General features: G+C 29.9%; 2 protein-coding genes and 1 non-coding gene across 3 annotated transcripts; all 3 read left to right on the forward strand.

Annotated features, from left to right (window-relative positions):
- The first annotated feature begins 4,488 nt into the window (after positions 1–4,488).
- Positions 4,489–195,601, forward strand: LOC129968558 (neuronal acetylcholine receptor subunit alpha-7-like). Its single transcript, XM_056082572.1, has 9 exons — positions 4,489–4,556; positions 108,810–108,949; positions 135,822–135,866; positions 156,385–156,494; positions 159,895–160,151; positions 166,903–167,097; positions 170,615–170,701; positions 191,120–191,229; positions 195,197–195,601. Exons 1-9 carry the CDS (start codon positions 4,493–4,495, stop codon positions 195,599–195,601), a joined length of 1,413 nt encoding a protein of 470 aa, XP_055938547.1. The 5' UTR covers positions 4,489–4,492.
- A 41,857-nt stretch (positions 195,602–237,458) lies between these two features.
- Positions 237,459–237,550, forward strand: Trnai-uau (transfer RNA isoleucine (anticodon UAU)). The gene is given in 2 exon segments: positions 237,459–237,496; positions 237,515–237,550. It is a non-coding gene; the product is annotated as a tRNA-Ile (tRNA).
- Positions 237,551–283,442: 45,892 nt separating this feature from the next.
- LOC129968399 (kelch-like protein 10) lies at positions 283,443–286,612 on the forward strand. Its single transcript, XM_056082256.1, has 2 exons — positions 283,443–283,930; positions 286,123–286,612. Exons 1-2 carry the CDS (start codon positions 283,443–283,445, stop codon positions 286,610–286,612), a joined length of 978 nt encoding a protein of 325 aa, XP_055938231.1.
- The last annotated feature ends 1,746 nt before the right edge of the window (positions 286,613–288,358 follow it).

A 288,358-nucleotide genomic window follows, 5' to 3' on the forward strand; every position in this document is an offset into this window, starting at 1 on the left:
TCATTGAGTCAAATCTAATCTAATTTCATTTCAATGCAATTTCTTCTCTAATATATAACTCGCATTGTGACAATATTTTCATTTTTTTTTGTTTTGACGTTATTTTAATTTGCTGTTTTTAAGAATAATTATGTGCTTAAAAAACAGATAAATCAAACACAAAACATTATAACATTTAGATATTTTGAATAGTAGGTTCAAATCACGGTTAAAATGTCACTAATTCGCTAGATTTCAAATTTCTTAGACAATTGTGCATATTTTAATCCGATGCAAATTTGAACTTGCGATATCATTTCTTTTTGTTGGTGTATATATAAGATCAGTGAAAATGAGCCGCATTTTGTGAAACGCTTGTTTAAAATGATTTTAAACACCATTCCAATTATTCGATTTCCATTTTCTTTCAGGGGAAGGGGGAAACCATCAAATCAAGTAGCCCCCTTCGCTGCTGGAAAGGTACTTCGGTTAGGAATATAATATTGAATGCTGAAAATAGCTTACTTAACGCATTGTCTTCGACATTAAAAATTTAAACTAAGATATTAGATAAGTAAATAAATGATTTTTTTACCAAATTTAACTAAGATATGCAGAATTCAAAAAAACTAGAAATCTCGTATACGAGTTGTGGTAATCTCCAGTACAGTACTTCTATTATTTTCCTATATAGGATTCTCTATTTCATTCAACAGTCATTTTATGAGATTTTGACGTGGTTGCTGCGTATCTTTGCATATTAAAAAATATTTTTAGGAGCATTATTAGGGCAATAAAATGTAGCATTTTTCATATCAATTATTTCTGGTCCTTAATTTACAATATATAGTTATAAATATTATAGATTCGTGAATTTCCTCAAATTCAGTATCGATGGTACTGAATTAAAAATTTATCTAAAACCGATGTTCTGAAAATATTAAAACAATACAATATCAAATTTCAAGACTCTGTTTTATCAGGAATAGGAAAATTTAATACAAAATTCTATTATTTTATCAGGAATAGGAAAATTTAATACAAAATTCTATTATTTTATCAGGAATAGGAAAATTTAATACAAAATTCTATTATTTTATCAGGAATAGGAAAATTTAATACAAAATACTATTATTTTATCAGGAATAGGAAAATTTAATACAAAATTCTATTATTTTATCAGGAATAGGAAAATTTAATACAAAATTCTATTATTTTATCAGGAATAGGAAAATTTAATACAAAATCTATTATTTTATCAGGAATAGGAAAATTTAATACAAAATTCTATTTTATCAGGAATAGGAAAATTTAATACAAAATTCTATTTTATCAGGAATAGGAAAATTTAATACAAAATTCTATCGTTTTATCAGGAATAGGAAAATTTAATACAAAATTCTATCGTTTTATCAGGAATAGGAAAATTTAATACAAAATTCTATCTTAATTCAGCATGATTTGCTTCATGTCTGTAAAAATAGTAAAAACGGAAATTACTTTTTTTGCAGAAAGAGAAGGTAATTTTATATCGTGTTACTCATTATTCGAGTAGCCTCGAATTATTTTAACCCAATGCGGTTAACAGCCGAATAAATTTAATTTGAATAAAATGCATAGTTGAGTAGCAATATACTTCAAATATTTTATTCCATAAAAGGGAACAAATTTAATAAACGTTTTCGAAATATACTTTTATTGTTAAAGGAAGTAGAATTTTCAAAATAAATAGGATTTTTTAATATATTTTCCTTTTTAATCTTAGATTTCTATTATAAATTTTATTGAATCTTCAAATTAATTATTTTTAGAATTCCCAACTAAATAGCGACATTTCTATTTAAAGAGAACTTAATTCATTTTCACTAATTTCAGTTTTGGAAATGTTGTAAAAAGTATATAACCATTAAAAATACTTAAGTGCACAAGGTTTAAAAATGTTCACAAATCTGCAATTTAGTGAAACATGGATAGCGGAAATTTCAGTGAAATCTAAAGCAGATTTACATAAATTTGCCTAAAAATGGAAGGCATTGTTTAGTTAAATTGTTAATTAAAATTTCGATTAGCAGGAAAATTCACATTTGTATAATACATTTTAAAAAACTATAAAACAAAATTAAAATGGAGTTTGCAATAAACACAGAAAAAAATTGCTTTACGTAAGGCTTTAATACGGAAATTACATCCTTAATATATGATCTTTGTTTTATATTTCTGAGATATTGTACAACATCTGGCAGTTCGTAATTTAATCCTTTGACTGAATAATTCGATGCATAATTCATCTAATACAAGGACTCGTTTATTGTTCCGAAAAATAAACATATACAATTTGAATTTTCCCGGAAAATTAATCGGCATGTTCTTATCACTTTGTAGGTATTTTAATAATGAAAATTAAAATATAAATGTCTTAATTATGCAGAGTTTTGAACGTCGCTCGAGAAGGAGACACCTTGAGTGCAAAGGGTTAAAATATTTTCATGTCACTGAGAACTATAAATTTACTTTTATCCATTACATTATTCCAATATATATATATTATATATCGATTCCAACTCTCTCATAATATTAAGGTCTCCTTTTTTTATGAATAAAATCTTATTTCAAAGAAAAATGTTTAAATTGATGATGAATCTTTATTTTCTAATATTAAAGTACGAAATTTTAATTATTCAAGCGGTTCATGTGTTTCCGCACGAAGCGCTGTTTGAACCTGTGACATTCAAACCAGGTCTATTCAAATGCGCTAAGAGAGGATTAAAAAAAAGAATGTGTCTCGCATCTCAATTCATTTCTATGCTTTTGTATAAAGTATAATCTGAGAACACGTGACCTTAAATGAGAAGAATGGAAATTTTTAAAAATTAAATTATTCATTATACTTTCTCGAGAAACATCTCTTGTTACGTCACACAATGACGTCAACTGGCAAATATGCTTGCCAGCGTTGTGAAATCGCAAAATCCGGGAGAATTCCAGCATCTGGATTCGCGAAGTAAAAAACCAGCTGCGCGCCTGCGCCATTGCTTATAAAGAGAAAGACAGTACGGCCGGAGGATGAATCCGGCCGAGCAGTGATGCGCCTGACTCCGGGCGTCTCGCTGGGTAAACCCCGTATCCGGATAGCAGCCGGTGGTTGCCGGACCCTGTTGCATGTTCCCGCTCTTCTTCAAATGTCGCGCACCTGAGCTTGCAGTAGGCGTTCGTGTAGCCGTTGATTTTTTTTTCGTGTAGCTGCAGTTTTGCTGATGGCTTTCATTTGTTGTGCTAGAAACTTTCAATGAATTCATATATAGCAGCCTATAGTATTTTGTTCGTGTAGCTACCGTTTCGCTGATTTAATTTTTTCTCTAGAAACTTCTAGTGAATTCATATAGAGCAGTGTACAGTATTTTAGCTCAAAACCACACAAATATGTAACTGTGATATTATTTACAAGCGGCGACGTATATTTGCTATCGTTGATTGTTACAGCTTGCATTACTTGAAGAAAACATAGCGAAGTGCCGTAGCTGATACTAGAACGTGTTTTTGATATCAATTGGTGGTGACTATATCAAAATGGCTCACTAATTTGATTGTAAATGCCTCCTTAGCGTTTGTCTTCTGAAGATTAAATCCATTTTGCAAAAGTCCACTGCCGTGAGAGTAACTTTGGTAAACCAGGTGAGAACAGTTCGATCCCTCGCAGTTTTTAGTGTGCAATTGTTCCTCCCAAAATTACTTTAAATTAGATAGGTTTAGATTTAAAAATGGCTCATTAGTTAGATATCAGAATACTTCTATAGCTGTATTGACTATTCAACAAGATATCTATTGTCTTCCTTTTCATTTTCCAATACTTGCAGAAATCATTTATTGGTTTAACACAAATATAGATCTTTGAAACTGTATGCTTTTGCCGAAATCCTAAGTTGGACTCATTTCAGATATCAGCATTGGACTCTTAATGCTTTGTTAAATACGTTTAGTATAAAAGTTCAGAAGCTTCGGGTACTCGATTTTAAATTTAAAATACACGGAATAGAAAATGTGAAAAATATATATCTCCAGCGATATTTTAAATATAAAGAAATGTGCAATTTTAAGTCATTTGATTTTAAATAAGACATTCCAGTTAAATCAATGAACTAGTCGAACTCTGGATTCTAGAATTTGAGACTAGAAAAAAATTTCTGAAGAACGCATTCTGTGAAATCTATTTTAAGATAAATCTTTCTAATTATATATCATATATATTCCTCAAATCTATCAAGAGCTCAGACTAACAAGTGAAACATGCACTTTTTGCTTCCGTTATTCCATAAATTTTGAAGAATAGTTTTTTTGTAAAGAAAAACAGCTATTTGTTGGTATTTTAAAAGACAGCATTTTCCCAAGAACTTGAAACAGCAATGCTGCTTTTCGATTGAAAGTGAACTTCATATTGAACTTCTGTTTCTCTGCGCGATGGAACTTGATAGAACCCTGGCAGGTAGCTGGTGATGGTGAGAAGATTGCAAAAGCAATGGGAGGCTGTGGGTACAGAAGTTTATTTTTATTCTGCTCTCTGATTTTAAGTCTCTTTGAAGGTATGTATATTTTTACATGGTACGGCTTATCCTATAATATCTAATTAAACATCATTCCTTCGTTTTATTTTGCTATCTTATACCTCATACCAGCTACGGCAATCTCTCAAGTTGCATGTTTTTGCTTTGCTTTTTTTTTTTTCTAGTTAAGTTTCTAAAACCTTTTTATTTTTATAATTTTGTAGAAACATCTCATATTGTCATAAAGTTTTCATTATAAAATTTAAATCTTTCATTATAAAAAAGTCATTATAAAAATTAGCAAAATGCAGATATTACTAGAGTTGATTTTTTTTTAAATTTATATTTCATAAGAAAAATTATTTTAACATTTTATATCTATTTTAAATTATAAAAATATACAAATTAAGAGAAAGTAAATTATTCTCACATCAGGCTCAGCGGTTTGAGGGATCAGAATAAGAATTTCGATCTTCGGAAATAGATGATTGTGGCCCATATTCTGTTAATCTCTATTCTCCTAATATCAATTTAAAAAAAAAAAAATTAAAATGGCTTAATTCATTTGTAGTAAAGTTTCTAAAACCATTTTTTTTACATTTGATTTTATTTTCATAATATTGTAGAAACATCTCGTACTCGACATAAAGATTTCATTTTTAAGTCGTCATAAAAATTAGCAAACTACTCGTATTACTCGCGTTGATTTTAAAAAATCTATATATATTTCATAGGAAAAATTATTTCACCACTTTATATCTAAATTACTAGTTTATATCTAAAAATTACCAACTTATATTTAAATTAATAGCAAAATATATAAAAATTAAAAATGGAAGAATGAAGAAAAAGGAAATTATTCCCACATCAGGCTCTCGATTTGTGAGATCGGAATAGGAATTTCGATCTTTGGAAATAGATGACTGAGGCCGATATTTCTTTAACCTCCATTTTTTTAATACCCATTTTAAAAATCTCAAATGGCGTAAAATCATATCCAACTGTCTTCAATGATGAATTTTGAATATATCCAAGCATTGTTAACGTAGGCACTGAAGGAAGCATTCATTTAACTTCAGGTAATGAAATAGGTTTCTTTGTGCGTTATTCAAAAAACTGGTAATCATATCGATTCTTTTATTAAATGAGTTATTAAATAAAATTGGTGATAATATCATTTCATTTATTAAAGAGTTATCAAATAAAAATCAGTATAATAATGATTTGGGTCGAAATGAAACTAATAAATAAATAAAAACCAATCGGATTCAAAGTCTTTCCACTTTAATTATCATTGTTGCACTGAAGTATCCAAATTATTTCGTTTAATTTTAGAATCAAACGCTCACTCATCTGAATATGTATTTGTTGCAGGAGTTATTTCGAGCAAAATATTGATTATTATACTTATATATATTTTGCAAATTATGTTTTAAATCCAAAATGGTTTTCTTTTGAATTATTATTTTTTCAACTAGTCCATCGATATAAAATTCTTTTTCAATTAATGCTGTAGAAATTCAAATTTTTAAAATCATCTGCTTTTTTTTTTTTTCGTTTTTAACCAAAAAACACTCTTTAACAATTGAAATTCTGGTGAAATTTCGTGACCCTGTTTTTCTTCCTATACAAAAATGTGGATTATATTTCAAATAAAAAAACACATATTAATCGGAAAATAGAATATTGATACAATTAGAGTGGTACGTGTATTAAACTTAATTATAGAATATTGATACAATTCCAATAGAAAAGTGATAAATGCAATTTAAAATTATAGAACAATCAATGATGCTCAAATTGGTTTATATTCTTACTTTATTGACTCTACTATTTCGTGATTATTTTTCCCTTTTAATGGTTTAAAAAACTCCCTTAATCTCTTTTTTCTCTTTAATCTGTATATAACATATATTTCTCAAAGGCCTGTCTTATGCATTTCCAATAACGAAATATCAAATACAATTATTTTAACATTAGCATTATTATTTACTATCTTTTAAAACATCTTTTCTATCATTCATTTAAAAAGTTCAGTTTTAAATCTAGTAGCCTATACATGAATGATCGTCTCTAGCATAGAAAAAATTCATTATCAAATCATTTTGTGATAAAAAGGTGTCTTCATTATTTCATCAAGATAAGTTTCAATTTAATATATTCAAACATTTCCTGGCATTCATAGACTGTATTATGCTGTACTTCAATTGGGAAATAAAAATTCATTATGAAACAAAAAAAAATGTAATTCAGGATTAGAGAAATAATGAGATGATCAAATGTAATTAAAAAATCATTTGTTATATTTAAATATTACATTCTCTTGCGAAACAAGGCAGCATTTCGGGAAAAGAGAACAGCTTATATTTTTAAGATAAAAATTTAGGGTAAATATCTAATATTATATCTAAAATTCATTATCATTGTTTCGTTTTTCTATCTAAAATGTTCACAAATAATTAAATCAAAACTAGTCACTAAAGTCATATTCAAGCAAATAATGACCCATAATAGCTAAAAATGTAACGCTGTGTACTGATTTAAAATAAATTCTTAAACGAAACATTAACCATAACTTTTAATTTGGTCCGTGAAGGATGAATATAATAAATCAGCATAAATATGAAATGAAAATTGCGGACCTGGGATCATTTTCATTTGCTATTTAATTGGCATTGCTCAATATATTGATTTATCCGCACAGAGATAAATGCATCAATTTAAAAATATAAAAAAAAACTGTGTTGCTAGATGCCAAATAAATTGATTGTGACGATGATTATATGATAGATAGTTGAAGTTGATTATTTGAGAGGTTTGATAATGCGCTAGATGTCATTTTTTTGTACAAATCCTATTGTCATCTCACCTGTTTTCACCAATTGTTTTTCTTATTGATCGAAACAACATATTCCAGATTAAAGAAAATCACAGCAAGATAGATTTTCAAATGGAAGACAATTAAGGTATGAGCAAAAGAATGTTTCCTGATAATATTAAGACACAGGCGAATAGATGAAACACCTATTTCAACACACGCCAATACGCACAATATGACAAAAAAATTCTTAAATACCCATAAACTTCATAAAGTAGGTAGTAACCAAAGCTTAATCATGTTAATACCAGATATCATAAGCTGCAAAATTTGGATGTTTTTAAAAATTTCCAATATATATAAATGATATACTCCAGAAAATTTTAAATTCGTCTTCATTTTTATAATATATTTTTTAAATAAGGGATGGGAAAATGTCATTGAAATCCACCAAATATCAAGAAATATTGTCTTTGCTTGATTTTACCATTATATATTTTCCAACATATTCATTTCATTGCGCTTCTGAATTAAATCTATTACCAAGAATCGGTTGCTAACTAGAAATTCAAAATATCAGGAAACTTAAAGTGCTTTTCGAGTTAGAATGACAGTTTTCAAACTAGTCTCGAATGTACAGAATTCTCTAGCTACGCGATATACTAAACTCTATTTAAATCTTGATATTTGAGCAGTAATGTGTCGGCCAACATTGAACTATTAAGACTCAAATAGCAAATTTGTACATTTTCCATAAAAACACGAAAAAATGTCATTTTTAGAGAATATTTCATTTGAAAATTTTAAATAAATGTCGTTAGATAAAATGAAAGGCCGGATTTATGTACCTAGAAATGACACCTAAAAATTATGCGAAGACTGACTTTGAAGAACCTCAAAAATTAGAAGATTTTTTTTGTCTTGAAATTTTTATCCCACATCGACAGGAAAATATTTGATCAAATTGTATTAATATTTGCAAGCGAATGGTTTCTCTCGGGCACTATGCGAGATGATACATCATTTTGACATTTTATTTTACAATTTTCATTCTTAAATACTTAGAGTGGTAAGAAGACGTAGATAAATTTTTCTCAGAATTTCAATTTAAAACAATTATATTAATTTTTAGAATAATAAAGAAATCCTTGTATTTTGTAAATAATTATGTATCGAATTATTTTTCGAGTATAAACGGTTAATTACTTTTAACTCGAACACCCAAGTGCTTTTCAAGCTTCACTCCTTTTAACAACCAGACTTTCTCGGCGTGTCGCTCAAAGACATGGACTCAAGCCAAGGGTAAGTTACTCCTTAACGTCCGAAGTAATAAATCTGTGATCGCTCTACTTTGAATAATTACCTTGAGGGTTTTCGACAATGAATTGCATTCCCTATCAGCCTAAGAGTTTTAATCTAATGTATTTACGTTTCTTAGTGTGAAGCATTTTGCCAACCGACTTTCTGGTTGTTGTTTTTTTACTACAAAAAAAAAAAATTGAAATTTGTTTTATAATATAATTTTAAAAATAGGAGAGTTATTTTTTAAGTTTTACATTAGCCTTTTATACCATTGAAATAAAATCTGGCATTAATATATCAATTTCAGAAACATCTAACATTTATTTTTCATTTAATTATCAATAAACTTTTAGAATATTTTTTCTTTGCCAACATTAGATACCTCGTATATTACAGTGAAATTTTTTTTTACATGGTAATGTAGCATGCATAGTATATATGTCAATGAAATTAATTATTTTGTACATAGTATAGAAGTCGGTATAATTCAGTAATAGACGAGATAATGTTTTAAATCATTTAATACCGAAATAAAATATCCGTGGAATAAAAACACAACACTTTATATTTCGAAAATAATACTTTCTTTTAACAGCTAAGATTCTTTTTTATTATCTTCAGTATTACATTTTTTTTTTTTTTTTAGTATGAGCCATTATGTTTATTGTTTTTTTTAAAAATATAATATATTATTTTGAATTTTCGATAGTAATACAAGGATAATTTTTAGAACTTCAATTAAATATTTAAAGAAGTGTTCACGTTTTGTTGCAAAAACTTGCGCATTCTTGTTTTTATATTAAATTATCGAAAAAGAATGTGGGATAAATATACATTCCGAAAATATCCTTATTCTATAACACATTTTTCCTAATCTTTTAAACTATAACTTTTATAATTTTTGTCAAATAAAAATAATATATTTTGTCATCAAATTGCTTTGATAGATGAGATAACATGTTTTTAAAACTTCTTTTAATACTGAAATACGAAAATTTGTCAAATAAAATTTGGGGGAAAATAATTTTAGTGAAATATTTTTCGAAAATACATTCCTTCAATTTTTCAGCCTAAACCTTTTACTTTAGTTTATCATAAATATAACTTTTTTATTATTAACCGTCATGCTGAATTTTTGAAACTGAATCTCTGATTTTAAAATGTTATATGAATTTTTCAACAGTACTATTAAGACTAGATACATTTTTGAACGCAAATTTCACATAAAGTTTCCATAAATTTACACACGAGTGAATTGTAAAGTACAATTTTAGTAGTGAGTAAATAAAAAAGAAAATCCCAATCTTTTTCGGATCTTTTAATGCTATTTGAAAGCGGCAGTTTGTACTTGGCATCATAAATTCTGACAATCCTTTAATGGCAGAATAAGGTGCTGGGAATATAAAGACTTCCCTTCACAGTAAAAAGAATCGTTACACATTTTGCGAGATAATTGCGGTGTGAATAGGTGGTAGTGATAATGTAACAGTTGTCTTTATATCATTACAATAGTCTTAATATGAAAAGAAAGTCTGAGATTTATTGGGAAAATAAAGAACGTGTCAGTATCCTTATATATCATTCATCATTAACAGATTACTTCAGTGGAAAATTTCTTTCATAAATAGCCATAAAATCTTTAAAATATTGAGCTAACAATGCATGAAAATATAAACTAAAACCCATTCAAAACGCAAAATATTCGCACACAACCTATTTAGTGAATCCCTTCCTATTCCCTACCACAGGGGATAGGAAGCTGCTGCAAAAAGTTGCGATCGTCCGAGATGCTACGGATCTCCAAGAGTGTTTATCACAGTAGCATCTTTTAATACCCATCCCCCCTCCTAAGAAAGCAGCGCTCGAAGCCGACCCACTTGAATGTTAAATCAAAATTCTCAAAGCTCCTCATACCGCCCATCTGGAAGTGAGAGGGTTTTAAGGATCGCGTGTATGAAGGATTTTTGAGAGAATAGCTTCATATCGTGATCCTCTGGTGTTAAAATTATGCACTAGCCGTTAGATCATCCAGTGTCTAAAGTAACATAACATTTTGAATTGAATGTATCATTTAGTTAGCAATGCGATTAAATAAGAAAAATCTCAATTTCAAAATTAATTAATTTTTAAGAAGACAGTTAAAAACTATGTACGTTCATGGGAAAAATTATTATTGCATGCAATACCAAAATAGGCTGAAAAAAATTGCTTTTTTTTAAAAAAAAAATTACAACAAAAGAAAGTGATGAATGAGCCCATTATGCAATATACTAAACCAATTATATTAAAAGTGAAAAAAAAAATCTTAGAAGTGTTTGAAGTTTCGTTGCTTTCGCATTTTTGTATTATTACTGTGCTTATTTGGAAGCCATATAAATCTTATTTAGCGAGAGAAATTTATAATTTAAACCATCAATGTATGACAAGAAATGCATTCTAGCCTCACTACCTCTTGGACTGACTAAATGTGAGCTCTTTCTTGTGGAACAAGCTTTATTCTATGGTTATTTTGTGGAATATGATATCAAAGCAGATCCTGAAGAGAATACTTTCACATCAGTCCTTTGATTTATCCCATTGGAGGAAATATTTCCCTATTTCATGTTCAAGATAGAAATGTACTAAATAAATTTTAATTTAGTATATGAACCAAGACGTAATATATTTAGACATCCAAACAATAAATAATTAGTGGTACATGAATTCAACTTATTTTAATTACAGAAACACAATAAAGTTATTTCGCTTTTTTTACAAGCTGTACAAATGTTCCAAGTGTCGTTATTTATGTCGTTATGAGTGCCAAGTGTTACTGTATTATTGTCACATGATATCATTAAAATAAAGTGTTGTTATTTTAGCTATTTAGCAGCCCGTTTATACAGAATTAGAATTTTTGTTTCAGTAATTCAAATTTTAAAAAAATTATGCTTCTGACCTCCATAAATTTTAATAATTGTTTTATTTATTGAAAGAGAATCCTAAAGAATGAACTTTTTGTCTCGATTTGAACATCAATCAATCGTGATACTTCAGTGGCAATGGTTGTGTAGTTGAAGTGTCATTTGTCATCCTAGCAGGATAGTAAGGCAGCAGCAGTATCTTACTGTTAGGATAATTCTCTTTCGAATAGACATAATAAAAGTAAATGCGAAAGCTGCAATTGTGTAAAATATACATTTACACACGAGAAATTGGTTCCTCTACGAGTTCCGGAATTCGGTCTACATTCTAGAAATCTGATGTGTCCGTTTCTGTGACATGTGGCTTTACACATCTAAAGCATTATAAGAAGTATTGAATGGAAGTAAAAACCAATTAACAAAATTTCTCATCAAGGTATATAAAAAATTTTGGTAAATAATTTCGAGTAGTGTAAGCCACTGTCAATCTAGAATTGAATTTATAATATAGAGGTTGTTTCAAAAACAGTTTATCAATTTTTAATGTTCTTTAGGCACATAAATAATTTTATATAAAGTAGGTAATGCCTTTGAAACAACGATAAAAATTTTAACAGAGTAATATAAGTAAAATATAAGGATATGATAGATAAAATGAGCAACATGGATTTAATAGAATACACGTTCACAATAGGTTGACTGAAGAATGGCCTTCATAATAATACAAGACGTACTCGGCATGGCAGATTCATTGGTAAGTATATTATATAAACACTTTTTGCAACCTATAAATGTGTTTATATAATATTCTTACCATGCGCTCAACGAACTTTCTCTCGGAACGGGCGCTTCACATTATTACTCTAATATTCAAAAACGTTGTTTAAAATTTGTTTGGTGCCTGAAATATTTTAATAATTTCGAGTATTTTTGGCAAGCTGATTTAAATATAGAAACAATTGTTTTCCGCCATTTGAACTCTTTTAGATTTAATGCATTTGAATTATAAAATGTTTAAAACTCTTTTAGAATGCAATTTTTTCTCCAGCAGAAGAATCATTAAAATTAGAATATTAGTACTTGTTCTTGCAGTTCTTGTGATAAAAGAAAAGCTTCTGTCACGGAGAAGATTACACAAATTACCAATTAGACGTTCGTAAACTTAAATATTCATTTACACAGAAAAAAAAGAGACCAAATGAAAGGCTCTTATGCCAATCGAACAGCGGAACCAAAAAAATACTACAAATTAAGAACAAAAACTAACTGCCAAGAAAGGAAAAACCAAGCTTTTGGAGAAAGTGGGACGAGGTGGCGGTCTCCTCAGCGAGACGAGTGCGAAAGATTTCTTGCTGCGAATGAACTGCATCATTATACCTCCACTGCATGTAAATCTAGGATCAATGAAACAACTTTCATGAAAGATTCCGATTAACACAGCTGTTGCTTTTCAGACTTAGAACGAAAAGAAAATCCTGGAATAATAACTGGAACTTTATGGAATATCCATGAATGATACTCATGAACTTCATAGATTTTATGTATGTACGCAAACAGCGAAAAGAATGCATTTCATGTGTTCTTATTAAGAAACATTTTCTAGAAAGCTGTAAGGCTGAAGATCATTTTGATTCAATATTTAACCGCAAATTTGGCAGCATCAGAAATCTTGATTGTAATGTAAGGATATACATTATTATCATAATTATTTGGACAATTTTTTCTCAAATTATTGGTGGTATTACCGAATCATTAGGAATGAACTAAGGCATATGAGATAATCATGCAATACAAATTACTCTTGAAATCTGAAAGAATATGTAAGACAAAATCCATTTAGAAATATTGAAAAAAAAAAAAAGCATTACGAGTGGAATAAAATATGTTCCTTTTATTTACTTCTAATTTTTATATAATAATGCTCTTGTAAAACTATAATATATGTTTTTAATTAATAATTAAAAATATTATACTTAAGCTACCAAGGGGAATTGCTTTTAATGTCACTCCGATAACTCAAGCATTGTCTCTTGGTGATGCTACAGAACAAGGAAGCGGAACTAGTACATAAAGAATGAAGTATATTAGTACAATAAGAATGAATACTAGTACATAAATAATTTATGTAATTGGCAATACTGGCACATAAAGAAAATAGTATTTATTGCATGACAAATAAAAACTCGTCCGATTGTAGATTATGTCTCTAATCTGTGAAGAGACCGCGTAAACAAAGTCTATTCAAGAATTTTAAAGAAGGCATTTGGAGTAAAACTTCTTTTTTTTAAATCTAATTTCTAGTTTTTAGTCAAGCCATTAAATATTTACAAGATTGCACTGCAATTTTTTTTTAATTAGTGGGATTCTTCGTTTGAGGTTCAAAATTACGAAGCCCGTCCGAAAATAATAGTAGCACTATTCTAAAAACGGCCAATGCAAGTATAAATAAACAAAATTAAACTGAATTAAGTGATATTTGACACTCCCGAATTGACTATCTTTCCTCTTTATTAGTAATTCGTATGGAAAGGGTACAGTCTTTTGATACTTTATCGAAACGCTTCTAAAAATATTGTAAAGATAGAAAATTTGTTAAATAAACTGCGATAATTTTATATAAAAAACAACTTTTGTTATAAATATCAGTTCTTAAAAATTTGTTTATTTATATTTGCAATGGCATTCCGTCGAATGCCAATTGCAAAATTAATTTTGCTTAAACGTAAGACATTTACACCTCGTAGTCATCCATAACTGATTTATCACCTAACGGTTCTCCATTTTAAGTATTTCTAATTTTGCTCGTAAATACGAATGTATAAGGGAGATTTTAACTCCTCAACTCCTCAAGCTATAAATTTACTTAACTTCCTAATTAGATGGCACATCCTATTGGGATATTTAATTTCTATAATACTAGAAAGGCGCTTGGTATATTGAAGTGTTGGTGATTTTTGCATCTTAAATTAGTTAATATTTTCATTTAATTGCGGATTAAAACGAAAAATAAATCAGTAATTCGATTTGCTAGTTACTCTCATTTGTATGTGAAAAGATTAAGATTCAGGAGACAATTAAATTATTTTTTTACTAACATAAACTATGAAAATATCATCTCTGGATTATAGGGTATTAGATAAAAATAAGCAGAATTATATTGAATACCTTTTTAGAAATCTTTCATCTACAAAAAGGAAACAAAGGTTAGTAGATGCAAGTCAGGTACCGATGCTATCAAACATCGAAATACAAAACGCAGCAAGCAAAATGCCATTAGTTACTGATTTTCTTATTTGTAAGTTCATCACGATACATTGCGAGACCAAGAAAGATTTGGTAACCCAATTTAAGAGGGGGAAAAAAGTCCCATCTCGAACTAATCATGTTTGTGGAAGAAAGGCAAATAAATGATTGCCGTTTTGATTTCATTTATTTTTATTGGAGGAAAATACACCAATGAGATTTGTTTGATGAAATATGCAGTCTCTGCTCTTGCTTTATTTCCCTGGAAGCTCAGTAATGAAAATCAAATCAATCAAAGGTAATCAAGTTGTTGACTGATTTCATTCTTATTAAATCAGATCGATGGAATAATAACTATTAATGCATAAGAAATATAAAAAAAAATGGTGATTAGATATTGAAGATGCATTCCAGTTGATACTCCTAATTTAATTGTGGAGATAGCAACCCGAAAATAATTGGAAAGTTATGATGTGTATCAAAACGCACAATCAAGTAATCTTGAATATGATCTAATAAATTTCTACAGAAATCCACTCTAAATATTTAATGATACTTATTCTGTGTAATTAAACTCTAGTTTTCAGTCTTGGGAAATCTATTCCTTAGACGTGAATAAACAGGACATTACTGTAAGTCGATCAGGAAGTGACAAGTTGTAAGAAGGAAGGAAATTTTAATAGCTTTATTGTTACAGGAGTTGAATCAGTTTCATACGACAAACTGGAATTGTATTGGTTCTTCTGTAATAAATCCTAGAATTTCGAATTCTTTTTCTACAACTTCTAGAAGAAATACTCATTGCGACATGTAAAATCGACCGTATAAAGTAGTCTAATCTAAATGCAAAAAAAAAACCAACAAATCATTTATAACGTTCGAATATGAATAGATAATAAAACCGAAAAAAATCATGTTGTCATTAGACAAAGTAAAACAATCCATTCAAAAAAGAAATCGGATAAGATTCGAATAAAGATAAAATATAACAAATTTTTTTTTAAAAAAATTGCAAAATCTCTAGAAATGAAAGAATAGTAATTCATTTAAAAACAAGATATATATGTTACGGAAAACGTAATAAAGCAGTGATTATTATGATTACATGTGATCATCAATAATGACCTGTAATTATACTTATTCCTCAGTTTATTATATTTATAATAAGATGAAGTCTTTGAATATATATATATGTTATGATCAATGTAAATAATCGGTTATTATTAATACCAACCAGTTATTATTAATAATCACAAAACTGGTTAGTATTAATAATGACCGATTATTCACATTCCTTTTTCCGCATACAAAATAGGTATTCTTGAGGAATGTAGTTAACATCTAATTACAATATATTCATTAATTTTCATGTTTCACACCCCTTGAACCTCGAAAGAAACGCATTTGGAATTGCGTCTGCATGAAAGTAAATAGAATAAGTATGAAGTACGAAATATGTTGCAAATTACTCTGCTGCTGAAAAGAATTAATTCTATAATTTCATATTCATTTGTGGAAAATTTAATTATATATTCGGTGCATAGTAATGGCATCGGGTCATACTCATAAATTTGAGACCTTGTTCCGCAGGAAATATCTTGTATACGGGAGCAGGCAGTTGATAAATTTAGTTTTTTTTTTTATCGGATGCTACCATGTTAGTTTGATTTATTTGCATTTCAGCCACACTACTTCCATGCCTGTAATGTTCATCCTCTGATCATGACTTAATAATAGAAGTCTTCTAAACGTAGCATTGGGGTTGCTAATGCAAATGAGCAAAATGAGATACTAATCCAATAAAATAAGCTAGTGACTACTATTTATTGTTGCCTATAATCATGCAATTTGATATTATTTTTAACACTTGTAAAAAAATAAAATTCATGAAGTGGCGTCATCGCTGTTAATATATTTCATGAATCTTTTTTATCTCGGAAATAATTTAGCAATAAAAAACACCCTCGAGATCGTAAATATCGTCGGTTTTATAGTTTAAAAAAAATCAATATTTGCGATAAAAACTTATTGATTACTTAAACATGATCGTTAATTGACCTTATTAAGCCATTATAACAAAGAGAACAAATTAGTTTTAGGTTTTAATGATATATTTTTTTTATTTTTGAAAAATAACAATTCAGAGATCAGAAAAGCTGGGAAAATATAAAAATGAACCACGGAAAAATTCAGTGGTGACTGATGTGCATTTATTTTATCAAGTCTTAAAGTTTACAGGCGTTAATGAAATTTATTTGCCTCGGGCATCTTAAACTGACACGTTTTTCATTAAAGATTAATGGAAGGCAGTTTTATGGTGAAAGATAAGAAAACCGAAATCATAAATAAATTTTGGTGGTTGGAAAGATTAAAAATTCTCTTACTTTAAACAGTATTAGAAAGATAGGGGTAATTTGAAAATATGTGGTTAAAGATTTTTTATCTATGAATAGATCTTTAATACTTTACATTCGTGGGTTATTCATACAAATGCATTCATCTGGATTTTTACCTTTTGCACTCGCATGGTGACTCTCCCTCGCCTTTCAAGACGGTGCATCATTTTGACGTTTTATTTATTTATTTATTTAATTTTGATTGTTAAAAATACCTGCAGACTACTAAGAAAATGAAAATTGATTAAAGACAGAATTCACCTTAAAACAATTATATAGATTTTTTCTAAGCTATAAACAAGTTCTATGTATTAGACGAATAATTATACATCGAATTACTTTTTCGAGTGCAAAACGTTAATATTTAAAAAAATATATATTTGATTCAAAATTTTAAAATAACAAATTTTTCCTAAGACTATATATATTATTATAGTCCTAGGATGAATGTAATATTTTTAAATATTATTATTTAAATATTTTGGAGTCATCGCATGTTCATTGGGAATTTCTTTGATAAATATAAAGTGTTCGTAAAATTATTTTTCATATCTTCAAATTACATTCCCTTACAAATGAATTAAATATTGTTTATTCTTGAAAGTATTTACTGCATAAAATTATTTTCAGTTTAAAGAATGTAACTGAATAAAATAGTGAAATATATAAATGCATAAATGTAGTAAGATCGATTAAAATAAGTAATTCTTTCAGGATATAAAATAAATCGCACTTTCAAATATGGGCGTGGAAGTAATAATACTTTTATCAAGAAATTTCTTTAACTAATAAAAACATTAAGAAAGAAGCAATTAATATATTAAAGCTAATTTTTTTCATAATAAATTTCATTTAAAAATATTTTTGGAATAATTTATATTAGTAGAAAATATATGAAATACTTTAATTATATATTCAGCTGTGTGTATATAAATTCTACCGATTTTAGAATATATTGTTTTATAAACAAGCATCGACATAAGAGCGTTTCTATTTTTGATGTTGGAAGAGTGGTACAAATTCATTATAAAAAATATAGCTCAGATTAGTAAATAATTTTATCATTGATGCGTAGGTTTAGAAATTTATTAGGTCTCTCGTATGTATAAGGGAATTCGAAAATCTTGCGACAGACTTTCAAAGCGAGGAATACATAAACAAATGAATTTTACAATGGAGCATGAGGTCAAAAATGGAAAAGGAACTTCACTAATGAAATAATTTTAAAAAATGCATTTATAAGATAAAGAGTTTAAAATAAATTTAAAATAATAATAATTTATTATTATTATAATAATAATAATAATAATAATTTTAAAATAATAATAATAATAACAATGGTATAAATAATAGTCCGCCGAAAGCGTCCGATTTTTCAAAAGGTCTGAAGTTTTCAAAAGGTTTTTTTTATCATCGAATTCTATTTGTCAGGGTTTCTACAACGCTGTGATCGACTTGTAATGGTATTTACATCTATGTTCTTGTAAATTTCCATTTGAATAAAATTATACTATACTCTTTATCTGCTATACCCATTTCTTTGTTTATTTGTTTAGAGCAGGCCTTCATTATTTAATCCCATGCTTTATTACAAAATAACGTTTTTGCTAGTCTGAACTGCTTTTAAAGTAACATATTATTAGCAAACAATATTATTAAAGTAAATATTATGAAAACAAAATAATATTCATGTCATTTAAATCCTTTTGAAGTAAAATTAAAAACTGAATTTTACGATTAATCAAAAACATTTTTGTTGAATAATACATTGTTAAAAAATATTCCGTAATGTACATGATATTTCAGTGCTGATAGATTCTCTTCTCTGTACTTATAATTTTATAAAATTTCAGGTTATAGCAAATAAATAAATAAATTGTATGGTGATTGGAGTTTATCACTTTACTTCAATATAAAACTCAGATTTTACGGGAAGTGAAGGAAAATGAGTGATACGTAGTACAATGAACTGAATTGCATACTTCTTCTATAATAGTACGATGACTATCAAAATGTGTAACCTGAAATTATTTTGCTAAAGAATCTATTAACCCTTTGCGAATCGGCCTAGTCTCCAAAGGCGGCTAGGTATGACAAAACCCATTTTTTATCTATCATTTTATCCAAACCGTAGAACCGTAATTGCTCGTTTGCAATGATTAGGTCTAATCTCGACTTTAAAAATGCAAACCATGACCATGGAATAGTTTTTTGCATCATCCAATTTTATATGCAATTATCCAATCATATAAACTATAATGAACTAATTTTATATTATTAAAGAAATATACGATTAGAATTTTTGTCATGAGCTACCGTTTAAGAATTTATTTTTTAAATCAAATTTTAAAAAATGAAACTGTGATATACTGTTAGACTATTTAACAATATTGCAAAATCAATGCAGGAAATGATGTAGATCTAAAGAATTATTCCACACTGAAAATTTATTTACTGCATGTTATTAAATATTACTTACATTTCCCATTTTACTTGCATCTAAATGTTTTGTTTTGTTTGTTTGTTTTTTCGAAAAAAAAAGATTCCACTAATGGGAAGATTTATTAAGTCTTTTTTAAAAAAAAATTATGTCTGATTTCACAAGAAAAATTAAAAAGGCTTTCTGATTTTATATTCATACTAGCCGCCTTTGGCGACCAGCCGGTTCGCCAATCTTAATGTTCGTTAAAATTTTAATAATTAAATATTTTATGCAATTCCAACTTTAATAGATTCTTCAGCAAAATATTTTAAAACTTCAAATTTTGATAGTCATATAATTCACTCATAATATTATAAAGGCCTTCAGTCATAGCGTGATATGTATCTCTCTAATTTTCTGTTACCCCTCGTAGAATTTATGCTTTAAATTAAAGTGTAAATGATTCATCTGCAATTAATATAATAATATTTTTTACTGAAACAAAGCATTTTTTTTAATAATATGATTACTGATAATAGAGTCACTGAGCGTTTAAACTTTATGGGCACTAAAGAATATCTTTCTTAATTTATGTAATATATCAAGAATTTGTCAACAAAATTTTCGCAGATTCATCATGAACAGATCGATTAATGAACAATGTTTACTTTTAAATGCATCAAACACTAAGAAAATAAAATGAATCGTTTAAAATAATCGGTCGAAAACAGGTTTAAAAAAACTACTTAAAAAACGATGTAATTAAAACTATAAGTATATACAAAAAAATATATAACTAACATAAATACAATTTAATTACAAAAGCATGCAACTAACCTAAAAATAATTTAAATCATTGAAAACAGGTTTAAAAAAAACTACTTAAAAACGATGTACTTAAAACTATAAGCATATACAAAAAATATATAACTAACATAAATACAATTTATTTACAAAAGCATGTAACTCACCTAAAAATAATTTAAATCGTCTGTTGAAAGTGGTTGTCATGACAACAATCAGAACAATGCGCATGCGTGAATTTTCTTCGGCAACTTCTTTTCCCTTTCCAGCTGTGTTGCCATAGAAACCGGCGCACAGCTGTTTACACGTTTATGTTTATCTATTCAGATTTTATAATATCTAATCAGAGTAACAATGAATATCAGTGTGTTCGTGTTCGTCAATAAATGTTAATTTTTTTAATAACATGATTAACGAAAACAGAGTCACTGAGCATTTAAACCTTATGGGAACTAAAAAATATCTTTCTTAATTTATGTAATATCTCAAGAATTTGTCGACCAACCGGTTCACCAATCTTAATGCTCGTTAAAATTTTTATATTTAAATATTTTATGCAATTCCTACTTTAATAGCTTCATCAAAATATTTTAAAACTTCAAATTTTGATAGTCATATAATTCACTAATAATATTATAAAGGCCTTCAGTCAACGTAATATGTATCTCTCTAATTTTCTGTTAACACCCGTAGAATTTGTTTTAAATTAAAGTGGAAAGAATTTATCTTCAATTAATATAATAATATTTTTTACTGAAACAAAGAATTTTTTTATAATCTGATTAATGAAAATAGAGTCACTCAGCGTTTAAACTTTATGGGCACTAAAGAATATCCTTTTCAATTTACGTATTATCTCAGGAATTTGTCAACAAAATTTTCTTAGATTCATCATGAGCAGATCGATTCATTAACAATGTTTACTTTTAAATGCATCAAACACTAAGAAAATGAAACGAATCGTTTAAAATAGTCGGTTTAAAACAGGTTTAAAAAAAACTACTTAAAAAACGATGCACTTAAAACTATAAGCATATACAAAAAATATATAACTAACATAAATACATTTTAATTACAAAAACATGCAACGAACCTAAAAAAAATTTAAATCCAGTCCGCATCGGTTGATAATAATTCGTCAACACAATGCGAAATTCAGAACACAAAGCGCATGCGTGAATTTTCAACGCCAGTTACGTAACGCAAATACGTGATTTTTTTTCTACGCCAGTTGGGGTAACGCTATGCGGATTAGAAATTTTTAATTTCCTTTATTCTGTTTTATTTTTATTCAAAAGTTCTTCAGAATGAATCTGCAGGATCGATTAATTAACAATGTTTAATTTTAAATGCATCAAACATTAAGAAAATAAACAGAATCGTTTGAAATAATCCGCCGAAAAATACTAACCCTAGCCTCATTACTGTTGGGAGAAAAAAAACCCGGAAGCCTTACTCATTTGGCGATGGCGAAAATGGAAGATTTTTTTTGGCAGAAAAGTTGGCGGTGGGGAAAATGAAAGATTTTTTTGGCGGGAAAGTTAGTTTTTAATTAATAATTAAAATTCTAATTAAAATTTCAAAAAAAGGGACCCCAGGTGCACATTCCCGACCTCTAAGGTATACATGTACCAAATTTGATAGCTGTATGTCAAATGACCTGGCCTGTAGAGCGCCAACACACACACACACACACACACACACACACACACACACACACACACATTGAGCTTTATTATAAGTATAGATAAGAATATCACAACTATATTGTTCCGTCATAGATATGTCAAAAATTCTAGATTGAGTTTGAGTTTTTATATTTTTTATCCATATCTATTAATCCAAGGCACTAAGATAAGAGTAATCCCCAGCACTGCATTATAGCATAAACAATTTTTACAACTTAAGAAGAAATGTAATCTATATTCAAATATTCAATGTAAACATACTAACAATTTATGATTGTACTTACTTTTTTAAGGTCATATCAAACCATATTTTCTTGCAAACTTTTATACCGCGCTGCAGTTTAAAAGTGTGTTGAAAAAAAAGTGTTGCCTCTGTTTTTTCACCGGAACAAATGGCTTACTTCCTGTTGGTGTGGAGTAATCCTTCGGAGCAATGAGGTGTCTGAAAGAACCGTCCGTCATTCGAAATCGACAGTGTGCCCCTCACCCGGTGTAAATCCTAAAATATTGAGTAGAAATAAAACGTAAAGACAGTTTTATGTTTTAGCCGTCTACAGAAAATCCCTTTTAACATTCGTTCCTCAATATTGGATGCTTTCTTTTAGATGGCGGGTGTATATTTGTTCCCTTCCCTCTTCGAGCGTAGAATTTCAGTCCTGTCCTGGAAAGTCGCCATGTATAGCCACCAAATTGTTGCAAAGGGATTTCAAGCTCCGCTGAAATTCGCAGAAGCTCTGCAGTTCTTTGAATTTTCATTTCTGGTTACCGTTTTGGTTGGAGGTTTTCTTGAATAAATTATGATCTCCTTTGATGGGAGAAGAAAATGGGACTGGGTATGTATTAATGTTGGGGAATTGTTGCATCTTTTTTTTTTTTCCTTTTTTAAGATGGTTCTTGCCAGTGCATATATTCATAGAATGCAATTCCATTATTCACAATCTATAAAGAGGAATGAAGTACTTCTAAAATTAATAAAAATAATTTGCGATATTTTTTAGCAATAATGATTTTGAATTAAGATAGTTTTAAAAAAGAGTATAAGTATGTTTCGTCGTTTAAAAAAAAAAAAAATACTTGACATGAAAGAAACAATTCTATGATAAAAATCGTTTTAGCCTTACAGGTTATAAAAAAAATTCTGTTTCTGAGTGATAGTTCTTGCATATATTAGTGAAGGTCATTAATTCGCTAATAATAAAAAACGTAATAAATTAAGTATTTTAAAAAAATCTGCCCGCCACCATTGAACGTAGCAATCGACAGGATTTGTTGCGGCCGACTGCCATATTAACACTGACCATCAATAACACTGACCAATCTCCACGGTGTTGACCGACATTCTGAAGGCCGGCCAACATTGTGTAGATATCGTTGCAATGATGTTGAACGTTTTATGCTAACATGTTGTAGTAATAATGCTAACATTTCAACACGTAGGCACAGCTTCGTCAATCTACAATTCGGAATTTTGGCAGTCTTCTATAATACTGGTATAATGAGCTCGGTAGAAAAATAGCAAAGAGAAAAACAGCAATAATGAAATGCAATATTCGTTACTCTGGCAGGCAGCAATTTGGCTTTCCGTTGTATCATGGTTTTGAAACACCATGAAAAGTATTAAGGACATTTTTGGTGGATTTAATGCATTTCGCAGGGAATTATTCTACACTAAATCTTTTAAAGGATATCTCTTAAAAGGAGGTCATTCTTTACTTAAGCGACATCGATATGCATCAGGCACAACAATTTTATTCTGCTTTTTTCTGCAATTTCTATGTTTTGTTTAAAAAAAATCACGCGATATCCATTTAAACAATATGCAGTTTCAATTTTTTCAAAGTATTATATAAATTATTCAAAACTGCTTATGCTTTAAATTTTAGTTATAATACTGTTCCGTGCTTGTAGTAACATCTTAAATTACTAGAGCCGGTGAATACAACGGTTTGAAATTGAGGGCCGCCGTTTGTTAGCGATTCGAAAATGCACTATTTGACAGTTCCTTATTTACATCAAGGATGCTGTTGTCTCAAAAGTATATATTGAAGTATTTTTGGCCTAAAGTGAAGGGGGGGGGAGAGGGCAAGAAAGTATTCGGGAAATTTCTCAAGCTTTTTTTTTTTTCTTTTTTAGAAAAAGCAGTTAATTAAGGAGTAATTGTGAGATAATTTTGAATCAATGATCAACTTTAGTATCAATATTTAGAAAAATTAGATTGAATAGAGAGATTTGGTTTCGGAATAAAAATTCTCTTTCCACTTTTCTAGAGCTGCAATCTAGCTAATCTTCTTACGAGGAAATGCATGCAACTCAAAATATTTTACATAATTTACCATTTTTCAAACCGGATACGGTGTCAAATACATTCTTCAATATCTTCTACCTTCGCGCCTGATTTTTAGTTGTTTCTTATGGTTCTTATGTGTAAGAATGCGTGTGTTTTAAAAGAAGTGTCATGTTCTAAAAGCAGTATGACGATGGCGAAAGTATGTCGGTGTTAAAAAAGAGCAAATGGAAGAACGATATTGTAATGTGCCTACTTGATACTCTATCGAGCAGACGGTTGGGAAATTCTATAAATTTACATAAGGACCAAATAAAAATCTAGTTAGAGAAATGCGGGCAAAAGGGAAGCTTTAGATCAAAATAACAAGCCATTTTATCATAATTTTAAATAACTTGATTTTACGTTTTGAGAATTAAAACTTTTCATTTCCTTTATTCATGATCTTAAACATACGAAGTATTCTGCATTTAGTTTAGTAATACAGCCAGAATAAATTGTGCATATATTATGAATCTTTTCATATTGAACAGATTAGTTTCAAAAATGGGAATAAATTATTAAAAAATGAATTTGTCTGTTTCTTGCAAAAAAAAATGACATTGAACATTATGACATTATTTTGGTGTAAAACTATACTACTTAGATTTATAGATACAGATTTACGAATTTAGTGATAGAAGTAAGGTACCATTTTAAATAAATCTAAATCATTGTATTTTAACCCTTTGCTCTCTGAAAAGTAATTCGATGAATAATTATTCACCTAATACAAAGATTTGTTTATTGCTCCGAAAAATGTATATAATTGTTTTAAGTTGAATTCTCCCGTTTAATTAATTTGCATCATCCTACTACTCTGAAGGTATTTTTAACATTCAAATTTAAATAAATAAATAAAACTTCAAAATGATGCACCGTCTTGAATGGTGAGTAAGAGTCACCATGCGAGTGCTAAGAGTGAATAATCAAATGCAAGGAATCAGTGATACATTTCATTGAACTATTTACTATAAAATATGCTACTGATCTATAAATTTGATTGAAATACTGCATACCAAGTTTTATTCGTAATGCTTCCTACATCTTGACAGATCATGTTGCCAGATAGACATGATTCCGAAATTATCTTTCAGGACAGAAGAGGGTCTAAAATCTGAATATTCATCAAACGTTAAGAGCCAAGTTTTTTGCCAATTAAATAATTCTTCTTAAAATTTATCATTATTATTAGATAAAAGATTTTTTATTATTATTACGTTCTGTTTTCAATATAAAAATATCATTATTGCCATTTCTCCTTTAATATTTACTCATTATATTTCTAAAATGGAATGCGAATCTGGAAAAAAAATGATTATTATTTAAATGGATACTTTTCATTGCACGTTTTTATTGTTTTTTACAAATTGCCATTTCGATTTCTTAAATGAAATTCCAATATAAACAGTATCATTATTTGTTTACTAGAAATTAATTTTTTTATTGATCATTAGCAAAAACTTGCACACTTTCTGAACAAAATATAATTCTAAAAATTTCTCTTAAATAAATATTTTTATCCATTCGTTTTATTCTTTTACAGAAACTTGTTTTGTTAAAAACACTTTCAATTTTCACAAAACCAAAAACTTAAATCTATTTTAAATCAACGTTGTACATCTTTCTATACATTTTTAGTACATTCGATGGATGCCATTTTCTGTCAGCAAATTAACTTAAAATCCACTCACCGCGAAATAGGACAGAATGTGCATTTCGTACACTTTGCTACAGAGAAAAGAGATAGTTCCACATTCTATATAGTATAGTTTTTAGAATCTAGAATTCTTTGAACAGCATAGTTTGAAAAAATTCTTCTTTGTTTCGCATCAAATTTAATAGTTTTGATTTAAGAAGTTAATTATTAATTGCTTCATTAGATTTCATTTTTTAAAAATTAAAAATTAAAAAAATCTTAAAGTCGTTTTATTATTAGATGAGAAGAGCTATATTTTTAGCTATTTTAAAATGCTTATGAAAGTTTAATAAAAATCACGACTATTCAGAGAAAATTTTTCATTTGTAATCTAAATTTTGCAGTTATTCATTTCATCATTATGCATCAAACTGCGCAAAATTAATTTTTTGAACTAAATTATTGAAATCCCCAGATAAAAACCGAATCAGACACTTTCCTACTTTTATGTAAAGGGACTGTATATTTCCTACTTTTAGGAATTTTCATATCTGAAAGGTCATTTAAATCGGACATTTTTTGTCACATTATATGGACATACTATGAACAAACAGTTTTAGTTTTATATGTTATTTTAATTGAAACTTTTTCATGATTGTAGAAACTTGAATTTTGTGATCGATTATCAATTCCCTTTTGATATGCAAATCGATGAATCCATAGCGGGTTTCTCTTTGTTAAGGTGTATTTCAGAAATCTCATATATATAATATGGTTTCTAATGGTAATACTCTACTTAAATATTTGAAAATTTAATTTTATGATTAATGAATATATAAACACGCATTTTATTATTTTATACGAATTACTCTTCCTGGAAATGAATCTGAGAGAAAAAAAAATATTTCAAAATTCTATAATATTTATAATAATGAAGTGTGTGATAAATTAGAAAATAATAAAAATAATTTTAAAAATATATATTCTTAATAGTATACTAAAAAGTAGAATATATTTTTATCGGAAATATTTTCGAAATATAAATAGTCCAAAAATATTCTTAAATCGGGAATCACTATTATAAAAATAATTCAACTTCAGTAAAAAATCAAAGAACATCCCTAAATAACTACTAAAAATTGAAATAAACTATATATAATACTAAAATACAAATTGTATTTATATAAGCCAAAACGCGTTTAAAATTTTATTTTGGCATTTGTATTTTTGGTTTAGAATAAGTTCTTGTTTTTACTACAGTAACTTTTCTAATTAGTTAAGGAAGCTCTGAATAAAATTTAAGGAGTAAATTTTCAATAAATTAATGATTGAAAAATCTTATAAGAATTAAATTTAAATGCAATAGGAACTCTTTCGCTTAACTACGCGCCTACCATGAAATTCACTATAGTATTAATATTTTTTGGAATTCAGTTATTTTAATGGTGTTTTGTAGAAAATTATATTTTTCGTGAAATATCTGATAAGATTTTGATTTCTTTCAAGAAAATTTGATCAAAATGTTTCATAGTTATTAAAATATTGATAGTTATAAAAGTTATAAAATGTCTGAGTACGCTTTAAATTTTTGTTTGTACCTATATCTTAAATATGGCTTTCATTTTATTCAAACATTACGTATATTCAGAATTACTGCTCCGAGAATTCTTGAAAATTACTTTCAGACGTGTATGCATTATAGAATTGCTTGGAATTTGATACTTAAAGAAAATTATAACTTAATATATTCGTTTATATCTTGAATTTTTAATATAAATTATATATATAAAAGAACTCAATTCAGTATCATTTCTTTGCATATGAATCTGTTTCATAAAGTTAAAATGACTGGTATTTCCGTTTTGAAATTCCATAGTTTGATTAATTTTATAATGTTGTGATTTTTTTTTTTGAAATTTGTAATTATTTTAGAATTTTAGGAAGTTGTAATTATCAATATCATATTGACAAAAGGTCTTGCACATTTCATTAAAGTCAAACAAAAAATGTCATTTCCTTTTATTTTTAACTATTCATCTTTTATCTGCATGTTATCATTTATGACCAAAGAAAATGTCTTTAATTCTAAGATTGATTCCCGTGTGTTTGATATAACAAACTTCATATTTAATACAGAATTAAAAGAGTAGGACACAGCATCAAGAGTGTATAAATAGCACGGCTTCATTAAAGATATATTTTTGCTTTCTCGTACTCGAAGTTACGAGAAAATGTTGTAATAGTCAAAATATTTCAACTCGTGATTTTATCGAACCCTCATGTTTTAGATCTTTGAGTGCGAAAGAAGTACTATTGGATAATGTCTATCTCTCCGTTTCTCTGACATAACTCAAATTCTTTGAGCTAGATAGTCGAAATTTGGTACTCGGTCCTTACCCAAATTTTGTAGATTCGCATCAAATTTTGCGTAAAATGTTTTCGAACGAGGTCTTTCTGTCTAGCCGTTCGAATATAGATAAACGCAGTAACTACAAAACGAAGGGATCTAGATGAACGAAATTCGGTATACAGATTTAACATTGGTATTGTAGGTACCTACTAAATGTTGAGCTAAATCCAAAAAAAAAAAAAAAAAAAGGAATTGAACGTCTCTGGGTCTGTACTTGTAGTAAATGTGATAACTCGAAAGCGCAATTACTTAACTGTATCGAATATGATATATCTATATCGATTCTATGAGTAAGTGCAGCTCTGTGTCACATTTTGGTTTAAATCGGTAGGAAAAACTGTGTCTAAAACACGAATTCCCCTTTATTAAAGATTATGTTAGAGCAGCTTTATTAAGAATATTCAGATGGTTTCCTGCTTCGTGTACCGATTAGTATACAAACAGACAGTATTAAGATAAGCTAAAATTCAACCCTGAGATTTTTTTTTTAATTTGCTTATCAGTAACTCTGTTATGAGTACTATGTGTTACTTGTTATTTAAAATCTGGTACACGAAGTTAATATCGAAATTGTAAATTTCCATCAAATTTTGGAAAATACTTTTCAACCGAAAATTTGTTTGAATAGCCACTGGTGTGCGTATGAAAACGATTATTCAAAAACATAAAAATCTGTACAGATGAAATTCGGCATTTTTTTATGCTATACCTACAAAATCGAAAAAAATATCATTCAAAGACTGTATTATTAGTCGGTCTGTCTATCCATATGCAAATGAGAGTATTTCTAAGATGCAAAAGATTACATAGATGTAATTATTGTATGTCGATTGGATTTTAAAATTGTAGTTGTGCAACGTCGGCAGTGGTGATCCAGTGGTACGGTCTTGACATCAGAGCTGGAGAGCTCCTAAATTCGTCACGCGGTTCCCCTAAAGATATACCCTGGCGTACTTTTGAAACTGACTGAAACGTCAATTGTCCTCCCGTTAGTGAGATTCTTAGAGAAAAAATAAGGATACATGATGTCTAACTTACTTAAATTTCAACATGAAAGTTCGCTTCTCGAATGCAAAATCTTCTTCCTCTTGCAACTAAAGTAAAACCATCCTAAGTTTTAGCATGTCCACAACATCCTTCATACAAAACAGTTTTAATTTCATTACAGTAGACAGCATAACTACTAGTAGACAGTCTAGGTTGTAAATAGTATTTCGGAGGGAAAATGGAAGCATGATAATCTATTTCCATTCCGGAGTGAAACATTGAATTAAACAGAATTTTCGATAACGTATTCATAGAAAGCAATTACTTTGTGGTCTAGTCAATAATAAGTTTATACATTTTTGTTAAAAAAATTCTTAATTAAATTTTTATATATACATAGTTATGTTCAAATTTGAAATTGAAATTCAATTTATAATTATGTATAAATATATAATTTCTTATAATTAAAATAAGGGGAAGATTTTAAGGTTTAAAAAAAAACTGAATATGAATTTTGTTTGTAAATCTCCTGAAAATGTTTTCCTTTTTATTTTCCCCTTCAGCGTGCAAAAATAAGCTTAGAAGTAACCGAGTCGACTCCGATTTGAAGGTGAAATTCATTTTGTTTGAGATACTCGAATTTTGTAAATATTTTGCAACGAAATGCGGGGAAATGCACGTGAAAAATATTTACTCGTACAGATATCCTTAAATAGCCGTTATTTATTTTTGAGCAATGTCGAAAAATAGTATACGTATATTTATTGATATCAAGCTCGGATATGTTTTTAAAGTAATAGTTCCAAGAAATATTTTTCTGATAATTCAGAAACCATTGGTTTCTTGGGTTCTCTCCCTTCATATGAATAGAGTAAATGGCAAGCAATTAAAAATTTTTTTTAGCGCTTTAAGTGGTATTGAAGTTGTAGTAATGAAATACTTGACTTTCTTTTTTATTTCCTTTTCCCATGAAACTGATTTTTTTTAAAAAAACTGTTGCAAATTGTTTCACTTTCCTTCAGTATTGTGTCACCTTACATTTTATAAATGGCTCTATTGCGAATAAAAGTAGAATAGTATAAAATTTTAATTATAAACTGATTTAAGCAATGAGCTGCCTTAGACACTACACAATATCAAATCCTCTTTTAATAATTTGTCAATTTCGTTTCAAATTTAACTTAATCAACATTTTAATGCTTTTGCTATTATTTTACAAAACATATGTAGATATAATTTTACAATTGATAAATATAAGGGAATAAAATTATTGAAAACTAATTGAATGCTTTCCTTACCTGTAAATATAAGTATTTTTTATAGTATTTTGAAGGTATTATATTATGAAAGTTTATAAAAAATGATAAACAATATGTAATATTAGATTTGAAATTTCACAAGATCTGTCGAGTGAAATATAAAATAAACAAATAAGAAATAATTAATTTTCCATTATTTTTAAAAAGTAATTATTCATTCTTTTAATTATTTAAATTGATAAATAATTTACATGAACACACATTGCACATATAATCAATTCAAATATAATAACGCATAAATTTCATAATTTATAGAATTTGCATTCTTTTTTTCAAATTTATTTGACATAACTAGGTTAAAATCACTTTTATTTTTAACCTGTCTGCGGCTTAGTTTCGATCGAATAGCTATGAGGGGTCGCAATGGACTGGTGGTTAGGTCTCGACTTCGGAAGCGGAGGGTTTGAAGTTCGAGGCTAGATTCTAACGAAGTGTAAGCGGGTTTGTTGCACAATAAATCCGTCGAGGCCAAACTCTTCCAGCTGGTGTGATGCGAAAGTTTGGATCGAGTGGAGGGTGCCAGCTCAGGAGACGTCATCTGACCGCGGTTCAAAATGACTAGGTCCGTCCCAAAATAGCCCTAGTGTTGCTTTAAAAAACGGAACGTTAATACAACTAAATTAAACCCAACCCAGCAGCTTTTGGCAGCTTTTAGTTTGCCTTGTCTGAAATCTGCCAATGATAATATTAGAGGTGGGGAGTAGGAAAATAGGGCCAATTTTTCGAGAGAAGCTATGATTCCGTTTCGAGCTATCAATTTAAAAATCAAGAACATGCAGACTGATAGACTATTTAACAGACATGATAAGATTAGAATATAATATCTTCAATTCTGCAGACATAACTATGTGCCAAATTTACCTTGCTCGTTATTCAAGTTTTTGAATTACCAAGTTCATGTGCATACGAACAGTATTGCCAACTCGTGTTTCCTTCAGTCTCAGGCTTGTTAGAATTCCACAAACAATTGCGTATAAATTTTGTCTGCCAACCAAATTTCTTGTTTTAACCCATCTTTGCATGATGTTTCTTATTTTTTGTGAAATAAATCAAGGTGTATTAATTCCTGCTCTAGATTAAATGAAAAATGTTTAAAAAATCCTAATATAAATATATAATAAAAATTAATTTTAAAAAGTATGATTTAGAAATTCGTCATCATGCAAATTTATATGTTAAGCTCGGTACAAAATCTTCAATGTCCTCCTATACTAAATTTCTCCACTTATTATCGCTTTCGTAAGCAAAAAATTCTCAGATTAGTTATAAAAAATATGAAAGAAATCGCACGTTCCTTTCAACCACGATAAACAACAAAATGACAACTTCAAACCTGCTATAATGATTGTGACATTTTTTTACAGCTACGTTAATTATTACCCAATAGTCGTGAAAGAAGTGAACAGCAACAATATAATGATGAAGATTTCCATCATGCAAAAAAGATTTAAAACGATGCCATTTTTTTTTTATTTATCTTCAGACACAAACATAATTCGAAGAAATTAAATAGAATTCCTGAATGTTTAAATAATGCTGATTTTTCAAATGATCGAGGGTGAATTTTTGAAAATTAACAATACTTTTTCTGTCTTAATATTTTTTTTCTTTCCGTATTGAATATTTCATAGAAAGTAAGCGATTTATGAACGATAAATCAGCATTATTTATGATAACGTAACCTCCGCTTGTAGTGATTGTGGATCTAACGAGTAATCGGTTGTATTAATCAGAATGTGGTACGGATAGGGTTGGTAATTACTGTATCAAAATTTTTCCGATGTAAATGGATGCTTTATTAACAATGTTGCCGTTTTTACACTTTTATTAATATTAAACGCTTTTCATTAAATTCGATCTGTTTCGTGTTTGTAAAGTTAGAATTTTATACTCAATTTTTCTTCCATTTTCTGATATGATAGAATTTCGCCTATTTTAGAATTTCGTTTATTTTAGAATATAATCGCCTATTTTAGAATTTTCTTAATGATTAATCAATTAATTTCATTTAATCTTGATTTCATGGATACATTGGGAAATTGATTAGGCAGATTTCTAGTTTCTGTGATGTTTATAATAACTAGCATTAAAATCTTTTGAACAGTTATAGTAACAAACATTTTATTAAGAATTAAATTTGCATATAATAAAATATTTTTATTATATAATTAAAATTGGTTGTTTTAATACTCTGAAGAGTGTGTGTGTGTGTTTAAGATACTATTTTATTAAATTCATTTAAAAATTAATTTCATGAGAACTTCCAACCATATTTATATATATCGATTTATTATGAATATTGATCTATCGATATCGATTGAATTTATAAATATTAAGGATACATAATAATTCGTTATAAAAAATGTTTTCTTTAAATCGATATTTTAAAAATAAAGAAATTAAAATAAAGTTAAACATTTTAGAGAACGGAAATATTAATCAAAAGCTGAATTTAAAATCAATATTTCACTTGAAGAATTTCCTGTAATCTCAGGAAATACATGCATGAACTTCAAAAGTATATCTTATTTTTAAGATTTATGTGTTTGGTGTGTGAATAGTAAATACAAAATTAAGACATGGCTCAACTGCATTATTTATTGAAGACTTAAGTAGTAGATTGCAATTATAGAATATATAATATCGAGATATAATCGCTCCATCCTATTGCAGAAACACTGTATATTAAATTCGATTTATGCGATAAATTTAAAGCAAGATTATATTTAAATTTTAGGGCGCCATCATCTGCCATCTCTAGTTTCACTTGGGATAGAGTTCGAACTATGAATAAATGCATTATCGTATAAATCAGCTTCAGAATGTGTGTTTCATATAAACAATAGTATGTACAGCAACATATTTGTAGCGACTATTACAATCTATTCAGCACGTTTATATCTAATGGAAGATATGAATGGAATAAATACGGATTCATGTATACATGTCTAAATATCATTTTTAATATCTCACTAGAAGCTAATTTATAATTTAATTCCACTTCTTTTTATTTCCTGTATTATTATTTTAAAAAGCAATGAATCAAACATTGTAATAGATTTGATTACTAATTAGTAAAGAAAGTTTTTTATTTAAATAAGAGTTGCAGTTAAAGCAGATTTTAAAACATCTATTAAACTTTAAATGTAGTATTTTTATAGACTAAAAAATTAATTGTAAATATCCAGATATGATATGCATGAGGTAAAAATTGCTGAAAATGTAATATAAAATAATCATTAGGCCTAAAGTCGCCTACTTTGGCACGTAGTTGATTTTTGTACAGTAGGCACTCAGTAAGGAAGAATTTTTTTTCGGAATTTTAATTAAAAGTTAATCGAAATGTTTGCATGTTTCTTCAACATTGGAGCTTATCAAATGAAAACGATTTTATTCAAATTTAAAATAAAAAACTTTTTAGTAAAGCCATTTTTATTTATATTTCTATATTTTTTCAATATTTTTTAATATTTCTTTAATGGCCTGTTTTAAAACGATTCTTTTCATGATTTATTGAGTTTATACACGCGCACGTTGCTGTGATGTAATACAGATTTTAAGACGATCGTATTTTTTATATGCAAATTATCAGTGCTATAACTATATTATTTTTCTAAAGATATTTTTAAAGAAAGGGGAATCAAATTTTAAAAATTATCGTACTAAGATTATCTATACTGGAATCTTCTTTGTTTATTATTATACGTTATATGCCAAATTACGACATTCATCTTACGCTCAAATACATTTAAATTTATTTGACGATAACTTATCAAACATTCTGATATAAATGAAAAGAATCCATTAGATGCCAAATAAATGATTCTTCTCTAAAATTCTTTCTTTACTAACAAAATCTCCTTGTCATATAAAAATGCTTTTTATTAATGTATAAATAAAAGTAGAAAATAATTTTCGTATCTCAAGTACAGGATTCAAAAGCAAGCCTCAACATCGTAATGTGTTAATACAAACTGAATAAATAGGAATTTGAATTGCATCATAGTATATTTTTTAATTTTTAATGAATGACTAGGAAATTTTGCCTCACTTTATTGGATGCAGTAATTAGAAATCTCGATTTTTTTGTTATCAGCGGATTTTCACATAACATTCTCTTTTATATTTTTGATTATAAAATTGTTTTATGTCTTTTAGCTATATCGCACTATTTTATTAAATTTATGTATTAACTCTTCGTCGTCTGTAACGCGTCTAGCACGTTCAAGTGAAACTTCTGCAGGGCGGCCGTAACGCTCTTCAAGCGTTTTTCTACATTTTAAAGCTTTTAAACGTTTAAAACGCTTTGTAAATGTTATTTGTTTGAGTTTCTATTCTTGTTTGTTCTAATGAGGCGAAGAACAGAGGAAAAAGAGAAATTTTCTCGGACAGGAGAGGACGGCGAAAGGGTTAAAAATATTCTATTTCTCATTTATAATCTTATTACTCAGATTTGATTCTTAAATATTTCATAAGTGTGTTTTTTTTTTAATTTAAGAAGCGATGTAAGTTTCGTTTATGGTATTAATAAGTTAAATATTTGGCATAAAAAACATTCATTATTATCCAAGAGATTAATTCAATTATTTCTTTCTATTGATTTCATTTCATCTACAAAGAATATTTTGCTATAAATTCTTGAATTTCGTAACACCACTTAGAGCAAATAAATTCAGCAAATACTAAACATCATCATTCTCACATCATGTGTAGCCGTCTTATTTCATAAATTGAAATCCTTGTTAATAACTTCCAAATCGAGAAACATTTTCAGAGTAGGAGAGCTCATATCTTAATACCGGCGGGCTTCTGCAATCTTTTGGATATTTGCTTCCAGCCCTAAAGCCTCCGTTGCGAAATTAAATGGTTTCCTCCAATTGAAATTCTGGCATTTAATTCGCGATAGGAAGCAAAGTCGAGTGCGAAATATTGGAATCCGTTTTCGGAAAATATTTATTCAGGTAGGATGAAGATGAGATTCATTCTTCCAATAGCTGCAGGATTCTCTCCAACGTGATATGGGGGGGGAGAGAATAGAAGAATAATGCTTTTATCAAAATGTTTTGTCACAGGGAAACTCAATCCTTTCAAATAATTTGTCACACCGAGTCTTCTACAGAGACAACCTGCAGAAGATAAATAGATGATTCTAGGCCCTAGAACGATGGTCTGAGATACCGTTTATTTTATCTCGGTATCCATGTGACGTTAAATTTCAATTCTTACAATGTTATCGATAGATAAAAGATCTAAAAGGAAGTTGGAAGGAGATTCATGGATCATGGTGACCTTCAGATAAAAGTTTGGGGAATTTTCAAAATTTGAAATTTTCAATAAATGTTTTTGCCTTTTCAAACTTTGAAAAAAACAAACAGCATATCCAACTTCCATAATAATTATTCCTCAACTTACTTTCAGCTATCAATCTAACCGATTTATATGAGGTTATTTTAACAATCATGGGTTAGTTTAGAATACCACGAATTAGCAAATTTAAGCGATGATGCTTTCGTTTTGGGATTTATATCAAAATATCATTCTAATCAACGCTGGTTCGTCCACTATAGTTTACGAATTTTCTAGGCTACTTGCTGCCTATTTATTCTTATTAATTTTAAAGAAGTTTTAAAAATGAACTACTACTTTGAACAAATAAGAAATTTTCTTTATGGTCATTGCAAATCATTTTTTGATAAGACAGTGAATTAAATAAATATTAACAATACTTAAAATAAAAATATCGTTCTTAATTATAATAACAGAGATAAACTCAAAATGTTTAAAAATTTTCAATCTTTCAGCTATTAAACATTATAATTTATATTTGATATTTCTCTCAAAGTTTGATTCTGTTTTGATGTATAAACAAAGGGGGCTCGTGATTTTGATGAATGCCCTTTCTGAATCCTAAAAATAATCTTCCAATTTGTTTTTATTAAGCTGCAGTGATTAAAACTTATTTTTCAATTTAAATTCCCAAGATAATTCTTTCAGATGTTTCGAAGAACAGAATCCTCGTCTTTCTCTTAAAATAATTAGGAAAAGTAATTTATCAACCTGTCTGCTTATAAGCTACAAATATCTCAAAATAATCTCGCAGAAAGTGCTATCGATCTTTTAAGTATTCCCTTAGAAATGAGATATATATTATCATTAGCAAAATAGTCGACTGTGAAAAGTTTACCAAAACTTTAAAGATGATGTAATCGGTTACTTATTTACAGCATTCTGTATTGCACAAGATGTTCGAGTATTACAAGGGGGGGGGGAAGCTCTGGGATCCATTATTAGAAAAATCAAAATTATTTGTGCTAATAAATTTCTCAACTCATTTTGAAACATTTGTTATGTAATATATTCATTATCTTAAATTTGTTTGTGATTTGGCTGTTTAGAAATCTACTTAAGTATCAGTACGCATTTTTAATGAAAAGTCATCATTCATGAATGAAGCACAAGTTAGTTTGTGTGGGGAGATGAGAGGATAAAGTAGAGATTTGATTATATGTATCCACAATGCACAATTCAATCTTCCCGCTCATCCATATAGTTTGGAAGTATAAATAGGTGAAAATGGATGCGGTATTAATGGTCTAATCGGATGAATTCACGTCCCTTAACCCTTCTTTGCATGATTTTTTTCTTTTTTTGTGTGAATAAGTCAGTGTGAAATAAACCATGCTCTAGAAAAAAGGAAAAGTGTTTAAAAATCCTAGTATAAATATATAATATAGAATAAATGAAAAACAGTATGATGGAAACATCCATCTTTATGCAAATATACATGTTAAGCTCAGAACAAAATCTTCAACGTCCCTCTCTTCTAAATGTCTCCCCTCTGTATCGCTTTTATTATCAAAAAAACTCTCAGATTAGTTAGAAAAAATATGAAAGAAATCGCTAGTTTCTTCCAATCAGAACAAACAGAGAAATAACCCGCTATAATGATTGTGACATTTGATTTTTTTTCCAGCTATATTTCGTATTACGCAATAGTCGTGAAAAGTTACCAGTTACAACCGATTTACAGTACACCTGTTTTGAGTGCAATTTTTTTATTCTTTTAATGTTATGATGCAAAGGAGGGTTAAGAGGTACGGAGAATACATATACATTATTAAAAACCACTACATCCAAACAAGAGTAACACACCATTGTATAATAGAAATATTACACAAAACAACAACAAAAAATTATAAGTTCTAAGTATAAAAATCTATTGCTCGAATAAAATGGCAAAGCTAACATAGACAATGCCCCCAGAAAGATAAATAAATCAGTGTGCAGGGATATGCATGTCGTTTCAATTGTATGACTACGGTTCAAAATGACAGATTCAATCCCTAAATAATTGAAGTTATTTTCCAGATTCTTAAACGAGGTGATAATGCGGTTGAGATTAAAAATACGATTTTAGTACCAGATATATATAAAAAAAATTGGATATTAATTGAATAGAAACGTTTTTTGATTTCCTTAGATAGTAATAACGAATGTTGTTTAAAGCAGGAAATATGTCTACAATTTATTTCTTACCGATCGAAAACAGAAAATGCACGAATCTAGGGTAATGAATAATCCGGTGTTTTACATATTTTTTTTGATAAAGAAAAACGTTGAAGCAGTTATAATTCTTAGTTATATTCATTTCAATGTTCAATACCTAAAAAAAAGCCATACTTTTGGCACGCAATCTAATATTACAATCACTACATTTGAGTTTATTGAATCGACTTGCCTTTAATGGAAATCCGTACACGTGAAACCATGCGAGTTGAGGGCAATTTCCTCACTAAATTCGAAAATTAAGTGTCTGGAAGCTGTCGTTTGCCTAATGATGAATTAATCCCCTTATCTCACTTGCCTCCATTATCAGTGTTGTAGGTTTAATGAAATTCGGCAGCTTGAAATCAATAATGAGATAGGTAAGAAGAAATTGACTCGATATTGACTAGAAATTATTTTTCTCTTTTATTTAAAGTAATATTGAATACATTTTACTATATTTAAATATTCCTATTACAGTGAATATCAATTTATTTTTTTCATGCATTTGTTTTCTTTTAGCATTTTCCTAGATATTAGATACTCTCCCAAATGAACAAATATTTTTTTTATTTACCGAATACGAGATTTCCACTTCCTTCTTTGCTTTCAGTCATATATTGTACCTTTTACCCTTTAGCTGCAGATAACTTTATGTGAATGTGGTTTAAAAACCACCATTGCAATTGAAGTTTTAAGTATGTTAAGGAGAAATTCAACATCTGAAGTAGGAAATAAAGGCGCTTCCCCCTATACATAGTTGCAAAACACAGCCGAGGCATGATCAAAATTAATTCTTGCAGTAAACGGCAACACACAAGCAGCAAATCGTATTAAACAATTGCAACAATATAAAGCCTCCATGCGCGATTCGTTGGAAATCAACACTCAATGAAAAACTGTGTGTAAAACTTATCTTCCTTCCTTTTTCGCTCATCTGCTCTCTTGAGCTCAACTCGCTGCACAGAAGAAGTAATAATATATAATTTTAAACCACCGATAATAGGACATGTAACAAGCGTTGAAATTCAAAGGCTGATGAATATGTTGCAAATTGAATATTCATATTTTTTTTTTTTATTTTTTCGTCAAAGTCGCCAAATATTGGCCAAGTTTGCACCAACGCTATGGGTCTTTGAACCGGCATCCTTTCAATATTTTTATAGCTATATGTAAAATTTATCATCCTTAGTAAGATATTTACTGAGAAGGGAAGCAATATAGCAAACGCGCGTATAAATCTGTCGTGGTCACAAAGTCCTCCATGTCGAGACTAATATCACTGGGGGTACTGCATCAGGGGTGATCGTTCTCTGATTCAGGTCTAAATTACGATCTGTGGATGAGTGAATGAAATGCGTGAATGAAGTCCGCCCCGTAAAAAGGTAGTGACGTGTGTGTACCCAAGTCATTCTCTTGGCCCTAGATGGCGCTATTATAAAAACAAGAGACGCTCCCTCACCGGCTTAACATCGTTGTCTTCGTAACAGCGGGCTTGTCCATGGCAAGTGCCATAAGAAACAACAACATTTATAATAATCTTTTAGACGTTCATTTCCCTCATTAAATCAATATTTGGAAGTTGGGAGCGAGATTTGATCTTTCAGTTGAGAATTTTATTTTCTTGTTCTCATTGTATCCATAAAAATTAATGAGTAGAATAATTCCAATTATTTGTAGACGAAAATAATACAATTATGCCATTATTAATCTAAGTATATTTCTAAAGTGTTTGAATTGTTCAACTTCAATAATGTCTTGATGCTGTTTCTTAATTTATTGCCTTTCAATATAAATTTCATGGAATATTTATGTTTATTTCTTCTAGAATTCACAAATAGATGGCGCCATGTGTAAGGATTCAAATTTTAATTAATCGATTAAATAGTAATTAATTTCCGAAAATATTTTTTCGTCTTGAACATTTATCTCTTAAGAATTTCTTAACCTTGCCTGTCTAGAAATGAATGTAAATTCGCAAAATCCAATCTTTGCACGAATAAAGCAAATTAAAAAAATATTTCTCAACTTAAGAACTATCAAAGGATTCTCATATCCGTTTTTCTAAGTCTAAAAAAGGGGCGAAAACACTTTCCTACTTCTTCATTAAAATCGGAGATTAAAAGTGCATTTAGTATATGAGGTTGGTTGAAATATTGAGATTAAAATGATAAAGGTTGAAACTGAAACACAAAAAGTAGATCTTCAAACTCGCTAATATCTGCATTATTGCATAGCTAATCTAAATTTTTCAGAATCAAAAAGTGCCCATTGTGATTGAGCGAAGATAACAAAAAAAAAAAAAAAAAAAAAAAAAAAAGACTTTTTTTACAAATTATTATTGCATTTCTAATTTCAAAATGCAAATACCTTTATATTTGAGGGAGCGCTGATCTCGATTTGGTTGTCATATAGAAAGCGATTGTTATAGCGTGAAAAATAGGAGTAAATTTAAATATTACCATTTTATAGCAACCCGCCTATCTTAATTGTTCAAGTTTATGTTGGAGTGATTTTTTTTCCTTCATGAAGTAACTGGTCTGAGTTTTTTTTCTTTGCTAGTTTCTTTGGTTTTTCTTTTCTTTTCTATGCTCATTTACGATCATATCATATGGAGAGAAAATTAAGAAATATTCAGTATTTTTTCAATTTTATATTTAGTATTTATTAAGTTCAATTTTTTCTTGCCTACCATGAAACACTCAGGTGATAGCATTTTTTAAATAATGATATTTGAATTTCTAATTTCAAAATGCAAATAACTTTATAACCGAGAGTCGCTACTCGGCAGGAAAATTTTTCAGATCATTTAGAAACAAAATGAGTTTAAAATAATAAAATTAATTTCATCTTCCGCAAATTTAAAGAAATTTTTTGTGAGCACCTATTAGCCAAGAAGTAACTAAATGGAAAATTTTGTACGTCTTCTATATATTTATTTTTGCTTCGTGTATGACGTGTGACATAATTTAGATTATACCAGCTTTTAAACATGTTTAAAGAAACTTTGTATGAAAAAAGACCTAATGACAAACTATTTTTGGCTAGGCAAATCATTTGTCAGCATAGAGATATATCTACAGAAAAAAACACTCCAGATTTTTCTTATATGCCTATTTTTAAAATTTTTAGTCTTGGTTAGATTAACTTCTCTTTTTGAAGTAACAATGAGGCTACTTTGGGACATAACTATTAATATATTATTTCAGCGAAACGATGACACATTAGTTGAAACTTCAGTTCCGAAATTCCCCACTAATAAAAGAACGTGTGATCTTGATTTATTAAAAGGTTATTAGTCGAAAGTTAATGGCACTTCTTTTGAAGAATTAATTATTGAAGTGCGAACTTGATCATCAGGCTATCTCGGCCCTATGAATCCTTTGATATTTGGAAGCACAGGGTGCCCCTAAATGCCCATTCACTTTAAGTTCCAATTACATACCTCCTATTCATTTTCAGCAACAGTTACATTACACACTTTCAAGTTTTATAAGGTAAATAACTTACATACATTGTATATTTAAAATGTAAAAGTTGAGAGCTTTAAGATGTTAATATGTTAAAAGGAAATGAATGTTAAAGGAATGAAAAGTTGAAATATTTGGAAAACGCACACAAAAAAAATTCCCCCAATCATCTAATATAATCGTCACTCTAAAGACCACTTCACACGTTTGAAATATTTTCAGGTGCTATCGATATTTGTTATATTATAAAGAATTGCTAATATTAAATTTTAACGAAAAAAATAACGTCTAGTTTTATTTGGCACCACTTAACAAGGTTTTCTAATAGTTGGTTGTCATCCATCGGGAAAGCTCAAATTGTTTGCTATTGTCCAAGCAATGCTAAAAATTTGGCAAATAGCAATCCAGTCAACAACGAATCGAGATAACAAAACTTATTTGTTAATTAAATCAAATATTTTAGAAGATAGTTTTAATTCGCAAATTAAATTTTTCCCCTTTACTAGACTTTGTTTTCAAATGAAGCTCCAATCATAATCTATGATCCTCCTCCACCCCCGCACAAAAAAACTTCAAATATAACAATCCATAGCAGTGCCTAGGGATTGCAATACCGGACCAAAATTTCAATACCGGTATTCGGTATTTTTTAAATCTTAATACCGGGATACCGGTTTTAATACCGGTATTAGAAATTTTAGAAAAAGAAAGAAAACACAGGTGCTTCGTTGTTTTATTTGCAAGTTTTGTTAGAGAGTGTAAATATCACAAAAAATAATTTGTAACTTATAAATTATAACAGTATATAATCACAAAAAAGTAAAGGAACTTCTTATTTAAATAAATCACAAAAATGTGTAAATATCACTATTCAGTCTGTGGTACTATTACAAATTTTTGAAATGTGATCTTATAAAACATAATGCATCAATTGTATTGTCATTAAGTCTGAAAAGTAATTTTGTGTAAAAATTACCAGCTGTCGAAAACACTCTTTCGGCATCTACGCTAGCTGGTGGTACTGTTAGCAATGCGCGATATATTTTTTCAAGTATTTACCTCTAAATCCCTCATCTTCAAATAAATCGATTTCTCGTCGGATGGTTTTGGATATAGCTGATTTCTGTATTGTATTTTGGTTCGTTGGAATTTTTTTTATTTATCGCTAATTCTAATTTTTGTTCAAAACACAATTCCTTTTCACTATCGACAGTAGTGACATCATAATCTTCGATAATTGAACCGAATTCTGAATGTGGATAGGTTTGTGGGTAAAAAGTTTTAAGAAAATTTACTCTAAACTTAATCTAAAGATTTGAATCGGTTATAAAGATTTGAAGATTTGAATCGGTTATTTTCTTTTCTTTTTCATTTTCATTTTTAAAATCATTATAATTATTTAAATACCAAAAGACATTTTCTATTTCGGTATGCCTTTCTTCTGTGCGATTTTTCAATGTAATATATAATTCTTTAGATAGTGGTGTGTGCTGTTTTTTCAGTGACTGCAACATGAAATTTATTGTTGCATTAGCTGTTAATAAATTAGAATCTCTCCGACATAATGCCTCAATAGTCAGTTTTATTGGAAGTAGAGCTGATATAGTTCTAAATGTTAAGTCGAATTCTCTATCTGAAAAATTAATTTACAGGTTTAAGTCGATTATTTCTTTTTGGATTGGATTTCTCAGTTTCAAAAATCGTTCCATCATTAGGAGTAAACGGTTCCAACGTGTTTTAGAATCTAATATTAACATATATTCTGTTTTATTTTCAGTTAGTATATATTTTAGTGATATATCCTTTTTATAGCGGAACGTTTAAATATCTTAACAATTTTTCAAACTTTATAAATTATAGGAAGCAATTTTCGATAGGTTAATATTTCATCCTCATTAACAATATCTTCTTCAACAATTACATTGTCATTATCTTCATTGTCAATATCACTCTCACACTTACTCTCTTCAAAGTTCGAATCCGAAGTTTCTATATCCACAGTATTTGAATTCTTCTGTTCTTTATTTTTATGGTATAATACATCTATTACTCCTAATTGAATTCCATGTGCATAGCATAACTGCTGATTTGCACCAATCAACATTCCAACTTTTTTCATAATTGTTGCTCCATCAGTCGTTATGGATACAATATTTTCTTTCAGGGATAATCCATGTTTCGCTAATTTAGATTTAAGCAATTAATTAAGCCATTCATTAGCTAATTAATTTCGCCCGTTAGGGAGACATAAAAACAAAAACGTATGCTATTTTGTCATGTTGGCGATCCCTGAACATATAGCGGAGACAATTTTAAAAAATTTTAGTAAATACCGAAAAACCGGTATTTAAACTTGTGAATACCGGTATTACAAAATTGTACAAATGGCTCTAAATACCGGTATTCGGTATCCCGATATACCGGTATTGCAATCCCTAGCAGTGCCATTCGAAATATCAAAGGGAAAGTCAAGTTACCTTTTCAAGAATCTTTAAAATGCATATAACGCATCAAAAGCCCAAAAGATGATTTCTGAGATAAGATGGAATCCTTCTTGTATGAAAAGAAGTAAAACTTTACGTATTTGGTGTAATAATCCTTCTTACAAATCCCTCTACGGTAGTTCTCGGAGCGCATTTCTTCCTCGCGATTTGAAAACGCGCAGGGAGAAAGAAAGTGGAAAACGAAAACACTTCTCCACGAGAGCATCTGGATTTATCTCTGCGCATCCTTTGTGAGAAGAGCAGGGAATGGCTTTTGTCAGAGTGTCAAAAGGCGTAATGGATGGCGGATGTGTAACCCCTTTGAATCCCCGGTGATTCGTTACGCCGTGAGAAAACCATTATTTCCAGAGAAAGCTTTTGCAGGGAGTCTCTGCAACTCGTTCGGCGGAGACGAGCGTTCATATTCACAGTCGTGCTCACCTTCCATAATTGTCCACAGAGTATATAAGTCAACAATAAATTTATATATGGTGCTCATTAGGCCGGCATATTCAGCCTTTTGGATTATTTGTTTATTTAATAGGTATTTTAACATAAAACCACATTAACAATATCTTTTTTACTTTCTAGTACATACTAAGGATAAGATTATAGTCGCAGGGGCATGGAGAGGCGTTAAGTACATACTAAGGATAGAGAAAATATTATCGAACAAAATAAAATAATCGAACTCGAGATTTTGACGAATTTCCTCGCGTTTGGGAAACACGTTTCTAGAAAATATTTATCCATTTGCAACAAAAATGAGTCAAACATGCTTCCTCCAAACATACATACTCCAAATTTAGAACAAAACAAATCTCCAAAAACAAAACATACTCCAAATTTAGAGATTTAACATCGCAAAACCTATTCAAAGGAATCCCATCTGCTTGGCTATTCGAATATAAATTAACACGTTAACTATAAAACGAATAGAGCTAGATGGATGAAATTCGAGACGCAGATGCAACCTCTATAGTGCAGGCGCCTGTCAAATTTTGAGCGAAATCCAAAACAAGGTTCAACCTGTATCGGTCTATACTTTCAGAAGTATATAAACGCTGTAACTCTAAAAAGCAATGACTTAAGCATTTAAAAAGAAACGAAGAATCAGTTACTTTCTCTCATATTCTCTAATAAAGATGAATTTGTGTTTTGTATGCGTTTTTCTCCAGCCCACTGAAACCAAAATTTGACGCACACACAATGTTTTTCTATGACTACAATTTTGTTTACGAAATAACTTGCTAAATTATATATATTTGAGTTATTGCGTTTTCCATTTATCGTGTTTGCATATTCTGAAAATACAGATCGATGGACGCCGTGTTGGAATTGACTCTAAATCTAATAGGTATCTACAATATACTGCTAAACCTGTGTACCAACTTTAATTCATCTAGCTCTCTTCGTTTTTTAATTATTGTATTAACATATTCAAAGAGCCAGACATAAAGACTTTCTTTGAATAGATTTTATGCTGTTAAATCTCTAAATTTGGAGCATATATCAAAATTTGCCAGTCTAGCTCGACGCATGTTTGTGTAATTTTTGTCGCAAAAGGACAAGTATTTTCAAAAAATGTGTTTTTCAAACTCGGTGAGGTCTAATAGTTTTACACGATTAAGCCATCATGCAGTAAATAGTACCCGAAAATCTAATTTTTCCAGATGGGGTTTTCCCAATCGATTGAAGCAAACAATTTGGCAGAAAACTATAATTACTATCAAATTTCATTTATTTAAGCCATTGCGCTTTTGAGTTACCTCGTTTGTATGTTTTTTGAAGTTCTGACAGATAGACCAACAGCTCTTTGGTTAATTTGGACCAACTTTGACTGATGTCTGCAATATCGATGTTGCATCTGTGTACCGAATTTTATCCATCTATTTCTCTTCTGTGTAGATATCACGTTAACTTATATTCGAATAACCGGACAGAAGACTCCCTTGAATAGACTTTGCACAAAATATAATAGAAATCTACAAATTTGATATAAATATCATATACCAAATTCCATCCGTCTAGCTCTAGGCATTTTTGAGTCGTCTTTGTCACAAGCGGGCATTTGCCAAAATTCTGTTTTCAGGGGACTCGGGGAGATGTGTCGAAATCTTGAATTTGACTACAATTCTTTCTTTACATTTCGCATACAACGACGGTTGCAATTTTTTGATGATTACGAGAAAGTAACGACAAATATACATTTTGTTTAGTTCCCTTTAGTCCGATTCGAAATGAAATGTGATGCAGATGGGCACTTTTAGTAGCAAAATCATACAGCAAAATATTTCTCATGCATTTTTGAATTATCGACTGAACATCACAGAAAAATGGTCAATACTGAATGGACCGTACCGAAAAATGGTCAGCTTATTGATGGGTTTAGTCATAAGATTGGTAAATATATTTCCTTTATTTCTAGCCTGTGGTCATAGTAATTTAGAAATAATTATAGGTAATGTATAGACGCGAACAGAACATCCCTTTCATGTCAGTGTAGTGTATGGAGAAACCCATTCCCTTATCCAACGAGTAAGTACGGCGTTAAATGCTTTGTGAAACTTGCAAGCCAACATATCTGTATTTCCCATCATGATTGCACACAACACGATACGATTGTTCCAGGCAATTGGCCGGAAAGGACAATATCCACTATTCAAATCTATGATTACTGGAATCGATCGGCTTGTGTTCATCCCAATGCAGTAAGGAACCCTATATGTTGAAATATATACAACAGCCAGTGTTTCACATGATTATAAATGGAATAAAGATTTTTACTTCTTGGCTAGGGATATTCCAGTTGAATTTCTTTGGGCTGAATGGCAATATTTTTAAAACTATTTACAAATGAATAAATAAAATCATCAGATTTAAACACTCTATATTTCCACGAATATTATAATTATGAGATTAATAACTCTTTTGAACGCGCATATTTATTTTTGTAATGCATATGACGTTAGTTTGTGGGTGAGGGCTCGGAAAAAAATCAAAATGGGAATTCTAATTTAATTATTTCCCCACGGTTTATATATGAGATGACGGTGAAACGCATCCGTTCACTCTAGGACTCAAGAGGGAAGTTCTAGAAATTTTTTTCGACGTGCATTTTACCGAGAGATTCTTGCAGGGATTTCTTTAACACTTGTAGAACCAGCAAAGAGAATTTCGAAATTATATCTTTGGAACGAATATTGTGGGGATTGGGGGTTTTTATTCCCTTTCCATAAATCTGATTAAATGAATGCTACTAGTGGCGTGTGCTTTGTTCGATAAAAATGTTCACTCAGATGCGTTTGAAGAACAGAGAGGTTCTTTATAGGAGTATACATTTCCTTGATAGTTGTCAACTAAGCTGAGACTTCTGTTTTATATCAACCTCTTAAAAACCCTGGCTGTCATTGCGATTTTTTGCGTACTGGCCAATTTTTCTTATCGGACTTTCAGCTTTTTTTAAAAAATATTGAAACTGGAATAATCTTATGAATGATAGGGTTAAAAATAGTATTTTTGAATTCATCGGCAAAGATCTGCAGAGCTGTAAGTGCCAAATTCCGTTAATCAGTTTAAATATAATGCAAATCAACTGTTGTACAACAGTTTCTAAAAATGCTGCATCATACATTTATAAAAACTCATGAGAGCTTCTTCTATGAAGAACAGATTGTTACTGTTACAAAAGCGATAATTTTGAAGATTAATTCTTCAATCTCGATTAAAGCACTATTTCTCTGCCCAAATTGCATTTCTAAGAAAAGAAAAAAAAATCATTATTTAATTAATCTTATTATTTATTTATCTAATTTAGGACCCAGCTCTGAAATTCTAGACCAGCTAGAAATTCTTAGTATCAATCCACAAATACTGTATGGACGGCAGTTATGCTGAAATATTCTCTACACTGTCAACATATACACTGTATGTGTCGAAACCTGTATTGACTTTTATTATCCTAGAACGATAACAGAAAAATATTAATTGTATTGTACAATGCCTTACCTTCCCCTTCCTTTCCCTGACAATTGATAATACTATAGTTTATCCCTAAACATTCAGTAAACACTGTTTTAGAAGGATGTTGAGAATTCGGAAAACGACCTTTGTTTTCTTCTACAGCTAAACCAGTATTATAATTATATATAGAATATAAAGTACTGGCATTTCTAAACATTTCTTGCTGATAAATATGTAATTCTTTTAGAAAGCGTATAACTGCAAACATTAGATTCTTGTTCGACATTCAATCTTTTATGGGATAGAATAAACTTTTAAAATCTCTCTTCTCTTCTTCTCAACGATCATACATTGAATTTTGAGTCACCCTGTGTATGTAAAGATGACAGATATTATACGTAAATCACATGAATGAATTTAACAAAGAATCAGATTTTTTGGGGTGAGTAAGTCATTTAAGTTTTGTCTAAAGTCTTTTTCAAATATTCGTTAGAAAAACGTAACTAATTTTCTTCTATTGTCATATTATCTATTTTCATTCTGAAATAGTACTTTTAAAATCAAAAACAAGTAACGTTTCTCTGACTTATCTCCTACGCAAAATAATAAATTCTTTAAAAGAAAATATCACCATAATATAGATTTAATATCTGTTAGTTTTTTTATATAAGTTTCCGACCTTACAATTAAATTTCAGTGGCAATTCTAACTTAAAATACTATTGCGATTGGTGATTTTCTTGTATGATTATGTATTCCCAAACTAATTTGCTTAACGTTTTACTGTACCACAAAAAAGGAAGGTTTATTTACCCGTCTCAGGTTTTTGATTATTTGACCCCCGGGGAGGGCACCTCGAAATGAGAATGAGATGCTTCCGGCATGGTGGTTGGATCTCGCCAGCCTGGAGGGTACACAAATAGGTGGGGAATATGACTCCTCCCATTGATGACGGGACGTACTTCCTTCGGAGAGGGTTGTACCGTGGCCGGTGATGGCCCTTAAGACTCAACCACAGTTTCCGCCAGTGTTGCTATTGCGGCCATCCGGTCATTCAGTTGTATGGTTTAAATCCATGTGCCTTCGGGCGGGTCGGAGAGTCAGATGTATGGCTTATGGCTTACCCATCTGAGGTCCTGGAGGTAAGATCTCGGCTTTGGGACCATAGGGTTTCAGTTCGAGATCTGATTCAATCGAAGAATCGTCGTGTAAGCGGGACTGGTGCATTTTTCTATCGGGAAAAACGTTCTCCCGCTGGTGTATTGTGAAATTTTGGAGAGGAAGTTGCAGTTGAGTTGTCGTCCTCGTCATTCGACAGCTGTTCAGAATGGCGAGGTCTGTCCCAAAATAGCCCTAGTGTTGCTTTGAATTGGGACTAAACTAATTGGAATTGGAGATTAAAATCGCTCTGGTTGTTTCCATTATCTGCTGTACTGAGAATTGTACCCGATTCTCACTTTAATGCTTGCAATCGTAGCTGTCATTTAAGATCTCAAAAGTCGGCTTAATTTCGCATGAGTGAAATGTTTACGAAATCATTACAAATAAATCAGTGGTGTTTTTCTTTCATGATTTTGTGTTTCTAAAACTATTTTGTTTAACGCTTTACTGTACCACAAAAAATAATAACGGTTTATTTGCCCATCTGCTTTATTAACCTTTCAAGAATCCTCTTTCGCAACTTAAAAGTGGCACGGCCACCCTTCCGCCAAATCACTCCTCAGGGAGTAGGAAATGGATGTGAACAAAATACCTTCCCTTGCAAAGTGGCTGCTAACATCAATAGCCGAACATGCACCGAAATTCATGAGGCGGTAAAAGTTTATTTAAACTTTGTGTAAAGGGATATCCGCGTAAAGGATATCCTCAGAAGGTGGGAGTTGCGTAAACTTATCGGAACACCGGTCCCAAGCATCTAGTATTTGCCAATCCAGAGATATCTCGGATATTACTCTTCCTGGAAACAGATAGGGATTTTTCCTGAGATCCGATATCGAAATATCTTGTTCTGTTTTCTTTTCCTGCCTCAAACCAAGATAGAGTATCTATGAAATATTCTAGAGCGTTGTTCTCTTTTGAATCATTTTGCCGGCCGTAAGTTATTCATATCTGGATATTTTCTGTATATTTCCATTATATTATTATTCTATTGTGCTTCTTTTTTTTTACTACTCAGTTTTACTAATATAATCAGGATTATGTATTTTTAAAATAATGTTTATAGGTTTAACAGTATTTGAAAAATACTTGATGAGATGCATGTGGTAAAAACTGCTCACCAACATTTTGCGGAGAAACCAATAGTTTTCAATTAGTTTAATTTTATTAACGTCCCGTTTTAAATCAAAACTAGGTCTATTTTGGAACGGACCTCGTCATTTTGAACCGTGGTCGAATGACGAGGATGACACCTGAACTGGTAACCCTTCTCCAAACTTTCACACCATACCAGTGGAAGGACGTTTGGCTTTTACAGATTTAATGTGCACCAGACCGCTTACATGGTACTTCTTTGGAATCGGGTCTCGAATTGAAACCCTACGGTTTCGAAGCCAAGACCTTACCACCAGGCTACCATGGCCCCCACCAATAGTTTTCAAGTTACCATGCTTGTCTTTTGGCTTCGGTGGTAGAATCTTACAAATAAGGATTTTTTTTTAAAGATTTTCGTTGCATTTTTAACTAAAAATGAACGAAAATTTTAAAGTCATTTATCTGTAACTTTGAACCATAATATTGCTGGAAGGACTTTCTTAAATCACTTCGAAATTTAAAAAAACAACTACTTTTTGTTATTGTGGTGTTAATACTATCTTGTTATAAACTTTTCACAAATTTTAGTGAATTATTTAAAATATTTGATATAAATTCTAAGTATCACTTGTCATTGTTTTAAGTATACATTTGCACATATGCGAGCTGCATTTTTATAATACATTTTTAATGCTATATTGATAATAAAGGTAACAATCATGATAAAACTCGACGTATTTCATTTTTACTTTGTATGTATTGACCAGAAAAGTAAAAGAACCTAAATTCACGTAATTACGCTCTAGTACGAAAAATGTATGATATGCAAGATTTCTCTTACCTCTTCGAAACGTTTGATGCATATGCAAATGTTCAGAGTAACTGTTAATGAAATTTTAAAATTATCTATATAAAGTTTTATCAATTTATCATTTTATATAATTTTAGGAAATATATCTTAATACCTTTTTATCGATTTTTCTAAGCAGCCATCATAGTTCTTCGATGAATAATAGACTTGCCATTTCCAGTGGCAATTTTTGGCATACTCCCACTACCAAATCGTACTATTTTTAGATAAAGGTTAGTGATCGTCTCTTTCCGGTAACTAATGCAGGTAGATTGATCCAAGCATTTGGCGCAGCTTCGAGTAATTGACGTCTATTGCACTCCCTCGGATCGGGGGGATAAAGGGAAATGGCTGGGCTAATCAAAAGAGAAGGCTGCTCCGCTGATCCTAATTTCGATTGTCACGACGTTTCAGCCTTGACCGTCTGTTACCGGATATGACGAAAGAAACAAAAACATAGTATACATTATCTCTACTCTCCCAGCTATTCACTTATTATTTCAACTATTTATTATGTTATTCCTATTATACAGAAAGTCGATAAAAGAACACCGGGGTTTTGATGCATTTTTAAAAAAATTTAATCATAAAATTAGTTTAATGTTTTGTATATGTACTTAAAATTTTATGTATCAATATTTTACCATTTAATAAATTTCAATATGTGCCCCGTTTGTTGACGGCATGCACCTAAATGGTATTCAACCTCTTCGCATGTTTTGGCCAGCATATCTGGAGTGATGTTTGCCGCACAAGTGATTATCATTTGCCTGAGATGGATTAATGAATTTTCTCATCATAAACAAGATTCTTGACATGTCCCCAGAAGAAAGTCTAATGGAGTCAGATCCGAGCTTTTTAGAAGCCAAGAAATACGCCCTATTCTTCCTATCCACTTATTGCCGAATCAAGTATCCAATGCTCCCCGTAAACGAATTTTTCAGCCTTCGTTGACATGAAGTACGGCGTCGCCATCTCACTGCACAATGGAATGAGCGTCTACTACGTTACTTCAAGGTCAGTGGAGCGAGACATTAACTAGTGTTAAAAAACAAATTGAAACAGTTTTGAATAATATTAGATGAGCTACTGATTGCTTCGAAATTAACTGATTTGATCAAATACATACCGATTATTCGATATGATTTTTTAAAACATCGGAATTCTTTTATGGACACCCTGTATTTAATATTTATTATAAGCTACATTATTTATTATATCATTTTATAAAGTAAAATTTACTCCATAATACGAGAGAAAATTGGAAAAAAACATAAAAAATAAAAATGCTGACACAAAATACACATATAAAACATATGGCAACTCTTCTGACTAATATTTGCTATATTTTTTAAGAACATATTATTTTCTGCGTCGTCATCTCTCTTTCTTATACTAAAAATGTCCGTAAACTGACAGGTATATATATCTTTACTTCAGCTTTTGATTACGTATGTACGAAAAGAATACTGGATGCTTTTATTCACGCTTATAATTTCCCGATAAAATATTATAAATCTTCTTACAACTCTATAAGCATTTTTAACAATCAAAATTTTATTAATAAATAAATAAAACGTCAAAATGATGTGCCGCCTGGAAAAGGGAGTGAGAGTCACCATCCGAGTGCAGAGGGTTAGCATGCATTTGTAATTGAAATTCCACAGAGAATGCGCCTTTTCCTAACAATACACTATCCCACCTGTAAAAATTAAATCAATCACTATTATCAAGGTAAATGATAATATTTTGTTTTTAAATGTGATCGCCTTCAGTATAGTGATTAGTTTGGTTTCTTACAACTTGCTATTTCCTGAATAATGTTACAGCCTATATGGCCAGTACAATTTTTATATTAGAAATTGACCAATTTTAAATTGAATATTTATTCTCAAGTATATGAGAGAATTTTCAAGTTTATAAAATGGGAGAATTTTCCTAGTTTTCAAATTTCATGCAATATACTAAAAAATATACATAACCGTATGAACCGTAAAATGAAATGTAAAGGAAATTTGTCCCTTATGTAAAACGGATTCACCATTTTGTTCTGCTCAGTCTAAGTAGTTTATTAAGCGTTGTGATTTCATTCAATTTTTGATAAATAAATTTTTATTTAATCATTTTATAAATGATCTTCTTTGTTTACAAACACAAGCATGTATTGTATTTGCAATTGAAAAACAGAAGCGAATGTTAAATCTTTAGTATGAAAACTATTAAGTTTACCTCAGATTTACTGCAATAATTTTGTTTATTCGAACCATTTAGATATACAAATGCAGTAAATTCGCAAGCATTTACGGTCTTTATCTTAATTTCATAATTTTAAGTATTCGTCTATCGTTTATCAAATTTTAGCACCTAGTAGCAATAAAAAGGAGCACCTACGGTATGGTTTTATTGTCTCTTTATCAGAATGGGCTTTAACTCTCTCATTTCTATATTTATTCAGGAAAAAAATACTGGAAAGTCAGAGCACTGCTTTCAAAAATGAAATTTCCTACCATTTGAAAAAAACCGCAATGAAAGCCCAATTTTTTAAGAGGTTAATATAAAATAGCCCTCGCATAACTGATAGTCACTAAGGAAAATTTTCCTTTTCACGGCAAATCCTTCTGGGTGATTTCGAACAAAGCACCACCTAAAAGGTATTCAACAAATCAAATTGAATGAAACTGGGTGGAAGTTTTGCAGAGAGATCCAAATGTCTAGGCCTTAACACCTCTCCATGCCCCTGCGACTATAATCTTTACGATTATTTAAACAGTTGGGTGGACAAAAATGTCTAGGCCGTCAGCCGTAATTTCTTAAAACGGACGTTTGAGGCATTTATGTCTTGATAGTTAAAACGTGACATAAACGGACGGGGATTGCTGCCCGACATCATAATCGCACTAAGGCTGACTTCTAAGTCTCACGTCTAGGGTACTAGACCCTTAGTTGCCCCCCCCCTCCAACCACCATTAGATCGTTGAATGTAGGTACTTCTTATATAGATTATAAAAGTATTTTTCTTTTATATCATGGGTATATATTTCTTAAACAAAATTTTCATGAAAGTTTTAGGAATTAGATTCTAATTCAAATATATGAAATATATGATGTCATGCCTGCCTAAGAGTCGGATTTACATATTATTATTACCTCTTATTATTTTAATTATATTAACGTTCTATTTAAAAAAAAGGACCATTTAAGATCAGCCTTAATAATTTTGAACCACCTTAAATATGATCCAGTCCACAAATGAGCTGGTTTTCTCCTCTCCAATTTTCCGTGGCACGTTGTAGTGAAGATATTTGATTTATGATGTTTGATTTAATGTATAACAAGTCCACGTATAAGATGGATCTTTAATGAATCTCGAGCTCTTCGGAATAAAATTCGGAAATGTCGACCGTGAAGCCGGATTTTACCACTCAACCACACTAGATGCAGTCTGCTTTTTTTTTTTTTTTTGAAAAGAAATTAAATTTTAGAGTTTGTTGTTTCGCAGCGTTTTCTAACAATGAAACAAAGAAAATATTCGCTTAGACACAATTGTGGAATTAATATGTCAAATAATGACTCTTAAAACTAAATAACCAAGTAAAATGTGTTATTTTTCCCAATAAGATTATGCATCTTATTTTTTGAAAACTCAATTTCACACTTTGAAACATTTTGAAATTTATAAAAGTATATAGATAAAGTTTTTTTTTTCTATACGCAAATGACAATTTTCGTACATGTATACCCTCTGAAACTAAAGAGCAAATGTTTATATTAAAAAAAATACCAGAATTGAGATAAACTTTTGCCTATGCGTCGCTGTCTTTAAAAATGTGTCGTTTCTAATATCAAATATTAATTAGCTGAAGAGTCCTTAAATATGATTTATAATTTACAATTAAATTTGTTCCAATTTATTATCTTGAAAACATTTCTGGCAAGTGAACTGTAAAAAGTGGTTCTATCAACAAATAAAAAGGAACAAAAGATTAAAAATGCACTTTTCTCAAACTGTGATCTTAAAATTTAAAAACTAAAATACTTAATGTCATTTTAAAACGTAAAAAGATAAAAAAAACTTCTTCAAATGCTTATTCAATTAAAGAAGAACTTTAAAAGGCCATTCTTCAAAATAATACTGCATTTTAAAAACGAATGCAAATCTCCCTTTATTCGTCTCACGAACTACACTTTAATGAATATTGAACAGACTTGACTCGTAACAAGATTTTTCTTTCACTAAGCCTAAAAGGCTCTTCATATGATTGCAACTTTAAATCCGTTATAAAGGATTTTGAATATACATCTATCATACAGGGAAAAAAATATCAACTTTAATAGCAAAATCGCTTAGCATTTTTATGTTTATTCTTAAAATATAACTGTCCTTTTTAAATTATATTTTGTATTTGAACAGTTTTGAATAGTTTTCATTACTTCGCATAATGAGCCGTTTTTTCCATTATCCAGGATTTTAACTCTTTTACTACACATTTATTTGAGACGTTTGTTTGTATTTGGAGTGCATTTAAATTTTTGAACAGGTAAAAGCAGTAAATTTTATATAATTCATTTATTTCATATATTTTAAAAGATAGATTGCTGCACGATATTGAGATAATTTAAACTAATTAGTATTTAAAAAATTGAAACATAAATTCAAACAAATACAGAACGTTATGAAACGTCAAATGTACCCAAAGGGTTAACAATATAGCGTTAAAACTATCAGGATTTTAAAAAAAAATCTTTTTTTGATATATTTTCTGCAATAAGAATTTTTATTAAAATTTAATCTGGATTACTTAACTGACCCTACTTACATGGTATCTAAACCTCTTCTTATAATATTTAACCTTTTAAAGGGCCATTTTTTTCTAGTCATATTATGTTAAAATATTTTTAGGCTTGAAACTAGAATAAGAAAAGGGATTCATTTAGCTTATTAGATAAATTTAATTTGATTAATTAATTAATTAATTTGGTTAATTAATAATTAAGTAACAAATTAAGACACATTATTTTGTATGAGATAAAGAACTGAAGCATCTGACTTACTAAAAAAATTTGTCAGAACTGATGCCAACCTACATAAATTCATACAATACATTGATAAATTCATACAATACATTGATGAATTTGGTGGGAAGCATACTTCCCACGTCCCTAGAAAGGGTTAAGCAATATGTAAACACATTATAAACTTATTGAGTTTTCTTCATAACAAACTCATCTCACATTTTCAGGAGACTGCTCATAAATGTTTTCATATAGAAGTATTAGAGATCTTGGTATTTATTCCAAGAGTAGATTTAATAGCAAAATAGCAGGAAATCGTACCATAGATATCACATTAAACCCAGAATTAATTCGAATATATATATATATAATGTATGTATGTATGTATATATATGTATAATGTATGTATGTATATATAAACATAAATTTTAAACTTTGGTAATTTTTTTAATTGGAAATAAAGAATCTAAATCAAACGAAGTGGAAATTCCGCAGCATGTAATGTTGTCCTAATACAGCTTGATAAAAACTGAAAACGAATTTCTCAGTACTTTGTAAAATTTAGTCAAAGAATACAAGAATTCAGCAAAGGAGTTAGGGAAAAAAGAAATTCAGATAATAAAAGTATACGTTAGTATATATATTATATAAATAGGTCAGAAGCTATTTTATGTAAGTCATGGAAAATCGATACTACAATAATTCATTTGAAATTGTGAGTCTGGCATTCTATGGCTCATTTTGTCATCTCAGAAATTGTTAGTGCTATTGCTTTGATTACAAACTATTTAGAAAGAAAAAATAGCGAAAGATATCCTAAACCAGAGTGAGTGATCTTTCCCAAACTCCCATATTCTCTAATAATGATATCTCCTTCCCATATCGCCAATGAATAATTTTATGCATTTTGGTGAATAACGTAAACACCACGAGATCTCGGATTTTTCAGAATCTGAAGTACAAGATTTTGTTGCTTTAAAGCATAGTAGAAAAAAACACAGTTACTTGTATATTTACTGCAAATTCAACAGTTATGAAAGATCAATCTTTGACGTGAACTAATGTTTTCACTGAATCCAAAGAGCGATATTTGGTGATTTATTTTCGGTGATTAATGACTAAATTGCGATTAATACATAAGTACAAGAAAGTTATTTACTTATTTTAAACCAATTTTTTCTGACAGTTTAAAACTAATGATAATTCTTTTCATAATCGTATTCGAAAACTATTACGCAGGTATTCTTTACTTTTCCGAATCTATTTAAAAATTCTTAAATTACCTGCACAGATCAATTTATAATTATCTGTGAAGTAAATAAATAAATAAATATTAATTAATTTATAAAAAAATAAATTATATAATTTTAAAAATGTAAGAATTATTAATTAAATAAAGTTATAAAATTTCATTCATTCTAAAATGTGTACATCTTTAAAAAAATGTCGAATCAATGCGATGAAATTACAAAAATTCCAGTAAAAGAAAACAATTTCAATTTAATAATAATTAAAAATTCTCTTAAGATTTTAGTAACTTTAAATATTTGTCAAGTCGATCACAGAGTAAAGAACAAAATAATGAAACGAGTTAAATAATTTGTATAAATTAAATTTCATAAAGGATTCGATATTTTTTGATGAAATACGGAGGAGTAAAAAGAAAAAAAACCTTCTAACGTTTCATTGCAGATTAAATAACTAAAATCAATAGAGTTTTTACAAAGATGTATTAAATTTCTAAAAAAATCTGAAGATTGAATAAATTTCCAGGAAACATGAGGGGAAAAAATGGAATGCGAATGATTTCCATTCGCAGAACTGAGAATTTAGCGCGGAGAAAAATTTTTTCTCTCGGAATTATGACAGAATGAATAAAATAATGTCTTGTATTTCACTATGTGAAGTTATATCAGTTCGTTAAGTATATAAATAATTGAATTAAAAGAAACGCTTTAAGATGTTTACAATAAACTAGATTGTTTAACAAAGGGTTAGTGAAAAACGTCTAAAACAATTGATTGCGAGGAAAAAAAATTCGTCGGCAGAAGGGATCTTTCGTCAATCATCTATTTTGGAATTTTCTTCTACCAAATATTTCTCCTGTCAGTGATATTTTTCATTATCACAAACTGACTGCTCTGATCCACCGGTAAGCATACGGAAGAACATGAATGACCTGACAGCAACACTGGTGGGAACTGTGGCTGAGTCCTAAGGGCCACCACCGGCCAAGGTACAACCCTTCCATAAGGAAGGACGTCCCGTCCTAGAATAAAATCCTCCAACGTCGTTTCTAGGGTGATGCGTTTAAAATATTCTCATTCTTTTCCTCTGCACCGTTTTTGGATGCGAAATTCCAAATTCTGTTTTCGCGTTTAGATCTTTTTTTATATATTTAAATTCACTAATTGATCGTTGTGCAAATAAAAATGAGCATGAATAGATTTTATTTATGGGAGTGTAACCTTTGCGTTTTATTAATGCTTATGTTCTGATCTGTAACAAAGATCAATGAACTGAGTATATGTATGCAATATGTATTTTATATTCATGTTCATTCATAATACTTATCGCTTCAGTTGGAGATTATTGTTAATATTCTATGTTAGCATTATTATTATTATTATTTTGCATTTAGTCCCAAGAAGGGGGGGGGGGCACCTCGTAATTGAGGATAAGAAGTTTCCAGCGTGGTAGTTGGTTCTCGCCACCCTTGTGGCTACACAAAAAGGTGAGGGTCTGGCTCATCCCATTGATGGGGACATACTTCTTTAGGGAACGGTTGTACTGTGGTCGCTGATGGCCCTTAGAACTCACCCACAGTTCCTGTTCCGTTGCTGTTGCGGGGGTTTGGTCGCTTAAATTTTTCCATGAGCCTTCCGGTGGGTCGGAGTAGTCAGTTTGTGATAATTTTGCTTTTGCATTTTTTTTTCTGTTTGTAGATCACTATTTTTTCCAAATCGAGTTTTGTGATTAATTCTGAGTTGAGTGTTTGTGAACATTATAGATGGAAAAGATCCGAATCGTAGAAAACAATACTTTAGATTTAAATATATAATAATATAAAATATATTACAAATCCTAATTTTATAATTTTTTAAACAGTCTACTAATGTGCATGAGATTTCCTACAACTTTTATTAGTTAAACTTTTCAGGGGAAGGTCCTTAAAATTTTTGAAATATGATGAAAAAAAAAAAAAACCAATTAATGTGATTACTAGGTTGTGTAGATTTTGCAATAAAAAAAAAATGTCAATATCCCTCCTTCTACAGGGGGGGAGTATCCACGTTTGAGGACTGTCTAGGGCAATCTCTGTGTAAGAAAATCTTTCAAAATAATTGCGCAAATTTCTTATGTTAATTGCAGTAATTTTGAATATGTTAGGTTAATAAACCTTTTTATATATGTTTTAGGTAATTTGAAATATTTAAAATACGATTGATGACATATTTATAACGAAATTTCTAAATTATATCTTTATTATATATATATATATATATATATAATATATATATATATATATATATAATATAAGTAATAAAAAATAGAAACCATTACAATTTAATACAAATTATGAATTAAGAATAAGAACTATCTAACCATGATAAAAATATATATTCACAATTAAATTTAAATTGATATCAAATAGAAAGCAAAGAAATTAAGAAAAACACATTATTGGGCATGAAATTTTTCTAAACATGTAAGAGTGTCTTTTTGTCTAACACACAATGGTACATTGCATGTTTTGCTTATTGTTCATGTTTTATACACTTTTTATTTATTTATTTGGAATTTACAAAGCACATTTTCGGGGGAAGCACTTGATGGGGATGTGATGAACATTTTTGAATCTAATTTCTTCTGTCACAGACGGGTTTTTTCTTTTCATTGTTATAATGGCGAAGAGATATTCGCCGTTTCAAAACTGACGTTTCCTCCCCCATCAAAATTAAATCTGAAATCATTTGCATTCTAAACTCCTTCAGTGTTTTCACTTCTGGGTTTTTGCAGGAATTTGCATTGATATAATTGAATATACATCTTTAAAAAAATGAAAAAATAGCTTGTGCCACCACTTCCGAATTTTAGGGTCTGTTTTGCAGAGGGTTTTAAGAAGTGTTCAAAATGATTAAGATGTAGATCAAAATAATTTAGAAACCCCATATTTTTAATATAGTCTACAACAGGCTGCCGGCAAAAAACTTCTTTTCTTTGAATTTTACATTCATTTATTGAATTTTTAAATTGCAGAAAGCATATGGATGCACCTCCAATGTTTCCATTTTACGCACGCAATGTTATCATTGCTGACGGCAATATACAGTAGTAATAATTGTGAAAAAATAATTAAGGCTATATAAAAAGTAATAATAAAAATTTACAGGAAAAAAAATCACAAAAAATTAAGCGTTAAAAATAAGACACCATCTGGAAGGAAAGACAAATCTGAAATCTAAGATGCTTCCTGGTTTCAAAAATGGGTGGTCTTTCTCCGAAGACAGTAACCCCCTCCCCCCCCCCCGCGCGGAAATCAAATCTGCATCTCTCTCTTCTCTGAAAGATATCAAGTTACAGCTTTCCCACAGATATGCGAGGCGGCAAAATAGAAGATAAGCGAGCAGAAAAACATGTATCCTATACGGGAGGTGTCCCCAAGTGAGACCATCCAGTAATAAACCATTTTGATTCGTTCTTAAATTAATAAGAAGCTTCAAAAGAATTATGATTTCAAACCTCATGGATATTGTAAGAAACCGGGTGACTGATTTTGATAAAATTTCAATTCTTAAAAACTAAAAAAAATCCCACATTTCAGGCAAAAAATCGAAGCATTTTTAATATAAAATGAATACTAAAAAACATTATAAAATTACTCCGGATGACATTTATTCATTAGAAAAGAAACCAATAGAACATTTCAAACAATTCATTAATACCAATAGTTTTTAAACAGAAAGTTTTAAAATTGGTGTCCTTTTTTGCGACCACAGTCCCTGAAAGGGTTAATCCATAAACAACCATATACGAGATATTTTAAAATAAATCAGCCCATCTAGAGAGGCACATTTTCTAGTAATGCATTTATTTATTTTTAACAATACGTTAAAAAATGTAATCGTTGTCTGAAATTCTTTTCTACCTACTTTAAAAGAATCCACATTTGTCAGTATCTCATATTTTGGCGACGAAAACAAAATACACCTACTCGAGTTTATTCTTGTCCCCAATCGTGACCTGATTCTGGAAAACTGTCAAAAGGCTGGCAGAGGTAGCCAACTGCCATCTCCACTTTGGCGCAGGTAATGCGGTTTTCTCGGCGGCACCGGTAAGTGAGCTGTCACGCTGGACTCGCAATCGAGCCAAAACTACTTACTGAGGCAAATATCAAAATCTTCGCCACACGGGGAGCGAAATAAGTTCTTTTGCAAATTCCGTGGAGGGTTCCGCTCATCAATATGCATGCATGTCTCGGGAAGGGAAACGCGCACGTTACTCTGGAAAATGGAAGCTTTCTCTAAAGGTTTCAAGTTCCCCGGGGATATTTTTCCTCCAATAAATATATAAATATGGGCATTATGGTTTGGCGTCGTGTGCTTTCGAAGCACTAAGGATCAAATCTAATACGCAAATAACATGAGTATCCAGAAACACATGCCTGAGGAAGTTGTTTGAGATGTATTCGAATAATGTTTCACTTTTTGTGTTTGAAACTTGAAATAAAGGCAATAGAACTGCATTTAAAATCCGATTGAAAGTTGATATAGATGCAAATGGGTTTAGAACTTCGATTTACATTAACAGATAATGCACATTTACTCACCTTGGATAACTTCATCCGAAAACATTTGTCTAAATGGGGAAGTCAAAATATGAATATAAGGGTGGTTATAATTAAATTTGAACTATAAAATAGTTCAAAATTTGACCACCAGGGGTAATTGTGGTGCCTAAAGGAGGATAAAAAAATCTGTCAGAATTATTAAAATGTATTCAATTACAGAAGGTACTCAGTGTGTGCTCCAATTGACATCATTTACTTTTTGAAAGCGTATTATAGTGCTTTCAATGGCAGTGCGAAGAAACCTTCAAGTGATTGCAGCAATATGCTTGTAGTGCTGGCTTTCAACTGAAGTCCTAATTTTTCTTCCAAAAACACGGTCTTTTAGTAATCCCCACAACCAGAAATCATAGGGATTTAAGTCATTTGAACAAGGAGATCAGACATCCGGAAAAGCTCTGGATATTACACGATTTTCGTCAAGGTTAGCATGAAGTAGGCTTTTGACTTGGAGCCAATGTGGGGAGTTGCTCCATCTTGCACGAAGACAGTAGTCTTCAAACGTTACTTTTCTTGTAATGAACGAATGGTATGCTGTCGAAAGAGTTCACTGTCCCTTGTACTCGTGACAGAGCATGTTTTAGGACCTTGAGGAGGAAGAGTTTCGAAGGAAAACGGTCCAAGGATAAAATTAGCAGTAAACTCACACCATGCAGTCACATAATCAATTGTTGGTGTAGGTCATTAGAAGGTGAAGCACCTCATATGCGGAAATTTTGTTTATTCACAGCTCATTCATCTATCAATGCAGACAAACATATGCACCTGAATTGAATTTACAAAACAACGCGTTTTTCAAAACCAGTTTTCGCCAAACTACTGAAATTTTAGGTGTATTTTAAACAATATTGATGAAAGTTTGCAATTACCATAGAAATAAACTAATGGTTAGAAGGATATCATGAATGGAATTATGTAGTACAAGTCTCTGAATATACAGCAGTTTTCTTGTTATGGATGATTTTACTATAACAACATGATGGTTAAGAATGTTTTTCTCCTTTAAGTTGTGTTGATTTGAAAGCATATGTCTGGATAATTAGGCATTTACGTAAAATCATTAAAGCACTCCGTACATGCACCCATTAAAATGCCAATGCGATTTTTTTCTGAAATCATAAGTCTTTGTTCTCTCATCTTGTTGTCTTTGTTGAAATCATAAAATTCTATTTCTTTGTTGAATTCTAATGAAATTGGAGATTAAAACCACTCTGACTGTTTCCACTATTTGCTACACTGAGAAATGTATTTGATTCTCACTTTAATACTTAAATTCACAAATGTAATTTAAATTCCCAAAAGTTATTCGTCCACTTAAATTCGTATGAGTGAAATGTTTACGAAATCACTGCATGCGGGATTTGAGTTATATGGTATCTGTTGGTGGAATGCTCTGTTGTACAATAATTGTTAGTTGTATTTCGTTTCTAACTCAATTTTGTATTTCGTTTATAAAACTCAAATTTGATGCCTTTATGTGTTTATTTGAAACTTTAGTTGAAAAAAAACCTTGTTATCAGTATACTTTCTATACCAATCGGCATCTTTTAAGATTCATTTAAGACGTACAGTGGTTTCAACAACTTTTATGGATATCCAAAGTCCTATAGATAAAGAATAAAAATATGTAATATATCTGAGAAAACTAAATATTTTAGCTACTGGTTTATATACCAATTCTTATAAAATCACTATTTTATTCAAAATTTGCAACTTTGTTCAAATTTGTTTGAAACAAAAACGAACTGTTATTTTTACAAAAAACGTTAGTAGCGAATTGAAACAATACAGAGAGGGAAAATGAGTTAGCTTGAGGAAATAATGGGATAACGAATCTATAAATTAATCGATCACTGCCGTCTGTAATTCGGGACGGAATTAAAATTATCCCCGCCGTTTTGATCTGCTGCATCATTATCAAATGCGAAAGTACTAACTTTCGTTTTGATATCTAGTAACTCAGACAGGAATTTTTAAATCTTTAAACTGATTTATCAGCGTTCAGTTTTTATTATTTGCTGATTCGTTATATCCTCTTTTCACACGCCAAAATGAAGGTCATTCCTAATATTTTATTTCGGTACTTTTTATTATTTTACTGTTCATTAATGGGTAGTTATTTTTCAAATCCTTTTAGTAATTAGTTTTGATTTGAATGTTCATGAATTTTATGGATATAGAAGATTCAATTGCAAGGAAACAAAGCTTCTGACACTAGTATATATTTACTTCTAAAATGCACTGCAAATAATATATATATATATATATATATATATATATATATATATATATATATATATATATATATATATATATATATATATATATAAATAATTTCTTAAGCATTTTGCGAATATAGACGCCATTTTATTCCACAATTTTCGCTAGTTAATCTGTGGCAATCATATCTAAGATATTGTTAACGGAATAACAACCCATTTAGACGGGTACCTCTTCTAATAGCAAATGGATTTTTATAGCAATGGAAATTTTGAACTTTAACATATACTTATTGAAATTGAAAAGACACGTAGAAGCGTAAAGAAATCCTAATCCCCAATTTAATTCCTTCATATATTCGTTTTTTTAACTAAAAACATTATATAAATCAGCAGAGCTTATTTCCAGATTTCAGCTGTCACTGCAGCTTAGTTTGATACGATTATTATTTTGTGATTACTTAATCCTTTCTGCAATGTTAAACATTTCAAGAATTGATTTTTTGTAATAATTCATTCTTCCAGATTTTATTAAAAGCGAAAATAATCAAAAAATGCCACTTAAAGGTTTTTTGATTTTGCACTTAATGAGATCATTGAATTAATTGAGTAGCTTCGTTTGATCTTTTAGCTAGTTTTAAAAATTTATAAATGATTGCAGTAAATAGAGGCTTTTTTTCTGTTCTCATTTTTTGTTGAATAATTTGTAGAATGGTGTTTGTATTCAGCATGCATGATTTTTAAACTTGTTAAATAAATAATGAGTCATCAGTCTTGAAACAGTAAACATTTACTGCAGCTGAAGAAGGTTTTAAGTAATTATAGAATTATTCATCCAATAATGTTTATCTAAATTTTCCAATCAGATCTTTCATGTCAACGTCGAGTTCTAATCTAAACACGATTGTAGATTCACCAGACATTGCAAAATAACATAGTAGATTTGTAGAACAGAAATGATTTTATTTCAATTGACGGTGTATAATGATTGCCCAGCAGATTTCTCTATCATTTCGACTTTTTATTTCCACAAAACTAACAGCATTTCCTAATAACACTCCTCCTTGCTTTACATTTTGCACATTTAAAGCTCAATCATCTATTAGAATCGGTGAAATGTTCGAAGGAGAAATTCTGATGACTCTTTTCCTCTTTGTCTCCTTCAATCTGAAATAATTTGGAAGAAATTGGAATTCATTTGTTCGGAGATAACTTAAAAGCCAAATAATAAATGATTGAAATGTATTTTGTAATTTCAATGCAAAAATTGCCAATGTGCATGTCAGATGTGGGCGTTATTTAATACAGGATTATCCTTGTAACTTTAAAAATTAGATTATCCCTGTGTAAACTTTTACAATTACCGATAAACCGTTATATGAAATTACTGCATTGTATGAAATATAGTATGCAAGCTGCGTTCCAATATTCCAGATTTCTCCTAGAATTCATTATAGGTTTGATTGTCTAATTTGTGTGTGTGTATGTGTAAAGACGAGTATGATACTTCAAAGTCGTAATGAGTTGGATATTGTCTGTGTTCACACAGAAATTGTGGAAACTTCATAAAAAAAATCTGTCAATAGAAAGTAGTATTGTTCAAAACTACATAAATTCACTCTTTACATGTATAAAATATACGGCAAAGCCCAAAGAAAAAGTGCACTATATTTTGAAATCATAAAAATTGTGAGAAGGGGGGGGGGAGACCATTTTATATATTTTAAAGTTTTAAAAATAAAATGGTATTTATAATAACCAACAAAAGTGGTCTTCCCATAATTGCATTGCATACTCTCTAATAAAAGGATAATTATCCCTTACATCCACAAGACATTATAAACTTCGGTAAGCCACAGAACGCCTTGCATGCATTAACGTACTATAGTTACGAAATATTAACCTTTCGTGTGAATTTGGCATTTTAACTGAATATATCGTGCCATCCTTGGCAAACGTTTTGGCGATTAATCTCTGGAATGCGATTTAAAGTACCCGAAAATCGAATTTGTGTTTCAGATATTTTTCTCAACCCATTGAAACTTAAATTTCACACAGATTTAATATTTTAGAAAACGAAAAAGGGGAGAAATGTTAGAAAAATATATACCAGAGAAAATTAGAAAAGAAAAAAAAAATCACATTTTAATCTTTTAAAAGTTTTAGTGATAGACTACTTTATTAATATAATTTCTAGATTTTACACAGACCATATTTCATTTTTGTTTTCTTAATTATTTTAAAATTTTTTATTTGTATTCATTATTGTTTCTTTATTTTATGAATCGTCTATTATCGTTTTTTTTAAAAATATTTCTTACATAATTTCATCATTGTTGTTTTGGAAAAAATAAATTTGCAGTTAGCGGTACGTGCATAAATCGATTACAATTCTTTTTGAAAATAAATTTCCAAAACTCCTCGTCGGATAGTTCCCGCATGCACTATGGATAGGATATGAAGATGATATGCATTCTTTATAAAATTTGCAGAAATGTTTAACTAAGCTATTTGGATTTAATCATTCTTTTAATTATTTTACAGTATTTATTTACTGATACATAAGAATTTATTTGGCTCTAAAGATAACTTGAAAAATTCTTCTTGATAAGTTTATGCTTCACATGCTCGCCTCGTTACTGCGAAGAACACGAAAGCAGTTATAATTAAAATAAATTATATTTACATTTATTTTCATGCTTCATAATTAGTGTTTCCGAAACCTCAAGTGGAAACCTTCGGTAAATGATTCTATTAATGCTCTTATAGTTTTTTTCAGTTATTCAAGCAACACAAAGCAATTTATCTAGATAAAATATTTTCCCAGGGCTTGTTTACTGGAAAACTCTGAGCGCTCGTTGCTTTTTGTCCCAAATAAAAGAAGAGCAAAATTAATCACTACCGTTCCGAAAATGAAATTCGTGTCCCTCTGTGCATGAAATTTATGCAAATCATTTTTCTGCCGCCATAGTTTTCATTGCTTCCGCTGATGCGGCGCAAACAAAAGCATCCACTGACGGTAAGTGCACGTGTTTAAGAAGATTTACACGCGTATTGCCCTCTTTAAGTGTACCCGGAAAACATTATTATGGTAATGATCCGTTAATCGGTGTTGAAACACTCATTCCCAGTAACGCTGTCTTGATGGATGACTTCAGGATAAAGTATGGTTTTTCTCATTGCCACACTCCAAGTTTAAACGGCGGTAAAGGCTTCCTTTCTAGTAGAAAACGTCATTACTCACTCCTAACCTGCTACTCTAACAAGAAGGCAGTAGAGCTACTGCAATATCTTCACACATACAGCAATTTCGCAATGATAAACATTTAAGTAACATCACCATCAAGTACAATGCATATTCCAGCAAGAGGGTCAATGACCTTTGATAAATTCGAAAATAATTGGAGAAAAAGATGAAAGGTTTAATAAAAGCGAAACATTAAGTACATCATATCTTAAAGTGACAAGCTGTACAAGATAGAAAAAAAATGTCCAAGATATATTCCTAATTTGTAATTTAAATGTGCTGGATACACCGTATTAAACTTATTAGTAAATAGTCCGTATTAAAAAAGGATTAATGACATTTAATTTTTAAAAAGGGTTGCTCTTGAACTTCTTATTTCACCATTTTTTTTACATATAGAATAACAGAATTGATTATATCTTTCTAGTTAAAATATATTCATATAAAACAGATAACAGATTTTAATATAATTAATTTAATGCACATTTTTCTTTAAATTTCTATTATTATATCTTTATTTCTGGATTTTATTCTTAAAATTTTTAATTTAAAATTCATTATAAATTCTCCGAATTATTTTCTCGAAAATCAGCATTTGCATCGAGGTCAGAAAGAATTTGATCAGAAATTGATCAAGAAATAACGGGAGGTGTTCGGAGCCCTGTAGCGTGTTATGTACAGGACGAAATATAACAAAATTTGGCCACCACATACATTAAAGTATGCGCTTTCAATTTATCAAAAAAAAAAAAAAAAATAGTACTGAAACACGCCGATAGGGGAAATTTTGGCGCTGCTATCGAAAACTTTATTATATAATTTGCTTAAACGGGTAATTTGTAACATGACATAGAAATAAAAGGAAAAGTTGCGAGAATTTAAGTCATTTTGTGTTGTCACTACGTGAACGCGCCTTATTAGTCAAGCTATTTTATCAGCGAGATGAAAATGCCAGTTCTGCTCTTCGTGAATACCGGCGTTTAAAACAGTTACAGTTTAGAAAGTTTAAAACAGTTAAAAACGAAGATCATAAATAACTTACGAAGATTAGTTGAAAGATTTGTAACCACAGGAGTTCAAGGCCGAGGACGTAAAGGAACAAGTTGAAGAAGTTGCAACAGCCGTTATGGATCATAAGCGATAGCTAAAAAGCAGGGTACCAGCAGTGTATTGCGGTAAGCAGGTACAGCAGTGTATTGTATGTATACCATATTGCGTAAGATCCTGAAATTTTATCCGTGTAAGATAACATACATTAACTGACAATGCTGATCTGAATCTTGGCAATTTCTGGTTGTGGGGCGTTCTGGTTCATTTAAAAGACGTTGTGTATCAAGGACATGTTCCTGACATTCCTACTTTAAAAGATCAAATAACGTTACATGCCAGAAGATTAAATGCCGGTATGATGCGTGCCACAGTCGAAAACCTGGTGTACCGCATACATTATTGGAACACCAAGTTAGTGGTCACCTTGAGCCAAGTTTGTAAGTTGCTATAATAAACGTTTTTTCGTTGGTATTTGGTGTGGTGCTATATTTACTGTTTCCATTGGCAGTTATGTATTCTTTTTCCATACATTGTGCGCTTGCAGCGTCAGAATTTTAATTTTTTTGTCTTGATAAATCGAAACCGCATACTTTAATGTGTATAGTGGCCAAATTTTGTTATATTTCGTCCAGTATATAACACGCTACAAGGCTCCGAACACCTCCTGTTATTTCTTGATCACCCTATATATATATATATATATATATATATATATATATATATATATATCCTGTAAGTTGCGCTGTGTCTCTGTATATATGTAATGATAATCCAATTTAAATCCTAATTATTTTCCTATTTTTCATTTGAAATTATCTCATGTCATTTTATTCAAAAAAAATTCTTATTTCCTGACCCAAATCCCAGTTTTTCATTTCATTATTTCTAACACGAGCTCTAAAAATTGAACTATTGAAATTCCCAGGGTCTAAGCGAAGAAATGAAAATCCCTAATATCTACGGCATACCTTCCAAAAATACCTGAAAAAGGGGAAGACAAGAGGTTGAAAATTGAGTTCGGGATGGATTTAGTATAGTAGTAGTGTACATTAAGAATGTTCATTCGCGAAAATATTCAAGAGCAGCAGATTGTTCATTTCGAGAAAATAGTACTCAAACTTTCAGAATCGCTAATATATTAATGTGTCTTCGTTGCTAGCTAAACTAAATGAATGAATAAAAACTATAGAATGAATTATAAACTGAAGGCGCGACAGTATAAAACTATTTAAATAATAAAAATTCTATTTATTACTACATTAAAAGTATATTCAATAAATTCATTTAAAATATAAATTTATTTTTAATGTTATGATAATTTCGGGTCCTCTTGCTGCTTTCTTTCATTCTTTTTTTAAACAATTGTATAACTGTGAAAAAACTTGCACGTGTAATGAATATCAATGGAGGAATTGTTTATTTTAAAGATATAATCTGAAAATAACAAAGATGCATCTATATTATTATATTTTTTTTTTTAAAGAATATCTTATTCATTGTAATAACTCGGGAATTTTTATCGCAATAACTGTAATAAATAATTTCAGAACTGACGATGAAATATTTCAAAACTATTTTTGAACTTTCGATGAATTTTGTACTTTCTACTTTGAAGGAATAAATTCCCCGTTATTCTTATTTGTTGCAAAACGGAAAAAAATCTTCAAAAGGTTTTTGAAAGGTAGTGATTTTCTTTGAAAATTGTGGTTTTTCGCTCAGTTTTACTTGATCTATACGGAAGAAAAGAAACCTCACATTTTCTGCAATATTTTGAGAACCTTTTCACGTTTCTCAGAAAAAGAACTAAAATAGTGCTTATTTGAAATACGTAGAAAGTTCCTCCAACTTTGGTAACTGTATAAAAAGAGTTTAACCTCCTTTAATCTCTCGAAAAATTTGAACTGATCTGGTAATAAATGTATTTATTCGTGTTTCTAAACGGTTTTTTTGCAGCTGTGAAACTAAGAATAACTATAATTCAAACGCTTAGAGGAAGAAAAATTTTGCTAAGTAGATTCATCATTTAACGTTGCAGTTTGTTCAATTTAAATTTGCAAGACCGTCGGGAATTCAGTCTAGTTTTAATCCGTAAGAAAATAAAATTATCTTTTCCTTGTATTGTGCATATGTTTCTTGTTAGAAAGAAGAACATTGATCTAAAAAGGAAAGCTAAGAAAAGTTAAGCGCTTAAATAAAGTAAAAACAACCTATACATGGTTGAAAATTCGCTTCACTTTCTTCTAAACGTCATTTGCTTATATGTATGTTATTTGTATTTTAACATTTTTTTCCCCACTGAACTCCTTAAAATTGCAGTTTGGTTGCTTTTGTTTTGTAAAATCAATTTGTCTAATTTCTAACTGCCTTTTGAGGTTCCTTAAAATGCTAGAAGAACAATTTAGTTTAAACTTGCACCCCGAGAAAATATCTTTTTTTTTCTGCATTTTTATTATTAGTAATCACATGTTCTTTCTTTTTTTTCTGCAATGTGTGGATAACGGAAACAATTAAATAAATATATAAAAAGATCCATGTTGTCTTGAAATAAAATTATGAAATAAATATGATGAATATATGAATATGATTATGAAGTAAAAAAAGAAATCAGGGTAATTTGGAATGCTGGATTTGCTTTCCACAACTGAAAAATTACTATCAATTCGTGCATCCACAGAACTATCTTTAATTGATTGACATTTGCAGCTGCATATCAAATCTGAGTATACGGTTTCAGATGGAATATTCGTGTAGCATTCTATGATACTATACCTCGTCGTAAAATCGCTCAAATTATAATGATAAATACAATGTTTAAACTAACGCATCTATTTTAAAATATTGTACAGTATTCAGTTGCTCGTATTGTATTGTCCATGTTGTTCAATATATTTGTGATACGGGAGAATCATAGGATTTATTAAGACGTGTTTCATTCTATGATAAACAAATGAGTGATTTCATAAATTGTTTCAACGAAGCAGATATTTTTTGAAGATTTTATTTATTTATTTAAAAGATTTAAGAAAAATGGAGTCATTTGTACACATTTTTTATTAAGATGTTTAATTCTCCACCGAGACTTTTTGTGACGAATCAATTGTACAGCAACACATAATTTGCAGGACCAATTTGAAGTTTAATTATCGCAGGATAAGGAGTTTATTTACCAAATTTAAATAAAATTTGATCAAACATTGTTTTTAAAAAATACGAACTATATAATAGAGTTTAATTCTTGCAAGTAATAACAATTTCTAACAAAATTAAGAAGATGGTGGAATCTATTGGGTATTTTGCGAATTATTGGAGTTATGAAAATTTTTTATGCATATTTATTAAAATGTAAGTCTGTCAAATATCTTCTAAGAAAACTCTTTAATATAAAATGTATTATTTAAAAAATTAAAATATATATTTTTTACAAATTCAAAAATGTTACAAGTGATTAAATGTTTAATTTGACTTTTATTTTTATCCTATATAAATTTATGTGAAATAAAACTGGGGATGAATTTGTAATTAAAATTAAAAGACGATTTTTTTAGAAAGAATGTTATGCCCATGCGTTAAATTTTGAGAAGAATTTTATGTTTTTCTGTATTATAGTTGGCTTTCAGTTAGCTAAAAGAACACGAAACATAAAATGCATTTCTAATCGGATCTTAATTTTTAACCAGGATATTCTAGATATTCTATCAATTTTGTTTAATTTCCTCAAAAATTAAGAGCATTTATAAATGTTTTTGAACCTGGAACATTTCAAAGGCATTTAAATCTAACTAGAACATCACTTTCAGAAAAGTCATTAAAATTTACTTTTTTAAGACTTTCGAATATTCATATAGTTGGAAAATACATTTTATAATTCTATTTTAGTCACAAACTTATATTTTGGAGATGAAACAATAAAAAGGGATTTCATATTTTTGTCTATTTTTACCTAGCCCACTGTCCCCTTAAGGATTATTCATGATTAGTTACAATGATTGAGAAAATGAATAGCCCAGTACATAAATCAATTTTCACAAATACATTTCATTGATATTCATTTAATTTCTTTTTTTATAATTGCAAGAAGCTATTTATATTAGGTTGTCGTTAATCTTATTATTGAATCAAGTCTAGTCTAGTTAATTATTTGAATCCAGTTCTGATTAATGTCCAGTTTTTGAAGCAATATGATTATTATTTGGAATGGATCCCATAATTTTGAACCGACTATGATAAGTCAAAGATAACAACACCATAAACACATCCTTGTAAGTTTCCATGCTCTACCATCGAAAGCTTGTTTCACCATGGAATGAATTCAAAGTACATTGGAATCTCACAATAGATCTTCGGCCACATGGAGCATTGGATGATATATCAATAAAACCCATGATATATTCTTGGTCGTAATATGTTAACTAAATCAATTAGTCAATTCTTAATTTTTAAAAATGTATTTGCTTCACATGTTTGTAAATCCGGAGGTTTTACACTATTTTGACTGACTAGTATTCTTAATTTCTTTTACAATTGCAAAATTTCAGTGTCACAAAATTTTAATATTTTCAAATCCTCAATATAAAATAATACTCTAAGTTTTACTTCTACTTAGTGGCATCAACTTATAGGAAATTTCCAATAAAAATTATATCGGTATTTAATAATATTTTTAATGATTTGTGATATGAGTTTAAAAAATCAAATATAATTGAAATTTTTTTATTACTTATCAAAGTGAATTTTTAAAAAAGGGTTTGAAATGTTTTATTTCATTCTAATAATGAAATTTTAAATTATTGTAGAAAGTAATTGAAATCGAAATTTAATTAAAATAGTAAAAATTGTGGTATTGATAATCAGGAAATTTGAACGGACTTACAAATTAAAGATGTCTCAATGAAATTTTGAGGAAATGGGAAAAGTTATTATCTTAGTTGTTAGATTTGGATTACTAAAATAATGCAAAATAAGTTTATTAATTAATCTGGCAAAAAATGCAAGATACACATTTTTAATAATTAATTATGGACATAATTTCGATTGAAATAAGGAGAAAACAAAATAAAAACATTGAAGAGTTATTTCATTTGCTTTGCTATTAAATATCAGTAAAAGATACATCGACATAAAAGCACGAGAAGAAGATCATTAAATTCCTTTATTCAAAAATTCATTTAATACATAGATGACATTTTTTTTCAATAAAACAACTTTATCCAGTACTATTACTTTTATTCAAACTAACATCTCTTTCGCTTTTTGCTACTTTGCCAAGAAGTCTTTCATTCTCTATATCAAAGTAAACAAAATCCATTAAAAAAAAGACAGCTACACTATTTTCTGAAGAAAAAAATGAATATTTTGCTTGAAAATTGATTTTTTCCAAGTACAAAAATCAAATTAGTTAAGATATCAAGTAAAAAACTATTTGAAAAAAAAATGTATTCTTTTTCAATTCTTTTTTTTATTTAAAAGTATTGACTGAAACATTTAACGTTTGACTTTAATAACTGCTCGATTTATCATCTCAAGTACATTCAAAACATCAGCTATAGCGAGACACTTAATATATTTTTTTCAAAGAAATGTGTCCACTCGTGCCAAATACTCTTTTGTATTCATTTTTAATTGGGAACAAAAAATGGTTTGCGTATCTTATTTAATAATGAAACTGCGCTAATCGCTATACTTTTTATTTGATGTTTAGAAAAAAAGGAGCAACGCAGTTTAAAAGATCTGTGTTTCTATTAATAAATCAATAATAAAGGAGAAGTTTGGTGCTCTACAAGTGCCGTTCGTTTGAAGTCAAGATGCTTAAGTTGCATGAAATATACTTTAGGGGATGAAAAAGTACACACTCGAGTGATTTTTATTTTGTCGTACAAAAATTGGAGGATGCATTGTAATCGCCTAAAAATTCAAACTCGAGAACTTGCAGATTTTGACAAATTTTCATGTCTCACATCTCTTGAAATTGGAAAATATTATTTTGATATTTTGTTTATCTGTCTGTGAACACTATAGCTCAAAAGAGCTTTGAGCTGGGCGGCTGAAAGTTGGTATATGGATTTGTAATTAAATTTGCTGATTTCTAATTTTTTACGAAATCCATTCATAAGCAGTCTGTTTGTCAATTTAAGGACAAAATAATTGGATAACTAACTACAAAGGGCAAAGAAATAGATAAATTTGATGCACAGGTTTATATCTAAAGTATAGATTCTTATCACATTTTGAATCAAATCTGCCTTATGGGTGACTGTCTGCCGATCTGTACTTTTGTGTACATTTAATCACAATAACTCATAAATGCAATAATTTAAATCAATGAAATTCGGCATAATATCATGTGACTACAACTATAATTCCGTGTCAAATTTTTGGTGTTAATCGGTCGCCAAAATGGTGCCCAAAGTCCACATCACTAGAAATTCAAAAAAATGTTTTACTCGCATCAAAGATCTACATTTTGTAACTATCGTCCATCAATGCCAAGCAAGGTATGCGCGGCTTATTCTTGGACCAAAATTTTCTGGGGGGGGGGGGGAATAAAATTTATTGGGAAGTAGGAGAGAAAGTTTCGGGGGGGGGGACCATCCCCACTGGCTTGAAATATTTGATTAATTAAAACTAAAATATTTTTTTTTCTTTTTTTTTTCATTTGATATTTTTTAAGTCTTATTGCGCAAAAATGTGTTTTACTTCTTTTTAAAATTAAAAATATCTTTCTACTGACACTCATTGAATTGACGTGCAATTTATTCCTTTAGTCCTTGTTTTGTTTACATAATCTTCAAGAATCTATTTCATTCTTGCAAGGGAACTCATATCAATTTTATAGTGTCAACAAATATTTACTGGGGGGGATATTTTTTCCATTCTAAAAACGTACGGATCGAAATTTTGTTTATTAGTTGCGCTGTTTATTTGCGAAATAAGAAAGTGAATTTTCAGTATCTCGAAAGATAAAATGCAAAAAGAAAGATTATGTAAACATATGTTTTTAATGGCTTTATGATATCAAAGGACATTATTACGTTAGGAAGGTTCATGTATTTAATAAGCAAAACGAATATAAATTTCATGTAAAAATAAGCAAAGAAGGGTTGTAATCAGACTTTAAGGTTCAGCTCGGTTTGGGGTTTAAATTTACCCTGTTGAGAAAACCATGAACATAAAATTATTCATAAGAGATTTAACACAGAACACAGCTAATCCGAGAATTTAGTATATCTGTTTTTTAGAGATGGCTAATAATTAATAAATATTTGGAAGTAGTAATGAAGGAGATTGTCCATAGGCGATCCAAATATAAATAATTCTGTAGTTCCAGCGACTTTATTTCATGTCTTAACAGTGTGATATTTCTCTAAAACAATCAGCGTTAGTTGGATTTTATATGAAATAGAGACGAAACAGTAACATCGTATCATAAATACCTCCAAATGAGCTGTGCGCGCAGTAATCTGGTTTTCATCGACAGAAGGTATAAGTGAAATCGACATTTACTGTCGAAAATGAGTTGCACTGGATGGAAAGTTCTTAGTTCTCCGAAGAGGCTAGAATTTTTAAACATAGGCCATCATCATAGCAGATTATCAGCACAAGATTAGCCTTTGTCATTAGAGTAAATCTGCCTATCTTCATGACATCCATACATTCATTCATTCTCATGTCTCTGTAAATGTCGGTTCGACTAACTATCAAAAATTGAATTATTGTTCACTGATCCTACTTGGAGGAATGCATTCATTTATCACTTCTATTTCACACCCATTAACCACTCTGTGCTAAATTCTTTTAATAAACACTAAAGATGACCATGTTGGATAATGATAATGAACGCCCACTTGCATCTGGCTGTTTTTATAAATGTCACATAAAATTTATTATTTTAACTTCCTTTCGATTATCCTTACAACATCTAAGCAAAGTGTATTGAAAATTCCCTCATGAATGATATAGATTTTCTTAAAGATAGAAAGTAGAATAAGTTCGTATCTTCATATCAGCCAAGGGGTTGCAAATGGCATTTTCTTTGCTATACTGTAATAGGCGTCTTTAACTGTAAACTCAGGTACATATCTTGAATTAACATTTTGTTTTCAATATAATTGTTATCAACGTTTAGACACCTTCTTTAGTTCTGCAGCATGTTTTGTATCCATTAATCGAAGAAAGATTCCACAATAATAACAAGTTGTAACGCCTGTTTCACAGTATAGTAAGCAACTTCTTACCAGAAAAAATATTTCCAAAAATATGCGAAAAACATTGACACTGAGGATTGAATTGTAATAAGGATAAGGGAAGATTATTGTATCAAATTCCATAAAGAGTCTTTGAAACGAAGCCATTATAAAGGAAAGCTGCGGTGATTTTGCTTTTCTTTTACTTTATAGCCACCTGCTACGGAATTAGTATTGTTGTCTTCATGAACGATGATCTAAAGACGTCTGAGATGAACAATAAGTTTTCTTTAGTCTGCAACGGAGAATAAAAACAGACTGGTTTTGTTATTATATGAGAAGGTCAAAGAGTTGTTACACTGTTGTTGTTTTATGTATATGTAACATAACTGGGTAGATGAAAGGCGGACAAGAAAAAAACTAATTGGGAATTTAACTTAAATTTATTTTTCAACGGGAGCATATATTTTATACAGGGGATGACATTAAATGCCTCCGTTCTATCTAGAACATAAAATGAAAGTCATAGAAAATCTTTTTTTTCTCGGGGCTTTTTACCGAGAGTCGTTGCGAACGACGATATATCGACATTTGCGAAAAGGGCCAACAACGATATGTCGTTGCAAACGCGATGGCTTATTTTACAACATATACTAAAGTGCATTCAGCATTAATTTCCTTCCTTCCTTTCATATATTGAAATACAAGCGGCATGTCTCTTTTCATTTCCTAATTTGCTGGTTTTTGAATATTGTAAACATTATTATATGTATTTTGTTCTTATGAACTTTTCTCTCGCCTTAGCAAATGCATTGGTACAAGTCATACTGTTTCATCCTGTACTCTCAATTGACACTAAAAGAGGTAAAAAATTTCATTGACACTTGTCGATTCAGCAAAAGGAATCTCGGGTATCTTTAGAAGGAAGGCCATGCGCGTTTGGCATTTTTATCTCAACTCTTCAACCTTGAGAATTGTATTAGCCAGTATTTTTAGAACATATTTTATAAATAACTAATTTTAAAAATTGATTTTTAATAAGAAATAATAGAATTTTAGAATAAAGTGGGCTAATTTATGATTTTAACAAAAGAAAATTAAGATACAAAATAAATCACGAGATATTACATTATATCAACAAGAGTATTGCATTCTTTGATATTCCTCATATACTAATTATTCGATACTGATTTTCTTATATACGTATAATGTAGTTTGAAACTTGAATTTCAGAGGTTGATCCTTAAGAAAGATTAATTAAATGCAGCTCTTATTCGGAATCTCCTTCCCCTCCCGCAATCGATCCACCTGTTGATGCATTTAAAAACAAACATTAACAAGAAATAGAAAGGATTTTTATAGTTTGTAGCCGATCACGCAATGCTTAACACTTCACAAACAATTAGATTCGCTGTCATTCCAATGAATGGAAATGAGTCGGAGTTTGAATTATTCATTAAACCTGCCTGTTTGTGTGTGCAAACTCGTTTGTTCTTCAATAAACACGCGGCCCCCTGAAGTGAAGCAGCACTGAAAGACATTCGTGTTGTCTGATGGTAAATTCAATTATCCGGTGTTTGCGCACGTGCAACTAATACAGACATTTAAATTGGGTTGCTTTCATTTCCACCGGAAATTTCCTGGAGCCAAGTAAAAAGTTTTAACTAAAAGTGCGTTAATCCCACATTACGGGGAATTCTTAGGAATTTTAAGTTACAACGTTATTGAAAAATTGAATTTTACACATAAATGTTTTGTAGGAGTGATAATTTTAAGACTCAGCAATAATGTAATCATTTCTCTGGTCTGTTGAGGATATTTTACAGATATATTTTATTCTGAAATTAACACATTTAAAAGCCCTTATAAGAAATTTAAAAATTGACACATTTTAACTGTGACAAAATTAAATTTATAAAATGAAATTGCATACATGTGCTTTTTGAATTTTGGTGACCGTTTAATCGCTAAGTTCTTTAATATTTTACCACGTCCATAAAATAAGTTGAAACAATCTGTGTAGTAGAATTAAAAAAAAAAAAAAAAACTAAGAATTTTTCTCTGTATGCTATCTACCAATTACCATGATCCATCATCAAAATCAGATATGTTACTAAGTAAGAAAGAATGAAAAAAATTTTTTTCTGAATTCGATATTTCTACTTCAAACGATGATTGATGATTAGATTCTCGGGTCGTCAAAAACTCTATACAGTACATCCCGAATATCCGGATCTTGACAATCCGGCCTAGTTTTCTTTTATCGTAATTAAATGAGGAAGGCAAGGCGTTGCATTAGCAATATTGCCAAGACATTGGAAGCGGGCATCTGCTACGATCCTCCTACGTGTAGTGTGCAAAATGCAAGTTGTGACAGGGAAAAAACAGCGTTCTACTCGTTCATATTTTCATGAGTGTATAATGAACCTCAATTTTTGCCGCTGCTCAATACATACAATATTCAAAAACTAAAAATTTTAAGTTTTTACTCTCAAGGTTACCTTTCCATATCTGTAATCATTTATCAGTGAAAATTAAAATCAGTTTGAGTCAATTTTCTTAAAAATTGGGCCTATGATTTATGTTAATGCTTTGTTTATGTTTCCTGTATTTAAGTTAGGAAATTTAAATATTATAAATTATTATATTTAAATATAATAATTTCCTGTATTTAAGTTAGGCATTACAAAATTTATATTAAAAATGTAAATAGTTTATTCCTTTAACTTAATTAATCTCTAATAAATCCTTGAAATATGCAGTACAGTATATAAACATATATAAACTATCAATACAAATCCTTCTATTTTAACTAGTCTTGTTACCGGCAACTGCAGCTATGATTTGCCCGGTCGCGCCCGCATTCTACGTGGCGTGAGATAGATGTAGGGTTCAGTACTAAAAAAAAGTGAGAAAATACGTATTATAGCAGTGATTTTTGGTATAAAAACTGTGCCTTCTGGTATTGGGGGTCAAAGAAATGAATTCATAGAACTCCAGTCTATCCGGCTTTTTTGTTATGTGGTCTGCCCTTCCACCTCATTAAACCGGATACTCTGGAGTGTACTGTATCTAGACGAATCCCATAAATCAAATAATAGATGATCGAATGTGAAGAACAATAGGAAGCTTAAAATTACCATCCAAAATTACACATCACGCCACTGAGCGGAAGAATGACTATCAAAGAAAATAATATTTATCAGCCAAGCGTAATACTTAGAAGAATCAAATCTATTACCTAAGTTTTCCTGTTTCATGAGTCCACATCGACATTTTTTTTCGATCAGTATAGACATTTAATTGCTGGTAAATTTCGAAGAAACATTTTTCATTTGTAATCTTTTTGATAGCTCTACTGCTCTAATAAATATTATTATTTTACATATGACTATTAGCAATATATAATAGAGTATTTTTAATATACTATTTAAAGTGCTAATTTCATAAATAGTATTTATAATATAGCATATACTATGCTCTTTATGTATTTTTGAAATATTATACATTAAGATAAGAAAATGAACTAATTATACAAAATGAAACATATGTCCATTTACCTCTGCTTTCTCTTTCTTCCCAGTGAGTCTGTAATTTGAAAACTGACAGTCCATGCATTCTTAGCCCTTTAAAGGAAGATGAATATTTCCATCATAATATTTAGTGTACAAAAAAATTGTCTCAAAACAGGTAAATTGTAAATTGTTCGTTGTTTGCAACTTTTTTTCACGACTATTGTGTAATAAGGAACGTAACTGCAAAAAAAAAAAAAAAAAAAAAAAAAAAAAACATGTCTCAATCATTATAGCAGATTAGAACTTGTCATTCCGCTGTTCGTTGTGTTTGGAAAAAACGTGAGATTTCTTGAATATTTTTATTACTAATCTGAGATTATTTTTCTTTTGCCAATAAAAGCGATAATGAGTGGGGAAATTTAAAAAGAAAAGTGACATTGAAGATTTTGTACTGTCTTAAGATGTAAATTTGCATGATGATGGATATTTCATCATACTGTTTACTTTTTATTATATGCTAAGATTTTTTTAAGCATTTTCTCTTTAATCTAGAGCATAAATTATATCACTCTGATTTATTTCACAAATAAAGAAAAATCATGCAAAGAAGGATTTAAATTTTTGAGGATATCAAATGCTAAATTAATGAAGGGGGCATTTTTTTTACCAAAATTTTAAATTCGATAAATACTCTTAGAACATTGTTGGACTCTTAATTTATGGTATTGAATTGATATTAAAAATATGTATAATTATATTATTAACAAAGAGACTCCCAATGGTCGAAAAGTATTCTTTAGTTTATAATTCCATTAAAGAAAACAAATATTAAATGTTTTCTAAGATAAAACTTTTAATTTATGCGATTATATTACAAATAAAGCATAAATAAACACATTTTACCACACAGATTAAGGAACTGAATATTCATCTATTTAAATGAGTCTGAATGAAATGAATTATTTTCTATGAGCTCTTTCTCAACCTTTAAAATGAATGAAAAATCAATACAAATAGCGTCTTATTCCATGCAGTCTTTTCGATGCATTTGCAACTAAATTAAATTACTCTTAATATTTGCATGTATTATTTATGAAGCTAAAATTAAAGTCTTTCATCAAAACAAGTTATTTATCAAATGATTTCACTTTAAATGGCTTAAATATATGATATTCATAAAGAAATGCAAATGTAATACATTTTGACGAAAATGAAGGAAATCGGCAATGTATAGATAATTCTATACCTATTGCACAGATTTTGATGAAACTTTATACTATATGTCTCTATCGCATCCACATACCTGCATAAAAACGCATTAAAGCGTCCAATGATAGGTATGTGAAGAAATGAAGCATGGAAGGAAGAAATAACATATTTTAATTAATGAATTCATTTATCTAGTTATTGGTACCCATAAAACTTATATAATTTCTAATAAAGATGTTATTACCTTCCTACAGAATCAAAATTATGAACCTGAAGCATGGATGAAAGGGATTTTAGTTTATTTTAATCACAAGAATGTTTTTTTAGTATAGTAAAGAAATCAAGGTACGCGTTTTGGACTCATTTTTGTATCCTATTTTAGAACCAAAATTCGCAGATAGATATACATCTTTCAAAGACTACGTTTTTCTGCCTAACAGATGTTTGGAACGTTGAAATTCGCTAAAATTTCGCTTTGAAAATTTTAGACAGATACAATGTTTTCTTGTTATATACTTCGGATATAAGAAAGTAATCACCTGAAGTAGTCGCTCCAAAATTGTCTTGCATACTATCCAATAAATGAACTTATGTAATTATCAGCCGCATACATTTGTGGTGAATACTTATATCTACTTAACCACCATATAATTTGCAGGATGGAGCAATAAATAGGCTGTTCAAGTTGCTAAAAAAATGTTTATTAAAATTTCAACAAAGCATTAAAAACAAACACTCTTCCCTCGCTCACCCAATATTACTAACAAAATAATACAGAGCACTTGTTTTTATCTAGTTAAGCGCATGCGCGCCAACGAGAATAGCAAATCCATTTCCGAAAGGAGGGAAGAACTCTAGTTAGATGCAACACCATTGGAGAACAATAGTTACAAAAGAGCTTAATTTACTTAAAGTGCAATATTTGGCGATTAGTCTCTCGGGTGCGGGGTGCGGTTAATACATAATAGACAGTACACCGAATATATATTTAAGAGTCTTTCTATATATATATATATATGAGATTGAAATCAAGATTTGACACAGAACTACGAACAAAATCGCATGCCAAGTATCACATATTAAACCGATTTTTACATTTTATATTGTGTTTATATGCTTGAAAGTGAAAGAATAGACAGACAAACTCTTTATGAATTTGATTTCGAAATTTGAAGTATATCTACAGTTTAGATAAGTTTTGAACCAAATCTTATCATCTAGATTTCTTTATTTTATTTATCATGTTAACTTGCATTTGAACAGCCGGACAGATAACTTTCTACGAATGGATGTCGTTTTTAATTTATTATGAATCTACAAGTTTGGTGTAAAGAAAAAATACCAAATTTCATCTGTCTAGCTCAAAGCATTTTTGAATACCATGCTCTTAGATGGACATAATTCCAAAAATGTTTTTCGTATTCAGGATGTCTAAATGTGGACGTTTGTCAAAACATCAGTTTGAATTTTTCAACAATTACCATACTTTTTCTTATAGGAAGTAAACGGAAATAAATTTAATAAACTCGAGATTATTCGCAGTATATTTGTTTTGTATCAATTGATATACTATTTGAATATAATTTAAGAAACCATCATCTGAATATTTTTCAATCATCCATGTAACAAATTTAAATTATATAACATAAAATCAAAACCGCATTGCTATTCACTATTGTCATGCGTAGCTGTTGCAAGGAATATATAGTTATCGATAACCTCACCCATTCAAGATTAAAGCTTATCATTATTCATTTATTAATTTATGGTCCTAATAATAGAAATTTAATGCATGATAAATAGCACAGCGAATATATTGTTTATATTATGTTCAATCTATGCATAGGAAAAGAAAGAAGAAACTTAATTTTGAGTTATCAACGTCAAGAGTTTATGATGCGTATAGATTCATATAACGTGATAAATTACCTATTGAATCTTTAAAGATAAAATTTTATTAATATTATCCATTTATTGTGCAGAACATTTTAACCAATCACTGCACATTTTTATCCAATTACTGCATATTATTCATTTTGCTGCGCAATTCATTATATCAAAATAATGCTTTTTAAAATTATTTAATATGAAATAACTTCATTGATTTAGAAAATTATATCTTTAATGAAGAAATTTTAATAGAGTAGTTAACATTTTGAATTTAAATAAAAAAAACCATGAAATATTTAAGATTTTTTTTTCATATTATGAACTAAGCATATTTCTACAAATTTTGCTGAAAAATAGGTGATTTAATAATACCGGGCGAATTAACTCTTGTTAGTTTAATTTTATTCTAATCTACATCCCTCCTCCATTTCCACACATTTATTGGATTTCACGTTATTACATATAACCTTTTAATATAATTTAAAAGGAAATACAAGGAATTAAAGGGAGACAACGGAAAGAGTTTGGAAAAGACTTCGGAAGAAAAATAAGACTACCGAAGGAAAGGAGGTAATCCTCAAAGTAGCCGTGACCTTAAGCTCCAATGTTTCCATTTAAGACGGTAGGAAAAATCCTATTTCCAGGAGAACGGAACTCCTTTGGTTGTATGTTGCTTGGATTGCTGATTTCTAACTGAAAATAAATGCAGACAGCTTTAACGTCGTCGTTGTGTCTCTTATTGGCAAGTTTTTTTCTTTTCTCATATACGTAGTGCAAAGCGAGTGTTTTGTAATCGTCAAATTCAAAGAGGTTTTAACGAATCTCCACATTTCTGACTCATAGTGCGCACATTAAAAATGAGTTGAAAGTATGAAAAAAAAATCTTGTTTGAATTTTTTTTTCTACAAAAAAAAATTAAGATTTACCAAATAAGAATATGAGTTATTTTTACTTTCTCGTATAAGAAGTACAGAGGAAATGGTATAATCGCCTAAAAATTTAACTTCGAAATCTGAAGGAATCTCGACGTTTTAGTTCTGTGTAAACGATAAACATATTTTTGGAGATATCTTGTTCAGAAAAAGACAGGTATGACCCACAACCATCATGAGCTAGAAGAATGACATTTGGTATAGGTCTTTACAACAAATTTTCAAATTTCTATCAAATTTAAAATGAAATCTTTTCGCAGGAATTCTGTATGTCCGCCAATCTAAATATAAGTTAATGCATTAAATACAAAAACGGAAAAACCCAGATGCAAAGATTTAATACACAAATTTAGCATTTAAAGCGTACATATGCTTTAAATATCACATTAAGAGGTTGACCGTCTGACGGTTTGTTTTTTTGCATGGATATAAAAGCGATAATTCATGTAATTAAATTAAATTATTTCTTTATATGAAATTTGATATTCAATCTTGTACAACTGTAAATCCTATTAAATTTTATTTTCAGTTGATCGAGAAAAAGAAATTCAAAATATATATTCGATTTCCTGGCTCTTGAGTATTAACCGCATGCCAAGAATTAATCTCCAAAAATAAAAAGATACTTTTTTTTATGCTTTATCCCAATAGTCTCTTGAAATAAATAATAAGCTTTTTCGTAACAATTCTTCGACAGTGATGTCATGTAGTTAATATCATACAATTATCAATTCTTTTACTCTCATTAATGGAGTTCAAACAATAAAAATGTGCGCATTCGTGCCATTTGCAGTCTTCCATAAGGTCCACAATTTTATGCGGATCAATACCTCTGTTAGAGTGTATGTAAGAAGGTTTTGTTGAAGATATTTCACTGGTTTTTGTTCCAAATGTGTTTAAAAAGCTAAAAATAGATCATGAAATATTAGCATCTTTATAAATTTATTTTCTTTTACCTTTAATTTAGTCAGATGTATTTTTTGTTACCTTTCATCACATATGTTTATTCTGAATAATAGATTTATGGTTATAGAGTTTGCTCTTTTAATAAAAAGGAAGCAAATGCTTTTTTTTAAATTTAAGTTCTTAAAACTTTAATTATGCTAAATATCTTTTTAAAATTATTTTTTGCGCAGAAATAAATAAATAGGTTAATAGATTTATAAAGTACATAAATATTATTGTAGAATATTTCATACTATAGCAGTGAAAATAATTTTTCTATGTATGTCTAAATGTGGAAGAAAACATATTTTAAGAAAAATACAAAAAATTATATTTTTGTAATATTGGCTTATGCTAGCTACACTTTTAAAAGATAGTTTATGAAGTTTTAACTTTCGAATCTCTGCATATTATGCATCTCTGCAAACAATAAAATATTTTCTATTTTATGATAATAATACATAAAACGATATTTGGAAGACAGATGTAATCAATTCCCTAAAATTGAAGCTTAAAGGTATATACATAAAATGCAGCAGTCAATTTTTCATCATGGAGTTAAAAAATATATTATAGAAATTAAAACATTTCCCTTTTCCTTCTGCAGAAATTAATGTAATCCTTTTGCTTATCATATAATTTATATTTAATTGAAAGAATCACCATTTCAAATTATATTTTTTGGCCATCGATTTGAATAATTTGTTCATTATTTAAGTAAGATTTTAATAATGCGCTGTGAAATGGTTTAAAACATTTTACTGTGTATTATTAAAATCTTTCAAAATAAACACATTTTCAGAAATTAACTAAATTGCATTTAAGTGTTAGAAAATGTCACGTAATTTAAATTTTAATGGAATGCATTTTAATGAATGAAAATTGCAAGAACGTTTAAAAGTTATTTCTGCTTCACACAACTTTTAACTTTTTAAAGAAAAATGAAAGCAAAAATAAACTGTAAGTTTGTCCTTTTAAATTAATAAAATCTCTAAAAAAATGTAAGGTTTTCTGACATTTAGACAACTTTTTTTGAATGCTACACTTGGAATAATTTGATAAGATTTTTAACTTCTTTCATTAAAAAACTTCTTAAATTCGTTCTTTTATCTTTTTTTTTTTTTTGCACTATTTTCTTCTCACAAAACAAATTTTCTTTTTTCAAAAAACTTTTTTAACGTCTCTTTTTAGTTTTTTTTTAAACTTTTAATCCCCAGATAAAACAGGATACAATGCTTTTTAATTTGGTTATTAAAAATGCTTCAGTGACAAATTATATAGATAAAGCTAAAAAAACAAGCAGAACGATTTCTAATTAAAAAAATGAGTTTCATAACAATTTATTTTTTATATCGGTCAATGCCACAATTTTAAATTAGACTAGATATCGCATTTATAGTATCGGTTCTTGCTCATTTTAAAGAAAGCTATTTAGAAATATAGAAAGAACATTCTAAAGAATCAAGGTATTCAATGGAATTATTTGTTTAAAAGAACCTAAATGATATCAGTTCAAACAATAAAAAATTTCAGTTTGCATAAAATTAGATTTAAATAAAGAACGCTTGTAAAATTGAACTTAATTAAAGAACTAAACGTAGAAGATATATTTGACTTTTCTCTTTCGAAAACTCAGTGCAGATTGAAAATATTAGGAAAATATTTTTCATATGACTGAAATAATCTCTAATCTGAAATAATTAAAATAGTCAATTCATTACTTTCTCTTTAGAATTGCATCTTATGTTTACTTTCATTTTAATAATATTTCCTCTATTTGCTCATAATTAAAACCTCACAATTTTGTTAAAATACAATAATTTTATACCGGTTTTTCTGAGTTATTTTTTTATTATTTTATGGAAACGTGGATATTTTAACATATTTGGATTAAAAACGGATCATGGAAAGTTATTTTCTGCTATGCGGAAATGAGCGAAATAGCTGCTTATCAATGTTTAGCAGATTTAACAGGTAGAAAATTCATAACTAAGAGCACCGCGGAAATGTAGCAAATCCATTAATTTATAAGAGGACTAGATAATTTTGCCAAAAATCATAAATTATCACAAAGACATTATTTTAACATTTTTATTTCTGCACGTTTAGCCACATTTTCACCGGTTCAGCGTAACTCTTTTCAAAATAACACACCTGTATGATGAAGCTGCAAAATAATTAATGAAATTGAGAAAACTAATTTCATAAGTTCGTTGATTTTAATTAAAATCAGGACGATGAATGTGGTGAGTCATCAAGAAAGAAACGGAAAATGATATTCTTAAAAAAAAAATTAACTTTTGTCATCTAATTGTTGAAACAACTTGACTAATGGAAATAACTTTTTTTTAAAATCTAGTTTTTGTTTTCATAGGGATTTGATTCGTTTTCGCTGTGAAACCGAGAACCCAGAAAAATAATTTCCCGAAATGTAAACCTACATTTCAAAGTAATTATTTTTGTTCTCATGGCGAATTAGTAATTGTTTTTTAGCAATATTCTCAATTAATCTATTTAAAAGTAGTTTATGGATTTCATCAATATTCCTAGATTATTTTGAATATTTTATGAAGAATTAACTCCTGTTTCATCATTTTATCATCAGTTATCAGTATTTGTTTTCGACCTCTTTATAACAATTATCAGTTAATATGACTCATATAATCATCAGCAAATGCTTCCTATTTAGCACCTTTATATAGGTGCTTAAGAGAATTTCAATGATACAATCTTTAAAATACATTGATTTGAATGTTACATTACATGTAATGCCGTCTAATATATCATTATGTAGTTGGTCTATTCGTTGATCGTGGTGATCATCTGTTGAAATGCAATATTGTGTTTGCAACATTATCGAGAACAATAACAACGAGGTCTATTAACCATTCAAAAAACAACTGTTACCCAAAATTATTCCTTATTTACTTTGATTTTTTTAGCAAAAATCAACATTTTAGGCAATAAATTGCTTAACTTATCTATGAACCAACCACCAAAGGCATTTACATTCTTACGTCATTGCATTTGCATTACGATTGTGTTTCACTAGGTAACCTATCTAAGAAATCGCATCTGACAAAAGAACATTTGAAATGCAGGTTCCCATGTTTAAAGATGTTGGGCTCTGGGCAATTCGCAAAAATACATTCTAATAAAATATAACCAACCAGCTCTCCATAGTAAATGTGCTTAACATCAGTAGGGAATGGCAAAATCTTTGGGATAATGGGAACACTGAGCTTTCTGTTTATAAATTCATCAAAACAATAAAATTGCGACCCCTCTCCTGGACTCGTGAAGAAATCCTATTTATCACAGGAGATACTCCCTTCCCTTCAGTTCTTAGACGTTTCCGTTTATTAGAAGACTATTGCTCTTGTGAGGAAGTCGGCGATCCCATACACTATTTCATGGCACCTAAAACCTTCATCTAGAATTTTCTTCAGGGCCAAATGTTCTCCCGCTGTTGTGCGTGGAAGTATGGAGGGAGGGGCTGCCAGCTCAGGTGTCGTGCTCATCATCTGACCGTGGTTCAAAATCACGAGGTTCGTCCAAAAGAGCCTTAGTGTTGCTTTAAAAGGGACATTAATATAACTGAAATAAACTTGACAACCAGATTGTTCGTCAGTTTATTGGCGTTTTAGGCTTTTAAACAAATATGGAATGTGGTTTTTAATTTTCAAATTATTACTTGATAAGATTCTAAAATATGAATTGAATCGTTCTACTATAAATTATTTCACATGAACTAAAAATGAATATACTATAAAATAAAAAGAGAAATGAAAATCCTACTGTGTGAATTCGAAGAAAGTAACTCTTTATTTATCTTAATTATATCACTAGCAAAGCACGCGATTGAATATTTTGGTGGATGGATTAATTTAAAACCTATCACGAGATGGTACAAACATTCCCATTTACGTTTCAGATCTAATATTTCGATTATATATTTGATTAGATTGGCCCTTTTTTGCCGTCTTCTTTAACTAAAAGATGATCATTTAATTAGATGGATGATTCGGTAAAATTAAAAACCAAATGTGAATCACAAATGAATCAAAAAATGGCAATCAACGTGATAAGCTTGTTTCCACTTCTGGCTGGCGCCCATTTCTATCAACCTGATTTCTTTTATATCTTTTTTTCTCTAGCTGAATGGAAGTATCAGTGAACTCAACTCTGAAAATTTCTTATAATATTTTGCAGCTCTATTAACTACTTAAATGAAAGATTCCATTAAATGTAACCATAAAGACTTTAAATGAAAAACTGTCTGAAACGTTCGTTCGACATTTATTTACATTTGACTGTTGCCACTAGACTGAAAATAAAAGGAACGATTTCTGTTATATTATATATAATAGAGAGAAAGAGAGATCTTACATCTCTCGATAGTATTACCTGTATGTGATAATAATATAGTATATAAACTCTAAGTGAAAGGGATTTTTTTGCATTTGATCAAAAACATTTCTACATGCAGGAAAAGACCAATAGCTTTTTTTTAAAAATCCTGCTTCAATTTTAAGGAATGCTTTTTGTATGAAAATATGTTCTAAAACTTTGCATTAAAGCTATTTATTTAGGCTTATATCTTCAGTGAGATCAAAATATTGGCCATTGAAAAACAAATAAAAAACAAAGATATGAAAACTTATATATTTGAATATTTAATGAAGGAAAAAAATATAAAGTCTAGTTTAAATAAATTCCTAGAAAAATCTGTGTTATGAAAGATTCGCTATGTATAGAATTATATATTTATTACAAAAAAAAAGTTACTAAAATTACTTGTATTTTAATGTTTACTCATGGTTGAAATTTCTATAATCTATTGTTCTTCAATGCAAAGAATTCATATTTAATATTTTAAAAGCGATTACCTCTTTTCTGTGTCTCATTGTGATATATTCTTTTATGAATTTGAAACCTACAGAATTGGCGTTTTCAAAATCCCTTATCGTAAAAATGCAAACATAATGAAATTATTTCAGTGTGAGTATTATCGTGATTGTAAGGCAATAAAAATTGTTACTTCAGAATTATCAAACCAGGAAAAATAATTTTATATTCGCTCTAATCTAAAAAACATTATGCATGGTGATTGAGAAACACCTTATTCCTTTTCCGCTATTTATATGTTCCACGAACCCTAACCACCTGCCTGATTAAAGAAATGCATAAGGAGATAATCAGAAAGTTATATTTGATGTGAAGTGAAAGAATTGATAGAATTCCTCTTTGTGGCTGGATTTGTAATGCATTGAAATGAGGAAACGGTACATCGTTAATGATGCGTAAAAAGAACAACGCTCCTAATTACTGAATAATGTTGAAATTGGCATAATATTAAAACTCGGGAAGCAATACCTCCCTCATCCTATCTTTCCAGTTAGAGTGTGTTGGATATTTATTAAAGAATTTCAAATGAATGATAAAATAAAACAGAAGCTTCATATTTGATTACTATCAATTTCATAAAGTTTTATAAACACACACTTGTTAGTGTTATAATGTTTTTAACTAATCCTGCTATTTATGGGTTATTTTTGTAAATGTTGCAGAAGCCTGGAACTATTTTTTTTCTCTACTAAAAAGTGGCGCCAATCGAACTAGAATCAAAATTTGAAGAATTTAATAGATCAACAGTTAGTTCATTTTTATACATATCAACACTGACAATACGACTGAGTATTTTGAGTGATCAAAAAGTATATTGAATGCTTCAATTAAAATGCGGATATGGTCGATATCGCCTGCAAACTTTAATCAAGTATTTTTATGCTTCTATAAATACCTATTAATTTTATTTCCTCATCTGAAAATAGATTTGCTTTAATGCCATACAAATTTTAACTTTATAGATCTTTCAAAACGACGAATAAAATTGAGTAAAGAATATGGTTTTGTGTGAGTGAACAAAAATATTTAAAATATTTGTGAAAACCCTTTAAAGAAAAATGCGTAGCAAAAAGAGTGTGTTACTGGAATAAAATATAAAGAGGTCAAATATATAGAAAAAAAAGATAAAATATAGAAAGAATGAGAAGAAGTTGATGGTTTTCTTTATTCATCCATGATGAATCACGAAGACCATCAACTTCTCCTCATCAATCATTAACATGCCGATCAGATTAAATAAGCATTAACTGCTAAAAATTAGATTTTTTTTAACTTGAATGCCAAGCGTTTATTAATAAATCCATGAAAAATAAGACTGAATAATTTTTTTATAAAGTAAATCTTAATTATTAAGATTCAAGATTCTTAAAATAATAAAATCAGCTTTTAAATTAACTCTTAATATTGCTATAAAAAGAATAATTTTCATATTATTTGATTTTTAATCTTTATAGTTATCGTAGAATTATGAACTGATTTTTCTTAAATTTCACATCAGATGGGGCTGGTGATGTGGAATCAAAATTTAATTAAAGAAATCTATTGACTGATAATTAAGAGTCTGAAAATTTAAAACAATTTATTGACGTCAATAACATATAGCTTACAGCATCAGAGGATGATTAAAAAATCGATTTAAACATTTCAACCTTTTATAGATGAAACAAATCAGGTTTGAAAAGAAAATTAAAAGCAAAAATGTTTCTCTATAAACAGGTAAATACATAATATAAAAAAATCCAAAGAAACAGCGTTGAGCAATACAAGTAAAACTGATATTGAAAACTCTTATTTTTGCAGGGCTGTTTACAACTGCTTTGAGAGCGGAGATACGAAACATTGATAAAACTTTGAAACATCTTTTTATGTGTTACCTTGACTTATCCATGCTTTACTTAGAATTGAGCAATGTTATAAAGCACAGAGATCTTCTAAAATAAAAAATTGCTGTTCTTAAAATTCGCGCGCTAAATAGAAGCTCTAGATGCAAGCTGCTTTAGCTCAATAAAGCACGGAATGGATTCCAGGTCAAAAGAACTGAACTTGCTTTTCTCAAATATTCGCATTCTTGCATGGGTTCGCTCAGATCAATATCTATTCTGCTGCGACAACGGCTGTCGGTGTTCAGCCTATTTGCGCAATAACCAAACAGTTTTCAGAAAATGAAGTCCGACATTTAACGTCGCACCTCTTATGTCCTGCATTATCCTTAACACAATTAGAATCGACTTCGAAGCGGAAAAATATTCCTTTTGGAAAGCAAAAACATTTTGGATAGTATGGAAAACGGAGTCTGTTGTCCTTAAACAAAAGAGCAAGGGGATAGTTTCCTTTTTGATGTCTTATGACATCCATTGTTGGAAGATATTAAAGCCAATATTTCTTTTTTAAGATTCAAACCTTTTCAATATAACTGATTAATGTTGATATGTTTTGAATACATTATTTATTTCTCTTATTAAAGTAAATCACAATAAATAATATCTATGATATTCAAATATGAATTATTAAGTGATTTTATATTAGTTTCTACAAATGCGCAATACGATTCATGCCCGCAAACATGGCACGTATTTTAAACCTAGTAAGTAAATAAGAAACTAAAAATTAGTTAATGATAAATAATGATTCCTTGTTCAATTTTTTTTTTTTTTTACATATTCAAATTTCGACTTCAAAAAAGGCATTTTGGGGAATATTTTACGTAAAAGTCAAGTTCTAGAGTTTAAATTCTGTTCTAATTTTGAATTAAGCATGCACTTAAATGTATTACAGCCTTCTGAACTCTAATGGCAGTGCTGTTTATTTGATCTCTACTATAATTATTTTTAGATGAAGAAGATATTTATGTGTTTGAAGAAAGATAACTCTTATTAATTTCTTTCTTTTCACTAAAATAAATGTTTATTCTACAGAGAAATTTTCTTTGCATGTTTGCATCTTTGGTGTTTTTAATAATTATTGTTTAAACGACAGCATATTAATAATTTTCCCATTTTTTTTTGTTCTTGTTTTCCAGTGGTTACAAACTTTTCTTATATTCTTAATTAATGAAAACAGAACTTTGTAAAATTCCCCAAGCAAACACCAATCAATGATCGCACAAATTGACTATATGAAGAATGATGCAAAAAATGGAATATCTGTTGAGATAATATCGTATTATTTGTTTTCAGAGGAGTTTAGAGCTTTAAATGCTAAAACTCTTGCGATTTTAGAATTTTTAACTAATGAAATAATATTAATAAAAATGTCACTATTTTTGTAGTAATTTACTTTTCCCGATGCTGGAACTATCTTTCTAATGTCCACTAAAAATTGAGGATTTTCTGATGTTATATTTGAAATACAATCATGATAAATACTTTATTTATTGATATACATAATTATTTAAAGCATATTAAAGCAAAATGAAAAATAACAGTTCCTAGATATCAACATTGTATTTAGCTGTATTGCATTATACCTAGCTGTATTTTGACATCCATAAGTGGCAAGTAAAATTTTATATTAATGATCGTTCAAAAATTATTCTATGAATTTGTTTTATTTATGAGCCAATATTGTTCTCTTCTCTGAAATGGAGATTTTTTTAATTTCTATTCACTACTATATTTCATTATTTGATATTCAAAGTAACTAATTTGATATTTATTATCTAATTTCAACAAGTTTTCATTTCGCTGCATGATTTTGCCATTGAATAATTGTTTACCAAGGTACTGGAGAGTTACCTAATTGTACATTTTAGAATAATATATCAAAATTATCATATGCTTATTAAGGGGAACGCATATGTTATATGGTAGCAAATAATTTTAGTTACTTTAACAAAAAGGATCGGAAGGTAGTAACTGCATGCAGTAAATGAATCAAAAAGTTGAAAGAATAAATAACTACAAAATAAAAGTTTTACGCATTTGTAGACAATGCCAGGATGCCAAGATTTATAGTCAGTGGATGGAAGATTAAAAGTTAATAAACATATGAGAATTTCCACTTTAGGTAGAAAGGTAAAATATTCAAAAAATCGAATATTCCTTTTCAGTGTAGATCTTTTTATATATTTATATATTATCATTTTATAATTATAACTATAGTATATTATAGTTTAAACAAGCAACGCCAACCATTTCAATATTCTAAGCCTTACAAAAGGACCAAATCTAATATTTTACTATTAATAAAGAGAATTTTTTGATACCTTTTATGAATATGAGACTGCATAAAAGGTTGAGCATATCTCATAATAGTGTTTCAATAGGAATGCCCAGGAAAAACATTTTGACAGTAAAAATATTTCATAGAAAACAATCTCGTATAAACAAGAATGATAATATTATATTGCAGAAATAATTATTGTATGTACTTTTAAGTTTTAAGTAAACACTTTTGATTATTTGAGATTTTCAATTTTATCAAAAAATTATATTTAGTTATGTGCAAAAATATAAAATGAATGAGATAATATTAAAAAAAAATATCTTTATTTTTTTCATTTTTTAACAAATTTCAATTATTATAACATTACTAAAACAAATAATTAATATAGAAGCAATTTTAAACTAAAAAAATGATATACTATTAGTAAGAAATATTTTATTATTTTCCATGATGTTATTTTCACTTGTTTCTTAAAAGGTACCAACAGAAGATGAAAATTTCATTTTCGTGAAACCTCAACTTAAAACAATTATGCATATTTAATTTTTGAAGCAATATAACTCCTCATATTAGATGAATAATTATTCTTCATATTACTTTTCCGAGTGCAAAAGGTTAATCTCTTTTGAGATTTGGATCCTTTCATAAGTAAAATTATTGCTGACCCTGATAAGTATTTCAAAACAACTAAATAATTCATATAGGAATTTTTAAGTGTTTAAAACCAGATGCGCAAATATTTGTAAAATTCAAGCTCTGTTGAATTTTCATTGGATCCTGATTATCGCCATTTACATACGGAAGGTGCTGATTCTACGCAGATGAAGAAAACGAAGACTTTTCTAAATATGTCAAATTAGGAATTCGAGTATAATTAGAAATATAAAATTGTTAGGATTATAGAAATGTTCATGTAATTAGAAGTATGAAACAAATATTTATGATTTTATTATAATATTATGAAAAAATTTTGAATGGTGATGGAAATTTTTATCATAACATTTAGTAAACAGAAAACTGTACTCAAAACAAGTGTACTGAAATTGGTTGTTGCTGGCAACTATTTTCACGACTATTGCTTTATAAGGAACGTAGCTGTCAAAAAAAAAAATCAAATGTCACAATAATTACAGAGGGTTTGAACTTGTCATTCCGCTGTTTGTTGTGGTTTGAAGAAACGTGCGATTTCTTAAATAGTTTTTATAACTAATCTGATTTTTTTTTTGTTAATAAAAGTGATAAGTAGTTGAGAAATTTAGAAGTGAGTGTCATTGCAGATTTTGTACTGTCTTAACATATAAATTTGCGTGATGATGGATATTTCCATCATACTGTTTTTTAAAAAGATTTTTCCTTTAATCAGAGCATGAATTATACTACCCTGATTTATTTCACAAAAAAAGAAAAAAGTCATCCAAAGAAGGGTTGCAAAATTAAAAGTCAAATTCGGAAGCTTATTGCATGCTCTTATGTATGCTGCATCGACAGTTTGAGTGTTTACTAAATATTTGTACTGTAGTAAAAGCAGATAACACTTGAACCAAAAATGTATAAAATAATAATTATTCTATGCCTTAAACAAAAAAAACTTTCTATCTATTTATAAATTTATAAAATAATAAACTTTAAATTAATGGCATAACTTTATTAAAATATACTTAAGGAGTTAATGCATAAATTATCAAATTTCAAAATCCTTATAGAATGATCTTTCATTCGGTTCTGCCTACCATATTAAATAAATGGTCCTTCCCGTATTAAAGTTTTCTTTAAGCGGCGTTTACCACTTTCTGGTATCGCGAATGTTATCGCCTTCTTCCGCAATAAGCAATAAAAGTTCTCGGCGAAAGGAGGAGGCCATTACTCGGAGGCGCCGACCGCCGAAATGGATGCAGTGTTTTCTGACAGAGAAATGACTTTCAAATTCATCAGCCTCAACAGGCACAGATGCTCCTTTCCAACAATCGATCCAAGGCAGCAACAGGTGGAAGATGCTGTCGGCTTTACTCCAGTTTTCCCAACTTATCCTCAAGTATCGTTTCAGATTTCCAGAAGACAAAATTGGAATTTACTTTCCGGAGTTGTTTTCTGGGATGTGTGATTTGGATTTATTTTGTTTCATTTTTGTTGTTGGCTTTGTCAAAATACGCCGTGGAAGGATTTGTTGTTGCTTATATTAAAAAACAACAAAGACAAGATAATGGGCGAGAAAATATTTTGAAGATAAAAATATTTTTGATTGATTAAATGTTTGATTCCCTTTTACATAAGTTTTGTTGGTTCTATTAAAATAATGTTGTTATGTAAGGATATGTTTTTATTTCAGTGGAACTTAGTAAATTATTATGCTTTTTTATTCGAGTTAGTTGGCAATCCAAATTTTTCAATGTCCTTTGAATCCACATTATCTATAAGTATAAAGTAAAAAATTTTGTTTATAATACGAATTTACCTCTTTGCAGGACATATATAAAAATTAAACATGCAATTTTGCTTAAATTTGGAGAAAGGGACCATAAAAAAGGAACATGTTCCAAAGGTCTATGGTCTCTATGTGTATTCAATATATAAAAAATTGAATATACATAGAGAGACGGATTGAAGTTTAGAAAACACTGTTCGTTCACGACGTAAATCATGCCAATAATATCAGAAGCCGTCAGGTCCATCTACATGAAATTACTTCTTATCTAAGAAAATTATGTCCTTCCATTTATTTCCAAGGCATTGCCCATTTCACACGATTAATCACTTGTAGTTTTGATTGTGGAACCTATTTTCTCATTTTGATATGCAGTGAGAGTTAAAAGAAAGTAAATACCCGTGATTAATTTAGAAAATGTGTTATTTCAAATATATTATTGACTTATGATATAAAATGGATATATACAATTATTAGCTTATTTAAGCAAATGTAAACATTTAATTTAAATAAAATATATAAAGAAGTATCTGAACTTGAACCTAAGATCACCCAATTTTATGCGCCAAAAAAAAGTGAACACTCATAAGTCTTTCTCCTTCAGCTGTTTTAATTTTATAGATATCACCACTTTCCTCTTAGAAGATCTTGATATAAGTTGAAATGAAACCTAACACAAATTCGCTTCCAAGTAAGAATCAGCGGGCTGCCATCTACCTGATGTCGTGTGATTGCTAATTAATTATATACCAAAAATGTAGACATATTTAATATTCACGAATACAAAAGCAATACATCATTTTACGATCACATCACAGGCAAGGGGAGAGATGAAGGAAAAAAAGTCACCAGTTACGTCAGTTTCTACTGCTCTTTGATTGGAGAAAAAGGAAAGATGCCTTTTGAAAGCCTTTCGCAACATCGTCCCCCCGTTTTGAGGAGCAGAATAGCTGCTCAAAAACTAAGCCGGAGAGTCACTAAAATTAAGTCTATTAGGTCTCTTTATTTAATGGCCGAATCTCGACACTTGAGGAAGTTCACATCGTTGACAAAAGTGTCCATAGATGAGTCAGCAGGTGGACCTAGCAGTTTTTGAAAAACACTACCACTCACCTAAATAGGGAATATTTGTTGTATGACACGAACTAATGTTGAATGTTGAGTTTTACTCTTACTGTCCCCGTATGTCCATTTTTTCGGGTATTAACTCTATGACCCTGGCTAAAGGCCATCGAAGATGCTTTTTCACATCATCATCAATTAATACAATATCTCCTATCTGCATGCTAGAAGACTGTGGATGTTGTCGATGGAGCTGAACCAACTGGCCAAGATATTCTTTTCTAAAACGCTCTCTCAGCATTTGTATAAATTTTGTTCTAAATCTCTATCTTTTACGAAAATGATTACAATCCAGAACATCCAAGTCTGTTGTTTAGATGTTGGGTTATCACAGAAAAATATAGCTAAAGTGATTGGTGTAAGATCCTGAAAATCCTCTGATAAATCAGTGGACGTGAATTAACTTTTTCGCATTCACAAAAGATTCTTGTCAATTCTTCAAATGGGAATATAGCTTTACCAAGAGTTCTCAGAAACTCTTTTAACGTTCTAACAATTCTTTACCAAAAGCCACCCCACCAAGCTGCAGTAGAGAGAATAAACTTCCAGGTTATACGTTGTAATTCGGCATATCGTGAAACTCCATTCCAATCGACAATCGCTAACTCGTTGTAAGCACCTCGGAAATTTCTTCCGTTACATACTACCCGAGGTCTACCTCTTCTGGCTACAAAACGTCGAAATGATAACAAAAATGAATCAGTAGAAAGAGAAGAAATTAGTTCAAAATGCTCAGCTCGAAAAAGGGCACATGTATAGATTACAATCCAAGACTTATCAACTCGCTTTAAGTGCAAAGACCAGCTAAGTGCACACCAACAGCTTCAAATGCTGCTGCAACTTTTACACGGTCAGCAGGTAAGGAAGATGGTTCAGCAACAAATGATTTACTTTTAAATCGACGACACTTCACACGATTATTCCATATTTTTCGAACTGTTCGTCTTCCACCTAATATCCAATATTTCTTTCTAATTAAGCTTAGGAGTAATTAAGTTACAGCATGGCAATTTTCAATATGAAAATGTTCAATAAATCGTTTTGTGAAATAAAATCGTCAGGCAAGAGAATAGCCTATAAAAAGTTAGGAGTATCTATGCGTTCTGTAATTCGGGTTTTTGCTCGAATTGTACCTTCCTCGTCTTTAAAAACATATAAATTTGTCTAAAAACATGTAAACTATTTCTTTAAAAACATTTTTAAAAACATTTAATTTAAAACATATAAATTAAAAATTATTATTTTTCAGATTTCAAATCAGGAAAATTTAGAATCTGTATAGATTGAATAAGTCGGATCTTAAGCTATCTTTATCTCATCTGACGATAAATTTTTGTCTAAGTTTCTCTTTTCATAACTATTCTTTTTTTGCATTATTGATTAATCTTAAGAGCCATGCTTCTAATCGAATAATAGAATAAAATTTCTTAGCATACCAAGGTATCTCTTTTTCTGACACGTTTAAATTTCATAATCTAACCTTTCTTCTTTCTAACAAAATTTTGGAAGTCTCACAAATAATTAATTCATTTACAGGCCAAGTATGGGAGGGCCCTAGTAACCAAGAAGGACCTTTCCACCTACTTGATTCAATTAAATGACTGGGGGAACACCCTGGAGAAATAAGATCAGTAGGATTCATATTTCCGGGTACATGACACCAATCACTTCTAGGAAAAGGATTTTTATTTCTTTAATTCTATATGCAACGAAAATTGACCATTCCTCTTTATCTCCCAACCAAAACAAAGCTACCATAGAATTTCTCCAAAATATTGTTTCTACGTCAGTAATATTAAGGGCAAATTGCATAGAATGTGCTAATCTTGCACCAATACAGCATGCCATTCATTCTAATCTAGGGATAGTTACTGTTTTAACGGAAGCTACCCTCGATTTAGCTCACACAAGAAAAATTTTATACCTTCCGAAGTTTCTTTTCTTCAAAATAATACATGTAGCATATGCTTGTTTACAAGCATCGACAAATACATGCATCCGAGTTGTATTATTGATTTCAAAATAACGAGGAATTTCTATATCATGCAAAACATTAATTTCTTTTAGCCACTTTTTATAAGCGTTAATAATATCATCTGGCAAAATAGAATTCCAATTTAAATTGAGACTAAAAGTTTGTTGCAATAAAATTTTAGGAGGCAAAGTTGCAGAACTTAGTAGATCAATCGGATCAAAAATTTTCTGAATACCACTCAATAGATGTCTTTTCGTAAATGCTTGTTGCTCTTTCATAAAATTGTCTAGATTTAAATTACATTTCAAAGTATCTTTATCCAGATCCCACAAAATTCCTAAAAGTTTGGTAACCCCACTATTTTTAAAAACATGATTATTCTTAATGTTGCTTTCCCAGTTTCTCAAATTAAAGCAACTACGTCATAAAACTTCGTCAGCCCTTTCAATTAATGCTTCCTGTTGTTTCGCATTATTAACCCCTGTAACACAATTGTCTACATAAAATGAAGGTTTCAATTTATCAACAATTTCAGAATATTCTATAGGTGCATTTTATAGCAAGTGTAACAAAACCGCAGCTAATAGTAAAAGACTTGATGATATCCCAAAAGCTACACGGCAATGTCGGTAAATAATTTCATCTTCTTTAGGTTAAAAGAATCACAAAAAATCTCGATGTTCGGGAGTAATCCCTAATTGAAGGAAAGTCTTTTCGATGTCTGCGGAAATTCCAATAGGGTAACTTCTAAACCCATCTATAATATCCGGCATTTGGTCAATTAAATTTGGACCTGTGTGCAATAATTGATTCAAACATTTCCCGCTTTCTCGAGCGGACGCATCAAAAACTGGTTCAATTTTTGTAGTAATACTATCATTTTTAGTCACTGGTCGATGCGGCAAAAAATAAGCTTATGTTTTACTTCCGGCTTTTCCTATTATTTTTAAAACTTCCCACTCATTAAATACCGTTTGGTAATCATCGAGACAACCCATTTGTTTTAGTGTGTTCACATTCACCTCTTCAAGGTCAACTCTTTATTCGAAAGCAATTCACTCGTGTTTTCTCTAACTTCGTATCTGCCATCCGATAAAATTTTCATATTGTTTTGAAAATACTCTAAAGGCTTTCAACTGCTCTTTACTTTTATTTATTTTCTCAATTGGGTCATTAATTCCAATAGTTTCAAGATCCCATAATTCGCTTATCGAAGCCTTTTTAGGATACAAAGAAAGAGCACTCAAGGTCATATCGTAGTTTACATTCACAGAGTAGTATCTCAGCTCTATGTTTACATTACACCTTTTAAATATTTTCTTTCTCCCTGTTACAGCATTTCTTAACCGCGTATTAATTATAGACGAACCGGTATGTATTTGGACAGTTTCATTCATAAACAATCTCTCGATTATATCTGAATCCAGAAATAAGTTGATTTATCAATCGCTATTTCTCAAGTCAGCTAAAATAATCCCTTTTTGCTTTAGTTGGTTTATGAGGTTATTATCAGTTAATTTTGGCACGAATCCTTCTTTCTACATAGAAACTATTAGAAAAAGAAAATGTATCATCGAGTGATAAAACTTTTAATTTGAACATATCATAAAATTGAGTTTTTGTTTTCTTTCCTCCGAACAACATATGTTGCATTTTATTTTCTTATTTGATTTAATACCTAAGTTTTCTATTGCTTGTTTAGATATATAAGAATTCTGAGACTCGCTATAAATCAAAACTCTAAGCATAATTGATTTACTGGCCGATTGTATTATCACAAATAAAGACATTAAATATACAATATCTACATTACTATTATTAGACACTGAATTAGTTTCTATTACAGTAGATTTACTCTTAACTCTATTTTCTTCAGGATTATCACGCATTAAATAAAGATGGTTTTTTTTACAATATATACATTGATTCTTAACGTTACAAAATTTAGAAAAATGACCAATAGTAAAACAGGCAAAACAAGCATTTTTGCTTAGTAAAATTTTTCTTCTAAAGGAATAGTTCTAGCTTCAAAACAATCCTTGGAGGAGTGTATTTTACCGCAAAAAAATACAAAGTAAATTTCGCTTACCTGGGGCGTTTTTATCAAACATGCTTACCAACATGGAAGCAGTTCCATAATCCGGAACAGATTTTGGGCGCATATCCCGTTTTCTCTGCGAACCAGAAACAAAACCATATCGAACAAGTTCGATAAGTTGTTCTCCCCTCACTTCTTTGTTTAGGAAATTAAGTCATTGTTCCAGGGATCGTGTTCCTTCAGATGTCTCTTTCAAATTCATGTGTCGTTCCCATTCGATGAGAATTTCTACGGGCAGGCAGGACTCCACTAGAGGACTTAGAAATTTGCCATATTTCTCCTGAGTTCGACCTAAACTCTTCAGGGCTCTTAATTTTCGACTCGAGTTCGTCATAAAGGGCAGGAAAATATGTCATCGCACGGCCATATATAGCATTTTTCATAACCATGGATAATAAGTCCCGCACGTAAATTTGAACCAAGAGATCCTCTCGTCCGAACCTGTCTTTGAGCTGGGTAGTCGCTTTCGGGTAGTTATCTGCTGTAGCTGGAAAACTCTAGATTACTCGGGCAGCTTTCGATTTTGGAACTACTGCTTTCAGAAGATATTGGAATTTATCCTCAGACGGCATAGAACTGTTCACCTCAATCTTACCAAACTGAGTCCAGAACGTAAGATATTCCTTGGAATCTTTACTAAACTTCTTTAATTCGATTTTTGGAAGTTGAAATTTGCGTTGTGACGATACTATTTCTGTCATCTCTTTTAGTGACAGTTAATCAATTTTTATGTACAGTTCGGTATATCGATCTAGATATTTTTCTGCACTCAAAAAATCAGCCTCAAACATTTGTTCAACATTTTCATCTTTGAATATCTGAACATTGATTTCAGATTGGGACTCTTACAGACGCTGAAATTTATCATTTAACTGCGCCTTCAAAACCAAAAGTTGTTTAGTGTCCGTATTTTCTTTTTCGAACTCATCGTCGATTTGTTTCTTCGAACACATAAACGATGTCTTTAGTACCTTTCTTTGTGCTTTTTGTGGTGTCACATCCATTTCGGACTCAAATTATTTTTCAACGACCACGTCCCATGTTGGGCTCTAAAAATATGAAACGAAAATTAACACAAATTCTCTTAAAGTAAGAATCAGAGGGCTGAAATCTACTCGATGTCATGTGATTGCTAATTAATGATATACCAAAAAAGCAGGCATGTGACACATAAAATCCTTTTTAATATTCTCGAACACAAAAGCAATACAACATTTTACGATCACATCACAGACAAAAAGAGAGACATAGAAAACAACGGTCAGTTTCTAGAATTTTGGAGGAGAAGAAAAGATGCCTTTTGCAGGCCTTTCGCAATATAAATTATAGTCTTATATTCTGCCTGAATTTATATAAATTTCTAGAAATATTTGAGAGATTCTGCGTTTGGGAAACAAACAATACTAGAAAGAGAAAACTGACGATTAACTTGAAGGAAATGGTAAATCCTTACATAAAATAGGAAAAATTGTTGAAAGGATCCATCCACAATGAAGAAAGTTCTTTACAAACATTCCAAATACAGACAGATTAAAGATTTTCAGAGAATACCAAAACAATTTGCTGATACAGAAGTGAAAGCAATAGTACAAGAGGTCAAAGCTAATCCAATTGCTGTTAAAATATCTCAAGGCTTCTCGCAAAGATAAGCGAAAGCAGTAAGTGCAAGAATTAAAAGACGGACTCTTCATGAACATGGGTTTCATGGCAGGATTCCACGTAAGAAATCACTCATCCCGAAATAGAGCCAGAAAAAGCGTCTTCTGTTTGCCAAATAGTTCCTTAATAAGGCTTTCGATCTTTGGAATAATACTTTATTTAGTGATGAGAAAAGAACTGAATTTTTTGGCACACAAAAGCTCGCAATAATGTGGAGGCCAAAGAATAAAAAACCCAGTTATAAGTATTCAGTTAAGACAATTAATATGGGAGTGGATCTGGTATGATTTGGGGGTGTATTTCGGTATCTGCAGTCGGTAATTTAGTATTTCTGGAATCTGCAATGAACAAAGCGGACTACTAAAATAGTTTAAAAGATAATGTTGTCCCTAGACTGGTGAATTTGGGACTATCACGTAGCTAAGGATCCTAAATAATAAGATAAATAATAATAAGGATCCTAATAATAACATCCTAAAATCACTAATAAGGATTCTAAACAAACATCAAAGATTGTAAAAGAATGGTTGTTCTATCGTGTTGCGAAGACTTTGGACCAGCCTCTTCAGTCACCAGATCTATACTCCATTGAAAATGTATGGACATATCTTAAGAAGGTTTAAGCCAAAGAACCATTTCTAATAAGGAAGAATTGAAGCAAGTTGTTATAAAAGAATGGCAAAAAATCCTTACCAAATTAACAATAAAAAAAACTGTTCACATCTATGCCTAGACGATTATAGACAGTGATAAAATCTAAAGGACTCCAGATAAAATATCAATATTATAGATTTCTTTGTTTTGTCGATATCAGTGTTCTCTGTTTACTTTTTCTGACGCATGGAATTTGCTTTTGTTTTAATTAAATTATTTCTTTTTGATTTAATTGGACACTTACAAGTTGTTGCATTCCATAAAAATGAGTTAATAATTGTATATATTCATTTTGTATTAAATGTCAATACTTTATTTGAAATAAAATATTTTCTATATCAATCGTGGGAGTTTGCTTTCTTTTGACTCTCATTGTATTTTACATACATATGAAGATATTGGAAGTACATTATGCACAGTTCTACTCAAACAAGAGAGTTGCAATTTTTTTTATTTGATTAGAAGATTGGTATTGAGAAAGTGTTTGATTAATTATGGCTCCTTTTGATCAATTAGATAGATAAACGATGTGGTAGAAAACCGTTTCTATAAAATTGCGGTCCGGATCTTTTAAGAAGTTATTAACAATAATTTTTCTAATAATAACAATTATATATATTTTTCAGAGATATAAGCAATTCTGTATTAGGTGAATAATTATGCGCCGGATTACTTTTTCGTCTGCAAAGGATTAATTTAAATAATGCAAAAAGAAATAATCATAAAAATATTTTTAAATATGGTATTCTTCATTCCTATTTGTTAAATTCAAATAGTTATTAACATTGAGATAATTCCGTTATATCTAAACGAAGTAAATACTCTTTGAAAGATTGTTGAGATTTTTCTGATAAAATCTTTCCAACATTTAACATTTTTAATATTTTTGGTAATTACATGATTTCCAGAATTATTGTGTTTCTAAAATAAATTCCAAGACAAAAAAAGAAAAATAATTATGGAATCATTTTAACTCAGGGTATCTGGCCGCTTGAGGAAATTCATGTCTCCAGTTACAGGTTAAATCGGATGAATAGACTAATAGACTCGGGGAATAGACTAATATATATTGAGAGGCAGGTTAATCTAAACATATTTAGATAAAATTAGCTTCATAGCATGTTAGTATTAAAATTGCAAGCAAAGTCTATTATAAAATAAATATTCAATACCTCTTTTCCAAAGCAGAAAAAAAATCCAAAGAAGAGACGCTGTCCTCATATCCTAGTAATAACCGCATCTTTTCTTGTTAGTAGGATGCACCGATAGAGTGGTAATCCCATTAACCGGAATATTGCTAAGGACTGAATATCAATGAAGCACGATTTTCGATTCAAGAAGCAGTGAAGCACTGCTGCTTGAATCAAGTGCGTTAAATTGGTAACTATGTAAATACGCATGCTATTGAACTCAGAAGTGCCTACTCGTCATTTTTTAAAAACTTTTCTTGTATATTGTAAGCCCTAATACATTCTAATCAATAATAAAAAGGAAAACATTAAATCTCTGTAACGCATTGGGTTGAATAGAATGGTTTAGTTGAATAAATTCAGTTTAAATGATAATTCTCTATATGAAAATCTGTTTTTGAATGTATGTTTTGTAATGCGCAAAGAAAAGTTTGGAAATACTTTGTTATGGGGGCATTTTACAAGATTCGTCTTCTCATTAGTTAGACCCGTCTAATCCTATGGGCTAATTTGATTGCAGCTCAAGAATGCCTTTAATCCACAAACACATAAAAAAAAATCCTTTTTTTTCAACTGAAAAATGTTGTCATCTTGAGAATGATCAAAGTAAAATGAAGTAAGGATTTTATGTATAGAATATGACATAAAAATATACATAGAATCAAAATCATTAATGGATTTGTTGCAAACAAATTCCATGAAAGCTTTATAAATTAAAATGTATGCATTTATATCGACATAATTATTATCTTAACCCGTAACTGGAGACGGGAGTCAAAATAACTCCGCGTTGTTCATTAGCTCTGACTATCACGTGGTACATTGTCCATGAATACACTAATCTCCTCAGTACCTTCAAGTTGTTCTTTCAGCAGTTTGTAGCCGAAAGCCCAAGTATGAGCATATGAGCATAACCGAGTTATTCTTTTTGAAAGTCTTTATTGTTATTGATGGAGACATCGATTCCATGCTTTTGAAACTGCTTTTTATTTGAATAATGCAAAAAGAACAAAGAAATATTCTTAAAATAATATTTTTAAATATTGTACTCTTTATTTTTGTTTATTAAATTCTAACAGTTACTAACTTGAGTGTAATTCCGTAATATCTAACTGAAGTAAATACTCAGTAAAAAATTGTTTAGGTTTTTCTTATAACACCTTTCCAATATTTAATATTATAATGTTGGATAATTAATATTATAATAATATTATTTAACATTTTTAATATTAATATTTTTAATTTTTTTATAACTACATGACTTCCAGAATGCATTGTTTCCAAAATAAATTCCAGAGCTGTTTAAAATAGAAAAAAAAAAAAAAAAACTGAAAAATAACAATCCAGTCATTTTGACTCCATGTTTCTGGCAGCGTGGGGAAATTTATGTCTCCAGTTCGAGTTATTGTCAGAATTTTTTTCTTTACTAATATTTTTCTCATCCTATAAATTAAATTAATATTTGCCTATTAATTCAATAAATTATTTAAAAGTATTAAATAAAAAAAAATCCTAAGTGTATGCAGAATATTATTACGTACTAAACAAAGCTATGCGGCCATCAATGCAAGGAACAGCAAAACAGCTTCATTAATTACTATCGTACAATATTATCCAATAAGTAATCTAAACGATTGACTGTTTCGCAGTTACAATTTACATTTATCTAAAGCCAAGTTTGAAAAAATTAATGAATTTCTGCATTTGAAGATTTGGAAAAGCTGAAATTTCTTCATGAGTTCCTGATCCATCTATCTTGCTCCTTTTTGCCATGTATTTGATTATAATCTCAAGTAGATTTTTTTAAGGTATTTTAGTTTGCAATATGTTTATTAAGAGGTAAAAAAAGCGTTATCAGTCTTTGTATTAACGACTAATATTTCATACTTAAATCGTATTGGAATTCTATAGTAATCAGATATAATTTAAAATAATAATAATAAAGAATCATGAAAGTCTTCATTAAAACTTAAGATGTCGGCAGTAACAAGATATGTCAATCATTCTAGATAATGAATTCTAACCATTATTAGAACTGCATGTTCATTCATCAAATTAATCCCTTTTTCATACATTGACAATTCTGACTCGCGCATCGAATTACTCAGTTTTTAATTTGAAATCTGCAATTGAATGATAATCTTAATTAAATTAAAATGCCAATATCACTTTAAAATGTTCCAACATTACAGATACTATTATTATTTTAATTACTATAATTATATAACGCCACAAATAATATGTCATCTAATTAGCAAGTTAATTTTTTGATCAAGAGTTAAATAGCTTTCTGAAACACTTTCATTCGATATCCTCAACGCCATCCTTAAATTACACGTATGAAGTTATTATTCAATAATAATAATAATATTTCAGTTTGTTGTATTTTCTTTGATTATACTTTTTTAAAAACTAAATAAAATTCTGAAAGTGATCGGTAAATGGAAAATTTAAACTATAAACAAATTGTATAACAAATTCTTTCTCAAAATAATTTTCTCTTTACATGAAAAATCAGCATATTTGGATAATAACCCATTCGGTTCTCACAGAAAAATTCCTGCAAATATGACAACTTAAGTTAGATATTTATTCATTGGCGATGCATATCTGCAATTTATTGAAAACTTTACAAACGAAATGAATAGATAAGAGTGGGATAACTTGGATCTTCCAAGCATTGATGTCGGAAATTAAGACGAAAGGAGCATTGCAGAATTTAATGCATCATTTAATAAAAATTTAGTACATCATTTTCAATACATTTTCTTAGATTATTTTGACATTCAGACTCTAATTTCATGCATAACCATGTGCATTATATAATTGGCATCAATTCTTTGAATTTTCTTAAGAGCTTTATTGAATTTTTTTATATATTTGTTCGTAGTGGGACTTATAAGAAGCGTAAAGAACTGGTATCCGTACCTTTTAGAGACCAAATAAAATGAATATTGCAGGGCATAAAATTGCACGTATCAAAAACTTATATAATTATTTTTGATTGAAATTTCTTAATAAGTTCGCAAATTCCCTTCATTATATGGTAATAAATCGATCATTGTTAATGAACACAATCGCATTATCTATGAGTTGACTGTTTTTTTACTATCAACTACTAAATATCTTAATTCACATTGAGCGCTTTATGCACATTTCCTTTTTTTATAACTAATTTATTTCAAGTATGAAAAAAAAACGCAACTCATGATTCATACCTTTTTCCTCATTTCAGATTCTATGCAAGGCCCTCATGAGAAGCGTTTGCTGAATGACCTGCTGACCGGCTATAATGTGCTGGAGAGGCCGGTGGCCAATGAATCGGAACCCCTTCTTCTCAGTTTCGGTCTCACCTTGCAGCAAATCATAGATGTGGTAAGCTTCTTTTTAAAGAACTGTTTCATTTATCTTGCATATTGAGGGCTGCTACGCGCATAAGATTTTTCAAAATAGTACCAAGTTCTAAATAAAGGCAAAGTATGTATAAATACAAATCATTTACTGAATCATACACAGGATGTCCTTAAAGTATATATATATATATATATATATATATATATATATATATATATATATATATATATTTATAAATTCTGAATTTTACAGGAGAACAACTGAATAGATAAACCTGAGGAAATATTTGAAAATGAGTAAATAATGAAGTGTGTTTTGCTTTATTTATTATCAATTCTTGAGTTACATACATCTTGAAGAACATAATAATGGTTGTTTTTCACATTTAGGCATGTAGTTTGCCTAAATTTGTAGATTGCCTAGCTTTGTTTAACCCTAATAACTCATTATGCCGAGGGCTTGCCACTTGGAGTTTATTTAACCTCCATTTTTTCTATCAACAGAATACCTTCAGTTCAGATGTAATGCTGTCGCAAACTTCAAATTATCTGAATATGTGTAGACCAAATTCTATAAATTTAACTCATCAATTCATCTTTACTTTTTTTCATTTATAAAGAAACTAACTCTGAATTTTTGTACGGAGAACTTATCTATCAGTTGGAGAATTTCAGTTTAATGTTAAATTACAGCTATTTGTAATTTTGAAATTCTTATAGTTAGAAAGCAACGATAACACATATAACTGAAATATCCATTGTCAGAAAGGAACGATGACACAGGAAACGAAATACCCATTGTCAGAAAGGAACGATGACACAGGAAACGAAATACCCATTGTCAGAAAGGAACGATGACACAGGAAACGAAATACCCATTGTCAGAAAGGAACGATGACACAGGAAACGAAATACCCATTGTCAGAAAGGAACGATGACACAGGAAACGAAATACCCATTGTCAAAGGAACGATGACACAGGAAACGAAATACCCATTGTCAGAAAGGAACGATGACACAGGAAACGAAATACCCATTGTCAGAAAGGAACGATGACACAGGAAACGGAATACCCATTGTCAGAAAGGAACGATGACACAGGAAACGGAATTTCCATTGTCAGAAAGGAACGATGACACAGGAAACGGAATTTCCATTGTCAGAAAGGAACGATGACACAGGAAACGGAATTTCCATTGTCAGAAAGGAACGATGACACAGGAAACGGAATTTCCATTGTCAGAAAGGAACGATGACACAGGAAACGGAATTTCCATTATTAGAAAGGAGCGACGACATATGAAACTGAAATTTCCATTATCAAACTGCCACATCATAAAATGGGAGAATGTTTTCAATATATTCTTGACGGTCAACAACCCTGCTAAGTGTAAAGTTGTAGCCTTTCAGTATACAGATATGATTTTGGAACATTAGAACATACAAGGATATTTTTATGCAAAATCACACCTTATTTTATTGGCAATTTAGGGAAAAAACAGCATTAATACTTTTTCATATTATTGTTACTAATATTTCAGATACAATGATATGAGAAAACTCTGAACTATAGTAATTTTCATTAACCACGAAAACATTGGAGAGTTCTATAAGCTTGTGGTATTCACATTTTTTTTTCATTATCTAAACAGTAAATGAATTTCACAGTTTTCCGCTTTAATGACTTTCATTATGTGCATTCTTATGCTTTCGTAATAGGAAAGATTTTCATTAGGAAGTATAGCGACAACTGTTTGGAAATTTATAAAATGTCAGATGAAGTCTAAATTCTCCTTCGGTATTTATTTCCATCACATAAGAGTACAAAGTATTTCAGAGATCGTTTACAAATTTTTATGTTAGGCCCTGAGAAATAAGCATAGAGAAACAAACTATTTTTACAACGTAGGGGTGCAGAGCGAAGGATAATAAGTACAAAGGTGTCTTTCTCAGTGATGTAAATGAATGGAAAGAATGCATCAAATATGCAATACAAGTTCATTTAAATAAAAAAAAGACTGAAATTCACAGCAATAATTACATTGTTTTTAGCAAGCTAAATCCATTAAACACTAAACTGAAATATTCTGGATGTTGACTGTTGTTAATGTAGTGTACTTGTCACAATATCTTTTATGTTACACAAATATCGTAATGGTGTTATCAATTCAACTATGTTCACGTGTTATTGGGTTTTCTATTAAATCTAAATTGTTACGAATTCGGGGTTCTTTCGATTTGTTAGTCGATGAAAAAACGCCATCAACAGGCCTCAGTAACAATTTATTAAACACGAATACAACGAAATACACAGCCGAAGCGTACATAATCAACACACAGCAGCACATTACAATAAACAGTAGTCCACAAGTAGTAATCGGTGGTAATAAAAACCACAAAACGCAAAGCGGTCAGACAGAATTCAGCAGGAGGGGGAATCATCCTAGCTACTCTCTACGGTCTCTCTAAATGTCTGCAATTCTCCACTGATTCCTCGCTATAGCTGTAAACAACTACCGACTCACTACTACACGACTGGCTACTCCACATATGACTGGATGCTGCTTCTACAATAAATTCCCGGTATTGGCACGCAACTCGATTCAGCAAACGCTTGAGCTCTTCACAACGCTTGCGTTTCGTCGTTGACTAGCTATGAGACTCTAAACTGTTCGGAAACTCTTTCTACGAAGACAATCTTCAGCTTAGACCACCAGCCTTTTGTAGTTCCTGGAGACTGTCAGAGAAGGGTCTGGAATAATAGGCATATCTTGGTTCCTATTGGCTCTATCACCAAAATCCTGGAAGAGGCCAGTATAATTTATTTTGTCGCCAAAGTCGAGAAATCACTAAATGGCCAAGTTTGTCGTCAACCCCTGAGATCACTGCTTCAGCATCCGATCAGCATCCAACAGAGCTTATCGTAAAACGGTCTTTCCAATGTTTGCGCTAACCGCACTGGGAAGCAACATTGCAGATTTGTTACAATATTGAACGATTTAATAGAATACAAATCTTGTGCGTCCTTTCCTTTTCCTGTATTCGATGAGAGATAACCACATGAAACTCTGCTCATGTGTTACTATGGATTTGTTTTTATTTAAATTCCCATTGAAAAGTTTAAAGAATTACAAATCTTGTATATCATCTCCTTTTGTTGTATTCACTGAGAAGCATGCCTTTTGTATTACTGACCCATAGTCCCGTCTTTTGTTTTAAAAATGACTTGTTTTATATGCCGAAGCCATTTTTAAAATCTGTATAGAATTATCTATACAGATTTTGGGACATATTATATAATAATATTTTTAACATAAAAAATTGTTATAAATTACTTTAAACGAATAAATAATTCATGCTTAGAAGGTAAGTTTCCTAATTTATGAATCTTTAAATCAATTTCTTAAAAACTGGACTAAACACTAAAAGAATCTGACAATTGGAAATGCAAAATTAAAATTTTTTCTAACAAAAGTTTGTATTGGTTTTGAATAAAAGAGCTACTTAAGTTTTTCCGCAAACTTTCGCTGTTGCTTCTAAAAATATTTCAGAAATAATAAGGGTTTTTAATAACGTGGTAACAGGCCACTTTATAAAAAGGACTATTTTCTCTAATGAAAATTTCCCCTTCCTATTCCTGAAAAGTCTAATGAGGCAGGAATAACACCAAACCTCCTTCTAACTCGCTAACTTCACATTTTTAAAAATAACACTTTTAAAGCTTTATAGTTCATTTTCTGTTAATTCTCGTTTTAATTAAATTTTTTGACGTCTTCTGTTTTAAGTGTGCCGATGCTTTTTTTTTTCTTTCTTTCTCTCTCTTCTTTCTTCTACGGTTTTCTCTACACTACTATCAAACTTTAAGAGATAATGAGTTTCTTTAAAGAACTTTTTTCTTTTGTTTCTATCAAGAGCTGCGAGGGTTTCCTGATTTATTAATATCACCTTTGAGAAAATGTTAAAAATTTTATTCGCGAATAATCCCTCTGCATGAGTTTTTAATTCTTTTAAACTTCACATTAAATATTATCCACCAAAGTGATATTTAGACAATTTCTCAGAAAAAAAAAGTTTTTCGTGCTGTATTGAAATTGCTAATACATAGCATCGTAAAAATTTAACAAACCCATGAATGTATGGAATGCATGAAACGTGAATACCCCTGTCTGAAAATTCATTGTAGTGGAATGGAAGATAATATTCATAGAATACCATTTTTGTAAAAACTCTGTATACCATTCTCTGTATACCATTTATTCTTATGAGATAGAAGATAATATTCTGTGTATACCATTTTATTAAAAACTTTGAAAATTCATTCTTATAGAATTGAAGATTATATTCTGTGTATACAATTTTCCTGAAGATTTTGAAAATACATTCTTATGGGATAGAAGATAATATTCTGTGTATTACATTTTATGGAAATATTTATTTTTTAATTTCATATTTATTTTAAGCCGACGGTGGACTTTGAAATTTGCAAAAATATGAATTTTTTTGTTTTATCACTCAAATATATGCTTATATTCAACTAAAATAGCATTATAAATGCATTGTTCAATAAAATGAATATTTAAAAAGCTTAGAGGGATATATATATATATATTAATGACTCTTTCTGAAAACGATATTCTAATTTCCTTTAAATATCTTTGATATGTTCTTAGGGGTTTTAATTTTTGAGGATATTACATAAAACTGATAATTAAGATTTCTGTTAAACATTAAAATAACATTGATATGCATTCTAAGTATCGAGTTATTTTTATACACTTTAATTTTACTTCAGAAAAGCACAAAATTAGTACGAAAATTAAATACATCTACATAAAAATATTTCTTAAGAATTAACTGGTATTACAAAATCACACCAATTTTGTTTTAAGACTTTATATAGAAAAATAAGGAGAAAAATACTAGAAATGATTAAAAATGAAGTCCCCCGAAATATTTCTAAATTTAAAAAAATGATGTATTATCTTTAAAAAATCAAAAATTATATTTCCTTTTAAGAAAATTTATTTAAGTTTTAAGAAACGGTGGCGTTTTTAAGAAATATTTGAAGTATTTATATTTCGATACAAATGCATAAAATGTTTCTTTATTCTGAATGAATAATTCGCAAAAATTCCTATTCAAATCCACCATCCCTTTAAACCACTCTGTTTCTATAATTGAGTTTTTGGATTATAATTGAAAAATCGAGAATTCTAGTTTCATTTGGAAACAAATCGATATACTTTTTGGGCTTATTAATTTCGTTGATCTCCGTTTCGAGTTATTTCGTTTCCTCATTAGTAGAAAGAATATAGGAATTACAGAAATGCAATTCGGAAGCTTGAATTAATTATTAAACAAAAGTCCATAGCACATAACTCCAAACTCCAATAGCACATAGCATATTAAAAAAATTATTAAACATCAAATTTTACTATGGGGAGAAGGAAAATAGTTTTTAAATATTTTTTTTCTTCTAAAAATAACTTTATGCTGAAATGTTTTAAGGCATTTCTGAATATTTCGGCGTAATAATTTATTTTCATTCATTGAAATATTGTAAAATAAATTGCTTTGTACCAATTTCACATCTTCTAATGCTTATTAATAATGCCATAGTGTACAATTGCTAAAAGGAATTGAAAATCTGAAGAAGAAAATGAATGCTTTGTTTGATATTATTTATTTCTAAAAAAGGACTTTACAGAATAGAAAATAATGATTTTTACTTTCTCATACCGAAGTATAAAGAGAATGTTATAACTGCCAAAAAATTCGACCACGAGATTTCGACAAATCTCCACGTTTTAGGCCTTCCTGACTTCGAAAAACTCATGTTTGGAATGAAGTCTTTCTGTCTATTTGTAAATGTGATAACTGAAAATCGCTTAGAACTGAAGATACGAAATTCGACATGTGGACTTAAAACCATTGTTCCCGCAAATGTAGCTTAACGCCACACTTGGCAATCTTAAAATTAAGGTAATATCTTTACCCGCCCTTCCGGTCAAGTCTTTCAGGGGTTCATTAGAACGTTGACCCGCATCGTTGTCCCTCACCACAGAAGCTGTAAACAACTTCAATTTATAAGGCTTAACAAAGCCAACCGCAATCAGCCATGTATTATATCAACTACTTGCCGCAAAAGGGAGTGTATATAGTTGTAAGTTGAAGTACAGTCCACTGCTGACTTCGAATCACCATATATATTTATGGATTTCTATCAAATTTTGAACTAAATCCAGTCACAAAGAAGTCTGTTTGTCTGATTATTTGATTACATGTGATTGGCCGCGGTGGATTGGTGGTAAGGTCTCGGCTTCGGAGCCCGAGGCTTTCAAGTTCGAGACACGATTCCATCAAAGAACCGTCGTGTAAGCGGGTGTGGTGCACGTTAAATCCGTAGGGGACAATCTACGGAGAGGGGGGTGTCATCTCAGGGGTCGTCCTCGTCATCTGACCGCGGTTCAAATTTACGAGATCCCATCCAAAGTAGCCCTGATGTTGCTTCAAAAATGGCACGTTAATATAACCAAACTAAACTAAAACTTGTTTACAAGTGAACTCAGTAGCTCCGAAATGCAAAGAGTCAGGAAGATAAAATTAGGAACACAAATTTAGCATCCAAAATATAATTTCTTACCAAATTTTGAATCATATTTGTATAAGGATTTACAGTCTGTTGATCTGTACTTTCGCATGCATGTAAATTCAATAATTCATAAACAGAATGATTTAAAACAATCAGATTTGGCATTTTACCTAATGAATGCAACTGTAGTTCCGTTACAAAATTTGTTTCTGTGCTTTCGAAATAAAAGACTTTAAAAATACATATTTGTGCGATAGATTCAATAAAAATATTAGATTCGCACCAACATTATATGTTTCTTAATGACTGGTCACTAATGTCATGCAAGGTATTTACTGTCTTTTCCAAGATCCATAATTGTATGCGAGTAGAAAGGGGAAAGGGATGAGATCTTAATTCGTAAATAAGTGAGAAAATTTCGGGTAGACTACTCCCGAAATAATGCTTCCATAATAGAAATGCGGTTTAAATCTCGAATACACGTGTTCTTTGTACTTACTGTTCCGAGGACGCGCATCAGAAGAGAATATTTTTCTTAATTAACACAAAGAAAATAATATCATATAAGAAGCGTTTTATGTATGAAAGCATAATTACCTAAAATACAAAAGAATAGTTTTCACCGAAATATTGTATTTAATATTCCAGTTTTAAAAACATTTGAGGCATGAAGTTTTTAAAAGCATTTTTAATTATTGTATTTTAAAAATGGAAAAATACAAATATAGACAAGATTGAAACCGAAATTATTATTTGTTAATGATGAAACAAATTTATATTACTGTATTCAAAATATTGATTGTGATCGTCTTTCTATTAATCCAATACTGTATTGCAAATGGGGTGGTGGTGGCATTAGTCAACAGAGACTTGGATATCGAACCTAAGATCAGAAAATTAGGAACATTTGCTAAATGAATGAAGTCCATTTCCAAATGACCTTGAGCTGAAAAATGGAAGTTTTCCTGTGTAAAAACAATTTTTTGTTATTTTAAAAACTGATGCGTGCTCTCCGGAATGAACAAGCAATGTATAGGTAATCCCAAAATGAGTTACCTAAATTAAAAGGCTTACAATGTAATAAAATTGTATTTCCAAACAACATTTGTTGCAGCTTTATGCTGCTATTATAACAGTGAATAAAATTTTAATAGCAAGATATTTTATCCACTGAGCTTTTAATGACTCTTTCCCACGATATACTAATAACTTATTTTCCCCTGTTTCTCATACAACACGCGTTTTCTATTTCTTTGCAGGGAGTAAATGTTAGACAAAACAACAGTAATGGCCGTAATTCTTATGTAGCAGTTTTACTTTAGGTAAAATATCAGCAACGGCCATGATGGCGAATCCTTACTCTAACCCTAAAATGCATGATTTACTTTATTTTTTACAAAACAAAATGCATTCATTTCGAATAACTGCATACAATTTAGAAGAATTATTTTTAAAAATTTTAGTTTTTTTTTCTGGTGAAATTGTAACAAAACAAAATATATCAGTTCGCTACATTATGAAGTAAACAATAACCCAATGACACAAATCACATTATAAAACAATTCTGCAATAACAAAAAGTCCCTCTTTATCAACATAATTTTTACAATACAATATATATATATATATATATATATATATATATATATATATATATATATATATATATATATATATATATATATATATATATATATATATATATATAATATATAATATATTGATAGCATTTTCAATAGTAGAATTATTAATACAGCCGTCTTGGTATTTTTTCCCAATTTTCGTGTTTAAATACAATTCTAGTATCGCTGTGGCCATAAATCTGTCTTTTTTCAGATGTTTATCAAAACGCATTTAAAAAAAGATTTCAAAACACTCATTGTTACCCTTTGAAACAGTCATGTGAAGCTTATAAATGGAAATAAAAAAGTATAACCAAATGGCTATGCGATGCATTGTACGGTTAACACCTTGACTGCCGAGGGGGGCACCTGTGACTGGCGGGCCCATATAAATTACATTGTAAGAAATTCAGAGTGGCAGACAAAGTTTTGATTCTTTCTAGAATTAAAACTTGATTGTTAATTCAATTGCAAAAATCAGATTGTCAAACCATTTGATAGAAAATCCAAAGCTGTATCGTGACTAAACTTGAAGATCTCTATGATAACATTTGATTATAAGAGGATAAATATCTTGGGGCGATCTGTATACATAACAGAATGCTTGTGATTACACTGCAAAATTCATAAAACTAATTATCAGTTTTGATGACTTCAAATGTATTTGAATTTGCATTTATATTTATGTAATTTCACAGTAAAATCGAAATTTCAGACCATCGAGAATTCTACAACAAATACGACTTGTATGTATGCATATTGGAAATAAAGATTTTGTCGTCATATTTTGTATGTAATTACTTGTTGCCATTTTCTGCATTCCATTCACTCGTTGTTAAATGTACAACTGCATAGAAGTTCATATTCAAGAGGATTACTTTTGCGAAATAGTTTATTCCAAATATTTAGAAAACACTATTTGCATCTCTAATCAGACTATTATATTATTTTCATCACAGAGATTTCTATTCATTCTGACTCGCGAATATGATTTACTGAGAAGTCATTTTATATTTTTTTCCCCTTTGAAGACTGCGTAAGGCGAATTTCGAAAGGCATCTCCACAATTCTAAATGTTTCTACTAATTAAAGAATCCAATTAATAAGAATTTGAATAATTCTGTTGAATATTAAATCCAAACATTTGAATTATCTGAATATTAGACAGATATTTCAGTTCCTAATATTTTCACACAGATGAAACGAAGAATATCACTAAATTGCACTTTAAACCCTTGACCAACAAATTTACTTAACTTCCTAATTAGATGATGAACTCAATATGGAGCATATATTATTTCAATTCTTCTATGACTAGAAAGTAATTGAACTTTATAAAAACACTATAAGGTCAAAAAATCAAAAGGAATGCTTTCCTTTCCTCTTTTTTCCATGTGTATATTATATAGCATATTTTGCTTTAAGATTCTTAGTACAATGAAGATATCGTTTTAGATATAATTATATCCTGTTTTGAAATACTATTAGAACTTGGCTTGTAATTTTTTTTACTGCAATCATATAAAGAGGGCGACGTCTGAGCTAACAACCCTCCCCTTCTTCAAATCTCCATGTACCATACCAACAAAAAGACCTGATGAATTTAACATGTACCTGATTGGTGTGTCGGTTTGTTGTATATTTTCACGGTCGATTGTTTTACACCTTAGTTTATTCTATAGAATCGAGTTCCGAACAAAGAATAATCTACCCCTGATAATGGTATCACACTCATAGCACTGAACAGTGAATAGAATCGAATACATATTTGATCTCTCATCAAATATTCTGATTTCAAAATTTGATAAAAATCTTCAGTTGGAATATTAAAATAATATAGAAAATTATGTTGATATAATGCAGAATTTCTTTAGTTGCTATATTTAGAAATCTACACTTCAGCAAATTAATAAATTGCCAACCATTTTCAAATTTTAACAAAAATTTGTGAAAAATCTATAACTATATCTATAGGGTAATACACTAAATATCATCCTTTTATCTCAATGTCATTGTAATCCCAGACAAAAGAATAAATAGAGGCATCGATATTCGTGATTTTTTGATGTAGACATATGCATATGAAGAATAATAGAGAGAAAGAAAAATAATTTGACGTTTGACACTACTATAGAGAGCTTGAAATAAGGATTCTTCGCTTTTGGCAATAATCGACTAAGACAAAATTTAGTTGATCCCCTTTTCTTGAAATTTTACAAGGGTAATTAAAAATACACAAAACCATTATCCGCTGATTTTGAGAAAGAACATATAATCTATCCAATTGACCTGAAAAGATTTATGTTTTAGTGTCAAAATCAATGGCTTTCATTTAATCTATCTGGTATCGAAAAATAAGTGATGCCAGGTAATAAAACCTTCCATGGACAGATGCGTTTAGTATTTCGAAGCTTATTTCAATCGCAGATACATGATATTTTCAAAGCTGAAAACATATTTCCTTTTTTTTATACTCTTTTGAGTGAGATTTTTCACATTTTACTGTGCCAATTCCAAATCTATTGACCTTTCAAAAATCCTTCAGTCATGCTATTTTATCATTTCCCAGCTTTTATAGCTTATATTTAATGTATTTGTTATGTTTATCTCGAGCAGATTTTGTTAAAACTCTCTGATCTAGTGCTGACGTGAAGTGACAACCATAAATCAGAGAAGTATCAAATATATTTTTCGGAACGCCCTCATCTTTCCAAAAGTGGCTTCTTTTTATCAGGAGTTGAGATGTCCAACAGTTGGCATGAAGGGAACAGGCACGATATTTCCTCATCTTGCTGAAAGAAACCGATTTCAATGGCAGTTCGACTTCTGGAACAAGTCAGATAAAATCGACACTTGGAATAAAAGAAGCAAATCCTATTTCATTCAGAGTTAAGAATATTATTGAAAGTGGAAAATAACTGTCAAAAGGAACATACTTTATAACAAATAAATATTATAGGGTTTTTTTCCAATATATAAAGGAAATTTTATAGGAATATTTTCTCTTCAGTTTTCTCGAATGTGTAATACATAATATAGCTCTGTTAATCTGATCAGCTTTATAGTTCAGGAAAGCAATTCAATAGATGCTCTGAATGCTTTTCTTTCTCTAGTTTAAGCAGCGTTCATATGAGGCCAGCTATTGCGCGTAATGGGAAGCCACGCCTACCTCAGGAACATCATGTGAAACCAACGGGACAATGTCTCATAGGGATAACTATTTGCCATTGCCCCGTTGGGGTTAAGTGATGTTCCTGAAGTAGGCTTGACCTTCACTTGCTCGCAATAGTTGGCCTGGCGTGAACCCTGTTGTATTCAAATTTGATACGGATTTACTCTTCTAATGCCAGCTTCATGTTTATAATTTCATTTGTCTAGTTCAGTTTTGAGATTTAGGGTTTATATGTTCACGATTAAAACAGACCAATTGAGGTTAAACATTTTAACGGTTTTGCTTTCTATCAACGTCCGTTTTTGAATCAACCTGAGGACTATTCTCGGGAAGAACCTCTTAATTTTTAACTGTGATCAAATGACGAGAGTGACCCCCGCTTTGGCATCTAAGCCTTGATAGCATATCAGCAGGATGATGATTGACTTACAACTTTGGCTTTTACTAGATGCACATACATGGAGTAATTTCAATTGAAATCGAGTATCAAGCCTGGAATTTTACTTGCCGTGACCTTACTACTAGGAAAATGCTGTCTAAATGTTTTAAGTTTTTTGCAAACTTTTAAACAGATTGGTTATTCTGCTGAAAAGGCATTCAGATTGCATTCAGTTATCCCATTGCAATGTGTTCATAGTGAAAGAGACTTAGGACCGAAAATGTTTTATTAGATTCAGGAGATCTGCAATGTCGAAATTTATCACATTCTAAAATCGAATTTCTTAACAATTATAATGCTTTTTCTACTTCGTAAACGAGATACAAAAGAAATGGAAATATCATAGAAATGTTCATCCTTTTTAAAAAACTATTATCCGTTATAAATTTTTTTAAAAATAATATGCGTTTTCTATCTGTTGTTATAAATAATATAATAAATCTAAATGCCACGGAACTCTAAGGCAAAATACTACAAAGACAAGTTATTTTGATATATTGAGTCAAAGAAACCGATAAAGGACATTTTTTACTCAGTTGTGATAATTTCCAATAATGCATGAAATTAAGGAATCTTATTGTTCTTTATATTGAATAGTCGTTTTTGGCATTCAGCTAGTCTTCAGGGGATAGATATTGTAACTTCTATAAAATCTTTTAGACAAAACTTCATGTTAAAAAAAAACATTAACTACTCTTATATTGTCGAACATTAAATACTCTTATATTTTCTCTGTCCATCGTACACATGAACTACCTGAATAAAACCAAGCTCCACAGAATCTATTAAAAACGTAAATATATGGTTCATCTAACTTTCACAATACTTAATAATCTTAATGAAAATACCAGCCCCCCCCCCCCCCCCGAGCATGCAGCAACGCTATACTGAATAAGTTTGCTTTCTTATTTCTTATATAAACTCTACAGATGCTGAATAGAATCCTTCTTTATTAGTTTAAATACTGGAAGTGAATCATGCAATTACATATTTGATGCAAAAATAAAAACAAATTTGATATCAATCACAACACCAAAAGTATCGTAATAAAGTAAATTTAAGAATATGTTTAAAAATTAATTAAATCTTAACAAAATAATTTTATAGCAACTAAAGTGGTATTATTAGAAATGATTTAGACATTTAACCCTTTGCACTAGAGAGGTGACTCATGGTCATCATTCAAGACGGTGCATCATTTTGACGTTTTATTTGCTTATTTTTCAATTTTGATTGTTAAAAATAGCTACAGAATGGTAAAAAGATGTAAATTGACTTTTAGGGGAAATTCAACTTGAAAAACTTATATATTTTTATTTTTCGGAACAATAAACAAGCCTTTGTACTAGGTGAATAATTTTGCATCGAATTACTTTTCCGAGTGTAAGACATTAATCGATGTTAAAATCAAATTCGTACGGGAATATTTTCGAAAGTTATCGTTTAAAACATAAAAATATTGCTTAATTGTCAATTAAAATTTTGATTAAATTTTGAAACAAATCTCCCCAAGGTGCACATTCTCACTTTCCAAAACATATATGTGCTAGTTGTGGAGTCAAATGGTTTGCTCTTACAGCGCTAATAGTAGCTGTGAAGTTCTCTATTTTCAAAAAGTTATGAAATTATTACCCAATGAAGAGAAAATAGCAATAGCACCTATTTATTTGACTTTTCTTTCAAAGTGACACCCTATGAATTATGCACTTTTGCTATCGTTCATGTAAAGTTGAAAATCCCACTGATACACCTTATTTTGCCATTATTTCAATGAATTCGGCGTTGTACTACTTTTGAATATAAGAATCGGTACAAATCCTTCATTCCACAAAAAAGGCATATATGGTAAAATCAAAGGAATATGATACTTGTAATGGTAACGGAATATGATGTTTTAACATGTAATTTGACATTAGGAATTGTGATTTTTTTTTTACCATAGTCTTAAAAAAGCTATTTTTAAACAAATTATTAAATCTGGTATTTGTTTTTGGAATTTATCTTTTTAAAACAAAAACCAACCTTTATGCGAATTTCAGCAAACAATCCTTTTGAAAACATTTTAGAATGATCAAATTTAAAAATTTTGAATTTAATCTGAAAACTTAAGTTTTAATAATGGCTGAGAATTTTAAAAACCATTTTTTAATTATTTTTCCCAGATTCATTTTATTTGGAACATGATGATATTTATTTTCTTAAAGATCAAAATTTCAGCACCTAGTGAAAGATGCGTAATACTGCCGGCATTTATAAAAGATTCTATTTGATATGTTTTGATAGTTTTGTTCATCCGTTCATGAAATTCAAATGCGATATCATTCACGGATCTGAGGAAGTCTTGTTGATAGATGAAACGCGAGTCCATTTTGAAAAGAAGGAATAACTATCGTGTTATTCGCAGTGATTGAACTCGGCACATCTGAACAAAACAATGTTCAGTCCTCAACTGTAGCATTTTTTCAGATATTGGTGTTTTATTCTTCTACGAAACGTAAAAGAAAAATATTCCCTGGCGTTAAAGTGATAATAAAAGTTATCAACAAGCTTTTTTGTGTGTGTTGTAAAAAGGATGCTCTTACTGGTTTGATTATTGCTTAGGATTTGGTTTCATTAGGATAAATGTTATGCTCTTAAGATATTCCATATGGTACTTTCTTACAATGTTGTTTTCAGCACTTCGTGCTTTTTGATATGTTTCAACAATCTTTTTTATTGTTATTATTTTTTTTCCATTTTTTTATACTTAGTATTGCATTAGTCATCATAATAATTATTAGAGGATATTTATTTTTATCGGATTCTCCATCAAATGCCCTCAACTTATATATAAAGAAGGATTTAAAATTCAAGCTTTGAAAATAATAAAACTTTTTTTTGCTGTATGGTGAGCATAGCTGTACTAAATATAATTTCAGATATCTTTTTAATACATCAGAGAATGAGTAAAAGATCAAGTACATCTTCACAAATACTTGTAACTGAATAATAAGGATTCAAAAATATTTCTATAAAAATAACAATCTTTTTTGTATTTATTAAAAATCTCAGCACGAATTAGAGCACCCCCATTCAATCCATTTATTTTGTAATTTTATATGGAAGTACCACATACCAAATCCGCTCATCACTTTCATTTCCATATTTTAATGTTTTGTTCAATATTACTAACAATGAGTCATAGAGGCACTGTTAACATAGATAGTAAAACCACATAATGACTCAAGGAATTATAAAATTTAAAAATACTCTTCTAAAAATAAATTTAATAAAAGAGAATGTTTAAAACATAATTTTTAATTAAATGCTGGTAAGTTTAAAATGAGTTAATTTAGAGTACCTCATAATAAATAATATGGAATAGGAAGATCAATTATTTCTTAATAGAGGGAATTAAAATTTAATAAAATTATAATATAATTAAGTTCTGAAAATATTAAAATCATGCGTTGTCAATAAAAATATAAAAGTGTGAAAAATTCCAGAATTTTAGCATATGTAGATAAAACAAGTGAAAAGGTATTACAAAAATTCCATCACGACACAAATGCAGTTTAAATAAGCATGCATGTAAAAATTTCAAAATTCATATAGAATGTTTTTATTTTTAAAAATTAAGTCAAATAAGACTTCGGCTAATGAAGCCTTTCAACAGAAATACAGGAATGGTTTTAGATTATCTACAGTTATTATAAAGTTCCACTATTTTTTAACATGAAGGATATTTTGAGTCATGGTAAAATGATGAGGCTGACAGCTAAGTTGGCATCGTCAGCTACTCCAAATTTCTACCTATACCTACAGAAGGTGTGGAGATCTTCAGGAGAATTGGTTTTTGAATTCGAAATCATGTGGCTCCGAGTCTACACCACTAAGCATAGTGGTGTAGTGTTTCATAGGAAATAGGAAAATAAATTTTTAAAAAAATCATGACCTTTTCTTCTCTTAACATACATAATCTACGAACGTCTGCGGTAGGTGCTGACAAAATGATGAAATATCACAGAGATTCAGCGGAAAAACAGGATTCTGTCCCCCCCCATCCAATTTAGATCATAAAGAGCTTAAAAAATATTGCTCCCATGAAGTTATACAATTTGTTTTTATTCCAAAAGAGAGGCATAAGATACCTGGTAAAAAAATAGAAGCAAAGCAAAGTTATACGTTGATAAGTTAGAAAAGAAAACAAACTATACAAATTCTTTATTGGCTCTTCTTATATAACAAATTTTATGGGAAAGGAGAAATTTTTTGTGTAACATATATTTCCGTTTGAGGAAAAAGCGAAAGTATTTTCAAAGTCAAATTTTTAAAAAATATGTTTAAGAAGCTAAATGAATTGTAACAAAATCAGTGAATTAGTTTCGTTTCTTGGATCTGGCTATAAATGCTCTCATAGGGCTGTTTACAAAATCAAATTATCAAAATTTTAGGCCAATTTTGTGCTCTTTTTTTGTAAATGCGATATTTTTTCGGAGTATTTATATTTTACTTACTATGTTACTTTGGTAAACACCATTGCTATTGCTACGATTATTCTTTTACTTGCGAATTTTTCTCTATTATTAATCCATTCATTTTTCTAATTTTGACTTAAGTGGCAAAATAAAAATGTGCATCCTCTTTTTCCATTCATTATATTGCTAAAATTTGTTTTAGAGAAAAAAAAACCTTAAAATATAAAAAAGCATTTTTAAATTTAAAAAAAAAGATACAATTTTGTATTTTTTTCGCAATGCATTTGAGAAATAGTTCTTTTAAATTTCATTTGAATTAGTTCTTCCTTCAACTTTTCTAAAATTGTTTGATTTTTTAATTGATTACAAATTATTAATATCATTATACTATTTACTTCAAATTAGGATAAAAATATACTGTAAAAAAAAAGAAAACTATCATCAATCAATTAAAAAAACAATCAAAACTTGAATATTGTTTTTTAAAAACATTTTAATTCAGAACCTTCGAAAAATATTAAAATTCTTATCTTAAAATATTGCCAGCCTTTGATCTCAATTTTGCTTTATTTTCGAAGATTGTGACAATTACAAACAAAGTGATTTATTCTTCATTATAATTTTATTAAATAAAACTTTTGGAAAAGCGACTTATCAAAAACTCTTAAAATACGTTCGTCAATAATATAAAAATGAGATTTTTCAAATGTGTCGCATGTAAATTTATTCCCGACGATATTCTTAAGAAATTTCATTATGGAGTGAAAATTTAATTAGTGCTTTATTTTGCCTCAGTAATGAAAAATGAGTGGCATATGAACGCTCCAGTGAACCTTTTCAGAACTGTTTTAAGTTAAGAAAAGCAAAGAGAAAATGCGAAAACTCCTTAATGCCAAAAGATCTTTGAGGGTTCAAAGGGATATTTTTTAATCCCTTAGTTAATTTATTTTTCGATGAAAATGAATATTATATTTTTGCATTTTCTTCAAATAAGGCAATTATGCTGCAATTGTGAAATTCAAAAACAACATAAAACTGTGTTGTAAAGATAGAAAAAGAAATTAATTCCATAATATTTATAATTTTTTGCAGATTATAAAAATTTATTTTAATAATCTAATTAATTTTATCATTCCTTTTAAAATCTATAATTCTTAATATAAAAAAGGTTCTCCCAAGTTAATAGCTTTTTATTTAAGCTCCAAAAACTGGTATTAAAATTTCCATCCGCACAAACATAACAAATCCTCACTTCCAGTAACATATCGAAATGCAAACATAGACATCTATTTTGGATTATCGGCTCGAAGACTATAAATTGCATATGTGATTTAAAATAAGTATTTGCTTGTAGTTACACGGCACTCTGCATGCCAATACGTATTTTCGCTTATAAATTGCCTTTGTAATTTGAAATATAAGAGTAAACGGAAGGACAAGCTGTGACATTTTAATATAAATCTATCTTTAATACAATAAATATAGGGCTATTTTATTTAAGGCATGCATAGTTTAATATATATAGGATATCTGCTCTAATCAAGCCCAACAGCTAATTTCTATAACTTTATTAATTGGATTATATATATAATAAAAATTGTCTAAATGGAGTAAATAAACATATTTTATACAATTTGATGATTTACGAATTGTTCTGAGGAATTGAGAACTGTAAAGTTTTATACAGATCTTCTGTTCTGTGAATCATGCCTAATAATATATTTTTGATACACTAATATTTTAAATAAAAAATGTTCCACACTTTTGCATTTTAAACTGATTGAGTTAAGAAAATTCGAATATCTCTATTCTATGAAAATTCACAATTTTACCCTTCCATCGGCTATCTTAAAAATACTCCATAATCAGCGCTTCGACTTTATCCAAGACTGATTGTCCAAAATAACAAAAATTATATATTATTTTAAAATAATGATACCCACAGCTTTATAACTCGGATCGGTGTTAGAGAAAAGATTAAAACTAGGGTCTCGCAGAAGATTGAAACGTTAAACTGTCGAGATAATTTTACTGAATATGATTTGTAGGATTAAAGGATTGTATAAAATTCATAATTGTTTTCAAAAGTGCATTTACTGATTGAAACAGAAAAAGATATTATTTACCGAATATAAGACTTTTTTGAAGGTAAAACTGACTTTCATGATGAATCCGAGAATTTTTTATTGAATAATTCTTTGAAATATAGCCTAAATTATGAATAAATTAAGTACTACTATATTACTATACTTACGTATAGTAATATAGTAGAGAAATATGTGGTACATGTAATGTGGTACATGCAATATCACAAAACTGAAGAATTCGATTTACTGTAGTTATTTTTAAAACAAAAATATGCTTAGTTGCAGCAAAAAATATTTTCTCATGTATTGAAATTTTATATTTTCCATTTCGAATTCTAATTTAAATCTTACGGCAGCTGATAACAAATAAGAATAAAACATTTCTATTCGATAAAGTTTTCAGTACTTGTCCCTGTATATATCAAAGTTTTCTAATAATTGAAGGCATACAGAAAGTGACATAAAGTGTATGAAATTAATAAATGTCTAAAAAGTCTAAATAAAGTCTAAATAAATCATTTGTTTAGAAAAGAAAAAAGTTATATTAGTGATTTTTTGTTCTTTAAATAAGAAACATGAAAGCTCGCAATTTACTTATTTTCATTATAGAAAAAGATACAATTTTATCACCTAAATTATAGAAATCCTGACATTGTTCCAGGGAAAAAAAAATCTAAACAATGAAATAAAATAACCTCCGTAAAAATTATCATTTTTATAATTTTTATTTTATTATGAAACAACTTGAAGTGAAAGTTATTTTTATTGTTCTTGTGGTTTCCAAAATGAAACATTAAATGTCTTTTTTTTCCAAGCAATCTGAGAATGGAACAGACTCTCAATTCTCAACATAATTACAAAAGCTACCACATATAAAAAATCCCACAAACTCTGTAAAAAAACTACTTCTGCTTTCTAAAATATATTAAGGAAAGAAGTTTATGATTCCAAAAGAATAAAATCAAGTTATACGAGAAGAAATAAGGAGGAAAGTTGTTTCTCCAAGATCTTGCATTAATCCCCGACAGCAGGAGGAATCTTTTTCCACATGGGATCAGACACCATCATCAGTAGTAAGATAACAATTTCTCGTCTCGAATATTATGGAAAAAATGGAGAAATAAAGAATTTCTGAGTTTGCGAACCGAAAAATTGTGGAATTTATTTGGAGCAAATTTCGAGTATAGCTCCAGAAGAACGCCATAAATTATGAAGGCTGGTAAATATTTATGTGTAAATATTTATAATGCATTCAATTGATTTAGTTGGATATTCTTCATTTGTAGCTTTTTGAGAGTTCTTGAATTGTTCCAGAAGATTTAAAATATTAAATCGACTAAAATTCATGATATTAAAAACAATTTATATCCAGATGCAATTCTTCTCAGTGGATCGTGAACACAGATAATATGTTTTATGTCTTTACACAAAAATAAACACAGAAATTTTTTTTAAAAAATTGAAAGAAAGATTTTTATGTATGAATATCATCAGTTTAAAAGAGTTTAGAGAAGAATTTTAACAAATATAAATTGAAATAAACATTAATAAATAAATTACTATAAAAATTTGTAAATCAATTTATAAAATAAAAAAAACATTATAGCCTTGATTAATGTATATGACATATATATTGGTACAACAATTTATATAAAATTGCAGTTCTTCTCAGTGAGTCATGCATTTGAGCACAGGTAATATGTTTCGTCTCTTTATTCAAAAATGAATAAACGCAGAAAAATTCGAAAGAAAAAAAAAACTGGCAGAGAGCTTTTAATATATGAATATTATTGATTTAAAACAGTTTAGCGAAGAATTACAATAAATATAAATTTAAATAAACATAAATAAAATAGTAAATCTATAGCAATTTATCAAACAAAAAAGACGTTATAAACGTAGGTTAATGTGTATATGACATTTATAATGGAGCAACAAATCCCTAAAAGCTTCATCATAAAAAATGATCAAATGATAACTAAACAGTAAGCCTTACTTTTACAGCTTTTCTTTAGTTGCTTGTATTGTTTCCTCTAATTCCACATTGAAAATATTCTACGAATAGAGACGAATTAATTGCATGATACATGTAAATTCCGTAAATACATCCAGTTTGCTGTAATAATTCATTTCACACCTCAAGTAGGGAAGTAACAGTTCAATGTAAATTAATATGCAATGGAATTTTAAATTTCATACTAGGCTACATTTGAGATGTAATTAGGATTATACCAGTACTAATTTCCCTGAAGATATTTTTTAATAGAAATTTCAGATCTTATGGAAACATCCATTTTATTGTGAATATGACTTTGCTGGCAGTGTAAGTTGATAATAAAATGCTTTCAGCAACTGATTGTTAATAATATGCTTTAAATAACCATAGTTAGAGTGAGGTTGAAACTATCATTAGAAACACTATAAAATTTCGATAATTCATTTCATTTAGAAAGTCCGACACATATAATTTTTTTTTCTAATTTCAAAAAGTATTAACAATTCGAATAAAAGTTAAAAGACTTGAAGCGAGCCATTTTCATCTATATTGTTGAATGAAAGTCAAATTAACTAAAATGTATTTTCTGTTATATTTATAATAATTTTCCTTGCTGATGAAATTATACATCTAAATATATCATAGTTTTCAAAATGAATAAAAAAATTCTATGTTATAGTTATTTTCGATTTCAAATTTCAAACATTTTAGGCAAATATTGATATCAAATTAATTCCTTGAAGAAAACTCGTGAAATTTTTCTTTCTGAATTTAAAGATAAACCAACAGGAGTGATCTCTCAAAAACGTTCTTGTATGATTTCTGATAAATATACTTACTTGTATATCATATTCCGCATACCATTGACAAGCAATAGTTGAGAAAGTGTCTGGTCATGTGCCATCTTCAGCGATTTATTTTCTCTCTCTCTCCCTCCCTCTTTCTTTGCATCGTGTTAATACACAAGCATCAAAAAATTTAATTGTAATTCGGTCGAATTTTTACCACTTCTTGAAACCAATATTTGACACAGAATTGCAATTTATTTGCAAATTCAATTACCGGATATCGTATATTTAAGCCACTGCTGCGTTTATATGCTTTTGATAATACAAACCGACAGACAGTACACACTCTGTCGGATTTGGTTTTAAAAAATATCTAAAATTTATCTAAATAAGTATTTAACTTTATTCAAATGAATAACCTATAAAAATCTGAATAAATGCATTTCACATGTTAAATTTGTGCATCAACTCTTATTGTAATTATCGGTGAAGTTAGTTTCTTATAGTAGGGTAAAAAGACTTCCTTTGAAAAGATTCATTCAAAATTAGATAGAAATCTGTAAATTAAATGAAAAGACTACACAGCAAATTTCATCCATCCAGCTCAAAGCGTTTTGGAGTTATCATACCTATCATACACAAACAGATAACTTCAATAATATCTTTTTTAATATCAGTCAGGTCTAAAACCGTATATTATCTGCATTCAAAATTTTAGTTCCTTCCAATGATTTGCTCGCAATGCATCATAAACCAGAAAAACTTTTTTATAATAATTCTGAAAAAAAATAATTGTTCATTTTATTCAATTTCTCTATTTAAAGAGTATACTGAATGAAACAAGTTATTTGGATTCTTCAAAGTATGTATAACAAGTGGGTAGGTTTAAAAGACAATCCGCGTTTTATCCAATTTGTTCAATAATTAAAAAAATCATAATGCTGCATAAAGCCTTATGCTGCAAAAATTTCTGAAAAATTTCTCTTTGTAAGTGCGAGAGAAACATCTGATTACTTTAATTGTAATAAATTACAACTATAAAATCAGATGAGCAAATAACTAATCAAATATCCAAAAGCAGTTCTCAGTGTATAGTAAACTATGCGGGAGAACCTAAAGTTTGGGCTATTGTGACTAATGAAACCTAAATAGATAGTTAAGAACTAATTTATCTTCTTTGAGAGTCTGATAATATTCAGTACATACTTCTTTATCGTGGGGCTTTTAGATAATAAAAGTATCCATTAATGAGTGTTCAACACTTCGTATTGAAAACTGATTCTCTTTCATACAAATATTAATAACAATCTACCTTTAAAATGAAGATAATTATATGATTTCACTACTTTTGCCTAATTGAGTTATGTATTTTATGAAGGATACGTGGAATGCTAATGAATAGCAATATATTGATATTTACTAGAACATAACTTGTGATTACTATTTATATGGGTTTACAGACAAACGTAACGCCGCCCCATTTTCCTGTGCCTATTGCAGAGGCGTTACATTTACTGAACAAGAGGAAGTATATGATTTGAAAAATTGTTTTTATTTATTAATAAAGGTGCAAAACTCGTAGATTTCTCAAAATTTTGAAACCAAATATCTAAGCAATTAAAATCCTTCTTTTTCAAACATTTCCTTCACAAGAAGGTAAAGAAACATAATTTAACTAAAATATAAGATAACATAAATGATTAGAAATGACAGAAGATATTGCGATAGGTGATGGAAGATAATAAATGGAGATAAATGACATATTGATGAGTAAACAATATAGATAATGTAGTAGAGAAGTCTATTAAATAATGACTACTACCTTTAATGATGCATAAACCAAGTAATAGTTCCATTTGCTACTATTGTGCACTTTTTGTCCTTGTCTTTATTCCGAACACTTATTTGTTCTAGTTTTTCAGCGCAGCAAGCGAAAATAATTCCCGGAAATACTTCTTTACTTTCGCGTCTCCGAGGAAATCAGAACTGAGAAAAAGTACTTGCAAAAAGAGGGACCGTTTTCTGATTCAAACCGTAATAGTAATAAAAGAGACTGCATTAGAAAATGCGGAGTGTTGAGGTTTTGGTGAAGTCTCTGAGCATCCGTGGGATTTTGGAGATACCTTTCTTTTTGTTTTTTCATTTTCCGCGTCAATGAAAAAAACTAATTACGGATTACTTTGCAGATTAAGTCATGACAGATGAAACAACTGCAATGACCTCATTTCTAATTTTTAATGCTATGCTTTTTCATCATTTCGACTTTTTACTTTAAAGATGAAATTTTAATGTGAAATTCCCCTACACCAGCATAATATTTATGCATCAAAAGATTTGAAATTGTTTAAAAAACGGTTTATATTGGAGTATCTGCTATGAATGGATGGCAAATCTATTGATTCTGTATTTTGGATATATATTAGCATTTACACTAAAAATGAACTTATATGTTAGAAGTGTCTGATAAAAAAGGCAAATTTAAATTGATATCCATACAGATTATAATACAAAAATCAAATTTAAATGAATTTTCATATAGATTATAAAACAAGAACAAATTTAACAGCGTCAGAATAAAAAAGAGAGAAAATTAGATATAACTCTCGAATCTGAGTTAGAACAACGATGTTTCCATCTCCAGGAACTCGAGAAAAGAACAGTTTCTTGCTTTTTATTGAAAATTTCAATCTGAAATGAGATGTGTCATTTCGGTCATCCGAAGGATTGAGCGAAATGCTTTATATTATGTAGCAGAACTTCAGATAAGTAAGTACGTGCAAATAGAAATTAAAAGTAACTTTTTTCAATTAAACACATGTGCATTACGTCGGTAGGTCTTGTATTTATTTCTTTATAAAAATAAAAAAAAATAGGAGAATTACAAAGGAATAGAGATTTCCACACACAAATTCATTTTTCAAATGAATTTACATGCATTTTTTATCGCCGCTATCAATATTTTGTTCAGAATCTTTCTGAAATACCGGATAACATAGAGGAATTTAAGAGAAGAAAAAAATTCGTTTGAAAATAAAGAGTGTTTCTTCAAAATGCTAATTCGTGCTTCCATCATTTAACTTATTACTATTTGATTCACTTGATTTTCCTAAATTTTTCTGTAAATGCTTATATTAAAAGCAAGTGAAGAAATATTATGATGCCGATAATAACTAACTGTAGATTTTTTTTAAGATTGTTACTAAAATTTGTAGTAAATACCAAAAGAACTGTTACACTTTATTTTAAATATTTGTTCTTTTCTTATTCAAAGTAAGCTGTAGTTAGTCTTAACGTTACTTAATGAGTTGATAACTGATAGATATTTATAAATATACTGGGAACTAGGAACATTATTAATAGTCGATTCGAGGCAAATGACATAGCAGAAATACTTTAAAATCTTTTTTTTTTATTTTGGGATAAAAATGGTATGAAAACATCAAGGTCGATAAAACTCCGAGAATTCTTTAAATTACTCACATCGTGAAACAGGTTTAAACAGCCATATCGACAAGAAGTTGAAGGAAAGAAAATTCTATTTTAAAAAGGCTTTCACGGGAAATAAAATAATCGCAACAGAATATCTGAACTAGAAAGGAAGTTAATCAGTGAAATGAAGTTAACTTGTGCTACAATCAACAAAATCGTACGAGCAAAATAAATGTGCAATTCTTTTTAACTGCTGCTCAATACGTTTATTAAATTGGCGATGTCTTCTGTTTAGAGGTGTAATTGTATTTGAAATGGTGTATTAAGCTTTCTTGGCTACATCGTTGGAATTTACAATCGGAACCTGATTTAACGAATTCATCGGGACCAAAAATTTTATTCGTTAAATCGATGATTTTTTATAATATCATGGTTCAAAACAAAAAATGAAAAATATTTCTCTGACCTTATGGAACAGACCAATAAGTAACTACATAAAAATATCCATAGCAAAAAAATCGTACGCTTTTTATTCAGCAGTCAAAAAAACAGCGAATAATTAAGCACAAGATGATTTGAAATTTTAAAACATGAGCTGAGTAATGTTAGATCATTTCTGACTAGAAAAATTTTTTCTTCGATTGTATGAAGAGAAGAAAGTATTGCATCATTTATATCCTGTTGGATTAGATATGTTTTCACAAATTCTAAATCATGTAAAGCATCAGAAAAATCAATAGTTTTTATGAAAATTTCATAATCAATTTTGCATTAGAATCGCTTTTTATTGGTTCCGATAAGTGTCGTACAATATTATGTGCTATAGGGAAAGGAAAGATTACTTGTTTCATCACTTACCACTTGTGGGCCTGTAAATCCATCTTTCTAAAAGCATTTTTTTCAATTGAATTTTCAATTCCTTCTCGTTTTTTAACAATCGTAACTAATGCCGGCATGGAGATTTCAAGGTGTTTTGTAGTCTAGCATTCTTATCAGCGTGAAATATTAAGCTTTTAGCTCAATGAAAAACATTTCCGTTTTTCACAATTTGCCATGCTTTACAATGATTAAAAAATCTAAAGTTTTGCAAAACCGAGTGAATAATTCTTTGTCTCACCTAAACTACATATTGCATTCATTACTAATTTGTTCGGAACAAGATGGATACTGTAATCATTGGAAAAGCAATCGAATATTTTCTCTAAAAAAAAACTAAAAAAATTTTAAAAAATCGACTGTTGAAATAATTCCTGATTCGAAGTATTTTATTCATTAATATTAGGACTGCTTTTATTTTAATTAAAGAAAGAAAAAATTCGTCAAATAGCGAAATTCATTAAAGATTCATTAAATCCAGATCCGACTATATAACACCATATTCACGCGCTCGGAACAATCTTGATATAAGAAATAATTGATAAGTTTTTAGTTGTTATTATATGCAACTGTTAAAATACTGCAAGAAGCAAGTTATACTGTTTTAGAATAAAAATAAGCATATTATGCGGATTAGTTGTTTTATCTTTTTTAATACACCTCTCCAGCACGCACACATATTTCAAAAATTTAAACATGTCATTCAATACTCCTAAATATCTCTTCTAATACATATATCCATATTTTGATACATTTTTGGATGTGTTTTTCTAAATGATATTTTTATTTTTAAGTTTGTATTCTTTAAATAAATGTGCTTGAACATCTTAGTTTTGTTCAATAAATAATTTTGATGAGAATAATATATTAGTTAAGCATACGAATACATAATAAATAAGTATGTTTGAATTAAATTCAGATCAAATATAATTTAATAAGGCATTTGATATTATAATATATTTTTTATTGTTACTAAGACAAGATTTGAAAAAAAAAAGATTTTAGAAAGATAAAAAAGATAAAAAAAGATTTTCAAATCTTGTCATCGTTGTAAAACTGAATTCCATACGCTTTCACATGGCTTACCTCGGAAAAACTTTAAAATATGAAATTTACAAATGAAAATTTGATTAACAATAAAAATATATATAATAATACCAAATGCCTTATTAAAGTTATATTTGAGCTGAATTTAGTTCAAGCATATTTATTTATTACAAATAATTAACTTATATTACTCTAATCAAATTATTTTTTCTTGAAATATTTTCTTTTGCAATTACTTAGTTTTGTCTCGCAATTTTAATCGCAATATATCGTTTTCAGTGGCATATTATGAATGAATGGACTGCATTCATTTATAAAATGCTCATAAATAATAACTCATTCATAAATAATGATGATGTGATCATAAAAATTGTTTTTTTCTTCTTCTAGGAGGAGAAGAGCCAGATCATAACAACGAACGTCTGGCTAAATCTGGTAGGACATTTTATTTATTTATATTGTAAATTTTTAGTTCAAAATTATTGCTATAAATTTTTTGAATGTAGCCCTCATAATTATTCAAAAATATGTGTTAAAGGAAATCTCACTAAAATCAATTACTGTTGGAAGATCAAAAATAAAATAAAACAATAATATCAAGACGCTTAAAGAATACAAAATTATAAGTTTTAAATATATGAATTAATTTATATTTTATATTTAATGGAAATAATTTCATTCATTTAGGCTTTCTATTTATATCACCACTTTCAATTATTTCGTTTTTCCCCTGCACAATTGCACCTTCCCCTAATTGAGATTACTTTATCGTTAAAAGTGTCGATAAAAGAATATTTTACAAAAAAAAATGCATTTTAGGTTTGAAAATTTGTTATTTAGAAACTTTCATAATACTTTGACTGGCGAATGAACCACCAATGATTCACACCCGTTTCCTAATTAGATGACTGCTTTCACTACTACAGTTAAGAGATCATGTAAATTTTTAGAAAAATAATCGGAATCACAGGCCTGAATCGTGGCAACGAACATGTCAACTGACTCCGAAAGAAACTGCTCGAATATGATCGTAATAACTTCACATTTTATTATAATTATATAGGTTCATAGATCGAAAATGTCGATTACTGTTTTTGTTAGCTCATGCATTTGTGCTATTCTTTGACTGGTGGTATAATTTAACCATCTAATTGCCGCTTCTTTAAAATCACTATTTAGATGCAATATTTGCAAATAATAATAATAATAATAATTTTTTGTAAAATGAAGCGAATTGTTAATATCTGCTTTCTGATAATAGCAAGATATAGTTAAAAATTGTAAAAAACATACATACATTAATTCAAAAATCGCGATATGCAACTGAAAATAGACTGTCTTCCAGCTCATAGAAATTGTACGATAATACGTGTGTTAGATTTGTCTATATTCATACAATTGAAAACTTTGTCTATATTCTGAGATGTTTCCGCTTTCATACTGCTGTAAGACCTCAAAGTTAAGCTAAAAGAAATAACTTTTACAATCTTTTCTTATCTATTTTTTACCCTCTAAGTATTCATCTATTTTATTTACTTAATTATTCCCTCCAATATTGATGAGGAAAAGTTTTTGGTTATTAAATAATATTTTCAATGATTCAATATAATGATTATCATTTTTAAATATTATTTTTTTATTGCTAAATATTCCATTGTTATTATTTATTTCTACTAAAAAACTCATTTACCAAAGAATTATAATTATCTTTCAGAAAGGGAAATAATCATAATATGAATTATGTCTTCAGAATAATGTTCCTGTTTTAACTGGGGATATGCGCTTAGACAATATATTCTAAAATTCAAGAAACTTTAACATCTCTCGCTAAATTTAATTTAATTATATGAAAAGTAGAAAAAATATTTACTGCCGCACTACTTGTTTATAAATTGGCGAGGGGTTATTACATAAAAACTAGAAAAAAATCTGCGAATTCAGTAAAACAGGTACTTGGGTATCAACATAATATGGTATTAAAGTCTCAAAGATTCTTTTTTTTTCTAGAATTCCATGATGAAGAGTCAAAAGTGCAGAGTAATTAGAAATCTAAGGAATTCTAAAAAATATTTTTTTAAAGACATGAATATGACGTTTAATCATAAGGTAAGAGATAGGATTTAAAAAGCAAAAATGACTGGGGTACAAAAACTGGCCAAAAGTGTATATGGCATTAAATGAAAAGAAGGGGAGATATTAAATGTTCATACAATAGGACATTGTTGGTTTACAATATATCACTCTCATGCAGCTTTGAAGCAGAGAAACAAAGATATGACTCTTCTACAGAGAAAAAATCTATTTAATTTTTTGAAGTATATTCGTACTTCTTATTTTATGCCATAAGCTTTTTCAGCAACATTTATGGCTATTACTTTCACTCTGAATTAAAAAAAAGTTAATTTATCAATGAGATAGCACAAGTTATGCAAGAATTAAAATGCATTATGAGATACTTCTTGTATTCTATTAAAAGATTACCATTTTCATTACCCCGCTTTCTTTTCAAATCACAGAAGGTGAAGTTAGCAGAACTATTATAATTTAAGTTATTAAAGCGCAGTGATTAAAGAAGTTATTAAATCTCATTAAAGAGTTTTTTCGATGCTTTTAACATAAATAATTTTTTATTTCAATATTTTTCAATCTCTTTATTAGAAAATTCATAATTGTCAAATATATATTATGAATATCTCCTCCCACGATCTTTATAAACGGATTGTCGAAACGTATATTTGCTATAACAAAGAACCGAGTAGAAAATACCGAAATGATTCATACAAGTAGTAAAATTTTTTTATGATATATGCTTTATGGGTGTAAATGGGTGAATAAATATATAAAGTTACTCTAATTCTACAATTGTACAGTTAATAACAGAAAAAAGTTTGAGTGGTCTACCAAAAATTTTTCTTGCGTACTCACTAATAAAGGTTAATTTGCGTTTCGCGTTTTTACCCAATCGATTAAAACAAAAATTTGACACAAAACTGCAATTTCAGTGGCAAAATCATATACAAAATTTGATGTATTGAAACGCTTTCGTTTTTGAGTTTTAGCATTTACAGACGTTTGAAATTACGGATAGATAGACGGTCAGTCTTTTGTTGGATTTGGCTCAAAATTTTATAGATGTTTACTCTAAATATGTTAAATTTATGCGTGGAATTTTATCCATCTAGCTTTCTTCTGTGTTTATTTTGTTAAATGTATTCGAACATTGGGAAGGACTAACTTTCTCTAAAAGGATTTTGTTCGAAATTTAATAGAAATCTAACTTTTTAAGTAAGGACCTGATACCAAATCTCATCCATATAGCACAAAGCGGTTTTGATTTGTCTTTGTCACAGACAAACGGAGTCACATTTTTTCAAAAAATTGTTTTTAGAACGCAGGGAGGTCTAAAACGGGAAGATTCGTCGAAATCTCGGATTCGAATTTTTTGGCGATTGCAATATATTATACTTCATACACAAGAGAGTAAAAATAAAATTCTGATTTATACTTCAATTTATGTTTAACATCTTGGTATATAGAGTTCAATGGCCAGTGTCAGGAATTTTCAGATGCATTTAGAAAAATCCAAACAGACAATACTGAAACAATGAGCTATAAATCTTTGAGTTATTGTTTTAGCTCACATTTGCGTGAGCCTCATATTCTTAACTTTCAACATTTTGCTACTTATTTTCACCATGGAATCATTTCGTTTCAATCGGAAGCTGAAACATAAAATTTTAAAGTTGTGACATTAATAAATGTTAGTGTCCATTTATAGTTTTTATTGCAAAATTCGACGTAAATCTATATAAAAAATTATTGTTTTTCCAAATTTTTGTTGCAAATTCTGGAAAAAGCAGTGTAACCTTCCTAAACTGTTTCGTTTGATCTATCTGCGAGATGTAATCCAAATTTTAAGGAGTATTTGTGTAAACAATACAATTTTTATTGGACGAATTTGTGAAAGCATTTGTAAATTTATTAAAATATGAGACATTTTCCCATTAGGAAAATACATTTAAGGATTCGTTCTAGAATATTTTTAATAGTATTAAGATCCTTCTAGAGGCAAAGGTGTTTTCTTAATGCCAGTTACTGACAACATATATCTCAAACATCATTGAGTAAATCGATCAAAGCTATTTTTATCTACACTTAAAAAATCATTCATAATTTTGCAAAAATTTAACTACCATTCTGTAAAAATGTCCTTGTATAATATATTTAGAAATGTAAAATATTTTTATTTTAACCTCAAGAACTATTTTACTCTGAAATATTTGAAAAAAATTCGCTGATTAACAATTTAATTATTAGATAATTTTGAATCTTTAATTTACAAATATTATAAAATCCGCAATTATTATTTTCAAATCTGGTAAAAATTGGCCCCATTCGCACATAACCAAAATTTAATTAAATTAATATTTAAAAAATTTATAGGGTATTATTTATTCTCACGTAGACACAATTAAATAAAATTTCAAATGTAATACATAGAGACGCAACTAAAAAAAGAATTACAAAGAAGTTCCATTTTAACGGCATAAAGCAAATCAGATAAATGAAAGTATAAAATAAATATCATTTTACCAATGACATGGTATTCGGGATTTATTCTAGAGTATTTTTAAATGAGTTTAAGTTAAAATAAACTAAACTGGAGTGTTCGCTCTAAAATATTTTGATGTGTGTAATGTTAAAATGAAATGGTTTAAAGCATTTTACCTATAAATGGAAGAATGAGCAATTTTAATTCAAATAATATTTGAAATTATTAGTATTAAGAAAATGGGAATCAGTGGCTTTGAAATTTCGAGATATGTTTAAAGCAAGAGACAGCCATTTTAAAGAAATGCCTCTACTGTTCCCTCTCATGACATTTGTTTACTGTTTTTTATTCTGGTATAAGCAAGATACCGTGTAGAAACTAATTATCCAGCCTCTTATGCTAGAAAATAACGATGAATTGATCGATTTACTTTTGTCATCTTGTTTATTCTGGTAGGTTCCCCGTGTAGGTGGAAGGAAAGGATCAACACACAGTTTTATTTACTGAGAGCAAAATTCGTGGGAAGTGTGATTTCTTTTTCTGTGAAAATTTAATTGGGGCGGAAAATGAGAGCTGGAGCTTGGAGAAACGAACCGATATAGAACAATAGGATGAATGGTGAAAATAAATGTAAAAATTAGTATTTCCCAAGAGAGGGAACGAGAAAGAAAAAGAAACAGAAAACATGCGTAAGAAGATATTGCAGTGAATAAACATAAGCATACTACAGAAGAAGATTCTAGTTCTTTTTCAAAAAGTCGTTTGGCGAAGAAAATAAAAGAAAAATGATATAAAAAGGTAAGCAAGGTATAAGTAAAATGCAAAATCAAAACATTAAAAAATTCGTTGACGCATGAACATCAGATATTTATTTTCTTACATCAGTAAACAATTATCTTGTTCTTACTTGCTCTAACTTTTCTAATAACAAGCAGTGCTTTGGTGCCCTACAGGAAAAACCTCTGGGAGAAGAATAGGTAGACTACAGAAATTGGCACAAATATACTTTGGTGGATAGGAATGTGCACGCTGAAGATAGTTTTTAAGAAATTTTATTTGGAATTTCAATTTATTTTAAAATATTGGAGATTTTGGAGTTTTTAGCAATAAATTCTAAAAATATTATACCACGAAAATAATTTGTTATTTTTGTTACATTTTAAAATTCAAAAATTATCATTTTGAGGACATTACTCATAATTTAGTTTAGCTATTTTTTTCCTCGAATTTAAATTATTTTAAAAACCTCTCTTGCGAAATTTTCTATTATATATACATTACATTCTTAAATTCAAATTCAAGCCACTTTCATTATTTCAGAAAATATTTTCTCACATTATTTATTTATTTGCAGATAAAAAGTAGATTACCTAATCAGTAGTGTTTTTAATGCCGCTAAGTAATATAAGCTGACGAGAGCATGATTTTTCAAGTGCACAATAAACAGGAAAGTAATAAGATCAGTAAAGTAGCAAGACTTTAATATTTATCTCAACTTGCCCTTAAAATTGTTCGGGAACTATGAACATCAAGTTATACAATGAGAACTGAAATTAATTGTATTTATATATATGTATACGTCTTTTTCTTTTTTATAGTAAAAAAGGACAGTTCGTTATAAATTAAAGATAGATTTATTTAAAATATTAATTCTCAGAAACTGCGAAATTTGTTTCATCTTTTAGTCAACAAGCGCATTCCGCGGAGAAAAGCTTGTCTACATGCAAGCAGTCTAATCACCAAGTAAATTTTTATTATTTTTGTGGAAATTAATACTTGAATCTCTGCATGTAACGGACAAATAGGGGTTTGAAGGAACAACAAGTAAGTATGGAGCAACAAATTCCAGTGGAGAGATTCTAAAGTTTCTGTCACTACTTTGGAAGCATGTGGGCGAGCACTGGCATGTTCGAAAATACCATGTCATTCGCCATGTTCTGTACGTTTCTTCTTCAAAACTTAGTTCAAATTTATCAACTGTTTTTTGCTTTTTCTTCTCGTTGACCAATTATAACCAATCGTTGACCAAATTTGCATCTTAAAGCTTTTTGGTAATTTAAAATTATCTTTATCATACTTATTAAAATAATCATTTTTAAATCGCCAAATCATTCCTTGCAAGCTGTATTCTATGGACCAAGTTCATAGTAAATGCTCAACAGCAATCGATGTGCTACTGTTGCGGTTTTCCTTGCAATGAAACAGGATGACATAATTTCCCACAAACGCTGTTCATTTGGCACAAAATTCGACATGCTTTCTAAGGTAAAAAATTTAAAATATTAACCTGATGTCACAGATTAAATTTTAATGGAAGTTGTCAAATCTCACAAAGACGATTATCTCGATTTATTTGCTGGAAAGCAATATTACAAACGTTATCCATTTGATTTCATCGGTTTTTGTAATACTACTATCAAGAGAAGTAGTACGAAAATGGATGGAGTCATATTTATACACCAAATAACTGAAATTAAACTCGATCATCTGGACGAACCAACTTGTGACCAAAGGCGGCTAATTACTTATAAATTATCTCTATTATTGTAGCAGACATATATTCCGAAAATGATAAATTACGACAGGGATAATAAAAGTTTCAAGCTAAATGTTGTTGCAACATAAAAATTCCAATCGTGTATAATCTACTCCATTCTTTTTTTATTGCTATGACAAAAATTTCAAGGGACAAATGCATTTTTATTCAATATTATTAATATTTGTTATATTATTGATAATTATTTTCTTTCGTAGCTTTTTAAACTGTTGTAGTATACAGTATTTCTATTTTAGCTTTTGTTTGGCAAATAATATTTTATTAACTTTTCTACTATTATGATTAATGTTATTTTTTAAAAAATAATTAATAGTTTCCTTATGTTTTTTGCCGGATATTTTGAAATGAAATATAGAAATTACAATTCTTTATTTGTTGCCTATTCATTTTTGTAGATATATGCAACTACAATTGATTCCACTCTTGAACAACAATAACAAAAAAAAAAAAAAAAAACTATCATTTTGGCACATGATGAAAAATCCAATGAGCGTGCAAAAATACTTCAGATTACCACACAAAATTCCCATGCCTCTGAAATTTAAAATTACAATAAGGGGTGGTTTCCATTTTTCTTTGTTGTCTCTTTCTTTTTCTTTTCTTTTCTTTTTTCTTTTTTTTGATGCACTCGATTACATGTACTGTTATGAAACAGGAACACTAAGAAAAACTTCGGCGCCAATTACACTGCACTAGCTACAAGAGAGAAAAGCGCATGAATCCTTTATAACAAAATGGGAACTTATTTATCATTGAAGCCTAACCCACAGAAAAAAAGAACAGGAAAAAGTATTAATACGCAGCAAAATGCTCTTCTTTTTAAAAGCAAGTGTGCAAAGAATAAATTATGGATCGGCTCTTGGGATGCGCGTAATTTTCAAAGGACACAAAGACTCTTTATCTGTTCCGTTTGCTTTGATGTTCTGGAGAAGTGCTTCGAAAAACTAATTTTGTTTTTTTCGATACTAATGTGAAGAGCATTTAAAAAAAATTCACACTGGGGAGAATGTGCTTATGTGAGGTAGACACGGACAGGAACAATAGAAAGAGAGCATTCATAAGTCATTGAAGAAAAACAACCTAATTGTTTCAAAATGATTCATAATTGATTTACTCGAACATTTTTCATTTCATTCCTTTTGAAAGAAATTCCATTCATTCAAAATATAACTATCTCCCCGATTTTCTTTTACACTTTTTTTTTATTCCGTACCTATGTTATTTACATTTTTATAACAATATACAAAAATGTAAGTTAATATATATGGTACCGGGTACCTCAATTCCCGCCTCTGAATAGCGCCTCTGGCGAAGGAAACGAGAGTTGCTGACTGTTGACGCCAAGACGGGGCGGGGCGATGTGGAGACGAGCTATTACGAGATGTTCTTTAAAGGATGACTTTTATGCTAGCTCAGAACCTGGTTATCGTGATCTCTTCCTGTAAATTTGTCAACTTCATTTTTTTCATTATAATTTGTGCATCATCATTAACGTAACTATATAATCACTTATTAAATCCTCAATTATAACTATCTCGAACTTGTTATTGCTTGACCATCCCACCTTATATATATATATATATATATATATATATATATATATATATATATATATATATATATATATATATATATATGTGTGTGTGTGTGTGTGTGTGGTGAAAAACTTATAAGCCAGATAACAGTTACGAAACACGGGCAGTTGCTTTTATCTTGTGGTCTTGTTACTCGGCTGCGAACCACAAGGTCCAAGGTTCTATCCTCGCTCATAACAATCCGCAACATTGGTGACCCGGAGGAGGAACCTTCAACCTTCTTACAGCTGTTGTGGCGCCAGCTACCCACAATAACCCAAAGTCATCAGATTCACTTGACGCAGCAACCCAAAGTTGCCAGACTCAAGTGATGCGGCAACACAAAGTCGTCAGACTCACTTGACGCAACCCAACCACGCCCACAATGCTTAGCACTACTCAAATGCTCAAATGGGTACAAGCGCATTAGACTCAACAGCCGTATCGTTCGTCTCACCTCCGACTCACTGGAAGGAGAGTACTGTGGTGAAAGCTTATAAGTCAAATAACAGCTACGGGACACAAGTAATTACTTTTGTCTTGTGATCTTGTTACTCGGCTGCGAAGCACAAGGTCTCAGTTCTATCCTCGTAATAACAATCCGCCACATATATTATTCTCATTTTATATGATGCTCCTATGCCATTCACCGTATTTCATATGTTTAGTATATTGTTGTTAATTTTTACCAATAATAAAAAAGAATGTATGCGCATGTTGGAGATCTACAGATCAGATCGTTTGACTTAGAGCTGCAAAATCTCATTCACTTAAATATGCACCTCGAAGGGATATTTTAAAATTTCAATTATAATTTTAATGAAGCAAAAATTTGGTGAGAGGTTAACGTTTTATAGTGATAACTACAGAAACTTTTATTGCATAAAATAATTTTTATACAGTTTAAAAATTTTTTTAAATTATTTTCTTAAACATATCAATTTATTTTTCGTATTTTTTTCTGAATTTCGACAATTTTGTGATGTTATTTTTGCGTAATTTACACCAATTTACTGCTTCCTTGTGACCATGAATTTCAAATTCATGTTCATTTTTTTTTTCATTCTGTTATTATAAAATTTGACTTTAGATCAAATTGTCTGTAAGATTGTATAATAGATTTTTATCTTTTGCTAGTAGTTATTTACCAGTAAATGAAATATAAATCTGAAGAAATCTACAAGATTTCTTTTCACTCAGTAATTTGGTCAACACTAAAGTAAGAAAACAAAGAAAGGCCTATTATTTATGTATTTAATAGCTTAATGATATGAACTCATTCATAAATATCTTTGATTATGTGAAGGATACTTTCAGAATAGCCTTGAAACTATTCCTATAGGATTAAAAAACGCAATACTCTTTATCGTTGCCTTAAGATAAAAAAAGGAATTTTGAACCTTTAGTTCAAAGGATTGTAGTATAATAATTCGCTAGACTCGATCATTTGTATTTGTTTGTCGTGATTGCATCAGCTGTAACGTGGCAGAAAGAATGTCCATCCCAATGCCATTCTTACAGAAGTTCTTTATAGCATTCATTTTTTCCCTTTTTATTTCAATGAAAGGCTTTCGCATGATTCATCACACAGTTTACAGACAATATGCCAGCCAACAAATATTGACAAATTAAAAACAAAATACAAAAATCTCACATAGTTCATCAAAATCTTTCTACCCACTCACAATGCTAAACTCCCCACTATTTCCGTATCCTGCCAAAACGTGCATATGTTAAGCTCCTTCGATGAAAGTAGCCAATCCAATAAACTTTTTTATTTAGATGAGTTAAATTAACGTCCCGTTTTAAAGCAACCCTAGGGCTATTTTTGGGCGACCTCGAAATTTTGAAACACACTCAGATGACAAGAACGACACTTGAGCTTGTACCCCCTCTCCAAACTTCCATAACACACCAACATGAGGATGTTTTGCCCCGATGGAATTAACGTGCACCAGTGCACCTTTTAAGTTTCATCTTTCCGAATGATCGGATCCAAAAATTCAGATGCAAAGATAAAAATTTAATTTCATATTTCCAGCTTAGTACATTTGTGAGTAATCGCATTTCAATATTTAAGAATAGACAGTTATATCTTCTGGTGAAGCTGAAATTTCAAAATGTGACACATATATCGAATTTTGCTGATTAAACCTACAAAATTTCATGCATCTAGGTTTTTTTTTTATTTATCATTCTCGCATAGATTTAGGTGGACGGATAAAATTTTTAGATGAATTTTATTTAAAATTTGATTCAAATTAATGAATTTGAAGTTATAAAGAACACATAACAAATTTCATCTTTTTAACTCTTTTCATATTTGATTCAGAATGCTAGCAGATGAAAAGGTGTAATTTCAAAGTTGTAATTCAAAAGGTGTAATTTCAAACTAAGTTTTTCTTTTTTGCTGACAGTGTTCTGAAAAGTGAAGGTTCGTTAAAATCTCAATTGGTGATCAATTTATTTGAAAATTACAATTTTTAGTTCGGTATAATTCGTAGACGAACAAGTAAAAAAATTTGTATTCCAAATATTTTTTCATCATTATAACTAATTTTCTCTGCAATTCTTTAGTAGTATGAAATTCACCTTATTTGACTAATTAATGTTTATTATTGTAATATTTTTGTAATTTAAAGTATTTTAGTTATAGTATTATAAGAAATATTTTTAAAATTTGCTTAGAACATAAAATACTTAAAATAATGTCGAACTGTTTAAGCATCATGTGTACAACTTTTTATTATAATAAAATACCTTATGAAACTTAATAAATCTCCTATCTGTTTTAATCCTATTTCATCTCCTAATTAATCATTTCCCCTTGAAAGTAAAATCCTTTTTTTACTAATTACATTGGGTTACATTATCTTTAGGATATTAGCACCTCAAAAATGAGTGATTTCGTTAAGTGGATTATACGTCGTATTGCACATGCCATAAAAATTAAGATGGTTATGAATTTCTTAGGGCTAGATCACTTAAAAAGGGTTAATTACGAATTGATTGTTAAAGTAATGGGAATGCCTCAATATTTAAATAGAAACAATAAAATATTTATAATTTTTAACACTATGCATATATTAAGGATAAATCTATATCGTGTTGATTACTTTTTTGATATTTCTGCGAATAAAAACAAAAGTCATTTTTTTGCTTTTTAACAATAAGAGATTTACTTAATATACAGTCCCCATTAGGTTGATAGATACTTTCTTTCCGGGGGTGGGGTAGAAATAAAATTAATTATCTCAAACAGAACTATTTCAAATTTCGGAATGAGATTTGATTCACCTACATAAAAAGGCTTGCTGGATCAAATTATTGCAAAATCTCAATTTCCGTAAAGGAAAAAATTCCGTGATAGTAGTTAATCAATTACGTTAATTACCTTGATTAATTCAATTTATAGAGTAAACCAAACCCGTCTCTGCGAGTCGTTTCTATTCATGCCAATTTTATGAAGAAACGATAATAAATAACAAAATTACAGAAATGTTCCATTTTTGTTGTTGTTGACAATACATTTTTATAAATGCCATACCAAAATAAAAACATAGCCTAAAATAAATCATTAAAATGTGTATTAAATTAAAAAAATTAATGAAAATTAAAATTTATTTCTCAAAAAGAGGGCCTCATAATGCTTTCTGCCTAAGATCATAAAATGACAAAATTCACTGCTGTAGAGCAAAATATTCGAGGATTTGTGTAAGAAATGCGCCAGTATGAACGGTAAATGATAACTACATAATCATCTTCCAGAAAAATAGTGGCCGCGATGACCTGGTGGTAAGGTCTCGGCTTCCGAATCGGAGGGTTTCAGATTCAAGACCCGATTAAGCCAAAGAACCATGCGGGTTAAGCAAGTCTGGTGTACATTAAATCCATCGGAACCAAACGTCCTTCCGCTGGTGTGGTGTTAAAGTTTAGAGAGGCAGTGCGCTAGTTCAGGTTCGTTCTTATCGTCTGACCGCAGTTCAAAATTGGGAGGTCAGTCTGAAAATAGAGCTAGTGTTGCTATAAAACGAGGCGTTAATATAACTAAAAATAAATCCAGGAAAATAGTTCAGACACTTCGTCCAACATTCAGATTGTTCAAACGATTCGGATAAGACACATACAAAAATGAAGAAATTATTGAACAATTTTTCATAAAACATTTTACCTTCATTCGCCAAGGCTTTCTTTGTTTACCAATTTTTTTGAAAATTAAAGCTTTATCTAATAAAATCCGATAACCAAATTTTTTCTCAATTTTTTTTATATTCTTATTTTTTTAAAGAAATGTTCAGAAAAACGAGTTTATTGCCATAAATAATTATTCTTGCATCCATTAAAATATTTTAACTGTTTTGGCAAAGTTATAATTATATTTTGAGTTTGGAGAGTTATTATTAAATTATTACAAATGTGATAAATGATAAATCAAGGGAATTCCATTAGCTAAATATAAATGTTTATCATAATAATTGTTAGTCAGTTCATTTGTAGCTAGGATATTTATTTTCTCCATTTACATTTAGAATTTTAAAGATTGTAAAAAAATACAAAATATATTTAATTAATAATGATTAAATTTATTTAGATTGCCTCAATATTTTTTTTCACATTTTGGAACTTTTAATATTTAAAAAAAATCATCAATTTTGTTCTCATAAAATTCAAATACAATCAATACAAGTGTTAGTTATAATATCTTGATAATCCTCAATATCAGTTAAATCACTTGAGTGAATACATATTATAAAGATGTTTTGATCAATTTTAATGAACATATTATTGTAAGAAGTTCATCCAATTTTCCTTCTTCACATTTTATTGTCATAAACGAATTTCCGTCCTCTTGCTGTGAACTAAAAAATAGTCTTTTTCAATTTACTTTTCATCTTCAATTAATTTCTCATAACCAAATTGAGGTAACAAATTCGAAGCATAAAAATTCAATATTACAAATTTAAGAAACAAGCTTAATTTTGTTACCAGTGTGATTTAATAATCGAAGAGGACTTTTTCTTTGAAAAATGCGATTCAATGCATAAACTTTATTCTTGATTTGATTTAAACCATTTCAATAAGCCTCGTATAATATTTTGTTTCTCGAGCATTATTTTGACTTAAAGAATGCATACATCTGCTTATTATCAATTTTATTTTTGCAGATTAGTCTACAATTTCGCACACTTTATATTTATTTTAATGAATCTAATTCATTTTTATTACTTCATCACCGAATCCGTAATAGTGTTAGCTTCTAAATATGAATGCGGAATGTTATAAACTAAATTAGCTGGCATTTGTTTGGATTTGTGCCTTATCGAACATCTGTCTGGAATTTCATTTACATTATTATTATTATTCGACTCGACATCCTATGTTTAGTTTTCAATTCTCCCCTTCCGCCACCACCACCTGTCTGATTCGAAGGCCGAAGGTTAGTTTTGGAATAGCACTGAATTAATGCTCTAGCATGCCGCCGTTTTATCACTAAGTCAAATGAGATATACTTTATTTTTTTATTAATCTCCTTTGTTTTTGAAGAAATTTCAAATAATGGATCAATATTTCACATTTCAACTTCACTTTTAAATAAACCTCACTAAATAACTTTTGTCTTTCGAAGATCCATTAAATTTAAATTATCTTTCCTCAATTACTTTTTGATTTTTAATATTATAAATACGATATTCCTAACATACCCTAACATTATGTTACCAAAGAAATTTATATACGTTTCCTTTCTGAACGCGAAAATAAACAACGCAACAATTTTCAATGAGAATTTTCTTTCTTTTTTTATTTTACCTGTCCAAATTGCAAAAGGCAGGTTTTTTTTTCCTTTATGTTTAGAACACCCAAGTAACACAATTAATAGCTCTGCCCCAAAATTTTAATGACAACTTATTTTCTTGCAATTTCTAGATAATTATGGTTTCCTCTTTCATTCTACGGTTACTTTCACTTTTCTTTTGAATAGTATCAAGTTGCCCATACCACTCATTGTCAATTTTCAGTTTATTTTTATCATCAGTTAGAGGTTCATATTTTGCTTCAACTTGAGAAAATTTAACAAATACTTCATTTTCACTTTATATGAAAAATTTCTTATACTCTATTTCCATAGATATTGCTAAATAAATCTTTGGTACAACCCTCGATGCTAACAATTAAGACGATGTTACCAGTTCCGAATTACATGACGATGTTAACAAGCTTGTTAATATTATCAATAATGACAATAAACTCTATTTTGCAGTTTGTCTCGAAAATGTGGAGAGAAGAGACATGTAACCTTTAATAATATATTAAGGGTTGCAAGCTTTCATTAATTTTGTCATGTCAATGAATTTGATGAAATATACTTTATCAAAACAGACGAAAGTACTATTTTAAATTGTAGATGATATTAAATTATAACTATTTTAAATTGTAATGATGATGACACAGTGTTCTAATTGTTTAGAAATACTTGCAAAATGGACCAAAATTAACAAAATTGGTCTAGTTGGTGAGTTTGAAGCAGCCTCTGTCTGAGTTTTATCTTAAGTGTTCTTGAAAAGGAGTATTTGACCCTTAATGACGCATCTAAGGGTCACAAGCTTTCATTCGAAATAAAAATTAGCGAGAGTGTGGATATTCTATTTAATAATTGTGACTACACCAATTTTTTTAAATCGTTAAATTCAATTATAAATGGAAAAAAATGTTAAACCTTCACTTTTCACCTTCTTTTTTAATAATATGTGACAATTTAAATCAAGCTGATCCATAATTTTTAGCTATAGCACGTTATAGAAAAACCTAATTTTCTCAATGAAATTTGTTAATTTTTTTCTAGTAAAAAATAATTTCAATATTATTTTGTTGGCTATATCTTAAGCTATTTATTATATATATACATATAAAATTTTTATGCAGAAAGCATACGTGTAACCATTAAATAAAATTGATAAAATTAGGTGTTCCCCCAACTGGAACACTGCGCCGATATTGTTACTCGGCGGGACGTTATGCTTCATTTTCTGTTCTCCCTTTTTCGTGGAAAATGACCTTAATTCATGGAATAGTATTTGGGAAGGTCAGAATTCTTAGAAATGGCCAACCCTTACTATGAGTGGGAAGTTTTGTGGTTTTCTTTTCTTCTTTTTATCAGTAGCTTTAATCATTTTTACTTACAGCTGCACGGAGTTTCCTGCTCTTTATTTTGAGTTTCGCTAACATTCGTTTTATATAATAGCGTAAATATTTATCTAATATTTATAGTGTTGGCTAAATATTATAGATTATTTTCTATTTTAAATATAACTATAGATTTACTTGCCCTCCAATATCGAATCTCAGCATGCCTCCTTATGGCGCCCCTTCGATCATGCTAAATCTGCTACAAAGGTATAACGTAGTGTTTTTTTAATTCAAATTCTACCATTTTTGCGTTTACTGCAATTCTCGCTTAGATGCACTTTTCAGAGGTCTAGCAGCGCAGTGTTCCAGGTGATGGAACGCCCCCAAAATCAAAACGATAAGTAAAATCTTCAAAACATTTAACCTGTGTATTACTATATCTACATTTTTTTTTTAGTTTAAAATTTAAAGGGCAGTGCGCCGCAAAGAGTTAAGGAATACAATTCTTTCCCAAATCTTAACTGTAATACAAAACACTCGTTAAGCAAAAAAAAAAAAAAAAAAAATTCCTTTGAAATCCATGTAAAATTTAATTATACTATCCATTAAAAAATAAATACTCAAACAAATTTATGATAATGTAATTTATTATTTATATTACATGCTTTTATACAAGAAAATTATGTAAAGGCATTCATTTCTGGCCACATTTCAAAATTTGGCGAAAATGAGACAGCATTCTCGATAAATTAATTTGCAGAGCATGCATAATCAGCCTTATCAGGGTGGTACTTCTCAACAGTTCAATCACAGAATAATTTCCCTGATTTCAGATTCTTCCTTATTTCACTGGAATTTTGTTGCTCTATTGCGTCTGTTTTTTCTTCCTCTCCTGATCACATTTCCTCCGCAACTTTTTACTGTGACAAAACTACCAAAACTTTAAAAAAACATAAGATCTTCAGAAGTTCTGGCTATATTTTTACATGCGTTTACTAATGTCGTTGCTGTCAATCTCTAGGCCCTTAACATGAATCAAAGACAAAATCTCATCGATTAGGGTTCCAGGCACTTGCTTTAAGCCTTCGGAGTCACGTTAGACAACACTATCGCATTAGACACCATGTAGACAGACATAAGGACTATCTTCAAAGAAGCGTCTAACTCCGACTGAATACAAGGCAATCCAGCAAGTAACGTCACGGTATCTCTTTCTGCTAAATATCGCTCCTTTAAGCGAGGTTTGACTGCAATGCTTTTTTAAAATTTCTCTCGAAAATGAATAGTGGTTAAGGGAAAGACACTATTTATTTGATATAAAATTCAGATGACCTTCATAAGATCATTGATGACATTTATTTCATAAGAAATAATAATTAATTGAATCCATACTGTATTAGTGGTTGTTAGAATGTTTTTGTTTTTGCTAATTATTTTAAATAATAGATGATGGACGAATAATTAATTTCCGAATGTGGTAGTATGGATTCAAAAGAGAATTTAAATTATTAAATGCTCTCTATTCAAAAGAGCATTTAAATTATTTTCTAACGTCACAGACACCAAATATGTTGATTATACTTCTTTGAAGCTATGGAAAGCATTTTAATTAATAAAAAGTAGATATTTGATAACTTATCAAGAAACGTTCATTAAGATATTCTTAATACTCTATAGTAATATTTGTGAGAAAATTTTAAGAAAATGCATTCCATAGTTTATGATAATACATACAAAAAGATTGAATTTAATTTATATTTATGAAGTTTTAAATGATAGTAAAAGTTAATTGAAAATACAGCTTTTAATTTTTTAAACACACTTGGTATGTTTTAGCTTATTATTATTACAAATTTTGCCGATTTTCATTGTAAGTAGTATTTATATTTACTATTTAGATATGATATTGGCATAAAATTGCTCAATATTTACTAGATTTTTGAAATGCGTTAAATTACTGGGTATGTTGCAGATTTTTACAATGTTTCTTGACGATTACTTGTTCATCAAACAGATTAAGCAGTGCCTCGATAGGTAGCTTACAAACTTTAAATGTAGTACAGGAATACAATATTAGTTGTCAATGAAATAAGAAAAAAAAAATGTCAAATACGTATATAACAAAACACACATTTGATGGAAGATGTCCAAATCACAACTGTAATTTGAATAACAACGCATGCAACATGCATAGCCTTAGACAACAAATACTTCGATCGTTAACTTAATAACCTCAAAAGTCTGTTGTTGATATTGATACCCATACCTGCTTTATCTGTTACATTACATTATACTTTATGTCACGATTTGTTACATTGCATTTGGTTCTTAATAAATGTTATTTATACAGCTATAAAATTATGCTATTGTAATTTTGAATTTCTTTAAATTTGTGTTATATACTCGGTGAGTCCTTTTCTCTTACTATAAATGAATACCAAATAACCAAAATAGTGCCCCTCTCCCTTTGCTTTTTCTATTGCAAAACTTCCTTATCTCTGTGAACAATTTTAGCATTCAACCTTTTAAGATAATGAACGGACTTCGAGATGCTTATTTTTTTAACCTGAATAAATTAACCTACGGAAAAATAAAATATATTGTGGTAATTTTTATCATAAAACATAAAATTTTCGGATATTTATGATTAGAAAATGACTGACTTATAAAACGCTGTCATTCTTTTTTCCCTTCAATTCGGCATTCCATCTTAACTTTTCAAATCCGTCCTTTCTTATGATGGATGAGGTATCACGAACGGAAAAGAAAGAAGAAAAAAAATATGTGATTGATGAAGAAATTTATTCGTCTTCCCGTCATATTTAAATTCCTCTATAAGAAAATTAAAAAGCAGAATATTTTGACTTTTTTTAAAAAGGAAATTGGAACTACTCGGGGGAATTTCATTGTCAAGACAGCTTGACAAAACGATTATCTAGTTTTAATTCAAGAAAAATTCCGGATCATATCGAAAATTTCTTTAATAAAAATAAACCATTTAAGAAAACATTTGAAGATTTATAGTTCATATACATGTACATGAGGATGATTGATGAATGTGCAAGTTTAGAATGAGTGTGATAAAATTTCTTTTATAATAAATATATCGTAATCAAATGTGAAGTTAAGTTGACAAAATTTGATAAAATTGGATTTAATAATCTCAAACAGCAAATCTAGAATTTGAAATAATTATTTATATTTTGAAGCCGAAGTAAGTAAACAACAATTATATAACACTGGTCAAATTCTTTCGATAAATTTAATAAAAAACATTTTTTTATATGTGCCTTCATTATCTACAAAAATTAGATTAAAAAAATGTTTTGAGTTGTCATAAATTTAACGGAATTTCGATTTCTTTTTTTATCAGATTCATTATTGAGTGTACCCACATGTAAGGAATCGAAATTTAGTAAAATTAATCCATCATCTGATAATAAAGTTTTCAAAAATTATAAAAGACTGTGTCACTGCCCAAAAGACCGCGATATCCTGGTGATAACATCTCGGCTTCAGAAATGGAGGGTTTCAGGTTTGAAACCCGATTCCACTGAAAAATCTTCGTGTAAGCGGGTCTGGTGCACGTTAAAACGTCCTCCCGTTGGTCTGAGGCGGAAGTTTGGAGAGGGGGTGCCAGCTGAGATTTCCTCCTCGTCATCTGACCACGGCTGAAAATTACGAGATCCGTCCCAAAATAGCGCTAGTGTTGCTTTAAAACGGGAAGCTAATATATAATTAAATTATATAACTAACTGCTACTCAAAAATTTAAATATATAAGGCATGTACCGCTAGGAAGGGATAGAATGGACAGTTACAGAATCTGCATTTACAATCATGAAGCATTTCAAGCTAAATAAAAGAAAAAATTGACTTCTAAATCTTACCTATGCACAGTAAATTTGTTTATAAATGGTATAAGAATATAAAAATTTTTATCTACCACATTATATTAATCATTATTAATAGCCTGGTGTTTGCTGACATGTTTGTTTTTTCCACTTACATGCATCTTTTTGATGTGTATTATTTTTAGATATGTTTTGTTGAATATATTTATACATCTATGAATTTTAAGAGCATATTTATTTTCACTTAATCCAGATAGTCAATTATGGAAATTAATAAAAATAACGAATGATATTTTTGTTTGGCTAATCCAGATCATGATTTCAACGCATTTCTTTAATTGTTAAATCTTGCCGCTAAATTGACGCTGATTTTCCTTTTATTTCTTAAGAGAAATATTTTAAATTTCATATTTCTTTGTTACAACCATTGAGTTTTTGCATTTACTAACAAAAATTGAAGAATTTCAGTTCTTATCTTTTCATTCAACTTTCCAGAAGTGGCTTCACATGAACTCCATTTTGAAACCCTAATTCTTGCAGAATAGCTGAAAAACATTCAAATAATAGGTTAATCCTTTTGATACTATGAAGTTACCTATTTTAATGTTCGATTATTAAACGCAAACCGTAACTGAGATTATACGATTGAATTGCAAGTATCAATACCTGAATTAATAACGGACTGATTAGTCTTAAGAGGAACTAAAATTCTAGTGGTTTAGATATGCGAATCATAGAAATAAAAACTGCAAGAACAATATCTGTGAAGCTCAGAAAATAAATTAAAGCTTGCTGATTGTTGCAGAATGGAAGTAAAAAAAAATATGTAATCCTTACTTCGATGTAGGATTTGAGCTCTTTTTTTTATATATTTTGTGAGAGAGACATTTCATAATTCTATGTTGAAGGTGATTCAGTTTTTATTCTTGAACAGCATTACTTCCTCGAATTTAAAAATAACTTATATAGCAAAATATTTTGGAAGAAACACCTGAATGCAATATCGGCTTAAATGCATTCCTTCCAAAAAATATAACTCGTAATTACCACAACTAACATCCAATGCCTTAATGAAAATGCTATTAATCGTGTACTGCATTCCATTACCAAATTATCTCCCGTCTTCAAATCATAAGGATAAAATGAGTTTGGGCATTTTTTTTTCTTTCGGAATTCTAGTTAGGGAGGCTTGCGGTAATATTTTCTTTGATATGGCTGGATAAATAAATATATCTGATATTCAGTGTTGTGTTCAATGTGTCCTTCGTCTGAATGTGCTTCTTTCCCGACAGCAGTGGGTGGATGTCAACTTACGGTGGAATGCGAGCGATTACGGAGGAGTAGCGGACCTCCGGATTCCTCCCTGGAGAATTTGGAAGCCCGATGTCCTGATGTATAACAGGTCAGATATTTTCAATAGTAACAAATCAATTGTATTTATCTGATGTTAGCAGCTTCTCGCGATTTGTTCATTCGATCGGAGTAACTACTATTTAATTTGTATCAAAACTTGAGCATAACTTAAAGATATTTTTAATAAGATTATTTTAATAAGAAAATATTTTTAGCCCTTTTGCGTGTCATATGTGCATCACTAGCAAACGCCTCTCACAGCAGGGCGTACTCCCCATGCATTTCTAGAAATCGAACTCAAGGGGCGGTGATGAATATGTGCTTTTTAAACCGGAACAATTTTTAAATTCCACTTGATGGCTCCCTGTGTCCATCACTTCTGAAACAAATATAGTTTCAGTACTCTGATTTTCAGTTTGCTCATATTTAGCCTTTACTCATCAGCGTGGAGGGGGAAGGGGGTAAGAGTAATGTAAAGAAACAGAGCTGGGTTGTGTAATTTTCCACTTTATAGAATCATTTGCGTTTCTGATCTCCCTCCGAATTCTTTTCTTGTTCTTTTTTTGTTATTACTGCGTAACCCTAACTAGTCTTTTTGGCTTTACCGTCAGTTCTCTTGTGTTATACGTAGCATTCGGATACATTTCGAACACTTATCTTTTTATTACAGAAAGGCCTTGGTTTCGGTTTATTACGGCAAGAAAATGCTATTTTTCAGAGGAAGGATGAAATATTATGAACGAATTAATAAACTAAAAAGGTAGAAAAAAGAACGACCTTATGACTTAAACTTTATTTTTTGTAATTTTGCTTTCATAGTTAAACTTAGCTACACAAAAAACTCCGTCCTATGGGATGATTCCTATAATTTAAAAGACGAACTCTAATCTAAATTTATCAGCTTCGATTGTATTTCAATCATTCATAATGTGTGCCTGAAGATATGTCAATAATGAGAAGCAAGAAAGAAAATCAACACAGTCAGATTTATTGCAAATATTTTTTTTTCGTGACTTGCTTTTTGATGTACATTTTTTTATTTCTCAGTAAATGTTCTTTTTGGTTGGAGGCCGGCAACTGACCTGTAATAACAACGTTATATAAATATGGATCCGGATTCCAAGTAAATTCAAAGGAGAGGAATTAAATAAAATCTTTAAATTTTATTATATAAAAAATCGTACACAACATTTATTCTAATCTAAATATTGACACTTCGTTTATCACACAACATGTAAGCTTAAAATAAAACCCAAAATTAACATTAATTGTTTATTTTTCTTTATTTCAACGTTTGTTTTTCTTTATTTTCTTTATTCATATAATTTTTCTATGGAATTACCAATTACTTAGCATTTAGATAATGAAGTCAAAATTTTGCTTAGATATGAAAGCATGGATAATCCTTTTTGTCAAAAGAAATTATTTATTAGATTTAAAATAAGTAAATATAAATTCTCATTGAAAAATAAAGTTCTATTATATTCATAGTTGAAATATTTCAAAAGATTAAATCTGAAATGCTTATTTTCCCAAGCTGCTGTTGTTGTTATAATTTATGCATACTTCATAAACACTTCAAGGTAATTATAATTATTATCTCTTTCGCTAAGTTTTTTTTTTTTTTTTTTTTGTATATACATTTATTGACCTTGGAACGGAAATTTAACTGAATGTAATAATCTTCTCAAGGTTTTTGTTCAATGCATATCGTAATCCATCTCCCTTAGACTCTTCCCTATTCCGGTATACGCTCGGTTAACTATAAGTAGTACACCGCTGGCTAAAAGTAATGGGGAAAAAAAGCCAAAACTTTTAGGATTCATAGATTATTTTTCAGTATTTAATATCCAAAGAGATTAGGTATTAATTAAGAGGGAAATATGACTTAAGAAAAATCTCTAGAAAATACAAAACACTGTTATTCAATAACCAATAATAAAAAAGTGTATGAATTACAAAATTATATACCATTAGATATAGAAGTTAATCGAAGCCTCCTTTATTATATTTAGATACTCTGAGTCTCATAGACCCTTCTCCAATAGATTCTGCTTTAAAACTGAATTATTTCCCTTCTTGCTACTCAGCTCCACTGGATTAAATGAGAGCTTCTCCTTTTCGATCTTTACCTACATTCCATATTGCGCCGATAGACTCGCGGCGAAATGGATTATAATTGTTAGTTCGCCTCGCATTTCATAATAATATACGTTATTAAAACTTGTTGCAGTTTTGATGTATTTATCGTAAAACTAGTAAGTTATTCTGGGAAATGTATCTTTAATTCGTAATAAGAAATTACAATTTATAAATGAATCATACTTTATGAGCTAGTAATTATGGGCTTTTTCTGTAAACATCGTTTAATAAATAGAAATATATATAAAAATAGTAAGTACACGTCTATTAATAATGCATTTTATAAATAAAAACATATACTTTGATTATCATAGAGCATAATAGGAATTATCGATTACAACTAATCAATAACTGCCATATCCTAGAATTACTGTCGGATTTTAGATATTGGAAACTGAAAAGAATATGAGTCTCTATTTTGTATTATTCTGTAATTATAGTTCTCTCTTATTATAGCGATATAAAGAGACAAGGAAAACATTTAGTAGTATTCAAATGAAATGCAATAGATAAGTAAATGTATGCATTATGGTACTAAATTTTTTATATCCAGCAAATGAATCAAGAGTGTTAAATACATTCGCTAAATTGTAAAAATTATATCAAAGAATTTAAGTATATCTGTAAGACTTTATACATGTGATTTACAAATAGTGTTAAAATAGGTTATGCCTAAATTTCCAAATATGAAGAATAAGCGTTCAAATTGTGAAAAAAGTATCTTAAGCATTTGCTTTGGCTATTAAATTTGCATCAAGAAACATTTTTTATATAAATATTGTTCTTATTCATTACTTTTCTCGTAAAACTATTCGGTTATGTTGCTGGTTGGAAGTATTTCTGCGTCTTTGATTTTTTTTTTTTTTACATACACTTTATCATATCATGTATAATTTTTTCCACCAGAAGTAAACTTCTTATTTATCTATAAATTATTAGCAATATCCATAACGTTTAGCACAAAATAAAAATCATGTCAAATTGTCTGGTATATGCTGTTTTTGTTCCTAAAATTAACAATATATCTTATTTTTATCCTTCTTAATAGTTTGCATCTTCTATTGCACCTATATTTCCTCTGGCATCTTCAAAAGAAACTACTTTAATTTAAAATCGCTTTATAGATACTTTTATGTAAATATACAATCATCATTCATAATAATTACTGTTAAAAACTCGATTATTTTTATAAGAAGTTGATAAGGATGCCAACTTCAATCTCTTTAATTAGAAAACTCATGAGAATTGTTGCAAGCATTCTATGTTTTTAGTTTTGAACGAATAAACGAGGGGTGGATTTGTTGCAGCGCAGACGAGAAGTTCGACGGCACTTACCACACGAACGTGGTGGTGAGGAATAATGGTAGCTGCACCTACATTCCCCCTGGCATCTTCAAAAGCACCTGTAAGATCGACATCACTTGGTTCCCCTTCGACGATCAGCGCTGCAAGATGAAGTTCGGTTCCTGGACCTACGACGGCAACCAGATCGACCTGCAGCTGTCTTCCATGAAAGGGGGCGACCTGTCCACCTACATCACTAACGGAGAGTGGGAGCTGATTGGTGAGTAGAATGGATGATTTAAAGTAATTCATTTCTGTTAAAGGATGTAGTTATGTATATTTCCCCAGATATTCTAAAGAATATATTGCTAAAAACCATAACATGTTGGAAACATCCATTCTGTTCTGATCAATGCTGATAACACGTTGAGTGCAATGAGGATCCCCGATGACTGAGATCGCGCGTAGCACCATGGGGGTCACCGGTGACAGGCGAAACCAGGATTACTAGAAACACATAATTCGAGTAAATTTTTCAATATTTTCATATCAGTTCATTATATGAAAAATAAACGATGATATTTCAATATATCATCGTTACTAAACTAGTATAAAGAAATGAGTGCAATATAAAACATGTAAAAATAATTTTATTTATATGTATAACATATTTCAGCACCTGGGGAGGTCGTCGATACAAATGCATTACGAATAATTACACATATTAACATATGATTTCACCGAAATATTCTACAAATAATAAAAATTCAAGTTCTTTAGATGGGCGAGCCCTGTGAAATCAGCATGGCATCTAACATGTGAAAGTAGTATTGGGCTTAGATGAGTGATAACCAGAAAACACTCCCTGTCTTTGGTGCATTTTTATTACATTTGCTCTGTGACTTTAACTGAAACTTAAGAGTAGAAGAATAATATTTCGAGATATTACATTTACAGAATTCGAGGAATCCCTTAAATTAAATGTAGCAGGCATCAATAGATTGCATTTGCTTGGGATAGTCTTTACAAATGAACACAGTTTACAAATTTGTAAAAAAAAAAAAGGTAAAAACCAATTATCACTTTTTCCCACTCATGTTCTAACTTGCTTATGTTACAGTAAATGTGATTAATCCGTGATTATGTATAAATTACCGCTGAACATTCCTAATCACCGCTAAATCTATTGGTGATTATTCATAATCAACGGAAATTATATAAAATCAACAGTTCATTACATTTATCGTAACACTTACATTTTATTAATGTTGAAGTCGTATTAACTATTATTAATGTAATAAGTCGTATTAACTTGAGATCTTCCCAGAGTTCATGCTGCCAAAAGGATTATTTATTTAAAATATTCATAAATTGAAAGTTAAATAATAAAATATAAATTTTTGCATTCTACTTATTCTAAATGGAAAAGAAAATAATTTCGAAATATATTTTTAACTTAATTAAATTCGGAACAACGATTAAGAAGAAAAAAAATATTATATACTTCCCTGACGAGCAAAGTATATTTTTAGAAGGTATTCTATGCCATAAGATTCTTTACCGTTTCTTTTCAACTTTCTGGTAAACCTCTCCCCCACCTCAAGTAGTTTTAACAGTGAGAGCTAGCAGTCAATTAGTGGCATTGCTGAAAATAGCAGCTTCGGAATATTAGTAAATCTGGTGCCCGCTTATAGCATTTTGTGATGATACAATCTCTTCTCATTTTACAATGCCTTTTACCGCCTTCATGCGTAATTCTGAAAATTTTACTCACTCCTTGGTTTGCAATAGTATGTTCGATTTTAATTTTTCTTCCTCCCGATACATATACAGCAGCACTCTCATTATCAACTTATTTAAACAGTACATTTTACGCTATTACTAAAACTTTTTTAGTTTAATTTAAAAAGTTTAAATTTTTTTATTAATTAGATAAAAAAGTTTTTATTAAATTGTATATTAAGTTAGTATTATAGAAAGAAAGCAAGGAATCTCAAAAAATATTTATAATTATCATTGAATTGCATAAGTACACAGAATAAAAAGATAATATTATCAACTTATGTATTCTTCACGTTAAAAAAAAATTAATAACCTTTAGAGACTTTAAAAAAACTTTTAAATATATTTAGCACTAACATAAGCAAAATATAGTTAGCAGCTGCCAAAAAATTAAAATTCATATCTTTGGATTAGTTATCACGCAATTCACATCGAATGAACGATTTGCAATAATGTTAAATTGGCATCTGTAAATTCTCATTCAGCATTGCATAATCCATCCTTTGAAGCTAATAACAAGTAAATAACGACATGAAATTATCACCAGTAATACTTCTTTAATAGATATTACAAAAATTATTAATTGAATAATATATTTGAAGATTTTAACAAAAATAGAGAACTGTTGTTACTTGTTTGAAACAGGTTTATTAAATAACCTTTTATGGTCATGAACATTTAAAATTATGAACATTTCATTTGGTTCTGTAACAGAAATATCTCATTTAAACCGAATTTATGTAACAGAATATGTCTACACATTAGTTTCCATGTATCAATAATAATGAATTATAAAACGTTATTAAACTAATCCATCTATAAATAGATCATGGTCCAATGTATTTTATTGCATCTCTTGAAAATGGATGGTTACATATGGCTTTAATAACTTCGTGGTCATTAATGACTATGATGAAGAAAAACAGCTTTATTTTTCTAGCCTATGCCATTTTATTGCATATTAAAGCAGTTATTTCCAGGAAATATTTGTATTAAAAATTATTTTAAAAACAAGGGACACATTTCATGAAAATTGTTATAAAATGGCTAATAAATAAGTTGCCTAACGTCGAAAACCACTCGCCACATTCTCATCTGATCAAAATTTTTCGACCGGTGGCAATAAACTCATTCCGACAACTCATTCTTCATAAACTTATATAAGCATGGCTCATAAATCAAAAATACGTTTTGGAAATGATGAGGATAGTTAAAGAAACCAGGAAGTGAACCCATCATTACAATGGTTGTCGGGTATAAACTACCATTTTTAAGATTGCTAACTCATAAATCAAATTAATGATCTTTTTTTACTCTGGCTACTACAAGTAGCTTCATTTCTCCTATTTATCATCTATTTATATCAGTTTCTGAATATTTACACAAACTCTAATTTAGTTTTGATTTTATAATATTTTTAATTGCGTCAATAATCTTTCCTTTAAGCGTTCAGTGAGGTAAAAAAAATTAATAAAGGTTATTAATAAATAAAGGTTAATTAAGTCCAATCATTAACTAAGTCCTTTTATAAATTGAATACGAAAACCATCATGAATCAGTATGCTTATATTCCTTAAAGCAAAAGGAATGTTTGTAATCAGACTGACACATATGAATTATAAAAAAAAATATCTGTTTATGATTTTTTTTTTTTTTGGAGAAGCTAAAAAAAATATTATCTTTAAAGATTTGATATCGAGTACCTAGCTAAGAACAGTAATATAAACTTCATATATTTTTAAAAAATTTCTCTGCAGGGGAGGATTGAAACTTTTTATAACTTAACCTTAATCAAATACGTAATAACAAAATTTCTTCAGAAGCATATAAAATTCGACAAAACCTGAAAAGACCGTTTCATCTGTCGATATGTAACTTGTAAATAAAATTATTTTCGTAGACTCAATACCTGGAAATAACCAGTTTCTACATTAATAAATATTACAGAATTTTAAAAACCTTCTACTAAAGTTTGAAACTGAAATTTTCTTCATGCCTCTATCAACGCAGAATCGCTTTCAATTTTGTTAAAAATTCTATAAGTAAACTAAAAAACAGTTGCCTAGACATCAATAAAAATATTATGCAAAAAAACCTTATATTTCTTAAAATAAAATTTTTCTTCACTAATGAATAACTTTTTTATTCACTATTTTTATCCATTTAAGCATTTTCTGTTTTCCAAATAGGTTTACAACAGCAGAAAACTCATAAAACAGAGGTCGTATTACTAAATATTTTGCCGCAGACTGTTATTATATTAAAAGAAGTCTATTGAAAAATTGGAATGTCAATTTGAAAGCATATTATGCATTTTATTTCCCTATAATTTGGTGTTCAGTTTTGAATTCAAATTCATTTGATTTAATTTACTAGAAAAATAATATTTACTGAAACGTTCAATGGTAAAATTGAGCCACGTGGAAAACCGTTGAACTCCTATGGAATTTTGAACTATTCTTACGAAGTCGGAGGTTTAAATTAGTAATATTAATGTCCCGTTTTAAAGCAACACCAGAGGTATTTCGGAGCGGATCTCCTAATTTTGAGCCATAGTCAGATGACGAGGATGACATCTGAGCTGGCAACCCCCTTTCCAAACTTCCACATCACACCAATGGGAGGTCGTTTGACCCGACGGATTTAACATACACCAAGCCCGCTTATACGACGTTATACGACGGTTCTTTGGTGGAATTGAGTCTCGAGCCTCGAATCCTCCGGTTCCGAAGCCAAAATCTTAACACCAGACTTTCAAGGCCCTTCTAATAAGTTGGAGGAAATCCATTGTGAATAGTTTAAATTTGCTTGTAATGTCTTTGACAAAATGTTAATTCAGAATTAACTACTCGCAAATTTCAACAAACTAGACAATCAAAAGACGGAAACTGAATAATCTAGTAAGGCAAAGTTCAATAACCGAGTGGGTCCATCTTTGAGTGCCCGTATTCTATCCTTTACATTAAAAAGTTCAAATCCAGTAAAAAAATGGGATGCCTTCGTTTTATAAGTAGTTGAATGATTTCAATAATTTTTACAAAAGCCATTTCAGTTTTGACTAATCATTTTTAAAAGTGATATCTTTTAAATTAAATTTTTTACTCAATTTTACTCTTTTTCACAGATTTAATTTATTTTCAGACATGTTTAAATTAACTATATTCTTATTTTATTCATCCTCTATACTTGAATTTGTTTTTATTTTAAAACTATATAAATATTTGTATTGGGAATTTTTCTCTTACCCTTATACAAGAGAAGTTAAACTGAGCAGAATATGTAGTGAATATAAATAAAGAATTATTCTAAGGTGCAGTACATGCAGGTTACATTATCCAAGAACAAACAATGTCTTCATACCACAATATTTAACAATAGACTAAAAGCGGGTAATTAAGTTTATAAAAGCAATAAAAACGGTTTAAATCTAAGCTAAAAATCGATAAAAGTTGAGGATAATATCCTTTTTTTTAATTACAAGGCATTTTGAAAAAATACCACTATTTATTTTTAAATTGAAAAAAAAAATTCCGGTGATATTCTTATGATTAATAGCTTTTGAGTTTACGATGCAAATATTCATATTCATGAGTCAGAAAGCATACTAACAATACGAAGTATTTTATTGTTAGATCCTTTCTGGCGCAAGATTTGGCGCTATTCTACTAAATGCCAAATGTTGCCTTAATGCATTGACCAGTCAAAAACTAGTCATTAACGCTTTGCACTTGCAAATAATAATTTAGTCATAGGCACCACATTTTCAGAAGGAGCGTTATTTACAGGTACTGTGCCAACAGATGAGGCTATCATTTATCAATTTAATTCCTGATCGAAATAAAGCAGTTGTATTTACTTTTATTGGACTGATAAACTTATCCTAAAATTATTCATTGTATTTTCATTTAAAACTAAATTCTATTTTTGAAGTAATATATCCGATATAAATTATTGCATTAATTTGAAATGATGATTTGATATACTTTATTATACGAAATTATTAATTAAAGCAAATATTTATAGAGTTTAATATTTAACGTTGCAGATTTAAATTATAAGCATAATTAAAAATAATTTCATGCAGATTGTTAATTAGATTTTCTTTTTAATATAAGATATACTTGTACATTTTTTTTTACTCATATATAAAAAAAAATGTTTTAATATATTTTTTAAAGTATAACTGCAATTTATTTGAGATATTGCAATATTTTGAAATGCTAAAATGTGTTGCTTCTCAGTATTTTTAGCATTATAAAACAGAATTAGAATGATATAGCTAAAATTCTTTTATTTTTATATTTTTAGTCATAACTAAAAAATTGGAATTCTCAATTTACAAATTTACAATACAATTTCAATTCACAATGCAAAATTAATAATATTTCCTAGGAATTTGATTAAATCTATGTTATATATATGACGGCAAACGATTCATTATCAAGCTACAAAGATTTAAAAAATTATGCTTATATTAAGACAGGCAAGCAATTAAAAATTTGTTAGCTTAAAAATGTAACTAACAATTTATAATTGACAAGCTTTATTGTCTGAAATGAAAATACTTTTGTACCTAGAACCATTTATAAATAATCTCTGATTTTATTAAAACTTATCCTCAAATTTAGAAATAAATAGTCAAAGCATTATTTTTACTCAAGAATGGAGAAGATATTAATGTAGGAATACAACATATTTTTCAATGAATAAAAAAATTATAAAACACTTCACATTGCTGAAGAGTATGAACTCCTGTTTTACTAATTTGAAATTAAAAAAATTATGATCTAGTATACTTGTTTCATAAAGGGCACAATATTTTCTTCAGTATAAGATATGAATTTTAGGTATATATTGCATCATTAAAAAATTTTTATTTAAAAATATACATTAATGATTTAAATTCTGTGACATAGCCCAACGAACAAGTTGGTTAAAAAAAATCAAATATTTGTTTGTTATTTTTCTATCTAGAAGTCGTAAGTATTATTATCTTTTATACTTATTCATATCACTTTAAATTTCTAACTTATTGCAGTTAAGTTTATGGAATGAAAATAAGTAAAATGAATACACATTTGTTGTCATTCACTAGTTAATGAAATCTAAGTTTATATAAGTCTACGGATAAAGGGGTTAAAAATGCGCCACACGGCAGTGGCGTATTTCTGGCTGGTTTTGAAATATAAGTAAATATATTTAATTATAATATATTAAATATGATAATTATATTTCATTACCCATCGCAGAGATGCCAGGCACCCGCAACGAGATCGTGTACGCTTGCTGCCCCGAACCTTATGTGGACATCACGTTCTGCATCCACATCCGACGTAGAACCCTCTACTACGGTTTCAACCTCATCATCCCCTGCGTTCTCATCTCATCCATGGCATTGCTAGGTTTTACTCTACCACCTGACTCCGGAGAGAAACTCACACTTGGTTAGTAGATTTTGGTTAATTTTTCGACCTCTTGTTAAGGACACAGATATTGTGTCATATAATTTCAATATTCACAATATTGTGTCATATAATTTGTTCAAAAATTGAGTGACAAATATTGTGCACAAAATTTAAAAAGAAAACTTTAAAATAGCAAAGAAGGAAAAAGAAAAAAAGAATTCATTTTGTGCAAGGTACAGGTGATAAAGTTTAAATATAATTTATATTTTACCATGCTTTAGATGGTCTCCTTTATGACTTTGTGAATGCTTTAGACGGTCTTTAAGTGTGACCGATTAGGCAAGAATTTTTAAGGGATCCATAAGAAGGCCAGAGGAATCAAAAGTAATGAATCATCAATTAAAATATTGTTCCATCAGAGCAGGGCAAATACATGCAGAACAAGGCCAAACTATGTGAAAAGAACAATAAATCGAACACAGACAGTGCTCAAGTAGTTTCCTGCTTACTGCTGAATTAACTCGCTCAAATGTCTCTGATGAATATGGCAATTTATGTTTTAAGATTATAATGTGTTTTCCATTTAGAATAAAGTATGATAGTTCATAAGTTTTAATTATTTTACCAATCATATTACTCTGACTTTTTAATTTCTTCATAGCAAATAGATTTTAAAAATAAATTGAGCAACTCATTTGTAATTAGATACAAATTATGAAAAATTAGATGTGATTCATACAGAAAACTAAATGGCCCAAACTAACTCTACCACTGTGTTAAAGAGTTTTTCTTGTCATTTGATTATGATTCAGGAAAATGAAATTCCTCTTTAACATTCTTTGATGCACACTTGAACAGAACAATAGATCTAACAAATAAACCATATATCTTTACTTCTCTGAATGAGCAGATCAAAAAAAAATGATCTGGTCTATTCCAAAACAAATAATTTCTTCTTCACTAATTTGAGCAATGCCTACTACGAAATGCAGTGTCTATCAATACGTTTCATATCATGAATGGGATTTCAGGATAGCTTCCTGTCTTGTCATGATTGCACCCTATGTGACTTACTATTTCCAATGGTCAAATCAATGCTGAAACGAAATGAATTAGATTTGAAACGAGAAATATAGTAAATACAAAAGAGATGAGAGTGACTAAAGAGGATGAAAGGAAAAGGCTCAAGCACTGCTTTGTACAGTAAAATATCAGTATATTGCTGTTAAAAGGATCGAATGCAGGTGATTACACAGATTACAATGAAATGAAAATTATAAATATTTAAAAAATAAACAGGTTTGAAATAATATTTCAGTGAGTTTCTTGCCATATCTATTCTCATTAAAATATTGAATTTTTGTCAAGATATGTAAAATACATTTTTTAACACGAAAATAGTAAATTATATTATTGGTAAGAAATAAATTATAAAATGCTCCTACTGTCGCCCTCAATCCTGACTAACATAATACCTTTTATTTCTTCAAAGTATGCTATTTTTTATTAAAAAATACGATTTTAAATTTTTAGCAAATTACATTATCTTCAAGAACATTAGATATGACAACAAATTGATTTTCAATTTTAGTTATGAAATCGGTTCTCCAGTGGTTTTCATAAACTAAATTTTCTAACACTTTTTGATTTTGTTTAACAAGCAGTGGGGGAAATTTAATTCTCTGATTTACTAACTCATATCGATTTTGTGTAAGATTAAATCATAGTATGCCGGTTTACATAATATGGAGGATTTTGAAACAATAGAATATGAATTTTGAGTTATATTTAGACCTATTGACCGTCTAGATTTTGATGAAAATTCAAAACTGTAAAGATTTGGTGCATTTTTTTGGGGGGGGGATCCATGTTCATTTATGTACTAATAAAGAGACTAACACATAATCAACTCATTGATAAAGTGGACGAAACCTTGATACATAGCCAGGATTCTTATAGTAAAACCATATGTCAAAATTTTGTTCATTTAGCTAGTTTCAGCTTTGAGCTACGCACATCACAAAATTTTGCATATCTAATTTCATACATGTGTTTCGTTCCTCTTTTTAGATATTCCATTCAGAGCTAGGCATTGTTCTTTTCTCGGGGGTGGGGAAGGACACATGGAGTTGCAATCCGTGGAAAGGTGTCAAAATATTGAAATAAAATTTCAAACAATACATTTCCTAATATTCTTTCTTACAATACATCTCTTAGTATATATTCTTCTTTCAATTAAATTTCAAAACATTCTCTTAGCATATTTTTAGTATTCTTGAAAGCAAAAAAGCAGACAAAATAATCCAAATACAATATGACGCGCATCAAAGTAAGCATTAAATTTTTTTCGGGGAGAATGGAACACAGCGTAAATATAATATTTTATAATAAATATTGATAAAGAATGTCCTCCGATTCCTGATAAAAATTTGAGAAATTCAATAACATCTTGGGAAATACTTTGTCATCTTCCCGGTATCTAAAGAAAGTTTGTTCGCTGGAGTAGATTACGGCTCGAAAAGCTTTGATATTGAACATTTTTCCCTGGAAAACCGAGCAGCTCTTTATCGTTTTTTAATGTGTGTAGAAGAAGCATTCCGAAATACTTCTGAGAAAAATGTCATTCAAAAAATTTCTGAAGCATAGAAGGACGCTGGTATGAAAATTATAAAATAATTTTGATATGGTTGAAATGAAACATAATTCTGGTTACTCTGTAATATATTTGATCGTCGTATCATTGACAATCAATCATATGGATGTTAAGTTAGGTGATATCTATCATCTTTATAACTTGTGATGTATAACGCTTTATATAGAAGTTTAAATTCTGAACGGCATATCTATAAGAATGTCTGTAAAAATATCATTTTGAAGTAATTTACAAACGTTATTTTAAAAAAATGCTATAGAATTTTTTCACAAAAATAATATTGCATTGTAAATAATTTTTGTATGGTAATTTGGAAATCAAACTATCAAGAAATGTTAATTCCAAACGAAATTAACGTTTATCAACTTATAATATAGAAAATAAGATTTATTCCACGTTTGCACAACTACGACTTATTGTATTAAATCCTGCTCACGTGATATTTTAAATTTTGAACTTCAGATCTATAAAAAGCTTATTGTAAAATAATTTAAGCATATTTTATTTTGGGATTCATAGTTGGTATTGTTGAATGAAAAAGAATGCAACGTCACATTATTATGCAAGGCAATTTAGACAGTTTAAAGTTATGTGTTTTTTTTAATCATGCAACTGTAACATAAATTAACTTTGCAAAGTAAAATTATGTTATTTCAATAATTTAAAGTCGCCTTTGATGACCAGCTGGCATTTATTAGTAATGCACTGGAAATTTAATCAATACAAACATCAGATGAAAGCAATGAAATATTTGCATAAAAAACAAAACAATATAGTAAATATTATTTGTATAACATTATATTTTTTTAAATTATTTTGTCAGCAGATTTGTTATATTATACTTACATAGTGTATACTGTAATCTACCAAAAAATACCATTCTAACCGTTTGTACATTTTCAGGAGTGACTATCCTGTTATCTCTAACTGTGTTCCTCCTCTTGGTAGCCGAAACTATGCCACCGACATCGGACGCTGTTCCTCTTATTGGTATTGCACATATTTTTTTTATTTTTTCCTACAAGAAATAAACGCAAAAGAAGTATTGAAAATGCCAAAAAATTAACTAGAGAGAAGGGCCACCAATAAACTTTCTAACTTACTCTCCAATAAAGTGAATTTGCGTTTTAGACGTGTTTTTTCCCAATCGATTGAGAAAAAAAATAGAAAAGAACTACAATACTGTCACAAAATCAAATACAAAATTTCATATATTTAAGACATTGCGTTTTTCAATTATGGTTTTACATGTTTCTGAAATTACAGACTGACAGACGTTAAATCATTGTGCTGAAATTCCTTCATCTAGTTATTTTCGATTTATAATTATAATATTAATTCATATTCGTACATCCGCACAGGCAAACTTCCTCGGAATAGATTTTGCTCAAACTTTGGTGTAAAGACCATATATAAAATTTTATCTAACTAGCTCAAAGCATTTGAGTTGTCTTTGTTACAGACAAACATTTTCCAAAAATGTGTTTTTCGAACTCAGGGAAATCTAAAACAAGGAAATTCATCAAATTCTAGAGCTCCAATTTTTTTATTTGCGAATTCAATTTGAATTTTTTCTTTATACTTCTTATACGAGAAAGTAAAAGCAGAATTTTGATAAATATCATCATTTTAGATTTCTCAAGAATCGAAATATCCATCTGTGAATGTATGTATATTAGCACAGTAGCTGGAATACTTAATTTGCACAAAATATTGTTTGATAGAATTGAGAAAATGAGCAAAAATGTTGATTATTTATAATTTAAATAAATTCTTTTCCCACAATAATCTGATAAAATTCCAACTCCAGCAATATAATTAACTGTATCCATAAATAGGGGATATTTTAAAGTAAATGTTTATGCATTCACTGCTCCTCTCTTGTTGTATTTTTTTAAATCTAAAATTTTAAGTCAGAAAGTCGGTTAATTTTTTAAATATGTTGCCTTCATTTTACAAATAGTTGATGCTTTGTGAATCGTCTTTAATTAAATATAATTGTCACATAAAATTTCATAAGAAGTCTATTTTGCATATCTATTGTATATATAAGATCTGCATATTTATAATCACTCAACTCGTTTTGTTGACTGAATTTTATTATTGAAATATAAGACAAATGATTGTTTTTTTAAATAGCTCTCATTCGTTTAAGCATGATTACATGATAAACATAATTGCGCTTGCTGTGACTATCCTTGTCTGCATTTTTAATCCTTTTACTCTGATTCAGCCGAAACAAATGTGCAAATTCTATCCTGGCGGGCCAGTTTCTGTTTCATACGAATGGTGTAGGATGTAAAATGAATTATCACCAAGCATGAACTCGCTTTACATCCTGTAACTTGTCTGAAACAGAAACTAGCTCACCACTATAGAATTTTCCCACCCGGTAAAGCCGGTCAATAATGAAAGGGTTAAAGTTGAAATGCAATAACACTTTTTTTTTTGTTGTTGTTGTTCTTAGAAACAAAATATATTTCAAAAAGTAATGTCACTGTGATAATGTGACAATCCAATGACTTACTTGTTATGCAGAATTAAATCAACGCCAATCCATAATATTAAAAAAAAAATTCTTTTTGCAATTATGAAATTTTGCGATTGATATTTTCTCATTTTGATGGAAATATGAGTAAAATTGTTCCAAACTCTAGAAGAGTTTTAAATAATTTTACTCAGATAATCCATTTCCCATCTGTGTTCTCATTGTCAATGCAGTATTTAAATATATTTATTACATTCATTTCATACGAATTGTGCCTGTAGATAACTTTTCACGATTTTATATCTACATAATCTAAAAAGTAGAAAATAACTCAAAAATATCTGTTATTGAAAGCGTATTTTTAAAATTGTGCATAAAATATTTATTTTATAATTAACGAGTCGTTATATTCACAAATTTATCTGCATTTATTTTGTATGTATGTAATCTATACTTATAATAAAGCTCAATGTGTGTGTGTGTGTGTGTTGGCGCTCTACAGGCCAGACCGTTTGACATACAGCTACCAAATTTGGTACATGTATACCTTGGAGGTTGGGAATGTGCACCTGGGGTTTCTTTTTTCGAATTTTTAATTAGAATTTTAATTATTAATTAAAAACTAACTTTCCCGCCAAAAATATCTTCCATTTTCCCCACCGCCAACTTTTCCGCCAAAAAAATCTTCCATTATCCCCAGCGCCAAACGAGAAAGGCTTCAATTTTTTTTTCTCCCAACAGTAATGAGGCTAGGGTTAAGATTTTTCGGCGGATTATTTCACTCGGTTCTGTTTATTTTCTTAATGTTTGATGCATTTAAAATTAAACATTGTTAATGAATCAATCTTTCAGATTCATTCTAAAGTACTTTTGAATTAAAATAAAACAGAATAAAGGAAATTAAAAATTTCTAATCCGCATAGCGTTACCCCAACTGGCGTAGAAAAAAATCACGTATTTGCGTTACGTAACCGGCAAAGAAAATTCACGCATGCGCATTCTGTTCTGATTGTTGCCATGACAACGTTATCAATGGATGATTTAATTTATTTTTGGGTTAGTTGCATGCTTTTGTAAGTAAATTGTATTTATGTTAGTTATATATTTTTTGTATATGCTTATAGTTTTAAGTACATCGTTTTTTAAGTAGTTTTTTAAAACCTGTTTTCAACTGTTTATTTTAAACGATTCGTTTTATTTTCTTAGTGTTTGATGCATTTAAATTTAAACATTGTTAATTAATCGATCTGCTCATAATGAATCTAAGAAAATTTTGTTGACCAACTCTTGAGATATTACATAAATTAAAAAAGATATTCTTTAGTGCCCATAAAGTTTAAACGCTGAGTGACTCTATTTTCAGTAATCAGATTATAAAAAAATGCTTTGTTTCAGTAAAAAATATTATTATATTAATTGAAGATAAATTCTTTCCACTTTAATTTAAAGCATAAATTCTACGGGTGCTAACAGAAAATGAGAGAGATACATATTACGTTATGACTGAAGGCCTTTATAATATTATGAATGAATTATATGATAATCAAAATTTGAAGTTTTAAAATATTTTGATGAAGAAGCTATTAAAGTAGAAATTGCATAAAATATTTAATTATTAAAATTTTAACGAACATTAAGATTGGCGAACCGGCTGGTCGCCAAAGGCGGCTAGTATAAAATAAAAACACATGCATTTTTACACCGTAGGGATTTCGAATTCTTATTTTCAACCTTTTACGAGATTTCAGGAACTCTCAAACGGAATTTAATAATACCTAATAAATTACCATTCTGAAACTTGCATAAACGACATTTTTAATCTCACTGTTTGGTGCATATGTTTAAAAATTGTTTGGAATTTCTTAAAGTCTAAAGTATATTCTGACTGTGAGAAAAAATTTATATTTCTTGGTTGATACTAGCAAGTATCAAAGATTTTCCTTTAACTTTAATTATAATTATTGAGAAAATAAATCGAATAACAATTGAAAGCGCTGAAAATCAAATGGCATATCACTCGAATCTTGTGGATGGTTGCATGAATTGCATTAGTTATAAGATTTATGAGGACTAGTCTTATTTCTAAATGTAATTTGGGCGTTATTTCGCGATAGCCTTTAAATTTACTTTATGTGGTAGAATTCAAATATATTCAAAAAATTTAACCATTCATTAGAATGTAAACAGCTTGCTCTTTATCAAAGTTTAATATATTGATTTGCAATAACAATTGCAGGATCATTTATTTTTATTACGTATTATTTACGTACATATTTCTTAATTTAGGCTAAGTTAAAGAAAATGAACTCACTTGAATGTCCTTTGAACATGATCTTTAAAACAGATGAACAGCAAGGAAGTAATATTCTTATACAAATAATAATAATAATAATAAAATACATATAGTGCATACATACCGGAACACCTACATTCTGTTCAAATGAAACTTTCTGGAAATATGCTTAGATGTGTTAACATTATTATGAAAATATTTTTGAATAGGTTTAAATTTTATGATCCATTTTTACAGCGTTTCTTCCTAATTAGATGACGCATTCTAATGGGGACATTTATTATTATTTTAATTCCTATATTATTATGAGTACATTTGAGATATTGCAACATTTTTAAGTGATTTTTTTCATTTTAAATTGTTAATACTTTAACTTAATTACATATTTAAAATTTAAAATTCAGCAAATTAATGCACGAATCAGACTTATCATTGCATGCGAAGAGGCAAATAAACTATTCAATATGACCGCTGTTGCCTGGTGGTAATGTCTCCCCTTCGAAATCGGAAGGTTCCAGGTTCGAAACCCAATTCCACATAAGAACCGACGTGTAAGTGGGTATGGTGCACATTAAATCCTTTGGGGCCAAACGCCCTTCCATTCGTTGGTGTTGTGTGGAAATTTGGAGGGGTTCCAGCTCAGATTTCGTTCTCGACATCTGACTGCAATTCAAAATTACGAGGTCCGTCCCAAAATAACCTTAGTGTTGCTTTAAAACGGGACGTTAATTTATCTATCTAAACTATCAAATTCTAATATGCTTTAATTGAAATATAGTTTAGTTATGCATAGTAATTGATAAAAGAAAAATGTATACATTCTGGATGATGTAAAGCTAAGGAACGCAAAAAATATTATCTATATTTAGAAACTACAAAGCTAAAAAGAAATGTCCACTGATATGTTTTTAAAAGTATATTTTTGAAGTCCATAAAATATAGAAAAAAAAGATTTAAAACTGACGTTTTAAAAAAAATTAAATTTTTATTTCGTGAATTTATTGCTGTCCTGTTGCTTTTTATCAATGAAAGTTTAGTATAAAAATCTAAAATCTTTCTTAAAAACTGTGAATCTCAATTTTATTTTCAATCTCTTTGTAAAAACAAATAGTAATTACAAATAGCAAAAGAATTTTTTATCATATTCATAATAACATATTGCCAGAAAAATTAAATAATTCAATTTAAAACAAAACTGAAGAAAAAAGAAAATAGTATTTACAATAAGCTAAATATCACGCCAGAGCAAGATTCGTAAGCTAAAAAATCCTAAATCTTTTTTTAATGCCAACTGGCACATAAGAAAGAGTAATAAAAAAATGAGAAAAATCTTCAAAATAGTTTTTAAAAATTGAAGCAATTTTAAATAGCAGTATTAAAAAAAAAATTACTGTGCTTTCATAATAAAAAGTGCTTGTACTACGAAGAAAATCACATTGTTAAAATTGCGTACGCGGTAAGTGCAGTTAAATAGCAAAATGGATTTAATATTTCAATAACAAAACAGAATTTGTTATTAAATTTGAAAAAAAAAATTGTATTAAATTGTACTAAATTCTATGATGATACAAAAATGTGCAATATTATGACTAAAATTAAGATGAGTAAACAAAATCAAAAATTATTTTACTCTCTCAATCTCTTTAGAAAGGACGTAACAAATTTTTAACTGCGAAGTTAATTCTTTTAATATTAAGGAATATGTGCTTCAAAATTCGTCCTACTGCGTCAATCGATATGGAATTGCATAAAGTCTCAATAAATAAACATTCAATTTTATTATGCAGATTTTGAAAAAGCATAGGAGTATCTATATCTCGAATGTTTATTTAACCCTTTGTAAGGCCATGGGAAGTATGCTTCTCACCAAATTCATCAATCTTTGAGTGAAGTTATATGTAGATTGGCTTAAGTTCTGTCAAATTTTCCAATAAGACAGAAACTTAGATGCTACAGTTCCTTGTCTCCCACAAAATGGTGTGTCTTGATTTGTTACGTAATTATTAATTAACACAATAAATTAATTAAATTTATCTGATAAGTAAAATGAATCACTTTCCTTATTCCTAAAAATGTTTTACTATACTATGACTAAAAAAAATGACCTTTTAAAGGGTTAATTACAATGATGCTGCTTGAGTGAAAACCGATTTCATTTTTAAAAACATTATTACTGGTAAATTAGCTTTTAAAAAATTAATAATTTCTTTTTTTTAATGCTCTGTATTGCTATGTTATAAACAATTCGAAAATTCAAGCCAATCTATTCGACTTCCCTGTATTACGTACTCTCTGGTAGGCAGTCAATAAAACCGCAGACTCCAAATGGTTTGAGTTTGAAAATAAATGTCCCTTTACACTCCTGCTAAGCAATTATTTCGAGTTTTAGATTCGGACATTCATTTCCTTCGAAATTCCAACATTGGAAATAATGGATGTAAATAGGAACATTTATTTCACGCCCATTAAATTAGTTTTCTCGGTCTTGTTTTGTAATTTTATCGATCTTTTTATATTTTCCATTTTTATCGCTGACTACAAGACCGTGAATAATTTTCTCCTTTTGTGAATGGAGCCTGAGCGCGCCTCCGTGACCGTTTGCTTTTACATTTCGATGTTGCACGCGCCTTTTATTTCTTTGCCCTTTCTTCCCGGTGAACACAATATATTGATGTGAACAAACGAAGTTGCATTTTATATCCATTTTTAATGCAGCTCTTACCTCCATTTTTTGCAAGCTGAATAAATAACGACTGCAGGGCATTTATCCCCATCGGTAGTTTTATAGTCGTTTAGATCCTAAAATATTTCAAAAGTGATATAAGTATTTGAAAAAGAAAACATCTTTATATCACAATTTTTTTTAAAATAATAAATTTACAGTCTAGACACTTTAATGCACAACAAAAACATCTATTAGAATAATCCAATGTAATTCGGCAACAGAATAAAGTCTATTTTAATGCATTAGATATTTTTACTTTGGCATTGAACGAAAACTTTTCATATTAAACGCAAAAATGTTTCCTAAACAATCAAACATTTTATAATAAATGTACGAATTTTAGATGAAAATGTGATTATTTTTTTATATTTCATCTTTTTTTGTGCTCAAACAAATTTCATGCAAGTAGGGAGTTTATTTTTCTTTCCTTATATTCATTTGAATTTATATATACATTGCAAACGACTTGAAAATAAACTTTAAAATCATCATAACTGATATAAATACATGTGCTATTCAAATGAATAAAGAAACCTCATTTGACTTATTTTCACCTGCACTCAGATTTTTAAAAAATCGTATTATTGTTGATTGATTTTTTGAGTTAAACATAATTAATTTGTTCAACAATTTCACAAAAATGTATATATTCTAAACAAACAAGCTGTTCTGTTAATAGCCTAACGAACTCAGGAGTTTGTTAGTAGGCGTCAAAAGGAATAAAAATTGAAGTGGAACATAGAAACTGCTGAATAGACGTAATAGACAATTGAAGTGTAACATTCAAAGGGTGACAATTCACCAAAATCACATGCAGATTCTGAACCCAGTAGGCATTGTCAATACACATAATGCTCAAATGAGGGCGATGAATAATTACCATGACAATGTACCAGGAATATCCCGCCACAGGCTTAGTGCCAACGTTTGGACAGAAACCCTCGGTGATCATATTTTGGGATAGCTCTAAACGGCTACTCCAGGGCATCTCCAAAAATCCTCCTATATTTATCGGGTGGATTTTGATATAGACGTTCGAATCACGCGGAACTTCTCAAACAATCAGGAACAACTTTTACGCGCTCTGAAGTCTCTCTCCAATCTCTCCTTCGTAGACCTTTCTTTTGTTTTTTCTCTCTGGAAAAAAGCTGCATTTTATTTTCATCAAATCTCCGATTGCAGTTTCTCATTGGTGAACATGAGTTCTTTATCACCCAATAGTTGCTCAGCAAAGCTTCCTTATTGATCTAAACCCGACCGAGGGGGTGTATGTCATGGAGCCATCTTTGTAGCCGATCGCCTCTTCAGCACATGTCAATTACAAGCAATTTGCAGTGCACGTCGGGAGAAGTGCGCTTGAGTTTATCTAAATGTTATGACAATGGTTGCTGGTGATGGATCGATTCTTGATGGATTGTGGAGTCTCTTAATAAATAAATAAAAGTTTAACATCTGTATGTTTCGACGTTCCTCTCCCTAGAAGACATGATGGATTTATTTGAAACGACGGGATCTACAACTGTTTTCCCACATCTGGATATAATAACAATTGACCAGACATAATGACTTTCCTAGTGAAAAGAATCCACATCTGGAAGTCCTGATGCACTTAGCTTATGTGGAAAAACAAAAAACGTTATAGTATATTGTCATTAAAGCATATCAACATATATCCTCAAAAGCATACTGCTCATTCTTGGATTCGAAAAACCTCAGAGTATCTGCACATGTGTCAGGAGGCATTGAGTAAAAAAAGTGAGAGGAAGGTTGAAAGAAGAACAGATATATATTTAGCAATTAGAGTAACTCAATTGTTTCGCCGAACTAAGAGGGATAGTAACCGCTCCGAATGGAAGTTCAAAAAGTTCTAATCTCAGGATCCTGAAATAAAAGTGCCATATATAGAGAGAGCGAAGGCGCCCGACATCGTTTTAGAATCTGCATTTACATCAGCAGCAGTCACTTCAGATAACTCTTGTAAAAATTAAATAACAATTTTTGTGGTTATTATAGTTTTTGTTATTGTTGAAACTGAAAGTTGAAACATGTGCGTTTTTCCCCTCTCGATATTTTCATTCCTTCTGCATGATCAGCGACAGCATGTCCCATTACAATTTCTGTTCTTCTTGATGCATGCAAACATACAGCATTCTTCATACACAACACTCTTCGTTTGTATTTACATTGTAACATTCTCCGTTTCCCAGTACTGATAAGACATTTACAGCCAGTTATGTCGTCGCTGTTACTTACTAAACTCCTCGAGATAGCCAGATGGTGGATCTTTTCACCTGGGTAGTCTCGCATCTGTTCATTAGGGAATACAGTGAAAGACCACATGGGGGAATTCCTCGTCCAAGAGATATTGAGAGTACCTTCAAAGAGAAAGGGGTGTCCAAACATCTGGATGCTAAATGTTGCTCATTGTGAAAGGATTATGATAACTCCGTGTTCCAGAATAGTCAGTTATGAAAGGTGCATCACACAAAAGACGGACCTTCCCACGACCGACTGGCGCCGCTGATAGAGCATATTGTAGAACTCCGATTGGCCGAAAGAGAGCTCAAATGACCAATGTAAATTAAGAGGCGGCGATTGTCGCCGAAATAAAGTGCGGAGATTTTTTTTTAGAAGAAGAGAAGAAACGAATTGTAGGTAGACTGTTGGACTACGCCTACGAGTTCGGAGTCCGAGAACCAACTGAGTTTCAAGAAAACCCTTCGACTTCGACTATTTTGTCTCCTACTACAGGTGTAAATAACTGCTTATTTAACCAAGATCTTAAAATGAAATTTTTTGAATTGAACCGATTTAACCAACCATCATTTGTGTATATAGGGCTGTAAAATAAAGAATTGTCTGGAAATTCTGCTTCATTATATGATCAATCTAGATCAAGACATTACAACATTAACATAATACCTTTCATGTCTCGACTGTTTTCTTTTATTACTAACATTAGAAGTTATGCTGCTTATTAGAAGTTTTATGTAATTTCAACGCGGAATTAAGAAAAATGGAATAAAATACCCTATGCATGCACCCAAAGCATTTTAAATGTTAAGTGAATCCGATTATCTATTTAAAAAGAACTATCGAAATAAACTAAAATTTTTAAATAATTGTATTAGTCCATTTATTTCATTTCCATTCTGTCATATCGAATTTGATATCTCTTACAATAAAGAATTAAAAAGAATAAAAGGAAAGTCAATCAAACCAAAGAGCAGTTAATTTGAATTAAGATATTCAGTGACAATGTCATTGATTTAAAAATGAATGCTTTCGAAAAATATTTATATTTCGATGAAATATTTTTTGAAGAATCAAATGCATAATGTCATTAAACGTCTTTCATATGTCAAAAAATAATAAATACACTAGAAAAGATGAAATATCCCCGGAAAATTTAATTCAAGATAAACTTTAACTCTCATATGTTTTACTCTTTTGATATCTGAAGAAAGAAACTCAAAACTTTTTTACTTTGTTTCTATTTTTAAAAATATGATGTCATTTCAGGATTTTCTCTACAATATAGCAATAGCTTAGAATTTTTACGCGGAAGAAAAGAAAATTTCGAAGATATTTTGCTTAAAGCGAAATTCTAAATCTTCAGTCAATTGTAGTCTTCAAAGTGCTGTTTGCATCATGATATTTATTTTTCTTTCTTACTTTAAAATCAAATATATGCTCTCTTGATAACATTTTTTAAAAATGTCTTCCTCATTGTTGCAGAGTCTTTTTTATTCAGTATAAAATCGACATGACTTAGGGAAACAATTATCTACAATAATATATACTAAAAAATATTCTTCAAACACGGATTGCCAACATGAATAAAATATTCATTTTTTTTAAGGCTCATAAAATCAGATTTCCTTTTTATTCTTTCGTTGAAATATTTAAAATTACCGTAACTTCCGAGAAAAGAGATTTATGATAAAATATTTCTACCATTTTTTTTTTCTTTTAGCTAGGTAAAATCCCCCTCCAGCCAAAACAGTAACAAGGAGCGTATTTCTTCTCATAAAATGCTTAGGGAAGAACAATTTATTTCAAAATGCTGTACTTATTATAATTTCAACTTTTTCCTTCTCTCGTTGTCAACGGAAATTGCGTTTAAAGCAGACGGAAACCAAGGGAATGAAGTGCAGGACTGTAAGGTATTTTGGGGGTAACTCAAGTCTCATTTTTACCTTAATAGGTGAGACCAGGATACATTGTATCATCTGAAGAAAACCATTTTCTTGTTGCTTTCAATTTTTTGCGTGTGTGTGAATATTGAAGTGGGAATACACGGATAAAACCAAATAATTGATTTTATTAAGAGGAAAAAATACACGACATTATAAAAATAAAATTAATCGATATAATTAAAAAAAAATTTTCATTTAATTACAGAATAAGATATCTGGAAAGTTATTTATCTGACACAAATATATTCTTTAAAAGATTAAAAGAATGTGAATTTGGCTTAGTTTTAATTATATTAACGTACTGTTTTTAAAGCAACACTAAGGCTATTTTGGGACGACCTCGTAATTTTGAACCGAGGTCAGATGACGAGGATGGCACCTGAGCTGGCACTCCCCTCTCCACACCACACCAGTGGACGGACGTTTGGCCCGGTGGATTTAAAGTGCACTTGACCCGCACACGAGAGTTCTTCTGCGTAATCAGATCTCGAACCTGAAACTCTCCGCTTCTGAAACCGACATTTTACTACCAGGCTACCGCGGCCCTAAAAGAATGTAAAATGTTCTTTAATGAAAATAAAATTTAAAATCGCGATTTCACTACCTAACGTAAGATAGTGTAAAATAAGATGTTAAGTGTCACCATGTGATTACTAAGCTAAATGTTAAGTATCATTTTTTCTATGTAAAGTTAAAATGATAGGAAGCGATCCATTAATGTTTATAATGCCGTTTTCTGAAAATCAGGATAAAAGAATAATCGTTATACAAAGCTTAAAAAAATCTCTTATTTTCTGTGAATGTGCCATCAATTAAAACATACATGCGACATCATTAGGGATCAAAAGTACTAATCAGACATTATAATCAATCGAAAGTATAAATGATAATGATATGCTACACCAGTTTAACTATATTTACCCCATTGAATTATACTACTTTTTTTCGATAAAAGTTCTGCTAATATTCTGTTGATGTAACGAGTAAAGCACTAAGAGAATCATCATCACTTGACGTATTTCAAAAAAATGCATTAAATTAAATACTTTTTAAATTTAAAAACGCACATTTAATAATGTACTAATTAGCAGAATTTTTTTTTATTTAACATCTAATGTTTTAGAAACTTTGTGCAGGAAGCGGTACTTGTTTGGAATCAAATTTTAATTAATGACTTAATAATAATTAAATTCTGAAAGCATTAAAATAATGCACTGATATGTGAACCGAATTTTCATATTTTTAGTAGATCAGAAAATGAATGAACAAATATATAAAAGTGTTAAAAAATCTGAAAAATATTCTCCATAGGCTTGCATTTCAATATGTAAGGCGATTATAATTAAAATGCAAATATTAAGCTCTCCTTTACAGAAATAGTACAATGGTCAATTTGTATGGTTACTATTTAGACTCTATAGAAAAAAGATTTATAAAAAGAAAAATTTTCACAAAATATACCAAAGACAAAAGTGGCACCGCATGCTGAATTTAGGCATGAAAAATGACAACAAGAAATCCTTTATTTGATGAACTAAATTTTAATTTCCATTTATATTTCACAAAAAATGTGTGATTTTATATTTGATACATTTTTTATTAAAAACATTTTGTCCATTTAAAACGGTTTATGTATTGCTGAAGTTTGGATAAAGGAGCTAATTTAAAGGGCCGTATAACATATCGTGTTATGGGTGTATTTTATATATTATCATGATTATAATAACGACAAAAAAATTGTAAACATATTTTGTAAATTAAATTACAAACGATAAGAATTAAAGATCTGATAAATAAGTTCAGAGATTCAAAGTCAACAAGTAAATTGTACAAAACTAATTTAGATGTTAAAAATAAAAATGTTACTGCTGAAAATTTAAATCCGTGGTAAAATGCCCATTAAAACATTTTCTGTCACAAAACCTTTGTGGATTTGATTTTTATGCTTATTTTATGAACCAAATTCCGACTACAGCACCATTTTCACCTTTTCTAAGAGAAAAGAGTTTTTCTCCTGTATCCGTTTTCCATGTACTATATAGTATGAATGCGAAATAAAGTTGCATTTAGTGCAGTCATTTCTTTTTCATTGATTGTGATTCCAGAATATTTGATTTAGTTTAAAATCATTATAATTTTTTTCTTCTATTTTACCCGATTGCAAATGATGTTAAATGTGATCAATTGTGAAATGACAGGATACAAAAGAGAACATATTCTAAATAATTACGAATCCGTCTGATAATGCTGAAATTAAGAGCATTTCTAGTATAAGTAGAATAAAAACACGTTTAATTTTCAACGAAGTAAGCTACCTATTCAAAGAGCATAACAATAGCATTTCTTCTAATGCGTTTTTAACGTAGGTTCAAGTAATGAATATTGCCATATTTCAGGAATGTTTTAATCAAATAGGCTGTTTTAATTATAATTAATATAATTCGCATAGAATAAACCAAAGCACTGCCACTCTGAACAACAATAAAATGGAGAAATCCATGCGGTGATCCATTTTTGAAGCACTACGTATGCACTCACTCAATGCAAATGACACCATTCTTAAAATATCACATTTGCTCTAGACATCAATGAGGTAAATTATCAACAAAAATTTTTAAAATACAAGCCATTAAAAAATTATAATGCAGTTTTGAAAGCTTCAAAAGTGCATTATAATTTTTAACAGACATTAGTTAGTCAATAACAACACACATTAGTGATGTCTATAATAATGAAATAGAATCGAGCATTTTCCATTATCTCTAAACTCAAAAGAAATGGACTTTTGCTATTTGCAAGTGCTGCATTTTACCATCTTGTTGTTGGTAAATCTGATGTTACAACTGTAGAAAACTTCTCCTCAGAAAAAATCTGTCTTCGTATAAATGGACACGCTACGCCAATTTAAAATTGTAATCTCTCGTCTGCATTTTTATTTGTACTTTCTTACTGCTCTCTAAATAGTGCACCCTTATCTTTTTTTATCATTATTTTTATGATCTAAGCATGTGAATTTATTGCTTCATAGGAAAAAAAATAGAATCTTATAGTTGGTTGGTTAAATGGAATCTGATTTTTATTATTATCTCATTTTCTAATGACACGAAAACGGTTAAAAATGAATATTTTACGCTATTAAAAATATGTTGAGATATTTTAATCCCGTAATATGACATTTATAACTCTTTTTACAATCAGACTATTTGAATGTCTTTTGTTTATTCATATATTGTGTTATTACATTTATGTCTTACTAGCCACCTTTAACAACCATCTGGTTCGCTCTTTAAAATTTACCATTAAATATTTTACATAACTTGGTCTCTTAATAATTTTTTTCAATAAAATATTTTTATCCTTCAAGTTTAAACAATCATATAATTGATACTATTATAAGAGATTTACGCCTTTCTGTTCATTATATTATGTTTATTTCTAATTATGGTTATCTCTAATTTACTTTCACCCTCCGTAAAATTTGAATTGAAGTGGAAGTGATTAAGCTTCGATTAATACAAGATCTTTTTTTAAAACAACAACAAAAAAAAAAAAAAAAAAAAACGTTTTTTTTTTTTTTTTTTTTTTTTTTTTTTTTTTTTTTTTTTACATATGTATATAGAATCTTTTAGCAGTGAAGTCTTATGTGCACTAGAAAATATTTTTCATAAATTATGAAAAATTTCAAACAATTATTCTATAAAAATTACTCCGATTTATTCCATAAAATACAATTTTCAGTTTTATTTTCTAAAGGAATCAGAATCCTTTGAAATAATCTGGATATAATGCAATTTTATTTCGGGAAATAATAAAAAAGAGCAAAAAAGTAAGCCTACAATTTTATGCGGGGAAGTTATTAAATAAAAAGGAAGTTGTTGCCATTATCGTTAATACAAGTAAATCAAAATGAATGTGAAATGCATGACCATTTAAAATAATTACATATTAATGTAACAACAAATAAAGTATTCGGTAAAAGCCAATGAGAAATGAAAATCATTTACCTCAAGAGATATAAATATATAAAACACATTCAAACACATATCTAGAACTTAATATTTGTATCAAAATGGGGCGAGGGCTCTTTTAAATAAATTCTTGGAATGTTTTATCAGCAGCATGCAACTTACTTTTACAAACAGCACCAACATAATGGTATTGGCATTTAATAATGAAATTCTCATTTTAAATTTCTATCTGAAGCTCTCTAATAAAAAAATCAATGATTTTACTATCCAACTATGAATGAAATTATGAGAACTTTGCCTTACTCTCTGATGTCGACCTTTACTCTTTGCAATCGACAATAAATGTCCAGAAAGCCTTAGAAAGTAATGTTCTTTTCAGCACATACGATTCATTACCTTGCTATAGCCTTTTTATACTCTAAACTCAATAAATGTCATTCAGTGCTTTGTGTTGTAACAGTATTTGTCTCTTTTATTTTCTCCCCCCCCCTCTTTTTTTTACTGATCTTTTAGAACCACCAACTGTGCTCCAAAAAAAGCATAAATTTTATCATCTAAAGAATTTGAGTAACAGAATTGTTTACTCAAAAAAAAAAAAAAAAAAAGAAAAAAAAGAAAGAAAAAGCAGGATATAATAGAAGTTGCAATTTCATATCAAGAGAAAGGCAAACGCCAGCAAGTTGCGCCTAGTTTCTTTCTTTTTCCGTATGATATTTGGAACTATAAACAAAGCAGCGAAAACAAATAAATTTGCGCCGTCATAATCATTGCTGAAGTTGCCTTTCTAGCAAAAAGAAAACTCCGGTAGATGCTGGTATAGAAAGGTTACTTACACATTATTTTTCCTCCATTTATTTAGTGGCATTTTGTATCCATTATTTCGCTTCTGTGGACATTAACGTCATGAAACAATGATGGTTATTACCAAAGAAATACCTGTTCTCTTCGGATAGGGAATTCTGCCCATTCATAAAATGGCAGAACAGATTTTTCTCGGTTTTTTTTTTTTTTTTTTTTTCGTCAAGAGAATTTCTTGTGATCTGTAAAATTTTTATTGAGATTAATATTTTTGTTTAGGTATTTTTTTGTGTGTCTCAATTTCATAATTGTCTGAAAAAACAATTTCATTTAAGAATTCCTCTTAATATATTTCATTTAGTTTTAGAAAGCATGTATAAATATTTCTCAGACTTACGGAATGAAACGCTTTATAAATGAATAAATAAAAGTCAATAATGCGTCATTTTTCTGTTCCCGTGTAGACTTTAATCTTATATCTCGGAAATCTCATAAACGTCTTTGAATATCAAATAAAATGTGGTATTATTTATGGTTTCCTATCAAATTCATTATAAAAATAAATAAAGCAAATAAATTTGTGAAAAAATTCAAAGGACTATTTGAATAATTATTTGGCTTATTTAAAACGCAGAACTTGAAGAAAAAATTGAGATTGGCAAAACATTATTCTTTATTTATTTAATTGAATCATAATAATTCAAAAATAGTGAAATACCGCTTTTTATTTAGATATTTATAAATAATAAAGCGCACATTTCCTATATTTCAAAATAAAAAATAAAGGTAATGTAATAAAATTAACATTTATATGACCTAGTGTCAAAATGATTCAAAGTATTTCATAAAGTTTTAGAAGCAATAAATACTTTGAACAATTCTTTTGCTTACAGTAACATGAGCCGCCCTTGGGTACGAGATGAATCGTCGGGATAGTGGTTGTATTGAATTACTATGACATATCTTTCTGTCCATTATTCTATCACAATGACAAACATGCAAGCAGTGCTATTTTATTTTCCTTATTTACGTTCTCTTCATTATATACATGAGCTTTTCTAACACTAACAGTCCCATAACTTCATAACGCTATTATTTAAAAACGCAAATACCTGATTCATCTACCTTCTCTCTATCTTTTAAATTTTGATATATTGTAACTTTCTTTTTTCATTTATCTTATAAACTATATAGATATTAGAAAACAGATATTAAATGGAATCCTTTTTCTTTAATTTTCAACAATGGAAGAATATCAAGCAATTAAATATTTGATGAAACAACGAAATCATTTAAATCTCAGGACAACATTGTAATCAAATGATGGAATTAGGCAATATAAGTAATGACGTGAAAATGAAATAAATGAATTCGCAATATATCACTTGCAATATTTGTACGTTAGAATTATAGAAAAATGTGAAAATAAATAAAAAAAACTGAATTCATATATCAAAAATAAGAAACCCCTTTCACATTTACATTATTGCATCGTTTCAGTTCTAGCATATATGTTTGGAATGCTTCAAAAATATAAATGTCGGACAAATTTCATATCCAAACAGGGGGATTTCTATTGTGCTTGTTATCTTAGGAGGTTTGCATATTGTTTATTTTTACATAATATATCGTTCACTTCTTTAAAACCCTACTGAGTTTCCTTTTAACAATTTAGGTTTTGCTCACTTTGTAAAAAGGTAAGAGCTTTGCGCTCAATGTATTCTTTCATAAAAATAGATATTTACTTTTAAGTAGCTTTTCTTTATTAATAAACTAGCCGCCTTTGGCGACCAGCCGGTTCGCCAATCTTAATGCTCGTTAAAATTTTAATAGTTAAATATTTTATGTAATTCCTACTTTAATAGCTTCTTCATTAAAATATTTCAAAATTTCAAATTTCAATTCACTCATAATATTATAAAGATCTTCAGTCATAACGTAATCTGCATCTCTCTAATTTTCTGTTAGCTCCCGTAGAATTTATGCTTTACATTAAATTAAAGTGTAAATGATTAATCTGCAATTAATATAATATTTTTTACTGAAACAAAGCATTTTTTTTAATAATATGATAACTGATAATAGAGTCACTGAGCATTTAAACTTTATGGGCAATAAAGAATATCTTTCTTAATTTATGTATTATCTCAAGAATTTGTCAACAAAATTTTCTCAGATTCATCATGAACAGATCAATTCATTAACAATGTTTAATTTTAAATGCATCAAACACTAAGAAAATAAAATGAATCGTTTAAAATAATCGGTCGAAAACAGGTTTAAAAAAACTACTTAAAAAACGATGTACTTAAAACTATAAGCATATACAAAAAATATATATAACTAACATAAATACAATTTAATTACAAAAGCATACAACTAACCTAAAAATAATTTAAATCATTGAAAACAGGTTAAAAAAAACTACTTAAAAAACGATGTACTTAAAACTATAAGCATATACAAAAAATATATAACTAACAAAAATACAATTTACTTACAAAAGCATGCAACTAACCTAAAAATAATTTAAATCGTCCGTTCATAATAGTTGTCATGGCAACAATCGGAACAGAATGCGCATGCGTGAATTTTCTTTGCCAATTACGGTAACGCAAATGAGTGAATTTTTCTACGCCAGTTGGGGTAACGCTATGCAGATTAGACATTTTTAATTTCCTTTATTCTGTGTTATTTTAATTCAAAAGTACTTCAGAATGAATCTGAAACATGGATTAATTAACAATGTTTAATTTTAAATGCATAAAACATTAAGAAAATAAACAGAATCGTTTGAAATAATCCGCCGAAAAACGTTAACCCTAGCCTCATTTCTGTTGGGAGAAAAAAAAATGAAGCCTTACTCGTTTGGCGGTGGGGAAAATGGAAGATTTTTTTTTTGGCGAAAAAGTTGGCGGTGGGGAAAATGGAAATTTTTTTTGGCGGGAAAGTTAGTTTTTAATTAATAATTAAAATTCTAATTAAAATTTCAAAAAAAGGGACCCCAGGTGCACATTCCCGACCTCTAAGGTATACATGTACCAAATTTGATAGCTGTATGTCAAATGACCTTGCCTGTAGAGCGCCAACACACACACACACACACACACACATTGAGTTTTATTATAAGTATAGATAACGTAACTGAATAAAAAATGTCGAAAATCTATCAAATGAATACCGTAATTTTTGATTGCAGCTGCATTATTTTTAAAGATTAAAGAAAATAAAAAACAGCGAAGATTTGCAACAATGATCGCGTTACTTCTGAAATGCAAATAGCAGATTCAAAGATTTTTATTAACCCCTCGAATTCTCTACTTCGACTAACAGTATGTCGAAAGGAGATGGCAGAATAGCCAAAGTTATGTCTTTGTAACGCACTTTGGTATATTATATATATATATATATATATATATATATATATATATAATGTAAGTATAATATTTTGAAAGCAGAAGACACTTTGCATTTTTAAGTTCGTTTTATTCTCTTTAATCTATCCAGGGAAGGCACAATTAAATTTATAAGAGAAGACGCAGACAAGGCACGATCGCTCACATCAACAGAATAAGCAAGAAGAAAAAAACATAAATTATGCCTGGTCTTATATAAAATGAGATTTCTGACGCGTGTCGATTCTGATTGGAATTTCTTACACGTGTCGACCTTGACAAGAGAAACAGAGGGATCCTTTGTAAGAATTCGTTTGCATCAGCGATTCTCTATCCCTTCACTCGGCAACGTGGGAACCGCTGACGCAATCAATTTTACAAAGCTTCAGTTGAATTAATTAGAAAGAAAAAGTGGAATTGGATCAGGAAAGAAGAGAATATTTTAGAATGACTTTGACATTGGCTGAAATAGGTTAAAAAATTAGAAAATTAATTAGGATTAAATTAAATTTTAAAATATCATTACATATTATATATAACCAAGTTTCTATCAACACATTCATAGTCCCTTTGGAAAGTTAAAACAAAAATTATTCTTGCAGTGATTCTCTATTTCCTTTTCTTAACAAATTATGTATATATATATATATATATATATATCCCTTGTATAAAAGATTAAAAAAAGTCAGAAATAACATAGATTTTATTTATTCAGCTGTGAAATGCAATGCGGTTTCCAGCGTCGGATGTTAAATGAAGAATACAGATTAATCCTCAAATTTTCATAAATGTATGAAACTTTTCCTTTTAATAATTATTTTTGTTCTTTCTATAATTTTTTGCAACTGTATTTAAATTATCTATTTCTATAAATCGTTACTAGTTATATCATAAACAATCACACAAAAAAAAGGTAAAAAAATTTCTTTCTCGTTTGCATTCTCATAGTTCTAGCACAATAGGGATCCTTTCTGCGATATTTTCGTTTTGATATCTATTCTTTTTGAATATCTGCAAAACATTTCTTCTTTCTATCATATTAAATAGGAAGAAGATGAATACCCTTTTTGAAGATGCTGATAATATTACACGCACCATTGTTGAAATTTCTGTGTTTGCATAAGGAACAAGAAATAATCTGAGGCGTTAAAATTATTCAATGTAGAAGTTAATGAAAAGACATTATTATTTTTTTAAAAAATGCCTCATTTACATTGAATGTGTCCATTTTCTTGTATAAACATTTGTGATTTGATATTTCTGTATTATTTATAATAGTGAATTAAGAATTAAAAACTAAAAAATAATAAATTTCTAAAAAAATATGCTTTTTAAACTCTTAATAAAATACATTTTTAAAATAGAATTTCTTTAGTTCTAGAAATAAGGTATTTTTATATTCTACTATATAAATATAGTGAAAATAAGAATTCACAGCTCATTTTTAATAGATTATAATAATAAGAGTTTTGTCATTATTTCAATATTTTATAAATTTATAGCCATCGGAAACTGTACAAATGCCTGTGTTCTTCCTTCTAGGTACTTATTTTGCTTGCATTATGGTCATGGTTGCCTTTTCAGTGGTCATGACAGTCGTCGTCCTCAACTATCACCACAGAAGCTCAGATACTCATGAGATGCCGGATTGTGTAAATATTTGAGACCTTTTTTTCTATTATTAAGTGCACTCAAACAAAAATGGGACGGTGGTTCTCGCTGCATTATTCGATGCAATTGAACTTTGCTATTTTTTTCTTTGATGATTGAGTATGGTAAGAGAAATATGATATAAAGTAGTAACTAGGGGCAATGTCAAGCAAAAACGGCCATGAAAGTAGCATTCTGAAAAGAATTTATACAACACCCCGAGCACACTAATCTTTTTTTTTGTCTGAGAGTGTCAATAGAGATAACTAATGCACTACAAAAATTTATACTATTGTTATTTTTAACTAAATATTCTGAACATTTGTTATTTCAATCGCACTCTGAATTTATAAAACATTTTCTTAAGTATATGTAAATTATTTTGAAAGAAAAATTTTAAAATGTCACCTTTTTTACATTATACTTTTACCAATTTTATGTCTTTAATTCTATACACAGCCAAGAGATGATGTTTGCAGTAAAATCTATTTTTTGGTGCAATATAAATAGACAATAAATATGGAAATCGAGGTATCAATACTATTCGATACTGAAACTTTTAAGTTTCAAATACTTTTCAATAAATTATTCCAATTACGGTGATACGCATTTCGAATGACTACAACGATTCAGTTATTCGTAAATGGAAAACATCCCACTCTCTGCCTCATTCCCGGAATTCACCGCTGTCTTTACGACAGCATATTTCCTTAATCTCCCATAGTTTATTGCCTTGAAATCAGGACTGCATCTTTTTTTTAAGACATGATGGGATGAGTTAAAAAAAATGAAGCGTCTATCTCTTAGAAGTAACAGAAAGCGTCTATTATTCCTTTATTAATTCATTTGAGGAAGAGGAAGAAGTGGTAACCGGAAATAGAATAGAGTTGGAAAGCTTAGGAGGTCTTTTTTCGGAAAATGAATTAGCAAGGGCTTTGTGTCTAAAAGGATGTTTTCCTAATGATCAACGCATTCATGTTGCCAAGATTAACCAGAAAATCGAATAAAACCCATTTACCATTAAAATATGTAGCTAAAGAGTCGTAATCGAAAATTTCACTGATAAATTCATATAGATGATTAAATCACAGCACTTCACGAGTAGAATTTATCACTGGTATTAATGATTTCGTACGTATAGCATACGTACGTCTACGTATTAATGATTTGACATATAGCATACTAGTACGTCAAAGATTTGTCCCCTAAAGTGTTAATGAATTCAATATATATTATCGAAAGATGAATATTCGCAGCAAACATACATCACAGAGTGAAACTTTCGTTGGTGCAGTGATTTTAATCATTTATAAATTATTAGCTGGCACCCGGCGCGTTGCTGCCACAGAAGAAATAAGTTTTGAAATATCGTTTGAAATTTGCTAAGATTTTTGTTTAAATAGATTTCTTGTTTAATTAAGAATGACTGAAAGACTGATATCTGTTTTCTTGTCGACAATGAGCATGTTCATTGAAATGGAATGATATATAAAGGATAATTATAAATAATATTTATTCTATTTTTTACATTATTATTCAAGTATACTTAAGGGTAGATATTTTTGTTTTGTTTTACGGTCTTCAGCAAACACAAATAAATTTATTGGCTGTCCGATCGTGAGCATCCAACATACTACTGACCATGGGAAAAACATAGTTTTTCTAGGTTCAATCCGTGCACTTGAAGTGATTGGTCTTATGCCTTGTTGATGGCCATCGAGAATGGAAGCATAATTTTAATGTGTTCAAAATAAATGCTTATAATTGAACTACTACTATCATTTTTATATATTAGATAGCATCGCCAATATATCACATTTATTTTTTAGTCTATAATCACTATACCATTAGAATATCGCATTTCTTGCCTTGCACTAGATGTAATATACATTCGATTATAAATGTCTGCAGGCAAATACTAGTTTGCCTTGTCACAAGCCTATCTTGTGTTTCAAGTAATACACACTGCCACTAACTGCCCTACATTAAATTTCTCTTGACAGTCATAAGCATCCACATACTAGAGAAATCTTAACGATGTGCGATGGCAAGAAATTCACAAGTCCGCATGTCAAAACTGTCCGCTATAACTCTTAACGATGCCACACAAAATAACCAATACCTTTTAGAAATGGGAAAAAGGTTTATATCTTCTAAATGAATTAATTTTCGACCCAAGATTGTGTTCCAACAAAAAAATCTCTCAATCAATTACTTCTGTGGCAATTGCCTGCTGACGTGACGTCGTTGGCGATTATGTGATACAAGCATGTTTGTAACGCGTCTTTCCACTTCAAAAGATTAAATCTTCACCACTTGGATTAAAGCCTCTAGGGGTGCTATCCTACTTTCTTATGTGTTTTCCTTATTCTTAACCTAATGTTGTTGTTGTTGTTGTTTTAATTTACTACTATATATTTGAATTATACGAAGCATTTCAAAACAAATTGAAAAATTTGGTTTCTCGCATGTATTTAATTTTAATTAATTTTTTGAAAATATGAGAGACTTTTAATAATTGTAAATAATGTTTGTAAGAATCTGAAATAATCTTCATAACCTTTCAAGTTTGTGTGAACTGCTTTTTAAAAGAAATAAAAAAAAAAATTCAAAATGAATATTGTGAATTTTTACTTGAAACTGACCAACATCAAAAGTTCATAAATTGCTGGTATTTCCTGATATTCTCAATTAATCATGAAAGAACCTCGTTTAAAAAACAATTTAAATAGATTGTTATTATATTTATTCTATAGAACGTTGATGTGCAAGTACAATGTTTTCACAAAGTACGCAATAGCATCAGTACTTTGAAGCTTTCCCATAACATTTTCGATTCTCGAAGAAAACTTTATTTTTCCTTTGGTCTGATGTTCGAAAATGTAGATTTAGTGTTGAGCTATAGACTGAATATATGAAATTTATTAGCGAAATGTGATCCATTATTCTGAAAAAAATTCAAATTTAATAATATTTCATTATATATTTAAAAACAGTATTCTCTAATCTATCACTATTTTGCTATTATAAAATTTATTTTCATTAAATATTTGTCTCAATATGAAATTATTTTAAAAAGGGCAATCGTATAATTTATGCAGATTTATCCGAAATATATCAGCAAATCAATAAATACAAATATATTATGATTAAAATTACTAAGACCCTACATTTAACTATTTGCTGCTTAAAATGTTCTGGAAAATAAATTTAAAACAAGTCGCATGATATATAACAAATCATTCAATGAATCCCATTTTTACGAAGGATGTAAGAAAAAGCAATGTAAAATCAAATTTTTTGTTTCATGGATTTCTATATCGTAGGTATATCTGGTGCATATCCTTCTGCTTTTTGCTTGGCTATGTTGATATTTCGAGTAATTGGATACAAAATACTCGTAATATTCCTCTTTAAAAAATCTTGCAGTTTGATTTTTTTTATCATATTGATCAAAGAAGGGTCTATTTTCAATCAAGTGGTTTCAGAACTAATCCTGATTTAGGCAGCGATGGCTAAATTTTTGTCGTTATTTGTTGACTGTTGTGCCAGTAAAAGATTAAGATTTCATATTTAATTAGCTGAATACTTTGCTCCCCTTTTAGATAATCTGACTGACGATAAAAGAAAATGCCGGAGAGGATGATATAATCAAATCTGAAGACTAAATGAATAATATAAATGAGAATAGATAATTAGTGAAAACAAAAGTAAGTCTTAAGTTTATGTAATTAATTCAAGTTCCCTCGCACACCAAATAAAAAAACTGAGCAAAACAGTTCACTTTATTTTCAAAACAGCCAATGGAGTGGAAGTAATAAATGGTATTCAGGTGTTTTTCTAAATCATAATCAATGTGTATCTTCATGTTAAAACTAAATGAACGTACTATCACATGTATATCATATTAGTCGAAATGAATAGTTTGTTTTTATAACCCTTCTTAATATTTTTCCTATATTCTTCCAGGTCCGTTCCCTGTTCCTCATCTGGCTTCCGTGGATTCTGAGAATGCATCCCCCTCCTACAAAACTTAAACGGAAGGCCATCTTCGGTTCCAAAAAGGAACTGGAGATCGTCCGCCAGAGGTCCTCTAGGAGCTTACTGGCCAACGTCATGGACATCGACGACTCAGAGGATCAGGCGACGCCAGCCACTGTCCGAGGATGCTTTGACAGGGAGCTGACAGCTATACTGAGGGAACTGCGTTACATTACGTGTCGCATGAAGCGCGAAGACAGGGTTAACGATATCATCGCTGAGTGGAAGTACGCAGCTGTCGTCGTCGACAGAGTCTGCCTCATCCTCTTTTCAGCTTTCACGGTGCTGTCCACCTGCATATGCCTCTTTTCCGCCCCGCATCTGGTGGCCTGACCACCCTGGACTGCGTAGATCGCCTTTTTGTATCCGCTAACAGGGTCGTTCCTAATGAATATTAGCCTGCCAAGACCAATTCTGGGGAGTCTGTAACTAAGGCTCAATCCACATCAGATTTAGATAGGATACAGTTCAATAACTACTATTTTCAAGTCTCCAGCTTCTAGAGTAAATGAACTTACCTGCAAAATAGCACGACTAGTTTAATTTCGTATTTTAGTTTCGTGATTTTTATCAATAAAAGTAAAGTAGAACTCTTAATCCCTAGATAAATTTTCCTGATGGAAAAGCGTGACCTTGGAATAAGCTTTTCAATTCGCTTATATATGTCATTACAATAGTGCTCTCATTTATGATGCTAACTACCGATTTTGATATTTTGAACTACCACAGCTTGTGAAACGTTTTTTTTTTTTTCAACAACATTCTTTATTAACCAATCATATCCAACCATTTCTGTCTTTAACTTCAGTTAAATTAAAAATAGAACATATATTATAAAAAAATCCCCAATTTAAACTCAATTTCAAGTGATGGCCACACCCATTATTTTTTATCGAAATCATTTTAGTTCAAATATCGCAGAATACCGGAACCGAGTTTCTCTTTCACAGATAAAAAAAACTCCCCTTCCACCCCTTAAACACAGCAATGACAGACATTGTTTTTAAAGTAATGTTAAATAAAAGAGATCTCTTCTTAGTTGATAGTTATTAAGCAAATGAAATCTCAGACATCTTTTGAGTATCCTTAGAAATGCCCCTCCTCCTCCTATCTGAAGGAGCTTCTCTAACAAACAAAGGAAGCACCGTGGTTATTCAAGCAATCACATTTAAAAAAGGAGAAGGAATTTGGCAGTGATATCTGGGCGAGATCCGAATCATCGTTGACCGGGCGTTTGCAGTCTTTCCGTATTGATAAAGTTCAATCATTGAAGGTACTTTTTGAAACATGGAACGTATCATTGTTCATGAAAATTGTTAGGGAAGGCTGCTAGTTTAAAGTTAAGACAAAAAAATTAGTTGATTATATAATAGTATAAATTACTATTTCTGTCAGAAATGTACAGATGCATGATAGAAAAATCGATTGCACATCCATAAGGAACGACCCTGTATGCAAATGTTTGGCGAATCATATAATACAATTCGTCATAGTGTTAGATACGCTATCTAGGCAGCTGCTGACTTTATAACACGCTTTTTGCATTCCAGTGAAAGTGGATCAATCCCAGCACAAAATATTCAAAGTCATGTTGCCACATTCGCTCTTGTCATGTAACCTCCGACAGAGGAACGCATTTTACATATCATCGAGCTAATTAGTAGTAATTAGTAATATACATCAAATATTATGATTTGAAATATGTATACTACGGTAAATGTGATTAAACCAGTGATTATGCATAATTAACTGTAATCACTTACAATCACCACTAAACTTACTGATGACTAGGAATAATCAACAGTGGCGATTATCCATAATCACTAGTTTATTACATTTACCTTAACATATAAACATTTGACAACTTCTAATGGTACTGAAGGAAATATTTAGTTGATAAAATACACCAAAGGGTTCCTTATTGCATCCAATTTAGATAATGAATGTTTCGAGAAATTAACTAATAAGTGATCAATTATTAGCTAAATAATTCTTTTAAAATATGCTTTTCCGGTTTTAGAAGACAGTTTGTGATGAGATACTAATACGAATTCCGTGCAAGATGCTCTCTTTTGAAAGTGTTTCAATAAATGTTAAATTATTCCTCACTAAAAAAAAAATTTAAGCCAGTCCGTAACATATTTTGAAGTAGGTATGCAATTGAGGATCAGCAATCATTTGAGAGGTTTCTTATTCGCCATTACAAATTGTAAAATGAATGGATAAATTGATATTAAAAATAATGGCAGAAAATTCAATGCAGAGGCTGTTTATCATCAAATTATTAATATTAGGGAAATTCCAAATTTGAATTTGTTTTTCAATACTCTCCGAAAATAGCTAAACATAAAAATAAAAATAAAAAAAACTTCATTTTCGATTTGGTTCCTTACTGAATCCATAGGGAAGCAATTTACGCTTTCTTAACTACATACTATATTTTAATTCTTTGGCCTCGAAAGGTGGCTCGCACTTATTACATAATTTAATACCGCAACTCGTGAGGTGACTCTTACTCACCACTTTGCTTGGTGTGGAAATTCGATGTGCGGTGATAACTTCTGTTTCTTTAAAAAAAAAAAAAAAAAAAACTCAGCATACATTTGAAACATCGCGTGTAGGTTTAAAGTGTGTGAATATAAAAGTTTCATGCGCTAAACTGTTTGTGAAATCATTTTAAGTTAGAGGAAATAAATTCAAAGATTTACAAAACGTCTCGAGTTCCTGGCTCATCCACGCGGAAACAGCCTCGAGGGCAAAAAATTAATAGCATAGATAAAGCTCACTTCTGATATTAATTCTTAATTTAAAAAACTAATATTTATTTGTATTTTAATGCAGTGAGGAATTTTTAGGTTTCTGAAAGATATCGAACACATAATAATTCCGTTAAGAAACACAGAAGTGCAAAGTAACACTTTTAAACAAGGGATAAAATCGCTTCACACTTTTCGAGGTGCTTTCTAACAAATAATTTTTAACTGATGATTTTATTTAATGTTTTACAATTCCCCTTGAATGATGAAGTAGCCGTGTCATTCAATTCATTAAGAAGAGACAAAATGAACTAATTAGCAGTTGCTTAAACTACATGTCAGCTTAAGCCATTATAGAAAATATTTCAAACATCTTATTAATATATTTCATGTATAAACTTTGAAATATTTCTATTTTTAATCTTCTATGATTATTTAATTACTTTCTTAAAATCTCGATGAAATTATGGTATCGAATTGTTTTATTTTCTTATAAATATGATTTACAAAGACATCAAACTTAATAACAAAAACAGAAAAAAAAAGATCCTATAAAATTATAATTTTTTTTTATTTGAAAAAAAATCCTGTACTTTTGACTGAAGTAATTTTAGATGCTTTTTCTCTTTGTTGTGCTGTATAAAATAATGAGGTGGGGAAAAATTTCTTGAAGAAATTATAGGCTTAGTACAGTTTTGTGTTTGCAGATTAATTTATCGTGATCATTTTGGAAACGCTAAAGTGCGTTCCATTAATACCCAAGTTTTTATTTATTTATTTATTTTAGATGGTGATCCCATTACCACAGAATTAAGCCGTATAAACAGGGATTACAGGGACTGACTGTTATACTCATTAACAATCCAAATTTTTGCATAACGGCCAACAAAAGTTCAAAGAATCTTCAAACTGTTGGTAAAAGGCTAGAAATCTTTCCCACCATTTCTTTTAATATTTTGAAATTTCCAGTACGCAAGGCTTTTGCTATTTATTAAAATTTAGGTGTAATACGAAGCATGTAGAAAGTTTGCAAAAATTTAAAAAATTTTCGTGTCATTGATTCAACTGGAAAACCAAACTTACAGCATCCAACGCTTCAACCTTTATGAATCCTTTCTTTGGACAGTCCACAGTGAATGATTATATAGTCAGGTGCTGGTTCAAAAGCTTTAATGGTTGTTGGGAATTGTTCCAATATCAAGCAAAACTTGAAGACCAAACGAAGTAAACAAAAAGGAATATTTCGATTAATCAAATTTTAGTTATAGATTTCGACTTGGGAATTCTGACTATCTCAGGGTTCTTTCAGAGGATTTAAAATTTCTTTCATACAGTTGGATATCAGAAATATCTCAACAAATTGGTTAGAAATCAGTTGTTGGATTCATATTTACCAATCAGAGCTTGAAAGAGGAAAAATTGATTCATTTTTTTATTTCATCAATACTTGCGACAAAAAATGAATGTACTAAGGGAATTCCCTTCAACAATCCAGCTGGTGTTTGCCGATATGAAAACAAAAATTGTTTCCAGTTGTTCAATTGCTTACAAAAGATTCTATTGTTTTTTTGGTGGAGTCATCGTGAGATATGAATGAGAGTATTATGGCTATTTGAATTGATGTTCATTAAACTTTTATTCACAAAATCTCTTGCGAGCCGCAAGGTTCTTTATCTCCAAAATAGCAATATTCCGCTCATCAGGAGAATCATAGTTTAGTTATATTAGCGTCCCGCTTTTTTAAAGCAACACTAGGGCTATTTTGGGATGGACCCCGTCATTTTGAACTGCGGTCAGATGACGAGAATGACACTTGAGCTGTCAGCCACCTCTACAAACTTCCATACCACACCAGTAGCAGAATGTTTGTCACCAGACGGATTTAAGTGCACCAGACCTGCTTAAACGACTGTTTTTCATTGGAATCGGGTGTCGAACCCCATATCCTCCGATTCCGAAGCCGACACTTTGCCACCATGCCACCGCGGTCCCACGAGAGTCATAAGCTAAAGACTGAAGAATATTAAGACCTTTTGGACTACTCTCCGTACTCTCACGTTATTATTCCTACTGACTTCGTTCTATTCTTGTCGCTGTCGTTTGAACACGAGTAAAATAAATACTTCTGAAGAGGTCAAAAATGAGATCAATTTTCTCAGTTCAAAAACTGATATTAAAAATATCAGTTTTTGAAAATTGAAATGGAGATTATTAAATGCTGTTAAGATTATTTCTTATCTTTATTATGTTAAAGATTATTTCTTATATATTTCTCATTTCTTTTTCTTCGAATCCTTTTCCCGAAATCAATGTCTAACAAGAAATATTTTCCTCACCTTATAATGTTTTTATTATATATATTTTGATTTCACTTATAAATCTTATCAAAAATATTTCTGATTAATTTATTTCATCTCAAATAAATGCATGCCTTTTTCGATTAATGCATAATTTATTTAAAGCAAGATTCAGTTCTTGGCCATTTTTAATGTTAATAAACCTATATTGAGATACCCATATTAATGAAACAGTATGCATTGGTAATTTGCTTTAAAAAAGGCATCAATAATATTAGAAGAAAAATGATTGAAAAAATGAAGGGTTTTTTGGAATAAAAAAATAGAACATTGTTAGGTTCATATTAAATAGAATCGAAGGAAATTTATAGGGTTCAATAAAAATTTAATTTTCCTAATTTTTAAATATAAATTTATTACTTACTGTATCATTATTATCTTACGTTTCCTTGTAGACAATATTACGATTGCAAATTTTAAAACCTGCGCTGTTTCAGAATTTTGTCAACATTAGTACAAATAATGATGGTGCTCTGTTTTTCGAACGTTATACTGAAATCATTAGATATGAATTTTAAAAAAATGCAAACGTTTTTAATCTATTTCTACTTATAAAAAAATAATTATAAATATGAAAAAGTTATAAATTATGTTTTTTTTCTTTAATTACAGAATTTTAGTATTAATTTAATATTTTTTATGAAAATTTAATTTGATTATTGAAAGCAACATAATATATTTAGTGAACAGGATGTGGAATGTACCGAAACACTTTATTTGTTTGTTGTTATTACAAACATATTTATTTTGCATGAATCGTTGATTTAAAGATAGAAGCTCCTGAAACTGCCAAAGTATGTATGTTTCTATAAAGTGTTCAATCCTTTGAAAGATATCAAGAACAAAACATAACTTCATTGTACTCTTCATAATATTAGAACTTTAGTAATAGTAGGCTTCAACACTAACCGTACATTAGTCATTTTGAGAAAGTTTTGAAAGAAAAATACCCATTTCGCAGAGGAAGGCATATCATATACCTGATGAATAATGTACTCCATATTCTTTTAATGGCATATTGATTACGTAAGCGCAATTTAGAAAAGACTTAGTGTGTGACTGATGTATAAAATGTGGCTGTTTTAAGAAAATAATTATTTGTCTCGCATATACTCAAATGTATGGACTTCTGTGAACAGTAATGGAATCAAAAGGCTTTCTGAAAATTTTCCAAGCGGTATGAAATTAAATGGAACATAGAATTGAGAGCTTACACAATAAATTATTTATTTACATTGCTGTTGGAACTCTTTATTTATTATTCAATTCATATAGCATTCATGCTCAAAGTTTAAATAACGCGCATCATCATTTCATTTGATGTTGTCGTCAAGATTCTTCCTGGTTTAATTAAAGATGATAGCGAATCCATAGAATATGTAATTTGTTTGTAATTAAAATATGAGAAAACATGATAAAACTGAGTGCCAATTTTCCCTACAACTTTATATCTAGTGGATTGCAGTAAAGTTTCATTTCAAACCAAATTAACTAGAAAATGTTTAGTGTACGACTATTTTAAAGCAATGCAGAAAATAAATATTTTTTTAAAAACACACTTTTGTAAGAATATGGAATTTTTTTAAATTTAATTTCAGTCATGTTATATTTTTGTCATTAATTATTCTAGTTAATTGACTACTTCAAACAATGCAGAAAATAAATAATTTTTTAAAATACACTTTTATAAGAATACGAATTTTTTTTTTTTTTTTTTGAATTTTAGTCATGTTATATTTTTAGTCATTACTTATTCATAAAGTGTAACTGTGTAAATATTACACAGTTTTTTTTATCCTCTACAAGATTCTTCCATTCATGTGGAATAAAACCCCAATTAAATAATTTTAATACCTAATAATTACAATTACAGAAATATTTAAAAAAATATTGCTATTGATAATAGACAAATAAATCAAAACTTGAAAATCTTAGGACCTCACAACTTGAATAAAATACTGTTCTACAAGATTCCATCTTGATAAACAAAAAAGTAATTAAGTTAAATAAAAATTTTGAATCCAGTGATCGTAAGAACTAACATTCTGAGATGACATACATTTCAGAACTTTGGGAAATGAAAAGTAGAAAATTAAACTTAAGACAAAAATTACTATTTTTACTTCATATGGAATATTTAAACTGCAGACTTAAAACAGAATTTGCAACTGTCATTTAAATCAAGAATGTGTAAAAGATACTTCGTTTTCGAAAATTTTGGGATACTGAATTACAAAAAGTACATAGATTACAAAAAATTCAACAAAATACATATACAATGTACAACAAGTACATATACAAAAAGTTCAACAGATTACAGAATTATAACAAAATTAACTAAAAATAGTTCATTATTTCGATGACACGTGTTACTACACGACAACACGTGTTGCTACTAAGTCCCGTTTAACTTATTTAATCGATTAATCAAACTTATTAACTCGATTAATCAATGCATGGCGCTAGATGAGGTCACAATGATTTAAACATATCAAATTTGGTATGTGGTTTTGTTAATGCATTAGTAATTCTCTAAGACAATTTTGACTTCAATTAGTTGGGGAAAAAACACGCTTAAAACACAAATTAGCTTTCATTTGAGAGTATGTGAAAATTTTGAGGAGATCCCGCTGTTTTGAATTATGTCTATATGTCTATGAACATACTTCAAAACTGCTTTGAGGTAAAGAAATTGATGTAAATTTCAGGCTAATTTTGAATGAAATCCATTCGGAAGAAATCTATATGTCCGACTGTACGAGTAAAATTGAGTGCAATAACTAGAAAATATAAATGCAAACAGTACATCGAAACATTTTGGTACACACGTTTAGCATCAAAGATGTAGATCCAATCACATCAGATTTGGAATTAAATCTGTCAGGGAATGAATCGCCGTTCAGTATGTACTTTTGTATGAATTTAAACACATTAGCACAAATAAATGAAATTTAATATGTGATCTTGTGACTACTATTGTAGTTCTTTATCTAATTTTAATTTCAGCCGGGCTGGGAAAAAAATGTCCAAAATGCGTATTCTATTTTCTGATAATTGTGCATTAATGGCATACTTGCGATTAATCGCCAAAAATAGTAAACTACATTCAGTAAAAAAAGTTCAATTCCCACCAAAAACTGTTTTATAGCTATTGTCCGTCATTGCCATGTAGTTAATGCGCAATTAACGATTTTCTACATAACGAAGTGCTGGATCATGAAATGGAATTTTTGATTTTTAAAAAATCTGAGCATTTGTGTATTCACGATCTTGCTCAAAGTCTTCATGTGAGGGGGAGATCGAGTACATATTTATCACAGAATACAGGAAAAAGTTTTATTGAGAACATCTCCATTGTTTCCTGTCTATATTTACAACCATGATGAATGACTTTTGGGTTCTGTATTACATTAGCTGAAGCAATTTTTGAAAGAAAAATCTTTTTCTTAGTCTCTTATTTATATTTTTATATACCAGGCGAGCCTCTGAATTACGATTCTCGAACCGCCCACAATAGTAATACAGCATCCAAATCGATTATCAATGAGGAAGGCCATAAGTTTACTATGTATTTCATCATTTTAGTGGAGTTTAAAAATTTATTCTTCAGTAGTTACTTTTAATGACTTTTCATTTAGGAATTTTACATCATCTACCATAATATAGTTCTTTTCAGTTTTAATTGATTTTAAGTTTGGGGATAAATTTACTCTTTTTCTTCTTTTCAATGACATGATGAACCACGAGATAATTGAACACATTATTTGTAGAAAATTTGCAAGTAGTATAATTTGATTTAGGTTTCCCATTTTAATTTTTTGAAGGAATTTAAATTCATTTTCAATGTTTACGTCATCAGTGCTATGCTATCATCAGTGCTAGTTTATATTTATCTGCGAAAGTTTCTATAGAAGAAAATCTGTACTGAAGAAAGCACAAGTGTATAAATTCCTGACAATTTGTCCTTTCAGTGACTCAATTTTCATTATCAATAATTACTAAAAAGAGTTAACTCTCCTTGTTATCTAGAAGTCATTTTTTCAGTGAGTTGCATTTAACACATTTTTTGACAAAAAGTAACTTTTCATTTGGTTTCTCCATTTCATAGCTACATTATTGATAAACTATACTGTATTATGGATTCAAATAATGGCAAGTTAATTCACTTTCAAATAAAATATTTTAGATATTAAAAATTAATATTTTTAACTGGTATATACAATAAAATAAAATTTGACTCTGTAAAAGATGCAGAGACTAGATTTTAAAAAGAACGGAAAAAATAAAATTCTAATTTTTAGTATACCAAATGAACTAGAAGCGTTTTATTTTCATTACAAATTTTTCAATTCTTTTGTCTCTAAATTATCGTTCTGTATTAGAAATATTACGAGATTTTGCCATTATTATTTTTCTCTTATTCATTGTCAGATAGTGTGACTTTTATGGAATGAAAATTTAATTAAATTCAATTAATCGATGATAAAGTTCTAAAAATATAATAACTCATTCTCATAGTGAATACACACTTGTACATGATTTAAAATTTCTAGTCCATCAGGAAAAGAATGAATTTGGTTAAAAGAAATCTGCCTTTACAAACAGGAAGTTAAATAGAAATGTGCAGTAGAAATTAATTAGAATGTGTAGTAAGAATTCAATTAATCGACGATTAAGTTAAAAAAAAATGTAATAATTTATTCTCATAGGGGACCAACTCTCATACACGATTTGAAAATTCTAGTCCATCAGAAAAAGAATGAATTTGCTTAAAAAATCCGTCTTTACAAATATGAAGCAAAATAGATATGTATAGTACAAAATAGTTTTATCTTACAGATATCATAATCAACTTGTATGTTCTAGTATCTTTTATTAACGTCTTATCTTTCAATCTGAGCAAACATGTTTCTTTCTATTATTCTGAAAGGGATTGTTTTCTGAGAATGCGGTGAACCGTTCTGTGGTACTCGTTGGTCACTAATCATTGCTTCTTGTCTAATCGATGTGGAAGGAAAGGATTGCATTTATTTGCTCTCTTCTTGTTTCACCGCGCCCAGATAACAGGATTTGACATTTGTCTGAAAGAACAAATTATAGATGAAGCAAAGGTTCTATTAAAGTAGCATCTGTGTGTAATTATTGAGATTATAGAATGGAATGGCCAAGTGACTTAAAGAATTGCCCAGCGACGCAAGATGAAATGATGGATGAAAGATGAAGAGAGCGCTGAGAAAAATTAAATTACGAAATTTTCAAAGCGTTTGCTACATTTATGTTTCACTATTTTCAAAGATAGTTGAAGAATAGAATAAGTACAATGCTCCTAAAGGTAGAACTACAAAAAAATAATCTCAAAATTAAAACTACTTTTGTTTTAATTATAGTTTTAATTTGTTCATTAGTTTTTTAAATTAAATTCAAGTTGAATGAATAAAATATTTAAAAATACCATAAATCATATTCTGAACTCTTTAACTGAACATAATGATGCACCGAATAATTTCTCCCGTCATTTTAATACTTTTAAAATTAGTTATTTCTTGCTCCAACGATAATATTCAGGATATTTTCTTAATTACTATACTTATTGACGATTATGTATGATCACAGGTAATTATACATAAGAACTAGTTTATTAAACTTATCGTGGCATATTTATATTACATAACGTTTAGTACAAATTAAATAAGAGGTGTTTAGATGCCTCAGTGTAGAAACAATTGAAACTCTACTTGAACAATTTCATCCAAATTACGCACACATGTACATCTGCGTATGCATGTTTGAGTTCCGAAAGAAAAAAAAATCAGTTTCTATTTCTGCCATTAAGAGAAGAGAATAAGATGGTATTGAATATTTCTTAACATGCGCAACATCTTCGATATAAAGAGCATTGAAGCCTTTTCATACCAACTGAGAAGTCCATCATAAAGATGACTTTGACAGATCACCCGTGGTTTTTAAAATTATTTTATCAATGGAAACGCATTTCTTCTTCAGCACTTAAAGTCTTTCAGGAATTAACAGATTTACATACATGTTCTGTGACGATCACAAATCCCCGAGAAACGATCTTGCATTTTGAAAAAGCCGAACCGTTCACCGATAAATCCGAAATATTCTACTGAATTCAAGAAGTTGAGGAATAAAGAAGGTAAAATAAAATGCACATATGGGAAATTGCGCATGCTCGATGTCATGCCATATAGGACAATATGGAGAGTTATGAAAAATCTCCTGAAGTTTTATTCAGCTTAAAATATCCCGCACTCAACAATTGCTTTCTGGGCATAATTATCCGTGAAAACATTGGCTTTTATGACCAGTTCTTGAATGATAAGGAAAGATTCATGGTCTTGGTAGACATGGTGGAATTATGAAGAATCATTTATAATAGAAACACGTAACTATCTAATTTAATCTGATACAAATCCCCAAATTCTTGAACAAATTACGTTGCATGCTCTAAATTGACAGTGTGATGAGGCTTCTCATGATCTTCCACAAGTGGCCATTGCTGCTTTAAAAAAGAAAACAGCCTCAAATCCAATGATATGTTCCGTTACCGACTCTTTTTATGCTTACTATGCATGCCGGGATGGATATGATACACCGTAATTTCGTTATTTTATCGTTTCAAGAGAAAATTGTTCTCATATCACAATCTTTATACAACAGGTCCGCCACCCCCCTACATCGCGTTGTCTGTCCATAGGGTAATTATCAATCGTCACTATGGTCAAACTGCTCGGTTGGCAGAAAGATTAACATATCACCTTCACCATCTTCGGCTTGGTAACCACCCTATGTAAACTTGTGTGACCTTTTGATGCAGAAATATTTAAAAATCTGCATGCATTTCTAAATCAAAGGTACGAACTGCTATAAAAAATAGAAGTTGCATACATGTATTCAATTTCTTCAATATGACTTATGATCTACTGTGGCAGTCCTAAGATATTAAGGGATTCTGCTGCCTGCTCTCTAAACGCTCGCCATCTTTCAGGAAATTTGCTATGCAAACTCTATTTGCTGTGTTCCCTATTTTCCGAATACTATACAAGAAAACCCCTTAAAAGTGGAACAAGTGTTTGTTTACTAAATTTTTGCAAATAGACTTATTTTTTTAGTTGCATTCTTCAAATAAGGTACCCGAAGATATGAAATTACTTTGATTTCTGTTGAAAGTAAAAGTAATTTCTGTAGAAAAGTAGTATAATATCAAAAAGATTAAATTTTTATACGACCTCCATAATGCAAAATTAATTAATTAATGAGATTATCAACGAATGAAATATTTTTCTTATACTCATCTGTATGAACACACAGTTTCATGCTTCTGTTTGTAAACTCTTCTGAAATATTAAAAGTCATATTTATTGTCTTAGACCATATATCAATTAATACCTCTGACTGCTGTTTCAGCGAGTCTTCTGTTTCTATTTTCAGGGATAAACTCCTAGATGAATTCATTTTCGACGCAAGATCGTGCTCCTGTAAAATGTGTACCGGTAGACTATCTCAGTCAACGAATATCATTTTTATTTTCGAGACAATTCCCTACTAACGTATGTAGCACGTCGTCGTTGGTGATTTTATGACAAAAGCATTTCGATTGGCGTGACTTTCCACCGCAAGTGGTTAAAAAGTTGTTCGAACAAGATGCTTTGCCACAGGCGAAAGCGGATCATTATTTTTCTAATAACAAAGTTTGGGTTATTAGAAAAAATCAAGAAGTCGTATCAACTAAAATTGATTGCACTTCGATTATAATTGTAAATATTGAATTACTAAAAAGCAAATGTACTGTGTAAATGACAGACTATAAAAACACAAGCTAAATACATTTTTCAAACTAAATCTGTTTGATATTCTAAGAGACCTAAATAACTTTCTACATAAGAGTATTAAAGAAAACAAGGGAAAGAATCGGGCAGTAAAACACCGATATATGGAAAACAAAATCCCTTTCTCGAAAGATATTCTACTGAAGTAGAAGCTCGAGTTTCTGAAGATTCTTGTTACTGAGCGAGCACCTCTCTTGATCTCTTGTTGAATGTAATTTTTAAATTTTGTAATCAAGAACCCGTTAAATGAAACTGTCATTTCTCATTTACCTGCCCACCGTCAGAATCGACCGCCGCAAATTTAACAATGACGCACCAGAGGAAGGTTTCTAATTTTAAGAAGTAAATTATGCAAGACGCTCACCTTATAAACATGGGACAGAAATTTTAGTGCTGTTGCAAAATATTGGAAGTCGCTTGTCTCCTGATAAAATTATCGGATTCAGACTACCTGCTGCCAGCTATCGTTCCAAGTTTTAAATAAATTGTTTTAAGTAGGAAATGCTTAAGGGCCTTCATATGTCATTAAAGAAACTTATTGTAGACAGACATTTCCTTGAAATTTGATTTCGGATATTATAATAAATGTTGGATCTTTGCAGAAACTTTAGAACAAAGTAGTTTATAAATAGTATTTTTAAATTTAAAATGAATGGATTTTGTTTTCTCTATATATATAAGTGCCCCAGAAATTGTTCATAGCACATATTGCCTAATGGCAATATCTTCTAGTCAAAGGTAAACTAATTATTATACGAACGTTTCAGATTGAGCATTTTTTCGGTCGTATTTATTACTCCAAAAACTTTGCTAATTAATGAAGTTGCAAAATATTGTTAGAAATGCTTTGGATAGGGTTCATCAAAATCTGTGTTCCCTCAAAAAAAAAGAAGTGTAAAATGGATTAAGAAATAGGCATCAAACAAAGTTTAATCTAGCGAGAAAATGGGTTTAACTATTGACAGACGGGTAATTTCTATGATTTACCCATAAAAATTCATGCCTATGTCTTCCAAAACTATTATCTCACAAAAATGGCTGATGCATTATAAACTCAAAATATTCCTATTATAGTTATATAAATTTTTTCTCGGTACAATGTATCTTTTTATTCTTAATATACTTTAATGTGATACACAGTTTGTAACTATTAAGTTTTAATGTTATAATAGGATTCAAACTCGTCCATCAAAATATTTCATCGCATGCCTTTGCTAATGTTAAAATTAAGATTGAAAAAATGCTTTCTTCGGATCTTAATTGCGAAATTGATTTCCGCTTTTATTTCAAAGTATATACAGTTTTCAACTTCTTCAATCTTATAATATAAGAAGGTGAATTTGAAATAAAATAAATTCCACATGCCACATTCAATCAATAATCAAATAAACAAGCTCTTCTTCAAAAGGTGGCTAATTCAATGTGAAATCTCAAACGAATTTGAATGGAATATCCGTCATTACGACTTTTATGTTTCATTCCAAGTAAAAATGTATTCAAAAATGTTATGGTTAAAGAGGTAAGAAATTAAGAGAGAAATTAAACGAATTAGATATGCCAATTATATAGGTGCCTTCAGGATGAAGTTTAGAATGAAATCTTCATAAATTTTCGAGAAATTCTATTTGAAAATTTTCAATCTTATTCAATAATTATTTCTTAAGCTTACATCTCATTACCTGTGCGGTTGATGTTCATTTATAAAGCGGATTCTTTTTTTCCCACCCTTTCATCTCCACCCAATCTTAAATTCGCTCAATCGTCAACCTAAGCTTCCTCGCAACAAAAGTGAAATTCGTAGAATTAACGGAAACCTTACGGACAGCCCGTTCAATCCAACGAAACCTCTGAACAAGTTTAAACATGAGTAATATAAAACAATTACCGCCTTTCCCAAGTAAGAATCGATTTGAGTTAATGACAGATAATCAAATTACCAAGCATCTAAGGAGCAGAGCACTCGGATGATAATCGCAGCCGTAATGGACGAAAGGGTGATCATTCAGGATTTTTATTTCCAACATCAAATCTGCATTAGTCGAAGAAGAATAGGAGCCCTTTTTAAAGTGCTTGCTAATGGCTCGCGTACGGGAAATATATTAAAGAGTTTCGGAGGTGCTTATTGAAGCGGGTTCGGAGGTTGAAGTTAGGATCTTTAATTCATATTACGAGATTATATTCTTTGAAATCTGATTAGTTAATGTATTCTTAACGATAATGTAGGTGCTATAAAATTAGATTTGGAAGATTTAATGCTGTAGTTTGTGCTTAGTTAGTAATATTGTTACTTTGTTTGGTTATTTCCAAAAGAAATAAACCCCCAAATGGGTGCAAAGTAATTTGATATTTGCCATTTAAATAAGGACTGGAAGATAAAAGCTATTGTTGAAATGTTGAAAGTCAAGTGTATCTGCTTTTTAAAATTGCTTATTATTATTTCTGATAAAATAAAAAAAAAAACTGTTTTTGAAGTACTGGATGGTTCAGCGCAGTAAAGTACCATAATTCATCTTTTAAATGCAAACCTGGTACTGCATGGTTGTGTATATGTTAACGGTAGATGCGATTAATCTGATGATTATGCATAATTACTGGATTAATCACATATATAAAGTTTCCATCTAACCGTGGTTCAATAGCTACTTTTTAAACCACAAGTGTTGCGCCTTTATCTCCAATTGGAAAACGTCTAATATAAAGAATACTTCTTGCAGTTGGAATTTATCATTTTAAACCAATCATTTGCTTGTTCGGTAAATATTAGTCCACTACTTATTAGTTCTTCAATAAGATTCTGGTCATGGTTCTTTTAAATAGAGCATTTATTAAAAACATACAATGTGAAAGATATAACAAATGACATATTAGAGCGCATTTTATTAGCTAAATATAAAAGTTCACCAATGAATTCCCGATACATTTGTAGCAAGAAAACTCTTACAGTCTACCTTTAAAATAGATATCTGGACATTTTCAATCTTCTCTAGATTATGTGCAGTCAATAACGGATGAATATGATCAAATTGTGTCTAACTAATACAATTTTTATGTTTTGCAACTCCCAAATCTAAAAACTTACTCCTTCTATTCTCATGCATTTCAAATACATTTTATATCATAGTTGCTATTTTAGGGAATTATTTAGGTATTATATTTTGTTATTATTTCAAAAAAGAGTTAATCATCTACAAACAGCTTCTCATTAACATCTCAGAAGCTAACTGTATTAATCCAAACTTTCCTAATTACTAATTTCTATCCAACTGTGGTAAGTCATTCTTACAGTTACAAACCTTTTCCACTCCAATTAATTTTTTAAGCAAGTGGAGATATTATGTAAAGCGGTACCAGCTATTTGGGTCGATTTATGGACGAAAAATAACCTCTTGTCACACGAGAAAAAGTTATTTATTCTAACTATTAAACTTGTCAAACGAATTGCCTTTCTCAGCTGAAGTATATGCAGAAATTGAGAGATTTCCATTTGAATTTTTACAGAAATTATTGCCAACACATAAAAATAAGGTTTAAAGTTTTTAATTTTTTTCTTACATGTTGAGGAATTTCTTACATCGTTTTCTTTAAAATATTTTCCTTTTTTTTCAAATACTTGTTTTGAACTCGCTTCCTTCAAAAAATTTATTGAATGGATTTACCTACCATTTCATTCAAGATACTATTTAATGTTATAGAATTACTGCTAATTATGTTCAACTCGTTAAAAATATTTCTATAAAAATTTACTTTAAAACAAAATTTCAGTTCATATTATAACATTCTCATACTATTAAATGATCAGAAAAGATATTTTTCATTTATGATTTTTTTACTTTAGAAAAAAAAAATAAATAGTTTAATAGTTCTGGAATTATCTAGAACTTTCTAGAATAGTTCTAAAATTTAATAGTTCTAGAATTTCAAAATGTTTCCATATTTTTCATAAATCGAACATCAAAATCTATGAGGAAGTTTATTTTCAATGAAAAGGTTATTTATAGTAATTTATTTTGTTTTAAATATTTAATAATTCACAAATGTTATCAATTTGATATTCAGATTATAAAACACTTGGACGGGTAAGTATACATTTATTAATAATTTATATCTCAAGAAATTATCAAAGTCTTCAATAGATCTTTTTTATAAATTATTCTAGTAAGGCATTCTGTTTTCGGAAAATGAAGAAAACATTCTTATTCGAAGTAATTTATACAAAACCTTGTGAAAAAGTGGCCTTCAAACTACCACGGATAATTTTACACTTCTTTTACGCACAGGAATGTGTTTTTCGATGTTTTGAATTCATTAACGTTCAATTTCTTTTTTTCAACAGATTAATGAATAAAATAAATAGAAATAATGCCGCTTCCTTTTTTTTATACGCATACATTTCCCCAGTTTACTTTGCTCTCAAATTTTCTTTTAAATTCCAGATGCTGGGTTTTAAGTTATAACTTTAAATTAATCTTCATTAAAACAGAGAAAATTTCATTTAAAGAAATGCAGCAAAGGGGGAAGAGAATTTTCAGCGAAGCATACTCTGAAAGTTACGCAACTCGTCATAAATCTTTTAAAACAATGTTAAGAAAAAAATTCTTCTTTATTTTCAGAAGAAAATGGGAATTATTTCCACAAAAATGCATTTTGAAATATTAAGTATACGGAGAAGTAATCTGATTATGATTTTTTCATCAAAATTATGATAGACTCTTCATTCCTCTTTCAATGAAATAGAATGAATAGAACACATTTCTGTTCACTTTCTTAAAGCTTATCTTTCTGTGCTTTGAGATCGATATCGTTTCCTTTCTTACATTTTCTTTTTGATTAGCCGAAATTTTTGTTTTTATTCCTGGCTTTATTGAGGAATATATCTTCCTCCTGTGGATTATTTGGTCATAATTTATACCTACATCGGAACTTTGAAAAAATAATTACATTTCATACGAAAACTAGACTAAAATTATTGGATAGAAATACTCAAGAATTGCAATAGAATACGACGGAGAAATTTATTTTTTAATTGCTCATAGTATTTGATATTTAAATTTTCTAAAAGTGATAATGTACAAAAAAAAGTTTATTGAGTAGTATACTGTTTAAGAAATTTTGTTATGTGAATTGAAAATATTTTATTTTTCTTAATTACTTAATTGCTCTTTTCCTAATGAATATGGTCTAGCAAATGACACATTTTCTTACAGTTACCTATGTAATTTAGTTTCGACCGATGTAGACGCTCGCTTAGATGTTTACAACTACAATATTAAAACATTTAGAGCAATTTTTATAGAAATATTTTAAAGATTTTTTTTAATAGAAAGAAGACATTTTGACAATAACGGTGTAATACCTCAGGAAGCAAACATAATTATAAATAAAGAAAAAATACAGAAGAAGACTTTTTTTTTTAATATTATGCTTATGACTATTTTTTCTTATCAGAGGCTCATTTGTATGATGCCAATCAACCATGCGAAGGCCAATTAACATAGTTTTGATAGTAGTGTAAAACAAGCGGCGATGATATTCCCCCAAAACTTTTCTCGAATTCTCTCAAATAAAGTTATTATCTCCCCTTAACTATACAAAAATTTATAGCTTTTGGTCAGACTATGAATACTACAAGTGAACACCACAAATACAGAATTCCACGTATGAGAACTTTGTGTTTCATAGTTTAGAAAAAAAAAAGCTGTACAATTATATTAATTGCAAACCATTGGTAAGCAAAAGTGATGAAATATCTATCTTTGACGTGAATCAAGCAAGCAGTTGTTGACCTTTTTTTTACGATTAACCAATATGGCAAGCGTTTCATACACAATTAATAGAAAATCGAATATGTATTTTGAATAACTTTTTTTCTGATCTCTAAACCAATATTTGACTTTGCACGACAATTGCAGTCACAAAATTACATGCCAAATTTTATTTACTGCATTTTTGAGTTGACGCGTTTGCATACATGAAATGACGGTCAATCCTTTACAGACGGTCAATCCTTTATTGAAATAAATACAAATTTGCAGTTTACATGTTGAACCCGTGCATGAAATTTCAACAGTTCAGCTCTTTCCTTCTTATATTTATGTTCTCTCGTACTCAGACAAGCGGACAGATGGACTTCTTCTTAGTAGATTTCCTTCAGTATTTGTCAGAAATCTACAAATTTACAGTAAAACCCATAAATTGAAATTCATCTTTCTACTTCAGAACTAATTCATCTACTTCATAATCTACTTCAACTAAATTACCGTGTACACAAACAGGAAGACTGATGCAATTCCACAAAAAAATTTCGGATTCACACAGGTCTGAAACGAGGAGATACGCCAAAATTTTCAACTAGAATCTTTTAACGATTACAGTACTTTCTTTCTGCAAATGTACTTCGTATATGTAAAGTAAAAAGGTAGTGAACATTCCCTCGCAGCATTTGTTTAAAGGAACAGATTCTCAAGAACACTATCGTCTTTTATATAAGACCGTATGATGCCTCGCATATGGTTCATACAGACAGGAGACAAAGAGGCACTAGTTTGGCAGTGAGGATTGGTATTATTCCAAAAAATAGGAAAGAAATTATCAGTGTATTATAATAATTAATTTCCTTATCTTAAATTAATTTTTTCCCATTATATTATTTAATCTGCAAAATTGTGGCTCTAGTTGATTTGCATTTAACACTTTTATGTCTTTTGCAGCAACATGGAAAATTAGCAACAGAAAAAAAAAATGCATAAAATACTGTTTTATCATGCAAACGCTGTTTGTTTTACAGTTTGTGAATAAGATAATCAAGTGGATAAGTATTGAAAATAATCTGGAAATTTCCTTCCCAAATACATGATCATCCTTTCGTTGAACAGAAGTCCCATATTCGTTCATTTTGAAGAAGAAACTTTTTTCTATTTCAGGGGATTAAAATTCTCCCGAAGACACTGAAAAGTGTCTTCGAGAAAATTTAATTCCGTGATTGATAGAAATTTATATGCATTATCGCGCAGTTTAGTTTAGTTATATTAACGTCCCGTTTTAAAGCAACACTGGGCTATTTTGGGACGGATATCCTAATTTTGAACCGCGGTCAGATGATGAGGACGACACCTTAGATGGCACCCCCTTTCCAATCTTCCACGCCACACCAGCGAGTGGACATTTGGCCCCAACGCATTAAAAAAGACCGGATAACACATCGGTTCTTCGGTGGAATCAGGTCCTGAACCTGAAACCATCCAGCTCCGAAGTCGAGATCTTACCATCAGGTCACCGCAGCCTCGTCTGTAATGAAGCAAAATATTGATAAACATTATATTGGAACAGGGAAAAATTACAGAAAATTCCCACTGAGCGACTATTTTTATCTCTTTAAAAGAAGCACAAAATTCGCTCGAATTTTCATAAACAGGATGATTATTAGATGCAGTTTCTTTCTAAGTTATATTTTTTCTTTAACGGGTAATTCAGAACAGGTAACTTCATTTTTTCAGCAATCATTTCTAAAAGTCTGAATGTTAAGCATACCATAGGTCTTCTCGTGGTTTCTTTTTGTGCTTTGTAAAATTTATTTCAAAATGTCTTTCTTTTAGATCCTTGCGTGTTTTCTTTTTCTTATAAGATAAAATGAAACGATTATAACGTATGCTTACTGAAATTTCATCAAATAAAAACAGTATTAATGAGAAACGTGAAAGTTTCCGATGAATATTTCAACCACTGAATATGAGGATTCAGACAAAAAGACACTTTCAACTTAATAATAATTCTTATACTGAAAAGTTAAAGGTTAACTGGTGTAAAGATGATTTTTTTTCAAATTGGAAAAAAGAAACATAGCCAAGAAAAAAATTCTCAGTCAGGGCATTTAATAAAAAATTGTGAAAAAAAAAGACTTGATTGCCTCTTTCAGGTAATGTTACATTCGTTACATATAATAAAAAGATCTAATGTATCTACTAAAAGCACTTTTAAGGAAATAGACAATTGGGAAAGAAATAGCAAGAGACAGCCGTGTTGAAATTTGCCTTTATTTGCTCTCGAGTCTAGAATCAGGGAAATTCCTAATAATGGTGTGCAGGACGTTATATTAAAAAAGGAATTGAATGAAAATGCCAATGCACGTAAATACTATATCTAATATTCCAATGCGGATAAAAAATATTAATATAAAACAAAAATAATACATATGCAAAACACGAAAGAATGCAACAGAATAAATACAGAAAGAATGCGTACAAAAACTCGAATGAAAAATAATACGAAAAATCACTGGCACATACACAGAGAAGGATAAAAAATATTACTTTGAAAGAACGAATACTCACAATATCTGCTTGCATTAAAGATGAAAGCTCGAGGGAGTTTCTGTTGGTATTAGTCAGATCATTTGCCTTACATCTACCAAATTTGGGATATATAAACGTTTGAGGGTGGAAATGGGCATCTTAGAGCAAATGTTTTGAAATATTTATTGAAAATTGAATTAAAAAATAAGCTTGATTTTGATGCTTTCTCATGATGATTTTTAAAAAAATTATTTTCCAGTAGAAAAAGTATTTACTAATGATTTTATTTACACGTCGTTTTAATGTCCAATGAATTATCTTTTCAATGATGTCAATTTAATTGTATAAAATCTTTTAGTCTAGATTAAATTAACTTTTCAATATATTTGCAAGTATATTTCATTATTATATTTTATGAATGAAACTGAAATCTTTTCATTACTTCATCCAATTTTCTTCCATTGTTAAAAGATGAACTAGGATTTTATTAAATAGCTATGTAGTCTACTTGACAAATAAAGAAATGGAATTACAATAATTACTGAATTTAAAAGATAGACGAGCCGGATAAAATAGCGCTTTGATTCCATGGAACTGATTTCTGTTAATCTATTTTAATCCAGTAAGTTCATGCTATATGTAAGAAACAGATCACATGCAAGACATGCCCTTTAATGTCTGACTGTATCGTAGACATAAAATTTTATCCAAGTGATTTAAATGAAACCAATATCTTCAACGATCCAGTCGCCAAACACGACTAATGCGAAATAATATTGGTTAGCCATAGAATAAATTATTTCTCTGTTTGGCAGCATTTGTAACTAAAACGAATGAACAAAATGAAACCTCATTTCATATGCAGAATGTGGTATTCATGGTAAGTTGAATAACCGCAGAAAATAAGTTCGTATCAAAAGTTACCAATAGGGGAAATACTGATGATAAAGGGGTACAGTTATGAATAAATACATGAAACTGACCGAAAATAATATTTTATTCATCAACATTAGGTTCCAATGGACGTCGTGCAACATTTTCAATATTCAGAATTTCCCTGTGTGCAACATATAGCATACGGTGTATGACGTTCTTTACTGCTGAGTGTAAACCGTCAGTTTCGATGCTCATAACATCCCATCTTATGTTCTGTTTCAAGACATGCAGGTTTGCTTAAGAGCAGCCACGGCAAGGCAGGGCCTATATTAAGTACACATAAACAGTCAATCACGAACACCAGTCAAGAATACATCAATAGAACTGCTAACAGTTCGTATGCTCTTCTTTTTCTTACAAAGAACGCATTGGGAATTTTACAAATCCATCTGGATATGCAAATTTCCTCGTTCGTACGTGACAGAAGCTCTAATATTTCTTCTATCGGCAACTTTTAGTACTATTTTTTTTCTGTGGAATTCATCTTCCCATGCCTTCCACAGTCTGTATATAAAATGTGATTTCATTTTGTTTATTCGTTTTAGCTTTAGAAGCCGCCAAATAGGAAAGTTATTTAATGGCCACCCTGTATTATAAACAGTAATAAAATAATGCAAGGCTTACTTACTCTCTTGAATCAAATGTATTCCTTAGCATTCTATAGAAAGTTTTTTTTCCCTTAAAATTCAAGCATAAAATCGAATTTTTGCTCAACTGACTTATTTCTGAACATTTATATCAGAATATGGGAGGAGTCCAGAAGACAGGACAAATTATGAAAAAGATTAACATTCATCCCTTATTTTAAATGCCATTGAAATTGAAAAATTCTCCAAAATATAAAAGATTATGCATTTACTAAACTTGCAATATTAAGTCACATTTTTTTTAAAGTTCAGTTCCTCTGCTTTTGGATTTTTTTTTCTTCTTTTTTTTTTACATACGACCTGAATATTTGCACAACGCTCTTTCTCGGAAATGTTCTGCAGCGAGGCAAAGTTCTATTGCAGCACTCAAGTAGCAGTAATTAAATTTTGCCTCTGTATCCTCTCGCACCCAATTTAAAGCTTCAGAAAAAGCATCCAATTAAATTACACTTTTCCGCAAATCGCTTTTGCGTAACCTTCACCAGGACCTGGCAATCTGTTTGAAAATAAGTTCCTTCCGAAAAAGCTTTCATTAACGAACGCCGGGGTCGTGCAGCTTTCCGGAGTTCTATTTGTTTGATTAATTGCACTGTAAACACTTTTTCCCGTTTAAAGATTTTATTTCGAAATTCTCTTATTTAAAAAGAAAAAAAAGATGCGATTCTGCATAAGATGTTAAGCTCCACGAAATGCGCAGTTTTTATAATTTTAAAACCCGCTTTATTTTCTTGACATATTGATGGCGATAGTGATTACATTTCTGTCTCCAAAAATCGCTTTAATTTAAAACCGAAGATGCTTAATTAGAATTTAAGAAAGTACTTAATCCAATGATTCTCCGTTTCTGAAAATGTAAAGATGCATTTTTTTGTCTTGTTGTTCCAAATAAATAAAGAATACGGTTGTTTATCTACAAATGACATGAGTGTTACGATAAACACTGGGAAATAAATTATAGCAATTTACAGCAAAGGAAGGAATAGAATAATTTTGTATTTTCATAATTTAAAACTTCAATTTTAAATAATATTGCAATTTTCTGGGCCATTGAAAACATTTTTATATCAGATTCATTGCAAGGCATACACAGAAGTATCTTTATCTAAAATGTAATGTGTGCAAAATTATATTAAATAGGAAGCGCTAGTATCATAAGAATGCATAGTAACAGCAGTATTTATTTATACTTACCATATTAAGAAATATCGTAAAAAACGGCTATTAGTGTGCAAGTTTAGAAAAACAATTATAATTAATGTTATTAGTCTGATGTCATTTGACATATTTTCTTCAAAATAATATTTAATTAAATCTAAATATTTTCATATATTTTAAAAATTATTTTTGCTGATGTTATTAAAAAATGCCTCAAATATTACTTTAATAAATTTTTACGAAATAAGTATTTTATTTTTAATTCTGAGAATTTTTTCAAATTAATTTTTTTACTTCACCTTTAAATAGTGACAAATTTGTCAAGTTAAAGTACAGTGAGTACTTTCAAGTTGAAGTCGTTTTCCAGTTTAAATTTTTTTCTGGACAATTAAAAAAGATTTAATAGATCTATAAAATATATGTTGATTTAGTACAAAATGACCATTTTAATTTATTTAAAGCATAAAAAAATGTATAAGAATCAGGCACCAATCTAGAATTTGGTTTTTGTTAAGATACCCAATAATACTAATGGCCTAAAAGAATGAATAAAAGGAATGATTAAATGACTTGTATATGTTAGGCAGAAGCATCTCATTCCTCTTATCTGGTATCACTGGAAATGGTTTAGATATGCATTTTGATTTTAATATCTTATTATTTTCATAATATAAAAATGAATACGATATCCTTTAGCATGATCAAGTGTTATACATCTTTTAAATTGATTGTTATTTTGATTAAAAAACAGATTAAAATATTAGAAATTCTATAATTTGATGAATATTATTCCAATACAAACAGTTAGCTGGAATTTACTATTTAATTTTTTTCTAATCGCACACATATCAGTTAAAAATTCTGATAGTTGATATCGATTGACTAAAAGATATAATTATTTTTAAAATTTCATTTTAATTCACTTCCATCTCTTTTTTTTTTAATTTTCTGCTTTTAGTCCCCTTTTCATAATGTTAAAAATAGCCTTCAAAAGTAATAGGATTTATGTAATTACTGTACCTGTTGTGATTTTTAAACTAGGGTCGCAAAGGGAATGCATATTTTAGATGTGTTTCTTTTGTGTCACATGAACCCCTAACTACTTTTATAGTTACTAGCGACTAAATCTGTCCCGTATAATACTAACGTACGTGGCACAGAAATCGATCTTATTACATATTGCCGAATGGCAACACTATGTATTGTAAACCACTAACATTTCAGACTTTTTTGTGAATGTTTTTAAAGCATAATTCAATGCTTCGCTAATTAATCCAGCTGCAAAATATTATTAGAAATGCTCTGCATAGGATTCACCAAAAGCTTTATTCGTTCATTGGAAAGAAGATGCAAAAGAAATCAAGAAATAGGCGTTAAATATTAATTTAGCACGAAATTAGGCTTAACCATTCCCACATGAGAAATTACTACGTTTTTATATGGAAATTGGTGACCACATCTTCCAAAAGTATTATTTATTTCGCAAAAATATTTTTCCCATTATTGAAGAATTCGAGATATAAACTTGATATGAATAAAAAATGTAATATGTGTATATTTTTTATTTAATTCATTGTTAAATGTAATACACAATTTATAAAAATTGATTTTTAATGTTATTAATTATTTTAATTATGTCATAAAAATTTCATTCGCGTGCTTTCGTCAATATCAAAATTATGATTTCAATTTTTTTTCTTTGGAAATGAATTTCGAAACAGGATTTTCATTTCCCCTTTGATTTCGTAGTATATGCATTTTTTAAAAATTTGCGTTCAGTTTTTCAATTAAATTAAGGTTTTTCGGTCTTATCAAACAACATGGCAATTTTTCTTTTAAAAAATATGTAATAATTAATAGCCTAAAAAGTCAAGAATGTGGCGAATCAGATGAGCTTCTATGGCAGTTAGTGTATTCAATGACATTCAATAATTTTCGAGACAAATCAATAAATTTTCTTGCTGTTATACGAGGCAAATGCACTTCATGCTTAAATAAAACATACAAAATGCGCTGCGGTAAAATAGTTTGGATGATAAGTTGCATATCTTCCAGGACATGCCATAACAATAGAGCATTACAACTTTATATGAATAACAATAAGCAAGTGAATATAACTTCAAGTAAACCGCCTCCATTGATATTTAATGCTTTTATAACAATTACAGCTTCTTGAATGCTTCTAATTCTGCTTTTGATTTATTATTCAAGGTCTTGGCGTTCCTACATAAGCCATTTTTATGCTTATAATCAATATTCGTAACAGTTTTAAAGATCAGTGGCGTAAAAGACGAAAAGTTTGGAATAACTTCAATTTATTTTTCCACGGGAGAGCTTGTTTGTACAAGGGGATCAAAGGCGAAGCACGTCTGTTCGCATCAGAACAGAACAGCGAAAGTGAGAAATAATTTTTCTCTTAATGCTTTTACTAAGCGATTCTTATAGGGATTTTTTTGACACTTATCGATTTAGGGAAGGGAATCGTAAGCGTCTTTGAAAGAAATGCTTTAAATGTTAGAGATTTTCGTCCATTCTCTCGGAGGCTTGAGAATTGTAATAGTCATCAATTTTTTTTACAGCGCTTGTTAGGAATAATTTTTTTAAAAATTGAGATTTAGATCAACAAATAAAAGCAAATTTTAGATTAAATAATATGGTTAATTTAGGATAAAAAAAGAAATTAATTAAGATATAAATTAAGAGATATTATTACACACACATATATATATATATGACTTTTTATCTCCCTACTCTGTTTACATCGAAATTCAAATTCAAATCCAAGATTCCTCTGAATAAAAGTGACATTCAATCCATGTATGGAAGTTCATGGAAGGTCCAGTCGATGCAGTGAATGAATTTAAATATGAGTAATACAAAACAATTATGAGCTCTCACGAGTGGCAATCAATTTGAGTTAATGCCAGAAAATCAAATTACCGCTTTCAAAGGAGCAGGAATTCGAATAATAATCGCAACCGTAATGGTCTAAAAGGTGATCCATTCAGAACTTTTATTTCTGACATCAAATCTGCATTAGTCGAAGAAGAATAGGGACCCTTTTTAGAGTGCCTGCTAATAGCTTGCCGAAATATAATAAAGAACTTGCAGGCGCTTATTGAAAAAGCTTCGGAAGCTGATATCTGAATATTTAATTAATATTATATAAACATATTCTTCGAAATCAGATTACTTAATTTATGCTCAAATACAAATGAAGCTATTCAAAATTAGCCTTGTGCAGGATTTATTGTAGTAATTTGGGTTTAAATAAGTAAATGATTACTTCTTTAGGTAATTTCCAAAAAAAATTTTGCTGAATAATTTAATGTTTTGTTAGTGTCTGAATTAATTACAGTGGAAAACAAAAAATGTTATAGCAGTAAAACATATATTCTTCAGTCATCTGACTTTAAAAATCTTCCCAATAATTCTAATACAGCTTTAAATAGTGGATTTCAAACGCTATGCATAGAAAATAAAATTTTTTCTGTGTTATTAACTGGAATTACGTCACACGTCACTCCCGAAATTGCACCAGCAGTCTAGTCCTCTAAATGAGAAATCAAATGAAAAATATAAAGGGGGTTGAAACCTCAAAAATCAAAAGGGGAATGCTATTCGGTAGATAGCAGGCAATTATCCCGACTGGACAATAATTTAGTTTGTAGATTTTGGTGGTTTCTTTGGCGTAAAAAAAATTGATCACCTCTCAGATTAATTCCGATATTTTTTGCTCTTTGTTCTTTCTAATGAGAGGCTGTGTGATTCTGTGTGTTTTTTCATTTTATTTGCAATTTTTTTCTATAGTTTTCCAATTTGAAGTATGTTGATCTCTTTCTTTTATTTTGCCCTTTTTCTTTGTGTAAATATCCGTCATTTTATTGCGATACGCAGGGGAAAAGAAAAATTAAGGATCGCCAAAGTGGCAATTTATTGCCAAGCATAGAATGCCTGAATCTATCTTATGAAATTGTGGCAAGCATAAATCAATCCCTTTCTACGGCTGTACTGCCTATCATCTGTCTTATAACGGACTAAGAGTAAATTCGGCATTAAGAGCAAAACACAATATTTACCTTAAGATTGACTGGTTCATATTCACCTATTACATCTGATTAATATACATTTAAAAAATTGACGGATAAAGAATGATAAGAACTATAATTTCAAAATTTCTAACAAGAAGATAAGATCTTTCTTAAGGAAACAAGCAGGAGTGACCTCAGATTTTTCGCCATGGCAAGCACGTGAACAATCTGAACGTGCGAGCTTTTGCCAAATAACGATTAACAATTCGACCTGATTTCATGATCACATAAGTGTTTTATATAGATATTTAGAATTTCGTTTGTAAAGTTTATTGTATGTAATTTCGTTTCACATCATTTATGATATATTTGGCTTCTTGTTTATGGTATATTTTTAGCTTATTGTAAATTTCTATACAATAATCTCCGCTCATAGTAATCACGCATGTAACGATCAGTTCTGATGTGGTGATCATAATATTGAACAGATCTCCCGTATCTAAATATATAGAAAATATGTCGTTTCTCGAGATCAACAATTTGTAGGGATTAATTTCAATGTCCGGATGGTTTGGCGTGAGGCTTTTAACCCTTTGTTACGTAGAAAAGGAAAACTTACATTGTTACATAGTTGGCGCACACTATGCGCTACTAATTTTTAAGTTATAAAGTCACATATTTTTGTATTATTCTATAACATGTTTTCCATGTTATAGAATAACTATAACATGTTTTCCATGTTATAGAATAATACAAAAATATGTCCGAAGAAGATTGTGAGGATTGGATCCAGGTTGGCATAAATTGGGAAATAACTGCAAAAGGAACCATTTGCTATGCACAGGTTAAAAATTTATGGCATACAGCATGAAGACAAAAATGATGAAAAGAAACCCCACATCTTCAACCCACAAAATCCTGCAATCCCTTAGAATCTTTACATTAAAATCCAATACTGTATTCAATCTTTCGCTAAACATTATTCATATGAAAGATTTATCCAATTAAATCTCGATAAATCAGTTATGATAACTTTTTAAGAAAGTTTTAAAATTATGTATGAATACTTTTTAATTCTGTACATTTTCTTACAAAAACAAACAAATAATACGAATGGTACCAAGTAGCACAGAATGTTGCAAAATAGTATATAATATTGTACAATATTATATTGTTCAATATTCAACAATATTATTCAACATTGTAATTATTGTATAATATCGCACAATTTTGTGAATATATGTGTACTACTGGAGGTTTTGTATAATCTGGTTTTACCCTCATCGTTATATACTAAATAGAATAATAATATAATAACAATAAAATTGCTTATTATACATTACAAACATTAAAAAATGCTGAGCCTGCTACCTTGGGTCAGTCTCTTTGTAAGACGAGGGTTACTGAACAGATCGAAAAGTCAAGATATATACTGTTCGTTTTAGTATCTTGAGACGACCCCTTTCCGACGATTCTATCTCATTAAGGGGTGAGACGCGAAAAAATGAGTGCATCATTCTTCGTTATTCTTTCTTCGTCATTCTTTGACTTTGATTTTCGACCTATTCGACACTTCTTTGTTCAAATTATTTTTCACGTGTTTGCGAGAATTTTGTTGTTTCTGGTCGTATTATTTTATTTTAATTCAATCCGCGAGTAATCCGAATTTACTTCATTGATAAATATAAACATCGCCTGCTTTCAGCTTTCCACTCACCCCTATTTGAACGAATTAAAGTCATCCTAATGCATGTCCAAAAGGGCGGAAGGTTTTAGAATCCGTTTGCAAACATTAGTTCTTGTTTGAAAATATTTTGCACTTTAATCTTCCATTAATTCGCAATACTATATTCTCAAAAGATGGTTGAGTTATCGCACTGTGTTTATAAGGCAGTTATAGCGAGCAATTCTCAGTTTATGGATGCAACTCTCGCCTGGAGAACAGGATTTTTTTAATGTGGTAAAATTCATTCTGTTAAAAGAAATTTGATACTGCCTGATAATCCCTGTAATATTAAAACATTAGAAGCAACTCGTTAATTTATTTCCCAATAGATTTCTTAATATGACTAGTTTATCAAAATTATACAAATTAAAAGCTAACACTTTTCAAAATGAATCGTCTTCATAAATAATGAATTAATTAGGTAATTAAAAAATTGATCCCTAGCCCTTTTCTTTTTATATAATTGTTATTTCTGAAATTAATATTCTCTAACGACTTTTCTTATTATTTTTCAATTTGCAAAAAATTCAAATTTAAATCTTTCAAACTCCAATTATTCTAATTCTAAATAATGTTTATTTTCTTTCCCTCTTTTCATAACTTATGTTCCAACTTATCTTTGAGTTTATTTGCAGTTTTAAGAATCATTTTTCTTAATTTTTCTTTTTAGTTATTTCGTAATTTTTAACGTATAATTATATACAGTAGTAAATCAACAGTTTTAAAACCCAATCGCGAAATGTTAAGAATAGTACAAACTAAACAACTAATCATTTTAAGATTATTTTTATTACAGTTTCCTTATTTTATTCAAATAAATAATTTTAAAATGGACGGTTTCACACGTATGAAATGAAGAATTAAAAAAAATATATATTATATTCGTAAGAAAAACAAATTCAATATTTCGCAACATTCCCGCGTTTTAGATATTCTTCAGTTTGATAAAACTATATTTGGATATCTATCTGCGAATGTATCTATTTGTGAATTCAGCTACTCAAAACGACAACTGGCTAAATGGATGAAACTTGATTATTTTCATTCTAAATCAATACATATCTCGAATTTCGGACAAAATAAATCTAAAAATAAAGCTATTTATATATTCATCTACACCCATACGAAAATAAAATTCAAACTGACATTGGATTATATTGATGAAATTTCACAGTTTAATCATCAGAATTTCAATAAACAAGCAGAGAAAACCAACGCCAAATGTTTGAATGAAATCCATGAAATAGTTGGATTATTGATGGTTTATCAGTCCGCATTTTTATGAAAGCAATAACCGCTAAATGCAGTAAGAAATCCGTTATCTTTGGGTGACTGTAATACAACCCTGGAGCATGCAACCTTAATATATATACCAGCACCCAGCTGACGCGCAGCGATGATACATATTTCACATAACCTTCAAAATAAAGTTGAAATACACTGAACAAACACGAATGAACAAATGTTTGAATCTCCCATGATACATTTAGCATCATATTAAAAAATATATATATACATCTGCAAGTTTAACATAAGTGAGATAATCGATAATAGCTGAAATGTGTTGTTTTTTTCTTTATTTCATAATAAATTGTAACCTTAAGTTCTCGTGTTTTTTTTTATTTTCTGCTATAATTTGCTCTTTTATTACGTCGGCATTATTTTGAACAGTTTAAATGATTCAGTAATTAATTTAAAAAATTCTATCGCCTTATTCAATTTTTAATCCACACAAACATTTCATTTTGAGCAGTACTTTGATATATTTAAACCTAAAAGAAAAGAATATCCAGTTTCTTCAAAATCGTGTGATTTTTCAGGATCAAAAGAATTTGGAATGATAATTCTTCATCAAGCTTTCCTTTGATTTTTTTTTGGAAGAGAACTACAGAATTTTTATATAGAAAATTATATTTGTACTAAGCTGAAGGTTTATATTATTCTTTTTGATAGATATTTAAAATTTAACCGTGTACTTTGTATTTAACATTCATATTAAAAGAAAATTGCCTAAATTATTCAATCATCTGGTAATATTTTTTGTGTTAAAAAATTTGAGAAGAGTTCAGTTTTTTCTAATTGGACTTTTTATTAGATTTTGGATATAATATTCATATCAGAGTTGGGGATTTTCTGATGAATATAAGTGAAAAGGAACAAAATTCACGTTTCAATTTTGCTTTAAAGTTCAGTTTGGGCGGAAAATCAAATATAAAAAACGACACAAATTAACTGAAGCTATAATGGCATTATTCCAAGTGGAGGGTGTTTTTAAGATTTTTCCGAGACATGCTTGTGTATGACTTGAGAAATATAGTATAAGAAGGGAATGTTTGATTTATTCCGTATTTGATCTCCAAATAGATTAGTTTTTATTTACTTTCCCGTTAAAACTAATGTTCTACGATAGTTTTAATAATCTGCTGTAGGCAAATATTAATAGTGTTAATGTTTAAACGAAGTTCCAATACTTTCTTCAAAATAATGAATTATGCACAGATTCATGAGCTCCCCAGAGTTAATTTTATTTCAGCAAATGTTTCAAATGGATTAAATACAATAGATGCCTTTTGTACAAAATTTGGCATTCTTTGATGTAAATTATCGTAGTCCATTTCTTGAATTTATTTCAGTTAGTCCAAAGTATTTTCCGAAATTTGTTAGTCACTCAATTATTGGATCCCTTGCACACTATTTCAATCCAATCAATAACTTCCTCGTGGTTTCATCTGCGGACGATTTATTTGGTGCTTCTACTGAAGTTAGATCCCTATTTTGATCTTCAATGGCAACGTTTAAATCAAGACCCTATTTTCAAACTAAGAAATGTGAACATGGATAGCTCAATTTGTGCCTGAATTTCGAATGTATTGAACCAAAAATTACCATATTAAAAGAACGCCGAATGTAGAAAAAAAAATACTTTCCGTCGATAAAAAAGAGTTATAAGAAGTGAGAATCAATAGAGGCTAAACTTGCTTGATTGAATCTATAAAATATTATTTAATACATATAACCTCAACCAAGTGCCTTCTACTGATGACAATGTAGATAAGTAAATCATAAAATTAAAAAATGTATTTTAGAATTCAAGAGATCAAATCAGGTTCGAACATTAAAAGAAAATTTCACCATAAACATTTGTGATAATTAATTGCAGCAAGCATACCACCGTATTACATATCAATTAACAGTATTCGACCAATGTAACATTGCAAAAATTCTATTTTAAATGTGTAAATATATGTACATCCTTATAATCCTTGAATATTTCCTACTCATTAATTTTTAATTCCTATTAAATTTAACAGTTGGCTATATCTCGTTAATATCCCATTAAACAATCCACCTGGTTCACCTGCAAAGTTTATTGGAGTAATTATTCAAAATTTTGTATAGTATGTTAGCAACAAAAATCTAAACATTCAATACATATTTATTAGAGTAGCATTTGATTAATATAAAGAAAATACACACTCAACTTTATAATAATGTATTGAGGATCATATATTGATATTCAATATACTTTAACGATTTCAGATTCCATATTATAAAATTTGATTTGAAAATTTTTATCTATTTTTATTTTTTTTGGATAAAAATGGATGAAAATTTCAACTTATTCCTACGTCATATATTTTTTTTTCTAGGAGCATAAAATATGTACTTTAAACATCAAATAACTGTATACACATTCAATATCGGTTAGTTGCAATATGGAGAAAAATGTAACTGCTATTTTCCTAGATTAAGCATATTTTTATATTTATTTGCTTGACTGTCTACTTGATTTACCAGCACAAAGCAAAAATTCCGATTTTAATAGTTCCCATGGCTATTAAGGTAGCAATTAATTAAGCATGATGTCATTAAGTGGCAGTTCTAAAAATAAAATTTTAAATTCTCTGTAGTTAAAATATTAAGGCTTTACTTACTTTGGAAGATTAAGCAGGCTGTGCTTGAAATTGATGAAGGTATTTGCAGTTGAAGATAGTTTTTCTCATTCATCGGAAAGAAGACATTCTGACCTTCGGATAGTAGCTTCACTCATCCTGGGATATTCAAGCATTGTCCTAATCATCGTCATATATATACGGTTGATGCAGAAGATGCAAGCTTTTGACATATTATAATGTTGGAGTTTCAAAAAGTAATACCATAGCTCATTTCTGAGGGCATCTCCAAATGTCAACATGCCCGGAATTAAGACGTTATAGCAAATTGGCTTCATAGATCACTTCAGCAGAACTTCATCATAGAACACTTCAAGCATACATAATAGGTCACTTCAAACGTCACGATTTCTATCAATCGCCTTAATTTTTTATGAGAGAGACAGCAATTGTTGTGACTCATAAATGGAAAATAGGAAGGCACTGTCTGAACGCCGACAAGCAGATCACAGTTCTATCGATCGGCCCATCAAAATTCATCTTCTATTAAGGAAAAACTCAAAATATTCCTTGAAAGTTTTCGAAAAAAACAACTAGATTTTTCCAGTAAAATAATTCATCTCAAAAGTCCCTTAAATATCTTAACAATAACTTTTTAAAACTAATATTGCGTCAACAATAAATATGTCAGACTTAAGAATGTTGATAGATCTGCATTCAATATTCCTAAAATGATGATAATATTTTAAACAGCGTTCACACGAGGTCAACTATTGAGCGCTATGGAATGCAACACCTACCTCAAAAACATCACATGCCACCAATGGGATTATGGCAAATTATTGTCTTATCGGGACAACTATTTGCCATTGCCCCCTTACGGTCACGTGATATTCCTACGGAGGCGTGACCTTCTACTGCGCGCAATAGTTGGCCTCGTGTGAACGCTGCTTTGGGATCACCAAAAAGAAGACTACTCAAATCGCAGATGGCAAAAGTGTCAGAACAGATTACATGGTGAGCATATCAGATGTTCGAACTAATGAAGAATCGCTCGTACAAAAATGCTTTGCGACGGAAGAGGTCATAACTTTAAGAATTCCGTGCTTCAAAAGTCAGGAAATCAAGTTTTTTTTTTCTCACACAATTGTGAGGATGATTGATTCCAAATTGATGAAGAATATGCAAAGGTTTTCTTTTTTTTATGTATATAAAATTGAGTTAAATAAATAAATAAACTGAAGTGAGCACAAATCTCAAAAAGTTTCAAAATAAATAAATCTAATTTTTGCAAATAAACCGGCGTTCACACGAAGTAAACTATTGATCGCAATGGAGGGTCACGCCTACTTCAGGAAGAACACGTGACTACAATAGGACAACTGTAAATCGTTATCCTGATGAGACAACCATTTGTCGTGTCCCGTTGGAGTCACTTGATACTTCTGAGATAAGTGTGGCCTTCCATTGCGCGTAATAGTTGGACTGTTGTGAACGCCGGTTTAGTAACATCTCGCAGTGTTCACTAAAAATTCGGTTCAGTGTTACTAATAACACAGAGCATTTGATCAATAATGTAAAGTTAATTAAATGTTCATGATAAAAATTACTGTGTTTCTAAAAGAATTATAAATTAAATAGAGTAAAAATAAAATTTTCTAAATAAAACATAATCGTCTTAATCTCTGTCATATTCCTTCAATAAGGTTTATTTTAATATATAAGCGACTCATATAAGAAATATGATTTTCGATCCACTGATACCAACAGGGGCTTACAAGAATGAATTTTATTTTATTAAAATTGTCTATACCAAAAGAATACTGAAATCGTTATTCTTATCCAAAGATCGACATGATAAAAGAAAGTATCATGTAAATTAGATATGATATAGATAGTCTCACATAAATTAACATTAATTAGTTGAAAATTGAGCAATATAAATTGAAAATATTGTTGTATATTTTTGTACTTTCTTTTGAAAACAATAAAAATCGTTTGGAATTATAAAAAACATTTTGAAACCTCAGATTTCAAGGGTTCAAACTAAACTTATGGAAAGTAAAATCTCCCAACTGATGATTTTCCTGTGATTGAACAAAGTTCTTTTAAGCATTTTTTTACTAAGGTAATTTATTCTAACCACAAAAGATTATACTAATGCAGAAAGAATAAGACTTAAAGATTTTTATATGCTTTAAGTCAAAGAGTACAGAAAAAATTACTAAAAGGAAATCCGAAAGGGGAGGAAAAAAAGGATACTTACGTTAATTTTTTTTTTTTTTTTCAATTCTTTAGTTGAAAATTTTCAAGGTATTTTTTTTGTTTTTTCTTTCTTTTTTGTACATTAAAGATTTTCTTAAAGCACAAAATAGCTCTTTCTTCCCTTCTTTTTAATTGTATCTGAATCAGTTCTGATTTTAAACACAGTATTCAGTAAGAAATAAGACGTCTTTTCTTTGACTATCTGAAATGGGAAAATTTTAAAAATACTTTTAAGCCACGTAATTTGAATTTATTGTTAATACAGTATTGAAACAAATTATTAATTTTTTTATTGCTTGTTATTTCAAATTTATTATCAATTTTACAGAAAGGATTGCCACTCTACCCATTACTAATAGCATAATACTTTTGGAGATAAACTGTTCAAGGAAAAAATGTTTGAAATGGCTGCAAATGAGAAATGCAAAATAAATTAGTATTTATAAATAAATTAATATGAATTATAAATGAATATTTAATATGTTAAATGTATATTAATATTAATTTATAACTCTAAAATTAATTATTTCAATTGTTGTTGTTGTTATCTTGTCCAGTAGTGCAATAGGATTAGATCTGTCCAAAAGTGTCTAAAACGGCTTTGGCCACACCAATAACCACAGTAGAGTAGAGGTGTTGATGTGGTGAATCGAGATGGATCTTGAAGAGCTTCGCCAAAATGGAATTTTAATTATATTAATCAATTATATTATATTATATTAATGGAATTAATTTATATTAATTAATTCAAAACTTCAATTATTAATATTAATATTCAATTCATTATTATTTCAATTATTAATATTAATATTCAATTCGTTATTATTTCAATTATTAAGATATATTAATTAATTCAAAATGAATTAATATTTAATATGAGTTAAATGGGAAAAAAATAAATAAACATATACAGGGTTAGCAAGAAATTAGATACCTACTTCAGAGGGCTCTAAAATGCGTTCTATTGGTCCAAATAAGATAAAATTTGAACTACCGATTATTCAGATGATGAGCTTTACATTTATTAATTTAAAAAAATTAATACAAAAATTCACCAATAAATGGCACTGTAACACAAATGGCATTTGTTTGGATAAAATGAAAATGTGAAACATAATTTGCATTACAGCGCATGTCTATTACCATTTTTCTTTGGAAGAAAAGAAGGCGGATACTGAACAAACATTAGTTTCTTCTCTGTTCCTCTTGCCTGCGTTGCAAGAAAAAGCGCTACAGGTGAAATTGTTCCACCAGAACCAACAAAACTCCGTTGCTCTAAAGGAATTTCGCCGTATGAAGCAGGTACGAAGAGGTCCAATATCTCCAGGTGCCCTACGTAAGATGATGCAGAAATTTGAAAAAAAACTGGGCATTCTTCCAGGTAGAGGGCGAAAAAAATCCCGTCTTCTACCGTCGAAAATGTTGCGACCACGCTCGTTGATGCCAGCCGTCAGTCGCCGCATAATAGTGTGAGTTTGCCAATTGTTTCCCGTGTTCTGGATATGCCGTATTCAACTGTACCAAAAATCGTAAGGCAGATTTTACATTTTTATCCATACAAAATCAAATCTGCAGGACGGGGACTCAGATGTCAGTAAAACTTTTGTATTTCATTTCCTTGCTCAAATGGTACTTGACACAACTTGGCCATGAAACATTATGTGGTGTGATTAGGCCCACTTTTGCCTCAATGAACAAGTGAACAGCCACAACTATCGAATTTGGGCAGAGGAACACCCTCACGTTATCCACGAACAACCCTTGCATCCTGAAAAAGAGACAGCATGGTGTGGGTTTACAGTTACCTTTATCATTGGACCGTTTTTCTTTAAAGAGATAGCTTCAAATGGAATCCAAATCTGTTCCATCACAGGACAACGGTACCATAAATTGCTGAGGGATTTTGTAACCCTTCTACAGCGTGGATGCCTTCAAGACATCATTTTCATGCAGGATGGTGCACCACCTCATATTGATCGTCGTGTAAAGCGATTTTTAATACAGCATTTCACAGAAGCACGAGTTATCAACCGTCATTTCCCAATAGCATGCCCTCCTCTCTCACCGGACATCACCCCTTACGACTTTTGGTTGTGGGACAATTTGAAGAACAACATCTACCATTAAAGACCATCATATCTACCAGATCGGATGGACAACATTCGGCGCCGCAATAGTCTTAATATTCCGGCAGACTCACTCGGGTCATCTATAGAAAATATGGTTCTCCGATTAGAACATATTGTTGAAAAGGGAGGAGGACATATTGAGAAATTTTAATTTTACTTTATTTAACAATAATAAACCATATTAAAGGATTTTATGTGTTTTACAACCTAACGGTGAATTTTTGTATTTTTTTTTTTTAATTTAATAAATGGAAAGCGCATTATCTCAATAATCTATAGTTCAAATTTTGTCTCATTTGGATCAATAGAACGCATTTTAAAGCCCTTTGAAGAAGGTAATTTATTTCTTGCTAACCCTGTATTTAGATGCGTATGTATGAATTCCGTTTGTACCTCGCATCCTTAAATTAAAGGCTATGGAACAGAAATGAATGAAAAATATGTTCTTCAAAATTATCTGCTTAAAATTAAAAAAAAAGATTATTAAAATGCTTAATTTACAGATTTCATAAGATTAATCAATTTTAGTTTGAGGTAAGATGTTTATTACTCATACTCATATGTTTTTTTTTTTTTTTTACTTATAGCATTTTTTAAAAAACATCTTATTTTTAAGTTTTTATTTATTAAAAAATTTAAAATATAGCTAATGCTAGATATATTGTATTATTTCAGAGACTTATTTAAAGTATTTCTAGAGACGATCAAATCCTTTAACAACACGTCTTTATAGAGTAATATGGCTATTCATTCTTTTGCGAAAACATGAAAAATGATTATTTTTCTAACAATATAAATGTTTTTCGCAAAGAATAAATTCTGAAATATTTCCTTTTTTCTGAATTTGTATTTGAATGTTTCAGATTTATAAACAATCAAGTATTCTTTTATTAAAAAATGAAAAAAAATCGAAATACAGTTGCTTTTTTTAAAAAAATTTCCAAAAAATTTTGTTTTGTAACTTAATTTTTTTTATTTCTTCGGACTTTTTTTTTCAAATTTCCAATCTTTATTTTTAAGTTCGGATTAAAAATGAGCCTTTATTAAAATGACGTGACTTTCAGTAAAAAAAATTCTTAGGAAAAAATACGATGCAGCCCAACCTAAATTTTTAAAAACAGAAATTGAATTCATTTTTATTGCTGTCAGGAAGATGCTGTTTGAAATATTTAGCAGGTGTTATAATAATCTAATTATGATTTATCTCTAAGATTATGGTATACTTTTTTTGGCCTCTTTAAAAATAATAAAAAGAAAATATACTCTATTCTTTTCACTCTTTTCTCTTACCTTGAGATTCTTCTTTAACTGCAATCCATATTTAACGTTTTTTTGTTGTGATTTGCATATTGTTTGTGCAATTATCTGAATTTTTTTTTCCAACTTTACTAAAGGCTTGCATTTTTTTCTTCATTTATTTCGTTATAACTTAAGAGAGGTGAAAGAAAGAAAATGAATGCATTTTGTAAGATCACATAATAAATCGGTGATCACATAATAAACCAGTGGTCTCCCAAAAACTTTCTCGCCTAATCATTCTCCAATAAAATTCTTATTCCCTTCCTCCATATAAAATGGTAAGCCTTGGGAAAACAGCGAATTTCTTGAATGGTATTGGTGAACGATAGTTAAGAATACAGATCTTTGGAGTGAATATAGCATTTTTACTGAAATTTGATCGTAAATACGTATTTTGGTACCCTTTGTGTTGCCCAATTGAAGCTAGAATTTGACACAAAACTGCATTCGTAGTTATCAGATAGCATACTGAATTTCTTTAAGTCATGGCGTTTATGAGTTAAATCATTTACGTAATTACATTTCAACGGTCATTATTCTTAACATCAAATTTCAGCTGTATAAATCCCAGCAGTTTTGAATAATCACAAACAACCAGACCGATAGACATATCGGTAAAAATGTGCGTTTTGGACACAGGGAGGTCTGAAATATGGAGATACGTGAGAATCTCCACTTCGGATTTTTTGACGATTTCAATAGACATTTGGAGACTTTTTATTATTAAGCAGATATATTCCATTATGGTTACTTCAAACTACACCAGAGGTGATTGTGAAATTTTCCTATCTTAATAAATCACTTTCAGGCTTTTTAAAGACATTAATATTAATATTTTTAACTATTGTTCGCCAAAGTCACGCAGGTTAGCAACTTTTTTTATTGCACAAACAATTACATCTCTCCTGCGATAATGAATATTTCACAATTAAATAAAGTACCTATTGAATAAAAAGAAATCACAATTATATATATATATATATATATATATATATATATATATATATATATATATATATATGCCATTATGATGTCATTCAAAATTATAAGCAAACAAAAGTAAAAATTCAGTTCAAATACAGAAAAAATAAAGTTATATCATAAAGTAAAACATGCCAGATTAATTAAAACTAATGAGAGCTACTAACTCTCAGGAATCTACAATTTTTTTAGTCCGATATAGAGAAGTAAAACAATTTAAAAGTGGTTCATTCTGACGAAAGAAATGAATTCAAATTTAGTGTTGATAGATACACTTTTTAATTCTAATATCTCCTACAAAATTCGTGAAACTCTATTCTAGATTATAAGAATTAAAAGCAATATGCAACGGAATAAATAAGGAAAAAATGAAATATGAAACATAATATTATATAACCTCTACTTTTGAAAATCTTTAATGAGTAAAGGATTCTATTTCCGAGTGATTTTGCACAATTGCAAATTTCAGAAGGGTCATTCAAACCAATTATATAAGACCTAAAAAAATTGTTTATTGGTCAAATTTAAGAGTTTTCTTTTATTATTTTTCCTAGCCATCTTTTATATATACAAAGTTTTTTTAGCCATTCTTTATATATTTTCTTTTTACCCTGGATTTTCATGCAGAGTATGATACAAATTGTGTACATCAGCCATTTTTCTTTAGTTTTATAGATTTTCTACTCACACAGGATACAGTTATTACTTCTATGTATTTGCAAATGCATAATATGAAATTATATACCACTTGGATGCTCAATCAAGGAATTTACTATCTAAATTTAAAATTTTTAGTTGTTCTATCATCTATTCAATGATTTTTTTAGAAAACTTCATACTACAGAACCACATGACTTACTTTCATATTCAATAAATATTTAGAGATATTACCTATGATTTTAAAAATAATACAAATTTACACTTAGATTCCTACTAGATGAACCTTTCATTAATACCCTCTATACACTTTGGGATTAAATTTGCTCATATTCTTAACTGAACTTTCTTCCGATAATAGTTAGATTCTTGGTATTAATGAAAACTCAAGGACGGCCCATTCAATTCAACGAAGCCTCGAGCAAGTTTAAATATGAGTAATGCAAAACAATTACTTCTCCTTTCCAGTAATAATTGAAATAAAATAATGGGAGACAATCAAATTACTGGGCTTCAAAGGAACCACTGCTCGGATGATAATCATAACCATAACCGATCAAAAAGGATCCATTCAGAATTTTTAATTCTAATATCAAATATACAAAATCGGAAAATACTTTAAAGAGTTTCCAAGAAACTTAGTAATGTTGTAGATTAACGTGTGTGGTGGTAACATCACAAGCCAGATAACAAGTTCCGAAGAGGAGTGTACACTTTTGTCTAGTGGTCATGTTACTCGGCTATGAACCCTAACGTTGCGAGTTCGAACCTCAGTCCTGCACCTGTGCATTCACAGACAAATTAAATCAATTTCTGAAGATTTAATGCAACAGTTTTTATTAAAAGTTTGCTGTTTTTTGGATTAAAGATGCTTTTGTTATTTTTAATTTACGTTTAACAACTAATGATGGATAAATTCCATATTTAATTTTATATTAAATCCAGTATTTTCTAAAAGCAGTCAGCAACTTATAAATACTTCCGGACACACTTCGTATTGAGATTTAGAAATAATCAATAAACACTTAGATCTAGAGTTTTAAATTTAATTTGTTCAGCGCCATGAGCATTCGCTTTACCAACAGAATCGTTTTAGATAACATTCGGAAAATCTGTGTAAATTCTATTTTCTTTTCTTTAACGAATCACTTCAATAGTCAATATTCTCACACTGGAAAAGAATATTTCCACTTTTAATCTTATAAACTACCAACGAAACGTCCCCAGTGGCGCAATCGGTTAGCTCGCGGTACTTATATGGCAGTGCCTGCAAGTAATGCCGAGGCTGTGAGTTCGAACCTCACCTGGGGAAGAGCTTTTTTGATCTGAATTTTTAAAAAATCATCTTTTGTTGTAGTCAGCAATTAATTTTTTACCTAAGACACATTTTATAAAAATAGACTTTTAAAAATCTTATAGAAAACTTATAAAAAAACTTACTTCAAAAATAATTTAGTATCTTTATAATCTAGTTTAAATAAAATCTAGGAGCTAAAAAAACAATGATTGATTATTTTTATTTTGTTGAATTTATGTTTAAGGCCTGTTCTGAATTCAGTTTTATTTGTATAAGACATCATTGTTTGTGTGTGTATATATATATATATATATATATATATATATATATATATATATATATATATATATATATTATTCCATTTTAACAATATTCTCATATGTTTTATTTTAAATATTGCTTTACATTTATTTTCAGGAAAATTAAATGTATAGAAATATAATAAAATTGATGTTATACAATTTTTCGAAGTATAGCGAAAATCAGATCAAGGTGTATCAATAATACAGTATCAGCATCCAATATAAGAACTAAGAACTCAACAAAAGATTAATTTGAAGGCTAATTGAAATGGAAGGTACAAATTCCGGAAAAGATTCTGAAAGGGATATGGATTTTCTTGCACTTAAAAGGAATTTTCGCCCTCAATTTATCATCTGACAATCATTGTCAATAAGAATATTTTTCGCACTTCTGTGGTTTTTTGTTCGAAAATTACAAAACTTTAATGTTATCCTTTTTTTTTTATCTGCATTTACTGTCTTGTATACAAAGAGAGAGTATTATAATTATTAAAACTCGAAATTCTGACAAATCATGTTTCAGTCTTCTCTCAGATCGGAAAACATATTTTTCGAATTACGCGTATGGGCAAGATAACTCATAAACGATTTCAGTTAGAAGAATGACATTTCATATATGACTTTTACACAAGATTTATATAACAATCTAGTGTAAATAGTTATAGTCTACTTCTGTCAATGTGGAGGGTTTTGCAAAGATTGGGGAAATATGCAATTATGAATGCCGATTATAATAATATGAATCCCGTAATTTCCATTTTAATTGGCTTATCATTTTATTATATTTGAAAAGCACTTCGATGGATCGAGAACTTTAGATATATTTTTGAACAAATCGTAAATTCTTTAAGTTCACATCATCTTTTATCACAAGTTCAATTCATCACATTTCATATTTCTAAGATAAGTTCTTAATCTTAATGCACCTGTATAGAGTACTAAGATTCTGAAACAGAAACTCTATATCAATATTAATAATATTAATAAACTCTTATACAATATTAATTTCCCACAAAGCAAAGTGGAAGAACACTGAGATATACTTAGACTGGAAACTTTGGAATCTGAAAACTTGCACAATTATAATAACTCATAAATGACTTCTGATTCTGGGGAAGTTCTTCTACATTATAAGAAGAGAAAAAAATTCACTCTACCACAATATGAGGTAGAAAAAAATGTTTATTTACTGTTTACAAGTAAAAAAGAGAAATCAAATTTCTCCATGTGGTGCAGGAGACGCAAATTATTTCAAATTTATTTATATAGTTTATAATTAATTTTCAAAATATTCAGTTTAAAGATTTGTTTTCTTTTTTATATTTTAGTTTGATCGTTTCAATTTAAATTTTAAAATAATGGAAAAGTTTTTTTAATTGTCAATTTCTGAAGTAGAAAAATTTTATTATTATGATTAATGTCTTTTTTCTATGTTGCCAATATTTCTTTATGAGTTTCTTATAAACTTCATTTACGATATGAATGTCAACCCATTAAAGAAAACAAATTAAATAAAATTTAAGCCTCTATTATAAAACATCGTAGAAATCCGCGTTTCAGATCTGACTCGTCTGTCTTTAAAATGTTTTCGACAATTTAATTATTTTAAATACTTCTTAAATTATTTTATTTTAAAATTAAATTTCTTTAATTATAGCAACCTTATCATATACACAAAAGGGTGATATTATTATCGTTTCAACGCATATGGTTAAAAATGTAGTAACTTCCCAATTGAAAAATATTTTTATAAAATAAAAAAATATTTTGAAATAAATATTGAAGTTGGAAAAGAATATTAAGTGGAAATAAAATTTACATCTCTAAAAAACTTAATTATTTTATGAATTTAAAAATTTTTGAGAAAACATTTTTTCTGAAAAAAATATATTAGGAAATTATCGAAAAAAAAATATTGATTTTATTTTTTTAAATTGAATAATTAATTAAAATCAATTGAATAATTACTTAAAAACGAATAATCAATTGAAAAAAAATTTTAATTAAAAATCTAATACAAAATTTGAAATTATTTTCTTACTGAGCATCTACTACTTAAGAAGTAATAATTTGCCAGATTTGTACATTATTTTAAACAATTCGTGAATCGAAATATATGATCGCCTTATAGATGATGGATGCAATTTGCAGATAGTATCCAACCTCTGAACGCCCCCAGGCTCTCACCTTCTTTATGGATATGATGATTCTTCCCTGATTACCAGGGTTATTTTTTATTTTAGTTTTACTCTCCTTTCCATTTCGAGTCATTTTCTCTCTCTTCTATGCCTATGGCAAGCAAGCAATATTCATGAAAAGCTGTTACTCTTTTGTATGTTTTCAGCATCCAAATTGCAGAAAACATTCCGCAATGACCACCACAATAACTCATCGTTAATGTGGGACAATGTCGTCCACTGAGTATATTCAGCTCAAAACTAGCTACATGAATGGCAAATATGTTGATGATCAAGCTAAATAGTCACTCTCTTCAGTTTGGGCTTAAGGGTGGCCATTTTCCTCAGGAGTAGATAGACTCTCAACGGATAGATTTCGATATCACATATGTAAGCACTGAGATTGAGATGATTAGAGTCGGTCGTTGTTGTCACTTACGCAGCTCTATGGTGAGTTTTGTTAACAACCCTATTAGCACAAAATGCCAAACAATATTGTTTTGATATCTACACGATATTGACCGGGATTCAGAATGCTGAACTATATCGTGGGGATGTCTTACAATATATTGTGGCAATAGGGTGCCCATATTATCCATCTCTCAAGGGGCTAAATAAAACGTTCCCTACAGTGGGAAAAGGAAGCATAAATGTAAATGCACATAATAAATGTTACCGTAAAATATACGGTAAGCTGATTGATTGGAAAGCAACAAATAGTGCCACTATGAATCCATTGTGAGCCATTCAAATATAATTGTATAACCAGCACCGAATACATTATTGTCCCGTAAATGAAGACGAGGGCTTTCTTTGTTATGCATCAACTTCCCTCTTTTAAAGGGAAGATTATCTAGATAAACCAAACATTTTCTTGATTCCTAGTTGTAGAATTCGTTTAATAATATATTTAATGTAAAAGAAATGTTTCACAATCTACAAACAAGATGTAGAAGCCATTTTTATAGCAAACACAAATTTCAACTAAAAATTATTTTAGTACATTCATTTCTAAGTAGTTGAAGGAATTTCATTTAATTCATCCAATAAAAAGACATTATTATTGTTGTTGTTTAGGATTATTTTAGGTTTCATTTAATGTATATAATAAAAAAGACACTACAAATATTATATCATAAATATCTTATGAATATAAAAAAGCACAGCTAAGGAATCCTTCATGAAAATAATCATTATATTTAATAGTTTCTTTATGTCCAAGAAGCTTAATTTCTTTAAAGGAAATTGAAGTTTACTTATTTAAATAAAGTACTATAAATACTTAAATACTAAGTATTAAACCATTCATTCTTGTAATACTTGCAAGTAATCGAAAGATTTGATGTATATGAATTATAAAAAGAGTGTGAAAATGTAGTTTAATAACTAATATCATATATTATAAAAAGTTCTCTACAAGAATTCTAACTCAAAAATGACATTTTCACTTTAATATTTTCTTCTTTCCTCTCAATTAAAAACATAAACCCAATTATTTGTGTTGATATTATTTGGTTTCCAAAACCAAAATATATTTATGCCACATTGTCAAAACAAATTCTTGTTACTCTGAAAATACCGAAGTTTCACAAAATTAACTGATTAAATTATTATTTAAATTCATTTAATTAATCATTCAAAAATAACTCAAAAAATATAAAATTCATTGATTAATGAAGATTGATTATTGATGATGATGATTCATTGGCTTGATGCATAACATTTTTATAATAAATTCGCTAATATTATTTACCTTAAAACCAGCTGGAGTAGTCTCCACAAAACTTTCTCCCATACTCTCTAATTAAAGGTGTTATCCCATAGAATGCCTTGCTTAGCCTTACAAAAGTTACGAAATATTAACCTTTGGAGAGAATACTGTATCTAACATGTGATTCTTGGAGAATTTTTTGGTGAATTATCCTAGATTGCGGAAAGTATTATCTGAAAACTGAATGTATGTTTTAGAAGCGTTTTTCCTAACCAACTGAAACAAAAATTTGACACAAAACTAATTATATACCAAATTCGATATCTTTAAGTCATTGCATTTTTGAATTATTGCATTTTCATATTTCTGGAAGTACGGATCGACAGATTGACAAAACCTTGTTTGATTTGGCTCTAAAATTGACAAAAGTAGATGTTAAATCTACACTTATCAAACTATAAGTGTTAAATCAGTGTGCCAAGTTTTATCCATCTAGTTTCCTTCGTTTTGTAGTTATCGCGTTAATTTATATTCGAGCAATCGACATACAGATTTCCTCTGAACGGATTTTGTTCCAAATTTGATGGAAGTCTAGTTTAGTTTAGTTATATTAACGTCCCGTTGTAAAGCAGCACTAGGGCTATTTTGGGACGGACCTCGTCATTTTGAACCGCGGTCAGATGACGAGGACGACATCTGAGCAGGCACCCCCCTCTCTACACCGCACCACACCAGCGGGAGGACGTTTGGTCTGACAGATTTAACGTGCAACAGACCCCCTTACACGACGGTTCTTCGGTGGAATCGGGTCACGAACTTGAAACCCTACGGCTCACAAGCCGAGACCTTACCATCAGGCCACCGCGGCCTTCTTGATGGAAATCTAAAGATTTAGTTTAAGAAACATGTACTAAATTCAATCCGTCTACTCAAAGTATTTTTCAGTTATATTTGTCACAGAAACACAGACATACATTTCTAAAAAATATGTTTTCCACCTCGGAGAAATCTAAAATTTGGATATTCATCAAATTATTTTTTCGAATTTTTTGACGATTACAGTACTTTTGCTATATTTTATAAACAGGAAAGTAAAAATAAAAGAAATAAAGGATGTTTACGTATAATAGCTAAAATAGTATTTAAAAAATTCAGGTAAATTTTAAATATATTTAATCAAAACATTTTTTAAAAGCATTTTATTACTTTTAGTAAGGTTTTGGTTTCAATAAATTTAGAGATATAGCCAATATATAAATTAACAACACAATTAGCACAGTGAGTCATATTAGTTAACTATTAACTAGTTATTAACTATTTTAAAAGCCATCAAAATCGTTAAGCTATTCCACTCAGATATTTTATTTCCGGATGAAAACGAATAATCATGTTTAGATATATATTATTAAAATTATATTCAAAAAATTTCATTAAAAGATTCGTTTTCAAACTTCTGCTAATAATTTCCATTTTTTATGTCTTGAAATGTGCGTGTCCGCTTTTCGAATTCATTTATATTCACTCTTTTCTTTCACTCAGAAAAAATCGAAATTCGGCTTTCTTCCTATGCATATATTTTTAAAATTTACTTTGTTCTGAAAGTTTCTTTTACATTCCGAACACTTGTTTTTAAGTTATGACTTAAAATTAATCTCCATTAAAACGCAGTAAATTTTATTCTGAAAAAAAAAATAAGAGGAAGGGATGTTCGGCGAAGTAAAGCTTGAAAGTAGTACAGCTCATCGTAAATCTTTTAAAATAAAACTCGAAAAAATTTTTAACTTGTTTTCAGAAGGAAACGAAAATTATTTCACAAAAATGTATTTTGAAAAATTAAACTGGTATAGTAGTAATCTGATTACTACTTAATTTTTTTTCAGAATTAAGATAGATTCTTTTTCTGGTTTGAAGAAAATAGGAAAAATATATTTTTACTTTCTTTTTTTCATTCTGTCTTTATTTTTCTACAGACTGTTCTTTTAGTGCATTAAGACCAATAAAACTTTCTTTTTTATCAATAATGTTTTGATCGTTTCGACTTTTTTTTCATTATTATTCTTAGTTTTGTTGATGAATAAAACCGTTTTTTATGATTCTTACTTTCACATACATAAAATATAGAATGAGAAATGAGTGCACACATCAAAAAATTCGATTTCGTGTTTTTGAATAAAATAATTTCATACCTCTCTGAGCAAGAAACATAAACATTTGAATTTATGTCTTTATGTCTGTAATAAGGATAGCTTAAAATTGCTTTGCGTCAGACGGATATGGTCTTTACACCAAATTTGCACATTTCTGCCAAATTTTGAGCGAAATCCATTCTAAGAAGTGCATTCCTGTTCAAGCAAGAATGTTCATTATAAAATGGAAATAAATGTATAAATAAAATTTCGTACTCTGTTTTGGCATCTAAATTGTGGGAACACAACATATTTGGAACTAAAGCGGCAAAAGCGTGGATTATCTGTTGGCCTGCTTGTATGCAGAATCCATAATCAAAAGCAATGAATAAAATGAAATTTAATATGTGTTCTTGGTACTAAACTTTTAACTATATGGCATATTTTGAACGAAATATGTTAAAGGTTTACTCTTTGTCGGACAACATGCATATGCGCGTAAATTCGGTAAATCAAAAAAGCAACAACTTAAATAAATGAAATATGGTACGTGATTTTGTGATTACAGTTGTAGTTTGTAAATTTTGGTTTAGTTTGTTGACAAAAAGTGTCCAAACACAAAGTCGATTTTCTTTATGACATTACAAAGCTTCAAACTATTGTAATGACATAAATGAAAAGTAAGACACTGAAAATAAAAATCTGAGCTTTCTTGATGCCCATGAACTTATTCAATATTAACAATTTTTAGGCAAGGAAGACGACAATAACATATTTATTAAGGAATACACGAGAAAATTTCGGAGTGATTGCACCATTTCTACTTTGTTTATAGCCCAGATCTTAGGATGAGAAGTTGAATAGAAAAGTGGATAATACATTTGATAAAACCATGATATAAAAAGGTATGATTATAAATAAATGTGATCTAAAATGGAACCTTAAGAATAATTTAGAAAACTTTTGCAGAGTGATTTTATACTTAGAATGCGCTTGAAAAACGCTAGTTCGCAGTGAATTGAAGAAATTTGTTCAGACACTTTATATATGCAGCTGAAAAATATTTGTTGTTTGACATAGCTATATTTTTAATCAATTTTCCTGGCTTCGCTTCTGCACGATCAAATCTATCATTCTGCTATTTTTATAAGTCAGGAGCAAATGTCTTATCTTAAAATACATACTGCTATTCAGGAAATTATAGGAATTTTAATTTATACGACTGATCAAAACAAATTTCGAATAAAAACGAAAACAAATTTTTAAGCACTTTCATTTAACTTTACTTGTTTCATGTTAATGAGTTTAGAATGTTTTCTATTTCTCTTTCCTTTTGATGTACTAGAATTTTGAAATTTAATTTTTATTGTATTTCACAATAAAATTATTTAATGATTTAATTAGAGCTAGATTATTTTAATGTTTAGAGCTTTTAATTATCACTTAATATATTAATTCATTTAAAAACAAAGTTTTAGTAGCTGATGCAATCCAGAATTCAATTAAAGAAAAAATATTTTTATTAAAATCATGAATCATAAAAAGTATTAGAATCTAAAATGATAAATAATTTTTAAATATAAGTATAAAGTAAAATAAACAAATCTTTGTAAACATGGTTTTGAAAACCTTGGGAAGAGCAAGGAGTGAATGGTTTTTTTTTTATTTATTTAAGCTTAACAGTATTATAAATTGATCGAGATTAAATGGAAATGTGAGAAAAACACCCTAGACATTTTTTAAAAGTTAAAAATATTTATAAATGTAATTAAAATCCCAATTTATTTCGAGGTTTCGATTAAAATTTCAGGAGTTTAAGGTTTTGTTTAGCAACCATATATTTGATTAATAAATAATTAGGAATATTGAGTGGTGGATAGTATTATGTAAAGTTACGAAATTAAGTATTAATCTATAGAATAAAAATATTACCAATTTGGAACACAATATTTGGCATCCTAATAGAAAAGAATATATATACATATATATGTAATCTTAATCGAATTTAAATCCTACTTAATTTCCTATGTTTTAAAATTATCCTATATTACTTTATTCTAAAATATTCTCTTATTTCCTGATCCAAATCCTGTATTTTTATTTAATTATTTTTATCAAGCGCTCTAAAATATTGCTGATTTTGTAATTCTCGTGCTAAAAGCGAAGGGATTAAAATCCCCAACGTCTGCGGAATAACTTCCAAAGATATTTAAGACTCCTGTTTCTAACTTGACAATTTCACAGAAATCCTCATAAGAATCTATTGTTAAAGCACTAAGAAAAAAAAATTCTCACACTTTTCTCCTGCGTCCCGATATAAACAGACGCTTCCATGCATAAATCATCCCTTCCGTGGAAAAATAAATTGAATTCCTAATTTGTCTTCTTTTCGGCTACTCATCTCCGAACTTATGTTTATGTATATATGTATGTATTACATAGAACATTACATAGAGCAGGGAGGCAATGGACCATTTTCTATTTCCGAACAAAGCTTAAGTGTTTATGTCTTTTATTAAATCATGATGAATATCATAAAATAAGACTTAAACAAAAATGTTTTCATCAATACATAAAAAAGGAAAATCATTTTTTAATCCAAACTCCGTAGGACAAAATAAAAATCATAAAAGAGAGATGCATATAAAATAATACAGTTACTTTGTAAATCCGCAATGAATAACATAAAAAGAAAAAAAATTTCAAACAATCATTATATGAAAATAAAATATTATACAAATATGATTACGATTCCAATTTATTAAAGCTTTTCCATCCATGATTTATATTTTTACGATATTTTCTGACCTCCTGTTTTTTTATACAAAAAAAAAGAAATAATTTCTTATAAATGTATTGATAATAGTTCTTCAGAAACATTTTGTTCCTATTTATTATGATAAGCTTTTTACCATTATTTTCAAGGAATGTAATGAAAAATGCATTTAAGATAATGATAGCTCTTTTTATTTGTTTAAAATTGTAATTTGAATTTTTCTGGAGATTAATTTCTCCAGAACCAAAACTAATAACACCTCAGACCCCTGCAACAGTAAAATGTGGCGAAAGACACACCGGACAAAAAATGAGGCATGGGGTGTTATATCGAATTTTCTTAGTGTACAAACGGTGGGGTATTTACAAATATTACACAATGCGACTGCTAGACGTCGGAATGAAATAGTTAGCAAACATAGTTCTGCTACAGTTTATTATTTTAGAATCTTTGATAATTAGAGTATGCTAAACAAAAAACAAACTGCAGATGCTGAAATAATAAACTAAAGAAAAAAAACAAAGAAATGAAACATAAATATCATGATGCTGAACAGTGTATTCAGAAAAAAGAGGAAACTGAGTTAAAAAGTATTATCTACATAAAACAATTAATATGAAGAAAAACAAAATAAATATAAGAAGAGAGATAACTTTTTAAATAGCTATTAATCTTAGTGCCTATTATCTATATGCCTAATGACGGGGCAAATTACGAAAAGGATGAACATTGAAAGATTATATAAAGCAAAGAAATTCCAGAATTTTTCCAAAATTTAAAAGGGCATGTACTTACTTAACCAGAAAAATTATCGGATTCAAGCAAAATCTTTCCTAATTTAATTTAACTTTCTTTCAGATCATTCCTGCCCTTATGAATGCTCTGTCTAGTTTGCTCAGCCAGCTTTTTGAAAAGCAAGCAGTGACGGGGCAGGATTCTTTTGCCACGTTCAAGTAGTTAATTAAATTTTACCTCTTCAACTTCTCTTCTTCAATTTAAAGAGTTTAGAAAAAACGTCCAATTAAATTACATCTTCCCACAAATCGCTTTTGCGCATCTTAAGAGATGACGTGAAAATTCATTCCTAATGCGCAACTGCTCCACAAGATTATATTAACGATCACCTGTGTCAAAGCTTTTCGAAGCCCGAGTGTTTTTTCTTATTTTATATATTTATTAATTGCGCTGTAAACACTTTTCCCTCTTTTAAGATTTTATTTTGAAATGTTCTTATTTAGAAAGGGGGAAAATGCAATTCTACCTTGAGAAGTCGAGCTTCTCTGAATGCACTATGTTTTCAATTTTGATACCAAGGGTTGGTTTTAATATGAAGAGAATGACTGATATTTATACATTGTCAATGAAATGCTTGAACATTATGTTTAAGATTTTACTAATTAAAAAAATGCTCATTTCTTTTATTTTTTCATACAAACTAAGATATTTTCCTAAATTAATAGATAGAAAAAATGAGTTTTAAATTTAAAAATAAAGCACAATGTCAGTTCATAATTTCTTATGCAGCATATATATTATAGTGCTCACTATGTGTTTTTAATATTATCTACAGTAATTATAGATTAGAGATTGATTAGATAATACAATCAACCGTCCTAACCATAGAACTTACCTCAGTGATATGTCCTTCAGTTAAAAGATCAGAGCATGAAATAGATACATTTAAAGGATTTGAAATGTGTATGAAAAATGAGACAGAAAATGTCTGGTAATGCTAACATTTAACAAAACGCAATTTTTTTCAATGCATTTAAGTTCAGTCTTCTAAGTAACTGCTTCGTACATCTTGATGTGTTCAGCTGCTATAGATGTGGCATTTGGATCTTGAAGTATTTCACTGACATCGTAGTGATAAGTCATCTTTACATCTACCATTCAATAAGAGTCGAAATATTTTGCACGCAGTTTAAACCAATTCTAAATTCAATCTGTTATATGACAACGAAGTCTTCCACTTTATACTATTGTTCTTTGATCCTCTTTTTATTGAAGTTTTGGCGTTTTATCTGCTGCATCTTTAAAATATTCTTTTTCCATTCTAAACGAATCTTTTTATGGATAATCTGAATCTGAATCTTTTAGTTAAATCATCAGAGAGCGTTTGGCTATAATTGAAATGACTGTACCATGGGTGTGACTCTTTCCATTTGACAGTTTCCTTTTGGAATCCTAGTAGTGATTTTTGAATATTTTGTTTCCTCAAGATAGTCTTAAAATTATCGTCATGTAAATGCAATATTTGTTATGATGCAATGTGAATGTCCAATGCAATTTCTCATTGTTTCAACTTTTCGGCAGTATCTTGAAAATATTTAGATTTTACAGGATATGATCACATAAATTTCATAAAACTATCTTTTATATAGAAAATATGGTGAAAAGTTTCCTCCATACATGGCAAGTGACCAAAAAAACTCACTATGTCAGATATTTAGGAACGATTTTCTTTGGGGATAGGATACAAAAGTCCTTCACTCTAACTTTTAAGTTTTACTCAACGCAATCTGAAACAAAATTCCTCATAAATTTTCTAGTAATAGGATAAATTTAAAAAAGTTGTTTCATAGTATTTTTAGTCTTAGCCATGCCAAGATGCTATTTAATACGAACATTTTAATAATTTCTGTTTATATAATGTGAGGAGCTACTAAAAGATAATTAACTTTTTAATTTTTATGTGGAACATTATTCTTCACATACAAAATCTTTAGTTTGCTTAATTTTATAAAAGTTGTTCATAGGAATTCATAATTTAGAAGCTTAGATGTTATTTCATCATTTGTTACAATCATTCCAAGGTACCAACTTAATTGTATTTTTAGACATTCGTCATTCACTTTTAATGAATTTTCTCAAATTCGCCATACAATATTCTAGTAACTCTAAACAATCTATCATACCTGCTAAACTATTTTGTATACCCTTACAAAGTTCTTCCCATATAAAGGACTGACATCACTAAAAGTAAATATATTGTGAATAATTAGTAACCTATAACCGGCTACTCAGGCCCACCCGAAGGTACACGGAAAAATCTGAATAACCGGACCGCCACGACAGCAACACTGGAGATAACTGTGGTAGAGACCTAAGAGCCATCACCAGTCAAGTGACAGTTCTTCCCTTGTTAAGTTCGTTCCGTCATCAATGGGAGGCAGTCGAGCCCCACCTTTAACTGTACCCATAAGGGTGGTGAAAACCAACGACCACACCGGAAGTTTCTCATTCTCACTGACGACTTGCCCCCCAATGTGAGGCGGATAATTAGTACAGTGATATCGATTTTATTATATCACAAATTCATGCTGAGTTCATAAATATTTCATTTTATTAAGCCTTTGCATTTTTGAGTCTTGCAATTTAGATCCACACATAGGGATGCACAGACTTCTATATTCTTGTATCTTCGTTTTTCTTTATCTGATATCTGAGAGAAATCTGCAATTTTGATTTAATAATCATATGCCGAATTTCATCCTTTTAGTGACATTTTGAATAATTATGTTGACAGTCAATCTAACATAATTGCAAAATTAATCTAAACTCCTGTAAATTTGTCACGTGCTTAAAGTGAAATATTATGAAAATTATAAGAAGTTTAGTTTAAATAGCTCAACAACACAATAAAATAAAAAGTAATCATTCATTTGTTTGCTCAGATAAACAAATCTAGTGACATTTTGTATTCTTAAATGAATGGTGCCTCTTTAATATTGCTACACGAAAACGAAAGCAAATAATCTATTAAAAAAATCATTGAGAATGATCTTTCTAAATTTTTCTCAAATACTCTCTCATAAAAGTATTTTTATCCTAGAGAACCCTTTGCATGGCATTGGCGTACAAAATGAAATATTAACCTTTGGCGTGAATTTAATATTTATACTAAATTCATCATGTGATAATTGGCGAGTTTGTTGACTATCAAACTAAAACACATGTAGTTAATAGTATCCGGGAATTAATTTGTGTTTTAGACGCATTTTCTGGAACAGATTCAACCAAAATTTGGCACATAATTACAATTGCAGTGACAAAATAAGATATCAAATTTAATATATTTAGGTCATGGCGTTTTTGACTTATCGCGTCTACTCATCGACAGACGGTCAACTCTTTATTGCGTTTGACTCAAAATTAGATGCGAATATAATTTATAGATTCGAAATAATCTGTGCACTAAATTTTATTCATCTAGCTTTCTTCTTTCTTGTTGTTATCATGTTAACTTTTGTATTTAGAGCCAAATTCATTCAGGTGGACAAACTGAATGAATTTAGCTCCAAATTTGATATAAATCTACCATTTTGGTATGAAGATTGTATACCAAATGTCTAGCTCAAAGCAATTTTGCATAATCTTTCTTATAAACAGATAAATATACATAGTAACAAAGATGTGTAATTTAGTATGCCTAGAGATTTTCGTTCAGTCTAAAACGTGAAGATTCCTAAAAATATGGATTGCACATTTTTTTGCGAAATCGAGCTTTACTTTCCCATAAATACTTTCTCTTTACTTCGTGTACGAGAAAGTAAAAAATAACCATATTTTTTAAAGTCTTATGAATTTTGTTTGGTTGCTCAGATGTTATCCTTAAAAGTCATGAATTGTGCATCGTTAATATTCCAGTACGAAAATAAAAGCGAATAATCTTTTCCCAAAGAAATAAAAAACATTGCTATAGAATTGCAAAGAATAAAAACATTGGTTTTCGCAATATTATTCATTTTTATTCTCAATTCAACTTTAGCTGGAATAGCAAAACTTGCACAAGAGAATTCGAAAGAATCAATTGATATAAAGTATTATGTAGCATTATTATTAGTATTATGAATTGCTTATGATTTTTAAGAGCAAAAACCGACTTCTATTAAGCTTTATTGAAATATATTATTTCTCCTACCTCGTTGCCTTCGAATCAGTCTAATGACTTACATTTTCATTCTTCTTTATTCAATTCGCTCCTCTCACAAAACAATCATAAAATTTTTGTTTTCAGGAAATAGGTATCTCTTCTAATATCTTAATGCCTTTTAAATTGCTTTAAGTCTTAAAATTCAAATATACTTTCAAGCAGAAAGAGGATTTCAAGATTTTTTTTCAGCCTAATATTTTTGAGATATTAATATTCCATAATTCAGTAATCTTGACTATGATTCCATTTTGGAAAAAAAAACAGAACATTATCGGAAAGGAGAATCCAACATAATTTTGAATTATTCGGAATATCAGTGTGTTACTTATGTTTACAAGCAGTTTTTTTAAGTGAATTTTAAAAAATTGTTATATTTTATTGTATTATTTTATAAAGTAATTTCCTTTTATTCAAAAGTACTTCTTTATTACATTTGCTAATTTTAGCTTTTTAAGGTGTTGGTGTTATTAATGTTTACTGAAACTTTCTGTGTTTATATTTTGTACTTGGCAATCAGCTAATTCGCGAAAATACGCTTAATTTCAACTTTATCTCTTATCCAAAGTTTGGTATGATGTTTCCTTTAATGAAGTACTTTTGAGTATCACATTTTGAGAGATAATAAATCAATGCTATTGATCCAAATTCGGTATAGAATTACAGTTGAAGTTACATTTGAATTATCATCAAATTCCAAATTTCAGATTTTTAGTTCATTTCACTTTTGAATTATCATATTTTCATGCTTATGAAATTACAGAACGACAGGTGGTCAACCCCTTGAAGAATTTAGTTCTAAATATGATAGGAATCTGCACTTTGGATGTTAAATCTGTGTACTAAATTTTGTCTATATATCTCTCGGAGCCAAAAAGACAAACTTCCTCTGAAAGAATTTAAATTTGTAATATTTTTTTTTTTAAATTGAAACTAAGTCCGTGAAAAAATTTTGATCCATCTAGTTCAGAGCCTTTGGTTTTCGCAGTTAGACAGACAGATAAAAATTTCGAAAATGTGTTTCTCTTGATCAAGAAAGTCTGAAACATGGAGATTCATCTTAAACTTGAATCCGAATTCTTTGACGATTATTGTACTTCAGTATACTTCGTATAGGAGAAAGTAAATGAATCAAAAATGAAATTAAGACTTGCAAATGAATACCTTTTTAAATCTTTTTCAATCCTTGTCAGGCTGAATGGGAGATTACAATGTTGATTTCGAAATTCAATCGCTGTGAATCTTCTCTTGATTTACCAACCTACATTTTATATTCCAGGAAAAAGTAAAGGAAATGTTTCTAATTCATTAGAATATTAGCAAAATTTGACTCTCAATCCATGGTTGCAGTCAAATCGATATTTTCAGAGCATGTACTTCGATATTTCTGAACTATTAAATTATTTTCTTACATAAAGTTTATATTTATATTTTGCGATTATCTTTGTCTACGCATATATTAAGTTAGCTCTAAACTAGTTTTCTCTGCGATTTTATGAAACCTATTCTCTTTTATTCTGTATTCTACGTTATCTTTGTTCTATGAATGAATCATAAATTATGATTATGTATGGATTTCTTAAAAATTTATATCATTTAGTCATGATTTAAATATTATATTATTCTTAATTAGCCGCCTTCTGTGGCCACCTGACTTCTCGGAAATGAATGATGTATTTAATTTCAATTTAATCTCTTATACATGAATCACATTCAGATGTTGTTACTATGTTGCTATGAAAAAGCTGAAATTAGTTAAGCAGTGTTTTGGAATTGCAAATTTCTAACTATATATAAATTTTATTGATTAAAAATCTGAGAACGATCTGAATAATGATCTGACCTGAAAAAGATTGATATTTCAAAATAACCATTTTCATATGAAATTTATTCTTAGCTGTTTATATAGCTTGATATGACTCTCATTGCAACATGAATTCATGAATTTACAATATTTTTGTTTTGTATTTATCATTTACAAGCAGAAGGAAGCATTTTTCCTCAAACACTAAACCATTTGTGCAAATATTATAAAAATGTATCCTTTCCCATCAGATGAACAAACGCATCAAAAACTTCTTCCAAGTATCCATTCGGGCCACTAGCGTAGCCAAAAAGGAAATGCGATTCCAGATATCATTGTTTGGGAACCAGCTGCGAATGGCAGAGCAGACCTGGTCTTACTTCTTTTTTGTCCAGAATTACTTTCCCTTTTGTGGCATCGATCGAGGAAGTATAGGAAAAATTCTTCCAGGTTTCGTGTGCAACAAAGATCATCTGGCAGATGGCGGGATCCTTTTGTGTCCATCTCGAGTGGAGTTCTGCCGGACTTCAGTCCCGCCCATAATCATACGAGTATCGTCTTTTGTGACCTTTTCTACGATTTCGCTCTGTTAGATGGACTTCACGTTGCCCCTTTTTCAGAAAAATATACTTTTCATCCGCCATACTTTTAACGTGGGATTGATTTTTATGCTGAAAATTCTCATGGTCATGTCCTTCTAAATGACATTCATGATTTAATGTCGCAAATTTTTGATTGGACCAATCTAGCGGAAATTTAGAATTACTTAATAAAACTCAATGATCTTTATATAAAAAATAAAAACTTGTAAAAATATTTCAAAATCTTTGTACAAGCGTTATTTACATAAATAAGACAGCACTCTAAATATATCCATAAATTATTTATGGATCATTTCTTGTACCTTGAATGTATTATGTATTATTTCCAGTGATTATTCATAATCACCACTAAAATTATTGGTGATTATGTATAATTTTCAGTGATTATTCATAATCACCGCTAAATTTATTGGTGATTATGTATAATTTCTAGTGATTACTCATAATCACCACTAAATTTCTTATTGATTATATCTATAATCAACATTGGAGACATCTCTATTTTCATTTTGCGTCTCTTCTTACACCTCTGCCAATAATAATGGCTTTGAAAATTCCAAGTATACTAGCACTTTGGTGATAATGGCAAGGGAGATTCAGCTAATATTTATGCTTTTTGTTGATAATGGCCAGGAAAATTTAAGCTCATATAGGCGCTTATGATTCAAATCATTTAACAAAAGCACAAAATCAATCGACCTTGGTTAAAAAAAAAGTGATTGATTTGGCCATGATGTGAGATGAATATCAGATTGCGACAAAATTTGGCACCTATACTTGTAACTGAACATTCTCAAAAATGAAAGCATGAATATTATTTTGTAATAAAAACTAATTTAAAAATAATATTAAATCGTAAATATATTATTGGAATTACTTGGAATTTATAGAAAAAAAATTGTATAATTGTGCCAGAGAAATGTGGACTTTTCTATGTCTGCGGCAAATGATTACCTTTGATCGACTTCGATATATGGTATTCCATTTTTGCCTATTCATCAATTAATCAGTAACATCAAACTACTTATGACAACTTGATCACAAAAAGTAATTCAGAAAAAGGTATCATTTCGACACACGTCTGTTTAAATCATAGACTGACTACTCCAACCCACCCGAAGGCACACGGAAAAACTAGCATGACCGGACCGCCGCAACAGCAACACTAGCGGGAACTGTGGTTAACTCTTAAGGACCATCACCGGCCACGGCACAACCCTTCCCTAAGGAAGTATGTCCAGTCATCGATGGGAGGAGCCAGGTCCTAACCTTTTCGTGTACCCACAAGGTTGGCGAGAACCTATTACCATGCCGGCAGCTTCTCATCCTCAATTACGAGGTACCCCCCCCCTCCCGTGGGATCAAACGAGGGAAAAGAAATTCAATTATGATTCATTATCCGAACGTAAAATCTCATGAAAATTCTAGTCAACTGCTAATCCAACTGCAAATTAGGTCCAAACACTTTTACAAGCAGCAAGACATTCATTCGTATCAATTATATAATTCGCATAGCAAGCAGGTTGGCGGTGTATATTAATTAATATTTATATTTTAAATTACATAATAATTTCCTTTAATTGCCGTTTTAAAATTAAATATTCACTCATTCGATATCCGAGTCAGATTCGTCATTGTATGCGAAGTTATTAAATAATATTTTGCACCCACGAACCGTTTTGTTTTCGCTATAAAATATGTTTCTTAATACAGACAGGAATTTTTTCCCCAGGGAAATAATATTTCTTAAAATATTTCTTGACAAAGTAAATTCAAACAAAAGAAAATAAAGGAATGTGGTTATTTCAAAACATATTCTTTTAGAGCATCACACAACCTATGATTTAACAATAGTACTCAATATAACAAGCCAGGAATGTTAACATTTTTAAAAAGATGTTTTTGTGCGCGGGGAATCATCCAACATTAATTACTAAACTCTTCGAAAAAGAAATGGCTTCAGAAATAATTAAGGAAAGAAACAAATGCACTTTCTCACCAAAATCTCTTAAATGAACGAAAAATTATTAATTAAAAGCCGGTAAACTGCTTACAGGAAAACTCAAGCTGGCATTAAAGACGCTCATTTGTGTTGTGATGTCGGCGAGTCATCGACTTTTCGAGACTCATTATTTTGAGTGTCGAAACACCTCGCCATCACCTGGAGCAGCTGAAGAAAAGATCAGCCCCTCGCCGGAACTCTGTGATTAATGAAGATAATGAGCGGATCAATACCTCCCCACAGGAGAATGGAATAATTGTGCAGATACTAAAGAGCAGTGCGTAACAAACCTCAAACGTTTGTAATACCTCATTACATTCGTCGCTTTTGCATTGGGACACTTGATTTCAACAATAGAAGGATTTTAGGTGTTTTTCATCAGTTACGCGGTGGGGAAACAATTCTTTAGACAGCAGTTTTCTTAGAGTTTCAATTGCATGCCAATTATAGGCATTTATTTTCATAAAGAAGTAAATATGTCAGATATGAAATATGAAGTCAATTCACTAAAAACTTCTAGATGCTTTTTTTTTTTTTTTTTTTTGCAAAACCTTACGGCAAAAAAATTTTATTATTAGATTTTTCCAAAATTAATTTTTGGAATTATATATTCTATGTTATGTAATTTATTGTAGTTGATTCGACTTTAGATAATAATTTTACAGATTTAGTAACAGTTTTAACGGTAAATCTAAAATTTATCAAAGTGTTTTTTATTTTTCCTGTTACTTAGATCTCACGGTAGGCTCTTTAGATAAAAGGTTGAGAAGTTTTCGGTGAGGAGGTTGGTTCTTGCATTCGGTGGTACAAAATTAGAATGAAATGACTACCCCTAACCCATGATGGGAAAGTGCTTCCTGCGAAAGGAACTGTACCGTGACCGGTGATGGTCTTTAAGATTCAACCAGTTCGCTGTATCCAGTCATTCAGACTTTTCATAGTGCCTTCGAGCGGCTTGCAATCAGATAATGATTACACTTAGTTACTTTAATGTAAACGGGTTTAAAAACTTTGTAGTTCATGTTGTGAATAAGTTAAATGTTTTGATTTATGAACCTAATAAAATAACTTCTATTAATAAGCTTATATAAAAAAGTAAACTAGAGACAAGCGCATTAAAGATAATTAGCCATCTTACAACCATTTAATTGAAAACAAACCCCACTATAATTGTTTTGAAACATGCCTCACAATTTTTAATATTTGTTCATCGAAAACAATAGATCAACATCTTCCACTCTTTCCAAATTCCCCCATCCTTCTGATGGGAGGGTGCTTGCTTTTTGACATCGGAGTTAATCATGCTCAATGTATAAATCAGATTGTCGGTTGAATCGTTTCCAATTTAAAACTATCTCGTCTTAAAGCTGATATCATTCCACTAAGTTATTGCAATCTATCATATATGGGTCTAATACATGTTAAATTTATTTTGATAAACAAAAATGTCCTTATCTTTTTGGATTTGTGAAAATATGGAAAATGGAACATTGTTTGATTTGTCCTAGATTTAAAACTAAACAATTCGCCTCTCACAGCAATCGCGCAGCTCAAAGCAAGACAAAAATTTAACAAACGCATTTCATAAAAGACCGTGCTGTGATTGTTCTCATATCCTGAAAATTGTTCCAAATTCTAAGTTACGCAATACAAAACTTATATCAGACTTATATTAAGCATGTGCCTCTAACTCTGGTTTATAATGCAACACGATAGAAAGGGGAAAATCCGTGCTTTATGTTACGGCCAAGATAAAATTGCTCGGCATATTCCATTCAGAACCTAAATAAAGTATGTCAAACATAAGGGACAATTTTATATAAATGGATGCTTATATATTTTATTTAAGATTTATCAGCGTATGTTATTACTTCCTGTCATATCTTCATAAATAAGAACAATTATAACTTAGCCTTATTGAAATGATAAGCACTCACAGATACATTTCAGTTTGGAAATCAGGTATCAAAACGAATTAAATTTTATTACTTCCTTATTCTGACTCTATTTAAATACGCACTTGGGAAATTGAGGCTACAAAGAATGTAAAATAAAACTCCAGGGTTCAACGTGAAACAATTCAGAATTTCTTTGTGTAAGATTTTTTTTTTAATTGGCTTTCGTCATAAAACTTCGGATCTGGCCAAGTACACAGTTTCAAAAAAATGTGTAACATCGAATTTACGCTGTTATGAAACAAAAAGAGGGGGTTGAAAAAAACTCACTGTTTGGACTATAAATACAAAAGTTTCATTCCCCCCCCCGGCATTTAACAAGTAACTAGTCAGCTTCCCTTCTTCATTTTGATAAAAATCAAAAGCATATTTAATTCCCGAAAACATCAATTCCATTCCTATTTCAACTTAAAATAGATATTTTCGACTACTACCACCGTCACAGAAAGTTCCGGAGCTTAAACACAGCAACGAATTCCCCACTCAATCCTATTACATATATCATGAGCGAAAAAAGACAGACACGACCGAAGACTGGTGCAGAAGTTTTCAGGAAACTTCTCGAGGATTCCCAGGAAAGATCGATGCCAAGTTCTTCCTTCGAAGACAAGGGATATACCCTTAACAAAAGAGCGCTCTTCTAAACGAAATCTCTCTGGAGAAAAGTACTATTTTAAAATGAAAAGACCTTTCTCTGACTTCGAAATCTCCCTGGGTATTTGAGACAGTGCATACGGCATCCGGGCCTTCGCTGGAATTGGAAAACCTTTACGAGATAGAAAGTTTGCCGATAAGGCTTTTTGAACCGCACTCTGGCAATCACTACAGGTGGAAGGAGGGAGGCCTAAATGAATGATAATGGGATACAATGAAAACAGGATAAATAAGTTAGTTCCGCCTGCAAAAGTGGTACTTAAGCAGTAAAACAAATAGCATGAACATAGAGATGTAGTGTGAAAAGGAAATATCAAATATACTGCGGATTATGAATCGTGTTTCGAAAATTTATTCATGAAAAAGGCATCAACAGGGGAAATTTTCTATGCTCTGAAAAATCATAGAAAATAAAGCATTAAATATCTGCCCACCTATATGGAAAGCAAAACCAAAAATATAGCGCAGAAAAATAGATTTTATTCAAACTTGGTTTGATTTTCTTTTCGTCAGGTATTTTGAAAATGCGATAAAAATTTATTCCTTTAACTGTAGAGATACATTTACTTTACCGCCAGTTTTTCCACGTTTATTTTAGGTGGAACGAAAAATTCATGAAAAGTGTGAATATAACAATAACTCCCCCCCCCCCCGCAAATCTGCCTTTTTCAGTTGCTTGTTTGAAAATCGATGGAATGTTAATACCATTACGCGAATTAAAAAATGGTATAAATTGCATACTTTGTACAATTCGTTTGCAATTATTTGTCTTTATATAAGCATTATGTATCAACATTTTAATTTTATTAAAATTTCGTCATTGAAAAAGCAATTGGAAAATCTCAAATAGTATGAAACAGTTATTAAATGAAACCATTATGCATGGAAAAAAATATTTTACACATTTTTTTTCCGAATGTCGCTTAAAATTATTCCAAAATGTTCTCCTGAATTTTAAAGATTATTTCGATTAGCCTCTTATCAATCAAAATTAAATACTCAGAAAATTTTATCTCCTTTCTCCAAGCTGGCTCCAAGCTATTTTGGTTTATAAATAAAAACTTTTTCTGTCGTAAAAAAGCTTTATCTTGAAAGAATTATTTGCAGAAGTCTACTTTAAAAAAATCATTTGATTATGCATATTGTTCATTACCTCTAAATGAAATCATTAATCAATACACAAAAACAATCCAATTAGTGCATGTCATGATTTTCTCATGACAACGTTTAAAAAATAGGTGATTCTTGTGAGGCTGCGTAGTTTTTTTATTATTTACCCGCATATGCTCCGTAAGCACAAGATAGATATATTTTGTCTCCACTACTGAAACCTCTTTTTGTTACTCTGGAACATTTGTTTTTGATTGGTATACTCCACATTTCGAGTATTGTTGGGATAAGATGTCTTCATTTTGACCAGTTGCGACATCAAAATGATGGAATTTTAGTTCGTATCTAATTCTATTATACTTTCATGCTAAACCAAGGATTTTTTTTTTAAAATCAAAGATATAGTGTGCTCTAGGTCATATAAATACATTACGGAATTTATATAAAGCAAAAACTATTAACCTTCGAACTGAGAGCCAATGCTCTATCATTTCGCAACAACGGTCATTTATGAATCTGAAATGGCCATCTTGGATACAAATAATTCATCACAAACATTCATCATTATATAAGTTTTGCTTTAGAAAGCAGATGTATTATTCTTCCTTTTGCTTTCTCCTATACTGACACAATATTCGGCGTTTTGTGCTTCATACAATATACTCCAGGTGGAGTTATCTCCCTAAAACTTTTTCGCATACACTCTGATAATGGTGAATTTGTGTTTCAGAGCTACTTTTCCTTACCGTTTGAAACCAAAATATGGCACAGAATTACAAATGCTGTCACAAAATCACATCCGAAATTTATGAGCTTTAAATCTTTGCATTTTTGAGTTACTGCGTTTACTTGCTTCTGAAAGTACAGATCGAAAGACGCTCAATCCCTTCTTGGATTTGGCTAAAATTCCAACAAATATCTACAATATAGATGTTAAAGTTGTGTACCTAATTTTATTCCTGCTTAGCTCTCTTCGTTTTATAATTATCGCGTTAATTTATATTCGATCAGCTTTACAGACAGACTTCCTCAAAAGAAATTGTGCTCAAAATATGACAGAAATCTACAAATTTGACATAAATACCATATGCAATATTTCATTCTTATAGTTCAAAGCGTTTTTGATATCTGTGTCATAGATAGAGAAGCAGATGTTTTTTTTAAAAAAAAGTGTATTTTGAACTCAGAGAGGTCTAAAACGTAAAGATTTGTAGTGGATGTTATGAGCGAGGATATAACCTGGGACCTTGTGATTCGCAACCGAGTAACAAGACCACAAGACAAAAGCAATTGCTCGTGTTTCGCAGCTGTTATCTGACTTATAAACTTTACCCCACAGATTCGTTTGAGTTCGAGTAAAAGTTTTTTTTTTTTTAAATGATTGTAATACAGTACACTCCCGATTATCCGCGGAATTGGGTGGCGCGGCCGCCGCGGATAACAAAAATAGCGGATAATCCGAAAAAAGCTAAAAACGGGTATAACAAAACAGAAAAAAGTCATTAAAATTTTGAAAAATCGTTTTATGTACAATAAAACGTAAAATAAACAGCAGGAAATGTTTAACTAACGCTTAATATTTTAGTATATCACTCAAAACTAACCTAAAATGCATTTTGTTAATGAAAACAGAAAAGTGCTTTGTACTTACGAGAGGCATCAAGGATGCACAGAAAAATGAATACATATGTACTGTTTTAATACTGTAATGTATTATGTAATTACAAAAGCATAACTGTAAAACTGCACCTTTTTGAAGAAATCAGTCATTTGTGTTTGCTTCTTGCTTTGGAAACATTTTCTCTTTTCTTATAAGAAAAAAAAAAAAACTTAAGTCCGGCAGGCTCGGATAATCCGCTCCGCGGATAACCCGCCCTCGGATAATCGGGAGTCTACTGTACTTTTTTTATACTTCGTTTACGGGAAAGTAAAATGGAAAATCAGTATAGATTTCGTGCATCCTAATTCGCACCATTTGGTTTCAAAATTTGATACACAATCGTTGAGAAATTGTAATACTCTTCCAAAGCACCATCTTAAAAGACGTAAATCAGTGATAACTGAAAACTAAAAGTTAATGACCCCACAAAAAACATTCAAACATTGTTCTTCAGAATAACAAATAATAATGGTTATAATGTGGGAATGAAAAGTACCTGGTAATTTTCTAGATAATTCAAAAGAAAACACTAAGAGATTGTTAAAGCTATATCTCTACAGTAAAAAATAATAGGGTGGGGGTGATTTCCCAATATTTTCAATAGGAATGAGATTTCCTAATTTTTCCAACAGGGCGAGGATGATTTCGTTATTGATACTAACATAATATTAGTTTGCAAATATTGTTGATATTTGAAAAGCATATGAGGTACCGCGCCATCGATAAATAATATCATGCAGCTTATTGTCACATAAACATAATGTCTGCGAAAACGAAAGATGTAGAAAAAGTTGTACCTTACAGTACCTTTTTTTAATTCTTACTTTTAAAATACAAAATACTAATAACTAGCATCATAATAAAATCAATTTAAATTAAACTATGAAATTTGTTTTTGTGCCTATTGATATAATACCCAGGGCTATTTCATTGGAGAAAATGAAAAGCTGTTCATACACTGTCAATCTGAATGATCACTAATAATTGCAGAGAAGATTCGAAAACGCATTATTTGAATAAAGCAATTATGTTGACTAGAAAATGTAAATTCTTACAGAAATTTTAATTTCATAGCGGATATAATGATAATTTTAAAAATATAGTTATGAAGTTGCTGTAGATATACACTTATACTTAGGAAAGTGAATATATATTATACAATCAAACCATTTGGAATACCTTTATGGAAAAAATATGAAAATTAGTAATTTCATCACGAAAATGATTCGAAATATAAGAAAAATGCTAATTAGAAAATTACAATAGATTTTTTTTCTATTTAGTTGGAAATTATATTTTATGTATATAAATAAGTATATTCATGTATATGAAAGTGGCAATTTTAATTGTTATTCCCATTGGCTCTAAAATTACAGGAGAGAATAGTTTATTTTTGTTTAGTTTATTTCTGTCAGCTTCGCATTTATAAAATACACGCTGGCTGAGGCCAGACTCTTAGAACTTTCACTAATCATTGGCTAAGAAGATATTTAACCCACGATGAATTTAACATATATCACCCCCTATGCGTAGTTGACCCTTTCGTGGATTGAGTGGTAATTATTCTGTAAATGGTAATTTTCAATACCAATGTCCTATAAAATGATCCCATCTTTGATCATTAACGCATTGAAACCCTTTCATACATGCATGCCAAATGAATGGATCAAATACCCAGTAATAATAATTTTGGATAATTTTCCCGTAAATGGTAATAATTTAGTGGAATTGTGATTGCCTTTGTGACCTAAATATGGTAAACCATTTGGTGAAATCGAGTTCTGAGCTTAGAGTTTGTAACGTAACCGAAGTTCTACCAAAAACGTGCTGCGATCCTAAGAATAGTGAGTGAAAAGGTAAGAAAATTTCTATTACATTAGCTAAAAAGATCGACTAAATCCAAAATTTGTAGAATCTTCTAAAGACCATTTGGAAATGAAACCTAAATATAAATGAGAGTGGATGTTTCCATTTCTTAAAAACATTATGCTTAAAAAAGACTTAATGTTTAAAATGAGAACGAGGTCAAACTGTTACGATAGTTATTTACATAATATCTACAGAGAGGATGATACATTAGAATGTGATGAACAACACAAATTAAGTTACAATGCAAAGCAATACAGAAACAAAGCACAAAAAGGCACACAAAAAATTACAGAATTATAGAAATGTAAGAAATATATAGACATAAAAGGAAAGAAGAAATATTATAATACCTTATTACTAAAGCTGCACTTACTATCGATTATTTATGTTGTGTTGCAGTAGCTGAAAGTAAAAGCTAAGTAATATCAAGTAATTCGATCACAAATTCACTATTACTGGAATATTCTGGAAATTTATGTATGTATAATAAAATAAAATGCAGCTTGATTTTAAAATCACTAACTATTCTAATATTTATTACAGATTCTATGCAAAATACTTACAACTCTTAAGATTGTGTTTAAAGTCGTAGAAGTGCGGTATATGAAAAGTCGTTAAAGAATAAACATAAGTTGCATATTACAAGAGTGCACTAACTAAAATATAAAAAAGTTGCGAAAATAAAAAAAGGAAAATAAAAAAAGAGCGAGATTAATTAAATAAAAGTAAGAATTCAAAAGATAAATTAGTAGCACCATCTGAAGGTGACGTCACTTCATAAAAACGCTGAACATTATTAACTCTCAAAAGATTATTTAACATTTATATGAATTATTCATTACAAAGAGAAAAAAATATAATTTATATAAAGTATAGAAAAGAAAAAAAATATTTGAAAAAAATATTTTTCTTAATTGAAGAATAAAATAACTCTTAATGGAAAAACAGGGATTAAATATGGTTAAGATAAAATAAAATAAATAAAATGCTCTTTCCTATGTGCAGACAACAATTTTACAACGTTAGTTGGATGAGTTTTTGCAAATTGTACAATTGCTTGCTGTATACGCTTTCCTCCTAATACAGTCAATTTCATCTTGCGAAAGTTTCTTATTACTTCTCCGTCACAATCAAATTAGATTAAACCATTGTTTCGATTTAATTCCTTGTCAAACATAAATAAATCCCAATTGAACAAATTCACATTTGTTCCAAGATGCAATTAGGATGTAAACATTAAAACCATTTCCTTCACCGTTGACGATACCTGTACTTGTAAGAGCAGAAATTCTACGTGACGCAAAGCAGAATGTTTTTCTTTTATTTTTTTCTAATTGGTCTTACAAGCAGCGAAGCGATTGGGAAAAGCAAAATGCATTAGTCCCTCACGTTAGACGCTAATCCCTTTACCACCGCTATTCCAGGCGTATTCCAGACACTCCGGTAGTCGCGGAAACACTCCAAACAAATCTTTTCATTCTGACCCGGGTCAGACATTTTCTGAGAATTAGGACACCTGATTAGGCAGACGTACTCGCGCGAATTTCCAAACTGTTAAAGGCTTTCTACTTTCTTTTTTTTTTCTCCTTTTTTTTTAAATTATTGTTTTTGTCTTCTTTTAACTTGTGGAAGTGGCTCTGGGGAAAAAAAAAAAACGCTGCCGTTTCGACAAAGGGAATATCTTTGTTGTAAAAAGAAAGAAAGGCAGGGTTCTTCTGTCGTAGATTTAAAAGGTCGAAGAATAAAGGTTAATTAGATCTCTTTTGTTCCCTGTGTTTTGTTGTTCCTTTTTTATATATATAGTTTTCATTTATTTTGTTTGATAAGAATAAGAAAAGTCTTTTGTATCATAAAGAAATATATTGTTCAATGCAGTATTTAATAATTGTATTTTAACATGTGCTTTAAAAACGGTATAGATGTTGTACAAAAAGATATTTTTCTTCTGCATACGCGTTGCCAAGGTTTAATTTAAATTAATTATGTTAATGAATCGATGGGTTTTGAAAATATGAAATTGCAAATGTTTTGAAACACATTCGCCTATCCAGTGTTGCGGTCCTACGGGAGGCACCTCATAATTGAGGATGAGAAGCTTCCGGCATGGTGGTTGATTCTCGCCACTCGTGTGGGTACACGAAATGTTGAAGGTCTGGCTCCTTCCGTCAATGACGGGACGTTCTTCCTTAGGAAAGGGTGTACCATAGCTGGTGATAACCCTTAGGACTCAACCACAGTTCCCGCCAGTATTGTTGCTACAGCGGTCCAGTCATTCTTGTTTTTCCTGTGCTTTCCGGCTGGTCGGAGTAGCCAGTTTGCGGATTTACCTTCAATTTAGCCTTGTGATGAACATTGAAATTTTGAAGCCCATGGTTACCGAGGCATGTGGGAAACTCTAACTCCTATGAGAAAATTCATCACTTTCCATGTCTCATTTTAAATTAAAAGAAAAGGATTTTTGAGTGAAAGCTCATTTAGAATCTTGGTCCTCAAGGAACGTAACTCTACCAGTACTCTATTGGGAAAAAAAATTCAGCATCCAATTTAATGCTTTCTACACCAAAATACATGGTATATTTTTTATAGAATTAGATTCGAATAAGAGCCCATTGGTACTGAATCCATGATAATGTAGTGAGCCACTTGGGGACTAACTGCGGTTACAAAAAGAAGATGGTGAATTACGAATTAAAACCTCATGCAAGTGCATTACTAAGAAATATCGTTTTAAGTACTCTACAGAATCTAGGCTGCAGGACCTTGTACCGCTTCTGTTCTAACGCAGGTTCGCAACAGGTATACATACAGGGTAACTCCCTATTTTGGCATTACCCTGTATATATTCATGGTACAGATTTGAAAGGTTGGTAGGGAATAAGGATACGAATAATCCACATAGGAAACCGAGAAAGCAATCCATTTCTTTAATTATGAATACAAGGTGTCTCAATTTCACTTAAACAAGATATTTAGTTTCTAACTTCAAAAATATTTTAATGAAATTTTCAACAGTATTGTGGTGTATCAGTAACTTGATCATCCCGATTTGCTTATTTATCGAATATGAATAATTTTTATGAAAGCATCTTGTTTATGAAATTCTAGTTCACTTGCTCGTTGTCACAATTCGTTGCTCAGATATCAGTAGCTGCTGCACGTGCATGTGAAATACTGAGGCATCTTTTGCAATGTACGCCATCGACGCTGTCAGGCATGTTGGATGCACAATTTTGGACAGTTTTTGTATGCACTGCACTTGTTAACGACACCGTCATTAAACGCTGTGTCTTTCTTTCCATCTCTTATTTACGTCTGTTGAGTCCATGCATTCCTGTACAATAAATGAATTACTGTTGAAAACTTCATTATAATATCCTCGCTAAAACTGAAATTAGGAACAAAACGTCTTGTTTCAATTAAATTGAGACATCCTGTATTTATGATTGAAGAAATGTATTGCAAGTTGGGTTTCCTACGTGAATATTATTCGTATCCCTATCTCCGCTCCAAGTTTCTTTCATGAATTTTGAATCACTCTGCATGAGCCGAAGGATCTATTCCTCCCGCTATTATGGCATGGAAATGTTTGCTCTGTTATTTAACTACGATGAGCACTCCTTCTTATTTTATGAAACCTTCTGCTAAATAATTTTAGGTTATGTCAAGTCGTTTTATCTATATCAATGGCATGAAAACATTTATACAAAACTAAAAATAATATCAGAGATTATGAATAGACTTTCTGGAAACACATAATTATATTTCTTGACTATCTTAAAATATTTCAATATTATTAAATGCCGTAAATTAATGTAGAAAAATGAAATGCTGTTGTATTTTCTTTTGTAAAATATTTAAAAGCTTATAAAGTAAGTGGACATAAAATAAAACTATTTTTTAAAGAAAAAAAATAAGAATTAGGCATCAAATTCCAAAACCATAAATAATTCTGATGTGTTTAGATCAAATATAAAGTCGCCACATTTCGATGTAATCTCTCAATACAGATATTAACTGATACAAGATAAAAAAAACGAAAACTTTTATATAGGGTGGATTTGATTATGTTTTGATTATTATTAAAGAATTCATTAGTTTTTTGTTGTTGTTGTTGTTTTAAGCTGTTTTCTGTTAAATTTCGTCTTAAAATACTGTTCCAGTTTTGACATCTAAGAAACTGAATTGTATATTATCATTCAAAATTGAAAGAATCTTAAAGACTATACTTTTCTTAATTTCGAATCGACAAAGTTTTAATGGTATTCGTTCCAAAACTCCCCATACAATATATATATATATATATATATATATATATATATATAATATTTGCCACAACTAACTCGATTTTTTTTTAAGTTTTAAACCAAGAGATCAAAATTCAACAACATGAGTAAATAGTTCGAAAAAAATAAAATAAGACGAATGAAAAAATTTCATTCGTCTTATTTTGATATTATTTTCTATTAATAGTAGCTTCCCTTTTTTTTGTATGTAACAATAGAACATTTTTTTTTTTTGAAATTGTGACCAAAAGCCGACATGAACCTGAATATTAAATAGAAATATGAATTCCAAAATCTAAAAATTACTATTTTAGTAACTATTATTAAATTTTTTAGAAGAGCATTTTGTTTGTTGATATTTGTAAATATCAATAATCATTTACAGAAACAAATCATTATTTATAAAAAAATAACACAAATATATATTCATTATTTATATAAAACAAATTCAATTTAAATTTCAAATTTCTTCAAACATTATTGGGTTGAGTAATAATTCAAGATCATTTGTCAACTTTATTTTAATTTTTTTAAAGTTTATTTGTGAAGTTCTTCCGGTCAGCTGATGAAGAAATTAAATCAACCACTATTTTAAAGGGCCAAAAATCAAAGGTGAGCAATATTTAATTTTATTTTCCTCCATATACGACACAATTCGATTATCTTAACGTCTCAATTAAATGGAAAAAGCAGATGTTTATTTTTTAAATATCAATTTTATCCATTTAACATTCACTCCTACTTTTCAGAAAATACGCAAAAATGATTTGATTTAAAAAATGCAAACTATATTTTGCCATTACATTAAAATAATATTTAAAAAAATTCATTCATATAATATAAAATATTTTGCCAATGTATTTGTTATCTGCAGGCACTTTTAAGTCTAAAAAAAATCGCTTATAGATAAATATAAATCAGTTAGTTTCGGCTTTATTTGTGCAGAAAATTGCTATTCGCTGACAGTAAAGACATTTGTAAAAAATCAGAACAGTGAAACAAATTTCTCAGAATATAGTTTTTTATGTTGAAAAAGAAAAATGAAAAATAACAGAAAATAATTTAATGTTTCTATGGCAGCAATGCATAATAAAGCCAACCTTATAGGAATTAAACAGTATTATTTTTAAATAAAGCTACTAGTTTCGCGATTTAAGAACTTCTAGATGCGTTGATTCTTCTGAAAAATCCGACAAAAGCGGGTAGTAATTTAGGAGACTGCATAATCGCAACAGCTTTCTCTTAGTTTCAACATATATCTTCCCTTTATTCGTGCATAGAAACGGTTTTATCTCTAGTTTAAAAACGAATTGCGAATAAGCTGTTCTTAAATGTAACCTTTTTAAAAGACATTCAATTAAAAACTGCTTCAATGTAAAGAAAACAACTTGTTTGTATCGTCTCCAGGGAGCAACTTTGAGTGGAGAACTCTTTAATCCCGAGTTGCAAATTAAAACTGTTCCTAGTGGAAAAATATCGCAGTTTTTCTGGCTTTACTAGCTGCTGTTTAAGTACCTTTCATATTTTACTTCAGTAGGATAAAAGTATTTTTTTTCCTTTTTTTATTTTTCCTAGAGACAATAATTGCGCTTCAGTCACTTGCGCCTTCTTGAGATCTTAAATCTTTTAGGAAAAGTTTTCTTTCTTTACAATGACTCCCAAAGGTATTCGTTTAAATTAACCTGAAGCACGGGATTCGTATTATACGTTTTTACTTTATGTTTAATCTATACCGAAGCTTCTTAAACTAAGGGTTAGGACCCAGGTGGAGCCCCTTTCATCAATGCAATGGAAAAACAATGGCAATGTGTCCGTGTGTCTTATTATTCGTAATTAAAAATTTAACGAAAAGAAATTTGTATCCTTTTTTGAAACATCGAAGCAGGATAAAACTCCTGTTTCTCACTTTTATGTCACGTCTAGTCAGCTTCTAACCTTAAACAGATAGTGCACGTGACCTTCAATTCAAAGAATAACTATTTTCACATGATGATTAAATGCCAAAGTAAAAACATTATCATGCTTTAAAAAATTCCTTCAATGTTTTGAATTGTATTAAAGCCATAGTTAAATTGATAAATCTAGCAAATTATTAAAATAATGTCATTAACTATTTATATTATTGCTATTCCAGACAACTTCATTTACAAGATTCTCTTTAAAACTGATATCGAACACTTCTTATAATTAAAGATAAAAATATTCTACGGATTAATTTAATTCAACGATGTTTATATCTAATAATTTTCTGTTATAATGTTTTCCTTTTAAATCGTTATTTTATAATACATTATTATTAGTAATATGCAATTTCTAATTCCATATTTGTGAAATTAATTACCATTGGCACCACTCATATGCTTTTATGAAAAGAGCAGACAAACCTGCAGGATTCAGACATGAAATTTAGCACTCACGCAGTCTCAATACTCATGTCCGAATTTTAAAATTTAATCTATAATATTTTTTATTTAATATTTTGTGCTATTGAGGATCGTATTTTCCCGAAATAACATTTTTAATGAATGTCAAAAACACCTGAGAATAATCTAATACAGCAAACAATTATCGTTCAAAAATTGTTTAGCACTTTTGACTTCATTAATTGAATTTCAGGAAACATTTAAATATTAGCCATTTTCCTCCTACAGTTTTAAAATCCCTGCATTAAACATTCTAATTCCGTTATCAATTCCGTTTCACATTTTTTGAGATCATTATTCGATCGCTTTTCTCTGAATTAAAACAAAAGTTCTGATTGATATGTCTTTTATATGTTTGTTCTCCGCTTTCGGCAGTAAGAAATAGGGAAATTAATTGAAATTCCTTAAATTTTTTAAAAACGCTTTCAATTTTAATTATTTATTTTGATTTTTACCGACGATAATTCATCAAACCATATCATTGCCACAAAGAATAATAAACTTGCAAAATCCAAATTAATTTTTTCATCATTTTTATAGATTTATTATGACTTGATTTTTTTGATATTTGTAACATCAAGGACAAACACTTTACAAGCTGTACTAGCATTGTAAATAAAAATATAATTAAATTTAATCGAATGAGGAATAATTAAATCTTTAAAATATCAAAATAATGTATTGCTATCCAGAATACTCTGAACATCTATTCTAAAAAAAAATTCAACAAACCAAAAAAGAAAAAAGAGAGAAATATCAATTACAAAATTTCCCCTTTACAAACATGAAAAAAATCACGGTAACAAAACTATAAAAATAAAGATCTGACGCGTTGATTAAGAATAAGTTTCTGATCTGTTCATTTGTCTGTGTTTTTTCATGAAACTGAATAAAAAAAAATGAAATGTGTCTTCGGAAGTATTAAAAAAATAATCAATAGCTTAAATAACAAATTCCAGACAAACAGCAAATTAAATTGATAATACATTATTCTTTATTAGTCGCATTAACATAAGACATTACCAAGATAAAAAGAAAAAATGCTTATCTTTTGACACAGAAGCCCTTTTAATAAATTAAATTAAGAAATAAATTCATTTCTAATTTTTTTAAAGTATATGCATAGGGAAAAATTTTGTCTAGGTTAAGGTTTAGAAAACCAATATATTTTTTTTTCTATTTTAATTTAAATATGACTGTTTTCCTACTTTTTTTTCTTAAGTATTTATTAATATTTCGCTGAATGAAAAAGGCCAGACCTGAAAAACTAAAATATACGAAATAATTATTATGAATGTTTATTATTTTATTCTATTTTGCCTTGTTAATGTATATAATGTTATCTCAGATGTCATTTCATTTGTTTTGCATCACGTCTGAAGTGATGGGATGAATTATAATGTTTTTAATTATATATATATATATATTACTTTATCAGAAGATATTCTTCATACTGTCTATTTTCAATATACACTAAATGTATATCATGAAAATGTGATTTTGAATTAACGAAAATTAATGCCAAACAGTTTTAAAAATCAGGTAAACTATTCTCTTAAGAGTCTTAACACTTTCAAAAATAAATTTTGAACAGAAAGTAATTATTTCTTATAGTAATTATAGTTTTATGTGTATATTCAAAATGAAAGTATATTTTCCCTTATTTAGTTCCAAGGTATTGAGTCCTATTTTATTTTCATTTTTCCATCTTAGTACATTTCAGTTATTTTTTCCGCTTCATTTTTGATACAATTGTAATTTTATTTGATAGTCCTTCATAATATTGCCGCATAATGAACTACTGATATCAATTCCTGTGGCTTGGTTGGCAAGACACGAGACTGTAGACCTTCACGACCCAGGTTCGAATACCAGCCAAATCAGTTTTATCCAAAGACTGGAATTTTAATTTAAAATGTTATTTATTATTTCTCTAGTTTCTAGTTGATTCTAGATCTTTCTTTAAATGTTCTATCTGGATGTTTCTCGAACATTCTGAGAGTGTATATAAAGTCAAGTGTCACCAGTTGTGGGCGAGTTACCGGTCCTGTACGCTTGAGAGTTACTTTGCTTGAATAAATCTGATTACTTGTTCAACCTAACAGCCTTGTTATTTCAAATCTTCGTGACAAGTTTGGTGGAGGCACCGGGTACTTATTCCTGCAACCGTGGACGATAGCGAAAACCTACGGAGGAGCCTTCGATTGAGAGGATTATCACCCGAATTTGGATTTTACTCTCCAGAAAGCAGAAAAAGGACAAAAATGTCGGTAGAAGCCAAGCCCGTAGTAGTGACTGTTCCTACGCCCCAACAACTGAGGAGCCCATCGACATTCTCCGGAACGCCTGGAGAGGACCCTCTTAAATGGCTAAAGGAGTATGATCGAGTTGCCCATTTCAACAAGTGGGATGACATGGTGTGTCTCGCCAATGTATATTTCTTCCTAGATGGCACTGCTAAGCAGTGGTTTGAAAACAACGAAGACAACTTGAATTCTTGGGAAGCGTTTAAAAATGGATTACTAGGACTTTTTGGTGACCGTCAAAAACACACCAAGAAAGCCGAAGAACAACTTAAATACAGAGCCCAGCGCCCAGGGGAGAGTACGCAGTCCTATATTCAGAGCGTATTAGGTCTCTGCCTAGAGGTTAATCCATCGATGTCTGACTGCGAAAAAGTGTCACACCTAATGAAAGGTATTGCCGAAGACATTTATCAGGCCCTTTTAATGAAAGAAATCACCACTATAGCTGATTTCACAAAATGGTGCGACTATATAGAGGATATGAAGCAAAAGAGAGTAAAACGACAGAGATTTGAGAGGCTACCAAACGTCGTACCTGTAGCATCCATGGAGGACTAGCCAGATTTGACGTCCCTCATTCGCAGAATAGTGCAGGAGGAAGTTCAGCGGTTGGTTACCGAACTTAAAGCACCTTCGGAACCATATTCCCAGTCGTTAGAGGACCTGGTGCAAGACGAAGTCGTAAAAGCTTTGGCACCGGTTTCAGCAAAACCAACCGAACCTCGACCAAGACCATCTTATGCAGCTGTGGCCAGACGAACCAGAGCCCCTGCTCAGAGGTTGCCCGTACAGTCAAGAAAAACTGATATTTGGAGAACTGCCGACAATAGACCAGTTTGTTTCCACTGTGGCCGTCCAGGACATGTTGTGCGCTATTGCAGAGAACGGAAAGCTGTATTTGACAATTATCGACGCCGCCAACAGAACTTCGAAACTGACGCTGAAGAAGAAGAATACCGCCGACCAAATACCATCCGCCGTTCCACACCCAGTCCATCTAGAGGCCGATCCCCTACACGCCGTTTCAGATCACCGTCACCGTATCGTCGATCCAGTCAGTCGCAAAGCCGCAGAAATGAGGAAAACTGAACGGAGCGACCTTCCTAGGAGGTGAGGCCGCATGCAACGGAAATCCTCCATTGGGCGCCAAGATGACGGGAAATCAACTGGACGTCATTACAGATAAGAAACCTATACGTGCTCTAGTCGATTCTGAAGCCTCATTTTCGATCATTTCCGATAAGTATCGACGGTCGTTAAAGAAGGTTTTGTTTTCTGACACCAAAAACCTTGTACTGAAAGTCGCTGATGGAAGTTTCATCCGACCGATCGGAAAATGTATCCTGCGTGTTCGGATAAACAGCCGTGAACTGCCGTTTGAATTTATTGTTGTGCCGCATTGTAGTCACGAAATAATCCTTGGATGGGACTTTTTAAAAGCTTCGCAAGCCGTGATCGACTGTGGTCAAAGTGAACTATACGTAGAAGACATTTGCCAAGACGTTGCCACACCAGACACATGGAAATTGTATGCCACAAAAGACTACACACTTAAACCCCATTCTGTGACAAAAGTAGCAGTATCAGGATACCATGTTCAAGGAGACCTAAACGTAGTCATTGATGGTAATAAGCAGCTGCTCTTTGAGAGAAACATCGCCGTGCCATCCATGGTATCCTTATACCATAACAGGAAAAGTGAAATTTGGGTTGCCAACTTGCAGTCCACGAACAGAGTAATCCCTAGAGGAATGTGCATAGGCCAAGCCGAACCACTGGATGGGGGACATTTATGTGTAATTTCTAGCAAGTCAGATGACATCGATGCACAGCAAGAGACACCAAACGTCGAAATGGATTGTTCACCGATGTTGTCACCAGAGTTGAACAATGAACAGAAAAACAAACTAGCTAAACTGCTACGACGTTTTACTGCAATCTTCACGAAGACTGACAAGCAGACAGCTGCACGGACGAATGTGAGACACCGGATTCACACGGGTGATCATACTCCAATCAGCCAACGAGCCTACCGAGTCTCATCGACCGAAAGACGCATCATTCGTGAAGAAGTTCAAAAGCTGCTCGATAACGATATCGTCCAGCCGTCTGAAAGTCCCTGGTCTTCACCCGTTGTACTCGTGAGGAAAAAAGATGGAAGCTGGCGTTTTTGCATTGATTATCGCAAGCTCAATGCGATCACGAAGAAAGATGTGTATCCTCTTCCTCGTATCGATGATACATTAGACTGTCTGAAGGGCGCCAAGTTCTTTTCTTCCATGGACCTTCGCTCTGGATACTGGCAGATAGAAGTAGACGAGGCTGATCGTGAAAAGACGGCATTTATAACACCCGAAGGATTATACGAGTTTAAAGTCATGCCGTTCGGACTTTGTAATGCCCCCGCGACATTCGAGAGAATGATGGACAATTTGTTGCGCCATTTCAAATGGATTATGTGCCTCTGTTATCTAGACGATATAATAGTGTTCTCGGAAACTTTTGATGACCATCTCACTCGATTAAGACTTGTTTTAAAAAGCCTTCAAGATGCTGGTCTTAAACTCAACCCGAAGAAGTGTCTTTTCGCGGTCAGAGAAGTAAAAATACTGGGCCATCTTGTATCTAGTAGTGGCGTTCGTCCTGATCCTGACAAAGTGAAAGCCGTTAGCAATTTTCCTACCCCCAAAAACGAACATGATATACGGAGTTTTCTTGGCCTTTGCTCATACTTCCGGCGATTTATCAAGAACTTTTGTTATCTCGCTGAACCCTTGCAGATGCTGCTAAAAGGTGGTGCGGAGTTTCATTGGGGTCATGAAGAAATGAAAGCTTTTAACAGTCTGAAGAAAGCGCTTACGTCTGATCCTGTATTAGGAATGTACGACGAAAATGCCCCTACAGAAATTCATACGGATGCCAGTGGTTATGGTATTGGAGCTGTCTTGGTGCAAATCCAGAATAAAGCTGAAAAAGTAATCGCATACGCCTCCAGAATTTTGACAAAAGCCGAAATAAATTATTCCACTACCGAACGGGAATGCCTCGCCATTGTGTGGGCAATCAACAAATTTAGGCCATATATATTCGGAAAACATTTTACAGTTAAAACCGACCATCATTCGTTGTGCTGGCTTATGAGTTTAAAGGATCCTTCAGGAAGGCTTGCAAGATGGGACCTTCGACTTCAAGAACATGATTTTTCCATTCAATATAAAACCGGTAAGAAGCATAGGGATGCCGACACTCTCTCGAGAAATCCAGGGGAAGATGAGCCTCATACAACAGACAAATCCCTAGCCGTTACCACGAGTATGAACCTTGCAATAGAACAGAAAAAAGATCCAGACCTTGTAAAAATTAACATTGACAACAACAGCCGATCCATAGAAAAGAAAGGATTTGAATTAATTGACGGGGTTCTATACAGAAAGAATTTTGATCCAGCTGGACAAAAGTGGCTACCAGTCATTCCGAAACATCTACGAGTCGACATACTTCGACACTTCCATGACGCTCCTACGGCAGGCCACCTTGGTTTCGCAAAAACTTACGACCGAATCCGCAAAAGATTTTGGTGGCCAGGGATGTACCGAAATGTTGTCCTATATGTCATGCATTGTCGGGATTGCCAAAGACGAAAACCTATTCCTCAACGACCACCTGGACGATTAGTTTCCATCCCTCCAGCTATAACACCTTTCCATCGCATTGGGGTTGATCTCCTCGGAAGATTTCCAAAATCTGGTCGGGGAAACAAATGGATCATAGTCTGCACAGATTATTTGACACGATATGCCATAACAAAAGCCTTGCCGACCGCCGAAGTCGAAGAAGTAGCAAAGTTCTTGCTCGAAGAAATTATTCTAAAGCATGGAGCTCCACGAGTAATTATTTCGGATCGGGGAGCCGTTTTCCGAGCAAGACTTGTTTCCACCCTTGTTGACCTGTGCAATATCGATCATCGTTTCACGACGGCGTATCACCCTCAAACAAATGGACTGACAGAACGCTTTAATAAAACTTTCGCCGACATGCTGTCCATGTATGTGGATACAGAGCAGAAAAATTGGGACGAAATTTTACCGTTTGTGTCCTTTGCTTATAATACCGCTAAACAGGAGACGACTGGTTTTACGCCTTTCTTTTTACTTCATGGACGCGACGCCGAAACGACGTTAGATACAATGTTGCCATTCTCTCTCAATGATGTAGATGATGATTACGTCGCTAAGATGGTTGCCAGGGCTGAAGAATCAAGACAGTTAGCCCGAGTGCGAACCCTGAGTGCCCAAGATAAAGACCGTCGACGTTACAACGCCAAACACCGAATGGTATCTTATGCTCCTGGAGATCTCGTATGGATTTATACTCGAGTCCGAAAAGTTGGACTCTCCGAGAAACTCTTAAGGAGGTACTTTGGGCCTTACCAGGTTTTACGCCGTTTATCAGACGTAACATACGAGGTGCAAGATTTTGACCCTGAATCCCGAAGAAGACGACCAAGAGACATTGTCCATGTACTGCGAATGAAACCATACCATGATCCCGACAAGCAAATTGAAATTGAGGACAGTCAAAATGAAAATGTCGTACCTGCCGAAAATCAAGAAATTTACAAGGGTCCCATGACACGTTCCAGAGTAAAAGCCCTTAACCTGATTGACAGCGGGGAGCTGTCTTTCTTTGGAGGGGAGTAATGCCGCATAATGAACTACTGATATCAATTCCTGTGGCTTGGTTGGCAAGACACGAGACTGTAGACCTTCACGACCCAGGTTCGAATACCAGCCAAGTCAGTTTTATCCAAAGACTGGAATTTTAATTTAAAATGTTATTTATTATTTCTCTAGTTTCTAGTTGATTCTAGATCTTTCTTTAAATGTTCTATCTGGATGTTTCTCGAACATTCTGAGAGTGTATATAAAGTCAAGTGTCACCAGTTGTGGGCGAGTTATCGGTCCTGTACGCTTGAGAGTTACTTTGCTTGAATAAATCTGATTACTTGTTCAACCTAACAGCCTTGTTATTTCAAATCTTCGTGACAATATATAGCTCAGTTACAACAACCTACAGAATTTATAGAATAATATTTTTCAATTTGCTCAGCCTACTAATATGTAGTTATAAAGAATTTTTTCTCTTCTATAAAATGTATTTACATTAAACATTTTAGATAAAAATTACATTAAAGAAATTATGAGAAAGTCAGCAAAATATTAAGTGTAATATCTTGAATACTGTTTATAAGAAGTTCAGAATACAATGGACTTCCTATTTTTGTGTAGTTGAAAAAAAAAAGATAATCTTATTAGCACAATATTTTTTCTTTTTCTTTTATCGGTTCTTACTTTACCTCTGCATCTATCTCTACCAATAATAAAGATGATTGTGCATGCGTTGAGTTTGGGTCTCTAAGGCCATACCATTGGATCTACAATTACCAAATTTGGCACATATATACCTTAAAGGATGCAAATGTACATCCTTTACGATTTTTTTAAATTTTAATTAATTAAACATTTTGCTGAATTTTTTTCTGTGATCCAAAATTGTTGTTTCATAAAATGCTTTATACGCAGTTTCAAAATTTCGTAATTTTTAAAAATATATCTTGCAAATTTTTCCTGGATAACTTTTTTTTGTCTAATTCCAGCAGTAAATTACATTGTTGCCCTTAATTCGAATTCTCATTGTTTTGTCATGTATACAAAGCCGCGAAAGTTAGAAGAAAGATGAATTAATCTTTTGCATTTTTAATAGCTCTCTGACGTCATAGGACTGTTCTCCTTTAGAAACGTTCATGCACATAATGAACAGAATATAAGACTATTAAAATAGTGCAGCTTTAATGTATGATAGTTTGATAGAATCATGGATATAAAGTTATCTTTGAATAATCTAATTGAAGTCAAATATAACCAATATCCCCGATGAACTAGCTGGTTGATAAAGAAAAGTAACTGACAATAAAAGTAAAATATGGAGCAGACAATGGTTTCGGCAAGTATTTTTTTTTTCAAACTAATAGCAATAGGCATGATAACTTATCTGAAATCTGCCACATTCAGATTTGTATGCCAAGTTTCTGCCGTAAAATACTTTTAATGAGCCATAATATATACTTACTGGTTAAAGATATTTCAAATTGAAGTACCTGTTATCGTAAAATATCGTACGATATTTCCACGATGTTTCATTCAATTTTCTGAACAATAAACCACACAATATCTCGAGGATGTTGTAACAATGCTGTTTTGTATTTCGTGCTAATAGAGCGAGTTCGCAAATTGTACAAACTAAGTCTATGGCAAAGGATACCGACGTGCTCTGATTGGTTTAAGTTTTGGCATCTTTTTGGCAATGTTTTGCACTCAAAACAGTGTAGTTTTCGCTTATTTGGCTCAAACATTTTACCTTTCATTAGTTTTATGGAAGATACGAGTGAATATCAACACGATCTAATTTTTATTAATATAATTGTTTTCTCTAAATATTACTAGTAATACTACTAATACTAATTAATAATCATAATAATAAATATCACTAATAATACTAGTAATACAAGTAACTAATGTTGTTTATGCACAGAAGTATAAAAACTATATGAAAGTAATTACTCAACATATGATGCAGCAATTAAATAATTCTTATTGTTCTATGATTTTCGTGCCTTTATTAGATAATTTATGCAGTCATTGAAAGTTGTTGCTGAACGTTTGTTACTTTCCCATCAACTACATATGGGGAAATGAGTACTGAATACCCAAAACGTATAAATATGTAATCTTTAACGGAATATGTAATTTCGTAGCTAATTTTTTTAGCTATATCCAAATAATATTAAGAAGAAACACACATAAAAATATTTTTAATAAATTGTAATTTTTATATATCCTGAATTTAGGTTTCAAGATTTGATCTTTTCTGCTGTATATGTGTTCCAGATTAATATTACATGTAAACCGTAATAAAAAAAGGGGGGGGATAAATTCACATATATTATTTATTTTTATAAAAAAAAAATATTTCGGTATGGCATCTTTTTGGCAAAACATTGCCAAAAAGATGCCAAGGCTTAACCCAATCAGAACACGTCGGTATCCTTTGCCATAGACTTAGTCTGTACAATTTGCGAACTCGCGCTAACAGAGGCATTTCCTAACATATTGTATTAAAACTTTCTTCTTCTCTTGTAACTATATTTTTACGCAATAAGTATTATTAATTGATCCGTTTTGGTATATTCTTCAGTGGAATCCGTTGTAAGTAAATTGATTCTAGCACAAGCCACGAAAATTTCAAATACATGTTACGTGCATTTTATTTAAACGCTTTGTTTACATGTCTTGTTTTCACACTTTCCTGTCTTTTTTTCCAACAGAGTATTCATATAAGAGAATTTCAAAGAACTACATAAAAAAAACAGGTAAGTTTCTAATTGAGCTTAAATCTACCTCACCGTCTTGTTTAATATTTGAAAATAGATTTATTAATTAAAAAAATCAAACTATAATTAAAACGATTCTAATAGTATCCAATTCGGCGAAATTTTTTACTTCTAATAATTAGTTTATAGAGCAGCTTTACGTTTTTCATAAATAAAATAAACTTTAATGTTAAATAATTCCATCAGCTACTAAATTTTTAAAATTTGAGAAGTTTGCTGACAGTTACAGCCTGTATGAAAGTAAATGAAACGATGCGTTTTCCGCCAATCTCTTTGAAATCGTGCCAATCAGAAAAAAAAAAATTCGCGAAATATTAACTCAAGACTACAATTAAACTACCACATGTGGAAACTTATTGCCTTTAAAAAATCACATTTTTCTATTGTAACTTATTTTTGTATAGCCGACAATCTGTCTAAAAATCAGCGGGAAGATTTAAGATTAATGTCCGTCATCTCACCATTCAATACAAAATTATGCAAATCTTTTCCAAAAATACGCTAAAAGTCTATCATCTTGAATATATGCATGGTAACAAATAGCTTTTAGATGGCAATAAAAAAATTGAATCTACTGAAAAATCGCCTCCAGAAGTTCAATTTTGGCAATCAGAAATTAATTTTAAATCGGTCTAAATCAACATTCAAGTCATGAATGCTATATTTCAAGAATGAACATTAGTCTGTGACCAAGATTAGGACACTTTCGATAGTTACACGAAATTGCCGCTATTTTACAGATATTGGTTGAAGACTAATGATTTGCGTAAACAATTAGATCCTAACATGGTTAAATTTAGTTCTAAATTTCGCCAAAGTCTAATTTGACCCAACTAAAGAATAAATTTTTTCCTGCAAATCTAAATTTGGTAAAAGTGAATTTTAGTGTGCACTCAGCTGCGCCAACAATGCCAAGTCGCCAATAAAGATGGTGGACAAAATAAACATATACTTCCGCGGAATAGTTACGGTTACCATTTCTCGCCATCTAATTAGGACTTTCTACTGATAAGTATTTTTTTTTCATACTGCCCAGTGTCTTCTACAGATACCTTCGGCATCTGCAGAAGGCACCGGACAGAATTTTTTAACTTAAAAAAAACATCCTAGCAGCGGGAGCGGGAACCTAGTAGCTTCGCTAGCACATTGAACATAAAGACTGTGTGGATAGCAGAAACAGTACATAACCAAAAGAAAAGAAAAAAACCGAGAAATAAGCAATTGTAACATTCTCCATACAAAATTTCAAACATACATAGTTTTCCCAACTTCATCAACACGTAAAAAAATATATTCCACTCACCCTTCATCCATTCTGCCGGTTCGATATCAAACCATTCTCAATACAAAATTTCAAACAAGCAACCTTTTCTAACTTCATCAACTCGTAAAATATACATATGTGCATATTTAATTCACCCTTCATCCATTCTATAGGTTAGAAATACTCCCGACATAACAAATTATCAAGGAAACCAACCGTTAGAGCAACAAAAGAATTACGAGAACTGCGAAGAATTCCATTGCAGCTGTCTTTTAATGTCAGAATGCAGACGATTTTTTTAAAGCGTTTATGACAATTAAAATTTGCAAGAGAATAAATATTTTCTATTCGTATTCACATTAAAAAAAAGAAAGAAGAAAATAACTTTTAATTATAAGATTAACTTTATTTAATAAATTTTAATTATAATAAAGAACAAAATTAAAACCTTTAATCGATATTTTTTTAATATTTTTAATTTAACATTTTTCATAATGTAATTTTAGTTTGTGTACAACTCAACCATTTCAAAAAGTAGTAAACAAAACAGCAGTACGGTTGCTATAAAAGGGATCCGATGGGTTGCAATATTGGCGACAAACAGCTGGTGCACACTAATCTTCACTTAGGCCCTAAATTTTTCGGGGGGGGGGGGAACAATTTTACGACAAATACAGTAATAAAAATTTTTCTTGCAACCCTAAAAACCGCTAGTTACTATTTCTTGTACCCATCCAGGAGACAGCCATTAGCGAATTTTCGGCCGATTAACACGATTTTGTAGTGGTTGGTAAGAAACCGGTACTTGTTAGTTTTAACGGCGACCAAAAAGAGCCAAGAAAAAACTTCATCAAATAATAAAAATGTACTCAAATGCATTATTATTTATTATGAAAAATTTTGAACGTGCTAATAACATGCCATATAGTTTGACGATTAAAATCGCCAAATTGGCAAACATTTTTCTTAGCAGTTTCTGGTCGCCGTTACAATCGACAATTACCAAAAGACTTACATTAATCTTGCAGACGATTACTTGACTACATTATTTATCTTTGCATCTTTGGTTTTCACATTGACAACTTATTATCGATGATAAGATATATTAGGTGGAATTATCGATAATAATTCTAAGCAACAGGTGTCATTTACTGCCACTGTGAATAAACCATTAATAATTTCTTTTCGCCTTAAAGAAATCTTAGAAGTAATTTTTAACTTTCTCGTATACGTAATAAGAGCAAGTATAGTAGTAGTCAAAAAAATTTGAACTCGAGAATTTCAAGAATCTTCACTCTTCGAGTTCAAAAAAAAAAAAAAAAAAAAAAACATTTTTAGAAAAAGTCTGTCTGGGACAAAAATAACTCAAAAACGATTCGAGGTAGACGCCTGAAATTTGGCAAACGGTCTTAATGTCAAACTTGCAGATTTCTATCAAATTCGAGTAAAATGTGTTCAGAGGAAGTAACGTCTGTAAAAAACAAACACAGTTAGATGGATAAAATACAGTACACAGATTTATCATCTATAGTGTAGACACTTATCAAATTTTGAGCCAAATCCAACAGCGAGTTGTTTATTTGCAATGACTTAAATCTATAAAATTCGATATGAGAATTTGTGATAACCAGTGCGAATTTGCATCAAAATTGTGTTTCGTATGGATAGAAAAAACCTGTCTAAAACAAAAATTCGGGTTTTTTTTAATACTATTAACGCATGTCATTGATTAATTGCCAAATAACTCGCCAAGGATGGCATGATAAATTCAGTAAAAATGATAACGTCTCGCTAAAGCTAAATATTTCATGCCTGTTATTAGCCAATACCATGTAAGGCATTCTCTGGCATGACAAATTTAGTAGAAAGTATATGAGAAAGTTTTGGGGAGACCACTTACGCTGGTTAAATATGCAGATATTTATATATTTAAATTTGGGTGAACCGGGGTTTAACCCCCTTCTTCGCCAGGTTGCGATAAAGAATTCCTTATTCTCTAGACTGGCGATCCGTATTCTCTAGACTGGCAAACCTATTATTTTTCGCCTTTATTATGCGCAATGATTGGACATCTCCCTCGGTTTTGGAACATTTAACAAAACACGACACCAGACCGTTGTTGGTGAGTTGCCGATTTTTGAAAATTGCGCTAAGAAGGGGGTTAAACTCCAGTCGTACTTAAAATTATTGAAAATTTTCACCCCTAATAAACATTTTCCCTGCCTAAATTACTCGTCTGATTTTGATAATTTTTATAATATTTGAAAGTTTATGAACTCAGATCCTTAATGGTCGCGTGCATGCCTCCAACACCTTCCATTTTCGAGAGATATAACAAATTAAAAATTTTATAGAGACCCCAACTTTATTTATTTTTACCAATTTACTTCAAATTCATGAAATAAAATTTCATTTCAGGTAAAATTAATCATTAGTTATCCATCAACAAATATTCAACCCCACCGATTTTTTTGTTCTATTAAATTCCTTCGTTTTCGGAATGCGTGCAACAGCGTCGTTATTATTCGAAGACAGCTGCCATGCTGAAGGTGTCCTACAAGCCTTGAACAATCTGAGGATTCTAGGCCTTGGCTGTGATGCTGTCCTCAGCACTGAAGATGGAGGTATGTTCCGTGTACACAGATCTATCATGTCCTGGTGCAGCACTTACTTTCGAACCGTCTTCACTACGTCACTGGTCGACACAAACTGTGGAGATGGCCCACAAGTGCGGACCTTCATCGTCATCCCAAACGTATCCGCCACGATGCTAGAGATCATCATTCAGTACGCCTACACCGGTGCGACGCCCGTTTCAGAAGATAACGTGCAAGAATTGTTGCCAGCGGCTGACCAGTTCAGTGTTCTGGGCTTGGTCAATGCATGCGTTGATTTTCTTGTCAACAATTTGGACCCGAAAAACTGTATCGGAATATGGAGGTTTTCAAAAGAATACTTTCTCTTAGACTTGGAAAAAGAGGCTTTCAGGTAAGTTTGAAATATCGTCTTATATTCATAGACGTTGTTTAAATGTCCAAAAAGTAATGTTATTTTCCTTTTTTTTTATTACCTCAGGTTTTATTCTGTAGTGTAAAGTCATTCTTCTGCATGTAATTTAAAGGATGTAATGTAATACCCAGCAGAATGCGTTATGAAAGACTTCAAGCGGAACAAAAAAAATCACTTTATTAAGGATTGACTTGCCTATAATCAATTGAACCGACTACTGAAGATTGACACATAAGATTACATTATATATCAAGTTATATACACAATACTTTCCTTTCAGATGCTAATAAATTCCGGTAACGTATATAATAATTCTGGGCAACATGTTTTATTTTTGCAATTTCTATTGATTCTACTCTTTATCTCAGACCGCATGGTTATTTTTATTGCAATAGCATTTGGTAAAATATAAGTAGGCAAAAATATAAGATTTATTCCAATGGTATTATAAATATTTCATATTTGTTCTTTTTACATTAAATACTTTTTAATAAATAAATTGAAGAATATCTACGATTATATCCCAACATTTTAATGAATATCTTCAAATTAAAAGTCTTTTTTTGTGTGTGAATTCTTTAATGCAATGATCTACAGAGTTTTCTTGATAAGACCTGCCGTTTCCACATATGTACAATCTCATGATGATTAGGTATGTGCCAAAAGGGCCAATTTTTTATTTGATAGAATTGTTGAGGTTTATTTTGTTGAGGTTTAATAAATTTTCTCAAATGATAAAGAACAGAGCAATGGAAAATGTAGTGCGGAATGTCATCATAATCATTGCAACATCTACAACTACAGTTTCTCAAGCTGAATCTTTTAAGATAATGCTGACAAATTTCATGATTTGTAGTTAATTGGGCTAAATATTTATTGTCAATACATTTATTTATTTTTTACTTGAAAAAATATATAGAAAGCGGACTTATTCATTGCATATTTGTATAATCAGGTAAAAATTATTTTCCATTTATTGTAATGTAAATTTTAGTCGATTATACATATGTGTGTAATCAACTAAAATTTACATTACAACAAATGAAAAAATTTTATTCTTCTATTGAAGACTACCACTTACCGAAGCATGATTTCATTTTTTCTGTTAATCAATTTATTGGACAGAAAGATCTTTAGCTTATAATTTGTAACAATAATTGCTAAGAGCATTATTCACTTTTCACTTTTCAAAGTGAAACTTTTCGGCAAGAAATGTAAAAATTTTTATTAGATAACACTTTTAAATATCACTCTTTTACTTATAATAAAGAATATACTCCTAATATATAAACACAAAAGAAAGACACTGTACTGCAAAAATATTAATTTAAGTGCTCCTATAAAATAAATTCATTAATTTTATCAAACAGCTATTTATAAGAAATAATCAACGCAATAATACCGAATTGCATCCCTATCACGCAATGAAATCAATTTAGTTTTCTATGAATTGAAGTCCCTTTTTTGAAGCAATATGAAGACTATTTTGGAATCGACTTCATAATCATCAATAGTGGTTAAATAACAAAGACGACAGCTGGCCCACAAAACCACCCTTTATCTATATCCTACACTGTTTACTTTCAAGTTCAAGTTCAAGCTGACCGATAAATAAATTACATATTTTCATAAATAAAACTACATGAGTGGAGATCTTTTGACATACGACATCGATTTTTTGTGGAATAAACTTTCAAATCTTGAACTTTCCAGTCCCGAAAGTAACGATTTATCACCATTTAATCTCAACCCCTAAACACCATGGCATCAGAATTTAAATGTATAAAAGCTGCGGTTTTGGCCAAATGAGCTGATAAGGCAAAATTTCTCACCACATAAACTCTTGAAAAACAAATGGTTTTGTGTGCGTTAGGTCCATATTCAAAGAATCATTTTTCAGAAATGAGATCTTTCGATTAAATATCCAACACTTTCCCCACAATTTTGCAATCCTTATCCTCAAGATTCGAAAGGAAAGAAATATCGATGCTTGATTTCTTTCTTATTTATCTTTTCTTGGACCTGAATAAAATGTGGTGAAATGAATGGAGAAAAATATATATAAATAAATTGAATATGGGAGAAATTTTTCAATTAGGAAGAAATATTTTCTAGAAAGTTTTTTTTTGTGTGACACTCTCGAAATATTGACAAACCATTTCTTTTTCTAGATACATTCTTGATCATTTCCTCGATATCGCAGAGCGGAGCAAAGAATACTTAGAACTTTCGGTCTCTAATCTGAATATTATACTGAAAGATGATTTGCTGAACGCCGAAAAGGAAATATCTGTTTGGAATTCAGTGAAACACTGGGTTTACTATGACATCGCCAACCGCATGACTTGCTTGCCAAGTCTTTTGGCATCGATTAGATTAGCAGCCATGTCGATTGATAATTTCCAAGGTCTCATTAAGGACTCAATAATATCCAAAAGTATACAATGTCGACCTTATCTCGCCAAAGTAGCCAAATTTATATTGCAAGATCTCAATGAAGCTGAAAAACATGATGAAATATGCGAAACGAATGCTTTGTTCCAACCGAGGCTACCACGGAATTTAATTTTCTGCATCGGAGGTTTGAATCACTGGGGTCTTCCATATTTTTTCGAAGCCTATGACAATCGTGTAGATTCCTGGAAACAGGTAGTATCTTAAAGGAATTCTTATTATCTTTTCAATGTTGCTTAAATCTACGTTGCAATAAATATAGGATTATTCAAAACAAATGAACAGATTTGTATTGGCAATAATTTCCACTTAAACCACGATAATAAATCAGAGTAATGGTCTTACCTGCAAACCTCCTCACATACGTTCTAACAAAGGTTTATACCAGAGAAAATTGGCATAAAATAATGGCATTGGCATATAATAATTACGAAATATTAACCTTTGGCCAGGATTAAACATTTTTTTCTGAACCTATAATATGATCCTTGGCTTGTTTGTTGTTTGTTTATTTTGAGATTACTCTTTGACAATTGGTAAATGTTATCCAAAATCCATTTTTTTTTTTTTGCTTTTTTCTTAATTGATTGAATCAAAACTTTGAAAAGGAACTTCACTTGTAACCATAAAATCACACATCAAATTTGATACATTTAAATCATTTCGTTTTTGAGTTATCACGTTTATTTACATGCTTCTGGGAGTACAGACCGACAGACTTTCAACCTCCTTCTTGGAGTTGGCTCAAACTTTAATAGGTGTCTAAAATTTAGATTTTAAATCTGCATATCTAATTTTCCCCAACTAGCTTTCTTCGTTTTATAGTATCAAATTAACTAATATTTGAACATCTACACAGACGGACATCCTCTGGATATAGGATTTTGCTCAAAATTTGATAGAGATTTGTAATTTTGGTGTAAAGACCATAAATTAAGTTTCATCCGCATGGCTCAAAGCGAATTATCTTTGTCGCTCACAGATATAATGCCATAAATGTGTTTTCCGAACCCAGGGAGTTGTAAAACTTAAAGATAAGTCAAAATTTCGGGCTTGAATTTTTTGACGATACTATACTCGACGAAGTGAAGATACAAAAATCGATACTTAACATCTCGATGAAATGTAGATACAAGATTAGGTCGAAATAAATTGAGACAGCCACATGTTTGTGTGTATGTACTTACGAAATGCACATAAGTGCATGTTATCGTGAAATGAGTTGATGACTATGACTATAGTGAAATGAATGCAAGTGTAACCAAAAGCCATGCAGATCAATTATTATGTAAGCAAACAAAAACATAAATTTCCATTTGTATTTTGTTCAAATTGTCTTTCTTTCGTTGTTTGCAAAAAAAGCTATAGCCATTTCTAAATGGTGTAATCGTTTTGAATAACCCTGTATCACGAAAAATTAACTGCAAGTGGAAATAATTATACAGGGTGTTTATAAAGTCCCGGACCCATTTTGATGTTTAATAACTCATAAAATAATAAAGATAGATTAAAATTAATAACATAAATGGTTAAATAGACTCAAAAAGTTTCATGACCCTTGTCAATGAACTTCCACGTGTGCCCCCTTCGTCGCACGGAGAATATCAAGTCGATAGTCGATTTCACGCCAGGTATCGACAAGCATGTCGGCATCCACAGAGCCATTTGCGCACATTATGGCGATTAACAATGCCAGAAACATGAAAGGATGCTTCATCGGAGAACAATATGCTCTTCAGAAAATCAGCAGCATCTTCTATCCTCCTTAGCATATCTGTTGCAAAGGCCATCCTCCTAGGCCTATCGTTCGGTTCCAAAACATGAACAATTTGAACTTTGTATGCATGCAGTCTTAATTTTTTCTTAATAACCTTGTACACCGTCGAAATTGGCATATCCAGTTCTGTTGCCGCTGATCTCACAGATATTCTAGGATTGTGTAAAAATGTCTCT

The sequence above is a fragment of the Argiope bruennichi genome, chromosome 5 (assembly GCF_947563725.1).
Source record: "Argiope bruennichi chromosome 5, qqArgBrue1.1, whole genome shotgun sequence".
NCBI lineage: Eukaryota > Metazoa > Arthropoda > Arachnida > Araneae > Araneidae > Argiope > Argiope bruennichi.

What these genes read in the sequence shown, in the direction of transcription:
- LOC129968558 (XM_056082572.1), top strand. Translation starts at nt 4,493, where the DNA reads ATGGGAGGCTGTGGGTACAGAAGTTTATTTTTATTCTGCTCTCTGATT. An exon ending in CGGAGAGAAACTCACACTTG is followed by an intron (nt 167,098 to 170,614) that starts GTTAGTAGATTT and finishes GTACATTTTCAG; the next exon opens with GAGTGACTATCCTGTTATCT. An exon ending in GGACGCTGTTCCTCTTATTG is followed by an intron (nt 170,702 to 191,119) that starts GTATTGCACATA and finishes TCTTCCTTCTAG; the next exon opens with GTACTTATTTTGCTTGCATT.
- LOC129968399 (XM_056082256.1), top strand. Translation starts at nt 283,443, where the DNA reads ATGCGTGCAACAGCGTCGTTATTATTCGAAGACAGCTGCCATGCTGAA. An exon ending in TTGGAAAAAGAGGCTTTCAG is followed by an intron (nt 283,931 to 286,122) that starts GTAAGTTTGAAA and finishes TTCTTTTTCTAG; the next exon opens with ATACATTCTTGATCATTTCC.